The sequence below is a fragment of the Lutjanus erythropterus genome, chromosome 14 (assembly GCF_056507025.1).
Source record: "Lutjanus erythropterus isolate fLutEry1 chromosome 14, fLutEry1.hap2, whole genome shotgun sequence".
Classification (NCBI taxonomy): Eukaryota; Metazoa; Chordata; class Actinopteri; order Lutjaniformes; family Lutjanidae; genus Lutjanus; species Lutjanus erythropterus.
Genome location: NC_139330.1, coordinates 27,452,632 through 27,740,989, shown reverse-complemented (window position 1 = coordinate 27,740,989; position 288,358 = coordinate 27,452,632). Strand labels below are relative to the sequence as shown.

At 39.7% G+C, this 288,358-nt stretch overlaps 3 protein-coding genes across 10 annotated transcripts; all 3 read left to right on the top strand.

Moving 5' to 3' along the window:
- Positions 1 to 27,143: 27,143 nt before the first annotated feature.
- Positions 27,144 to 56,897, top strand: b3gnt2b (UDP-GlcNAc:betaGal beta-1,3-N-acetylglucosaminyltransferase 2b). Of its 3 annotated transcripts, XM_084736084.1 has the most exons (4): positions 27,144 to 27,343; positions 48,164 to 48,325; positions 50,514 to 50,592; positions 54,955 to 56,897. In XM_084736084.1, the coding sequence occupies exon 4, from the start codon at positions 54,980 to 54,982 to the stop codon at positions 56,174 to 56,176; it is 1,197 nt and encodes a 398-aa protein (XP_084592210.1). In that variant the 5' UTR covers positions 27,144 to 27,343; positions 48,164 to 48,325; positions 50,514 to 50,592; positions 54,955 to 54,979; the 3' UTR covers positions 56,177 to 56,897. The 3 variants fall into 3 exon arrangements, with proteins under 3 accessions (XP_084592210.1, XP_084592208.1, XP_084592209.1); XM_084736082.1 differs by lacking the exon at positions 50,514 to 50,592 and having other exon boundaries at positions 27,145 to 27,343; XM_084736083.1 differs by lacking the exon at positions 50,514 to 50,592 and having other exon boundaries at positions 27,145 to 27,403.
- A 35,515-nt stretch (positions 56,898 to 92,412) lies between these two features.
- Positions 92,413 to 267,184, top strand: ehbp1 (EH domain binding protein 1). 6 transcript variants are annotated; one of them, XM_084735308.1, is made up of 26 exons: positions 92,413 to 92,817; positions 93,428 to 93,889; positions 115,536 to 115,593; positions 115,693 to 115,788; positions 121,091 to 121,144; positions 145,116 to 145,297; positions 148,336 to 148,475; positions 150,642 to 150,755; positions 153,389 to 153,526; positions 154,852 to 155,113; positions 157,990 to 158,236; positions 177,033 to 177,211; positions 178,428 to 178,476; positions 187,382 to 188,182; positions 191,224 to 191,265; positions 191,492 to 191,638; positions 209,150 to 209,300; positions 212,987 to 213,262; positions 216,146 to 216,300; positions 221,364 to 221,502; positions 222,907 to 223,007; positions 226,223 to 226,343; positions 253,562 to 253,661; positions 255,503 to 255,576; positions 265,367 to 265,481; positions 265,994 to 267,184. In XM_084735308.1, the coding sequence occupies exons 2-26, from the start codon at positions 93,786 to 93,788 to the stop codon at positions 266,082 to 266,084; spliced, it is 3,936 nt and encodes a 1,311-aa protein (XP_084591434.1). In that variant the 5' UTR covers positions 92,413 to 92,817; positions 93,428 to 93,785; the 3' UTR covers positions 266,085 to 267,184. The 6 variants fall into 6 exon arrangements, with proteins under 6 accessions (XP_084591434.1, XP_084591433.1, XP_084591436.1 ...); XM_084735307.1 differs by having other exon boundaries at positions 92,414 to 92,817; positions 226,220 to 226,343; XM_084735310.1 differs by having other exon boundaries at positions 92,415 to 92,817; positions 212,987 to 213,043; positions 226,220 to 226,343.
- A 3,996-nt stretch (positions 267,185 to 271,180) lies between these two features.
- On the top strand, positions 271,181 to 278,628 carry otx1 (orthodenticle homeobox 1). Its single transcript, XM_084735762.1, has 4 exons — positions 271,181 to 271,480; positions 274,205 to 274,394; positions 275,198 to 275,349; positions 276,771 to 278,628. Exons 2-4 carry the CDS (start codon positions 274,298 to 274,300, stop codon positions 277,518 to 277,520), a joined length of 999 nt encoding a protein of 332 aa, XP_084591888.1. The 5' UTR covers positions 271,181 to 271,480; positions 274,205 to 274,297; the 3' UTR covers positions 277,521 to 278,628.
- The last annotated feature ends 9,730 nt before the right edge of the window (positions 278,629 to 288,358 follow it).

Here is a 288,358-nt window from a genome sequence, read left to right as displayed (position 1 = left end):
ATAGGCATCACAGTAGTTCGTCCAAACAAGTCAGGGTCAGATACAAACATATCAGGCAGCAGTATGGTCTATCCTCTAAGTTTGTGCTCATACTTTCTCCTGTCCATATTTCATAAGAATGTTTGTTCTGCACAGCTTTTGTTTATATGTATTCAATTCACTTCTATCCTCAAATGGCCTTCACAATGCAACAACAGAGAGCAGCAAAAGTTGGCGAGTGTACTCGCCCCAAATGAGATCATGTGAAAGTTGTGATGACTACTTTTAGTGATGCTATTCACTATTCAATGCTTGAAATGAGTCTGTAATGGAAATTCTTCCTTCTTTTTAATCAAACGCTTGAACTCTACAGGGATTTAAAATAATTCTATTGTCAACAAATCCCATTACAAGTATAAAACCAGCAATGAACTGATGGTAGCGACAAGTGATGCTTGTGTATCCAAAGTGTGATACTTTTCTTTGCCATAGATGATGATGACATTGATTAAAAATGCAGCAATTATAAATCAACAAATGCACATTTTTAAGACTCTGCTCTTCAGGAGGAACCAGTGGACCCCTGCTGAGAGTCACCAACAGAGCAGAGAAGTCAGAAAGAAGAGAGTGTTGCAGGGATGAGTCTGTAAATGAGTGAGCACTTTTACACCTCCTGTTCCCTCGTCTTGAAGTCCTTGTTTTTTTGAGCAGGCTTTTGGCTAGATGCATGAAATAAGGTCTGTGGTTAAAACAAGATTTTCACATTTTGTTTTATAATATAAAATAGATCATTAAATACGCCATTTGTGAATTTTGAATCTGTCTTCTCAAAGTCTCTTGGAAACAGCAACAATCTCTGAGCTGCAATCTACACACTGAAAATGGCAAATTAGTGCCAATTGTTGTTATTGGGTTTGGAGAAATATAAACAAGCTTTTTACTCAAAAATTGTAAAAAAAAAAAAAAAAAAAGAAAGAAAGAAAGAATTGCCCTTAAAGATGATCTTTTTGAACAAAACATGTAGGTATCATAAACTTTTATTCTTCACAGAGCTTATTTTCTGCTTCTTGTGAAGGAAACAAAAGTGATGCTAACTTCCTGGTTATTGCAAATATGTAATTCCTGCAGCACTCTTTTTGAAAGACAAACTAACATGTTGTTGGGTTTGGTCTTTTCATTTGATTTTACAATAAGAAAAATAGAGAACAACACCAGCCTTTAATAAAGACACTTAGATTTTAATTTAGCTTGAGTGGTTAGTTTTTGCAACTGCATTTTAGAAGATCCATCCTCGTTTACAGGAATTTTAAGACAATGATTTACTTTCTTACCAAAGTTTAAATGAGGATATCAATATTTATAAGGCTACAGCCAGCAGGCAGTTAGCTTAGCATAGCATAAACACATGAAATGTGGGAAAACAGCTCATCTGTCTCTGTCCAAAGGTAACAAAATCCACTTAAAAGGCATTTTGTGTGGGACTATTTCCTAGCCGGGAGCAGTGGCTTGCTGGAGTCTCATCTGGTTGCCAATCAACCCTGTAGTGAGGATAAAACTCCAGGAAGTTACTGCTTCTGGGCAAGAATTAGAGTGCTTCAGGGATAATGTATGTTTGTAGGCCAACCTAGAAGTTAGCATCGTTCTGGTTCCCTCCACAAAAATTTGGATCAATGCAGAAAATATGCTCTGTACTTTATAATACCTACATGTTTGATTCAGCAAGGTAACCTTCACAAACAAACACCGCTTTTATGATTTTTGAAGCATAAATGTAAATGTCCCAGACAACCTCTGCATTCTCATTTAGCCACTTATTAACAGCCACCTTTTTTTAAGACACTTCAAAGCTTGACAGTCTTTTGCTAAGGTATTTTATCTTTTCACAATAAAGTATGAAAATCTCTTAACTGTGTGTCAGCCACAGACTTTATTTCAGGCATTTAACCAAAAACCCATTCAAATTACTTTGAGGCAACGGACATGCTAATTTGCAAAGTCATTTCCTGGTTTTAGCACTCCATTACTTCACTGTATCTTTACATAGAAAATTGTTGTTTGCAGCTATATAATGTTCAAAATCTCATATATTGAACCTTTAAGATGTCTCAATACAGTTTGTGAGAGCACCAACATGTTTTCTGTGGCCACATTTGTTTCACTAAACTGAAAACTAAACTATTTTGACAGAAAATAAATAAAACTTGGCTAGGATTCAATGGGCCTGTTCCATTGCAGCTATCTGAAATAAAAAGAATCTGTCATTTGAAGAACAAACACTTAAAACTATAGCACTTTTTATTGTCACTTACTGTGTGGTTTCATAAAGATTTCATAATGAGTGCACTTTATGAAGCTCTGAACTACCGGCATTATGTTACAGTAACAATGAAATGAATCACCAGTCATCATTTCCTCTTTATCCTGAGCTCTGATAGTGTGAATGTGTACAAAGTGTCTCTCCTCCTGTGATGTCCCTCCATAGATACACACGAGCTGCTCAGACACACCCACAAAAATGTTGATAATAGCCTGAGAGACAAGAGTGTTTGGTTTTACTGCAGAGGAAGTGGCCTATTAAAGGAGGCCGTTTGATTTGAAATTGTTTGTGCGTAAATGTTCGGTAATGTGCTTTTTGTGTGTGTGTGTGTGTGTGTGTGTGTGTATCTGCGTTGAGAACGTTAATGCTTTCCTGTGTGTGTACGTGCGCGTGCGCTCGGTGTGGATTGTGTACAGTGTTTGTTGTGTTTGTGGCTCTTGACAAAAGGACCTTGATGCTGTTCCAGCGGTGTTTCACGCTGTGGTCCAGTCGTGCTGCTCCTCTCATCTCTTTCCCTAATCTCTAAAACACAATCTGACTGCTCTGTTCCTGCTCTGATTAGACTGCCTGGCTCCTCACTGTGCGTCGCTGGCAGAGACACAAAGTCTGGGCCGATGCACGAGCAAACTGGACGTCAAATAATCTATCACATACTGTACGTCTACGGTGCCTGGCTTGTTTCATCTTGTTGTTTGCTGTCCGTCAGAAAGAATATTATTAGATGTGTTAGACAAGGTGCACTGTTGTTGGTCCAACTTTTTCGTGTCTGCTTTTAAATGTATTTCTGAATAGATTTAGCCTCAATTATAGACAATTAAAGGTTCAGTTCATCCAAATAATTAAAAACTATATTTTCTCACTCACTGCTAATGGTATTTATCCAGATAGTTCGTCCATTCCCTCCAGAACATCAGTCTTCGACCTGGGGGTCCCTAAAGGGGGTTGCAAGATCATTTCTGGGGAGCCACCAAATGGTTGTAGAAGAGAATAAAACAAAATACTGTGGCAAGTTGCACAGAATCAGCTCTCAGCGACATTCAACATTAAGGACAAGCACCCAAAAGTACACAAAATCCATCTGGGTCACCTCACTAATGGTTGAAACTACAAACCAACACCAAATGATAATTATCGTTTTCTGAACAGACACAAACATGAACAAAAAGTAAGATTTGCATTTTGCAACGTAGCAAAAAATAAATGTGTTTAAGGCAAGGTAATTTTATTTATATAGCACCATTCATACACGAGGCAATTCAAGGTGCTTTACAGAACTTAAAAATACATTAAAATAAAAATATTAAAGGAACATTAAAATTGCGTTAGAGATCATTAAAAACAAAAGCTAAAAGCAGGACAATAAATAGTTTAAAACATTACAGAAAATGCATTTAAAGAGCAAACAGAAGCAACAGCAGACAAATATAAAAACAATAGCTACAGATTATCCTAAAAATATGTAACATATCCACTTCACTTCGCTTAATGAGGATGATTTCTAAAACTTGCTGATGCCTAAGGCATTAGGTTAGGGGCTGGTGCTGAATATATTAATTCTATTGAATGTTTTTGGGGAAAATGAAAAACTCAATCAACATATTGTTGAAATAAATGAATAAATGTGTTGCGTTGGATAATCCAGTTTTCACTGGAATAATTCCCTTGTTAGAAAACATTCCCAGCAGAAACTGCTTACAATGAGGTCTGTGTATTATCAAAAGGGACATTTTTTCTGCAAAGACACACTGCTGTTGAATTCTTTTTTAAAAATGCGTGGCAGAAATCATACTGATATCAACTGATAAAACCAACATGCCTGCCAACGTAGCTGGATACTGAGGCAGTACGGTGAAGAATTTTTGTTATTTTAAGGTCAAAATCTGGGCTCAACAGCACAAACAGTTGTTTTAAAAAGTCACAGCACATAATAAAAATCAAGATGCAATACACCAAATATATCAAAATTAAAATATGGAGAAATGCTGGAGTATTGGAGGCATGATGTGGAGATGGAAGGAGAACTTGAGCAGGGGTTGGAGTACATGTTCACACCCAGAAGCTGTCCAGTATAACCAGTCTGATCTGCCATTGAGCAGCTTCACTGGAGTAGTTGCTGCTACGAGACTTTCTCAAGGGTGTGCTGCCGTTCACTTTCCCCACCCAGATTTATCCTGCCGGCCAGGGGGACTGAACCAATGACCTTCCTCTTACAAGCTGATTCCGCTGCTTTAACCATCAAAACTTCACGAGTGTTCATTCACCAAAGTTAAACTTAGTTTTTGCTTGAATTCTTACACAGAATTGAGCCGCTAACCCAAACCACAGAAAAGGGAAGTGAGGAAAGAAGCATGGCCTGGAGGCAAGATGCTCACAAATTAACAGTTATTTAAATTTAATTTCTGAAAAAAAAAAACATCTTTCAAACTGGAAGTGTTTTATTTTACTTTGTCTCTCCCTGCAGTGATTAACTCTGCCAAGAGCCAATCAGAGAACCATTTGCACCAAATTTCTGATGTGTTTCTGTTTCCTGAGAAACAGAAAATTTCCTGTAAACCTATTAAAGTTCATTGTCCTCTCACTGAGCTCAAACAATGAGAAGGGATTGCGCATGGTGAATTATTTTATCACAGAGCCTCACTTACTGGTAATTCATCAATGCCAGTAATCTGCCACAAATGTTATACCACCTGTGTATAAATGTGTTAATTACAAAAAATGCTGGTTTCATGTCTCACTGGTTTTGCACCACCACATGAGAGACCAGCTTGTGGGAAAATGTTTTGTATTTTCCACAATAGATTGGGATTAATTAAGAAAATGAAAATGGAAAGTAATTACTACAGCGTTTGTTCTGCTTGGGCAATTTATCAATAAAACTTCAAGTCTCTGTGATTTTATTCATAGTGGACTGAAACCAATAGTGGCACAAACAAACCTCATCAAAACACATGACAGGCAAAACCCCTCGACAGTGTAGCAGCCATTTAGTTAATGCGTGCTTAAAGTTTGCAGTGCTACTAGATGCAGCTAGTGCTTTACAATAGTTACGTAAAGATTCAACAATATACAGCCTTCAAACACTGACAAGTCTCTCACTTCTGATGCTTTGACCTAACATTGGCATGCCAACATGTTCACAATGTCAGTGCTAACATGTTATTAATTCAACTAATTTGCAGGTTTGGCGAGATTATATGTAACCAGATTACACAATTAGGATACAAAAAGGTAACTGAATTCCATTACAGTTACAGAAAAATTCAAATTCTAGCTACATCTATTGAAAAATCTTATTATACATTTTAAAGAAGAATGATACACCACCTTGCGTACACATTATAACACTTGACGTGTCTCACAATAGCACTCTGGTCTCAGTGGAATAAATTGGCCGGGATTTTACAGCCAATTCATCATCATGTCCTCTAGTGAATAAATGCTTTCATTGTGGGGAAATTTGGCCAAAATTTTGTCTTTAAATTAGAAAAGAGGAACAACGTCACAGTACTGTGCAAGTTTTGCCTTCAACTGTGAAAATATCATCATTCTCAACTCAGACTTGACATATGGCCTAAAGAAACTTTTACAGGTAATACCAGCTGCTAATGAATGATATTTTGGGTCTGTAGGTGGTGATGCCAGTGAGCATGATGGTGGGTGGGTAAAAACTCAGAACTCAGTTCTCAGAATAAGTTTAGGGTGGTTTACTTGAAGTTTCAGTTTGAAGTGTGAATAGCAACAAAGTACATTTAAATGTGCATAATTACTACTGTTAATCTAAACATGTATTAATGCATAAGAAAGGTACAAGTAACAGAAAGTATACTCAAGTTAAATTACTTTGCTATTGTGATACTTGAATCAGGTTAATGATTTTTAGCAGGCAACTATTAATTCTCACATTTTCTAAAGTGACCGGTTGATTCCAACAAGCACGGCATGTTTGGGCCACGGTTCTGATCCGTCCTCCACACAGCTGCAAGCCCCACCAGCAGTGTTTCAGATGCATTTCAGCAGCAGAGCATTTTGCCCGCCTGATTATGTTAACTCGCTCAGATTTTGTTGATTAGGTCCTCTTTCCTTACTCTTTGTGCTTCTATCATGGATAAACAGGCTACGTGGTTCAAGAGTTTCTTTTCTTTCTGTCTTTAAGGTCATGAGTCTGCAAGGGGTCTTTTATTTTGAAAATTAACCAGATTCTCGCTGCCTTTTCTGTGTCTGACTTCCTGCCCATCCGATCTGCTCTGTGCTAAATGATTTGGCATCTGTCAAAAATAGACTTGGCGTGTATTTGAAGTGGAACAGCGAGCCTCTTTTGGGACAAGCCGAGGTGCTGCTGGTGGAATCACAAGCATTGTGTAGAACGGTTGCGATCAGCTCCGGCTGACATGGCGCTGGTGGAACTTAGCCGTAACCCTCCCAACCCTGCTGAATTCTATTCAAAAATAAAATTCCTTCAATACAAGGTAATCTGTCAGCTGTGTTGTTCTACAGTCTCCACTGTCTACTTTACGAGTAGCAAGGTTTTACTATTGGAACCAATGGTTGGAGGTCATTCAGAAAATCTTAAAACTCGTAATATACTTTAAATATTGCTCAATGGTGCTGCATAAAACAGACTTAATGAACTAAAATCCTTTATTATGATGATAACTGCTGATGTTACTCAATCATTCTCCTCCAGCGTGTCTTGAGATTCAACCTGTCAGCTTTCCAGGTACATGTCAGGGCACCTGTCTGTCCCGCAGGCCACAGCTACCACAGCATACCTCAGTCGATGGATTTCAGAGGATGTGCAGCTGATGATACATTCACAGGAAAGTGTTTTACTACACAGCATTACAGCAGGTGAAAAACACATCAGGCTTCTCTCTAGTATTACCCATGTTCCCTGTGAGTCAGCGTTTTCTTTTTTTTTTTAAAGCGTGCAGCAGCTTTCTGCACCGTCATTCTCACAGCAGTTTCATATTTCTGATTGTGGGTCAGATACTTGCAAAAAGTCACGAAGAGGACACGCTGGTCACGTGATAACCACATGTGGCTTTGTATTTTCAAATACTCATCAGTTTATTTCTCACTCTTTGCCTTGTCTTCTTCTTTTTTAAAAACACATTGCTGTCTGGTGACCAAAGTGTCTCTCACGTTTTTCTGTTTCTCTTTCCACAAGTGTCTCTGCTTAGAATCGCATCACTACAAACAGTATGAAAGAGAAAGAGAAGAGGGATGGTTTGGAGGAATTTGATTTGAATGTTAAAAAGTGGGTGTGTCATAGTTTGACATACCATAACTAATGAATCTTAGCATTTTTTTCATTTCATCTCGACTTAAATCACATGACAAGGATGTGCTGCCAGGAAATATATTACCAGGAACGATTCGAAAAGGCGTTTGATCATGTTCCCGTTGCTGTCAAGGTTGATTATCTACATTCTCCAAACGCATGGAAAGTTTCCAAAAGTTGTGTGCTGGCATCTTCCTGGACTGATGGTAGTTTCAGCGAGTCTTGTGCAGAATGTGGACTATTTTAATCAAGGAAAACAAGGGAAAGAACAAAAAAAAGAGAAAAAAACAAAAATCTTCTCTGATTCTCTGATTGATGTCAGTTGGAATCTCCAACTTGGGGAAACAGCATCAGCCAGGTCAGAAAAAACAGGCATATATTCATGTTTACACTGACAAAGCCCTCCAGTGGCCAGAGAATGAGTCGTGTGCATCAGAAGCAAAGGAAGAAGCTGTGATGACATTTTTAGAGCCACTGTTCATTTCGATGACAAAGATCCAAGCCCCCAGGAAGAGCTTTGGGCTTTGAAGCCAATTTGACATAGTGGCCAAACCATGTCATGACAATGTCACATCATTCACTGCAGCCCAAAAAGACTTTGTCCCATAGATTTACATTGTGAAAGAAGCAGCAGTAAACTGTTACAACCCCTGCAAAATGATTCGTTTCACCTATCAGAATTGGATCCATTCAATCCAGTATCATCTGGAAAGTCCAGAAGAGCCATGTGATTAAATCATTGTATAACAGGGATGAATTGTTTTAATGATTTGTCAAGTTAAACCGGAAGTTGGCTGCTTGGTCGAAGGAAGTTTCTACTGAGTGAATGGAGGCCTGCCTCCAACGCTGTATCCAGTTCTCCTTTATACATTCATGCAAAGGTGACCATAACACAGTGATTATTCTGAATCAAATTAGAATCTCACCCTAACCTTAATCAAGATTGTTGAATCAGCAGTTTTTATTTTTGCAACAAAGGGATTTGTAATGGTTTTGCAAGGCACTGACAAATGATGTCATCCTGCAATTGTGGTAGAATTCAGATCAGATCATACAATCTCTTACAAGCTATATTTTTTGTTATGAAATTTGTGTATTTTTTGTGTATAATACGCTTTCGAGTCCATGAACAAGGCTATTAGCTCGACAAGCTTAAAGCAGACAGGGTGACCCTCACTCTAGTGTCTGAGTTGTTGAAAAAGTGGTTAAAATCAAATGAATACTGCTGTTATTTGAGGCCATTCATAAGTCTTTTCCACGGTATTTGGATATGAATGCCCATCAGGGCTGTAACATAAACGGCAGGTGGTACATCACAGACTGGTTGGTCTGGTTCTCTCATTCAAACGTATTCTTAGAGAAGTTTGTATTCAAACTAGACTCATTGACAGAACTACTGCATGTTTCCCTGACAGCTCAAAGTACACAGAGGATGCAGAGTGGTATAACATGACTAGAGCTGTGTTGTATCACATTACCTCCACTGTGTGCTTTGAGCTGTCAGGGAAACATGAAGTCATACACGCATCAGTTGAAATGGTAAAACAACTCTCTATGCGCACATTTTGCATTTTGAGTGGAGTCTCACTCAACATCTATCTTAGTACAGAAAGTAACTATAATGGACTTAGTACACAGAGGAGTGCATGCAGGAACCAGAATGTTTGTGCAGGTTTGTATGAAAAAGTGAGAGCAGAATGGCTAAATGAAACATAATGACTCTGAAGGATTCATTTTCTGAGTCCAAGTCAACAAGTTTTCCCCCCGAGAGAGAAAAAAAAAGTCATGTCTCTACATGTCTGTGTTCTTGTATTTCTGTGCCCATACTGCGAGGACTAAATGTTCTTAAAACGAGAGAAAAAAAATCTTCAAATGGAGGATATTTTATAGTTCTTTATGGGATTATTTTGTTTAAAGTTGAGCTTAGTTGAGGGAGACTTGTATTGCACAGATTAATGTCAGATTTAAGTTTTAGTGTTTAGTTGTTTTTTTTTTGTTTGTTTTTTTTAGAGCCAGACTGATATATTGGTTGGTCAATATTATTGGCCCGGTACTGGCCTATCACAGATATGCACACACACACTCAGAGGACACAGGGGACACTGTCTCTGGTAGTTGTACCTGACCGCAGGTGTCTCAGGAGCAGGAGGTGCAGCTGAGCTGTTGTGTTATTCCCATGTGAATGTGTATCGGAGACAACAACAGGAGCAAAGACACACATGAGTACACTGCATTGAATGCACAATGCACCAGCATTATGTTCCCCTCAAACTGCCTTTGTTTCTTCAACTCCAAATAAACTGTCATGTATTTGGTTGTGTGTATTAACGTAAATTCAGTGAAAAGATTTGTAAAACTCCACTCTCCACTCTGAAAGGTGATATCATTAAATAATATGACATGAAAATAAGTCTATCTTGGGGAAAATGGCATTATGAAACAAACAAACAAAAAAAGACTTAAGATGGGAAATAAGGGAAAACAAGGGTGATGAAACATTTCAAAATAATGAGTTTTAATAATTTCAGAAAATACTGGGTCATTTATATGTTTGAATTATATCTGACCTACCAGGACACTATTATTACAAAGCCTTGTGGTTCTTCAAATTCACAGAGGGTTAAGTTTAATTTTAGGTCCAGACCCAAACAGTCCAAATACGTCACAACTTTGGGGGTAAATGTTTTAGACATCTAGATGATTTAATAGATGCGATGGTGCTGCAACAAAAACATCACATCTTGGGTGTGAATACTTCATTTTCTCTGTGTGAGCATCATATATTATATATAAAAAAAACCTAAGGACACATTAAAAGGTTTAAAAAACACACAACATACAGTATGATTGGTGGAAATGTTAATTCTGAATGACTCTGATTAGTCACTAGATTTATTTACTTCCTTTCAGATTCTTTCACTATAAAATGGGATAAATCAAATTTACCAATGTTACCAAGCAGAATGACACACCCTTAAAAAGTCACTTTTTTTCGTTTTGAAGATATGAAAATCGTCTGTCTCCGTTTCCCTCCCCCTCTGTCTCCAGATTACATTCCAAAAACATATGTGATAACCATGGTGGAAGGCCCATCATGGATAATTGCAAAGTGTTCAGGAGAGTGGGAAGACCGCAGATGCAGACAGTGACGTTCAGTGTGGCGGCTACAGTAGGTGGTTTGGTGGTAGGTGGTGTCTGAGGCATTTCCTCCAAGAAGAGGAATGCTAATGGCAGAAATGGTTGAAATTTACGTTTTTGTTTACTTGTTTCCTTAAAGAAACAGCCTGCTCTGAAGAAAGCGTTAATACTTACCTCTTGCATTCACAGATCCATGTGTATAGACAGGAGAAGCATGTTGAATCAGCTCCATTAGTCCCACAAAAGCGTTGTAGAGCTGTGTTTAAGTGTTAAAAATGTGATAATGATAATGATGTGTGGTTGGCATAGATCATGTTAGGGTATAACTATTGTATGTAAGTAGCAGGTAAGTTTCTTGGATTTTAGGGCATTTAGACTTAGCTCAGAGCTGCTTGTTGAGCAGGGGAGAGGGGCTTAGTTTTTTTTAAAGTCTAATAAAATCAACAAAATAAGCTCATAAAGTATCAAGGAACTAAATATTCTGATCCCTATTGTCTTTATTAAACAGACAAATACAACACCTTCTAAAGTCAAGTTGCCAACTTAACTCATTGGAAATCCAGCTTTGTCCACTTTTCCATGTAGAATAAAAATAACTTTATTAAAATCATTTTTTATTATTCTGTGGGGAAATGTGTTTTTTCACAAGCTAATGAGCTGCTCTTTAACATACCTGGACAACACATGCAATGTTTCACCGACAAGTTCTAGAAGGGGAACTGGTTTTTGTTTGTGTTTGAACTCTGTTACCATAAACTCAACGGGTGCTACGTCTTGACCAAGCTAAAGTGTAGCTAATGTCTGTCTGCTCAGTAACTAGACAACAGTTTGGTCAGGCGCTGACACAATACCCCTCTGTTTACCCTCACTGGTTTCCTCTTCCCAGCCGGTGCACAACACAGAAACCAGCGCAAATATCCAAACATTCAACCTGTCTGGAGCTGGGACCTGACGAGGCACAGACACACACACACACACACACACACACACACACACACACATTTTCCATTCAAATCAAGGTCATTTGTGTGATCTAAACTGGGCGCACTTGACTGGAAGAAAAACAAAAGCTCAAGTTAATCTGCATCTAATATGCCTAATAATAATAATTATAATAAATCTAATACAAATAACTTTTGCAAATGCTTTTAAATGTTTAAATATTGAAGTCCAGAATAGTCAGCTTTGTTTTATCACTTTTTCATCAGGACTGATCCTTGTATATTACTTAAACACATCTTACAAGTCTGACTTTGCAGCAGGCTAAAATAAACTATTAAAGTATGAGTCAGTGCTGTTCAATGAGTTGTGACGCATCATGTTGTCTCCTCTAATCTCTCCGACTTTGTCTGTCTCCGTAACATGAGAACGGGCATCATTTACAGCATCAGAGTCACTTAAGGATCTCATTTCAATGCTTCTCCCGTGTTCGCCAGCATTAAGCAGGGTCTGAAAGGATGAGTCACTAATGACTGCAAGGTACATGAGGTTTTTCTTGTTTGTTGTGGGGTTTTGGTCACATGTATAGAGTAAGCTTTATTAAAGAAGCCTCAGTACTGAAACATAGTGGGAAGAGAGAAAAAAAAAATTCAGTGTGTCAGAGATCATGTGTGCCGCATTGAGAAAAACAGTATTTTTAAATTTCCAATTAGATAGGCTTTTTTAACCCCAACTTTAACTTTTAATTTTAAAAATCACAGTTTCCTCTTTAAATTGATACCAAGTATTTGGAATATGCAGCTTTTCAGACCAGGTTTGATTCAACATATTTCTAAAAAATACCAAATAAAGCAGCAGGTTGCACTAGTACTGATTTAAATAGCTGTGATGAAATGAACCCTGAGGCGTTCAGAGTCCATCCAGATCCTTCACTGATTAACACCAGTCTTTCAAAATACAAGGGAAATGTCCAACACTTTATCCCACAGCGCTAATAGGTAGTGTTTTTAGCATCTTATAAAAAAAAAATAGCTGAATTTCTGTGTGGAAAAGTAGCGACCCAATCAGTCGTCCATACCATAGCTCTGGAAAAAAAAACCTACATCTCAGGCAGCGAGAGCCGAGCAGGTCCCACTGTTTACTGATGGTGATGTGATTTCAATAAAGTCAAAGTCAATCAGTCCTCCCTATCAACTTGTCATCATGAGAGCCGGGGAGGTCCCACTGTTTGATTGTATGTATACTGCATATCACTGTGTTCCTCAGGTCAGTTACTGTAAATAAATTTTTCAGTCACACTGTTTGGAAAGTCCATGTTTATAGCAAAGTGTCCAAGCCTATAACACAGGAAGGTACTGGATTACTGATTGTACACAGTCACATTAATTAACAGATTTTTTGCACATTTTTCTGTCCAATCTAGTGCCTGCGTTACCCATGACGCAATGCAACTGCCAACAGTTCAGTTGGAGATGTGTCAAGCCTGGTGACCTCACTTCTTTCATACTTCACACTCTGACAGTTTGTAATTTTTAAATTTGTGGTCTTTGGCCCTAACTGATGTTGACTCACTTGATGTAATTCATCAGAGAAAACAGCCGGAAAAGGCTTTTAAAAAAAACGCCACACGCAAGTTCCCCTTTTCTCAGTATATTTATTTGAACACAATGGAGTGGATGTTGGCACACGTTAGGATAGACATCTGCACGTTTGGAGGCGTTCATGTGATTTCTCCATCTGTCTGAATGGAATACCGGCTGACTCAAACTTTCATTTCTGCCTCTTGTGGTGCATCTCGCCTGACCAGACCCCGTGGTTTTCAGCAAAGAGGATGTGTGCAACAGTGTGCAGAGAGACGACACACATGCAACACTTCAAAACCAAGTTCCACCCATCGGGGCATCTGATCATGTCCCATGACCCTGTTGGTCAAATGCAAAAGATAGAATCAGCGGAGATGTTCCCTCGAAGTTTTATATTTACTCTGTGTCTAAAAAGATCTGAGAGTGGCATCAAACAGTACTAGGAAAGACAGCTTTGTTCTCTGATGGTCTCTGGTGAAGCACATGATGATAAGATCACTTTAAAAATAAGATGTGAAATCAACAAACGGAGGAAAACAAATATCGCCATGAGATGTCTGGGATCAGTTCCTCTATCAAATATAATACTATCTGCTACATACTTTAACCAGCGAGGAAGAACATCCTGTGCAGAACCGACGGTGCTGTATCTGTACAGTAGCTGGTGTCAAAGCTAATGATTAACAGTTTGACCAGCTCTGAGAACACGCTTTTGCTTCACATATTGACCCTGGGTAATAATTTCCTCACCATCATGCACACACAATCCAGCTGGAGCAACATGTACATTCATGCTCATTCTCTGCGACCGAAACTGAACTCCCACCTGCTCAGTCATTCTGAAAGAGCCAAATGCTTGAATTATTACATCTTTTAAAAAAGAAAAGAAAAAGAAAGAAAGAAAGAAAGAAAGAAAGAAAGAAAGAAAGAAAGAAAGAAAGAAAGAAAGAAAGAAAAGGCAACTGTCTTCAATAATTTTTTGAGTTTTAAAACTCAAACTTTTGAAATAAATAAAAACATTTTGCCAACCCATAATCTTTTTTTAATATGTATTTCAAAAATTGACAGTGAGCTGTGAATCTGATTGGTCATTATTTAGGTGCTTGAAAATTAAATGTTGCAGTTGAAAATATTATCTTACTATTATTCATTATCAGTTTAATGAGTCTACTTAACATTTTTTGAAATATATATATTTTTTGCTTCTAAACCACCTGTCACTCCTGATCTATTTGTTCTTTTGTGTGTCAGTAACACTGAAGTTCATCAGACAGTTCATGACTCTTTCTCAATTCTCAGTTGTATCAGGATTTCACCCTTTTGCCCAATAGTTACAGTAAAAATGATCTTTCTTACTGAAAATGCACACGTGTGCTTGCTGGTCACACTCTGATGAAGTCACAAATGTGGAAGTAAGATGATTAATTTGGTATTTTGTGGAAACTTAAGACACACACACCGTTTTACACTTGAAACATTTAAGCAAACTTAGAATTTGACTTAAGTGACTTTATGTGCGCATTAGAAATCTTTCTTTCTCTTTCCCCTTCAATCTTCTAGTGAATTCTGTTCACGCTCATATCCTCATGCAGAACATTACAGACTTTATTTCTTTTTTCACTGTTTTTTTCTACTCTCTCTGGCTGCCAAATACAAAACCATAACCAGTTGTTGGACACTGCTCTTTCAAACCAGGTTCTGCAGTGGTGGAAGAAGCACTCATGTCCTTTACTTAAAGGTATAATCAGAATCAGAAATATTTCATTGATCCCCAGGGGGGGATTGCTTGATTGCGTTACAGTTGTACCCATTCAGGAATAGAATATAATAGAAATTATGTGTATATAAGCATATAGAAATATAGAAATTAATATAGAAATCTTATCTAAAGATTTAAAAAAAATTAAAAATGATACAAATAAACATAAAAATAGGTGCATTATTCATTAATCTATATACAACAATAGAAATAGGAGGTGTAAAAAATATGTACATGCATATAAAACAATATATAAAGTAGTCGTACACATATTAGTGTACAACAACAATAATGCTGAAGATGGGGGACAAGTATACCCATATTATAGTAAGAGTACAGGTTGATTTCAATTCACAGTATAAATAAATAAATGTAGTGGTGATGCCAGTGCAACAATACATAGACTTATATGAACATAAACCCATTCAGTCATCACTTACGACCAACTAGAAGTGTGTGATGGTGGCTGTATCTGCAGAGACTCAGCCCACTGCCTGTGTTTCCCTATTTTCTTTCTATTTTGCTGTGTTCAGGATGTACCAAATCAAGAGGTCAGAATAAATGATGGATGCATGCAGCAAGATTTTTTAATAAGCTCAGGACAGCAGGGGCTCCTCTGTTAGTTTTGTTGCAGGACGATTAACAACTTCATCATTCTTGCGAGTGAATGATGAGCTCACATAAAAATCCCAGCCAACTCCAGCTTGAGTCAGGGTAATTACCAATAAAACATCCCTAAGGTTATGGGGCATTTAATCTATGAAATGCATCATTAATTGTCTTTACAAAGTTGAGCATACAGTCTGTTTTGTGTGTAAAATCAAAGAGGCTTGTGGCTATGTGATGTAAATAAATGTGGTGATGTAACAAGTACAGTATTTTCCTCTGAAATGTAATGGAGTGGAAGTATAAAGCAGCACAAAACAGTGAGTGGAATATAACGTTAATTCATTTCCATCAGATCCCCGCTCACTGGAACACACCCATCATACACCCACACTTACTTTGCCTCATTGCCTCTTGGAAATCTTCCCAACAGACACTTGTCAAAATACTTGTCATAGTGGGAAAACCACAAGTGTTATTAATAAAATTGATGAGTGTCTCAGTGAGCCACGACAGCGTGACAGTGAGCCAGCATGCGCAATACCGCGACCCAAAAAATGCAGCAGCTAAATGGAATTTAGCAATCGTTTATTTATATTGCACCTGTGCTTTTCCCACTGTGATGTCAAGAAGTCTTCCATGAAAAAGCGAGTAGCTCCACCCAACTTCAACCTGAGCAGAGGTCTGCTTATCCAGAGTTCTAGACCTTTTTCACAGCAGTCAAACTGATACAAAATATTAGGGTGAACGTGTTAATAATAATTACGGCCCCTGATGTGAATGAAACAGAACCTAAATTAGTATCATTAGCAGCCAGGAAAAAGGTCTTACATTTACATTTACTTTCCAACTGAATGCTCTGATGAATGATATGTTTTATCAGCTATCTATGGTCAGACAGACTTCTGATCTTCCCGCACCAATGGGAGCAAAAGAGAAGTTGAATTGTGTTAGAGGAACGAACAGACGGACACCCGGGACCCAAAGTCACAGGACCCAAGGGCATCACTGCCAGGATCTGGGCAAAGAACTACAAAGCTGCTATTGTTGGTCCAAGAGGAACCTCGAGCAGACAAATGACAAAGAATTTCAGCCTGCCTTCCCTTTACATCCAACTGGAGTGACTGTAGTAGAAATGAAAACAGGGATTTGCTTTTTAAGGTTTAGAATGTTTATAATTAAAACCCGGGAGGGTTTAATTAGTTTGCATGTGATCGTTTTCTGCAACGCCATGATTCACATGCAAGTTATATTTCTGGGTTGTTTATGCAGCAGCCAGAGGAGTAGCCAGTCAATTTTCATGCAGTTTTGTTTTTATGTAATCCAATGCAATAAATCCTATATTTGTGCTTGATGTGGTAATTGAGTGGCAGCACCTCTTTCAAAGTCCCAGACTGACTTGTTCCAACCTAAAAAGCCTTCAGTAGTAACTATTCTTCATTTCTTTGTCTCCTCTGGGCAGGTTATTTACTTGAGTTAGGTCTTGTGTTCATTTTGTCTTGAGCTGCACTGTGTTGTATGTCTGACGGTTAACATGTTTGTTTTAAACCATATGTCCGATATGACTAATGTCAACTAGCTGCAAAATTAAACTTTCCCTGTATTAACAACAAAACAAGAAAGAAAAAATGCTTTTACATGGATTAACCTTATCAGGCCAGAAATTTATTGAGATGAAAGATCCCTAGTTTTTTCTAAATTCAGAATACACCACCAGAATAAAAATATCTAGTGGTTTTCAAAGTCTGATTGTGGTCTTCCCCTAGAACAAAGATTGTGAAATGTCCCAATGTCTTTATGCATGTTGCATACTGCAAGTGTCCTTTCACATATGCATGTTGCATATGACTTGATTCTTGGAACATAGTTCACAGTGTATATATGAAAACAGCAAAAGCCTCTGCTGAAACTTTTTGGACCCCCTAGGGAGCCCCACCTCCTACTTTGAAAACCTCTAGTCTAAAGGGTTTAAATTCAATTTTATTCTCCGCACTGACAGGAATAAATCTCTGCTCTGATTGGCCAGGAAGTAGTCAGCTTATATTGAGTGTAAAATATACTGGAATACACATTACCAGAGAAAATAAAGAGGACATGACCTCAGTATCCTCAGCTACAGGGTTGTGTGTCATTTGACTTTGCTGCTACACTTCTCCATCTGTTAACACCCTCAGTTTACTGGTCTAAACACAAAGTGTTCTCCTGTGTTTCATCATATAGACTTGGTCTTGCATTAGCAGTAGAATACCCAATATTGCATGGCTGCCGGTCTGACTGAATCAGTGTGACCTTTTTTGTGCCATGGCTCTGGCACATAAGACTAAATTTCCCTTCAGACCTTTAGAGCGTTCTTTGTGAGTGAGTTTGTGTAAAGGTTATAGGATGCATCTTAAATATCTGTGTGTGGGATAATGTTCGCATCGGTGACCACACAGGTGGCATAGTTGATGAAGATCTTGGCCCAGAATGCCTCTGCTGCACAGAGACATCTCTGGAATTTCCCATCATAAACTTTAATGCCTCCTTACTGCTATTTGTTGTGGTTTAGATGCCCTTTGTTGGCCTGTGGTACACACTGACTTCTTGTTTTTAACGGTCATTCTGTCTGAGGGCACATTTCTGTGGAAACTGACGTATCAAAATAAATTGCATAACTTATATAAATGAAGCAACAATTTGTAAAATTAATAAAACTCAACTCAGTATATTAAAATGACATTTCCACATTCATTTTCATAATAGCATTGATTAGCTGGAAAGTTGTTGGGCAACGACAACATGTAATGTGACATTATGACATGTGACATTATGACATGTGACATTTGGGAAAATTCCATCATGAAGTAAAAATCAAAACAAATGTTTGAATAAGGTCAAATGACCTTTGACAAAAGTCAAATGGATGGATGGATTTCTTTTCTTACCACGGTGACAAAGCAACATATCTTTGCAGGATGGCGGTTTACCGCGACTGCCTTAATAATTTCATTTTATTGGACTTTATTGAAGCATGCTGTCGTAAGCGAAGCACCTTTAAGGAATAGGTCAGTGCGTAAGTGTGTGCAGCGTGTTAGTGAAGGAGAGCGAGCAGAAGGCGAGCAGAAACTTAAACTTAGCAGTAAGTTGTCACTCTGGTACTAAATGTACATTACAGGTTACAGTGTGTCAGGTAATAAATGCTGCAGCATCTCAAGACCAATTTTCCAGCTGCTGGAAACGTGAAGCGGGTTAGCCCTGAATAAGCCGATGCTAATGCTAATGCTAGCATAGGTTACATCGCTGGGTCCGGTGCGACTGCATCCCCTTCAGAAGCTGTTCGACCACTGCAGTGTCTTTTTTGAGACCTGGTAAAAGAAATCCATAATGATAAATCCAACCACAGATCCTTTCTGTAGCTATTCATCCATTTTTTTTCTGTCTTGAAAACAGTTGATGTTGTTGTTACCATGTTGTTGCCCACTGGCAATCCCAAAAAGTGTTGGATTGAGTCTGTCCACCAATCAGAGGCTGTGCCCCTGACATGTGTGTGTGTGTCTGTGTGTGTGTGTGTGTGTGTGTGTGTTTGTGTGTGTGTGTGTGTGTGTGTGTGTGTGTGTGTGTGTGTGTGTGTGTGTGACAGTGCTGATCCATGGATGTATTGATGAGACTGACCCTTCAAAATAAATAAATAAATGAATAAAATTTGACTTGGCTTGACTTAATAAAATTTGTGGTGATGATGGTAATGAGTTTATTGTCATGGCCCTCACTGTGGATAAGAGCAAATGAAAAAATACCTTAAAATATAACATAATACATAACAAGGGCTCCCTGCTCTTTCTCTTTTTCAGCTATGGCAGTGTTTTCCTGAACATTTTTTATGTGGACCCACTTTTAAAAATGACAAACCATCATTACCCAGTTCACAACAGGCCTTATCAGTAAATCTTGGTTCATTCGTGCTGAAACAAATGTTTACTGCCATTTCCACATCGCTATATTATCTTGAGGCCTGTAATTTAAAACATACAAATTAAATACCTAAATGAGAAATAAAAATATTCAGGTTGAGTTAAAAGACCATCTAGTTGTTTTTATTTCCTCTCATTTGGAAAACAATACGACATTTGGCCTACTTCATAGATGGGACCAAATACGTGCATTTAGGCAAAATTCACAGGATGCTTTTCTCTCTCTCAGTAAAACAATATACACATTTTAAATCTTAAATTTGCAGACTTTCTTCCATAATCTTGTATTTATTCGATGACCCACCTGTGAGTCCCAATTCAGTCTCCGAGAATGACTGACCTAAGGGATCCACAGCTTGAAAAATGTTTAAGACCCCTGTTCTAAATACAAAAGACTTTAGAAGAAAAGAATTTATTGCAATTGACCTTTAATGTGAGACCCTAGTGTATATGTGTGAAGTATGTCAGATGTGATATTCGTGGTCAGGACCCTGCTTACTAAGATTAGCATGTGCTCAGCGCATTTCTGTGCAGTCGAAAATAGCTCCAACTGATATTTCTATGAGTTTCATTTCTTAGCAATTGCATCTTGATTTTCTCCTCAGGAAGTGCACACACACTTTCTAGCATGATGTCAGCCGTCATTCTCAGTATTCAACAGGAAATCACAAGCCAGGAAATGACTCACCTATCATTTGTACCTGCATGGTTGGTGTCTGCATGGAAACATTTCATCACACCAAGGTTTAACATTTTACACAGTTATCGCATTTTGTTACAATAACCATTTAATTCTGTCAATAAAGGGATTCTATACACAGATAAGAGCAACCAGACACACCTCTGCTCGACTTTTGCTCAGCATGATGTCATAATGAGTAACTTTATGATTTATTATAAATAACCTTTACCTCATTTTAAAGGTAACATAATGGTCATTCATAGATCATCCAAATAGGCCTGTTAAACTTTTACCTACTTCACTGGATTGGGAAGTTAAATGTTCATTGTGGTAAATAAATAAAAGCTTTGCACTTTTGAGAGGTAGCTAAAATAGCATGTTTGCTAATCCAAAGATCCTTCCTGGGCCTTGTTGTGATTTGTTTTTTTATGATCTCCAGCTGCAGCTAGTTCTGTGTTAAATGGATTTATGACCCAGTTACATACTGATACAATACAGGCGCACATGTCCTCAGGTAGAACTGGTAGAATGAATAACCTATATATTTATATTTAATTTCCTATATTTTAATGTGAGTCTGCTTACTCTTTGATGAGATGATAAGGTGTGTGTGTGTGTGTGTGTGTGTGTGTGTGTAAATATTGTCTCTGTCAGTTCTCCCGTGAAGCATATTAAAAAAAACTTGAAGCGTGCGCTCAATGATTTAATTCCATATTATTTCTCAGTAACATATTTTAATTACATTAATTTTGTAATTTAATTGCATGTAATTCGTGGCATGCAAGGAGTTGCTCTCCAGTATCTTATTAGACATTTGTGCAAAAATTTCTCAGAATTAACATATGAATTCTTGAGTTATGGCCAAAAACATGTTTTGTGAGATTACAGAGACCTTTGACCTCCAAATTCTAATCAGTTCATCTTTGAAGCCAAATGAACATTTGGGTGACAGTTTATTTTACATTAAACTAATAATATGTAACAAGCCACACTTTGTGTCAAATTAGACAAAGAGTAGGAATAATAAGTTATTTATAAGACCGTATTAGACCATTATCAGACTTTATGAGAGGGTAACTGGGGACACATTTCACTCTGGTTTACAGTCTAAGGCCGGAGATATACTCGCTGTTTAACCATGCGTTTGCGTTCACGTATGCGTCGCGTTAATTTCTGAGGACGCGCACAATCATCGCTCCAAATGGACACAGGATACAAGAGGCAGCCATGAAGCGTAGGGGTACGTATGCAAATGCATAGTTAAAAGCAAGTATATTTCCAGCTTAATGTGTCCCTGATTACCCTCTAAGAAAGTTTATTTAAGGTCTAACAGTTGGAAACAATACACTAGTTTAAAGTACAGTTCTGTTGTAACATGTCCCTTAATAACCCTATAATAAAGTCTAATAATAGGTCTGATACTGACTAATAAAAAACATAATTTCTTGTTTTTGTCTAATTTTATACAAAGAACCGCTTGTTACATATTATTAGTGTACTACAAAGTATAGTGTGGCCAACACATTATTTTGTAGTACACCTTTGATCTCTGACTACCAAAATCTACTCACTTTATCTGTCAGGGCAAATAGTCACTTGTTACAAGTTTTAAGAAATACATATACACCCATGGTGGAGATAATAACAAAGTGTTACTATATTCTTTTATTGTCTCTTGTATCTCAATCAACATGCCACTAGAAGCTGTGTTTGTGTGTGTTTGTGTGTGTCTGTGTGCCCCTGGCTGTTAGCGGGACTGTGGAAACATGCATTGTGTTGCTTCTTGGCTCAGTTACCCTGGAGGCTGTAACCGAGCAGCATCTCGCACATACAGACAAATGGCGACAAATACAGACTGAGCTGCGAAAGTCTCACAAAAGTGACAAAATGAGGAGAAAATTATTCATTCACACGCAACGAAACTGAAGGGTTTAGTACCAAAATGAAATAACTGAAGCATTCTTTCCCAGATTGACAGCTGGAATCAATGTGAAACACTTAACCATAGTCGTGCTAAGGCATTTTAAGTTTTTGAAGGATTTGTGTTTCATTTCAGATTGCAGCATTTCAATCACAGTACATGTATATTAAATGGAGCTCTTCTAATTGCATTTCAATCCTGCTTTGACAGTAAATAATGCTGTATTTGGGGCAATGCTGTGGCAGCGTATGTGGCTGAAACATCCTCATTGTTGCTACTGAATAAAAGTCCAGTCTTTCTTATGCAAATCATCAGTCCTGGTCACATCATTTGTTCCATGTTGTATCCAGTGTCAGAAGGAGTCTTCTTGTGAGTCACTATTGTGATGTGAGCAAACTTAAAGTGAGTTAACCCCCAGATGTTTAGTCTGTCAAAACATTTCTTGTTTGAGTCGGCTGTTTCATCAGAGCTTCTTTTCATTCTTCATTAACAGTGTCAGTACCACTTTGATTAAACCTGATACACAAGCAGCTGGGTGGCAGCAGCAGCAGAAGTGCCAGCGTGTGTCTGTGGACACACTTGGATGATCACATACACAGAAAACAACGCCTCTCTGACCACCTGAGACTCTGTGAGGTGGATGGAAGAGACACCTGAGTCCTGGCCGTCTGTGGGCTCTTTCACTCCCGCTCCTCCGTGGTCATCCTATCCCGTCTAGTTAACGCTGTTAGCCAGGATTAGCACCCTGCCCTCTGTTCCGATGACACACTTGATTGGCGAAGGGCTCTAATGTACATGAGGCAATTAACCCTAACCCACAGCGGGGTGTGGACGTGTACGACAGTAATCTGTGAGAAAAATTAGGCAATTACCACTCGGAGGCAATGACATCCAGGACATCTGTGAGTTAATGTCAGTAACTGGAATCCCTCCCTCCCATCAAATGAAGAAAATGTCATTTGATGTAATGAAAATCCATCATATCATTACCCATGGGACAACAACATTATCCTGCCTCTGTAGGCATTAAATAATGCATTTTTGTTATTATTAAAATATTCCAAGAAAAGACCAAAACTGTCAGTGCATTAGTCTGCCTCACAAGCCTTTCTGACTTCCCTATCCCGTGGCACACCACCCTAGTAATCTCCTAAAACAGAGGTGGACACTAGTATTTTCATTCACTGATTAATACGCATTTGGTGCTCTGGTGAGCATGTACAGGAGCAGGATCAAATGAGGGATTGAGTCAAAATAACTGAGTCATCTTTATGTATGTTATGAAATTATCTATTATGTCGACCCATTGTCTTCTCCTACGCACCTGTCAGCCTACAAGTGTGCAAAAGATTTTTGATCTTGGATATTTTAGATTCTTCAAAGAAGCCACCTTTTCCTTTGATGGCCGCTTCGCACACTGTATAATCTGAACTATTTTTTTATTTAAAAAGAAAAAGAAAAACACTGAATGAGAGGTGTGTCCAGATTTTTGACTGGTACTGTATGTATACCCTATATAAAGCATATATATAGCCATATATAGAGAGTTGTGATTTTTTGCCCTTATTTTTTTAACCTATATGACAGAAATACACTTGTTGGCATTGGAAAAGGAATCACAATGTTTGGATTAAAGAGCAACTAACCTTCTACCATGTGCACACAGCATTGTTCAAAATCCAGTCAGATCAGGTGAACACAGCGCCGCAGACCACCCTAGGAGGGGAGGAGGAGAGCGGGGACAAGAGTCATGCTAACCCAGCTTGAATTTAAGGCTGCTCCTGGCTAATGTCTGGTCAGGAAAATGAATCAGACGAAATGGGACTAGACAAGCAACGGGAAACCAGAGACTCATCAGAAGCCCACATCTTACAGAGAACTGCTCCACCACAGGATCAAGCTGTTGCAGACCACTTCAGAGCTGACAGGATGCAAGATGAAAGACTCTGTTTACATCATGCACAAACACAATTGATGGACAAAGTTTCAAAAATGTCGAACTTTTAATGTGAAGACGTCGACCATATTATCATCAGTGTATTCTTGCTGCTGTTTACATTTAACCTGACGCAAATTCAAAAACTGTACTACAGAATTATTTCCTGGGTGTATACGTCTATAGGTATATATGTAGATAATTGTAATATTATTTTATTTTATTTATTGTGTTTTGTTTTACATTTTAATCCTATTGTATTCTGAATTTAGTTAATTATCTGTATCGCATGTGTGTGTAGTATGATGCAACTACAACTCTCATTATGTTTTGCAACCCTGTGTTGCATGATGACTAGATACCTAGATTTATTGCAGCCAGAGGAAAGAAGAGGCCTGGAGGTGGCAAAATGGGACCAGACTTTGAAAAACCAGACTGGCTCATCAGCATTAGTTCAAAGTAACTGTTATCCATTGCGGGGCGGTTGAAAGAAGTCACCACAGTTTGCAGACACTTTTTTTTTTTCCACAGCTTCACACACTCCACCACAGTGTATTTTTGCCTGGTTGAAACTGTATTGTGTGACAGGAGTCTGAAAACACAGCAACTGTATGTCAGTGTAAGCATGTTTCTTTTGGACTGTCCTCCCAGCTTTTATACAAGTCTGATCTCCTCTGCTTTGTTGAGCAGATTGGGGAGAGCGGAAAGAGAGAAACACCTCAGAGAAAACAGTGAAAACACAACTTTTAGCCGGACTTCAGTGTGTGTGCATGCTTGGTATAACCATATATGAACCTCATTATTATTATTTATGAGCGCAGACTGGGTGCCCATTGTCTGCATAGGGTGACCAGCTGTGGGTCTGTTACACAGAAAGACTTGGAGCCTCCAGTCCTTCACACAGCAGACCCCCTTTGTCCTAGTCTGGGTCATTAAGAGAGGACAGCCCAGGGACTGGCCCCCTGCTGTTTGGAGACCCCACACCCATCACACACTTACCTCCAACTTCCAACTGCCATCTGGGTGCCTCTTGTTTGGGCCCTTCAGCAGTGGTGATTACAAGTTCTGTGTTTAGCCAAAAACACAAATATAAAGTGACGCAAAAGAAAAGCAGAGACAACTGGAGGAGTGCAATCAGTGCAGATCTCCACCAGGAAACTCTTAAAGAATATTTGGATGTAAGCCCTTTGTAATCACTAACATTTTAATTACTAACTGTATGTATTTTTTCTCAGTACTGTCTAATCAATTCATTCTTGAGTCCAGGCAGACATGTGTGCCAAGTTTGAAGAAATCCCGTCAAGGCGTTCTTGAGATATTGTGTTCACAAGAACAGGATGGCCTGAAGCAAAATGTCTCCTGCCATAAAAACCCCAAATAAAAGGCATTTTAAAAAGGATTTTTAAGGGGGTTTTTTTTCTATTCTTTATCACAGAGGTCCTTCAGCATACAGTCAGGGATGTGCACAAAAAAATTACACTGATCACTTAAGTAATATGAGATTAGCTGCAGACAAGCTCACACACACACACAAATGAATGATCCTCTCCAGGGTTACACCTGGCAGAGTTAATAAATCAGCATGATCAAAAGTGTGATCTGGATCACAACATGTCAACTGATTCTTAGTTCATGGATAAAACAAGCTAAACCTGAACTCCTTGCCTAGACAGGAAATTAATATCTCCTGCAGAAAGAAAAACAAACAAGTGTTTGGAAAATATTAATGAATAAACATACAGTTGAACTATAAATAATAATCATAATAAATCTGAGCACTTAACACATTTCTAAATTGAATTATACAAACAGGCCTCATTGTAATATTTGCCTGTCAGTCTCCCACTAAACTGTAACAGGTGTAACTGGTCTATCTCCATTTACAGACTGGTGACAGTTGCTGTGTTTGTTACTGGCAAACACAGACATGCCTGCCACTGCTTTGACTAATAACTGTAGATCACTGGAAGGTTACTCCTCTCCATCCTTAATTGTCTCTCGGCTTTTAGCTCAATAGTTAATGCACGAGCATGAGAGTGGTATTGATCTTCTTATTGAACTCTAGGGGAAAGTGAATTAAGTGTAGTTCCCAAAATGTCAAACTATCCCTTTAAGGGAAGATGGTGATTGTTTGCCCAAGAAGTCACTGGATTTGTAGCTTCAGAGAAATGACGCTGCCAAACAGGTCTTAAGGTTGCCAAACTTGATGGCATAGCTAATGCTTCCTTCATGGTGTACTTGTGAGGTCGCATCTTTTGATGAAAGTGGTCAGCATGATGGATGGTAAAGATGAGAAAGATTCCATAATAATTCCATAATACTGATAGAACTGTTGATCCTACTTTTGATTTTGATCCATTTTCAATTTAGCTCATTTTCATTGATTTACAATTTAGAATTTAAACCATGATGCCCATGTTCCCTAGAGCATTTTCACGGCAGCCATATTGATATAATATATAACTAACTGAAGTCCAACTCCATTTAGTGTGATAGAGTCTTTCTTTCCTGAGAGCTTTCCTGAGAGTGTTTCCCCTATTTTTATGTTAAAATGGCTGCTGTTCAAAAGGTCTATTTGCTCCAATTATATAAGAAGACTGATGCCAGTCTTATATCTGTATGAGACAGTCAATTAGCTTAACTTAGCCAGCACCTTTAAAGAAGAAGAAAAGAAGAAGAATTATATTAAATTTGTTTTAATTTGCAGAAAATTTAAATAAATTAACTAAATAAGCAATATTAAACATTTTATTTATAGCATAAGGGTGAGTAGATAATGACTGAAATTTCATTTTTAGGTGAACTATGCCTTTAATGAAACCATTTAATGAGGTTATTCACAATGGCAGTGGGCCTAAAGCTCACCTTTAAGACGTGCGGCCACCTTAGCTTAGTATTTGCTCGTCAGGTGACTGGAGCACATTTATTTAATATAATTTTTCAATGACGCATCCATCTTTATAAATAAATGCGCGTGTGCGAGTGCGCGCGCGTGTGTTTATATGTGTGCGTGTGTCTCCGCCCACCTCCGGCAGCAGCGCAGTCTCATTACAGCTTCAACTACTGAAAGAAAAAGTCGGTCCTTTAAAGCAGCAGCAGCAGTCAGTCAGTCTTCAGCCGTTGGCGGAGTATAGACAGCAGTGGCTCACGGTGAAAAGACGACGTTTAGCCGTCGGAAAAAGACATATGGATTTATTAACTTTTTCGCAGTTGTTGGAGTGACTTTGGGCGGACGAGGACGGCTGAAAACAAGTGAGTTCACACGGTCCCCGGAGGAGTTTTCTCTCAGGACCGTGAAAGAGTAACTAGTCGGTACGTTCATATCACAGGCGACCATCTAACCGCTCTCAGAAGTAAGCTAACCTGCCCAGTGAGTTTAACGCTAGCTGACTCTGTCAAACTATGTTTAGGAACATATGTGTTGAAGGAACAGGGATATGTGTTTGATACGTTTTTACATGTTAATGTTGCATCTCATTAGGAAGATTACCGAAACTTATAAAACTCAAGACTAGGTGCAACATAAAACTCCTATGGGGGAAACACGGTATGCTATAGCAAAATGAAAGCAGTAACGCTGCAGCTTTATCCTGACCTATAATAAGGTCTAGAGCTGAGGGAGTGGTGGAAATGGATTAGTGGATCGATAGTAAGTAAATCAGCAATTCTCATGATCCATTAAAGGCATGTATCAAGCCAAAATACCAAACATTCTCCGGTTCCAGCTCCTCAAATGGTAGGACTTGCTGCTTTTATCTATGTTGTGTTTTTAAAATAAAGGAACAAAAAAATAAGTAACTAAAGTTTCTTTAGGTGTTAGAATAAAACAGGGAGTTTGAGGCCGTCACAAGTTGTGGCACGCAATTTCCGCAATTGTGGAAAAGGTGTTTGTTTTTTAGACTAAAGAATTAAAGGGATAGTTCACCCAAAAAAAAATGAATTCACTTATTATCTCTCACCCTCATGTCACCATTCACTTGCATTGTTTGGAAGATTCAGCAAGGCTGATTTCTTGTGATAGTCCAACAGAGTTTTGTTGTCAATTGGCATGAAGGTGAGTAGATAATGACTGAATTTTCATTTTGGGGTGAACTATCCCTTTTATCACTTAATGAAAGAAAACATCAGATGAATCAGCGATAAAAATAATAGTTGGTAGTTAATAGTCCTCTCCTGGTCAGTCTAAAGGCACACAAAGTTGACCACACCAAGTGTAATGTGTCCTTAGAACCTTAGAGACACAAACAAAAGGTTAATCCAATATTTGAATGAGATAAGACGGAATAAATTCTGGTTCTTTTGTCTGCCTGTTTGCTGTTCTTTTCATCTACTAACCTATAGTTTTACCTGAGCAAACCTGGGGATTTACTATCTTTACTCATATCCTCTTTCTCTGTTTATCCTCCTCTTTCTCTCTCTGACGCCATATGAGCAAGATAAAAGTTTTTAATCACATGAGCAACATTTTCCAGAGTTGGTGCACAGATGTGTGTGTGTGTCAGCTCTGTAAGCCCTGCTATGTTTAGAGAGAAAACTCCAAACCACACTTTGGATGAGTAGCCCTTAACCAATCTAGGATAAGTTTCTGTCTTGCTAGTAAATGAAGATCAGGCTCAAATATGACCAGGCAGTGATCACTGAAACAAATGACAACAAATTTAAGAAACAGAGAAGCTGTGCTTTCAGAAAGCACTAACATAAGCTGTCTTTTACTTATGCCAAGCCTGTTTTAGATTGATTATGATCGATCTAACTGAAGCCAAATTTTGGAACAAAATGATTTGCTTGTTTGGTAGTTTGGCTGTATTTTTTCATCACAGATGATAAATCATGGATATATCATCTTGGATTCATATGCTGGTGCTTTTATAGCTTCCTGTTCTGCTTGCCAGGTTGTAGTCATGATAATGATTCCCATTACTTTCCTTTGACTCTCGGATGTGGCTAATCTGTTTACTCTGCATCTCGTCCCTGCCCTGCATGCTTAGTAGATAGAAGTAGCTCAATACAGAACAGTATGTACATGTCGTTTGATGAGTGTTAAATGACATGTTTGTATGCATTTGCGGGTGAATGCAAGAGAGAGATTTCAGAGAAGAGCATGGTGGTTGTGCTTTTTACAGATCCAGTTTGTTTGCAGTATCAAGTTGCTATGTATAATGGCAGAGATAGAGGTGTTGGGTATCTTTTTTTCTATCTCATGATCCCAGAGCACAAACAATAGCAACTGGTGCTGTGCTGTATTATACAGAAAAGGTTAGTCTGTGTCGGTAAATGGTTTAATGGAGTCTCTATGGTCAAAGCCATTTTGCCATTCAGACATTCTGCATAAATAAGTAGCCAGTAATTTCTCCACCCTATCTGAAGAGTGCTTACTTAAAGACATTTACTGATGGTATTTCTCGTACTCAGTAGCACTGAGTGAGCAGACATAAGCTCCAGTTTCCTGCTCAAGGACAGTTTGACCGTCACAGGACATGCATTTACCTGTTGATTAAATCAAACATGTGACCCTTTTACATACAGGGCATTTTCTCTACCCACTCTCATGATTGTCCCTCCTCATTACTATTCCAGACGTTCTCTCTCCAGACAGTTTCCAGGGATGCAGATTCTTTCTGGTGTTAGACACTGCAGAGAGACTTCATAGTCAGTACAGTTTCCAAAAACATATTTTTAGTGAGCATTTAAAAGGAGTTACTTATGAAAGAAATCTGGCTTTCTAAAGTGTATATGAGTGACTAAAGATCAGTCTCTTCACCAGTTTTCCTCTCATTTCAAGGTCACCAGTTTTAGCACATCCCAAACGGGAGACCTGGAGATACCCAGGGGTACTGCTAATTATGGGGACATTCAATCAGTTCTGTACTATAACCACATTGCCGTCATTCATGTTGACACAGAAATCTGCACTGTCCTATTTGAAGAGACTTTTCACACAGCCCCTGATAATACTAGTTTACATTGCATCCAACGTTTTCTCAGGTGACACCTCTGGCCAGACCAGTTTATGGTGTGAATGAGTTTACCTGGCTGTTAGCCTGTGCTCCTTATCACATCCAACTTTCAGTAATCTCACCCGTGAAATCTGCAAACAAAGTAGCCATTGTTTGTACACTTAAAGTATGGATCAACAGAAAAATGTCGACAGTTGAGCAGATGGGAAGGCTACAATAAAATAATGAACATCTCAATTTTAACTCCATCTGCAGATATGATGGTACAGATATTTTGTTAGGCCCACATTTAACAGCCAGCATCTTGGTCATGTTTACTGACTTGAGAACTGACCTAATATACATGTTTTTAGTTAATCTTTGAAGGAATTTTCATGTCCTGTGTTGCCCCTAACACTGTCGCTATCTGTCTGTCGATTAAACTCAGTATAATAACTTAGTTTCAGCTTAAATTAGTGGGCATCTAGAGCAAAAATACATTTTTTTAACATCCAGTTTTGGCTCACCAAACTTCAGTAGAAGACTGACTAATTCACTGACTAATTTCATCCACACTCCTTCCCCTTCTTACACTGTACACTGATTTCTCTTCCAACTAAAGTTTCTTAAGTTTTTATTACCCAAGGGTTGCAAATTTTCTGCATTTTGCTTAATCCGTAGTCAAAAAGGAAATCAATAATAATAATTATTAAGCTACAAAATGCATGTCTTTTTATCTTCTTAAGTTTAATTTAAACAATTCTAGCAGCACAGTAGATATGTGAAATTTTAATTCATCACAAGCCATTTAAATGAACAGAATAATAAAACAATAAGGCTCTTGCTCGAAACATCTGTTCTTTTTTGTTTGTCTAACAAGGCAGACCAAAACAAACTGAAAAAAACCTGTGAGCTTTGGAGAGATGGTACATGAAACATACATTATCAGTGAATAGATTTTTATCTGTCTGTTCAATTAACTGTGATCAATTGATTAATAATTAATTATTAACATCCCTTAAAGCAGAAGTTAAAAGTGAGTATTCTTATAGATGTTGTTTTGGACACTGTAATCTGATCCCTGCATCAGTTCTTCAATGAGACTGAAATACAAAATTCACTGGAAGTTCTTTGATGACTTGTCTTAGCAAGTTCAATCTAATGCTTAAAAGAGAGCCAGGGCTGAAAGGGCAGGTTTTGTTTTCTTTTTTTATCACTAATAATGCCCGTAAGGAGTCTAAAATGAAGTGTGTATTTTCCAAAGTCAGAAGCAGCTGTTGCTGTTAAAGTGCTTGGCTGCCACTGTTTTCCAAGATCCATTAAAAACAGCTTACAGGGATATACTGCTGCATGGACACAACTAGTCCATAATGTTACAGTCATTTTGCCAACAGTAATAGCTCCTGACTATGGCAAAAATGCCAGTGGGTTTAAACTCTTTATAGGCATTAATGACGTGGGCAAAAATAAACTGATACCTGTGTTGCCTGTAAGTCTCAAACAATTCTGAGTGAATGCATTCAAACAGTATCAGGTCAGTGACACATATTTGTTATGTTGGCTCTGTAATCGGCACACCAGAGGTTTAAGTGGTCACCCTAAGTTTTAAATTTAGGGTGTATCGCTGTTTGTGGGTGCATGTGTTCAACCCAGACTCTCCCAGGCCTGCACTGCAGCGCTTCTGGCTTGTTTCAGGGTTTCTTTTTTTTCCCACTCAGTTTTTTAATGGCCAAACTGTTGAATACTCTGGACTGAGTAATTGGTCATCCCCGATTGTATGTTTAAGAAGGCTGTCCTACAACATTCTCATAAAATCTGGACACTGTACAAAACTGGCCAACAGTCCTATACTATTCACTCAATTTGTATGTGAACACCTTTAAAGTATTTAAAACCCATAGTCATTACATTGGAATTCAGATGTGCTGAAGGAGATTCAAAGCAATAAAAATTATGTCACTACAAGTTGCACCATATCAATTCTTAGATAGATGTCAGCTGGTATGGTTCATCTAACCTGGCATGTCAGTGATATTTCTGTCCACTGTTTCATATGAAAAGTACCTTTTGTTAGTGCCAACACTGGGAATGCCAGGAGGTTTTTCATCAGTCTTCCTCTCTGCTTCAGTCACTTTGGAGTACACTATTAGCGTAAGTGGAAAGGAAATGTACCTGGGTTAGACTGTTGAAGTGTGAGACAGTGTACCACAAATATAACAACACAAAGTCACTCAGCAGAGCAATCTTGAAGAGAACAATGGGCAACATCATCATGAAGACATTTAACCTCAAAATATTTGCCATGTAGTACACTAAGTATCTCGTGCAGGACTGCAGCTTTTCAGAATTAGTCATAGTCACCTGAGAGAACTTGGCAACATGTAAATTAACATGTTACTATTGCCACTAGTTTGGCTCATTGTTCCACTGTTCTTCGACCTCTTTGGGGACACATTTCTTGAATTACATTTCTGCACTTTTTAAGAAATGATACTAAAGCCAACTTCCACATACTTTTTAGGAGTATTGTAGCCTATGCAGGGTTTGTTTTTTGCCATGTTATCCATTTGTCACTGTAAGCTGTAGATCACAGTTTTTGGGAGATGTTACTAGCTTTAATAACATTTCCTTGTATCATTCTGGTAGCATTTGTCTTTTTGAAATCATGTAACATTCAAATTGCAAGCAATTTTTTCCCCACTCAGCAGCAGAACTGAACAACCAAAGCTGTGTTTTAGGGAAGGAATTAACAATTACTATCAATCAATGATTTTTTTTTAAGTAGCCTAATAATTTTGTGTATAAAATGCCATAAAGAAAAAATGTCTCAGCAAAGACTTGGCACAGTCCAAGATGACATATTTGATCAACATAATGTGAAAGTTGCAACCATTTTGATATTGGATTAATTTTCAGTTTTTAATCAAGAATGCCAAAAAGTGTTGTTGTGGTCTGTTTTCTAGGGCTGACACCTTGTGGTTGATGGATAGGGTGTTATGCTCTTGTGGGACCAAATTCTGATTGGTTGGACAGTCTGGTGTTACTTTAATAACAAAAGAAGTACTTTTTAATCCATTATTTTTTGGGGCAGGACATATTCAGACCTGATGTGTTTTATTTTTTAGTGACAAGCAATTTACTGAACATTTACTTGGTTCCAAACTAATTGATACCAAGTCAAAGGAGCAGCACAAATCAATACATTGGCCCCCAGCTTCAGAGGACAGAAGAGCTGAGTGGATAAAAGGTTCATTGTTGATGACAGCATGTGTGGCTTTTACTCTGTCAGATTACTTTGTCAAAAAGCACCTTTCAGTAGTGTTTCAGTCTTAATGATGGATAAATACCAGTTGTTCATGACCCAACTTCAAACTGGAAAGCTGCAAGTTTAATGTTTTATGTTGTTTTAGTGCTTATTCCTTAGGTATTAGGGGTGGTGAAAAAAATCGATTATCAATTAATCGCAGTTATGCTATGGACGAGTATGAATCGATTATTAAATTTTCAAAAATCGATTATTTTTTGCATTATTTTATTTTGCAAAAATGTTATCCCACAGTCAACGGAAGTTGAACGTCACGCGAGTGCACCCAGTTCCAATTCTCAAGTGCGTGCGCGGCCAGAGTGAGTGAGCCGTACGAGCAGGTGTGTAAAATGGACAAGGATCAACCAGAAACGAGCAACCAACTAGGGCTGCAATGGATCGCAGTTGATCTGTGTCCCGTACGGATCGCCCTCTATGGTTCGGTATGCATGTGATCTGCGGACCACATGTGAGCATCATAGTTTTACTGTCACTGTTAGTTTTGTATAAGTTATAATACCAGAAATCTTAATGCAGAGTTGCAGACAGGACAGATGCTGCTGTGTGCAGTGCATCTCTGTGAAGAGCGACTGATTTAAAAGCAGTCACATCGCCTTAAGTGAAATCCAGACAATAACTTCTTTCACTGATGTAACTATGCTATCACCAAAGAAACAGATCATAAAACTGTGATGTTCATTGAAACTTTGGTGATATCAGCTGTCAAAACTTCTACACAGCTCCTCTCTGCTCACCGGTGCAGCTCTGTCTCGCCCAGTCTGTGACACAGTGTGTCTGCTGGTTGATCATGACTTCTAACCAATCAGATGTGCTGTGCTGTAGGCGGGACATTGAGCCAGACTACAGAGTATAGTTGTGTATTATACTGTACAGTGTATAATGATCTAATATATGTATAGTATATACATAGTACAGCACTGTATAAGTTAAAAGTTTTTAATATTATTACCATTATCATTATTATTATCATTATTATTACATTACATAACTATGATGATAATTACAGACAGACAAAGATCAAAGACAAGTTCATTTTTAAAATTATTTAACCCTAATCTCACCACTTTTTTTTTTTTTTGCACTACACAGGAAGTGCTTTGAGTTGTTACTCAATTAAAGAGTTAAGTAATTCAGCAACTGTTTTTTTAATGGTGCAATAACTTTGTGGTGTATTTTGGGTTACTGTTGTCAAATGGAAAATCAATAATCGCTAATCGAGAATCGTTAATAATCAAAAATCGGTTGGTAATCGAATCGGGACCTCAATAATCGTAATCGAATTGGATCGGGAAATCAGACAGATTAAACACTCCTAATAGGTATGCCTTTTCACTAGCATGGTACGACCATGGTTGCATAGGCTGGGGTAGTGCCAGTGTGTTTAAACTCTTTATGGCATTAATGATGAAGGGAAGATGAAACCGATACCAGTGTTTCCTGTAATGTAAATGCATTCAAACAGTATCAGGTCAGTGACACATATTTGTTGTATTGGTTTTGTAATTGGCACACCGGAGGATTATGTGGTCACTCTGAGTTTTAAATTTAGGGTGTATCACTGTTAGTGGGTGGATGTGTTCAACCCAGACTCTCCCAGGCCTGCACTGCAGCTGGTCTGCTTCATGCTTGTTTCAGGGTTTTTTTCCCCACTCAAGTCAGTCCAGAGTGTATTGTGTATTGTATGTTTAAGAAGACCATCCTGCAGCATTCTCAAAAAATTTGGGCACTGTATGAAACTGGCAAACAGTCCTATACTATTCACTCAATTTGCATAATGACTGTGTGTGTGTGTGTGTGTGTGTGTGTGTGTGTGTTTGCGGTGTTGTATGTAAATTTACTTGATAGACATGCCCTGAAGGTAACAATATGGCAACATGTGAAAAATAAATGGTAAATCTGCAGAAATTCATTTTCATGGCATTGCTCTAACTTTGATCAGCACCATTTAGGCTACCAGGTAGCGCGCACTCAATGCACTGTGGCTGATTTAATTAATCTAGAGATAACGTACAGTTATTTTCTCCATCACCCAATCGATTGGTTGAAGAGTGTTTTTTTCTTTTTCTTTTTTTTTTCAGTCGACCAAGCGTTTCTTTGGTTGTCCATAGCCTTACTTTTATGTGAGTAGGTCTAATTGCTGGTTTTCTTAGTGTTCTGTGATATTAAACTAAATATTTGGATGGGTGATCAGACAAAACAAGACATTTGAGTCAGTCGAATTGGGCTGTGGGAAGAAGTGGCTCCAGATTTTGAGCCATTGAATTCCCACAGTAGAAACATCCCCCGTGACAATAAAAACTTGTTTGTTTGGAGGCTGTGGTTTTGTCCTGTTCTGTCTATTAACTGTTAGGCAGCGAAGACAAAGTTGGGTCAATGAGGCAGCCTTCAGTGCTTGGACAACAGGATATGACTGTTTGGACTTGTGAGCAGTCCACGCCACACAAATGCTCAAGGATACAACAGTGAGAGGAACTAGTTTGACATCCAACAATTTCACAAAGTACCTCACTTAAACTTTGCAATGAAATAATGGACAGTTTAAAGTTGTCTTAATAGTGAGATGACTGATTTAACATGAGAAAGTTAGTACAAATCAAGGCAAACCAGTGAAACACATACAGAAACAAGTCTGTGTTGCTTATGGACACACCAGTATTCTGTTAGTAGATTGAAACCTTGTTTGAAGTATTGTCTGCGCCTTTCCTCTCTTTCTGCCCCATACCCTCTTCCTGCCCACAGTCCCTGAGGATATGCTGCTTACTTATCTGTTTATATTTTTTAATCCAGATGTAATGCCAGCTATACTAGTTCTCAAGTGTTTGCACAGGAACCAATCAGACATCCTGAACTTTCCCAAATGCCCTTCCATTTATAGTAGGCCTATTTGAGGCAGTTTGAGGTCATTATCTTTTATTTCGTATAAGTGCAGTACAAAAGAGCCTTGAATATTGTAAGGTTATCCAAGGCTCCAGCTTCATTATGTATGAGTTATTGTGGCTGTCTCCTTTTACTTAATTACACACACACTTATTAATGCACAGGAAAACTTCTAATCTTATTATCTTAATGTGATTTTGATCTCAGTTTAGATGAAACACAGTTGCACGGATACAATGTGATAAACACTAACTGCACCATATAGACACTTCAGTTTCCTGTTGTAATGTGGTCATGTGTGTAGCTCATTGTGTCATTTAAAAAGAAGGGAAGTGAGGTGGGTGAGGCTTACTCAGTCTTATCACGTAACGTAGTGACATTTTTAGATTATTGTCTGGGAAACTGAGGAAGGGTGGATTTTTATCAAGAATCGACAAAAGTTACAGATATGGAGGAGGTGCTGAATGTTGTTTAGTGGAGAGCTGAAAAGTAAAACTCAACAGAATGAAACTGTTGTATGGACCTGTGAAATTATTGCTTGTAGTGTTGTTCATCTATGTAGGTGTGGTTTATCTGGGGAGTTGTCAAAATGCTTCATCACTTAAACAGCTTAATGAGTTTTTCCTTCCTTACTCCATTAGTTGCATTATACCATAATGCATGTGTGTTCTTTAACTGATGTTGTCTTGCACTTCTGTTTTGTTTTTTTATATACACTCAGTATTACTGTAGTTTGTGTACTAGTAGTCTTGTTGCCTTCCCGTAATAATGGCTGTCATTACTTGCTATTTGCCAGTTTCTAGGAGGATGAGGATGAGCAACCACTTCCACCACAGCTGCAGCAAGGGTTTTGTCAGTCCATCTTTACCATCTTTAATGGATAAAATTAATGATTGCGGAGAATCAGCAAGACTAAAGCCATTCCAAAAAGCACACAGTAAGACTGCAGATAGGTCTACTATAACACTAATTTTGACTTCATAAGATGAGGTTGCGTTTTACCACAATAGTGCCATTTATCAAATTACTTGCCTTTTAATATTTTAGGGGGGAAAAGTCTTCAGGTTCACCAGGAAGTCACCAGAAATTGCAACTTCAAGTAGAGTGCCTCTGCAGGCTGAAGATTTTGAAGGGGCTGGGTAACTGTCAATAATTTTTTTTAATTTAGTCAGTCAGAGGCTTACAATCCTCTGTCAGTCAAAAACAAATTTCAACAACACACCACTTGAACAAGTTGTCAGTCACTTTTTATTGCAGCTAATCATCTCCCTCGCAGGAAAAGGGGAATATTTGCCTCAAAGAGCCATTACCACACTAAATGATTATGTCATTTTTGCTCTAGGACTGCAGTATACCACTTAAGTTTTTCTCAGGCAAGAAAGTAACCATGTAGATTCCCAATAAGTGGTCACTGTATCCAAATAGCAGCTGTTTGGAAATTTGATATGATTATTTCAGAGCTGTAAGGAGTTGTTTATGGGAGCTGTTTATTCATCACCCCAGGGAAAACATGATAATATGATCAGCCAATTTTTGCAGCTCTTTTGGTGATTTAGGACAGTGGTTTTGAAACTTTTCAAGTTTTGACTCCACTGAAAAATCAGGTTGGTCTTGGCACCTGCTTTTTTTTGCACAGAGTACAATTGTGGACTGCAGCTGCTATACAATAAGTCTAGCAGGGTCTAAGCTAGTTGAATGTCTCACCTAATTAATCAGAAAACAAAGAAAAAAAAACACAGCTGCCAGAAGTCTGTTACACTTTTTTTTCTTTTTTGTTAAGGTTTGACAGTCCTGGGTGATAAGTGGGCTACAGCTTCTCTTTTTTTCATATAGTCTTCTTTATTCTTTAATCATCACCAAAATAACATGACAGTGCAGAGCACACAGCTTCACTCTCTTGGGTTCAAGGCAGGTAAACACTCTACTGTTACACTCTTACCTGTTCCATCTAAACAGTGGCTAATTAACTCACAGCGAAGGGGGACACAAGGGACAACTTATATACTCCACATGTAAATCTAAAATTAAAATAATAGTTAAAGTGCTGTAAATGATAATGAAATTATTATCATATGTGACAGTAAACTGCACAGCTTAAAAATGTAATGTGTACAGTGACCTTGGTCACACTAGCAGTGGGAAACGGCAACAACACTTTGTTACAGGTAGAAACTGAGGAACATGTGATGAAAATAAAACATGTTTTTAAAGTCAATGTAAGAACTGTAATATCATCATTAAGTGCTAATGTTGGTACTCACTATCAGCAAGTAGCCAAATTTAATACTTGTACTCAGTCTGAAAAGAAGTAGTATTGATGTATCCCTAGTTTATAGTTTTTTGCTTATGTAGCTGTTATATGTCTTGAAGTCAGCTATATTTTACATATTTTTGAGTGCTTGACCCTTATGTTTAATGTCTTTAAGGGGCTGAAGTTGCTGAGAGTAGCTTCCTGGCTCTCACTCCATGCCTCTTGCCACAATCTGTTATTTTATTGTGTTTTCTACAATCATCTGGAGATCCTCAGAAATGATCTCATGACCCCCTTGCCGGGTCCCAACCCCCAGGTTTTGGCTACTGCTGGCTCTAATGTCTCACTAACATTTTGATATATGATGTAGTTCCTTTTGGAAAATAAATATTTGTCTCACAAAGTGGTTACCCTGCCCTTTCAAAGTCTCCGGTCTGTGGAGATACAAACTTTGCCGTTCCCTCCTGTTCTGCAGACCTTTAGTGTCTTTCAGCTCATTGTTTTGATGTCTCGCCTGCAAATTTTTTATTTTGGCTCATTCTTACTGCTCTCATCTACTCTGATATAACCATTATACACTCTTTGCTCAGCACCAGACGACAGACAGACAGCCAACTAGCTGGTGAATTTAATGGAGTATTTAGCAGCTAAATAGCCAAATAAGTTTCAAAGGAGCTGATGGAGAACAAACGGAGCTAGAAGACAAGTGAATATTGGACTTTGCATTCACCAGGTGGCAGGAGCACGATTCCAATTTAATTCTTGCTCCATATTTGCTGGATGTATGTGTCAGCAACTACTTGACATTGGCAACATGTTTGTCTCATCATTTTCAAATTGTGATATGTCAGTGCTCTGTTCACAGCTCGTTGCTCTGCTCCCAAATGGCTAAAAGTATAAGTAGATGCAGATTTTAAAATAATCCCACCCAAATTTACAAAATCTAGCCAACACAGTGGAGGTGAGTTGTGTTTGTAATGATCAGAACACTGAAAAAGATTAGCCAGGATAATCCATAGACTTGGACTCTGTAGACATTTTTCACTATTCTCAACAATCGCTGAAATATATTTATAATGCAGCACCTGATGACAGTGAGGGCTGATGATTATTCTAAGAAGCTACAATGATAAACTAATGGGATTGATTAATTAATAAATGGATTTTCATGTGGCGGGCTAGGGTGTATATAGGTTTTTGCTCAGTAATCCTACTGCATTCATGGGTGTAAAACTGCTAAATTTTTATATCACCACCCTACAACCAGTAGTTATTATTCTTAGAAACTGATGATGACAATATCATGACAGCATACTGTATAGTATCATGGCATTATAGCGTACAGCAAATCATTATTTTTGTTGCCTGAAATGTGTACACAATGCCTTGCCACAAGTCCTGTATCATGTGATTAAACTTGGCATGTTTGTGTAATGCATCAACTAAGCATAGATATGGAGAGGCACACATACACACATCTTTAAGTTTAGATTACATTGAGTGTGAGTGAACAAGTCATGCCATGGAGAGAGCTGACCTTTAGCATGTGGAGTCAGAGTGACAAGTATTTGTTGATAATTAGAAATTCCTTTCTATTTTAAGTTTGAGTGTAGTTGCATGTGGTAGGGTTATTGTCAGCTGATGTTTCTCTTTATTCCACCACCACCATTTTGTAAAACGTTGTTGGTTTAACAACCTGTCATTTATTTAGAAGAGGATCAATTTAACAACATATTGGTAGAAAAGAGCAATTCGGCAGGTCTTTGATATCCTAGCTTCAGCCGCGGGACCTAGAATCAAGTTATCATGTAGTTATCTCTCAAGTTGTCTCTTAAGGCTGCTGAAGTGTCACAGAGAAAGACACTATCAGATTTATGAATACAGAGTCATCGCTAACCTGATCTCCACAATCAATCAGTGTGCTGTCAAAGCAACTGACAATTATGGTAATTTTTTTTAAGTGTACTGAATAAATTATGATCTTGATAAAAGACACTGGAGCTTTGTACAAACAGGATCCTTGTACATTGTACAATGTTTGGTCAAATGTTCGGTTGTGTGTCTAGCAGTTTACTGACTGAAGAGTGTAAAACCACCAGAACCAGTTTTAAAAGGCAAAGAAATCATCAGTCTGGCCCACGTGTCTGTGACTAACTGTAAAAGCTGAAGCAAGGCCTTTAGCCCTTTGTGAATACTCGTGTTGACTGTCGATATTTGGTGGGCAGACTCCAGCTCAGACAGCACCTCTGTCTGTTGCAGCCCTCAGGCTATTTATGGTTCTCTCTCTTCACACCATGTTGCTATCAGGCCCACATTCCCTCATGCCATAACATCCTCTTATATTCTTCTGACCTGGGCCAAGTGGTGCTCAAAAATATCACTTTGGTAGTTATAATCTACACAGCAGGATGGGACTATCTGCACAAAACCACAAGGACACAAGTTCAGTGGTTTTTTTTGTTGTTGTTGTTTTTCATTTGCTTAGTTAGGTAAGTCTACTTGCCAGATGTCAATTTTGACTTGGCAACTTGTGGAAATTGTTTTATTTAATAGCAGTTATGAAAAAACAAGAAAGATTTGATTACACTGCAGTTTAATAGTTTAATCCTTTGCCCAGGCGGGCAAATGAGTAGCTAAAATGTATTGTAAATGTATTTTTTTGTCATGGTTTTGCAACAACATACACTATGTCCAGGGATAATGGCCCACATACTATTTCTGATCAATTAGGTATTTAGTATCCAACCAAAATCATTTCAGTTTCAAGTCAAGTATCATTTCAGTATCGAGTACTATGATAATAAACTTGGTATTGGTATCAAAATCAAAACTTAAGTATTGTGACCACACTAATATTTAAAAGTTTTAACAGAGATAAATAGAAAAGACCTCTAAGTGTTGGTGAACAAGAATAGTAAGGTGTCTTATTTAGTTCTGTTTGAGATGTAATAATCTTCATTGATGAAAGATATAGGGGTGGTGAAAAAAATTGATTATTAATTAATCGCGATTATGTTATGGACAAGTATGAATCGATTACTAAATTTTCAAAAATCAATTATTTTTTGCATTATTTTATTTTGTAAAAATGTTATCCCACGGTCAACGGAAGTTGAACGTCACGCGAGCATGCCCAGTTCCAATTCTCAAGTGCGTGCAGTGGCCAGAGCGAGTGAGCCGTACGAGCAGGTGTGTAAAATGGACAAGGATCAACCAGCAACGAGCAACCAACTAGGGCTGCAACGGATCGCAGTTGATCTGTGTCCCGCACGGATCGCCCTCTACGGTTCGGCATGCATGTGATCCGCGGACCACATGTGAGCATCATAGTTTTACTGTCACTGTTAGTTTTGTATAAGTTATAATACCAGAAATCTTAATGCAGAGTTGCAGACAGGACAGATGCTGCTGTGTGCAGTGCATCTCTGTGAAGAGTGACTGATTTAAAAGCCATCACGTCGCCTTAAGTGAAATCCAGACCATAACTTTTTTCACTGATGTAACTATGCTATCACCAAAGAAACAGATCATAAAACTGTGATGTTTATTGAAACTTTGGTGATATCAGCTGTCTAAACTTCTACACAGCTCCTCTCTGCTCACCGGTGCAGCTCTGTCTCGCCCAGTCTGTGACACAGTGTGTCTGCTGGTTGATCATGACTTCTAACCAGTCAGATGTGCTGCTGTAGGCGGGACATTGAGTCAGACTACAGAGCGTAGTTGTGTGTTATACTGTACAGTGTATAATGATCTAATGTATGTATAGTATATACATAGTACAGCACTGTATAAGTGAAGTTTTTAATATTTTTACCATTATCGTTACTATTATCATTATTATTACATTACATAACTATGGTGATAATTACAGACAAAGATCAAAGACAAGTGCATTTTTAAAAATAATTTTACCTTAATCTCACCACTTTTTTTTTTTTTGCACTACACAGGAAGTGCTTTGAGTTGTTACTCAATAAAAGAGTTAAGTAATTCAGCAACTGACTGTTTTTTCTTTTAATGGTGCAACAACTTTGTGGTGTATTTTGGGTTACTGTTGTCAAATGGAAAATCACTAATCACTAATCGAGAGTCGTTAATAATCGAAAATCGGTTGGTAATCGAATCGGGACCTCAATAATGGTAATCGAATCAGATCGGGAAATCAGACAGATTAACCACCCCTAGAAAGATATAAATAATTCTGCTTTGTCTATGTAACCAAATATTCCTTTCTATATTCTTCTTATGTCATCACTTTGAGATCCACTGTGGAATTTAAAGAAGTTGAATATGAGAGAACCATTCTATTATCGCGTCTAATAGCTGGGAGGAAAATTGGAAATTGGAACCTGTTAAATTCAGAGCCAGGTCTCGATACCCAACCATAGTTTATGACTTTTTGTCAGGTGAAGGCAGCCACAGTTAAATGGTTAAATCAACATGCCACAAACATTTTTCCTTTATGTTAAGCACACAACAGAACATTTGATTTGAAATGCTCACTTACCTTTATCAATGTCTTTCTTCCCTTGTGCTTCTCTGATTGGTCAGACATCCCTCTACTTCCTAACCCCCTCTGTGGGTTGGACCTCATTTGACCTGAGCGGTAGACACACGGGCAGTGCTGTGTCATTATCTCTCTCACACACACACACACACACACACACACACACACACACAGCACTCAGCAAAATGAGCTTGCATTGGCTTCACATTCTCTATTCTGGTGACCTCTTTCACACTAGTTACTTTGGGAAGGTTTGCAGTGGGCGTGTGTGTTCTTACAAGCTAACCACAAACTCCACACACACACACACCTCTCTCAAATATTAACAGGTTAGAGAGACGACACACCTGTATACTTTTTAAGCCTCTTTGCATACAGTGTGTGGAAATGAGTGAAACATTAATTCTGAGTCCTGGCTGACAGAAAAGCTGGTTTGTGCAGATCTTTGCAGCTCCATTAGTTGTGTTCTCAGCTGTGTGCAGAAATGACAGTAAACATGACCACAAAGGCCCTGTGGGAGCTAGTCAACCCAGAAATCGTTTGAGATGTCATGAGACCTCACCTGCCTTTGACATTTCTTTCTAATTCTTTGTGACAGGTAACAGTGGAGGTGGTGTAGACAGATTGCAGCTCGCTTAGTCATTATTTTACCTTGTGAGGCAGCTGGATTCGCGAGATCACAGGATCATGCCAGAATCCACCTTGCCAGGCTCCAAGCTATCCGTTAGTGGCCACACCAAAGCTTGTGTGAGCCAGTCGGCGTCCTCAGAGGGAAAACTGGCCACTGCAGGCATGGTTTTAGGTGCACAGACAGCAAGAAGCATCCATGGAAATGACTTGTCTCAAACCAACAATGGCAAGTCCTGAACAGGTTAGTGTAGATACTGTGATAGCATCAGTTACATCACAGATGGAGAGCATTTAGTCATTAAAAGAAGAGCAACTTCTTTAATCCATTCTCCACTCGTGTGGTCTTGTGTCTCACATTTTTGAGAGACGACAAACAAGACGTCCAGACTCATGAGTAGTAAGTAGTAGTAAGCTACGATTGAACAATTGCTGTTTGGAAGTGGAGATTAGCAAAGGGGCAATTACAGTGGAATCACACATACACAATGAATTCTGGTCATTTTGCCATGGACATCAGTGTTATAATTGACCTATCACACAATTTGAACAAAAGTGAAATAATAAATTGTGTATGCACCCTATGATTTTGATTTGCTCCAAAATTAAACAGATTCTTCCTTGGCCCATGCTGCACCCGTCCACTGATATTGATGAAAACGGGCCAGTAGTTTTCCCATAAAACAAAACCTCATTGGCAGAGGCAGTAAGCTAACATTTGCCAATATATCTACCATACAGATTTATCTGTCTGGCTCGAGAGGGACTCTTGATGATGCTTAGTTGTGTGTTACTTAGTTTGCTTCGACTGGTATGATGTGAATACAAGTGATCGACAGTGTGCAGGATTCTTCAGTCTCTTCAAATGCTAGCGTTAGGTATTAAAGGCAAATGTTAACGCTACAACAGCTATGCTAAAAAAATGACTCAGACATTTGTCATTTAAAATTAGAAACAGAAGCCAGGAATTCAATGTGGAAAGTCAAATAGACTGTTAGGTATGAGAAGTATTTTTCTTTTGTGCACAAAACAAAAGCACAAATGGTGAACTCTAGAGTACACAGATGATATTTATATTAGAGTCAATGAGTGCATTTAGAAACTTCAGCCTGGAGACATTCCATTGTTTCTTAACTTATCTGCTCATTTTTCCTTTGGCATTTTTGGGTGTTGGAAAATTTTTAAGCGAATATTTCAGGCAGTTTGTACATTAACGCTGCACAGTGAAAGGTGGTATGTCCCCGTTACCTGCTGACCCCTCATATCTAACCAGCAAAACCAGTGCTTTAATGATTAACAAAAACCCAGTCATGTGTATAAAGGGAGCTTTCCACATCAGTGTCTTTGGCAAAAGCTAAAGATTACAGTTGTTATGTTTTTTAATCTGTCAGTGTGTTGCCAGTGTTTGACCCTCATTGGGTAAAACACCAAAGACTCTGGTGTTGATTTCATATGCTGCTTGTCTCACAATCCGCCTGCTGGTGTTATTAATCACTACTGCTATGCAGTCTGTTGGCAGCACTCAGTAGCATTGCAAATATACAAAAGGGATGTTTATACTTGGTTTGCAGTCAAGCTTAAAATACATGCTTTACATGGGAGTTTACCAGCACAGTGTGTGCCTTGTTAATGCTTTTTTCCATTTGTGTTTGGCCTCGGCCCTGTTTACATTCAACATTATAATGCATCTTGTTTTGATTTGATCACGCGTGGAAGTCCAGAAAAAGTTGGCTACCCAAACAACTCAAACAAGGTGTGAACTTGACAAGAGGTACATTGAACAGTGTGGTTAAATGGAAATGTCTTTGTTTTCTTTATCCCACACATAAAATTAAATGTCAGAAAATGCACACTGAAATTTGAGATATACTTTTGATGTGCAAACAACTCTTACCTGAATATAGACAATCTAGACAGATAGAGAGTTCACAGAAAACATGGATGTGGAGTAGAGGAGATGTGCATGTATTAGCATGCCTACATGGGTAAAATAAGCTCAAAAACCAAAAACTCTTAATCCTGAGGAGGGAAAAAGACATGGGCAAGTACAAATCTCTGTGAACTAATGAATATCTCTGAAACAAATTTCTGTGAACTAATGAAAATCCCTGAAAACAATAATTAGAGCAAAAACAGCTCAAATACACTTAACTCCATTGTACTTAATGTTCCCACAATGTAGGTGGAGCTGATTGTCACACCGGCACTATTACCACAGGTGGGAAACAACATATGCAGGAGCTCCACATAGGTCTTGATAAGGTGCAGTCTTTATTCACTGACAAACTCAAACCTAAACTCTAAATTTATAACGCGGTCTCTGTACCTACTCTGCCAGAATGACAACTTCACTGCTCACCTTTCCCTCCCCTCAGTGTGAATTCACCTGAACTCTGTCACCAGTATAATTAGTGTTTGTTAGCTTACCTTTATCATCAGGACTGAATCTAAAACAGTCCAAAACAGTGGAAGAGGTATTTTTCTTTTTTTTAACCAGTTAGTCCTGTAAATTTATCCTGATGCCACATTTCTTCTTCTTATGAAAGCCACATTTGTCTGCTCAGCTGTACTGCTGTGCAGAGACTGACCCCTGGTGGCATAAGATGAACACTACAATACACCATCTCCCTGTTACCATAATACCTTTATACCGCCCAAGCCTACTGTCTGAATCTTCTACTTTCCACAAGTGAGTTGGTGAGAATGGTAGGCATGTGCGTAGAGTTAGTGTTTGTTTCTTGAGTGCTTGACTTGGTTTCTGCTGTAATCTGACTTTTTTAACATCATGGAAATGAGAAACCTGAAAAATCTGGATGGCAGTATATGTTGCTCCAAAACCTGTGTGTACCTTTCTGCTTTAATGGGGCCTTCACAGATATGACAGCTGTACCATAGCAACGAAAACACCCCCATATCATCACAGATGCTGGCTTTTGAAGTTAGCGCTGGTAACAATCTGGATGGTCCTTCTGTTTCTCAGCCCTGAGGTCACATCATCCATGATTTCTAAAAATTATATGAAATTTGGGCTCGTCAGACCACAGCACGTTATTCCACTGTGGCCCCAGACAAGTCTGCAGTGTTTCTGGATGTTGTTGATATATGGCTTTGTCTTTGCATTGTAGAGTCTTAAGGTTAATGTGTAGATGCAGTGACAAACTGTGTTTACTGGCAACAGTTTTGTGTTCACAAGCCCATGTAGTTTATCCTTTGAGTGTTTCAGACAGTTGTTTTTTTGAGCATTCCTCAACTTTCAGTCTTTTGTTGCCTTTGTCTGTACTTTTTTGAAAAGGTTAAGTCCTTAAATGTCTTGTTTTTAGTCCAAAATCCAAAATTATCGGTTTATAAAAGAAAAGCATCAAATCCTCAAATTTGAAAAGCTTGAACCACCAAATGTTTGGCATTTTTGCTTCATAAATGACTAAAATAATTGTTTGATTATAGCTCCAAATAAATTTTTCTGTGGAGTGACTAGCATTGCAGATCTGTTGTATATACTGTGCATGCTCCCAATTAATCAACTAGTTGTTTGGTTTACAATAGGGCAAATTTGTTGACGTAAGAAACGTCATCGATTACGAAAATACTTCAATTTGCATGACGTGCATCGACGCATCACTATGAACTGGTCAGAGCATGGATTCTCCGGGAGGTCAAGCTGCAGAGAGCAAGCCTCTCCATGATCATCTAAAGTGTGGGAGTGTTTTAGACAGAGACACAGTTTGTCTCACTTTAAGCTCCACAAACTGGACAAGATTTATCACAGCAGTACAGCTGCTCCACCCAAGTGGAGTCTGTTAAAAAGTGTTGGAATGAGGCCAACTCCAAAACATGTCACTATTATCATTATTCTAACATGCTTTATGTGTCTGTTTTTAAAATATTGAAATATTAATTAGTCAAGTTTTTATATTTATTTTTGATAAATTGATTGTTCTATTAATTGAATGATTTAAAAAAAAAAAACATTTAATTATAGATAAATTAATCATTGGATGAATCGATTAATCGAAAATATGCAGCTCTAGTCTGTAAAATGATGGAAAATAATAATAATCACATAATAATTACATTGAAGATTGAATCCAAAAATTTGGGCTTTTTTTCTTAAAAAAAAAAATACTTAAGTTGATTATCAAAACAGTTGCCAATCTTTTAAATAGTTGATTAACTGATTAATCCTTGCAGCTCAAATGTGGTAATGCGCAGACACCACAGGTGAGCGCCATTGCTCAATCATATCAGGTCATGTCAATCAATGAAAATGATTGGCCTATAGGGTGACCGAAACAGTAGAGGATCACTTACAAATAAAAGATAGGTTGTTCAGACTCTCTACCAACTGCTTATTAAAGGTTTTCATCTATTTGCCTGCTTTGCCTTTCCGTTTTTTCTCTTCTCATTTTTGAAAAGCAGATCTAATGGTTCAGCAGCTTTTCAGGATTTGTTAAATAATAGACTGGTTTCATCAGTATTTATCTAGTCATTTTCTTCAGGCCAAGCTAACAGCTGCTGACAAACCGTTTTTTTTTTCTTTGTATATTTTTAGGTTCAACCCTCCTGTGCTCCCCTCTCTTACACCTTCCTCCCTTGCTGATCCTTTCCCCCTATTGGCTGTTGTTCACCAAAGAGCAGAGCTAAGTATGGGGTAAGAGAGCTGAGAGGAGACACCAAGACAACACAAGCTGAGGAGGCCCTTTAACCCGCACAGGTAAGATCGCACAATGTGCACTCACATCTCAGCATATGATTGTGTGACTCATTTCTTTTTCAAAGCAAAAGCTGAAGTGATACATACATACAGTAATATAGGTCATAATACATTTAAATATACCCTGCCTTCAAAGTTTTTGTGAATTAATGCATCTTTTAAAGTCCTCCGTTTTAACTGTCATTCAATTTGTGTGAAGACGATTAAATTTATAACACTGTGTTCAATAAAATGTCCAAATCATATCCAGGGCCTTGCTTTACAATGATATTCAAATTTGTCCAAACAAATCCTTGAAGCTCATTCAGATCTGCTTAAACTCAGTGACACAGACAAACACACATACACACAAGCCTGGTAACCTGCCATTGCCATTGTTTTCTGCTGCCTCCCACCCATCCCCCACACAGGTGAAACTCCTCACCTCACTGAACCTTTTATCAGGTGGAAACCACAGTGGTCAAACACAGCCTGGCATTGTCTAGTAGATTACTGCCAGATGTAATCAGTGTGCTGCAGACCTGCTTTCTGTGCTAATCAATAAAACTAAAAAACAGCATCAAAGTCCAAGCTGGCTGGCTGTTGTTGCCAGGATCTAACTTGCGCTGTCCATTAATTGTAAAAATTGGTTGTTCTAAGAGCCCAGCAGGTTGCTAACAATACTGCCAGGTTAAAGGGTTTAATTGTTTAGTACCATTTGGTTTGTGGATAGCATGCAAAATGTTAACCTCAACATATCATCTCCAGGCTCATCTTTAGAAATGTCTAGTAGTGACCCATGGTTTAACCTCAACCCAGACAGACAAGATTCGCTTTGAATTACTACAGAAACCGAATTAACACAGAAACATACAGATGCCTTTTAATTCAACAGTGTCCATCTACATGGTCAACGTCAATTGTTTTTGCTGATTGAAAGAAAATAGATGAATTAATTTACACCATGAACCTTTTCATGAATTAATTCCAGGAGAAACTGAGGTATTTCTTGGAAGCAATATGCTTTTAATGGCAAAGGTAATATACACGTAGATTACAAACACCTGTTGTGCAAACAAGTATTGTTGTAAACCATGTTCAGGTCTCTTTTATAGAGAAGACATTTCTGACATGTCTGTCATTAAAGTATCACACAGAGCCTGCATGAGGAGGCTGCTCAATTTATAATTGGATTAAAGTGAAATTAAACTAATCCATCTTTGACAGAGGATGTTCATTCTTAATTGAATTATTTGCAGCCTATTTGTTTAATATAGTTTAATTTCATCACTGTACTGATTAAGTTGTGTGGATTTGAAGCTGTACAAAAGGAGACATCTTGTTTCATGAAGGTCATAGCTTTGATCTCTACAAAACCCACTTTGTGTCACATAAAAGTAACACCCACTCTGATTACACTAATTTTTTTACTGACTAACATAAACGGCATTTGCTTGTTACCATTACCCAAATTACATCGTAATCAGTATAAGCACAGGCAAATTAAGATATGTGGAATATTCATATCCAGTCTCACTACAATTGAGTAAAGGGCTTTTAAAACATAAACATACATACCGTGGCAACAGGAAATGTTGCTGAACTCACTAAAAGTAGCCATGTTTTCAACGTATTTTTATGCACATTTTGAATTGAGGAATTGCATGAGAACAGTTTCATGGAAACGACAGAATTAAAAAAAACATCAAAAGGAAAAAAAAAGGTTTTCCGCTTAATAATCATATAATGGTAGTGAATAGGAACAAGTGTTCATTCATATTTTCTTTTGCCAATTTACTCAGAATTTGGTTAAAATTTGCCATACATTTGTTCAATGTCCTATGTCATTGCTGTTGCCGCTGAAATCTAAATAAGGTTTTTTAAAAATTGCCATATGTTTGAATGGAAATGTGGCTAATTAAATCAACTAATGGTTAAGCTCAGAGGAGACACCACACTGCTTTGTTTCATGCATTATCATTATCTTGAATCACCACGTACATACCTATTCATCTCTGTACAGTAAAAAGTCAGTGATTTAGCCAAAGATGTTCCTCTGAGCAGAGGCATCACTCTCTCTCTCTTCACCTGTTACCTGCGTTCACTCAACAAACATTTAGTGCTTCCTGTGTGACTACTTTTTGACTTGTGTATCTGTTTTCGATGAACTGTGTGTGTGCTTTGCATCTTAATCTACTCTTGTGTGTAGTGTAAACCACAGCAGAAGCAAAACGGAACGACGTAGTTTGATTTGAATATTGGAGGGAAAACCCTACAGGCTACCCCAGGTAGGTGTGTGTTTAGCCTTGCACCACTGATGGTAATTAGACATCCGGAAGCTGTGGTTTTGTCAACATGTTGTTTCGCTTCCTTCTTAAGAACCCTCCCCCCTTCCCCCACCCACTCATTTCCCAGAAGTCTCCTTGTTTGTATGGAGATGGTAGAGGACAGGAAAGCGTAATTATCCATGAGAAAAAGAGAGAAAGGAGGGGGTCTGAACAGAAAAGGCTATGTCTGTGCTTGTCCTTGTTAGTAATATAACACTGATATTCTCTCGGGATTATATATCATCATCCTGTGGGGATGTGACTTTCCTTTCTCTTGGTTTTCATGCAAGTATGGGCAAAATTGAAGACAAAGGAGGGAAAAAAGAACAAGGACAGAAGAAGACAGACAGAGGAGGTGAGGGGGGAACAAGGGGGGTAAACAAGGTATAGAGAGTAGGAGACAGAGCAAACAGGGGCGCAGCAGTGCAGAGTTGTTGCTAGGAAGCCGAGAGAGCAACATGATACAGAGGCAGGAAGGATACGGGCAGCAGTGCAGAGGACGATAAGCCTACCGAAGCACGAGTCAGTTGTCCATTTTAACTTAGAGTTTGCTCACCTTTTTAAACTGTTAGTTACCAATTTAGTTTGTGTATCTTCCACAACATTCATATCTATCAGGTTGTGTTTTTCCCTGTCTGTTCCTCTTTCTGTCTCTCTCCTCTGTTTGCTTCATGATAGTAATTACAAATAGTGATTTCCAATGTCGGAACGGTCAGTCAATAATTTGGTCCAATGTGTCCAATATGCTTCAATGTGTCAATCATTCAATTAGTTACAAAACTTCTCTTTAATCTCTTTAATCTCCACTGCTATATCAATTTTAAACAACTACTACTTTTTAGTGCAGCTTTGGAAACCTGCCCTATGTATTTGTGGAATGATTTTTGTTTTAACAAAATTTAAACTTTGTGTGTTGTTCATGGGTGTGTGTTTTTATGTTGTTTTTATTAGACCCTAAACTAAGACATTTTTATGTGATAGACATTAAGGTTTTTTGAGTCTTACTTGAAAGATTATTAATCACTAACTATTTTGATAACAGATTCATAATGTCAGTCATTTTTCAAGCAAAACTGCCAAATATTTGCTTGTTCCAGCTCTCAGATATGAGGATTTGCTATGTTTTTATTATATGTGTTGATAAATGGAACGTTTTGTTACGACATTACATTGGGTTCTGGAAAGTTGTGATGGGCATTAACGTTTATTATGACTAAATGATAATTAATTTATAAATCAAGAAAATAATGAAACGAAAATACATTGGTATGTCAGTACTGTCAGTGTTAGCATGCTAATATTAGCCTTAGTTCATAGAACTGCTGGCATGGCTGTAGTCTTTTTTTTCCTGACGAGAATTTGGCTGAAAGGGTCTGACAGTAGAAGTTAAAAAAAGTACTGTCCCCAAATGACCATAATATGTCCCAGATGCTGAGACTTTTGGCTTTGAGAGCTCACCCTCAGGACTGTTGGCTCAGCTTCGAAGTAAAAGCTGCCTGCTTATTTCCATTTATTATATGTTGTTGTCATCTAGTCATCATGTAGTTTTATTGGTTTTCAAAGGGGGCATCCTGCTACTCAAGGGATTTAAAACAGGGATATTTTATTCCATGTCATCTCCTCTCTCTATCCGCTCATGTCTACTGCCAGCTATCTAAAGACGTCCAAAAACTATAAGTAATTTTAGAGAAGTTAATAACAATAGACAAGAATTCCAATCAATAGCTAATCAATAACGTCATGAAAAGTTTATTCTACAGTGGCTCAAGCAGATGTACAGGAGATATGGCTGCCTCGCTGGCAAGCCCAAAAAGGAGGAAATAACAGGGAATGCAAGACCAGAAAGTGAAGGGAAGAAGGCAGAAAAAACATTTTCAGTAAGAAGAGAAAAGAAAGTGAAGCATAGCAGAGAGAACATTATCAGTGAGGCTGTATGAGCCTGCCAAAGCAGAAACCTGAAGCACAGTCAAACCTCCTGAAAGGCGGTATTGTCTGTCTGAACCCACTACTCCCATGTTGTCCTCATTTCTTTTCTGCTTTTTTTTTTTTTTTTTTTATAATTGATGCTGGCCAAACAGGACCAAATCCATGCAGAACATACATCCCCAGTTATCTGTTGGATTGTCCTCCACCATTGCAGTGCTTCAATTAAGTAAACATGTCATAATCAGCAAAAATGACCCACAGCAGCATGATGCAGTTGTAATGCAAATGTCCAAATATAATGGCTGTGATTCCAGAGTTACCAGCATGCTTTGTTACAGGATGATCTTAGAACATGACCTCAAGTGAACTTTTTATAGTGTGTAATTGTCATATAGTTTTATTGTGTTCAGTATGGACTGTAGCCAGAATTCCCACTTTATCATGCAGTTGTCAGTATGCTATCTTGTCAGTATAGCAGTATAGTAGTAGTCCATGGTCGGTTGTTTTTTGGGGCCGATTTTGTCATTTTATTTTGCTGCTTTAGCGGTTTGAATGAGGGAGAGCCACTGCTTAGCTCCACACTCTCATTCAGCAGTAACAATACTAATGTCTCCATGCAGATGCAGCTTTCTTTCCAGCAACCTGCCAGTCACTCATAACAAATCAGAATCTTGTACATGTAATACAAGAGGCACCTGAGGCTGCTGCACAGATAACTATGGTGGTAAAATTAGATGGAGTGGAGATTTCTATATTTTCATCTCTTCTGAAGTTTCTCCCAGCAGCCCTAGATGAAATCTGGCATCGTCATGTGGCTTTTTGTCACAGTGATCTTGTGGTTGTAATATCCTGTATTTCTTTTCCATCAGTTCCTCCTTAAAAGAGTGATGTGGTAAAACGACACACTACACCATTGTGCCATCCATAACTGGCCATAAAAACAGTGATTACCATCTCAGCTTCCCTGAAATGGAAAGCACATGATCATTGCCATGAAAAATCAATTGATTTTTCCATCAGGGCCTCTTATCAAGACTGCCTGAGCTTTTAAAGCTTCTTAGTTGCATGGAAGATATTTTCCACATTAAGTCTATGACTGACAAGGTCATTTATAATTATATTTATGTAGACCAATTTGATCAAAAGTTACAGAAAGATTAAAGTGACTCTGATAATGCTGGAATCAGGTGCTGACAAATGTACTATTATTTATGTTTATATTTATGACTTTTCAAGTTGTATATGTCTTGAGTGACAGGTGATATAACTGATTGGTGGCCCTACAAATATATTTGTGCCTCTTGTAAAATAATTGTTGTTTTACGTAGCATGAATCTCCATGCTGTCCTGCCCTGCTTCTGACTGCGGTCAACATTAGCTTCTGAAGGAGGTATTTGATGGCTTGCTTGTTCAATTCACCAACTGCTTTCCCTGAGTGTGCCGTGTTCAGTGATGTCAGTGATGTTAATCTGCTCTTGTGTTTAGAATCTTTATTTTACAATATTATATTACAATAAAAGTTTTATATTTTGTAGTGTTAATTATTTATTGATATATTTGGAAGGTGTTGAACACCACATAACTACCACCACACTCTTAAGAAGAAGAATACAACAAGAAAATTACCAAAATCAACGATTAACTAAGACAGACAACTCCCAAACAGCAGCGTTTCTCAAATGGGGGTTCTAGTTCCCCTAGGGGTAATTTGAAGGGGTACTGCGGGGAGTACTTGAGATTTTTCAGTCATGCATAGTTCCAAAAATAGTTATACTCTAATAAGCTCAATGAAAAATTAAGCCACATTTTGCATTCATTATTTCTGTTTTAAATACAATTGCAAACTGCTGAAAACTGTCAGCTGCCATAAAATCTCACAGAAGAAGAAAGCAAGAGACACGCTCACATTGATTATGAGCTGAAAGCCAGTTTTCAGTGTTGAATGACAAACAAAAATCGAGAAAAAGAAAGTGAAAACAGCCAACAAGATACTATCAGTATCAGGACAAAAATGTTTCAATGGAATTTACGTCAGAGAGCTGACACCGATGGCACAGCACTGTTACACCTCTTTCTTTAGGCTTTTTTTTTTCCCTACCATGAATATTTTTGCACTGAGGGTTTACAATAGGGGGTACATTAGTTAAGAAAAAGCTTGAGGACTACTTCCCTCCAGGACAGGAAAAAAAGTCCAGGAAATTTTGTGTAGTTAGAAAAGGAATGTCCTGATGTTCCCATACACAACCTTCTGTCCAGTAAATAGTCCATACTGTCCACCAAAAACAAGATAAGTCCTTTCAGGTTATCAGTCTGCTCAGATACTGTCTGCAGCTCGTGAACACAACTGTTTTCCTCTCTCTAACATCATTCTTTGTTTTTCTCTGTGCGTCTGCTCAGGTGGTGGCAGGTGCAGGACACTGTCATGGCGCTGCTGCTGCGGAGGAGGCTGAAGCTTGTGGTGACAGTGACGATGGTCAACCTCTTCATCTTCATCATCATCTCCCGACACAGCAGCCACGACAAAAATGGACGTCACAAGGTCCAAATCCCCTCTAAGCCCTTCTGGACCAAACTGGCTCCCAGCTCATCTTTCTGGAACCGCAAGCAGCAGATTCTGGACTTTCAGAACAATCCCGTCCTGACGGCAAACTCCAGCACTGCAGAAATGCCTGATTGGCTCAACGACACCAGTTTGACCTCTGACCCCTGTGAGCCTAACATCAGGGTTACCACTCAGGTGAAAGACTACAACTCCCTGCCACAGCGCTTCAAGGACTTCCTGCTTTACATGCACTGCCGCTCCTACCCGATCATGGTGGACCAACCTGATATCTGTAAAGAGCCACCATTCCTGCTGCTGGCTGTCAAATCCCTGGCACCACACTTTGACCGCCGCCAAGCCATCCGTCAGTCCTGGGGACGGGCGGGTGTTATAGCCAATCACACGGTGGTTACTATCTTCCTTCTCGGCAATGCTACATCTGGGGACCACCATCCCGATCTGACAGAGATGCTGCACTATGAGAGCGCCCGCCATAAAGACCTCATCCAGTGGGATTACCGGGATTCTTTCTTCAACTTGACTGTCAAAGAAATTCTCTTCCTGGAGTGGATCCAGACTCGCTGTGCCGACGCACGCTTCATCTTCAAAGGTGACGACGACGTCTTCGTCAACACCTACCGCATCCTGGACTTCCTCAAGGGCCTCTCGAAGGCCAAAGCCAGGGACCTGTTTGTGGGTGATGTGATCACCAATGCAGGGCCACACCGAGACAAGAAGGTCAAATACTTCATCCCAGAGAGCATGTACAGCGGGACGTACCCTCCATACGCAGGAGGAGGTGGCTACCTCTACTCTGGAGACATCGCTGCTCGTCTGCATAATGCATCACAACAAGTAGCGCTCTACCCGATAGACGACGTCTACACGGGCATGTGCATGAGGAAGCTAGGGCTCGCCCCCGAGAAACACAAAGGCTTCAGGACCTTTAACATAGAGGAGAAGTACAGGTCAAATCCCTGCGCCTACAAGAGCTTAATGCTCGTTCACCCGAGGACGCCACAGGAGATGATCCAGATCTGGGCCTGGCTCAGCAATCCTGCTCTGAACTGCCAGTAACTGTTCTGCAGCAGGCAGTTTAGGACCGACTTTAATCAAACTACAGAAGAGGAGATCTTGAGTTTGTTCCCAAAAAGTTAAAGTGACAAACATTTTATTTTGAACAGGGTTATGACTATGAAAAATTGGCAGCTTTAAGTTAAGATATTATTATAATGGTCAGTTAGAGCTTCAGCTTGGAGGAACTGATGCATTGTGCCTCTGAAAACAAGGAAGGACGCGTTGTTCAAAATGGCCACCATAGTATTTTGACTTGATGTCAGACTTCCATAGATGAGCTAACCCTGCATTACCGTTGAATGAGCTTCACCCAAAGTGACCGTGTCTTTCTTTGCGTGCACATATTTATATCACAACTATTTATATGGCCTTTACAATGCTTTAACACTGTGTGTCAGCTCCATAATGGAGCGTCTCGATGCTGTATTATATAGATAAGGTGACTAAGAACTGGGATGTGTCCACCTGGGACTCTCTGGGAAAAGAAAACTTGTCAGGATATTGACACTGATAATAAAAAAAACGCTCATGTTTCCAGCACTCTTTGAGCATCTGAACATTTCCAACCAAAATAAGAGTGAAGCTCTTGAACTAACTTCCAGTGGTTCCCACATGCAGCAGTTTATTGCTGCTAGCTTTAAAAGTGCTTCCTGGTGAACACTTCCTAGTAATTGTTGCTGGAGGCTTAGTTTGTGCTGCTATTCCCATCCACACTCCCTAAAGTATTTACTTGTGACTCGCTCCAACTACGACCAGTTTCTCCTCATAAATACTTGAGGAAACTCATGTTTCGCTCACCGTTTCTGTTTGATAACCTGCATTAATTGATAATTTACATACAAACCCTTCATTCAGTCTTGAAAAGGAGTTTGTTTTACTTTAAAGATTTGCTAAAATCCACAGGTTTCAGTCTATTTTATTGATGAGTCTCCTCCCATAATTTGTGCTATGTCATTTCTTTAACTCGTAGCTATGTCACGTCACAACAAAACTTCAAATCACTGAAGAGCTTTGAAACGGGGTGTTTGGTGGAGTGAATACACACTTTTCATTCAGGAAACAGGGGGAACATGAGTCTGTACAGCTCAGCAGGTCTGGGCTTGGTTTTGACATGGATGGGGGAAATCCAAATGCTGTCTAATTCTGCTTCAGGTTCTCACTTTACACAAAAAGAAAAACTGCTCGTATAAACCATAAGTGCATTTTTTAAGAGATATATGTTATTTCAAGCTGCAAGAGTAGAGTTTCTGTCTAAAATACTTGCTATAACTTGCCTCATGAGTGTGTGAATGCTGTTAAATATTGCTTTACTGTGATATCAGCGAATCAGAGTCAAACAAGCATTAAAACACAGGTGGAGAACATGGTGGAACATCATGTTCCACCATCTACCTAAGCTTTCCTTACTTGACAAACTGGCTCTGGAATGTTCACTGATCATTTTGAGGGCTTCATTTCAAAATGTTCCATATCTATTTGAGGAGGAGATGTCAATTTTCACAACTTGTTTAATATTTTGGGGAACTCATTTTGGAATGAAGGTCTCGGCGCTCGGCTCACTACTGTATGGCTTTCGCACAAATATTGTGTCTTTCACTCGCTTTATGAGAGAAGTTCTGCACATATTTACTTTGCATACATGTTGCGTAATGTTCCTTATCAGCTGTATGTCAGACTGTCAGACACTTGAAACATATTGAGAGTTTTCACACGCAGCTTTATATTACATGTGTCAGAGAGGTTAATGACTACAGAGGTGATGCTCTTTGTTTCTCTCAAACCCAGTTAGAAAAGCCCAGAGAGATGTGTTACACAAATGTATATATTTACCCAGCTTTAGGGTCAGTCCACTTGGATTCACTTCATTCATTTGAGTTCAGGAAGTGAATTTTTTCTTCAGTATTCACGCTCAGAATGTCACAGGACCGTCACAGGAAGTCAACACTGAAATTAAGATGCATGAACGCTGGTTTCTGTCACATGTTTAAACTGACCCTGAACCTGGTGGCTCCACTTATGATCTGAGAGAAGAAGGGAGACGTTCTTGTATGTAAGAGCTCCCCCTGCTGGCCAGGATGGTGATTTATCCCTTTATAGAGACACTGACAACTCCTTGACCCAAAACTGTAGTCCAAGACCTCATTTAAGCATCCGTTCATAAGTTGCACCTTTGACTCTTGAAATCTTCACTTACAGCAACTTATCGCTCCATCGACTGATTATGTTGCTGTAATGTGACATTTATACATACTTTTTGTGGGTACTTTTAACCTACCTTGGTGTCACATAGTTTGATGTTTGCCACGCAAAGAAATAAGACAATCACAGAGGGGTTAATTTTGTCAAATTCTTCTGGGATTACAGATTCACTGGACACTATTTCAAGTAGCCTCGTGTGATAGACCCTGTCTCCACGCAGGATAAAACCAAGGAGCAAAGGACTGAGTGGAAGTTATTTCAACTTTCTGAAATATTTAAGTCATAGCGTCACCTCTTTTTTTCTCGATCTTGGGGTCATGTCTCGTCAGCGTCTTCACTGTGGTTTCCCACTGCTCACTTCCCAATAATAAGTTGCATATTTTACATTCTGTCCTTCCTGCACACAGTTTGTGGCTACTTGAAATGTTTACATGCTTTAAAAATGTCGTCATCACTTGTTTTTATAATTGTTACAACTGTCTGATGACAAACCGATAAGCAGCTTTGTCTTTCTTTGTTTTACTGTCTGGTGTTTCTGTCCCCTCGCCTTGTATGTTGGAATTTACCCATTTTTGTCACAACGCTTTATTTTGTAATTTTGCTTCACAGTTTCCCTTTGAATGACCTTTCTCTGTTTCTTTTAGACGCACAACTTCGCTGTGTGTTTTGACAGTCAGTGTTGCTCTGGTCTGTGTAAGCCAGAATGTGTCATTTTCTGTGCTTCTGTGGATGCTGGTGTCATTTTCAAGGCAGGACAGTAAAACAGTTGGTATAGAAAAACATCATATTATCATTTATATGCAATGAAAAGTCACTTTAGCTCCAACACCAGGATTGTAATACACAGGGCAATGTACTAATCACCATGACAGGGCAAAAATTCCAATAAAATTCATCAACATGATTGCCAACCAAGGAAAATATGACTAAAATCTAATGAGAGCGAAAAGGAGTTTCCACGTGATAAAAGCATAAGTGTTCAGGACAAATTCTTGTTCTAGATTTACTCAGCAGCTCAGTGTTGTTTCATCATCTTGTATAATTTATTAGTCAGGAATTCGATGATATGTCTATCTTTTGTTACCCCGAGAGAAATATTTAAAACAAATTGAGTCACTTTCAGATGAATCCTCTTTTTTTTTTGTCACTGTACATTGCTGTGTTAACATGTATTTCAGAAGCCTGTTATTACTGTGTTACACAACACCTGCACTAGTCAGACATTATTACCAAACGTGTGCCTGATGTTTGTATGTATTCATCGTATGTTTGTAAGATTATTCTTCACCCTTGTTAAACGTGATCGCTTTTTTTAATGACAAATGACTTGATAATTTCAATAAAGTTATATTTTGCTGTTTTTTTTGTATATTTGTTCAATGCATAATTATTGTAAAACAAACAAATAAATTATGTGCAGTAAGGATCAAGTCAATTCCCATCATTGAGTAATACACCATTAATTTGATATTTAGTAATAATTGTATTTGTTTTTAATGCTTTTTTATAATTGTCATCTGGTAAGTTGTAATTTTTGTGTTGAAATGCAGCTTCAAACCAACCACTCACCTCTGACTCATGTATTTTAAAAGTAGTTTTGAGTGTTTTTTAAAATGTGCTGAAGCCTTATAGGATGAATATACTACAGGTCAGCTAGTGTCACAAACTTACTACGTTTACTACACATTTACACACATTTTTGCCAGGTGACCTCTTGAAATGAAGTAATGGCAAATTGTGACCTCACATCAGGTTCTAAAGGAAACAGAATTGATTTTATAATAACTAATTGGATTAAAAAAAAAAAAAAAAAAGTCACATGTAAGCTGAGCTCTCCCCTGTCTCGTTCACGCTAACAGATGCAGTGAAAGCTTCTGAACAGCAGAGGGCAGCAGCTGCCGGTGTAATCTGCCCGGGGACTGACATGAACAGCACACTGTGTCCCAGCTCCAGCCTACACACTGATTCTAAAGCAGGTTTATAGTCTGTAGTGTGTTCATAGTAATAAAATACATGCAAAGCAGACAGCATGCATATTATTGTTTTTATTTATTTATTTATGCAGTTTGACAACCATTGTCACACATACAGTATGATACTATAAAACGGTAAAGGATGTTGGATATTTTTGTAGCTTATTTAAACAGTATATTATGACAATATGCAGTAAATATTGCATAAAATGGACAATATACTATAGAGTGCATATACATACTGTAGAGAATATGCATGTTGGAAACGATGATATTCAAAACTGTTCATTCATTGAACTAAATGCCTGTCTGTGCAGCTTGAAGCCAAGTGGTCCAGATTTGCACATCATATTGCGCATTAAAATTTCATAATTATAATGTTGTATCGCCTTGTTTTTTGTTACCGATGATTGGATTATTAGTTTCTGTTGAACATGGGTAAAATGTCATTTATTCCTCAGTCTATGCAGATGTTAAACTATAAGATGAGCTCACAGTGGGCCAAAGGCAATGTGCACTTAGCCAGGAAATGCAGTGTAATGGAAAGGCAATGTTATTAGCAATAAATCTGAATATATCAGTGTGTATCAGGTCCCCTCTATATGAAAGTATGATTCAGTGTGTGTATATTTAATGTTGCGTTTATAATTCATATGTGATATAATTAAAGCCCAGAGCAGCTTCAACAGAGCAGATACTGAAGTTTGAACGAGGGAACCAGACTAGTGGTTAAATTAGGCATGGGACGCTAAATATATATACATCACAAGTTAACAAAAACACAATGATTCTTATTTTCACGGTAAAATGTTTACCATGTACACCACCTTAGTTAAGCATGCTAACATTTGCTAATTTGGACTACAGGTGAGGCTGATGCCGTTGGTCGTACAGATATAAAGTTAAGCAATCACCAAAGTTATTGTTGTGTATTGTTTATTTCAAACCCAAGTTTAAAGCAATTAAATAATGTAATGTGTGTTGTTAAGTTAAAAAAAAAAAACAGTTAAAACATGCTATTGTTGTTGTTGCTGTTAATAATGGAAAATGTGTACCTGTTGATAGTAATTTGAATTCTGTTAACAGGAGATGCTTTTATTTTGAAGTTCAGGAAGGAACTCCAACACAAGTTGTCAGGTTCAAGGGCCTGTTTTGTTTACATTTCTACATTATCATTCTTTGTAAAGCTGCAACGTATTTGAGAGTAAAATGGTGCATTTTGCATGACACCTGTTTTGGTCATTATTTAAAGCTTCCACATCCTCATCACAGTTCAGCCTCAGGAAAACATGAAAACATGTCATTTTCATACATTTCATAGTGATCCATCCAATAGTTGTTGAGATATTTTAGTGGCGCTGAGTGGTGGAGATTTTCAACCCATTCATACTGCTGTAACTTCATCTTCAAAGAAATGCTGGCATTAGCCCTTTAAGGTGAAGCGCGCGCATGAATAAGGTGAGACTGAGCCAGAGAAATAGTGGATCAGACACAAACGTGATGTCAGCAGTCAAGCAGCCAGAGACAAACTCGTTGCCCTTTCCTCTCAAGGGTGTTTGCCCTCCTTCACACGGGGACAAGTGAAGATGGGACACGGTTGTCATGACAACCATATTCCTGAGGCAGTGGCAGTCAGCTGGTGCAGGTGTGGGAGTGCGGAAAGGTCCACAAGAGGGACATACATTGTGTGTGTTTTCATTGCGTACTATTATCTTACTGATAATGATCCACTGACCTTTTAAGGAAAAGACAGTTTAATAGGATAAATGGTTTCTGGGCTTCAGCCTTTGTTTTAACAGATCTTGTTCTTTGCCAGCAGAAACACAAAAACCCACTTTGTGAAACTGTTCCAGGCAAAAGAAAGATATCAACTGCAATCTCTGACTGTGAATATCAAGAGGAAAGATAATATTAACCATCTGTTTTAAAGTCAACTTACTGTAAAACTGTGTAGAACTATTCAACAATAGACAACAATATACTGTTACATATTTCACTGATTATTTCATGATGAGTCAGCGTACATGCAGTGAGCTCCAAGAGAAACGTGTGCCTTGATCTTCTTCACTGTATGAAAACTTCATAAGGTGACTGCATGCTCATCTCTGAGTGCTCTTCATCTCGCAGTGAAGCGTCTATGTCCTAGATAAAAATTACAACCAATTATATACACCACCAGAGAAGAGTCGAAACCTGAGTCTTCACAGTGACTGGCAGTGGCATCATGGTTTTTCTGTGTATTTTTATGTCTCTGCCCCTGGAAACTCTTTCCTTTTCCTTTCACTGTTGCATCCTGCTGGCAGGATTTATTCTTAGGAGGACTGCAACAGAGGTTTTTTTTTTTTACTTCTACGCTTTTGAACCTGCTTGTGCCATATCCTGCCATGACATCCTGTTTCCAGAAGCCCCCCTATTTTAAATCATGAAACAGGAGGCAAAATCTGTGTTTCCTCACAAAGTACCAAGAACCTTTCGTCCCAGGAACTACTTTTCAAGATCCTTCAACTTGTTGTTCTCTGGTTTTCTTCATGGTCTAAATAACTTCCTTACAGCACCACAGGACTTGTGCAAGAAGGCCGACTTCTCTATGGGTGATATCTGATTTTGGGGTGAACTGTCCCTTTTAGTTCCCATCTTTGTGATTTAGTCTGACTTCAGTCCAACTTCAGTCCAACTAATATGTAAGCAATAAAGAGTTAGACACCCTTGAAAAAAAAGAACTCATATTATGGTGAATGCTGCAGTAAAACATTCAATAAGTGCAGATTTACTTTTACTGCTGCTGTTGATGAGGTTCAGATGGTCCTGATGTGTTTCAACCTGGCAGTTTTTTTTGTTCTGGAACAAAAAGGTCCATTCTTGTTCTTGATACCCTTGTTGGAAGCAGCAGGAGCATAAAAAGAGAGCTGGAAAGAAAGATGCCAGAAAAGCTCTGATTGTCACAAGAAAGCAGCAGAAATTTGACATGCTCTCCATCTCTCTTACCAAAAGCACATGAAGCTTCTGGATTCAGAGCGAACCCCACCCACCTGGTGCTCCCTGCAGGATAAATCAAACACCCGGAATCGTTTGTAACTGCTTCTTGATCCAGGTCTGGATGAGACTGAATCAGAGAGCGACAGCTGAGTCATTCTGACCACTGAGCTCTTTTCCACTTTGTGTTCCAGCACAATGATTTTCAGCACATTTATCTTGGCACTTTTTACTAAAAGCTTGGAATTTAATATTGAGCTCAGTCCAGTCCCACTCTGTGAAGAACCTGAAAGGCTTCTCTCTCTGTGTGTTTACTCCTCTCTCTTCCTCTGTCCTTGTTTAATTTGATTTATTCATCATTCTTAGGACATCAAATGCTGACATTTTGGTTTAGTAAAGCATCCCAAGCTCAGCAGAATAATGAGAAAATAAGAAGGTACAGATGGAGAGCAGGGTGTCTGCAGATGCTGGTGCCCCATACACTTTTTGTGGGTCATGTGTGATAATTGAAAGGGATAATTTCTGTAAGAGTCTATGAATTGTTTTTTGGGGAAAATCTTTAAGCTGTTGCCTTTAAATAATATTGTACTATACTGTATTAAATTTGAGAACATTGTTTTGATATTCCTTAATAGTTGAACTTAGCCAAAGCTGAACTTGACGCAAATAATGGACACAAACTGGTGACACCTGACAGGCGTGTCATAGTGAGATGCTGGTTAAACAGCAGGATTGTTACGCAGGTGTGTCTTGGATTGGTCACAATAAAAGACAACAATAACATGTACAGTTTGACACAGTTTAAACAGAACAAATGAAGAAGTTGCTTGTAAAACTCAATGTTGTTATCAAGCACATTGGCAGTTATTTATTCATGAATTTGTTTTTATATGTATTGAAATGGTGGGAGATGAATGATTAATGATTTCACCAGCACATCTTTGCTGTCTGTGCTTCACATTGAATCTTGCATTTTAGAAGCCATGTGTCCTACGTTTTATGCCTGCTAATAAATGTCTTTTTTCTTTTTTAAAACAGCACATTTTGGCCTTTTATTCTGCACACCTGTGCAATAATCCTGCTGTTAATCAGCATCTCTGTAGGCCACACCTGTCAGGTGGATGGATGATCTTGGCAAAGAAGTGCTCACTCACACTGATTTGAGCAAATTTGTGAACATAATTTTAGAGATAGAAATCTTTTGTGTGCACAGAAGACTGGAAAAATGGGAAAAGGGTTTGGTTTATATTTTTGTCATGGATATGTATGAGTATGTATGTGTATGTATGTGTATTTATGCCCCATTATGAGTCAGAAAGTTGTAATGATTGTAATTCACATACAGATATCAATCCAGAGAGACAGACAGCTCATCATCTGACCGGGAACAAAATTTGAGCCCAAAATCTAAAATAATTGCAAGCTTCATTGTTGTGATGTAAAGAAAATCAAATTACTGTGGGGGAATATAAAATCTTCAAAAGTATATTAAACCAGTGTCCACTTCTGTTCACTCGGTCGGTCTTCGGACTGGATTTGATTGGATAACAGTCTAAGATGATGATCAAGACTAAACAGAGGAAAGCTGACCACATCCTGACTCTTGGTCGGATGACATCATCTGCACACTGCCAGGAAGCGAGGATGATAAACTGGAGCATAAGTTCTCGTAAATTGATGGGAGCAGCGATTCTCTCTCTTACACACACACACACACACACACACATTAGCTGATCTGTACTTCAGGGCCCCTGAAGGCTTCACTTCTTCATCTGTCATCTAAATGAATGTAATCTCTCCGAGACCAAAGAGGCAGCACCTATCGTTTATTGTCAACCAAGAACACACACACACACACACCACCATCTGTGTGACACACACATGCAAACACAGCGTACATTGTAGAGGCTGTAGAAGAAAGCCTCTGGTAACAACTGGTGCCTGTAGATAAAAAGAAAGAAGAAAAGTTATCAGACAGTTCAGTGACTCCTTCAGGCTCGATGCTTCTGTATCCTGCTGCACTGTACTGAAGGAAGTGGAGACGACATTAATCACACTTCAGCCAGATCAGTCCAGCAGCACTTAGAGGAAACAAAAGGAGGAGAAAAGCATAGAAAAAGGACATTTTCATGCCTGACTGTACATACTACGTGAAACCAAAACAGGAGTGTGAAATTACATTACCAGTACACACACTGATGCTCTTTTTTCTTGCATCTTTATATACTTGCTTGTATCATGCAGGAGAGACGAGGGATGGTAGTAACATTTTTTGTTTAAGCATCAGTAACTTAGTGGTTCTTCATGCTAAATCTCTCCAATTGTGAAACAAAGTCCTCATATTTGTCTGCTACAAATAAAACTCACCTGGTGATCTACTACACAATCATAAATTCTGTGAGTCAACACACATCACATACGAAGAGGTCGGTTGTTACAACCTACCCCACGACTGGGGTGAGTTGTGATGGAAGTAAAAATCTGAGATGATTCACTGATTTAAGATCCACACTATGAAAAACTTTTAGTGAAGAGTAAAGAGGAAACAGTTTTGACTGATGTGAATAATTTAAAGGGACATAAAAAAAAAAAAACACTGTGTATGTGGACCTGAATGTGCATTTGTCACATAAGGGTTCAGTCACTGTCACAGTTGTTGCAAAGATAAATGGCTGCAAATTATCAAATTAAACTAGATAATCTGCTACTTTAAGTTATGTAAGTAAAACCTTTGTAACTGCAATACAGTTAACACTTGGCAAAAATAATCTTGACAAAGAAATTTTACTTTCTTACCTGAAAATCTTTTTTTTTTTTTTTTTTTGTCGTAAAATCGACTGTGTTGCTCACAGAGACATGCCATTTATCCTGTGAGCTCAAATAGAAAATGGGAGCAGATGATATTCATGATATCATGGCAGCTCTTTTTCATCCAGTCAAACTGACAGAGTTATAACTAACCTGGTGTTACAACACTCCCCACTCTCCCCTACTGTATGCCACACAGCAGCAAACATTCAAAGCAAAAGTTTGAGGAACTGGCTCATTCATTTTTATTTAAGAAAACTTCCTCTAATACACAGACCTGGTCTCATTACTGGATTCCTACATTTCCTACATTTTTTTTTTTTTCCTTTTTCCGAACTGGAACAAGGGAGGTGGAGGAAACAGTGGGTCACAGTGTGGAAGTTTGCTGGGTGAAGGTTGGTGTGACATGGAGAGAGTGAGTCACCATTCTGATCCAAATCTGCACTTTCCAGCTAAATCACTAAAATGCAGGAAATGTCTGTTTGTTGATGTTTGAATGTCACCATGAGACAGGTAAGTGAGAGATACTGTGTTTCAGATTGGTTTCTGAGATTTCTTATATTCACCCAAATACAGCTGAAATTTTGTCTGTGTGGCTCACAGCAATGAAAAAGTGCTTTAAACGTCTTTCTATGATCACTTTTTACTCTCACTGGAAAAAGTTTTTATTGGAACTACTACCAATCACCAACTTTCTACCAGTGAAATAGTTTCTGATAAAATTCACTGGTTTTGTTCGTGTTATGGAAAAGTTTGCTGTCTTATATTCCTAAATTTTGTTTTATATTCAAACTGTCTGGGTACAAGCAAAACAGGTCTTGTGATTAAAGTGACAGATTCAAAATGAACTGCCATTTTGCAATTTCAAATTGCAGACACACCCAAGAAATTCACAGGATACATAGCATACACACTCTGGACATGATGCTGCAGAAAACAAAAGTTTGTGAATTCAGTTGTACTGCTCTGGAACACGGCTGTCTTCTTTTTTAACGCCAAAATGAAAAGAAAAATGCCTTTTTAACCCTTTAGGATCAGATCCCCACATATATTGTGCCCCTTTTTAATACTAAAGTATATGCCACAAAACAAAACAAATAAAAATAATCTATAAGTGTCATTAGGTAGCTCGCAAGCACATGATATGTTGGATTGTGACACGTCCACTTTTCAACATCAAATCAACATTTTGTCTTGACTGCTTCTCCTGTTTCGCTCAGAAATACGTCCCAATACAGAAGCTAGAGACTGTCAAGATGTCCATAAATCAATGTGATGCAATGACTCATGTCAGCCCACAGTTTTCAGTATGCTTCAGACAAACTAGGCCTTGAATGTTGTTCAACAACTTCGAAAGGCAAAAAGTGTCCAACAGCTCTCAAATCTCTCTCCAAGAATTCAGTTTTCTTTGCAGTCTTGTCACGACGTATGCACAAATGGGGATGAACGCGCACACATTTGGAAAGCTGCACTTGATTGTATAAAAGAAAGAAAGAAAATCTTGTCTTTTTTTGGAAAGCTGTCAGTTGCAGTAGACTCTGCTGTTTGGGAAAGAATGTTTCAGATCAAGGCAGCAGATTTCAGGTCATTTCAAGGTTTGGAATTCAGCCCTGGACTTATCTGCGATGCAGAGTGAAGTGGAGCTGCTGTCTCTATTTTGACAGCAGTTTGTGCTTGTTAGGTGAACTGAGAGAGAAGCTGAAAATGGGTTAGTTTTGGCTCCACTTTCTATTTTACTTCAGGCTGTTTACAAGGTTCATTATAAGAAGTCAGTTCGGCTCAATTCATGTGAATTATTCATGATAAAATACCCTCTGTCCCCAGTGGTCTTTCAAGTGGACAGACTGTCAACCCAAACTTTATTCTTAAAGCAGCTGTTCATATATTTACACTGCAAAAACTTTAGTTACACCATCACTAAGACTCTTTTGTGATTGACATCTCTGTACAGACACAACTGGCACACATGTCATTACTCAATAACATCATTAACTGACTGAGGTTGCTACAAACTTACATGTATTGACTTTCATTCAACAGTTTTATGCTTTTTAGTAACTGGAGTGAACACACCCCTCAAACAAACAAACACAACAAATGAATACAAACCAAAGGAAGGTTCTTGGTAACACTATCTTGCTGCATAGACAGCAAGCCAGGCCAGACGCTGATGCTGGTTACAGGAAATAAACCAAGCAGTTTCTTTGCACAAGAACTTTGTGTTTGTCTCAGAGCAACAAAATGAATAAATAAGACAGGAATCTAATGTTGCCAGAGTCCCACGCAATCAGCAATTTAGATAAATACACAGTGGAGATTCATAATGTGCCACAAACATATACAATATACTCATATATTTGTTGTATTCTCTCAATAAAACATGATTATGCAATTAAAGAAGCACTTAACTAAATAACCACTGAGTAAAGCAATAAAAATAACTAGAAAAGCAATTTCTGAAGAAATTGCGGGTGTGAATGCTTCAAGCTGAAGCCAAACTGCAATGCTGCCTTGAATACAAGAAAGTTTTGAATGATTTGAATGTTTGAATGTATGTAGAAAGGCTGATGCCAAACTGAATAGCTGCGTGAATGATATAAGAAAGTTTGAATTATGTGAAATGTTTGAATGTTTGAAGAAAGGCTCACGCCACACTGAATACCTGGCATGAAAATAAATTAATATTTGAATTTAGTATAATATTTGATTTTTTTTTTTTAAACACTGAAACTACTCTGAATAGCTGCGCTGACAATAAATGAATATTTGAATTATGTAGAATATTTGAATATTAGTTAAAAAGCCAAAGCCACGCTGAACAGCTGATATGAAAATCCAAGAATGTTAGAATTATGTAGAAAATTTTGAATGTTTGTTAGAAAGATGAAAGAACTAAATCTGAAGAAAGAAAGGTAACAATTTTACATGAAGCAACTGAAACTTTGAATTTATTGACCGGTAAAAAAAACTGCAGTCTAAAATGTCCAAGGTGGACACAGAAAGACACAGACAGACAGAGAGACACAGACAGACATGCAGAGCAACAGAGAGAGACAGACAGACTTTTTAAACTGATAATTTCAAACACCTTGACCTGCTTCAGGTGTAATTGTCTCTCTATGAGGTTTTAACTGCTAAGAACTCAGGCTGGTGAAATTGACCAATCGCCTGTGTGTTACAGAACATTCAAATTTGAATACTGAGAGGACCTAACTGCTGTTGGTTAAATCAGCCAATCGCCTGTGAGCAACAGCACATTCAATTCTGGGCAATTCTGGAACTGCTTCAGGTGCAATTGTCTCAGCATGAGGTTTTCACTCAGGTCCTCACAGTATTCAAATTTGAATGTTCTGTAACACGCAGGTGATTGGTCGATTTCAGCCTAACGGCTGTTGATTAAATCAGCCAATTGCCTATGAGCAACAGCACATTCGATTCTAGACAGACAGAGAGACAGACAGGTATGGAGAGTGGCAGACAGAGATAGACAGACAGTCTTTTTAAACTGTTAGTCATTTCAAACCTTGAGCTGCTTCAAGTCTAATTGTCTCTGCATAAGGTTTTAAGAACTCAGGTCCTCTTAGTATTCAAATTTGAATGTTTTGTAACACACAGGCGATTGGTCAATTTCAGCCTAACTGCTGTTGATTAAATCAGCCAATTGCCTGCAAGCAACCAGACATTCAATTTCAAATACTCCAAACAAAGGCAAAAATTGAGAAAACGTACCACTCAAACTCCAGCCGTTTAACAAACAACCGTAATTGCTAGAGCTAAAAACGGGATACGGTGAGCGAGAGGACGAGATGGCGAACGCGATGGTGCAAATTTTATTTCTGTAGTGTGAAAAATGAGGCTGGTAGGGCGATGGAAAAAACAGGGATCATCTGCTTTCTTCCAGAAATGTTGGGCTCTCGCTTAACATGGGAGCGAATGGGGCAGCCGGTTCGACTTGGCGCCCTTTCAGACCCCGCTCAGCCCAAACCGTTTGTCCGTTGGCTTCGGCGGTCACACCTCTGCGACCGGCACGGCTTTTCCTACAAAATGATGTAAAATTTGTGTATGTAGAGTGAACGGTGTGGCCATAGCGGTGAGTTAAAGAGAAAATTTCTGGATGATTTTGTAGCCGCTCTCCACTCTAGCGATGACATCACCCACTCTAGCTCTAACGACCGCATGCAATACACACCCATTATAAAGTCTGAGAAGAGATGAAAATTTCATATTTTTTAAACTGCTGCTGTGGAAAAACTAAAAGAGATATCGAAAATCTGAATTAGTCACTGAAAGTCCACGTGATTGTTAGCGTTTGAGAGTTGGAATGGAGTTTCTACGTGAATGTATGAATCCATGGCGACAGGGTGAAGTCGAGCGAGTTTGAAGGATTTTCTCATTGACTTCCATTATAACAAAGTTTCAGAAAACGGTGAATAATTTTTAAAGTTTGAATGGGATTATGAAGTTGAAACAAACATAAAAAGTCAGCGAAATGTTGAATATTTTCCAGTTTGAATGGAGTTTCTAGCTCAAAGTATGAATCGGTAGTCAACGTTTGAAAAAAGGTGAAATTTTGAGATTTTTGAAGATTCCGTAATTCATTTTCAATGGGAAAGCCGTTCGGAAAAAACCTGGAATATCTCGGAAAATTTTGAATGTGACGGCTTGAAATATACATTCGGCTGTCGTAAAAATTCAGATGAACGTTGTGCCTTGAAATGGTTTGAATCGGTTGAAGTTTGTGGAAGAAGAAGCATTACAAAGCTTTTTTTGAATGGGATTTAATAGGAATGGGAATTTTAACGTGGAATATTTCGGAAAATATGAATGTTATGGAAAATTGAAGAGGTTTCCCACCGTGTCATAATAAATCTGAATAAGTTGAAATTTGAATGGTTTGAATCGGTTGAAGTATGCTGAAGTTATAGGACTTTGAAAATCGCGGCGGAAGAATAATAAGATTAAAGAATTTTGGTAGTAGAAGAACAAAGGGTTTGAATGCTTTCAGCATTCACACTCAATGAGCGAAAAAGCTTGAGATACTGTGTTTACCCAAACGGTACCAGGCTCTGATCATCAACATGGAGCAGTGTCTGCTCACAGGAGGGCACAGGGGGAAAGAGGGGAAATTTACCGTAACAATGTGTTGAAACAGTGTCCTGTAGGTGGAGGGAGTTATGATGGATGATCCACCTCCTGGTTTTAATGAACGCATAGCTTACAGCTCTTCCAGTCGCTGTTTCTGAGGGAGGAAGCTGTGCTCTAATTCTCCGCATCCTTTGGGGAGAAGAGAAATGATGAAGGAAGGTGATAAAAAGAGAGGCAATACAGAAGAGAAGCAGCAGCGAAGAAGAAGAAGAAGAAATGATGGAGCCTTTGGAGAAAGGAATACAGGGAAAAGAAACAGGCAGAGAAAGGAAATGAAGGAGAGGAAAAGGAGCAGCAATCAGAAATAGTCATTAGAGGAGGAAAAGTGAGAGAAGGTGAGAGGAAGTGTGAGGAGGAGAGAAATGGGGGTAAAAGCAGAGCGTCCCTGGAGAGCTGTAGCCGAGGATTTCATCACCCTGACTCATGGAAGAAAAGAGTATCAGAATGCAAAGATTGCAATTCAGAGCGTCGCTGCAGCACAGGCAGCTAACAATGTGCTTCTGACACGACTCCACCCTGCTGCTGCTGCTGCAGCACACAGGAGAGGAAAATCTTTACCTACATTTATACACTGCAGAAGATTACAGTTACTGTAAAACCAAACTCATGATCCAGGATCCATGATGTTCTCTAAAGAAAAAAAGGTGAAATGTTAAAGGGTGTGAAATCTCTAATGGACGTCAGCAACATGATCAAGTGCCCGGTGCAACTGCCCCCGCTCCTCCTGTCCCTTTGAATTATGGTGATATTTTTCTAAGAGAAAGGAGTAATTGTGCAAACATCCAACAGAACAGAGTTTGCTTTCTGGCCTGATAACAAGGTTTTCTTCGACTTCAACAAACATACCACAAATTCTGTCTCATTATCTTTTTTTCTGACAAGGCTGAGCAGAATCGCCAAAGTTCTCCAAAACTAACAACCAGAACTGGTTTCTGAATAAGTTAGAGTTGTGAAATGGGTTATCCAGTGTCCAGCAAGATCAGTGGTTTGGCAGAACAGAAATTATACACAAATCTAGACAAGAATCAGCAGCTTTGAAAAGTCATTTAGCCGCTTCCTTTGTGGTCCAGTTTCCCAGCTCATTTTTATTCTCAGTGGATGTTTTCCAATCAAAAAAATCTGGCAGGGAAAACCCTGAAAAACTTGGTTGGCTTTGTTGTTTGTAAGTTATTTTTAACCATAAGAAGTTTAAAAATACTGTTGTCACTATGAGCAGATATTGTATTGCAAGAGTGGATGATACATTCATGGACAACATTTTGGATCTTGCCATATACTTTCAGCTGTAATGAATGGAGAGCTGAACAGTTGTACTGGACACAGGCCCAAGTTGTCAGGGGGCCCTTGAGTCAGAGCGTCTGTTTGATGTGACTGTTAACATTACATTGTGAAAGTCGACCATATGACTACAAAGAGACACAAAATGACCACAAAGAGGCACAAAACTAGTAGAAAGAGATACATAATTACCTGAAGGAGAACTACCACAAAGAAAGGAAATATGACCACAAGGAGACACAAAACTACCATTAAAGGACACAAAATGACCACAAAGTGAGAGGAATGACCTCAAATAGATGTAAAACAACCACAAAGAGGCACACAACTACCAGAAAGAGATGCAATATGGCCACAAAGAGACACAAAACTGTCACAAGGAGGCAAAAAAAACAAATATGAGGAGACACAGAACTACCACAGAGAAACCAAATTACCACACAGAGACATAAATGACAACGAAGAGACATAAATAAAGTTTTAGTCATTCAAGTTAATTAAACTTAAAATGTCTAGTATTTATTTTAAGAACACTTTAGAACTCATAAACATGAATTCTTCCAACTTATCTTTTGAGATAACATGTTTTCTCAAGTACAACTGAATTTATTACTGTGTTTATTTTGAGACATTATGAAATTACCTTTACTTGTCTTTTCAAATTCAGTCAACTTAAAACTTTAAGGTAGCTCAGACACTAATCTTTTTTAAGTAAGTGTTTACAGTGAATTCCTTTAAAAGGACTTTTGGGTAAAGTTGAGAAATTGTTTCACAAACTTCTAATCTCGGATCTGAAGTGTTTGCTTATCACAGAATATTTTTTTCTAAACTGTCATAATTATTGATGATTATAGAGAAAATCCCTAAATCTTTTTTTCTTCTCACTGTCAGTACAGCTCTCTCCATCTGTCTCGTCCTCTGCCAACATAAACCCTCTCGTCTTTCTGTTCTTCTATTCTTACCTCTTATCTCACGCTCTCTTCTTCTTATAAACTGAGTGAAATTCTTTAAACCACTTTAACCATCCTTTGTTTATTTTAACCCTGTGCTTCTACCTTCTTCTCTTTCCTCTCTTTCCCCTCAGATGATCTGACCTGCAGGATGTGAGGACTGTTTGTCATACCATCGCTCTCTCATCGCACAGCTCCACCTGCGTCAAACGGCCTTCTCGCCATATCAAACCAAACAAACACAGTAAAGCGAGCTGTATGTTAATCTCCCTGCAGCAAAAGCAGATGTGTTTTTGACGCTGTTGTGAAGGAAAATGGTGGCACAGGATCCCAAATGGAAAATCTGACTTCGTTTCCTTGCTCATCCTCGTTCCTGGATCGCATTCAGCCTACCTGAGTTGTTTCATTTCATCGTTACGCACTCCACACTGCTCCTCTGACTACCTCTAACCCTTCCCTAACAGAGGAAATGTTTGAACAGTTTCACAGTGAGGAAGGAGAGTTTGACTTGTTTGCCCAGATGTGTATCAGGTATAAATCTGGCTGCTGCTGTCTATATGATCTGGCCTGCAGCTGCTCTCATTTAAACAAATCACTCTGGCTCTAAAACTGCTCTCCAGAGTGGATCAATCTGAGAGTTATTTCATGCATTACAGCTTGTGGAAAACAATATGAGAAGCCAACCTCCTGTCAGTCATAACTCTTTGTGATCACACATAGCTGATCACTGTTATTGTTAAGCCATAATTATATTTATTCTGTTGTGCAAACTGACGATCCTCTCAGCACAGATGCACTGTGATTAAAGCAATCAAATCTATGTTTTATGCATGTTCTGTTGTCTGACACTGTAAATTAGACCTACATAAACAATACTTGTGAGTATGGCTGCATGAAAACACTAACCGTCAGAAAGAAGATGCAGTAGAAGTGATTCAGACGTTTTCTTGTTTGTCAAGGATGCAAACGCATGTATGGAAAAAAGACCATGTTGCAACCATGTGACAAAAGCCCACACACTTAAATAAATGTCAGATCAATAAGAGACAGACAGATGAAATGCACCAAATTAGTGTTTTTATTTTCTGAATTAGAAAGCTAACATAATTAGTAATAGTAGTCCAGTAAAGTAGAGCCGCTGCTCATTTGGGTAGAAAGGAGTCAGCTGAGGTAGTTCGGGCATCTTGTTAGGATGCCACCTGGTCGCCTCCTTAGAGAGGTGTTCCAGGCACGTCCAGCTGGGAGGAGACCATGGGGAGGTGGAGGGATAACATCTTCACCCTGGCCTGGGAACGCCTCGGGATCTCCCAGTCTGGTTAACGTAGCCAGGGAAATGGATGTCTGGGGTCTCCTGCTGGAGCTGCTGCCTCTGTGACTTCAGATAAGCGGTTGAGGATGGTTGGATGGATGGATGGATGGATGGATGGATGGACATAATAAGTAGTACCGATGATGTCCTCATTGTCCAGCACTCCATAAACATGCCCTCATGCTGCCTAAGTGAGGTTTTACCTGCCCTGGTTACTCAGTCAGGGCTGCCCCCTCTGGCACTTCCGTTTTACCTCTGTGTAACTATTCCAGACTCAGATTGCGATAATTTCCCACAGCATCATTTGGATGTACAAAGCTTTCCACGAGGATGTGGACCAGCCAGGCAGGGGGAAAACGTTGGCAGCTAGGGGGCGCTGGGAGCATTTTTTTTAAAAGTCTACTTCATGTATGCTTTGGAAAATAAAATAATTATTTTCTCCTGATCTTTAAAGAGGTAATTTAACATTATCAACAATTATCTATATTGACTGAAATTAATCACTTTATCTTGATAACTTTTTCAGCTATTGCCCAGCCCTATTCTGTGGCGACCTTGGACAGGATAACTTTGTAATGAAAATGAATTATATGAATAGAAAACAGGATACAAAAGAGAAGAAAATAGAGACTCAAACTGAAAATCCTCAGCAAAATACATAACCTATCAATAGTCTGTCTGTCTGATTTCTGAGAAATTTAGCACATAAAGGTCAAATTTATGGTAATAAATCAATATGGACAGTGTAAAGGGCTTTATTGCACAACATCAAATAAGCGAACAGGCTTTATCACGAGCCCACAGCCTGATTTAGAGTTTCATTGCTGTTTCTTTTACCTGCCACTGACTGATACTGAGGCAGCTCTGTCTAATTTGTGTGTCAGCTGTCTGTTAGTTACGTTGCATAAACTACATTAAATTCGCTTTCAGCAGAGTGCTCTGTTTGGAGAAGTAATGAATTGAATTATTCTGATTGAGTTACCCAGGAGGCCCCAGTTAGCTGAACATAATCATGTTGATTTGTTGTTTGCAGCACTTCAAATGCCCGGTTCTCAGAGGAACACGAGGTGAGCTGGTTGAGTCAGCAGCTCACTGAGTGCTGGTTTCAACCTTCTGTCATGTGTCTCAATGAGATGATGATGATGATGTTAATAATAAAACCTACAAATATAACAGAATGACTTAATTAAAGAAACATCGTGTCAGAGCTAAAGCCTGGAGTGATTCAGCCTCCCTGAACTAATGATCCATGTCCATAACAGAATGATCATCGCTCCCAAACAGAAAGTTCATTTTGGTGGTATTTTTGGCTCAAACTCTGTGGTAAGTCTCTTAAACTCTGGGGAAATTGTTTTTTAGCTTCCATCATGTATAATCATCTTGTAGCAATAATATGAGTGTGAATTATACTGTGATTATGGATCAGCTGGAACACACAACCCCTGCGTTCCTGCTGGGCTGAGAGGTGCACTGCTCTATGACCCCGTGTGTGCAATTATTCCACATAATCAGCGAGTAAATATGAAGAAGTTGAGTAAATATGATGATATGCATCATCAGTATCAGCTCGAAATGAACATGCATCTGCTGAGATGACAGACCGCTTTAAACTCAATATGCACCGTCTGATTTGATTCTGACCTGATTTCTGAGCTGCATTTTAGAGTCAGTAGAGTGTTATTTGTCATGCAGTGTCTAGGGAGGAGCGAGGACCAATCAACTACTCTCTAACATCCGTCGGACGTTTGGATGAATTCCTGACACATCAGAAATGGTGTCATCAGGCCCTTGCACAGTTGAAACAGAGCCACGAGTCGATTCCCTGAGGTCTGTGGTTTTTTCTCTCACTGCATCTGCAGGAAGTAGCACACATAGTTTCTAAATGGCAACACTTCACATTATGTGGACAGAAAATATGGACAGTAAAACACAGCCAGCTTACCTCCAATTCTTTCCACAAAATGGACAAGCCATACGGTCCACATATTCCTAGCCACCTGCAAGTCCATATGCACAAACGCCTCTGTTTTTGAAGAAGTTTGGTTACACAGGATGACACAGATGGTGAAGGCAGTGTGTTCCCTACTTTTTTAGCATTATTGCTAACAAAGAAAACTTCTACCTGCCTCAGGGCTTTCAAACAAATCTTTACTCATAACTTTCAATGGCCAGAATGCTCTGCAGCCTGTTTTACACATACAGTGTTAGCAGTGGCTTTGAGGATTAGACCATACAGTTGTGAGCTTTGGCTTTGCATCACTGAATTTACACGTACAGTAGGAAGTGGAATAAAACCAAATTTCTAAAACGCAGATTTTGCTATTAAATTGTGTGCATGGGATGCAAGTGTGTCTGTAATGTGTCCAGAACAAATTGCAAAGTTTCTATTTGTAATGATTTGCGGAGGAGCCAGATCACATTCCTTCAGCAGTACAAATTTAATAGAGAGAAGAGAAGACATAGTAATATTAAATGAGAGACTTGATGTTATCTGATCTTTAGCATTGACAATCAGCCAAAATGAGTTGAAAATGTGGCCATATAGGACATTTGCCAAAAATCCAATATGGTGTACATCTTTTCAAAACACAAACTCATAGACCTGTGTGATGTATTGTACATAAATAGTTTATTCATGGAGCTTATTTGCCAAAACATCACTATAGCAGCACTATATGAACTCATAATGTCAGTCTCTCTTTGGCCTGTTGAACACAGATGTGAAGTGAGTGACCCAGAGTCAACCAACATCTGGTTTCAATTTCCCTCAGTTCACTTTAGACCAGTTATCTGATTTGGGTCCCTTTTTAAATCCTCATGCCTGAGTAACTTTGACTACACAGTATTTAAATGTGAGATTTGCAGAAATGATGCCACATGTTTTACTTCTGTGCTAACTGAAGACTTTGTCTTGTTAGTTACATGTTACTGTAGGTAATAATTGATGGGGTAAGGTGCACAGAGAACAGAACCTCACATGCAGTGAAGGATTGTGGGGAACAATGTAGCTGCAGCTTACTGGACATCAAAAGTACACACATTCTTTACTTAAAAAGAAGTACAGATACTTGCAGAAAAAAGACACTGGTAAAAATAGAACTTCTTTAGTAAAGTAAGTCTGAAAAAGTACAGGCTCTGAAATGCACACTGTAATTTTCACAGCATTATTACAGTAAAATGAAGAAACTCTTACAGCATAATATGTATACATCAATTTCTGTAGTTTTTACAGCATCACTACTGTAAAATGAAGACATGCTTAGTGCATAATATGTATAGGTTAAGCTGCACAATGAGCACAACATGGTCAGTCGAAAATAACAAGTGAGGATGAGTCCTCCACTGTAAGTTGCCAGACTCATTAACATTTTGTTCAGTTTAACTGTTTCAAACATCTGCGTCTTCTACAAGATTATTAATGATTTCTTATGACTCATCAACAGACGCTTTGTCATACAGAGAACATTCAGCATCCATTTGAATGTCCTAATTCAGCTGAACGTTTTGACTTGGAATGGTTTGAATCGGTTGAAGTTTGTGGAACTAGTTACGTGACAAAGTTTTTGTTGAATGGGATTTAATAGGGATCATAATATCTAAAACCTTTACTTACGGACAGTAATGAAGCATTCATACTGTGTTACTTTCAACCTCTGTTGGATATATCATTATGCAAATTAGGATCCAAATGGGGAATCATTTACACAGCTGAGACATTTTAAAACAAGACACCAAACTCCTAAATCCGACCTTTGACCTCTAACCTGCAGCGGAGGGGAGAATTCCCATCAAAAACAAATGTCACAATATTATCAATAATCGCCTCATATTTTAAAGTTGAACCACAACAACTGTGGATGTTAAACCTCCATTTTACCAATATTAGTTTCAAAAATGTTTTTTTAGTGAAAACACCTAAAAAAATCATGTACTTGCATTCTGGTGGCTTCACGTTCAACTCAGGACACTGAGCATGATTTAATACAGCAGAAAAGCCATGAAAGCAGTAATAAAACAGGACTGGAATGGAGGCCATATCTCAGCTCGTCCCCTAATGGCTGATGTCTGTATCTTTATAGAAACTGAGATATGAGACATTTTACTAGCTGAGCAGCCTGAAATCACTTCCACACACTCCAGAGCACAGCTGAGCTGCTGTTTTCCAGAGCAGAGGGAGGAGAGGGGTGGAGAAATATCTTCTCTGTGAGCTGCTGAACCCCCAACCCCGGCACTGGATCAGTCCATGTTATTACACCTGCAAGCAATGAGTGGGCCAGCAAGATCCGCTGCACACTGGAGATCAACTGAGGAACATATTAGGCTTCCCACTGCTGCACTTTCACTCTTTATCCTCCTCTTTTTTTCTTTCTCATGCTGCTACTTTTCCTCCTGCTGCTTTCATTCTTCTGCTTTTTATATAAAACCTCATCAAAGGAGGTTTGATGAGCGTGGACTCTGTTTCTGGCTTGAGTGTCTCACCCTAGGGCAGCCACACTCTTCCCTGATCCATTTTTTCTGCTTTTATTTTTGCTCTTCAGCTTTTTTTTTTAAGTCAGACTTAATATTTGTTTGTGTCCTTCTTCCTTATCTTCTCTCATTCTCTCGTCCACATCATTAAATTCTTCACATTAAGTTCTTGTGGAGACACTGCCAAGACTATTAAGTCCTCTACCCCTCGCTCCTGCCTTCAATATGTTTGGACAGCCAGCGAGAAAAACTCCTGATAATAAACTCCAGAACAAATCAATTATCCCTGTGCCAATCTCTCTCTGTGTGAGAGGGGACAGAGCGAGCTTTTCACAAAAGATCAGCAACTTTTCAGATTTTGCAGACTGTGCACAACAGAAGTGGAGTTTCACAAAGCGGGTCAGGCAGTCATTATGAAATATCTTCTAAAAGTCCATTAGCAATCATCAGCATGACTGCTGAATCATCAAATCTCAGCAATTATATTTTATACAATAAACAGTTTTTAGGGATACAACAATATATTGAATATCTTAGTACTGTTATATTACAATATAATGTCTTGATAAAGTACTGGACTGTGACAATACCTACTGTGATATTACAAGCTTAGTTATTTTATTTTATTTTATTTTATTTTATTTTATTTTATAAGGACTGCTACTGACTATTTTGTTGTTTTTGTTTTGCGATTGTACAGACATACAATAGTCAGTGGCGAAGAAAATTCATGCCAATGTTTTGCACATGCTCATGGCTGGCTACTTTTATTTTATTTTATCTTATTAAAGAAGGAAAGCAGACACTCTTTAGGTTACAAGGACTTAATTTTGAATTCTGTTTGTTTCTGTTTCTGTGTGTAAGGAAGGAGTGAGACCAAATTCTGCACCATTTCAACCAGACTCCTTAAGGAAAATCAGCGATTTTACCTCACAAAGCACAGGAGTTGCTGTTCTACTGCTCTCTCAGTTGGCTAGTTTGTTGTGTTACTGTGCGTCTTTGGTGAGTCTGAACTAATCTTTTAAAACACCAAAGTCAAACAATACAAACTTATCAATTGAAGAAGTGGTAGACCAACAACTCCCGTGTTCTGCAAGGTAAAATTTGTGTTTTTCCTTAAGGAGGTTGGTTGGTTTTGAGAGAGCGATATTTGGCTCAAATAATGGTGATTTCTCAACAGGAAAGGCTGTCTAATGACAAGGTAGAGCAGTGAAAATATTCTAAGCATATAGTACTCTTAAACTGATATTTTTTGGATGGCTAAAATACATTTTTCTGCTGACTCTATCCAGAGTTCATTGCTTGGCCTCTGCCTCTCCCAACTGGGGGAATGTCAGCCTCCATCAGCTGGTAATATATTGACCATCTAAGTCCTTTAAACAACCCCAAATAACTATTTCTTCAATGAAATGAAACTATCAGATGCATTTTTACTGGTGAACTTATGACCTTACAAAAATGCTGCAGCAACACAAGCTGACATATTTTGCTCATGTTGTGAAATGAGGGAACAGGGGATTTTCTGAGATCTGTTTGCTCCTTCTTTTTTTTTCGCTTTGATTTGATTTGTATTTGCAGCTCAAACACAATTTGTTTCCCAACTCCCTCAGCTGAGCATTATGAATCACTGTCTGCTTTCTGTCTCATGGAATAATGCTTTACAGTTAATGCTATACAGGCAGGATCTGCCCTTTATCTTCTTGTTGACAACAGGGAGAAAATGTAAGTTCTCTTCCTCTGTGCAGTTCTGACAAACCAGCCGGGTGGAGATGAAACATTAGAATCTAACGTTGAGTTCAATTCAACCGGAGAAATGGGAATTCACAGCCACCTGCGCCAAGCCCAACATCCAAGAAATACATAAACACAACAGACATCTGATTCTGGTGTGTCTCGCCCACTCTTTTGCTGTGGTTTGAACTACAGAGGCTCTCAGGGGGTCTTTAACAAAAACTCACCTCCGGCACCACTTGACTTCTGTGCCGACAAGCTGCTGCAGCAAATTTTCACTCCGCAGTGTCAGAGCTGGATAATTACATGAGTACTGCAGACTTTAAGTGTTGAGCCTTAAATGGTTTGTACATTGTGTTTATATGGAGAAGAAAAGAGAAGTGGCCTCGTTACCGGCCACTTCAAAATCAGCAGAAATCAGTGGAAATGAGACGGGTAACACTTCCTCTTCCCTCAGAAACTAGCATGTAGGTCTGACATGTGACCCTCCATCCTCCAAATGAAGAATGTGTTCTCAGTCGTCTTTCACAGTCAGTAGTTTAAGACAAAAAGCCATTAACAAGCACTGAAAGCCTTGTAGTGTCAACCGACGTCTTCACATCTGGATGCAATTTCAGATTAGCCCCGAATAGCTGATGTTAATGCAAGATATTGGTCAAAGTGTCAAGTTTCTCCATCCTAAATGTAGATTTATTTTCTGCTTTAAGAGGTTGGCCTGACCTACCACACATCAACTGTCTCATTTAAGTGGAAGAGGACTACAAATAAACTCTCTTACATCTTTCCACTAGATCAGGGCTCCTCAACCTTTTGCAGCCCATGGACCCCTTAGCTGATAAAAAAGATAGAGCAGGAATGCCCTGCTATGCGCTGCTATTCTTTTTGAAAGAACAAATTCTTAAAAATTAATATTAAAAAATAACTTAGCAGACAATCAGGAGTTACTCTGAGGCCCCTAAGGGTTGTAGACCCCCTACTGATGACCCATAGTCTAAATTATAGTAAAATACTGTGTGATTTTTTTACTATAACTTGACATATAAGGAACATATACACTAAGAGCTCATGTTGTTTTTGAACTATAGTTTGCATGTCAATCATTGCTGTGATGGGTCTTTTCTTGGATTTAAAAGTTTCAGTATTTGTTGCTCTTTTTATTTCTTGTTTAGCCATTCAGGCTATCACTGGTTCTTCTTCTGTTTATTCTGTTCCTGCTGCTGGAAAAAAATATCACTTTCTGTTTGAGGGATTTTTCCCATTTGGCACCAGCTCTGACAGCTTTCATAAAATCCATGTAGGCTTATACACTAAAGCTGTGCATCAATAGAGACTTGGAAAATGAACAATTATTTATACAGTAACAAGATTACAGTCATGCTTGCAGCACTTTGAGGCTGTAACTACAATACTTTAAGCTATATGCTAACATCAGCATAACATGTTCACAATGACAGCGCTTTCAGGCAGAGGTTATAAGCAGGAATAATGCAGGACTGCCAACAAGTCAAGGAATTTACACTTGTGACATGCTCCACACATGCCTTTTCTCACACTAACTTTTCGTCTTTGCTTTGTCTGATTTAGATTTTTTTAAGCTCAGATGGGCTGAGGCGCAGGGCATAAGAAGGTAAAGATTGTCTGGGAACGTACTGATCATCACCTGTCTGTTTGAACAGACTGTTCTCACCTCCAGCTCATTAGATACTGATGATTTGTCACCAGCCTGCAGTGACTCATACAGACACGCACATGCAGTGACCAACAGCTGAAGGAGACGCATCCCGGGCTGTTGACATAGAGTAAGAGGGAGACAGTCTTCATCTGAAGGAGGTGGGGTGGATGGATTGCTCAAAAACCAGAACATTAAGTTTTAAGGTACATAATGTTACGTTTGTCATGTGACTTTCATCTTGCAAGTCACTTCAGTGATGTCACATAACGTATGGTCTTATACTTGACCATCAGTAGGCTTTGTCATGAATGTCTACACAGATTTTCATGGTAATCCATCCAGTTGTTGTTAAGGTATTTCAGTCTGGATCATGCTGCTGGACTGGTGGACTGACTGACATTGCCATTCCACGAGCCACATCTGTAGCCTGGCTAAGAAAACAGTGACTATGATCGCATTAAACAGCATTGTGAAAAGTGTGAAAGTCTGCCTCAAATTGTGTAGCAGATCACGTCTACAAGAAGCAAAACCAATAAAGAACACCAAAGAGAAGCAAAGACTGTATTGATTTCAGCAGACTACAACAACGCCTGTGGTGTTGATTAATTACATCCCGCAGTGAACCCCTTAATGACTTCATCCAGCCACCCTGCTGCTAATTAACAAGTGTCTAATCTAGGCTGGTGGTGGTAGAGCTCACAAGGAAGTCATTCTGCGCTCAACCCGCCTGACTGGGTTTCCAAAAAGCCCCAAGACAGCAATCCAGGGACTAATTTAGCCTTTGTTCAGGTTGTTTGAATGGAAGTGGAGAGCTCTCTCTTGGGGAGAGTAACTGGAGAGTGACTTGTCTGCTGGACTGTCACTGTTCATTCAGTGAGCTGATACTGGCTGACGCTTGTTCGCTAATGATCTCGCAGCAGTGTGCTGATCTACTGACATCTCTCTGGGTTGTTCCCTTTCTGTCTCTTTCTTCTTTTTGAACCAGGGGAGGTTAACAGAGCGTGCATGTTCTTTTCCACCATCATACTGCTGTGCATACACACATTTGCATTTAATTTGGCCGATTAGCTGACCCTTTTTCTATGATTCCTAGAGATAAGTGTGGATGGCTCTCAATTACTTTTAATGCCAGAATAATCTCTGGCTGTGGACAGTGTGAGCAACAAAAGGTATTTCAGCCACTTAAAAAAGGTGCACCCAAAAAAAATCAATATCATTTTCAGTGTACACTAAATTTAGAATATTTTCACCACTTTACAGCCCTTTTCCAACAGATAACAGCCCTTTACCAGCCAAACTCCATAGACAATATCAGTGATTTTACCTCAAAGAACAACAACACAAACAAATTAACAGATCAAAGTAGCAGTGCACCAGTGGTTCCTGTGTTCTCTGAGGTACAATAAGTGAATTTGCAGATGGAGTTTGGTTGGTTTGGTTGTCTGATGGCAAAGTAAAGTAGTGAAAATATTCTAAATATAGCATACACTTAAACTGATATAGATTTTTTTGTCTCCTTTTTTTGTCAAAAATACCTTTTGTTGCTCACACTGTCCACAGCAGTATATTGATTAGCATCTGTCCAACCATCATCTACTGTAGGTTTTACACTGACAATCAATTGGTACCCCATACAACTGCACTTCAGAAAATCCAAACTATTCCTTAAAATCAATATCTTCAGGCCAAATGAAACATGTTTTACCACGACCAAGCCTACAAGTTTGTCCTGTAAACATTCTGATTAATTAAAATGAAAACAAATGCATGAGTATCTTATGCTTTAAATACATGTGTTGACCCTCAATGCTTTTAGTCAGTTCTAGTTTAGAGGGAAATTCAGCACCTTGAACTCACTGCAGGTCATTCAAATAATTCAGATCCACTGCACTCAGCAGATGATGGGATTTCAAACCATGACAGCTTGAGTAAACATTTATTTTGTAATCATTGTGAGGCAATGCCGGCCACTGCATATCTGTGCCACTCTCACAGTCAGCATAAAATGGGAATGTGATGTATTGGCTTTCACTATCAGCAGCTAGCAGGCCATATGTAATCAGCACCATGTTTCTCCTGAGGAAAAGTGATTCTTCAAACCAGGGATCATTGCGCAGTTTGTGCACAGTCCAGGCTCTCCCTGCTTGAATGTGGGTTTAATTTCACACAGACATGGATCTGATAACCGCACACATGAGTGTAAACGGGCAATTTGCTCTCCCTGAAAAGCCACTCCTCAGCACAGGCACAAAAGATTAATTTAATTCTAATTTCAGAGTGATATATCAGATTGAGGTGTGACATTTCCACAAAGACTTTTGTGCAGAGTATAATGTGTAGTAGAGGGTTGTCTAAACATCTTAATAGATTTTATAAACATGAAAATGTGAGAAATGAAAGTCTTTAATGGAAAAATATGCACTCTGATCCACTTTCACATTGTTAAATATCTATTTGAGGTGTTCTATTCATCACAGGAGTTACTTAGTGATGAAACGGTTTGTAATAATTCACATTTTCTTGTACTTTCTATTTCCCTCCTGACTTGTCTGACTCTACTTCAGTTGAGAAATTGCCTTTGTTTCCCAGAACAAATTTTGGCAAACCCTTACAGAGCAGGTGTGAGCTTGTTGCTTTCAGTAAACGGTGGGCGTATTGGCATATTTTTATGACTGCACCTGTGTCCCTTAATCTGCATTACATTCTGGTCTGTAGTTGATGGAGAAAACTGATCTCTCCGCCTTGTCTTTGATGGATCTCTGCATTCACGAGCAAGTTTGTCGATCTGAATTGGCTCCTCTATAAAGAACCCTTTGCTCTTTGATTCTTAAACTCTTAGACTCTTAATCACCAACATTTTTAACTTAATCATATTTTTTTCGCACTAAGTGTAATGGATTATGAATACATTTATTTTGTAATTTCCTTGCATGTAACTAGTTACAAGTCAATAATTGCTCTTCAGTCCTTGGAGTATCCTATTAGACATTTATGAGAAAGCGACCTTGACCTTTGACCTCTAACCACCAAAATCTAATCAGTTCATCTTTGACTATATGAACTATGAAAGGGAAAAGAATATAGATCAGCTGCAGATCATAAAAGCTTAATCCGGCAAACAGGTGACAGAGGAGGGAGGAAATAGCTGTTGTGACTAAATTTGCATCCACTTTTCACCCAGTTGTGCCTTCGATGGCAGCGAGCCAAGAGAAATTACCACACCCTTTAACCATCTGTAAATCCAGCCGTCCATCCGGAAACACAGAGGCTTCCTGTGAGTGAGCGGCAAGCAACAGATACCAGCAGACACTCTGCCATGAGTCAGGATGGTAGGCTTCAGTTCAAAGCAGAAGATGCTTATCTGGCACTGCAAGCCTGGCACTCACATTTCCACAGGGAGACAAACACAAGGAGGAAGAAAATTTGATATGATGACTGGGTGAAGATATAATCTGTTACCTTCTTGTTTGTTTTTGGGTTTGCCTTGGTGATTGATGGGAGATAAACTTGCTTTCTGTAGTATTCCTTACTTATCATAATCCTAAATCCCAGATCCTTTTCTGTTTCAATATACGTACTGTATCATGTCCAGCTGTCAGGCCTGGTAGTCCTTGAGATAGTATGTGTTAAAGGATAAGGCTAGAGTTATTCCCCATTTTTGCTATTGCCAACAAATTAAATAAATCAGGCCAAAACCAACAGTACAGTTTGTCAGTCTCTCAATACTTAACAATTTCCCTACTATGGAACTCAACAGTGACTGCCAACATCTTAAACAGCTCCAGTTCCAGAAGTAAACTCCCTATTCATGCCGTCCATTTGATGTTTCAGAAAATTCTTATATAAAGAGTTTTAACTCTAGAACCATGCCAACCAACTACTAGATGAATCATGCCCATGTAACATTTGATTCTGGAGAAAGATTAGAAAACAAACAAAAAGGCCAAGGGACAAGACTATGGACATAATTATTTTAAGAGTGAGGGAACTACTTATCCCATAAACTATTGGGAATAACAGCATTTCCACTTTAATTTAAATTCTGTTATTATTATAGGGTTGATATTGGTAATAACAGTGTTGTAATATATTGTAGCTTGTGTTGTGTATTCATTGTGGCATAATTAAATGATTAGTACAACTCATATTTGCTAATGTTAGCTACCATGTGGTAAACATTTCCATGGTAACAGCAAGCTCCTCCAATTAGATTTGTTGCTGCTACACTTTAGGATTGTGGGTAGTGTAGTATTTGTATGACATGACATTGCAAAACAATCATGTTTTTCTTAAAACAAGGTTGTGGCAGACTTGTGGCTTCTACAGGAGCATGTATCAATGTTTCACAATCTCATAGCTCGTGGTAAGTCGACCTTGGATGGTTTCGACATCATAGCTAATAATCAAAGTCCTTGATACAGAATCTAAATGGGATTTTCACTGCTGAGCTCTATACCTGCATTAAAAAGAAGGCTAAATAATCTCAGAGAACAGCTGGGCACTGTAGTTTTAAGTAAACATTACTCAAACAGGAGTAAAAGGTTTATTTGCTGGGGACTTTTTTCAGCCGTGGATGAATACACATTAGGTGTTCTAGTAAACTACAGTGCCCCTGTTCATCCTAAAGCAGAGATTTTACACTCAGTGTAACCATGAGGCTCATTGATGTGTTTTTCATTGTTTCTGCACACCCCTGGAGATTTATTTCAAGAGAAATATAGAGAGAAATAAGATATTAGGCTTTCACACACAAATAGTGCAGTAAGATCAACTGGTCTTTTCATGGGATTTCTTTAGAGTAAGAAAAACATAAAATGTCACTAGACTTCTCCACTGAGCTATTTGCCATCAAGCAATGTTTGTTCCAGTAGCTTTCTCAACCATATGGGATTTGTATTTGGCTTGTTACACTCAGGGTCTTTTCATAGCCATACAACTCTTTGCATGACAGCTTTTGTGCAAAGCGCACAAAATGTTGAAAGACAATCTTCTCTGCGTGTGTATTAAACATTAATGTGCACTTCTTTTCCTCAACATCTGTTTATTTATATTGAAATGTGGTATAGAAATACAGCAGAACAAATACACAAACAACAACAAATGCCACAAAAGGAGAAGTTGTGCATAATTTATCACTTAAATTATAAGTTATTGACCTGTGACATTATACACATTATGACACAGTTAACCAGTTAGACTATTAAACATTCACTTTGATCATTCAGGAGATTAATGACAGGTTGCCAGATTTTTTTTTTTTTGAAAGATCCCCTCTCTGTTTGACTGTTTGAATCTTGTTTTCTCTAGATGTGACACATTTCCTAATTCCTTCAGCCATGTTATCAAATGTTGGGGGCTTCTCAGATTTCCAGAGTTGTCGCAGCAGTTTTCTGGTTAGCAGCGTGGATAGAGAGATGACCTGGGCTTCGTACCCACCCTTCACTCTCCCCGGCTGAACCACCCCAAACAGTGCGATTAGAGGCACAGAGGGAAAGCCCCCTTTAAAAGCCTTGGCAAAAAATCAAATAAATTACCTCAAAAAGAACTGTTAAGACAGAGTTCCCTGATCTTTTGAACATTTCACACAGAGGGGTGAAATACATTTGAATATCTTTTGCACAACTTTGAATTGAATCAAAAAAAGTATTCCTACCATTTATAGTACTACATTGAATATTTTCAGTATAGGTTTTTCACATTTCAGCAGTTAGTACTTTTAAGGTGTTCAAGGTTCTTGTGAACGATGCCTCTGTTGCATGTGAGTCATGTAAGTGCCACACAAGAAATAAAGACCTACAAGAGGTACAAACATCGTAACACACTCAAAAAGAACAGCGAGTACTGAAGTCAAAAGGCTTGAGCTCTTGTTTGTCTGCTCTTCCAACAATACTGTCAGCAGTGACACTTTTGGCTATCTGTGCTCCACTGAAGTGGTTCAGATGCACTTGGCATATATCTAAAGGACTCTGCTTTGTTAACAGGTCTTTTCAAGTGGTCTAACACCGAACACCAGAATCTCTGTGCTTGAGGAGCTGGCTTAGATCCTGGAGGACGTGTTTTTGTTGGCTCGTCGCGGAGGGAAACATGAGAGAAGAGAGAGGAGTTAGGTGTGAAACTTCCAACCTCCCTCAGCAGCGAGTTGGAGACGACATCGCAATCGATAAAAAGCCCATAATAAGAACCACTGCTACTACTGATGAATTCCATCAGTGCGATAGGCATGCAAAGGCAAGGCTGCAATGTGCTTTATAAGCACTGGACAAAAAAAGCACATGATCATCTGGCTTTTGTCTTCAGTGGGAAAGGGTACAATCAGCATTCACTGCCTGGTCAAATGACTCTGCAGTTGTCACAGGTATTTATCCAGCTCAGATGGGCAGTGATGTAAACATGACACCTAGGGGGACACACAAATTTTCACCTGCTGTACAAGTGCATCAGCAGTGTTTGCACCAGCTTGAAGGTGTGTATTTAACTGATACATGTCTTGAGTCAAGTGTGAGTAAAACAGTGGATAAACCTTTTATTTCCCATAAATTCTTCAAAGTAAAAGTTGCCCATTATTTTGCTATCTAAAAGCTTTTATTATGAAGCAGTTAAATCATCAACACAGGATAGAAACTACACTTCAAACCACACAGGTTCAGTTAGAAGCTACAAAAATACTGAGAGCTGAACACAGACTGCTGGCAATGTGAAAAGAGTCAGTCCAGTATTTTTTAGCTAACTTTCAGCTGTTTTAAGAATCTAATTTTTCTGTAAAATGGTAAGAGTATTTGGTAACAGTTTGTGTTGAGTGTAGAAGCAGGACCAGTGGTTCTCATCAACACAAACCAAAACAAACACACAAATCAAGAGTCAAAAATTTACCAAAGAACTGCATAAGAATTGGAGATGACCTTTTTTTAACTCCAAAAAAACAGGTAATCATTAATCTTGGTAGTGATCCAGGACAGAGTGTTCAGTCCTCGCTGACAGTCTGGCTTTAGTTTGGATTCATCATTTCCACTGGCTAGAGAAGTGACAGTATCTAGAAGCAGAATATATTTTGGCCAAAATAGGGCAAATCTCAGTTGGGGGGATGACGCTCTCCTCTATTGCAGCCCTGCTTTGTGTTTTAGGCTGAGAAGAATGTATTTGCACATGAAACGATTCCCTGGTGTAGCATTAATGTTGTTATAGTGATTAAGGGATGAAATGGCTTTTGCTAGGAGATTATGAGTATCTGCTTTTTCTGTTGTTTTCCAATAATTAAGCCATTAAAGCAGCATGAAAATGGAAAATAAAAACCATCACTCAGCAACAGGGGATGCAAATGATTATTTCTTTGTTGTCAGGACTCAGACAAATAAAAAAAAGGAAAGAGGTGTGTAGAGTTGGGAGGGTGACGCATACAGGACTCCACTTGACCTTTGCCTCCCTCACTCACTGTCCTTCCATATAATACACTCTTTCTTTCACACAGACACACACCGGCAGGCCCGTCCTCCTCCTCCTCCTGTGTTATGTATGAATTGAGGCCTTTGCTGACATGTGGGCAGACACACAAAGCGTCATTTAGCACCGGGTCATTTGTCACATCAAAGCATTCCTTGACACATAAAGGGAGGCTCCCTGTAATCTGTCAGAGTAAAATGTAAACAGGCGATACAGAGCGGCGGGATCAGCAGGCCCCCTGCTGTCAAATCGGCTCTGACCCTAAACCCCGAAATGTTCTCAGTTAACAAAATACCTATCTGAATGAAAGCCGAGCTGAAATACTGCTTTGTGTTGTGACAGTAATACAGACATGAGGAGTTTGCTTTCAAAACAGAACATTGATCATTTATCTATTGTACATTATAGCAAGACATTACTCTGCAAGCTTATTTATACATGCTTTTATTTCCAATTTTGTGAAATTGCACATTTATTATTTTTCAGCAGCATTATGTTATCAAAATCAATAACTTTCCTGTGAAGGATAGATTAACTCAAATTCGGAGCAAATCTGAACCCCAGAGCTGATTTTTCATTGTTCAGTGTTGCAGATTTTTTCAGCTATGAGTTCAGCAGCAGATATAGCTTCTGGGTGAATGTTTTGCTCAACACAAACACTGGCATTGTGTTCATTTACATTCAACAAGTCAAGTCAGGTCAAAGTGTTTATTGTCATATGTACAGTTAAAAAAACAAATTATTCCTTCTTGCCTTCCACTCTGAACGCAGTTAAACATTGAAACATGTAAAAAATGTTAAAAACATAAATAAAGATATAGGGAAAGGTATTAAAAGAACATAAATAAAGTAACTAAAGAACATAATGTGCAATTACATTATACAGTTTCAAATATACAATACTATCAAACATTTGTTCAACATTTGTAATATATAAATAGTATGCTACATATACATTTTGCACAGTTGTAATGTATGTTCTGCTTGATCTCTCTGCTGATTTGAATTTGACTCAGCATTACAGTACTATATATTGTGTCTGTAATCAGGTCAGAGAAAAAAAGAAAAAGAAATCCACCATTTCTTGCAGTGTACAACCCTGAGCAACATATATAAGGATAAGATATCAATTTCCTGTTATTACGCCCATATCTTTTTTGAGATTAAATTAATCTGCCTCATATTGTCTTTCCCTCTGCAGTGCCAGCCTCCTTCCTCCTCCTTCCTCCTGCTTCCCCTGCTATGCATTTACAAGCCTGTGGTTGTTACTGAGGAGGGTGAAGGATGTGTGTGGCAGTGTGTGTGTGTGTGTGTGTGTGTGTGTGTGTGTGTGTGTAGAGGAGGGGGTATTGATTTCTGATGGATGGTAGGTGTTTTATTTCCTCTCAACATGTGAAAAAGACCCACCGGCATGCAGGGGTACAAGGTTAACACTCGCTTATTAATGTGACAGGACCAGGAAATGGAAGTCTCATCATCATTAGCGCTAACCTGAGGGAATTAACTTTGATGCTATTATCACTATGTCTTGGGTGAACTAAATTTTGGTTTTCATCCCAAATGTTTGAAAATATTTGGCCAGTTAGGCTGCTGTCTTCCCTGTACCCGATCACTTTTACACACAGGTTTATATAAGAAAAGTTTATGATAAAGGACAGTTGTTTTTGAACAACTAAGCATTGAGCTTTAAACTTTTGGGATTTTATACACAACTAATCGATATTTTTATCTACTGTATGTACCCTGGCAAATGTGGAGTCTTCAGAGTAGCAGAAATTATTCCAAGAAAAACCAAGAAACCAGAAAGGACTTTATCTACAGTCATAGTCAAGGATTAAATGTCTTTGATGGATGTTGGATTTGACCGGTGTGATTAATAACAGCCTAGAAATGCCTCATGAATCTGTAAACAACCTGTAAATGGCACAATAATCCCACCAATGGCTGATGTCCGGGGGCGTTTCTTCAGGCTTCAGTCATCCAGGCGGCAGGCGAAATGATGGAGAGGCGAAGCTGCGTCAATTTCGCCAGATAAACCTAGAATATAACCGGAAGTAAGGCGATTGGCTTTCAAAATAAAATCAATTTGGCACATTCAGAACAAAAAGGACATATAGTTATATTTCTAAACTGTCTTTTCAAAGAAGAATACAAACTGTAATTGGATCAATAACGGTTTCGTGATTAAAAAAGCAACCATGTGTCACAATTATTTTTGTTAATTTACTATCGATTTTATTTTTAATGCCCCGAACAGGAAACTTTTAAAGTGCTGGAAAATGTTATGCACTTTAGAGGAATGGAGCGTCAAACTATCAGTAACAATTGGACTACTTTGCTGTGAGAATTCGTGCCTGGGGTTTGAATACTTTATTTAACTTAACTTTTGGGACAAATATAAATAAATGTCGCGTCTGACTCAGTCCTGATTGCCGGAGCTCGCGGTTACCTGTGGAGCAAATGTGTCAAGTGGCAAGCAACGGTTTCCGCTCGTGCAGTGTTGTGATGGCTAGCAGTCGTCTCTAGCAGGCTAGCAGCTAGCTGCACGGCTGGTGTTGGTACTGCTGCAAAGAGAGCGATAATTAGCTTGCAAGCGGGCTACGCTCGCTCGGCTGCTAGTTTGTTACAGACAGTTCGCCCTCTCTTAACACTGCCGATAAGGCCACTTAAACGGATAATGCGTTGGATATCACAGTAAGGTGAGTGTCACACAGTCACAGTTAACCTAGTTTCACATGTTAAGTCGTTAGCATAGCAGCTGAATCACTCCGGTTAGCGGAGCGCAGCGGCTCTGGCTATTCCCTGGATTTAGAGACATTCCACCAAATATTCCATGTTTACAAAATGTTTATTTGACTCACAGTTTCGGGTGCTGTCTGTCGGTGCAGTTTAACTAGACAGCGTGGTTAACACAACTTGCTTTAGTGTAATGTCGTTATTTCTCTGTCATTTTTCCAATGCATGAATTCATATTTTATTATCAAACATCCCAAGTTAGCTTGCCACGCCAGTAAATAGACCCCCGGTATACTGTGCTGGCAGCAGAAGTGCTGCTACTGGAGTCCTCAACATTTTTATATTAACAAAGTGTTAAATTGTTGGTGTAGATAATCTGGGTGATTTACACTGCTATAGGCTGCAGTAACGGGAAAACTGTTACACAGCAGGACAAAGCATCCCTGTATCGGAGACGTGTAGTGGAGTTACTTGGCATTAAACGTTAGAAATCAGCGAGGACACTCCGGTATGCCGGGGCTTTATAGTCTGGCTGTTGCTCTACTGACTGTGGCTTTTTACTTTCTCTTGCAGGAATACCACCAGATGGAAATATGATGTTTATACCCGGTGGATTACTCATCATGCCTTTCGAAATTATGGAATAATTTTCATCATGCGCGCCGTCAAATCAGACCTCGACCACTGCTGCAGAGATTCCGTGTCTTTAAATTTGGATTTATCAGACAGCTTTTAAAGACCAGCAGCCACGACAGCGTGCAGTCTTATCTTTTTAATCAATGTGCTTCCGGTAAAACATTAACTATGCATCTAAGCGGGTTGGATATGCTCAGATATCTATAAACATTAGCGTGATTTCGTGCGAGGGAAGCCCAAAGAAGGAAGTCCAGGGCGGGATAGGTACACAGAAACCACCCGTTCCCAAAGAAACATGGCCTCGGTTTGGAAGAGACTGCAACGTGTGGGGAAGCATGCCTCCAAATTTCAGTTCGTGGCTTCCTATCAGGAACTGATGGTGGAATGCACTAAGAAATGGTGAGTTTTGGGGGGAATAACAGTCAACCACAGTGCTGTCATTTAACCCCCATGAAAACTGTGTGTCTCTGTCTGTGCTGGAATGCTGAGCTCGTTCCTGGTGGCCATAATTCACACACAGACACTTACACACTCAGTCTCCTTGGTGTGCAGGCATGTCTGCATGCTGGGAGGGGCCGGCTGCCTTGTAAAATTGCTATGTTTCTTTTTTTCTTGAGCACCAATGTTGAATTTGTTTGGTTTGAGTCTTGAGTAGGCAGGCAGAGAGATTTCCCTTCAACCTGAAGGGCTGGGTTCAAGCCGCCCTCGTTCTCCTGAAATGTCCTTGAGCAAACCACTAAACACCTACCAGCTCTAGGGATGCTGCTGGGAATCTGATCTGACCTCTGACTTAAATGAAAGTAGGGGAACTATGGGAGAAGTTTGGAACTATTATTCTTTTAAATTGGTATTTTGCATTATAACTTTGTTGCATGGTCTTCCATAGTATATCAGCTGAAAATGTGAACATCTGTGAAAAGTCACTCAACTTTCTTGTAGCAGAATTTTCTCTATCTCCCACTTGTCACAATATGTCTCGTCAATGCCTTATATCCAGTCCTTATCTGTCCAACATAATGAGTTAAGGGGTCTATTATATTTATTTTATGGCCCTCACCTGTATGTTTTGAAGTTGTAAACAGCCAATGTCATCTCATTCCTTCCACTTCTAATACAATGAACTGTTTTAGAAATGACAACCATAATCTACAACAATATCATACCCATTATGTTTAGCAAGTTATTTTGCTTTAGTACAGCAGCTCCTCCCATGGTTTCAATCTTTATGTATAAAAGTCCAACCTAAAGTCATTTCTGTAGGAAAGAATGAATGAATGATGTACACTGTAAGGAGGTGGAGGGGGTATCGGGTGTGTCTTGAGAAGTGGAGATAAAGTTGAGAGATAGGTGGACATATGCTACAACTAAGCCTGCAAGCTATTTGTCCTGTAATGAGTGAAAAGCGGGGACTTGCAAAGCAAAGATGTAGCCTGCAGACATGGATTCTCAAGCGGCTTGCCGTAGGCGTGACTAACCCAGCCCCACAGAGCTTAGACCTGGGACAGATGTTAACGTGTTGGAGAATGGAATGAGAAAAATGTACATCTCTTCCCAGAGCAAAGGGTGGGTGGGCTCAGTGCACAGTCAGTAATATGCTTTGTTTTGCAATCTGAACAGGGCTCTTTAATGTTATTCAATTGAAGAAGTACGTGTATATAATGCTTGGCTGTAGACTACTTCATGAAAAAAGACTGTCATCATTTCATAGTTGGATCATACCTATTTTGTGTGGCTACTGTGATGCTATCACTCATACGAAATCTCAGCTTTACTTCAAAAAATAATATTTAAATAACTTCTGATGCAAGAAGTGTTTGCCTCGCATTCTATGTCTGACTGAGAGTTTTGCCTCAGGGTTTCTGCTTGTCTTTGAGTCAATGTTTGTGTGTATGTGCACACGCCTTGCTCAAAGTGTGCAAGAAAGCGTTGGCGCACGGGTTCTGCCTTCCTTGGACTTCATCAGTACGGTATGTTATTGTTGCAGTGGAAACTTTCCATCTATGCAGACTGGAAACAGTCCCCAGAGCTCAAATGGATCTCAAATCCTGAAGCCTTCAGAAGTGATTTTTGAAAACCCTTTCATTTCTGGAATCAGTAACAGGAAGAAAGGCTGAACACTTGTTTTGTTTCAGTGTTCCTATGTATGTGCACCCATACATGAAAGATGTGGGTGCTTTGAATGTACATTGTATGAAATGTAAAAGTATTTTGCACTCTTGGCCGATGCTCAAAGGCACACTAGAATAATCTCTAAAGTCTAGATAATATTGGACACTTCAAACAGTCTGTAGGTAAAAAGTTCAAGGGTTTGTTCTGTATGTGATTCTGAATGTGTGGTTGCCATGCCTTATGGTCAGGGTATACTTGATCAGAATCAGAATGAGCACCTTGGAAATCAAACAAGTCAGTTTTTCTTGAAGGGCCTTTATTGTTTTTTCTCTTGAGTGCTCACATGAAAAGTGACAGAAATAGCTGTGTGTAGCAGTTGTCAGAAAATTAGTGTCCTGTAAGAGCAGAGTATGAAAAATTGGTGCTCAATGTAACATACACACAGAGGTACAGGTTCATTAGAGGCCCTAGACTACTTTGTACCATCTTATCTGAAGGCAGTGGTAGGTGTGATCTGTTGCTTGACTCTTATCATGTGGATGTAGTGTGAGCTCACATGAGTGTTCTCATCTAGCCAGGATAAACTGGTTTAATGCTTGAATCCTCTGCAGTGGTCTCAGGTGTGGCCTCAAGATGGGATCTTTTTGTTTTACATCTTACAGTAGTTTAGCTGTAATATTCTCAATGTATTTTAGATTTGCCTTTTTAAGTGGAGTCAGAATGTAGGGTACATGGAAATTTATTATCATTATACAACACAGGGCTGTATAAGGAAATTACAGTTGTAGTTCTTTCATAATACACATATATGTATGTAGATATGTAAATATGCATATGTTTGACATCCTCAACATCCTAATTGATGTAAAAACAGTTTTCCTCCCTCCTGCGTGTGTTGTCAGCTCAGAGTGTGATCTGCCCCTCTGGAGCAATGGCCCAATCCAGAATGCTATAGAGCATGTTTCTGTGTGGAAACAAACTGTCTCTGATTTTCTGCTGTTTGGCCAGCCTGAATCCCATTTTGTCTATTTCATTTTATTGGCTGGACATTATTCAGGAGCAGCCTTTAGTCCCAGCTTATAGCCTTGTTCTTGTCTCCTGGGGCGGTCACCTGCAGCGTTACACTCACCTGATCGTAATGCATGTTTGAAAGATGCAGACTGCATTTATTAATTGTCTCAGAGTTCACTGTTCTTTAATCCAAACCCCTACATCCTCATTTTCCCATGTCTACCAGTGTATTTCTGTCATAGGTGATGCGTTTTTCGATAATAAAGCCAAAAAAATAACAGATTTAAGGAGAAAAGTAGCAAAGTTTGAAGGAGCTACTCCTACATGCGCAGCCATTGGAGCATTTGGGAGTGTCACAAGCATATTTGAAATGTTTGAAATGTTGAGGGCACTGCTCCTGACACACATTAGTTTAACAAATCAATGATTTTGCTATTATTGAAAGGTTCACCTTATTTTCCCCCTCTACATTTTCAGATTCTACAAGCAAAAGATATGTTTTTTTTGGGCAGCGTGCTTAACATTTTCCTCATTGAGATGCAGGAGAAGTAGTGAAGGATCAGTAGCCTTTGATTGGGTTAGTTTCCTGCCATATTTTATGTTTGTAAAGTAAATTTTGGTCTCTATCCGTTGCCCTAGTTGTAGTCAACTCCTCTGTGGAGCAGAGGGAGTCAGCATTCCACTCACACACCCATTTCAGACTCCAGAATCAATTCAGACTAACCATTAAAACATTAATGAGTTCAGTGTTTGTGCTTGCCAGTGAAATGAAGCACTAATACTGCCCCTTTGAAACTTGATATTTAGCGTTTTTGATGAAAAATGAACAATATTTTCGGTTGCCTTTCATCTGCAGCAGGTAATTGCTTTTCAGGTCAGAGGTGGAAATAAAACCTCTCTGGCACTCGATAAGGAGAAATGTTTAAACTTTTAGTTTGACCTCTTTTGAAATTGATTAACTGACACATGTGCATGTTTCTGTACCATATTTATGTAGGTGCATGACACTTATCCTGCTTGTCATACATATTTAGTCTGTTTCATCATCAACACAGGTGAGTGGACTAGTCTTAAAAAAACAAAACAAAAAAACAGTCAATCTGGTGAGCATGATTTTTTATCCATTCATAACTGTTGTCCAGCATCTGAGAAACCCATGATTTTTGTTATTAAGGCTTAAGCTGATACATACATGCTGGTGTAATGGGGCTTTGCAGGATCTGCCTGCTTTAATTGTTTAATATCTCACTCCTTCTGCTGCTGCTAAGCACTTGGTTACAGTGTTGACAATTCATTGTTCCCCTCATTCTCTCTTGTATCTTTTATAACAGTGTCTTTTAGCATGTTAAGCCCATGTGTTATATGATTTGATAAGACCTTCTGTGCAGTGTTGTGTGGAAAGGTCTGCGGTGTGTGTATAGTTGCACATAGGCATTGTTGTTGCTCATTTACCTTGTAGGTTCATGTTTTTTCTGATGACATATCTTGTTGACACATTTTTATCAAGCATCCAGTTCTGTATTTTTAGTTTTTGACTAGCTCTTGAACGTGCCACTATGTGACTCCATGTTTCTTGCTCAGGTTATTAATTGAGATGGATGCACCAGACAGTCTTCTTCTTGTGGCAAATGAAAGTATCAATCCTCAGAGCTTGGCCTGAATTGCCATGTTGGTTAGGAGCAAAGTTCAGTAGTCAGGCAGCAAGGTTTACTTGTCACAGGTGTCAAACCCAGCAGATTGACAGATCATATATGCAACAAGTTCAGAAAGGATCGAATCCCGTGTTCTATAGTGCTAGTTTCTGCTTTTTGCCCTTAAATCATTTTGATGCAATTGTACATGTGTTAGGTAATTATTATGCAGTGTTATGCTATATTATGGTTATAATGTCTAGAAATATGAGATAGTGACCAGAGAGTTATTGGTTTCATGCCTCTGATGCATAGAAATATTTAGAGTGCAGTATGTGAGGCACACTTTTCTATCCCTTAGCTACTATCAAGAGGGTGCAGCCCCAACAGTCAAAGACAACTCAGAGTGAACTTTAGCATGAATGTAACCCTAACTTAGACACTCTGTTAGTATTCCCTTGAGGCCGGTGCTTTTGAGCAAGAATGTGTTTTTGTCAACCAGTCTACTAAAATGTGATGTGGTTTGAAATCACTGTCATAAGGCAAGAGTGACATGTTGGCACGTGTGGCGAGGACATGAGAGTCGTACACTGGAAACAACACAGAGACGCTATTGATTACATGGTAATTCTATCTGGATACATACAAGCGTGGCTAATCAAGAATGCTACACACACTGCCACATGACAAGACAAGGAAGGTTCAAGAGTTCTGAGGAAGAGGTTTTTACTGTACAGTACATCAATCAAGGACTGCAGAAACTCTGAACACACACACACACACACACACACACACACACACACACACACACACACACACACACACACAATGCAGTCAGTTGTTTCATAAACTCACTGTCACTCTCACCAGACCAAAGTGTATGTACACCTCTCCTTTGAGGTGTCCCACCATGGATCCCTACGGTGTAGGAATGTGATTTATATTTCAGCATTTAACCTGTGAATCGTCATAGTACCATTGCAACACTTGATAGATGTGTTGTATATTATTAGCCCAAGTTATTCATTATTAATCCAAAGTCACCATGCTTTCATTCTTTCAATTTTCTGCTTGGACTAGAAGTACCATTGCTACCAAAACCTCCAAGTGCTAATGTCACCCTACTGGAAAGGACATGATTTCTGAGCTGTTCAAGTATTATTTACTTATTAGGAGTGTGTATCTCACTGACTGAGACTGATTCAATACGTATCTCCACACATGTTCAACAATACCATATATCTTAGAAATTTTTAAATGGCCAACGATTCACTTTGATTCAATTCAGCTCTGTCACAATACGATTTTATACAAGACAATGCAATGTGTGAATCTTTACATTTTCATTCAATTAATGCTACACTTGACTGATAGTTTTACTAAATACAGTGAGAGGAGAGACAGAGAAAGACATTGCAGTGGTGTTAACATTTTATTATGAATCTCATGTGTAAATGAGATACTGTAGCCTAAATGAGAATCTGTGAACAAACTTTAAAACTGTTTAAAAGATTAGTATTTTTGCTGTAGGATGATATTCTACTCTGTTTCATATGAAGAATGCTATGGTTTTGATTAGTGTAGGGGAACAGTGATGCTCTGTGTTACCTGCTCTCACAGTGATACGTTTCTGTGGGTCAGACTTTTGGCTCTGTAGTTTGCTGTCGGACACGTTTTGCATAAATGATTTGCAGCAGTGTTTCTCATCTTTCATATAATACCCAAAAGTTATTCTACACTTGTGTGCGACGTGGTACAATGACACTTCTGTCGCTATTTTCTGCGCGGCCTGTTTAAAGTAAATGAAGAGGAGACAGGAGAGGGAGGGGAGAGCGCTTGTTTTGTGTGAGCGCGGCAGCAGGCGTCAAGCCAGAGTGGTACAGGCAGAGACAAGAGGAGAGAAAACGGAGGAAAGTTACAGCGGCAGCTCCCTGATTCCAAAAATGAAACACATGCGGGTCCTCATGACATGTATCGATGGTGACGCATTGATTTGTTTCCGATTCATGTTCAGCTTTTTACCAATACAGGGTGTCAGAACTGATGCACTCATATCTAACACATTAAAGTCCGATGCATCGGATGCATGAGTGAATCGTTACACCCCTACTATTTATTTATTATTCATTCATTATATGCTTAATATTTTTACGTTATTTGTTCAGTCACTTGTGAAGCGCAGCAGTGAGGACTGCACTTGAAACACATCAGCAAACTGCATTACCTTGAAAGGTAAAGCCTTGAAGGCTTTGATTCCCACAACTGCCAGAATTAACCAGCATGATTTCATCAGTGTGTCCTTGAGCAAAACACTGAATCTCTGCATGTTCACTCATTGCATTGCCACTGAATAAAAGCATTCATAAATACCAAAAGTGCAAAAGTGTGTAAATGAATGTCAGTCACAGAAACCACAGAGCAAGCATCAGGCTGTCAGTTAAGTAATGGCTCACTATTTCAGTGGAAGTGACCAGTGTGTGTCAGGCTGTGACATGTCTTCTTCTGTTCAACATGTGTGCATTATGGCAAACGTCCATCATGTCTCTGCCAGAGAAACATCTTCCTGCCAAATTGTCTGACGTGGCTCTCCATTCTATTCAAATTTGAAGGCCTTGACACATTCCTGCGTATATGTTTGCCAGGAGATGGTTTCACTGCCAGGAGATCGTACAGTGCTGTTGTTTCTGTTGTGCAAAAGTTTCGGATGGATTCATACAATCTGGGTTAGCATTGGCTACAAGGTTTTGGACACTCTTCCACTGGGTTTTATAATTATATAGAATACATCTTCTGTTGTTTCTCACAGTGTAGCAACATAGTCTGATATTAAGGCTTCAGTCACTGATTTGCCTTGATATACTTACTCATAGGTCTTTGTCTTAATGTTATTGGAAGTTTGAACTAATGCCAGAAAAATGCTCAGTCTGAGGTGAAGACAAACAAATGCAAGGCTGCCGTCTCTTTTCACTGGACATTATGACTAGAGATTTAAATATGTTGGGCTTCAACAGATATTCCCGGTAGAAAACCTGTAATTACCGGAGTTAAGGAAACACTGATCTTAGTGATTTTTTTATTATGCCTGGGCCACAATACAAGACTTTCAAAGTGGTCAGATCACTGTGCAGCTCACCCTAAGCCACTCTGTCTTGTAATCATGAGCCTTGAAGTTGTTGTGCTTTGCATACTACATGACTGATCAGAGACAGGGGGTCATTTCACCAAAGGAATCCTTCCGTCTGCTCTCCAAACTACATTTTGTCACAAAACCATGCTACAAATGAAATTATATCATTTACACTGAAGCATCAGTGTGAAGCACATTACTATTGTGTTTGCATCCAGATATGACTAGGATATTAAGTGTCCATAGCAACCAATAAAGTTTTGACAGTGAGGACAGAGACAAAGATATGCTTTAATCATAAGTGTGTTAATTAACCCGGATACGTAGCATCCAGCCTCCTCATCTTGAAAATGTGTATCAGCAGAGCACCATCGCTTCTAGTTGCATATGGAGGAAACAGTGAGACTACAAATTGTCATGAATAGCAGGGTAGATGTGATATTAGATTATTTGTCCCGAAGCATCAGTGTGCATCATGTGTTGTCTCGCAAAATCAGATGTGTTTCTACAGAGCTGTGTGAGTGCTGCTGGAGGCAGAGCTCATTTTAGAACTTAATAGCCACTGTGGTTTTACAATTACTTTGTGCTCATTTTTAGATATAAATACATATAAAAGTTGTAGTAGTTCTATTTTCTATATTTGAGCGTTCTTTCTATACTTTCTGCTGTTCCTCTGCTCCTCCATCTCTCCCTCCTCTGTCTCCCTATCCAGTCCTCTCTCAGCCCGTGTCTGCAGCTCTCAGCCTGGTGTGCTGTGCCTGTTGTCATTGGTTATAGCTTATTCGTGGCTTCTTGAGTTGTCCCAGACACAACCAGATATTAAACCTGTTTGATATCTGTCTCGGTGGCAACAAGTCTCTAGTAACCTCTCACTGAGCTCTGCATCACATCTTTGAGCAGTTTGCAATCCTCGCTTTTGGGTGCATACAGCAATTTGCCTCTGATTGTAACGGGTTTGTCAGCAATATCCAGAATTTGTCAGTGAATGGAGGATCAGAGCTAAAACTGAATAGTGTGGCCTTGCCTTAACACTTCACTGTTAGTTTTACGTGTATTGTGGTTGTCTAAAACAACAACGACTGCAGACAAAGCAGGTGGAAATATCAGTCTTCTACTTTTTTCCCTACTTTTGACTTGAGTTGTTGCCACCTTGAGACTGGCTAAACCGATTAATTAATCACTAATAAAGACCACAATAATATATAACCCCTCTTTATGCAGCTTGTTCAGCAAGGTGTTACTGTTGTGCCATTATTCTGTCTCATTGTCTATATAAAAGTTATGAACGTGGAATGGGGGTTGTTTTTGTTTTGCTTCTGATCTGCCAGTGGAGGTAGTAATGGAGCCAAATTATGTCTGTGTAAAAGCGTGAGCTGGATTCCCAACTGCTTGTAATTTTTTTTAATGATGTACTTGTTGGCTCTGTGTAAACAGAGAGAGAGTTTTCACTAAGCATACACAGACGGGACAAATCGCCACAGATCATTACACAAGCTGATCCTTTTCGCTTAGACTAGTTGTTGCAGAGGAAGCAACTAACCAGGAACACAAAAAACCTTATTTTTTAAATTCATGAGGTTATCAGGTCTATCACATATTGATCAGTGCAGTTGTGTTACATTACGCCTTTTTCATTTCAGCATGCTGTATAAAATCACACATGGGGGCATGTCTATGGCAGCGTTGTTGGGTTCACTGTAACAAAGCAAATGTGGTGTAGAAACGAGCCTTAATTGTGGCAGTATTGTGCGATCTTTGTGCAAAAGGGGCTGTTAAACGAATGCTTTAGCTAACACCTGGCTCAAGTTACCTAGCTAGACTGTTTCAGTCCAGTGACTAATAAAAAAACATCCATTTAAATTTGTGGGAACATTTCAGAATCATCATACTTTTTGTATGTCTCATGCTGAATTGCCAGCCAGTGATAGTAACTGTAGTAACATCTTGAGAAGATGTGCTCCCTTTTCTATGATCCCCAGAATAAAGGAATGCTGTTAGTCTTGAGCACTGAGGTGTTTTCATAGTTGATACTTGAGTTGTTCCAATTTGTGTGCTAGCTTATCACTTCCTTAAGTATAGCATTTGCTGCTGAATTAACTCTGACAATTGTTTTGTCCTCTCTGTACAGCTTGCAGCTCTTTATCTCCTCCTCCTGTGATTCTGCAATTGTTTTCTTGCACCAAACCACTGCTGTCATCTGGGGCAGCTCTCACACTGTCATTAATGCATCCCCTCACTTTTTTTCTCACTTCCCTCTTTCCAATAATGTCACTTTAACTGCTTTGCAGTGGAATCCACCCAACTGTAGTTGTTCTGTGCTGCAATTATGGACACAAACAGGCATTTACACACCCCCTCCCACACACACCAAGAGACATGAAACATTGCAGGGCGGTAAAGCAGTCAATGGGGTGTTAAAAGTGATGAAAACTCTGCTGGTGTGTCTGCCTCTGCTGCTGTCAGGCAGAGAAACACATGGCCCTGGAGACTGCTCATCATCATCAGCCACCAGAGCAGTGCTGCAGCATCTGCAGGCTGATAAATCCTTACTGTATGTGTGTCAGGATGGCAAAGTAAAATGCCATAAGTGTACTAGTGTTATATTTTTGGAAACCTTGTTCTTAAAAACTGTGATTTGTGCAGGTGGAATTGAACATCTACAACCTGCAGCTGATATGGGCCTAAAATTTAGTTCCCTTTTTGGTAGTAAAAGGTTTTATCCCCTACTGTCCTGTTCTATGAAGCAGAAGCAGAATGTGGTCTCTACAGGCCAGTAAACTCCCTCTGCCCTTTCGTCTTTTGGAAAAGTTATGGTGGTGGTAATTTTTCACACTGCAATGGGTAGAACAGAAATATAGTCCTTCTGCACACCAATCTATAGCCTAGTTTCTTCACCACAGTTACTGTAATGTCTGTGGGCTAATGGTCACAACACATTTCCTTCTCTAAATGCTCTCAGCCACAAGCAGCAAACATTTGTTCAATGATAAAATGAAGGAAATAAAAATAGGAAGAGAATATCAAACACAATGAAGAAAAGTTTTGTTTGCCAGCAACTATGACCAGCTTTCAGAACTGCAAAGCTTGTCTTCTGTTAAGAATATTTTTTTTAAAATCCAGCTTGTTGGTAAGGCGAAATAAAATAAATAAAATAATCACTGCTGAAGCTGCGGTCACCTGATTGCTCTATTTCTGCCTTAAGAAATGGATCTTGCTGTCCTCACCAGGGCTCCTTGTTTCTCTGCTGTTGGTACCCTTGTAGCACATGATGGTTGTGATTCCTGCTTTGTCAGTCTCCCCCTTTGGGCTGTTAGCAAGCTGGGTTAGCAAGAAGAGATTTTTATTACTAATTTATCCTACTGAAAGGCAGCGTCCTATCATTCTCTTATTTATTTTGGAGATGCTCCCAAACACATGATCTAAATGATTCCTACTGTGCCTGATCTCTCCCTGGGGCTTTGATTGTGCTATCTTGTTCTGTGGTAGTAAGGTGTATGTATTTTGTCTGCTGTTTGTACTCAATTTGCTTCCCTGTATCAAATTTGAATCCCTCTATTTCTTCTTATTTTTATTTTTGCATGAAAGTAATCAGGGAAGTTTTATTGGGAACATATGCTGCCTTCACCAATGTCTTGCTTTACCCTAGATGTTGATGGGTGTTAATGAGCTATCACTGTTTTGCTTTTGCCTGCTTATATAGAACCAAAGTTTGCATGCGAGTCCCAAATGTGTTTATCTGGCTTGTTTCTTTCTCATGAGACTTAAACAGTAGAAAGACTCATTTAGTTTGCATAGAAAATGCATTACTTTGAGCTTCCTTCATGGAGGCTTTTTCAGACATACAGTTAATGTGGACTCCCCCACCACTGCAGAAATCTAATGATAAGGGAGGAATGAAAGTGCATTGGAGCTGTGCCAGTAACCTTAAGCAACAAGACTAAATGATGCAGAGCATTCCCAATGTGTACACTTCTCTTGCAGCATCTTTTACACTTCATAAGTTGTGGGGGGCTATCAGAAAAAAAAATACACAAACTGTAGACAATGCCCATTAGTTTTATTGGTTATCATTCCAGACTATGGTCAACTTTACATTCACAGCACACACCCGCTATTATGCTACTAATTATTTTTTCAGTGTCTTTTACCCTTCACCCATGAGTCAGTCCTGTCAGCAAAGAAACATTTAATTTTCTTCTCCTGAATGTCAGTCATTGCCACTTAGAGTCCACTTTTGTAACATTTCCCTCTTCTCTGCTCCCTATATGTTTTCTCAGGGGGTTACATTTAAATTACTCTTACCTGACCTCCATCCCTCAGGGCAGGTGGAGCTTTTGAACTTCACTCTCATCTGTCCAACCTACCTGCTTTTTCCCTTAGAACTTGCTCTTACCGAGTTTCTCTCCTCAGCCACACATGACCTCCAGTTCATCTATCTCTGCAGTTGATCTCTTGAGTGTCTCCATGTAACTATCCTTTTAAGCAAACGTTGTGAATTTCTCAAAAATAACACGCAGCTTACTTGAAACGCACCAGGCTGCTAACTGAATTTAAAATGCAGCTGCTTCAAAAGAGTCTTCATGCTTGATGTCTTCACACCCTCACTGGGAATAATGAAGTCTGTAAATGTCTAGAAAAATGTTTTCCAGTCCCAACATGTGGTCACAATATGCATCTTTTTAGTTGTAGATCATTTGTCACATCAGATACTGTATTGATGTTAACAATAGTCTTCATAAAAAGAGAGAGATGACACAGCAGAATCCAGCTGGGCAATGGAATAGGTGAAATGTGTTAATCACCAGCTATATTTAACTAGGGCTGGGCAATACACTGATATATTGATGTTCTGATATGAGACTAGATATTGTCTTAGATCGTTATATTGTGAAATTGTCTGTTCCTGGTTTTCAAGGCTACATTACAGTAAAGTGATGTAACCTTTTAAATCTAACAGACTCTTCTAGCTGTTCTATTATTTGCCTTTACCCTCTTAGTCATTATATCCACATTACTGATGATTTTACTGTCAAAAATCTAATTGGTGAAAGTACCAATAGTTACCCTAAAATACTATTACAATATCAATATTTACTTATTTGTTCAAAAATATTGTGATATTTGATTTTATCCATATTGGCCAGCCTCATCATTTGCACTATTTGAGAATTTATGATCTGTTATTTTAGACAATATGTGTATATTGAGATATAGGCCTGTATTGTTTATCACGGAAAAGCCTAAAAACACAGATATATTGCCCAGCCCTGCATTTAGTAAGACAGTATTTCATCAATCCGATCAAAATAAATCTGATTAGAAATTACAATTTAACTGTTTACATGGACACTAAATAAAGTGATGTGATTAAACATGTATTTACATGCCCCAAAGCATTAATCAGACTTTTTTGACATTGGAGTTGTTCTGCCTGCTGTGAAGCATCTAATCTGCTGGAAGTACAAACACTTGTGTCTGTCAAGTAATTTTCGAGATGTACCAGCAACAATATTAGTATTTTTAAATCTTTAAAAGGTTCTAACAGAGAGGTTGTATTCAGTACTGACCAGTTCTGTTTTGCTATCGCCGTGTTTCTGTCCCTCCCAGGAACTTGTTCATGACATGTCACCTCCCCTCACGTGGAGCAGACATGCACAGAAAGAATAGCCTATTGTCTGCTTATTCTAACCAGAGGGAAATGTTTAGTGTAAGTGTTTACATGGTTATTATTTTAATAGTGAACACATTATCTAAGGTTTACACCACCTCCCTCAAGCAGATTAAAAATTCCTTCCTATCCAGCCACTGTCTTCTGATTGAGGTACTTTTATTTTTGGGTTATTATTCTGATTATTTGTGGAATATGAGGGTCCATGTAAACTCAACTTCTAGTGATAATCTTCTAATCTGGCCATAAAGCATGTAGAGGAAATGTAAGAGTCAAATTTAGGGAAGTAATGGTAGACATTAGCTCATTCAGAAGTTAGAAGACACTGTGATGTCTGTCAGACTTGGTATCTTGGTGACATATGTTTCATGCACAGTCATTATATCATCATATTTGTTTGATGCTGGAAATGAAATTTAATTTAACAAAATCTTACACTTAAAGTAGCCTTGGTACACATTTTGCAGCAGTTACAAAGAGCATACACAAACGGGCACGATCAAGCAAGCCAATTAGTGAGGCGCTTTAGCTTTCACTCCAGACACTTGAGTCTGGCTTTAGTGCTTTCAGCAGCAACTCTACGTCATTGACCCAGCTCTTGGTTGTCAGTACACAGTGGCTGACTGTCAACGTAGTCCAGATGAGCTCAGTGATACACATGCATACACAAACATACTCACACGTCTAACTATTTTCTGAAGACCAACTTGAAATATTGTAGTTTACAACGGATTGCAAAGGTCACCAGTTTTTTTATTGGCTAACAACAAGCTTTGAAATGCTTACAGAAACTTCTCAAACAACTTCTACATCATAATTTTTTAGACTCTGTTAGTACCGAGTGTTTCAATAGATTGAAATATTTCAGGTGAGGTAGGAACAATGGAGGCTCATTAAAAAGTCTTATCTTAAACAAAACCTCCTTAGATGCAGTGAGGACAAGGGCTGGGTATCAATACCTTTAAGCTATCAATTGAAATAACCAGTACCCAGTAGTATAGAAACCTTTCTAGTCAAACAGTACTTTGAAAAAAAAGACTATTTACGTGGGTTGGCTCACAGCCAAAAACCAATAAAGATGAACATTAAAAAAAGTATTGATTGAAGTGCTCCTTTGGTATCAGTATCACTTAAAGAGTAACGGTATTGATACTGGCATTGTAATTTTTAAATGAGACCCAAGCCAAATGAGGAGATTTGTTGTTTGTCATACCCTGTGAACACTACATTACACAGCCTTAGTGTAGATTTAGTCATGTTCAGTTTATCAGACAGTCTGGGAAGTGACAGTCACACAGATTGTGTTTTGCACTTCTACATCTGTCTTGATAGTTAAGGCCACACTCTGATAGCATAGCAAAGTGAGAGCAGTCCTCCCTCTTGGCATCTTTCTTCCTCTTTTCCCTTTGTCATTTGTCTCTTTCCACTCTCAACCATCCTCTTGATGCTGTCTTTGCTGAATCAGAAATTGCCAAGTGGGTCGGGTACAAAAAAACACATTTTTAGCTAAGCTTTTCATGATGAGACTGTTACATTCTCAGTAAACAGCATTTTTTAAAGCATTTAAGTTGTCAACATGTTATTTCTTTCATTTTGAAGACATCTCTGGTAAAAAGTGGCCATGCCTGTGGTCTTCTCTGGCACTGCAGAATCCAGAGATCCCCTGTCAAAGTGTGAGATTTGAAGTTTAAATTTCTGTAGTTCTCACTCTTTGTTTCATTCAGTTTTGGTCAATCTCGATGCATATTAAGATCATTTTAAAGCGTATTCTACTGTATAATGTCCTTTAAACAACCCTATATCAGAAGCAGAAAAAAAACTTAGGTGGGATGATTGTGCCTCAAGAGGCAGAATGGGTTTGCCGTTGGTATGTGAATGTGTATGTGACTGTGGGCACGAATAGGTGCGACATGTAGTTGTTAACTAGATGTTATTTGGCTTCAAAAGTGCTATATAAATGCAAGTCCATTTACCATTCAGGTAACCATGAAGTATTCTTGACTCCATCCATCTTGGACCCTGTGTCTGTATAATACTAGGGGTGCAACGGATCAAAAAACTCATGGTTCAGTTGTGTTTTGCTGTTTAATCCAATAATTTGATATTTCTGATGCTGGAAACATAAAACTCACTATTTTCTGTAGAATACTTGTTGTGTTAAGAACAACAAATGTAAAATCTTTTTTCATACACTGGATATAAATGCAAGAGCAGAGTGAAAAAACACATTTTATATTGTTACATTCCTGTTGCACACAGACAGTATTAAAATGTATATTCATGGTTAAGGATAAATATGCAGTGAAGGAGCAGTATTAGAGTGTAGTCTATTATTGACATCCTGTTTGCATGTATCACATCGCAGTCTTCAGTCACATCATATATCACAAGATAATAACACTTCATGCATTGCATTGAGGACCGCAACTAACCATTATTTTCATTGTCGATCAATCTATCGTGTATTTTCTTGATAATCAAATTGTTTTTTAGTCTATAAAATGTTGGCGAAACATGTTGATCAGTGTGTCAATTGTTTCAGCTCTATTTGCACTGGTGCAGACTGTGGTTCAGAGTGCATATGTGAAAACAGACAATTGGACTATGTCCTGAGAATTAGGTCTGGACATTGTCACAATGTACCTCCTCACACACACAGCACACATTAGGAGATTGTCCCTGCAAGATGTCTTCACACTTGATGGAAATAATCCATATGGTTTAGGCGAGGGGTGGTGCCTGCAGAGCATGCAGGAAGAGGACTCATCTGTAATAATGACTGTTATTGCATTGATATCAATACAGACACTGAAAATGAACAAACTGATGGAAGTGGAGATAGTGGATGATAGATGTGGAGATCAGCAGACTCCAGTCTGCTAACTCAGCAGATATAGTTTTTTTCTCAGGATGCCACTATGCATTCATCTTCCTGAGAAAAAAAAAAAGATTGCTGCTTGGTAGAAGAGACACTTGGTGATGCCCTGCTTTTTCTGACTGTAATCTGATGCTTTCACATCACAGATGATGAAGAAAGGCATTAAAGTGAGCTAAAAAACACAAAGTTATGGTGGCTGGCTGTTACTAATTGGCAGGTACCCACTAACTCCGAACACTGAGCTGCTGTATTCATACATGCAGCTCACCCAGAAATAGGACTCGGGAGCTGGCAGGATGATGCCCAGACCAAAAAATGCGGACATTTGTGTTCACACACAGCTCCTTCATGTAGCTTCTGCATAACTGCAGAGTTGCAGTGCATATGTGCAAAGGATTTAAGAGATTGCATATCATTGTGCCTGTATGTATTGCAGTGGAGTGTCTGTTTTAGTATGCCTTGCATCACTATAGCCTGTGATATGTTTCATTTCACTACTACTATATTACAGCACAAAGAAATCTGCATTTTCCTCTCTGGTAATATCTGTGATTGACAGGCAGACGAGAAGTCTGTCAGCAGACGTCAAAGCTCCTCCTCCTCTGAGCAATGTCAGCATTTGGTCTGGGTGATGCATTATCCCCTTTTAGTTGCCTGTCTCTAAACCATACACATGCACATGCACACACAATGAATTCATATCAGAGTGACATCACACCCCCCCGATCTGAAGTGCCATTTAATTACTACCTTTGTTGACTATTTTTTTGAACACACCCCTGCCAGTTTTCTTGCGTTTCTGTTGAAGAAATATAGGTGTATATTTTCGCTTTTTATCCACAGATATTACAACTATTTTGGCTTTTTAATGTGTCATAAGCCTGTTTTGTACAGACCTGCGGCAGTAAAAGACTGGGTATGCCGGTGGAATGTTGCTAGAAATATGGGGGTCATGCAGAGTTTTTTTTTTTTGTCCTTCAGCTGATTCAGTGATAAAAATGGAAATCAATATTAAGTGACTGTGGCAACTTTCAAATTCCAAGAGGGAAAGCACTCTTGGAATTTCAAAGTTGCCACAGTCACTATTGTGTTTTTAAAAATACATGATACTTTATCGCTGAGTTCATCACTCAGCTATATTTTATTGCTGTACCACTGAAATAAACTGAGCCCTACCCTGCTATATGTTTGGATTTGTAACACTTTCTGCATGTAGTTAGCGTGCCTGTGTGTGAACATGGCTGTCATATCAAATGTGAAGTTCCTTCCTCTTGTCTAAAAGGAAAGATACGGCAGCCACAACTTCCCGACACACCTTTAATTTCCAACCAGGCAGAGCCTCATTTAAACAGCCAAACTGTTTTGTTTTTTGTTTTTTTTGCTGAGCAAGCTACATTTTCACATCTGTGCTTTAAGTGGCACATATTATCATAATATGTTGTCGTAAGATTACAGGATGATTTAATATTTGAGAAGCCACCTACCTGTTCCCCTGAGCTCTGCAAAGGCTAAATCGTTAAATGTACAGACACATGTGAATCGTGTCTTTCTGACATCAATGTGATGGAACAGATTCACTTAATTTTAAACTAGCTCTGCAGTATACACCTACCCTGCTTTTCTTTATTTTTATGTGTGTAACTGCAGCCCAGAGTGACTTCTTATGTTTTTTTTTACTTGTGCCCATAATCACACGGTTTTTGTATTGAGCTGTTAAAGCTGTCATAGCAGCACTGTGGATGAGCTGATGGAGCGTAGACACTGATAATGAACTGCAGCCACTGCTGAGATGTTGCCTTCAATGCTCGGCTGGAGGAGACAAAGTGTAATACACACTCAGTATACAAAAATACATTCGGCAGCAGCATGCAGCTGACTACTGAATTTAGATTATAGAAAAATGCATTTTTAAAAAGCAGAATTTCTCTATGAAATGGTTTCAAAAGTCTGAGATTGTGGTAATGAATACACCAGACATAAACATAAACATACATGAAACACCAGTTAAAAAGATCTACATGGAAGGAGCGTGACTGGCACTGTAGCTGGCAGGTGGTGTGTATGAAAATAGACTATATGAACCTAAAAAACATCTTCTACATTAACTGCAGGGTGATGGGTTCCTGCAACAATTTGTGCTTAAGTGGCATTGCTTAAGGGAAACCTTGAATACCCACATACTAACTAATTGCAGGTTTCTATGGATGAGAGCTACGGCTAAATATCTGTAATGTAAATGTAGGAGGGTTTAACCGTTTTGTGTCAATCTCAGAGGGCTCTCAACTCAGCTCCTGCTGAGCTTGCTAACCCACTTTTACTCTTATCTGCCCTGTCTCTCCAGCCCACACACAGACATACACACATAAAGACCATCACAGATTCCTCTCCATCTCTCTTACATCTTTTAAAACTTTGTGTTGATCTCTTTTTTTTTTTGTTTTTACATTTTTATTTTTATTTTTATGTATTTTATTTTATTTTTATTTTTTTTATTTTTTTTTTGTCACATGGAGACCAAAGCCTGTTGTGGCCAGTCAGACTTATATATACCCTTTATCACATGTGCATACTCATTCTTTCATTTTTTTTTCTCTTTGATTGTCTTAGTTACTCTTATCCAGGTCAAATATTTTTTGTACAGACCGAATCATACAAAGGCAATTAGGGTATACATGACATTTGTTAAATGCAAATGAAAATAATCTATTATTTGGATTGTTCATACAAACAAAAACACCTGGCTCACATGAGACAACACTTGAATTCAAACCTCAAATTCAGTGTAAACTGAAGGCTTTGATGTTAAAATAGCCTTTTTTAATGAGTGAGTGCTGCTGAACACACATGATGAATACACACTTTAAATGTCTTTCTTCAGGGCTCCCTGTGGCCATCTTCATCACATTTTTTTCTTCTGTTGTGGCATTCCTCTCTGATGGCTCACCGACTTCTGTTAAACACCGAAGGAACATGCAGCCTTGAGGTTGAAGCTGAGCATGACAGAAAGCTCCACCAGAAAGTGAGAAGAAGTCAGTTAGCCTGCAGGCGAATGGTTTAAATTTTTCTCATAGCACATCAAGTACTGTACAAAGGAAAAAAATAAGGGGATGGTATTTTGTGTGCGTCTGCATGCTCTCTGATATGGCCTGTGTTGTTGGACAATAGCTTCTCTATGTGAGGCCTCTCCTCAAGGCTGAAATTGTTGCCCGTCATTCTCCCTCTCTTCTTCTCTCCTCCTCTCCTCCTCCTTTTCCCTCTCACTCCTCCTCTGTCCTTCTCTCTCTGTCCTTCTGTTTTCTTCTTCTTTCCCTCTTTTCCTCTCTTCTGTGTCTTCTTTCTCTCTCTCTGTCACACAGTCTGTCATTCTTTTCCCAGAATGACTGCTCCCCCGTTGTTTTTCAAGAGTCTTTGACACATTGGCCCATGTACACATTAAATCAGTGTTATGCTTGCTATGCTTGGAGTCTGTCCACACAAACCACAGACAGCTATCTCTCAGACCCACTGATGCAGGGATATTGCCCCCGATACAGAGGATATTCAGCATTTCAGCATTACCACATGTTGACTGTATTTTCATGTGTTGTCAGTCATGGTGCCTTGCCAGCCAGTGTGTGGTGTTCTTGCCTCTAATTGAAGTGTACAGTAGTAAGACTTGGCAAAAACAGTAATGCCTGACCAATACTGAATTTTTGAGGCAGACACCAATTGACGTTTGATAGTTAAACAATGTATTGGCAAATATTCTTTTTTTTTTTTTTTTTTTTTCAATTTGATCACTTTTTTTTGCACAACATTCAAACACAACATGGACAACATATTAACAACATATTAAGGGGGAGAGAAGAGGGACAGTGTACTGCTGAAAAATAAACAAGTCAGTGCTCTCTGGTGTATGGTTTATGTGACACCATTTCTAAAATATTTAAAACATATTTTTGGCATTTCTGTATTTTAATTTATTGTGATTTATAGATTTATAGTATAACACTGATGTAGCCCTGGACGGTTCAGCAGTCGGGCTTTAACAGAGCCTGATAGAATAAAGTGATTTTAATTGATCCCTGTAGGGCAATTTGCTCTCATTCTTTTCTCCATTGTGAGGTTAGAGGTCAGGCTCAGTTACTGAGTGTCAGAGTGGTAGCTTGAGCTGAAGAGAATAAGAACATGGGGTGGATACGTACCAAGATCTTAAATCCGGGCTCTTCGATTGACTGCCAGTCTCATTGATTGGCATCTGCTAATTGCTCTGCTGTCTTTGACCAAAAGCCAAAGTATGGTTTGAATAAGGATTTGGAAAGTAAATGTATTTTATGAATGCACTCTTGCAAGGTAAGCCAGGGTCCGTTCCTGACAGTTTGATTCAGGTTTGATCGTAAATACAGTGATGCACTGGTCCAACTTTTTCATTTCAGATACTGATTCCAATATCCAAATTAAAACTCTGTATGCCTCACTGTGTGGTTCTCTTTGAAATAGATTTCATTTGAGATAACAAGAGGCCAGGGATTTCTGTGTCTCTAAAAACGTCAGCAACACGAAGTGGGTGAATAAAAAAAAAAACAGATAGTGGAAGAGCAGAATTTTTCTAATGATACAGACAAAGAAAGCCATATTTAATGTAGATTGATCACATCATGGCTGATGCCCAATTCGCTCAATAAGTTTATATCGGACTGATACTGATCCAGGGCATATCTGCTCAAATATAAATATTGTTAAGAATTAAATGTTACTATTAAGTGTTACTTTAAAAATTTAAACATTTCATTGTCAGAACTGGTGTGTCCCCCTACACCACACACTCATGTTTATAATATTCAGATGTACTAGGAGTGACAGGCAAGCAGGTCCAGACTTGCCAGTTTGCCGGCTAGCTAACTGCTGTAGCTGTGTTTTGGATGATTTCTCAGGCTTACTGCAAGTGAGGGAGAACTATTGACAGTCCGAGATTTATCACAGTGTTCTTTTCAAATCAAGTCGGTTTTAAGTTATTAAACAGCTCCAAGTATGTGTAAGGTCAGCTACTGATCTGTAAAAACTTTGCCCCTCTGTCTTTATACTTAGATCAATAGTCATTTTAACTTATTTACTTTCTAATCATGATGGACACACTGATATAGCAGCAGAATGGACCATGATGGCTCCACTGTATTGCATCGTTGCACTAAATGTCTTTATGTCTTTGTGTTTATGTCTCCTGTCAGTTGTCAGTGCAGTATGACTCTGACCTGGATTGGGTTAGGTTGTCGTAAGTCTCAGCCTCCTTCAGTATTTTTCCTGTCACACAAAACCGTTGTGTGTATATGTTTCTGTGTGTGTCCTGTTGTGAATGCTGCAGTCCACAGAGACAAAGTCAGGGTTTAGCTGTGTCTCATGATTTATTCATACCAAGAGTGGCTGTGCAGGTGTGTGTATGCGTTGTCATTGGCATATGTGTACAGCAGTAGGCTTATCAGGGTTTTCAAACGTAGGGCATTCAGATATAAGCTCTAATCAATAGGACTAATGGTCTTCACATGTTGGTGTGTAGGTAGATGGAGGCACAGAGATATGTGGATTGATGAAAAAATACCCTTTTGCCTTTTCCACTCATGTGTCTTTTCTGTTCTTCCTCACAGGCAACCAGACAAACTGGTGGTGGTTTGGACACGCAGGAGTCGGCGGAAATCCTCCAAGGTTTGTATTTGTTAAGTGGCATTCTGAAAACAAGTTAAATAACAATAAGATAAAAAGTTTCTCACTTGCAAATATATTTTTGTGTCCTCTGTCCTGCAGTCACACAGCTGGCAGCCTGGCATCAAAAATCCCTACAGAGGAGTGGTGGTGTGGCCAGTACCAGAGAACATCGAGATCACTGTCACTCTTTTTAAGGTTGGCGGTTGCTTTTTAGGACTCAGACAAGCATTTCTATGTTTAAGGTGGACTAGAGATGTTTGTGGAACATGAGGTCTTTATTCCAGTGAATAACAGAAAGGGTAACCTACAAAAATAATAAGAGTGATGCCCAGTCTCACCTCACCCTTTGCACTGAATATTGATTTTTATGAGTTGTTTACTTAAAGTAAATAGACTGACACACAAATGTAGCACAACGTGTATTTATTTATTGCATGGAAGGCATATATCATAAATATTATTAAATGATATTAAGCATGCAGAGAAGATTTTTTGTAGAGAAATAGTATTAACTTTTTTTTCGCAAAAAGGCTTTATGGGAAATCTTGTCCTCATTTTTTTATTTACGAAAAACTCTTACCTTTATTAAAGAAATGTGGACAATTTGATAAAGTTAGCAGTTGGGAATTTTTATTTATTTATTTATTTATTTCATGACTAGAAGGTTCTCAAAGGTATAACAATACAGTTTTGTCTGTAAATGACTCACATCCGCACACAGTATCTGTCACTGTGCCTGGCTTACTTAAACATGCTGAGCCTCTGTGCTGACAGGCTAGATCAGAGCTCAGTGTCTTGTTACCTCTCTCAATGTCTTAAATAGACCTGCCACAAATGGCTATGTACCTGCTTGTGCTTGGTGTAAGCGTTAGATTTTGACTTTGGCGTTGATTTTTACTTTCTGATCATGGGTGTATACATTAGCAGCTACATGACAGCAATGTAGTGAATCCCAATCAGTCACTTGATTCACAAGCTTCATACAATACTTCAGGTGAACTCACACACAATGAATGACAGGATTCATAGTGACAAAAAAAATCTGAGACGTTATTTATGTCCAGACCTTTGGGTACACTGTGATGTCAACTAGTTAAAAGCATACATGGAAAGTCAAACTTTAATGTGTTCCGACTCAGTTTTCTAGGTCTGAACTTGTTTTAGCACTATTGTACATGTCAGGGTATCTCTATTCTGAGCCCACTTCCACTTCCTGTCCCAGAGGAAGTAATAAAGCTCTTTCTGTAATGAGACACAAACCAAACCCACTGAAGGCCCAATTCACCCACATCCTCTGGACAAAGCCTCAAATCAAATAAGATCGCCTCTGCAATCAAAAAGCTTGTTGTCTGTGTAAGAACACTTTTCTTCCACTATCGCTGCTCTACTTCCATAGACCACTACGAGAAGGGGAGAGACTTCACCTCTCTATAGTGCATTCATGTTTTTAACCAACAGATGTTGCTAGTGAGATGTCAAAACAAGTTATCCAATCAAACCGCCTCACTGTAACTGGTGTTTAAAAAAAAGCATCTTAAAAACCCCCTGAAAATAAAATTCCCCAATGCCTAGGCCTGGTTTGGGTTCAACTTAAACTCGGTGGGTGACTGGGCTTGCAGTAATACACTCGGGGAAACCCTGATCTGACTAATATGAGCATAATATTTACTGCCAATTCAGACGTGGGCTCCACAAACTCTTGAGAAAAATATGTGATATGTGAATATCTGAAATGTTTCACTAATATCTCTTTTTTTTTGTCTGTTTGCTATTTTGTGCTGCTCTTCTCATTAGTTGGAGTCATACAATTCATTTAAACAAGGGACTCAAAGTAAGGATACTGCAGCCTCTACTGCAGCGATTTTGGCCAGCTGCCTCTTGACTTTTTGAACTTAATGGTTGTGCAATAGTAAAATGCTAGAGTACCCCTTCATTAACAAAAAATGTTTAAAGACAGTCAAGCAAAGCTGTGAAAATACAATACTCAGTAGCTTAAAATTTAGGTATTTCTGAAGTGTCTTGACTGAAGGTTAAAGCAAATGCTAACAGACCCCAGTCTGGCCTGAAGCTCTGCAGTGAAAACAGCTGAGCTCAGCAGTGTTGCAGCCTGCACCTCAGAGAGATGTTCTCCAACAGGCCGCCTGAACAGAACTTTGTAAATGGCAAGAAAAATACTGAAATTACTGAGTAACTTAACTGGGCAGCCTTCTGGCTGCTCATTCTGCAGGCAGAATCAATCCTTACAGAGACTATGTGCAGAGAGCAGAGTGGGCACTTAGTTCCAGCAAATCCTTAGTGAAGCACTCGACAAAGCTGTAGAAGAGCTATATGTCTGCCTGCACAAGGACAGAGCGCTTTTAAGTATTTTATTGATTAAGAGCCTTGTTAATGTTAAAGCCTCTGTAAACCCAAATCCACATTAGTCTTCTAACCATGTAACTTAGGGTCTTATGTACATAGTAGTAAGCATATAAGCAGTATTAGAAATATATAAATATATATATATATTAATGCAAATCTGAAATATTGCCACCTACGTTTTTGTACACTACTGTGTATCGGAGTTGATTTGGGCATATTTGTATTTGGAGACGTATTACGAAAACTACACAATTAATTCTACAAACCTCATAATCAATAATAAAATCCATGTCCACTTCCATGTGGGTGCAACAGAATTTCTCTTGTCCCGCTGCTGCAGTTGATCTCTGATTCTGACCCAACTCAGCTACGAAGAACTGAAGCTTTACTACTCCTTTAACACAAATGGTGACTTTATTTGATCAAAATAAATATTTGTTTAAGTGTATGCTATATTTATAACATTTTACCTGCTTTACTTTGTTGTTAGGCAGCCTTTTCCAACGATGAAATGAAGCTGCCATCTGTGCTCACTTCACACCCAAACAAACATGTTAAAACGCCAAAGTCACACTGAAGTCAAACTACACAAACTAACAAACACAAACTCCTTCAACTGTTTCTGTCTACAGAGTCTGGTGGTTGCAAAGAGAGCAGAGATGGCAGCTTCAGTTCCCCATTGGAAAACACTGTCTGATGATAAAGTGAAATGGTGAATCTGGTCTAAATATAGCATACAGTTAAATCAGTATTGATTTTTTTTTTTTTTTTTAGGTGGTGCTTTGTTTAGGTGGCTAAAATACATTTTGCTGCTGCCCGTGTTTACTTCGGTCCAAGCAAGTCATTACTTTGCTTCAGTGTTGGGACTCCTGTCACTCAAACGTGAGCTGACACGCCCCCATATTGTTGAAAACAGCAAAATTAGCAGTTTTTGAATCAGGTTGTCTAATAATTATGAACGTTTATTTTCACTCAGATCTTTGTGGATGCTTAATGAGAAACTAAACTTTGATATCATATATGCATTTTCATTATCTCAAGCCAAGTTTCTAGGAGCTTTAAAGCATGTTAATGACGGTATGTTAGGAAAAAAGCTTGTATACTGTGACTGACCTGTAGCGCTTGTTTACCAGCAGCACTAAAACACTGCAGAACAACACCATAAATAAACCGAGATAGCTGATGTTATGCTCTGTTGGCTTTTAGGGGTGGTTTATGTAATAATGTAGGATTGGAAATTTAAAAGAAAGAGGCAGCTGTATTATTGACTGTGTGTGTTTGTGCCCATGTGGGCGTTGTGTTTGAGCATTGTGCCAGACTGCAGGAATATTGATTTCCTGGGGTGTGTCACAGGCGCAGTCAGACAGAAAGGCCATCAGTGTTTGTGTGTGCATGTGTAGTACTGGGGCTGCAACAAACGATTATCTCTAGTACTGATTTTTATTGATTAATCACTTTTGTCTTTAAAAGGGAAAAAGTCATTGCAACAGTCTGAATAATAAAAATACTACATGCCTACCTGATATTACCATAGCCCGCATTTTGATAGTTAATCCCAATCTTTAATTTCTGACAGTGAGTCAGAGAAATGCAGCAGATTTGAGAAGCTACATCTTTTATTTATTTGTATTTTTACTTGATTGATGAATTTTCTCTTTAGGGGGTTGATTAGAATAGATTTGTGGTTGTGTGTATGTGCATCTGTTTGTGCTCATTGAAGGTACTGAAGATCGTTTATGTCAGAACAGTAAGACAGGGCCGCCTGCTGTCTCCCTGCCTCCATTACTGTCTACTCTCATCACCTCACAGCTAAACAGGCAGGAAGTGAGATAAGACAGAGACACAAATACAGTATATCAACAGAGAGGCACGCTGGACTAGACGGTCAGAAAGACAGAGCAAAGAACATGTATAAATTTGTATTTTTATTAGGGCTGTCAAAGTTAACTCATTAATAATGCTTTAACGCAAATTCCTTTAAACACCACTTTTAACGCCTGTTCTGTTATATTGGTCTGACCCATAGTTTGAATCAGAAGCGAGCGTCCATGTTGCCATAATGCCAAATGCAGTGCCTTTGAGGGTTTCTGGACAATATTTGTTATTGTTTTTGGTTGTATTTGATTTAATAAAATTACATTTGAATTACACTTTAAACACTTGAAATATATCCATTGAAGGTACATTCGCAATTAAATATTTTAATCGATTGACAGCGCTAATTTTTCTGTATTCTAATGTGATGATTCATGGATGTTTGCTCTTTTGGTGTGTTTGTTTTTCCTTTCAGCTCAAGGTTTCTTGCCAATTGAGAGAAGTCTTCTTTACAATCAAAACACATGATTAAAGATACACAGAAACACACAACGCATGATTAATGTCAGATTGGCCCAGCATATACAGAAGTACACTCAGCTGCTAGATTATTAAGTACATCTACCTAAAGCTAATGCAGTCTGATACAATAGCCCTGTTCGGTTTTTGTTATAAGAGTAAAACTACAAGAAATACCTGTGAAGCAATATAATTCAACATAACCGCAAACTGCAGCCTGCAAAATAAAATGAAAGTTGAAACAGGTAAAGCAAAAACTGGACATTATAACCTTAATGAAGGGAGGATTTATGGCAGAATTGTTGTATTGGACTGTATTAGTTTTAGCTAGGTGTAAAAAGCTGGTAATTGAGTGTACATAGACAGGCAATGGTTGTTGCGACCAGACAAGGAGTCATTAGCTCATTATTGTGTGATTAAAGGTTACCTAATTAATTCAAAACCTTCAGCACATTTATGAGAAGAGAAAGTGGACAGGCAAACCAGGTCAGTGGGTGAGGAGAGTGAGAACAGAGAGTGTGTTGGCACAGCAGATGAGCTGTCACTCATAAACTGTGGGTTTTCTGTGTCACAGCCAGGTTTTATGTTGTAGATCTACTGGTACAGTCATGACCAAAATGAAAATCTCAGTTAATGTAATTGTTTCAGGATTGTTTTCAGAATTACTCATTTGTTGCTTAAGATTGGTTGTGTGATTAGTCATCATTGTTTATGCTGATTTGATGTTGTCTCGAATGACCGTACCGTGGCTGCAGTCTGCGCTGTATATTATATTCTTAAGCATTTCTTTTTGCCTTCACAGGACCCGCATGCAGAGGAGTTTGAAGACAAGGAGTGGACGTTTGTCATTGAAAATGTAAGTACTAAATTATGTCTTTGTCATTTGTCCCCTCATTCTTTATATTGTTGTTTTTTTGCTTTGACACTCTCTCTTTCTTATGGTGTTTATTAGCACACTATTTTTTTTTTCTTTACCTGATGGTGGGGAAAGGGTACTGTATGATTGGGTGCCTTGGTTAGAGGCACCAGAACTGTCGTTAACAATGACTGGTGATGACAACACAAAAAAGTAAATCAAGACGAGATAAGTTTGTTATTCTCAGCTGTTTTCTAGGTAGGCATAGCCTTATCCCACATTCAATATGCAGGTGCTGCCACCGTGTGGTCAGGCTATGCATTACATCCTCCTCTCAGTGAGGATTGTCCCTCACAATAAATCAAAAGCATTTCAGTTACCATCCTGAGGCCAAAAGTTCAGGTGTACTTGTGAAATATTAAAAATTAAAATTAAATAAAAACAAAGGCTTGTAGTTATGTGTCTATTTGTTTACTAATTTCTTTGTTCTTTTGTTGTCACGTATATTTAGAACAACTGCATTTTCTGACTTTCTGTGTTGTGTTATATTTGTCCTACTACTGTCCAAGGCAGCAGCAGCAGAGGAAAAAATAACTGTTTGCAGGGCAGGGGCAATTGCATGCCTTGCAGATATGTTAAACAAAACCTAGAACTCACAGTGAATAGCCAAAGACAGGGAGGGTGGAGAAGAGAATGAAACTGAGCAATTTGAGAAAGTGGGAAGGATGGATTGAATGAGGAGGGAGGGGGGATAGAGGAAAAGAGGGAGAGAAAAGGGGAGACTATGATTGTCTGCCAGGAAACTGGGAACTTGCTGTTCAAAAGTGATTTGCTCTGTTCCATACATTTGCTGGCGCCAGTTCTGTGACAGTGTGTCCCTAAGTAACACAGACATGTTGGACAAATAAGGGGCCTTTGTACTTGCACGCTGGCCTTTCTTGTTTTAGCCTTTAGTAGAATATTTATCTGGAAATGTATGACTAATACTTTCTGTGGTACCGCTGTGATGTAAACTCTTAAAGAAATAGAAAAAGAAGACTATTTAAAATCAGTTTCTCTACTGTCATTAAATTTATCATGATTTTTTTTTTTTTCGCTTTTGCCACAAACCAGTATCTCTTGATCGGGTAGGGATTTACTTCAACATGGTGGGTTCATGCTGTCACCGATGCTTGTCCTGGTCCTGTGACACTTAACACAGGAACATCCTGACCTTCCTTGCAGGTCAAGCGCTTTAATTGTTTATTGCGTTGAATTGTGTGTTGCGTTGATCAAAGTTTTGATGAAGCCTAGTATAAAGCTTGCTAATGAAGTCTCTTGGATGTTTTATTCAATGGAATTGTGGCACATTATGACAAATTAGAGTCTCTGAAAAATGCAATGTGCTGCCAAAACTGCTGTAATAGTAAGAAATAAAGCTTGTTATTCACAATGTTTTAAAAAAGTTGATTTGATAGTTGCTCTGATTTTGTTTTTGTTGGCATATAAACTTTTTACAAAGTGGTTATAAAGTTTAAGCTGTTTTATAGGTTTTAGCAGCAGATGTACTGCATTTAAGAAAACATTAATTGTCATGTCAAAGAGAATTACTCTTGAAACTTCACCAATTCTTAAGATGTTCTGAAGTGACAAAGCACCAAATAAATCTTTAACAGTACTCTCAAAACTGATGCCAACTACCAAACGCTCTGATGTATAAACTCTCTGACTGTTGAGAGAGGGGGCATCACTAGTGATCAACAAGGATAGAGAGGATTTTAAGAGAGCTAGCTGAGTGCTTTGCCACTGTCACTTTCTGTACTCGTCAAGCTCAAAGGAACGACAGCAGAAACTGCTCCACCTTTCTCTCTTTGATAGAAAGCTGAGAAGACAAGCAGGTCAGCCGGTGTTTTCTGGACAGAGCGTGGGAGAAAGCAAAAGGAGAGCAAGAAAGGGAGAGAAAAAGACAAGTTTCTGGGTTTGCCTCTGTCTCTGCATACCTGACTAATGACAGAAAGATCAAAGCCACACTAGTCCCCTGACAGCAGGAATGGGGAGCACAGAGGAAGGAGGAAAGAAGGGAGGGAGGGAGGGAGGGAGGGTGGAGAGTAAGAAGGCAACCGTATACCCTCACATGCTCAAATGTGGAGGGAGGGCAATGATGAAATGATGGCAAAATAAGAGAAAGACTAATGATGTGATTTTAATGCTAAAAGTTTGTTATGAATGTATTTATTTAGAAATCACTTTTTAGGTGTGTATAAAGTTACAAAGTGCTCATTGCTGCTCCTTTTTTAATCTATTAGATAGAGTTTATAAGTATAAAAACAGAAGCAAACTGGTGAATATTATGCTTGGCTTCAGAGTTTTTTTTCTCGTTTGTTTTTCGTTTAAAACACATCAAGACTCAAACTGTCCCTTCAAACATCATGGATCTTGGTAAAAATCATACACATATGACTATCTGTAACATATCTGTCTCTTTTACTTGTCAACAAGTGTCTTGATCTTTCTGCTTGATTTTTTTTTTGTGTGTGTGTGTGTAGTCTAACAAAAAATAAGCCTAAATGGTTAGATTTCAACAAAGTTTCTCTTTCTATGCTAAATGCCTAATGGAAGATATCAGCTTTTTGAATTTAAAGAAAGTCAAAGAGGACTTTGTTTTTCCTTGACACATCATTACAATTCAACACAGTATTTACATTAGCTTCATCTGCATGAACTAATTCATCTAAGTCTGATCCGAACATTGCTGTCATTTTGTCTTGAATTTTAATGGTGTGTTTACATGCTACTTTACTATTCAAGAAAGAACAACTGCATTGGCAGCTTTTATATAAAAGCCTCAAAGTTCTTGAGGCAATGGTTTCCTCCCTGACTGGTGCTCTGCTGTGACCTGTTGAATCACAGAGTACTATCACTCTTACTTCTAATGTGACAGACTCAGAGAAACAATTAAGATATGCACAGTAACAGCATCCTGTTCAAGTTACATATTTCCAAGTAGGCCTGAACAATTAATTGACATTTTTGAATTGCAAGACGTGCAAAATTTAATCAAAGCAATATGTGTGCTAAAATACAATTTTAAATTGAATATTGTTGTACTGCTGAGATGCCTTGGCCAACACATCATTTTTTACAGACTTAAAACATTTGAATTTGATACAGATCCTGGCAAAAATTCCACTCTGTTTTTCAAAGAAAGTGAGGAAAGGTCTTTTCATTTCTCCTAATATTGCAATTGCATCATTTTGCAATTGCTATATAAGTCAAAATAAATGCATTAATATATATATTTTTTTTTTCGAACATATTTATTCCTATTTCTAGTGTGCCCTTCAGTTAAAAACACTGCTGTTTTTTATGCTGCTGCCGGCTCCTGGTTTCTCACATTACTAAAACAGATGAACAGAAACTAAGGAACTATACTGACCACAAGAGGGCAGTCTACCCTAAGATCTGTGAAAAACATTTTTCAGACATTCATCATCAAATGTGTTGGATCACCCCCTTATGTCATCTGTGTTTGTCTGTTTATGTGTGGCAGTGTGAAAGGTATTTTGTGTGACTGCATGTGCCTGTGTGTCTTTGTTAATGTACGTGTGAATACAGGTATAAGGCCGTACAAATATGTTAAATGTTTGTGTATATCTGATCATATTACCTCTGAGTTTACATGTGTTTGCATGAGCTCAGATCCCCCGCTCACACAACACCCCCACCTTCCAGGTATCTAAGCTAATATAAAGTCAGGAGGGATGAATGAATGCGGTAGTGAGCGCTGCTCTGAGGAGGAGGAGGAACAGAGGAAGAGGAGAGGTGAGTTCTCCTGACCTCTCATCAGACGGCGGAGGAGAAAGGGGAAGAATACGCCATTGTGCCCGAGCGCCGGAGATGATGAAATTCAAGATCCCCGCGCTGTGGCTTCGTCTTAATCTGGGGGCCCAACCTCGCGCTAGGCTAATCCCTCCCCACCGAATTACTGGCCCTGGTTAGATTGTATTTTGTCATTGAAAATGGCAGTGTCAAACACTACCTTTTTCTCTCCTCTATTTGTTCGTCTGCCAAGGCGAATCGCATAATCAAAAGATGGAGAGAGAGAGAGGGAGAGAAGGCGGTGGAGAGAGAGAGAGAAGGAGAGGTGGCAGGCTGAAAATGGCTACACAGTAGTATCTCTAAATTGCATGCTACCCTTGCCTTTCACCCTTTTTCAAATAGGCACGTATTATCAAAAAGGTGGGCAAATTGAGAGTCAAAAGATTGGATGGCTATATTTGAAGGCATTGTGCTGACAGGCTCTTTTGTGTGTGAATGTGCATAAGCAGGGGGGTTAATGTGCGTATGTATGTCTGTGTGTATTCTCTCTGCGTTTGCATATCAACCAAAGCTGGAGATGACCAACTTCCCTCATCTTCAAAGCTTTGTGGGAGGATTTAAATAATGCACACACACATACACACAGGACTGTTGTATTTAAAGTGAGAAGCTATCATGTCTGAATACATTGAATATACAGTGATACACACTCCAAGGCCCACTCTCCCTGCTCCTCCCCCATTTCTCTCCCTCCAAGTCATACTTCACCTTTTTCACTCGCATTACATCAATGTCACTCAAAAAAGAAGGAATTTCCAAACCTGTGGCTGCTCTGCCAAAGCACCGCTCACAATGTTTGACAGCCTGTCTGCGGCATGTTTCCACTTTTTAAATATTGATTTTGAAATGACCACTTTAAGGACTCTGGACTATTAACCGCCTCTTTTAATACTAGGGCTGTGTATTGGCAAGAATCAGACAACAAGATACTTATCACGAGACAGAGGTTTTTGTTGGCGCTGGGCAATATATCAATATTATATGGTAGTATGAGACTAGACATTGTTTTAGTTTTGGATATTCTTATGAGAGTTGTCTTTTCCTAGTTTTATATGCTGTCTTAGTCATTTTATCCACATTACTGATGATTATTTAGCAAAAATCTTATTATGTTAGGAAAAAAGATATGGACACTTGACCTTTCACAAAATACTAAATATTTTATGTACTGTTAGGCCGTTAAATCTACAGCAATGCATCATATTCCATAAGATTATCAAACGTTTGCAGTATTTCCGAATTTATTGTCTGTTATTTTAGAGAAAATGTGCATGTGCAGAATAGACTAAAAATATTGAGATACAATTTATAAGGTATATCGCCCAGCCCTATATTATAAATCAGTTTATTGTGAAAGCAACTTGCTATATTGCTAATTTTTAATGTAATTTTAGGAAACTGTCACAGTGTGAAGAACACACCACAATATGTGTAAAATCTGAGTTAAAGTTTGCAGTTAGATAAGATAAGATCAATTAAAAACACTGCTTAGTACTGATCAGGGCTTTAAACACAATACAAAATGAAAATGCCACAAATTGCATCTCAATACAGCATTTTTGAGAATAGATGTATCACAAAACATAATATTGCAATACCCAAGTGTATCAGTATTTTCTTACACTTCTATTTAATACTTTAGACGTATTGATTGTTGCATTAAGGGTGACTGTTTTTCTGCTGAATAAAATGAAAAGCCTGGCGAATAATGATCTTTTCTATAATGTTTCCATAATTTTATTTAAATGTAATGTTTGGAAAATCTTTAACTCATTACATTGGGAAAAGCAACTGTCAGCTTTAATACAGCGTGTATATATAGTGTGTGTGTTTGACTTATTTGGCTTTATATTGAGGGATTTTTAAAATCATGGTTTATGATAATGTTTCTGTCACCCCTTCGGCCATGTTGGTGCTGCTTTCTTTCTCCTTCTCTATCACTTTCCCTCTCAGTCTCTCTTTCAGTCCTCTCTCTGAGGTGATGTCCTGTCTATTGTGGACCACATCCAACTCCATTAAGGCCATTTCCACGCCACATACCTCCCACTTACACACACTCATACAGTCACACACCGTTACATACTGACACACACTCATCTCACCGCGCACACAGTGGAAAACCATGACACCCAACCACTCACACACACAGGCCAATGTACCTCCATCACCTTAACACACACTCCCTTACACACACCCTCTGTATTGTACCCATACCCATGGTGTGTATAGTGCCCCCCCCCCTCCCCTCCCCTCCCCTCTCTCTGTCTGGAACACATTACGTAGGCCAGTGGCTTGTGAGCGCTGACTGGGCCTCGGGGAAGAAAAACACAATTATTTCAGCCCTCGGCTATTCACGCAAAGGTGACAAAAGCTGGTATGAAGTATGAAATCCCAAAAGTTTCTCCCGTGCCGAGGCCGACAAATTGGGATTAATTTGCGCTCGTGTGCACGCGTGTGTCTCCAAAGTTTTCACCTTTACTCGTTTCCCATTTCTTAAATAGTTTGGGAACTCAAAAGGCCTAATTTATTGTCTCAGAAAGAAGAGCGTCTGTGTTGTTCGTGTGTGCTCAGAGTGCTAATTTTAAATAATATATGCTTTATAGTTAAAAGCTGGAAGAATGTAAATTAGTGTGTGTGCGTGTGTCTTTGTGTGTGTGTCACTGTAGGAAGGCAGGGGGGTTTCTTAGTATGGGATCACACATTCACACACGCTTTCCAAATTAATTTAATCTAATTAATCGCCCCGAGGAGAGGCAACAGATGCTGGCGATTACCCCCCATGCCTGGACCCCTCCCCATGTGGGCACAAACACACTACCACAAACACACAGAGGCGCACACACACATAACTATTACAACTCTAAATTCTAACATGTATTATTTTTGTTGCACATTCAGAATTGTATGCTGAATAAGAAAATAAAGACACATACATTTGTAACAATATACAGGAAATTACTCCTCAGACTTAAGCTCAAAACAAAATAATAAAAAAATAATAAAGGTGTGTGTCTGCAGCTTGTGCTTTGTCTGTGTGCCTGTAAGTATCTTTGGTGAGAAAGTGCACCTGTGTGTCAGGAGAACTATGTTTTTGGGTGTCCGTGTGTGTGTATGTGTGTGTATGTGTGTGTATGTGTGTTCATGGCTTGTAGGTGGCTGTGGAGGCCGGGTGGTCCCTCCTGTCGCCCTAATAGGCTTACTGGCCCCTAATCCACACCACACCACCCCATCACATGGCTGGTCTGCTGACTAACTGCTACTACCACCATGAGGTGTGTGTGTGTCTCTAACCACGTCTCTGTGCAGGTGTCGTCTTTGTGTGTGACCGTATCTGTGTCTGAACAAGTGTGCGGTGGTGGCCGTTTGGGAGAGTGTGCATTTGTATATTTAACACAATCGATTAGTAGATAATACAGCTTCTCAGCTGCCTTCCCATAATTGTAAATTGAATATCTTTGGTATTGGGACTAAAACAACAAAGACACTGAAGACATTACTTGATCTCTGGGAAGTTTTGTTGAGGCATTTGAATTACTTTCTGATGTTTTTTAGATTGAAAGATGAATTGGCTAGATGAAAAATAGATAAATTCATGGTGTCATGATTCTCCAGATTTACAATTCAATTTGACTTTCGATTTTATTGTTATGACAAGATTCAATTTTTCCATTTAAACTTTTTTGTTTTGCACTGATGGCTCTGCTATTGTTAGACTATTGAATCTTGATTTCTAAAGATCAACAGATCACTGGTTTTATGCTTTAACAATTGTTATTTATATTTTCAAATTCTTCTTTAAAATGATAGTCTATAGGATATCAATTGTGATATAACAACTAAGCTACACTGTGGTGTCTTTGAAGTATTGTTTTTTTCTGTGGACATGCACCGGATGCCATAAGAAGGTGGGGATGAGCTTTTGATTTTGATTTTTGAAATTAAAAGCCAATTTTAATAGATCTTCAATTGAATATAGACATTGTGGCACCCCTTTATTGATACTGAAAAGCACTACTTTTCACAGCTGAACCTTGATAAATCTATTCATGTTTTTCATCTAGCACTCACAGGCACACCCTGTTCTGTACAGCTTTTAACAGACACTTGACACACACCATATCTTCTGTCTTTGTGTGTGTGTTTTTGCTTACATGCGTACATTTGTGCGTTTGTTAATTATACTGATTAAACTGTTGCCCCTGATGATGTGGGGTTTTGCTTCCGTGTTTTCATCATCTTTTTCATACTGTCTGTGTTTTTTTTCTCTTTCTCTCTCTGTTTGTGTGCAGCTTTGTATTTAGCCTCTCTATGTATTGTTTTGTCTGCTTAACGGTTTTATCTTTGCCCTGTTTATTCTTTAGTCCCTCGTCCTTGTGTTCTTGTATGCCCCCTGCATGCTGTGTATGTGTGTGTGATAGACATATGTTTGTAGTGTGTGTGCCATGTGCATACACTCTGTGTGTATGTCTTTATGTTTGCATGTGTGACTTCGTATTTGTGTGTTGTGCGAGCAAGTGTGTCTTGTCCCACTGGTCCAGGTTGTGACCTCGGCTTTCATCTCCTTAGTCTGAGGCTCCTGCAGCCCACTGTGCTCCGCTCCCAGCCAACAACACAGCAGATGTCACCAGACACTGCAGCAAACACACAGACACACGTAAAATTCATATGTACACTATCTCATACACACAGTGTCTCTCCTTCACATATACACACACAGGCTCATGGCATATGTACACATAATATATAATATAATATATATAATCTCACAGACAGACACACTTCCGCCCTGTCACACATGGACACATATAGATACATTTCTAGCCCATACACACATGCAGAGACTAAACCAGCCCAAACAGGTTTTTGTTTGCCTCATACAGTGTGATGTTTGACCCCAAAATAAACATCAAAACACACGCATCACCTGGGAAACATCCGTATTCCCTCCTGTGTGGCCCTCACATGATAAACCTAACAGCCTAACTTTCTGTGTGTCTGTGTGTGTTTTGACTGGAGTTGTTGATGTTACAAACTGTGGATTAGAGATGAAACGGTATAAAAATCACACAATCACAATTGACCAAAATGATCACGGTTATCAGTATTATCTCAGTATTGTTAAAATGTGCTGCAAATATTCAAAAAGTACTGATGCACACACTGAAATTATTTCACCAAGTTTTCTTTAAAAGCTGTCATTGATTTATTTGAAATGGCATCACACCTCTAGTGATGTCTTTGTTTGTACTGACACAAAACAAACCCAGGTCGCTGCTGTGGCTGCATATGGGAGACTTGTTGCCAACTTTAGTTGATATTGGAAAGTATTTACTTTATGATTTTCAAAGCATGGTAATCAAACAAGTTATCACAATACTTTAAATTTGAAGTGGTAATACTACTCGACTTTTAGCTGGGGTTATTGTTTCATCCCTTCCACGGGTGATAACTTGTCTTCAATATTTTGGCAAAACTTAAGTGGATGGTAATACATCTCACACCTATGAAATAGACACCAGATGCACAAAAGGGGAGTGTTACTGTAAAAGGCCAGAGATATTGTGGTTGGTTTGTCAAACCTGGGGAATTCATGTTAAGATGGCAAGATCTTTAGGCTGACAGTCAAGTGCTAACTAAATATAATTTGGTGTTTTACCAGACTGCCGTTGAATACTGCACTGCAAGCACAGTGTACTCACTGTGTATCTGGCCATCCCTGCCAGTGAAGGAACATGTGAATCACAGTCTAAGCAGTAGGGCTGCACAAGTAATCAAAACATTATCAAAACCCTCCCCTTTCAAACATGTAGGAGAAGTTGTGGTGGCCATGAATCTTGGGGAAAAAAGTACGAAGGGCCACATCCAGAGCCCCTGTTTGTTTAGCCTTCCCTGGGCTACTGTAGAAACACTGCAGTGCAACATTTCCATGGAAGAGGACCCCTCTGTAGACGTAAAAGGCTCATTCTAAGGTAACAAAAACACAATTATTCTTATTTTCAGGTGATTATACACTAATGAAGACATACTTATCAATACTATATTCCATTTCTACCACATTCTAACAATAGATCCCCATAAATCTTTCACACCAAACCTTTAAAACGACCATCAAAAGACATTCATTTCAATTAAAATATCAGGGACTAGAATATTAAGTCAAAGGAAGCTCATTACTGTTACAGTATGATGATGGCTGTTATCCCAGTCGACCAGTCCCTGCAGTTACTGCCAGCTCACTGTGCACAGGCTTGTGCCAGTCTACAAAACAGGCTGTACCTCCTCCTCTTGTTACTGCCTCCTGTCCCCAGGCTGACCCAGAAAAAACACACTGACTCACACACTCCTAAGCACTCATAGACACACACACATCCACCTACAAACACACAAGCTGGCGAGGTTCAGCAGAGGTGTCTGCTGTATCAGGTTTTTTTGGGGGGTTGGTGTAAAATGAGCCTTAAACCAGCAACAGTAAAGTGAACGAGGGAGGAGAGGTGGGGAGAGAAGTGGAGGAGGTGAGGGAGACAGTAGCGAGGAAGGATGTAGACTGATATTTGCATTTGTAATGGTCATGCTGTCTCTTCTTGAAGTTTTTTTTCCACAGGCAATTTTATGTGAATATTTGATCCTTCTTTTCAAATTTGAAGTTGTTATATTTAAGTTTTTTTTATTTGTAGTTAGTTTATAATTACCAAAAATACCAGTTTGCAGTCAGGCTAGGAAGTATCAGCATTTCCTTCCCATTATGTGTATTCTCCATTGTCCATGTCTCTAAGTCTTTTAAAATAATTTGAGAGCTACAGTCCTGGTGTCTCATCAGAGGCTTTTAGTCGTACGTTATTGGTTGCCACACCCTCTTGTTATCAGTCATCTTTCAGGTCGTCCTCTGTCACATCCTGTCACCTGCCCTCCTGGGCTGGCTTTAATCAGTCTCTTCCTACCTGTCTTCGTCCTCATCTCACCTTGTTTTTGGTGTCATGTCTTACATGGTGATGATGGGTGGTCAGACAGTTCTGGTGCGATGTGAGGCGCGATTGGACAACGACAGCGGAACAGTTATTATCTCCATCTCTCGTTATTTATTTTTCCTCCGTGCGACTTAAGATGGCTGCTCATGATGGAGACAGGCCTGTGTGGCCCGCAAAACACTGCCCTCTGCAAATCCCCCTGTTTATCCACAAGCTTGACCCGCTGGGCCTGCGTGGGCGTCTTGTTCACTCCATAGATTCATGTGATGTGTGTGTGGGTGGTGGTGGCGAAAGAATATGTGCGTGCACGCATGAAGAGGTTTGTGAACTTAGGTTAAACTTGTGTGCAGGGTGACTCATTTGACATTATCTCCTCAAGATCCGCTCACAGTGAGTACATGCGAGTGTGTGTTTGTGTGTGAGCGTTTCAAGGAGTGAACACACACACACAGGCAAACTGAGGCGACTGTTCTGCTAAGTGGCAATGAATAGGGTCTTGTGATGTGCTCTGATGCCACTGCTAAGCCAGCCACTGACAGTTAGACTGATCCCCAAACATGTCTGTGTCTCTGTTTGGGATATAAATCAGTACTTGGAGTGCTGCACCCAGTGAGGATGGAGTCAGGAATTTGAGGGGACTTGAGGGCATTAAAGGCCAACAACCACAGGTGTTGAGGAAGTGTGGCGAAAGACACATTCCCACTCATCTCGGGTGTGCTACTACTTCTTTACTAAAATTTTGCTTAGAAATAAAAAAAAAAAACTTAAAATGACAGAATGTTATTACTACTAATCACCTTGGTACTGTAATCCCGGTTGTCAAACCAGTCTCTATCGGTCTCAGAGGCTGTGTCACAGTCTGATAGGATCATTAACTAAGTTAACTAACTAAAGGCAGCTACAGCACAGTTAGCAGCAGTTTGCTGGTGACTTCGGTGTTGCAAAAAAAAGCTCTGTGTTGCAACAGTCCCGGGCCTAATGTAAGGTGCAGTGAAGCAGTATGGTGACCTTTGCCTTATGAGGCATTTATAAATCTGAAAAATTAAAGATTTCACCGTGTCTAAGTGACTGCGAAACATATCATAGACCAAATGTCTCGTCCACAATGTACACATTTAGATATGGAAGGGAGCTGGTTGTGTTTTTGTGATTGTGTCTCATATGTAGATGAACGTAAACAGAATGTAGGAGCCCTATTGTTCTTTCGTAGAAAAGGAATTTCAAAGAACAAGCGCTCACCAGTGCACACACATACACACACATGCACACACACTAAGGCACACCAGCTCCTTATCCAATCCTTCCACTAATTCCCCCTTGGTAGAAGGTGTTCATTGTTTCTCTTTCATTCTAATCTCTCCCTCTCCTCTTTTTAAAATCCATATTAGATTCTCTTTGAGTTGGCCACAATCAGAGGCACTGAAGCAGAGCATCACCCTGCTAATGCTCTTTGTCTCCCCAGATTTGTCACTTAGCATGGAGAGTACACCTTTGTCATGGAGCAGGGTGGGAGAGAGGCAGACTCTCACTTGGGGCAATTGTTTCTTGTCACAGGCCATCTTAACCCCCCTACCCCCCACCCCCCCCACCCCCCTTACGCAAATCAGCTTTGCTCTGGATTAGGGCCCTATCATAGCTCTGTCAAATCTCAGCAGCCTGCCTAAAACAGCTAAAACAAACAGATCCTTAAAGTGAGAATGCAGTGAATGTAGATATTCTGATTCCCCATACCTGGAAATCATCATTTGATATCTCAGAAATATAGAAGTTCTAGTCTGAGATCTTGTTGGGAATTTTATCACCCAAACCCTTGAGCTTCTTATCATTCTCTTCTCTGTTATCTGGTAGTGATGCTAAAACAAGGAGTGCATCCATACAGTCACCACAGTACTTTATCCTACCTTGAAATTAAAGCAGATGCTTAAATATGAATTAAGTTCGTAAAGTGAGTGTGAGTATAAGCATGTAAAGAACTTTATAAGTTTTCCTAATTGACCCTTCCTAGCTCCGGAACATTTTTGCTCTGGGCTCCAGTTGAGCACGCTTGATACCTGGCAGAACCTCAGTCAGCTTTCTCCTTTCCTGTTTGATCTACTATGATATGGACTACTAACTTCAACCATAGATTGTATATTAAAAAGGGATTTGACCTATTTAATATACCCTCACTGGCCCCAACTTGCTATAAGGACTGTGGTACTCATTTTTGGATGCACAATTGCTACATATTGCTCCTTTAAGATATGTTGCTTTTGCAGGTGCCTCAGCAACAAATTTTAACCATTTTGAATGTTTGATCTTCTTTTCTACATAGAGGCAGCAACGCATGAGGAAGAAAGTTTACAGTTGTTGTTATTAGTTTGTTCCTACCAGTTATTATCTCACTTTGACAGTGGAAAATTGAGACAGATTTTGCTGTCATTATATCAGCACTGCCTGATTGGTTAAGTTTTCTGCTATAGTGTGTGTCTTTTGTGTCAGAGTGTAATCTACAAAACGAGGTGAAAGCTCACAAGAACTTGGGTGGTCGACCACCATCACCATTTATTCGCACACATGCACCTTCAACAGCTTTCTTGCACTCAAATCTGTCCAACTTTATACATGTGGAGACAGATTTTGCTGGACGTGCATACACACCTCCACCGATGTCCACCACCGTGGAGAATCTGCTGTCCTGATATCTGAACTGCTGCTTCATGCAGGGGGAGTAATCAATCCCAGATACAGGAGCTGGGGTATTGGCTCTGTGGCTGTGTGTGTGTGTGGTGATGTTATTGGCCATTTTAGGCCTCTATGATGGCCAGAGATGGTGAAATGGTGGGAAAAGTGATGAGCAGGCACTTCATAGACCAGGGATGAACTCCTGCTATAATCCTGTCGACCTATCTATTGCTCTCCCTCCCCCTCCCTCCCCCTCTTTGCTCAGTCTTTCTTTCTCCATCACCCCCTCTACCTCATTTTCTCCATCTTTTCCCTTCTCTCTACTTTTCTTTCTGTCAGTCTCCTTGCTATCCACCTCTCTGTCTTTCATTTTTGTCTTCTCTACCCTTCTCTCTTTCCATTTCTTGACCACCCCCCTTTTCCAAACCCCCTGTGTCCCTTTCTCTCTCTCCAGCAGAAGTGCAGAGCCAGGGCTTTTGCCTGCTGGTAATTTATTTTCCCATTAGCCCCCTGTCTGAAGTGCATGCTCTGGGTCTGAGTGTGTGTGGGGGGCACTGAGGGCCACCCAAAAGAAAGACCCAGAGAGTCGAAGAGAGGAGGGCACCCTGGACACACTGATAAGACGAGAGAGAGAGGGAGGCAGGGTGGGAGGGACAGAAATGAAGGGAGACAGAGAGGGTATGAGATACTGTGTCCATCTAAGCATTTTCACTGGTTATGAATTATGATCCAGACTAATTAGAAAAGTTAAATGAAAATGGCAGATTTCAGTGGAAGGATTGCTGTTAAAATGATTAGCCAGTTAGTTGATCCGTAGGAAATTAATTGTACACATCAATTGTTAGTCATTTATCAAACTAAGATGCCAAACACTTGCTATTTCTAGCTTCTAAATATTGAGGCTCTACTGCTTTTCTTGTTTTGTATAACTGAATATCTTTGCATTTCGGACATTTGGTTGAACAAAAAAAGACATCACCTTGAGCTCTTTCATGTTTTTTTTTAATAGATGTTCTGATACAGTTTTTTTTCCCTCCCAAAACCCGAACATTGTGTATTTGCTAATACCAAGTACCAATCCGATTGCAATAAAAAATAATAATAATAGTAATAATAGACCAACAGCTGTATACTGCTAATGCTGTAAATATGTGATAGTGATGCTTAATTGATTAATTGCTATGGCCTGCGTGGTTCTTACAGAAATTAAAGGCCATAAAACAGTACTTTGCCATTCTGGGGGAAAAATAGGCACATTGAATGAGAAGTTGGGCAGTTTTCTACTAACTGGCATATGACGATGTCTACAGTGAAACATTGAGATGGACATTGATGGAAACACTACTGCCAGCAATGTAATTGATTTTCTTGGGTTAGCCTAACTCAGCAGGTTTAATTAAATAATGATAAACAGATATGGCCATAATTTTCCCTCCCATGTGTCAATAACAGAACTTTGTCAACAGCTTTCAACAACATATCTATGCTTATACAATACTAGCATTGTAAACAGTATCAGAGATACTGTACTGGTATAGGACAACTTTTTTGCAGTTTGATTCACTAAATGTTGAATCCAAAAAATAAACCAACAAATTACAAAAAACTGAAAAGTAAAAATGTTAGTTGAAGCCCCACTGATTGCACAGTTTACTGTTCTCATCATAGCTTAGCGCTCATCCTTAAGAGGTTTTTTTTTTTTTTAAAGTCAAGCAGCATAATTGCTCATAAGGGTCTCCTGTTAATAAATTCATATGTCTGTCTTGCTATTCTCGCTCTCTGTCACTCAATCTGAACATGGGATTTAATGTAAATGCCCAGTGTAGCTGGAGCAATCAAGTGTGTGTCAGGTGCATTCCTACATCATGTTAGAAATAGGCTATATGCTCAAACGGAGCACATAGTAATGACATAAACATAGAATCAAGTCAAGTGTGACCTCGTTGGGAAGGTCGAGGAGTATGAAGGAAGCCGGATGATTATTTTGTGGTAACAGCAGTTTGTGCTCAGGCTGTTTGGTGTCAAGATGATGGCTTTTATATCTGGAGGTTTCATTAATGGTGTTGAACCTCTGGAATATTGCTGTTCTTTAGTGTATTTCTGTTTGCGCTTGGCTTGGTGTTGGAAGCTAGCAAGAGATTAGTCCCCAATAAAACAGTCTTCTCTCCCAGTTAGGATTAGACCTTTTAAGGCCTGGTTGGTTTGTGACTCTTTCATCTGCTGCCATCAGAGGCAACCCTGCATTACAGGCATTCCTCTCTCTCTCTCTCTCTCCCTGACTTTCCTTTCTCTCTCTCTCTTTTTCCACTCTTCTACTCTTAAGCACACACACTTGGTTATGTTTTATTGGCTTACTGATTATCAAAATGTGTGATAACTGGTGTCTTCTGCCTGGCAAACACAGTACTGGCTCCAGAAACAAGAGATATCTTTTAAGAATTAAGTTGAAATAAATGAATAAACATGTTTTACAATGTGATACCATTAGCACAATAGCAGAGATTATCATTACCCACTTGATGCTCTTTAAGATGTTTATGAGTGCCAGTTAGCATATTAACTTTTAGGGCTGGATATCAGTACTTGATAGTTATCAATTGAAATAACCCAACAAATAGAACAAAACTTTCCCAGTCAAACAGTACCTACATTCAATCCTTTTTGTACCTAGATACAGCAAAAACTGACTATTTGTCTGGTTTTACTCACAACCAATCACCCTAAGTGATTTACTTATTTGATTTAATGTGAATATTTAATGCCACTACTGCAGCAGTTGCAACCCATACAGTCTGTGGTGAAGTTGAGCACAGTACATTTGACCGAGTTGGTTTAGCGTGCCAAGATGCCACCAAAACGTTAGACAGTGTGGCTATAGTACATGACTATGGCATTTTATAAAGATAAATGCATAAAGTGCCCATGGATTATCTCAGAAATGCTTCCATTCACATGATGGGTATTAAATGAAGTACAAAAAAGGTCTTTTTTTTTTTCTTTTTTTTTTAAACAATACCCAGCCAAAATAACTATCATGTGTTGTCAGGTGCCAATTTTGCAGTGTTTTTATATCCAGGGAAAATGCTGGAGCCATACTTTTCAGTTGGATTTTCTGCCTTTTAATGAACAATTAGGTCAGAGGCCACACAAAAAATGGCTACTCTTCAACAATTTTCAGTGTCGTCAAATATGATAAATCCTGTCTTTAGATTTTCTTCATGAAGCCTTAATGAGATTTGAAGTCTTAACCAGTTTGTGAGTTTCAGTTTCCAGATGTTGGTGCACAGTAGCTACATGTGAGTGTGCTTCTCTTGTCTCCTGAATGTCGTCCTTTACTCATCATTCCTGTATCTGCCAGTAGGCACATGCCAGTCTGTCCCATATCCAGTTTCTTAGCGCTGTAGAATAAGGACTCCATATCTGGAGCTCAGTGTCATTCTAAACCATATTCAGACAAAACTACGGCACTCACTGTGCTGTAATCTGCCGACCCTTTCTTTAAAACAAGCCTAATCCTGCTCTTGTTGTGACTAATCGCTCTTCTCTTGCACTCTTCACTAACTTCCCTCTCTCATCTTCCCTTGACTGTTTGTCAGCCTTGTTTTTTGTTGTTCACACCCCCAGGGATGCAACGGTGGTCAGTAAATGATGTTTCCATTTTGGGGAGTTAGTAAATCTGATCCACAGTGTAGTCCTAGTGAAGAGAAATCCTGCAGTCCTTTTTTCTACTTGTGTTCAGTGTGTGAGAGACTCTGTGTGTGTCCATGTGCCAATACACATAAAGCCATTTGCACAGTTCATTCCATTATTAAGACCATTGTCATTGTAATTCACATAACCGCAGTGATAGTATTGCATGCCTTTTATGTCCATTGTTGCTTTTAAAAATACACACGCATACACACTGCTTGGGGAAAAAAAATAAATCCTCACATATAATAGTAGCAGATGAATAAATTGGTCTTAATCTGAGTGAGTGTGTGTGTGTGTCTGTCTGTCTATAACGCCTATAGTGCGGTATTCATAGGTGGTATGTAAAAAGGCCTGCCTTATCAGTTATCAGGGGAGGCCAAATTGACACAGAGGAATCACTCCATTGTGTGCGGATTCAAAGAGAGATGTGAGCACATTGGATGTCTCCATTTCCAATAACTGTGACCTTGAGGCAAGAGGAATAGCACTGTGCCCCCCCCCCCCACCTCCAATCTGCTGACTGCTGAATTCAACCAGAGCCAGCTGATTTTGGGTGTTGGGGCAGAGGGCTAATCGGTGCTACCTCAGGGTTATTCTATAGGATAAATTGAGTTTGGTTTTTATTTTTTCTGAACCGTGCGACTACAAATCACAAAGGCTGTGTATGGTTCTGTGTGGAGTGGATTGTAGCCCCTATATCCACAATTATCGAGGCTGAGTTTTTCTTTCACATAGTTTAACATAGATTTCACATAGCTGCGATGGTAAAATATATATGTATTTTTAATTTTATTGAAGGATAATGTTTGAAGAGTAGCGTAGCTACTAAGGAATAGGGCAGTGCGTAATGTTTATGTGTGTAGTTGAGTGAGTTAGAGTGAGCAATTCCCAAATGAATTAATTAATTCCCAAATGCTGGAAAATTGAGGGTGGATATCACTGTCTAGAAGCTTAGCAGGAAAGGCTAACAATACCGTTGTGCTGTTCTTATATCTGATGCGAATTGTGGGTGGGTGGAAATCAGTTCGTAGATGCATTGCAATTCTTTCTTGATTTGGAGTCAATCTGGAATAAACAATAATCAGAAATTTGAACTTATTACACTACAATCACCTGTATCAACTTTCTAAGACCAGGCGGTACCTTCCTTATGGCTGAAACACAGTTTATGCACGTTGTGCATAATTTTTATATTTTAAACTTCAGTTTCTTCAGTTTTGGTGAGGATGGTGTGCGTGGAGTATGAGCAACTATGCAAAGAGATTTTCACCCCTAGCACAGTCGTATCCCTGTCAGTGCTTTGTAATGCAGCCTTGCACTGCAGTGACTTTTTGGAAATAAGTCTGTAATGATAAATCCAACACTAAGTGTATTCTGTGAGTGTTTATTAATTTTCCTTGTTAAAAACAGTTGCTGTTCTTGTTGGCCATCCAATGTGAGTTCCATAATGCCTTGGCTTGAGTTGAACAATCAGAGGCTGTGTCCCTGTTTGAGCATGTGTGTGACAGCTCTGATTTCATGTAGTTATTGTCCAAGCCTGAGTTAACAAATTTCATCACAAGAGAAGAAGAAATGGAAAAAAATAGGAAGTAGATGGGCAAGAAACTCTCAAGAACACCATCACTGCATCTGATTTATGTTCCATAGTCCTGCTGATTACCATTAACTGTCATGGTGTAACACTTTTTTGCAAAATACGTGAAATATGTCTTTTCAGATGTGCACTCTTATTTTAGTCTGAGTGTAACTGACCTCAAGTTGTCCCTTTCCTCGAGTTTAGGATTGTTTTGTTTTGTGGCAGCAGGCTTAAGTCAGATAATCATCTGCTTGATGTGGAAGGATTCATCACTTATCATCGTTGTGATACCAGAGCCATGTTTTTATCTCCTATCTTCCTCAACAACATACTGAACACTCACTTCAGTTTATGACAAATTGGTAGTATCCTATTATACATGTAGCCAACAATAGTAAGGTGATAGAAAGGTGTCATAGTCAAAATTATAATTCATATACTAATCTTTGTACTTTTGCAGGTCTCCCCAGTTACACTGAAATTTGAGATCATGGTCAGTCTAAGAAAAGATTATGTTGATATGTGAATTGCTAGTAAAAGTGGTAGTATATATATGAATCAATATGACACATCGATGTTTATTAAAACTGAAAACCAAATGGCTGGTGACCTGTGTTAAAAAGCCATTAGCTGATTGATGTTTGTGTATGTGTTTTGTGCATGCTTTTTGATCATCTACTAACACTGCCAGTCAGACCAGGCCTATTCAGAGAAGCCAGGTTCTGTTAGCACTCAGCCTAATTAATCCATCTCTCAGTGACAAAAGGATCCCTACGCCTCCTTCCTCCGGCCCGTCCCATTGGCATTTTGGGGCAGAGAGTTTCAGCAGGACCCCCAGGCACCCCTCCTGCCCTGACCCCTGCCCCCCCACCAGGGGAGCATCTGTGGATCGATCCAGGGCCAGCTGGCACCAAGGAAGAGGGGCAGGACTCGTACTCTAACACAAACACACCCTTGTTGAATGATGTTCATTTTCAGTTATTAATTTAATAATTAGGCAGTATAGACTAACTGTAAGCAGATTTTAGGTTCGATTGCTCTTATTCTTTAGTGTCTTGTCACTTGTGTTTGTGTGATGTAGCACTAAGCTGAGAGTCAGAGCTAACTGTTGACCATAAATGATACTCTGCAGTTGTGCAGAGATGCAGCTAGGGGGCAGCATACAGCCATCACCCCTCCCTTCTTTCGATCCTCTCTCTTTCCCTGTCCTCCTTTCTCTCTCACCCACCGTGCCCCCTCTTTCTACACACACACACACACACACACACACACACACACACACACACACACACACACACAGGTATTTAGTCGTTCTCTGGGCTCAGAAAGAGAGAGCATATTGATAGTCGTATCCTCTTTGTAATAAATTAAACTTCTGTATTGTCCTTCCTTTTCATTTTACACATTGTCACTACCTCCCAGTCACCCTAATCCCAGCTACCCCCCCTCACCTTCACTCAAACACACACACACTCACATGCACACACACATTGATTGACAAGCAGCATCTGGGGAAATGGAGCAGATTTCCATTGTTTGCTGTCCCTACTCAAATCTGTTGAAACGGTTATTCCATTCTTGTGCAGGGGTATTTGCATATCCTTAAGTATTTCCTATTTTTCAAGACCTCTCTCCCCCTTTTCCTCCTCATTCTCCCTTTTGCTAAATCCCCTCTTCTTAAGTGTTTGGTGCATTTGGCAAATTCATTCATAATGCATCTACATGCGCTATTAGCTTAGTATAATAGCCAGGGTGTAATCTGCAGAGAGATAAGAGGTGGAGAGGGAGACTTCTTCTCCCCATCTTCCTTTTCTCATGATGGGCTGTTCTTTGGACAAGTTGGGGTTGGTGGTGGGGCGATGATATGTCATTATGTTCCCCAGCCAAAGTGACAAGGCTCAAATGTCAGCACGAAATGTCAAGTGGCCTTGCTAGTCAGTTGGTTGTTTCTTCTGTACTTTTTTATTTAATTATTGGTGCGAGCAAGGAGCAAGGTGGGAAAGAGGAGGCATGGGTGGAGAGAGATGGAAGGATAGGAGGGAGTGATTAGATGTATGGCAGGATGTTGGAAGGAGAAAATGCAGGAGAGAAACAGGGATAGAGATTAGGGAAACAGGTTCTGATCTTGTTGGAGCAATTTTAGGTTTTATGTCTTGCCCAAGTGTACTTGGAATGTAGCTCTTGAGCAGGGATTAAAACGAATACCAGTTTTACAATAAACCACAGAAAAATTCCAGTTGATATGCATTTCCGTTTCAAATTTTTGTTAGAATTAAAACCATGTTTGACTACTGAGCTTTGAAAAACTCAAAAATACTGGTATGCATTAACCAAAGTTAGCAACAGTCTTCCAGACGCAGGTGCAGCAGCAACATGGGTTTGCTTTGTATCAGTGAAAATATTGACATCACAAAGAACATGCTGCCATATCGAATTGTTGAGAGGTTTTCAGGGTAAAACTTGCTGAAATGATTTAAGTGTGTATCAATACATTTCATCACTACTCCTAAGTACAGGAAGAGAACAGACTTTTTCAGTGCGTCCAGGATTCACACTGCCAACCTTTCATTGACCCGATTACTTCCACATGCAAGCTGCTTGAGCTCTTCAGACTCTAATGCCTGCTCGAAAGAATGAAAGACAGCCTTTAACAGATAGTTAAAGTGAGTTATAAATCAGTTATTCAATCAGTTAATCTACTGGTTGTGTGTAAGGCCTTATGTTGTTAAAAGAGTCAGTATGGTGCTGACTGCTGTTATCTTTTAGAAGACATTTCAGTGCATGGCATCATGAGAAAGTGCGAGGAAGTTGAGGACCAAAGCATTTGCAGTATTTCGAAATGCACTGACAAAAACAAAAAGATGTTGCTTAGGGTTGTAAAATCACAAGATGACATCAGCTGCAATTTGTATGGACATTGTGCACACACAAAAAGGTGTGACAGATGTGTTGAGGAACTGTAGTACTGTGTAGATGCCCTGGCCTGCAAATCTTGTTCAACAGATGTTTGGTACAGATTCCAACAAATGTCACATCATCATGATTTTAGTAGATTTGTCAGTGAACTGGAAATTGTTTTGCAAAAATAGTTATTCCCATTAATCTGGCACTGTATCACAATTGCAATATCTGTCAAAATAATCACAATATGTTTCTTTTAAACCATATCGTGCAGCCCTAATGCTTCTGTGTGTGTGCAACCAAATGAAACTCAGCTATGGGAGGGAAAAAAACACATTTCCCCACTGGGATGGTAGGAGAACCCAACCATGGAGATATTCAAAAGAGTTAGGGCCTGTGTCAGATTCTGGCTTTTTGTTTTGCAGTGAGACATAACTTTATCAATACACACTGAGCGGTGGTCACACCCAGACTTTTTTTGTTGCATATCATGATTTCATTTATTTAAGGAATACAGCTGGCTACTCTGACTGTTCACTGTGGCTGCCTCTTGACTATTTTCAACAATATTAAATTTATTCATAGTTGGAATGTAGCACACATGCCAATAATGTTTAATGAATGTGAACAGTGAGAATTGTCATCACAGTCACATTTACATGCTGTGGTGGTTGGCCCACAGATTTCTAGCCTCTATTTGAAGCTTACATAGTTTCTCACTATATTACCAATAGCCTTACCACTGCACTGATACCAACTCTGTTTGGGTATGTCTCTATGTGTGTGTGTGTGTGTTTGAATGAATACCCTGCGGTCCTCAGCGATAAGGATGAGATTGAGTTTTCCCCACAGAGCCAAAGCCTCTGAGATGTGTGTGTGTGTGTGTGTATTTTGTGTGTGAAGACATCAGGAAACAGGCAATGTAAAGAGCTTGTATCGCTTTATCTACCATACACGCCAGAGTGTATGTGTATATGTATATGTGTTCTCAAACTGGTGTTGTGTGAAAGAGAGCTCGCTGCTCCGCTTTGTTCGGCATTGTGCGCATGAGAGGATGAATCCTCGGGGCTCGATTCACAGCTGAGACAAGAAAGTATTTATATATCTGTGGTATAATAACCCGTGTGTGTGTGTGTGTGTGTGTGTGTGTAGGTGCATCTACAGTTATGTATGCTGTTTTAGACGTCCATGCAGTGATATAGAGACAAAAAATGAGAGAGCAAGCAAAATCAGAAAGGTTTAAAGAGAGAACACGTGTGTTACCACTGCCTGCTGGTTTCATTCCACATGGCCTGTGAAGGGACATGTGTGGACCAGTGTCTGATCCTGACGTTGGATTTGGTTCTAACATCAGTCTCTCACCATGCAAATGAACACATATCGGTTAAACAGGAAAATGTGGCAGTTTCCCATCACAAAAACAGAATCTGTGAAAACAGAGGCGGCAAAACAGAAAAGAGGGACATGGTATGTCAGTGGTATCAACACAGCAAGGAGGTGAACCAGTCGGCTGCTCACTGACAGCGTGGTGCTTCCATAGCCAGACTTGCAGCAGACAAAACCCATCAGTTTGTGTTAGAGGGAGAGGGGGGGGGCAGACAAAAGGCTGGAACGTCCCCAACTGTTTAGTTTCCATATCTAGCAGTCAGTGACAAGGCTTTCCGGCAGTTCTTATTTTTCATACACTGTCCTCTGGTGAGCGGTTTGCATGCGTGCGTGCACGCACACACGCACACACACACACACACACACACACACACACACACACACACACACACACACACACACACACACACAAAGTCCCCTGTCACTGATTCTATAACTCTTATCACCTGGTCTGTGGCATATTCCCAAATTCCAATTTGACTGCTAGCCTCTGGCCCAGAGCACATCTCTGAAAAGAAGTACAGCAAAAATGGCTTCAGCATGGACCTTTGATAGGAAATACCAGGAAGGATTTCAAAACTGAATTTACAATGAGGAATGCGGGAGGGCACAGATATCAGCTTGTTCTGAATTTACCAACCAACAGTGACCAAATACACCATTATTTATCTGGATGCTGCAATCACCAGTCTTTAGCAATAGATGAAAATAATTGTTCTGCTTCACCTTCTGTACCTTGTGTTAAAATGAACTATACATACAGCATTTATTGAACCTTAAATACTTTTTCTAAAAGGAGGATATAAAACAGTGAACAAAAATGTCTCTTTTTTGTCTTTTCTCTTGTTTTCAGTTTGATCTCTGCTGCAACTGAGTAATATGGTCCTGTATTTATCTCACTGTATTTCATCTTTCTCTCCGTCTCTAGGAGTCTCCATCAGGAAGGAGGAAGGCCTTGGCCACCAGCAGTATAAACATGAAACAGTATGCCAGTCCAATGCCCACACAGACGGATGTCAAACTCAAGTTTAAGCCCCTGTCAAAGAAGGTGGTGTCGGCCACGCTGCAGTTCTCCCTCTCCTGCATCTTCCTCCGTGAGGGAAAGGCCACGTAAGTCATGGTCTTTTCATGCAACATATTTCCTAAGGAGAGGCTGGGCATCAGTTAGATTTGAACAATTTTAATTCTGATTCCTACCATGCTTATTGATGACAGTTTTTAACTGATTCTTGTCATCTGATTTAACTAAAAAGAAAAACAATAAGTTTAAAGTTGAAGCTTATAATGTTCTATTTTTGTTGGCTTTTCATATGTGTAAAATTGTCTCCATTGTTTTTTTTTTTTTTTTATCTCTACTCTACCTCGGCTAACTAGCCAGTTGTTGTGTACCTTGAACTCCTTTCTTTTGCTAATGCAAGGTTTTTCTATGTATTTTTCATATTGCATTACATAAATTTATTATGTTTTCAACAGCACTTCAAATAGCAACCACCGTAAATTACAAAATAAGTCACCTCAAAGTTGATAACCAATTAGAAATCTGGTAATTATGTTCACCATAAGCCAACCAAACAGCACATGCAGTGGTACCAAACCCAACTCTCCTCACATTTTTTAGCACAGATAATTGTTGATATTGAGGGGTTTGATATAAACAGTAGTATAAAAGTATTAAGTATATTCTGTACATAATCACAGGTGATATTAATACAGGTGACTTTTTCTGCTCAAAATTAGTTTGTTCATGTCTGCCTGAATTTGAAAGAATTCTTTCGTCTTTCCCTAATAGGGATTAAAAAGGCAAGACTGAGGTCTTTTTTGTACATTGACCCCCACCACTGTGGTGTTTGGACGAATTGCAGAATCCTGGCTCACTATAGCCCCTGTGTGTGCCTCTTGCACATAGCATTAGCAAGTGTAATAAATTACATTGTGCATGAATGAGATTCCTTGCTTTGCAGTGGCAGTAAACAGCCCACAAACAGTTATGTTAACTGTGATAAACAGTGTGGCTACAGCTTGGTACCAGCACTACCCACAGACGCACACACCGGAGAGCATCTTGTAGTAGAGCTGCTATCCCAGGTAGAACACCTGTTCACACAGAGTAACTCTCAAATGGTTTTAGTAAGAGTCAAAGCTCCGCCAGACTCCCTGTCTTTCCAGCAGAGTCTGATAGAAGCGGCTTTACTGTCTGTGCTACGCTGAGCGGTGGTCAGTCATTCTCTCGTGTCCCCCGACCTTCCACATCACACACCATATAGGCACGAAACGACGCCTTTTACAGTCATTTCTCTGTCTTTTAAATTGTGAGGGAGGCTTTTTCGCAGAATCAGAGGGTGCACTTATCATTTACAAACACAACACTTTTCAGCTCTTTTTCATGTTTTCAATGTGTGTGTACAAGTTCTGATTACAAGTCTTTTAAAATGACACCAGACGGGGCTCTCAGCTCTGTAAAGAATCACGTCAAGCTAATCTATCAGGGTATTTGTGTTGTTCCACTGAATGTCTACCCTTAAAATAAAAATGTATAAGAGTTTACAGTATACACATAATTTATGTACACAAAATGTACACACTTTTTTATTCAGTCTTACATTCTTTGATTGTACAAAGTTTAATTTAGAGACATGCACACACTGCCGCTCACAGTGTGTGCAGCTTCTCATTCATTCTCACATATTCCTCTTTGATACCACCAACTTTCATTCGAGGACACACACTCTCAACCAGGGTGTTTGCCGTTTGTTATTCATTCTAATTTGATAGCAGCAACTTTCATTTTAAGAAAGGCACACACACACATACTGAGCGAGAGCAGAGCAACAAGGCCTTTGTTGTGGCGCGGACGGCGGGTCGATGGCGCGTAACCCTTGTTAACCCTTCCGGGAATGATGTCAGCCACACAAACAAACTCAATCACACCAGTTCAAATGAGCCTGTGGGCCTGGGAAACACCAAACACAAAGAACAGAGAGGAGAATACATTGATTATGATGGAGCGGGGGTATCGAGGGACTGAGGGGGAGTACATAAAACTACATAAAATACAAGGAATACAGTAGAAGCTGATGCATCTGCGAATAAAGTGGTAGGGGTGGAAAAATAAGAAACAATGAGTGGATTGGAAACTGTGGGAGAGGAGAGGGTTGAGTTGGGAAGTCTTAGATGATTAGGACAGTAAGGTGTAAAGATAAAGGTGAAGAAATGAATGAGTGGTTAAAGAGGTCGAGACAAAAAGAGAAGGATGGAGCACTTCGATAATCACTTTATATATCTAGCTATTGGCAGCTACATTGATGAGAGCTGTGGGTTGCATTATATGTGTTCTATGTCTTTTCTCAGTTACATTGAAAAAACAATGCTGATGCCTTTTCATTTATTCATTCACCCGTTTATGCATTATGTCTTTTCTGTCACTTTTGTTATTTCAGGTAGTTGTAAGTCTATTTCACCTCTGTCACCATTAAAATGTTCAGCCCTGTGTGGTTCTGCCAGGTGTTGCTTTGTATAACCGTTAGGACTGGAAATTGCTTGGCACCTCACAATTTGATTCTGAGGGCTATGATGCAATTATAAAATGATAATCATTATATCTTGATCAGGGAACAAAATAAGCTCCAGCCAAATGCTGGTAAACTATGCAACTGACCAGCCAAAACAATGGTAGTAAAATATGAACATTCAGCCATTTGGCTCGTGGGAAGGAGGTTCGTTTTCCACCCTGACTGATGCTGAACTGCTGAAATACTGAACAAGTTTTTTTCAATACATTATTTACTTTTTTCCTATGTCTGACTACTGGCTACTTTTAAACACAGCATATTTGTAATGATTTATAATTAGTTTAGTCAGGCACTGCTTGCATGCCATGTGGCTCTTGGTCAAGTCATTTAGCCATCCAGTTGATCTGGCCATAATGTACAGCCTTTTCTTACTAAATTGTTACAGGTGATCATAATGTTGATCATTTCTCATTATCGACTTTCCTGTATGTATTCATAATCTTTGGAGAGAGAATCAAAATGCATCCAAGAATAGATCCCCCCCACCCCTAACTTATGTTATGTCCTGTTCAGTCATTTCTACCCATGAACATGAAATTCTGTAACAATTGTGTGTTTTGTTTTGTTTTTGTGGTCCAGGGATGAGGACATGCAAAGCCTGGCCAGCCTGATGAGCATGAAGCAGGCTGACATCGGCAACCTGGATGACTTTGAGGAGGAGAATGAGGAGGACGAAGAGAACAGGGTTAACCAGGAGGAGAAGGCTGCCAAGATCACAGGTAAAAACTGGCAGATAACACTTTTTATTTCTTTGACAGGTGATGGATGTATGCTTTTGTTATATCAGAGATACATTAGCTGAGGTTGATCAAAGTCAACCAGGTAGTTGCTTTGCTAAAATCAGCCATTGGACAATGGCACAGTAATAGCTAACTACTGATCATCAACTATGCTTTTCATTGATCACTTTTTACTATCAGTCAAAGCTCTGTTAATGGTAAGTCAGTCTGTTTAACCAGCTTTTTTGACTAGCAAATCCACATGGCAAGTAAAATGTCAAGAACATCCTGGTAAATCGTGCCATCTTCCCAAACTGACTACTTGGGAGATACAATCTTCAACCCTCCTGAATAATCACCCAGACCACAGTAACCGGGGCCAAGCCTTCAGTGGGGCATCAACTTTGCTCCTTTCTTGATTTCTTTTGTTTGTCTAAGTTTATGCTTCTGTGAGTGCGGGTGTGTGTGCATGCTTTGCATACATAAAAAGCACAAATCTGTAAATTCAGTTTAATTTCTGTTTTTTTTTGCCAGCTTCAGGTTATCTTTCATTGCTTCAGCTCTTTTTTCCCCCTATCCCTATCACCCCTTATTCTTTGCTTTCTTCCTGTGTTGGTGGACTAGTCGTCTAGCCTTCCATACATACATGTTGAGGATTCTTTCTGTGGTCTAATGTATGGGTCCTGCTGCCTCCTGCTTTGCTTAATCCAACTTTTCAAAGTGCAATCTCCTCATGTTAAGCTTCATGCTTTCTCTCCGTTCTGTTCCCTTTCCTGCTCTTTGTCTCATTTATATGTATATGCATTGAGCGCCTACAGCGATGCCTCCCTAGCGTGTGTTTCTGAATCAAAGGGCTGGCCAAGCTGCCAAAACTCCCCACTCTCATACTCCTCCCCTGGATGCTACCTATGCGACAAGCCAGCAAGCTTCACCAGCTATACTAACACTAGGCTAGCCAACGCAAACCCTGTTACATATAGTATGTAAATAATGAAAAGAGAATATATTACACCTAAAAAGGATGTATTGTACATCTCTATGAATATATATTTTGTGTTTGTATTGTTTGTATGTTAGAGTATGCATGTATTTGTTAGCTGTGTGTGTGTTAGATGTTCTGCTGTGCTGCTTACCAACCAAGGTAACCAGGTAAAAACCTCAGCTATGAAAGCTAATGAAAAAAATGATAAACTTTTTTCAGCCGTTAGTGTGTACACATCAAGTGAGTACAGCTTTGCAAAATAGCACATTAGCTGCTCTGGCAATGCTAATGCAGAGTAAAATACAGCATGACAGTATTTATGTACATTTCCCTGTACACAAATATCAGTAGCTGTATTTACGTGGACCCTAATATTCCACTAATATTCATTATAATAGCCCAATCAGAAAAAAAACCTTATGTAACCACCACAATCGGAAGTAATTTTCATTGAAAGTTGTGGTGTAACCCTTTGAAACAGCATTCAGTAAAAATATATTAGCGCTAATGACCATGTAAACACTTAATTTGATCGTTTCTCTCTGGTTGGTGGAAAAAAAATTAGGATTATTGGATGCCTTGATGATTGAAAGGCACATTTGAAAACATGGGTAAAGCCAGAATCCACCAAATATGGACATGAGACCATCTTGAAAAATCTATTAACACTCAGAACCTCTTGTTTTTGCTTTTCTGTAATATTTCCAGCTGATTAGATGCTCTGGAACCACTTTGTACATGTCAAAAAAGAGATATTATGATTAAATGACTCTGACCATGTAAACGCACATCTTATTGGATTACTGGCATCCAAATCCAAATCTAGAATCTCAAATCAGAATGATTTCAATTGGGTTTAAGAAATATTGTCCATGTAACCACAGCTAGTATGTTAGCTAGCTAGTTTAACAATAGCACTATCACTGCAAACATAAAGCATGGTGTACATTACATATATGCATTCTTTTCAAGTATCTACATATTCATGTGTTAAGTGGAGTTTGTGTGTGTGTGTGTGTGTGTGTGTGTGTGTGTGTGTGTGTGTGTGTGTGTGTGTGTGTGTGTGTGTGTGTGTGTGTGTTTGTGAGCGCATCTATGTGGATATTCTCGATGGGTTGTGTTATTTTGCCTTGTTCACTGCTATTCTTCCTTCCTCCCTTCCTGTATGGCCCTGTCGTTTACAGAGATAGTAAACCAGTTGAATGCCCTCAGCTGCTTACATGGGGATGATGATGATGATGATGGTGTCCTTAAGCGAGCACGCAAAGCAACAGCTAAGCCTGCCGCTTCCTCCCAAGGTCTTTTTTCACCTTTCTTTCACCTCTCTCACCCTGTGTTCCTGACTCTTATTTTGTACATTGTGTCTCCTCTACATTACCATCATTACCATAGTTTCCTCTTCCATTTTCTTAGATTTATTTTTCCTAATACCTCCTTTTCTACATTTCCTCTCTTTTTTGTTTTCTCTCTGTCCTTGGTTCAAACCCCCCATTCCCCGATCCTCCTATACATTGGTATTGTGATCGTGTTGTGGTCTTACAATTTATCTTGATTCCATGTGGTGATGTGCTGTGCAAGGAGTTGTGAACACATCAGTTGGTGTTCATCCTTTTGGTTCCTTTTCTTTGTTTTTGGATAGTGTTGCTTTCCCCATTCTTTTACTGCAATTGGTAGTGAACCAAACCAGGTAAACGGTATCCAAACACACATACAAAAAGAAACATCTTTTCAGGAAATCAAATGTTATGGTGCTTTGTTTTCAAATTGGAATTAAGTTTGTTTTCAGTTGAGTTGTGTATTGGATGTGTGCAGGATGTCAACAGATCCTTGAAAAGGGTTAAATGTCTTGATTTCAATTCAATTCATCACTACTGATAAAATGCCTGAAAAAGTATTAAATAATCTTAAATTCAGTTTGAGAAGGTCTTAAAGGAGACATCTGTAATGTATTTACTGTGATAAATCATAAATGGCCATGATATGTTATCAGAAATAAAGGAAACATGCTAAGTTGAAATACTCGCTCCTCTGACAACAGCTCTGCAGCCGTGGTGTCCCCCTTTTGAAATTTCTGTTCCAGCCTGAATGACTGTCTGTATATATCATCAGAATTCATTAGTAATCTTTTAGAAAGAGTAGATGTAGATAATGTTTGGATTGAGTTATATTTCAATGGAGTCTGGCAGGCAGAAGGCAAGCAATCACTGTACTGAAGCTTCAAGGTGTGTATTTTTGGAGCAGTGGACTTTTGTTTCCAGGGTAACTTAGTTTTACATTGACAGACAATTGACAGTTACACACAGCTCAGCAACTTACAGTCCTGGACTCGTTTTTGCTCATAACAAGCAACGGCGAGTCCTACATTGTAAGTTGAGTAAGTTGATTTGACAATAACTGTCAAATTACCATGTCTTGTGCTCCTGCAGTGTTTCTACAGCTTGCCTGATTTAATAAGCTTTCAACCGGTTCAAAGTTAAGTCTGTGGCTCCAGCTTGCTGTTTGGACTGGTGTACCCACTTTTGGATGCACAGTTGTTATTTATTGCTTTTTTTAAATATGTATTTATTGAATGTTATAAGCATGGTCTAAAATTCGCTCCATGCACAAAATTGCTACACATTTAATCTCTTTTATTCTGTTACAGTCTTTAAGGTTTTTTGCTTTTTTAATTTTTTTTTTAACAAACTTTGTTCCCTGGTGACCACCTTAGCATGTGTCCGGATGGCATGAAGGAGCTAGTGACTTAGCTAACCTGCATTGCAGGTGCACCAGTCAACTTGAACTGGTGATTTGCTTCACGTGGCCCCTCACACATTCCTTATTCAGAATATAAATACAAGGAATGATATTTGCTAAATAATGTCTAGGACGCATTGCCGGATAATCAACCTATTGGGTAAATGTTCTTAAACTCAACCAGTTATTGTCATTGTGCCTGACTTAAAAACCTGAACTGACAATAAATGTATCATCACAGAAAAGTATGCTAATATCTTTGCATTTGATGTAGTTTTATTGCAAAATTGGCCTTAAATTTTATTAAACAGTGACATTAAAAAGTCTTACATTTAACTTGTTGATATATGTAGACACTTTGCTGTGGTATCTTGGGCCAAAACTTCATTTGGGACTCCAGGTTTTCCACTCCTGTCCTTTGACTGGAAAACAAGTGAGTGGCCCCCGGCTCTTCTGCCTGAACCGTAAACAATCACAAACTACATTACGCACTGGCACACACACGCGTATGTAAATACACACTCATGCACATGTGCACTTACCATGGCCTAAAATGGATCGTCAATGTTGTCAGTAAGAGGCTAGGAAAAGTGCTGCACCTCTTATCAGCTAGCAGCACTTCACATAGCCAGCCTACATATAGACCAAAAGACTCACACTCACATGCACACAACACTTTCCTCTTTGCTCACATTCTCACACAGCGCTCAGCGGCACTTCTTGGCATCTACCTCACACACATTTACTCTCTTTTCAAGCTGACCCACACCCAGGCAGCATGCGATTAAGCTACGGTGAGGATGATGAAGATAAAGTGGACAATTCTCAGCCATTCCTGCGTGGATCTCCATAGCAACCCTATACTGCCTTCACTCTTTCCCACAGTAACCCTCAATAACACACATTTTCTCAGAATGCCACTACTGTACATGCATTCAAGTGGAGCTGAGGAGCACAGAGAAGTTTAAAGCAGCACTTCCCAGCAAGAGGGATTACTTTTACAAGACTGAATGGTCTTGATGCTCATGGTTCACTCCAAAGTGCAGATACTGGTATATTTGGGTTTGTGAATGTTTGTATTCATTTCATTTTGGGATGTGTATTGTGCTATAGTTATTTTTGACCCTGTAGTTGTCAGTCTTCTTCATCACTGTTATTCGTCTGTTTGACTTTGTGTTGCACTTTGTGACAATAGAGCTGATCAACAAGCTGAACTTCCTGGAGGACGAGGATCAGGAAGCTCCTCCTGCCATGAGCACCAATCCGTTTGATGACCCTGATGATGACCTTCATCCTAACCACCTCAACCCATTTGGTGATCCTGATGAGGAAGGTATGTTCAACTCTGTCAGCATCTGACAAAAACATAGTCAATCCAGTTTTATTGTGGTGGATGAATATTGTTAGTAACTTAAGCTGGTTTTAGCTCTTGTTATCAAGCGATAAAAGTTAAGGTGTTTATTTTGGGAGAGTCAGTAGAATGACAGGTGTGGTTTGGATGTGCACATGCCTTGACTGTGTGTAATCATGTGTAATTGTAGCAGGTAGGCTTCAGTGCTTTCAGTCAAACAGCTAAACCAATATTTTTGTCTGACCACCTGAGTAGACAGGTGTGTATTAGTATGGATTATTTGTTTTTGAGTGGCATTCTCCCCACACATAAAGCTCCCACTGTGGTGCTTGTATGCTTGTTTAAGGTGTCTTTTTGTCATGTTTAATCTGAACCTTATTGTCTATGTGAGACTAGGATTTTGCTTTCATGTTCATATTTTTTATATTTTTGTATATATATATGTAAAACTGTTGCGTGACATCCTAATCTTATAAAACCAGCTTACATTTACTTTTTTCTATTCAGTAGCACCTCTGTGTAGGCAAGCATGGACAGCAGTGGGAACAGAGGAATAGTTCTATTTGAGAACCGGCTTCTTATCAATTCCCATTCCTATGCATCTGTGTCTGATATTGTCAGTTCCTTTGGATCTGAGCACACTAAAAATGTTAGAATTGTGAAATAAAATTAACTTGTGATATAACATTAAAACTCCAATAAATTGCCATACTCTGTGTCCATTTTAGTTGTCTTTTAAGTGCACTAAAGCACACATAAGTATGAGTTAACAAACTGCACTAGAACCAGACCGATTTCTGCCTGATATTGGCTTAGCACAGCTGTATTGATATCAGTGTATATCTAATCCTATATTTTTTACAGAATATAATGCAGGTTGTTTTTAGTAAGTTTATGTTTTTTTAATATGTTGTTACTTATAATTATTAAAAATGCTAGTGAAAATAAAAGATAATGGATATTAGAAGATGTGTGTAGATATTTGAGGCAAGTAATACTGACATTAGCGCTATAAAACAATCCATGGAGAATCCACTGGTTGACTTGTGGCTCAGCAATTTCTTTATTTTAGGTGTTTTAAAAACCACAATATGAGAAGTCATGTGTATCCATAAAGCTTAGCTAGTTACCAAGACTACGGCCCCATTTTTTTATTATGCTGCTGCCCAGCTCTCTCCCTCCGTGGGGTGACAAGATACCAAAGCTCTTATAAAATAAAGAAGATACTATTGAGTCACTGAGACTATGTTTTACAAGTCAAGTATAATATGTGTTGTCGTCAGAGCTCTCTCCTTTCTGTCAAACAGAGCCCCCTGCCCAGCCAGTCTTAAGGCAGCGGGTTGATGATGATTCCTTCTATGACCACGACTCTTCGAATCCGTTCAACGAGCCTGATGAACCTGGGACACGAACACCCCCAAACCCCTTCGATGAGCCCGACCAGGACGTGGACCTCCAGCCAGCCCCAGAGCTCCCAAAGCCCAGACAGAGGAAAGGAGTGCGGCCTGTTGACATGAGCAAGTACTTGTATGCCGACACCACTCCCAACGAGGACGAGGAGCTTGACGAGTAAGACTTAATTTCTTCATTATGTACCTAATATTAACCCTGGCATGACAGATATCATGACTATTCACTCTTTGGTAACTGATGGGTTCACATTGTTGTGGTAATGGTTTCAGATGACAATAACAGACTCATTTGCATTTGATGGAGTAGCAATTTGAAATCTTCAGGTTTGGATGACAGTGTGACAGGAATGAATGTACCTTGAATGGTTTGTCCTGTTGTTCTTCTCACTTTAATTTGCATTAGTTAAACTTTAACTTGCATTGTTATAAGAAAAAGTTACCTGGAACCCTTTTCCGTATGTATACAGTGCATTTAACCTTTTGTGTATGTCAGATTAGAGAAGCCTCTCTTATATTGTTTGCTAGAGGGATTTGGATCAACATAGTTTCCTAAACTTTGAAGCAACACAGCCTACTGACATGGTTTCCGTGTCCATGAGTAGCCAATACTAGAAGCAGTCTGGAAGGATCCGGGCTGCCCAGCTTGGTTACAGTTGGCAGGCCAAGTCGTCCAAGACCCCTCCTTATAGAGGGGGCACTTTCAGCCCCCCCATCAGGGCAGAGTGACGAGGCAGCTCTTTCAACGGGAACAAGGGCCCTGTTGTTTCACTGCATTCTTTAACCTTGTCTCCCTCCTTTCCCTCCTCTGTCGTTACTTCCCTCCCTCCCACCCTCCCCCTATCAGCTTGTTGCCCCATACTTTCCCTCCTGGCCATCCTCCTCAACTTCCTCCCCAGACTCTGCTCATTTTTATTTCACCTTCTTCCTCTTTCAACCTGCCTTCTTTTATTCCTTCCTTCTCTCTTTCCTAATTGCTTTTTAAGTTTTATGTCACTTCGGTGTGTCAGTATTGCAGTCAGTTCAGTGATGCCTAGTTACTTCATAAGCAAGAACATTCTAATAAACTTAAACAACTGGAATCATGGAGGGGCTTAAAATAAAACATTAAGAACAATGGCATCACCAATAAACAATACAGAATAAGCAATACACAAGCCACACAAATACAGTAATAAAACATGACAAGAAGTAAAAATAAAATGATAAAAAAAAAAAAAAAAGGCATAGAAAACGTAAGATATGGGATAACAGGAAGGCTAACTTATAAAATGTGTTTTAAGTTAAGCGTTAGCCATTACTCTGGACACCTTTTTAGGTTCATGAGTAGATGATATGTGGAACAGGTGTATTAATTATATTTTATTATAACTGTAATGACACTGAGCTTTGATAAATCATAAAAACAGATTTTTGCCACTCGCCTGCTAAAGATGTAGCATTACAGTAAAAGAAACCATGCATTCAAAGAGATGACATCTCTTACAACCTCAGCAAGTTTACAATAACATTTAATGAATGAATAAGAGCTTGGACAACATTTGTAGGGATTCTTCTGTAGCACTGTGCACAGCAGAATGCCTCACTCATAGCGTCTGACCTCTGCAGACGTGGCCGTGTCTAAATTGTAAATGTAAACTCGTAGGTTTTGGCTGTTGAGCGAAGCTGTCACACAGATCGCCGTATGTTTTAGTCCTCTTGGCTGTCTAAAGACAGACAGGTTATTGACTGGCATGTTTCTTTTGCCCTGTCTCTTACACCAGGAGCAGTTCTCTGCAGAATAGAAAGTTCAAGAGGGCAGCACAGTGTTTTGACTGGAGTCCTTTCACATGTCTTTTAGCCAGTGCTGGTCTGTTAAAGCTGCTCTATAGGCCTGCCTGCTTGTCTTTTCTTCACTTCCCTTCTTTCTTTCCCTCTCTGTATTGCTCTCCGGTTAGACGGGCACTGAGCTTTAACCATCTCTTTTAGACAGATACCTAGTCAATCAGCTTTTTTCTTTCTCGCTCTGGCTCTCACCCCCACCCTCTCCATCCAATTCTCTTGTTTGTTTAGAATCGCTTGTTGCATGTTGAGTGAATGTCTCAAGGCCGTGCCCCTGCTTTCAGTGCCACAAGCATGCCTGTATATTGATAACACTATGGTATGTGTGTAAGAGTGCCTCTGTGTGTGTGTTTCAGTGCATGCTTGCATGTATGTGTGTGCTTTCATGCTCCTGCGTCCCGTCTGTCAGTAGTCCACCTTGGGCAGCAAGGATATGAGGTCACACAGACCTGACCTCAGTGCACCTGCATCTTCTATTACCCTGCCACTTGTGTGTGTTGGTCGTTGTATTGCACCAAACTGTTGCTGCCATTTAGCATTATGTTTAACTAAACAATAGGCGGTTTGAGCCAAAGTGCTGAAAATTCATGGCTGGATGTTTTAATGGTTGGTACACTGACATTTCACCCAATAAGGATCCCTAAATGTTTCTTGTGTGTCTAATTGTGTGTTTATTGGTGTTTTTTTTATGTGTTTTATTTTGAATAAAGTTTTCGTTATTTCTTGCAATGTTGCCAGTTTTGGTTTGGCATCAAACACTGTTGGTCTTTGAGACAAATGGTCATATAAATCTTAATAATTTAACACATGCACATTACTGTAACTTAAAGCTGGAGTAGGCAGTTTGTTTTTTGGTGTCATTGGGCAAAAAATGTCATAATAACCTTTGAGATTATTATAGTTAAGTGATCTTAGGGAGGACTAGACTTTTGATCCTCCTCTCAGCTCTGTTTTTAGGCTGTAGAAAATCTAACATGATGGTAGACTTTGGCCAATCACAGCCTAGTAAGATAGATGATTGTTGAGTCTCATTCACAAAACTTTAGTATTTGACACCATGATAATGAGACTCAGTAATCAACCATCTTTCTTCAGAATTACTTACTGCACCTTTAAATTTAACAGAAAATTGCAGTCTGTGTGAAATCCATGCCTTTTCTAACTTGACATCTTTTTGTCTTTTGTCTGTCACCTGTCCTTTCCCTCCATTCCCAGATCTAACCCATTCTACGAGCCAAGGACATCGAGCCCCACGCAGCCCCCTGCTGGCGGCCCCTCCCCGGACGTGGGCAGCAGCCAGAAGAGGAGGGCTCCCCCGCCCCCAAGTTCTAGTACTGGCCTCGGCCCCAGTCCACCAGCTCCCAAACCCAGCCCTGTCCCAGACCGGGAGCGAGCCCAGCCAGTCGGGCCCAGCCCAGTGGCAGCAGTGATGGGGAGAGAGCTGGCCTCATCTTCCCCCAAGGTAACCAGGCTTCACTTGAATGTAATGAACTTGATTTATCCCCACGACAGGCACACAGACACATGTGACAAGGAAAAAACAAACATGATGAATAAAATAGTGTCTAGCAGTCTCAGCAGTGGGTTGCAGTCTGATGCTTAATGCATAATAGGTTGGGATAATTTTTTTTCTAAGTATATTTTGTCAGGCTTTTGTGCCCTTCTTAGGATTGAACAGTTGTAGAGAAGACAGGAAAGGGTAGAGTGAGGGGATGACACACAGCATAGGGCCACAGGGGGGAATCAAACCTATGGCCGCTGCAGACGACCATCAGCCTTAGTACATGGGTCACATGCTCTACCAACAGAGACACTGGGGTGGCTCAGTTTCTCTAAAGGAGATCCCCTGAAATCCAAAGTGTAATTTGTGCACTACCTCTTAGTGAGTTCACCATCAGATAGGGTTTATATATGCCTTTTCCCACGTATGTGTGAAGCTTTAACCCCATTAGGTCATGTGTCCATTTAGCATTGTTCCATCGGCAGATCTGGCCTTAGCTCTGCTTGAGCAGTGAAAAAAAGGCTGTGCATTGGTTGTATTTCTATAACAAGCAGATTGACATTAGTGAGGTACACAGAAAAAAAAGATGTAGCTGGGCTGTGTGTGTATGTGGCTGCTCTCTGGAATTAGAAAACTTTTTCCAGCTGCAAAGTGGAGTATTTTGGACTCTGCAAATCGGAAGGCGTGAGGGTGCAATTCTTGAATACTTGGGGTTAACTTTGGCTGATTTTCATGTGTTGTGTTGCTAGCTTGATAGACTATTTTTCTGTGCTAAAAAAAAACATAGATGCACCAAACATAAGATGTAAAGTTCAGAAACACTTTGTAACATTGATGTAATACACCAGGTTCAATGATTTGTTGTACAATTTATATAATTAATTCTCTGAGAATCTTTCATATCCAAGTAAAACATGTATTATAACTAAAATATCCCTAAAGGAATCGATATCGAATCAACTTGGGACCTTGTGAATCAGAATTGAGTCGATTCAGGAAATCAGTGGTGATACACAGCCCTACAATGAAAGATTCATGTTCAGTCATATTTACTCTTCAAGAATGTTTGTCAGATGACCAAAGTTTCAATTAGTTTGCCAATAAAAATAAATCTTATGTAATTTTATTTATATCATAACACAGACAGTACGTCTTTAATATAAACTGAACCCTCTAGGCACTAGTCTTCCTATTCTTCATTCTGACTCGTTCTTTGTAGCATGTGTTATTATAAGTAAGTGACTTGAAGCATTTTGTGGGTGTGTGTTCGCACTTGTGTGTCCACATCCAGTGGTCCTTACATTAGCTTTTTTTCCGCCTGCACAATCCCATCTCCTGCCCATTCTTTATGCTCATGAAACTCCCCAGCTCCTCATTTGAATATAGGTATTTGTTTATTGGGGTGTTTTCGTATGTTTATTTATTTATTTAAATTAGGTAAATCATGGCTGGGTCTAATTAAATGGCTGATGGTCACACACACTCACGGCAGGAGTCAGACCACTGGTGGGGAATGATTGGCTGGGGGTGTGGGCATGGGTGGGGGTTAAAAATGTGTGTGTGTGCGTGGAGGAGGGGCTCAATGAGGCTATGTGGGGCTTAAACACAGGGGGCTTAACTACAGCAGAGCGATCACAAGGGGGTGTTGACCCCCTGTGCACATACACACACACACTCACACATGCAAACACACTCTATACAGTTACTTATGCACACACAAACACACACAGGTCCCTCCTCCCCATGCAGCTGGCTAGCTGACTGTTTTAGTGTAGCTGGGCGGTGATGCTGGCCGTCCATGTAATTATGGCACAGTGCCTTTATCACCCAGCTGCAGTTGCCTGTGACCGTGGGTGAGGGGGCCTAAACCACTTTAATTACCCAAAGCCAGTGGCCTGTGGTGGGCCACACTTCGCCAAGAGATGCCCCTGCCTCTGGAGCTTGGGACGGAGGGAGGGAGGGATGCAAAGAATGAATAGTGGTTAAGGGATGAAGAGGAGGGGGGTGCAGTGAAGGCGAATAGGTGGAAGATAGTGAAGGGTAGAGGGAAGGAGAACAGTGGGGGGAAGAGAAGGAAGATGGCCAGGGAATAGTAGAAAGAGAGATAGGATGTTCACAGTAAACAAGGATAGGCCTACAGGGTTTGTTGACATATACAGCCAGTGTGAATAGGTTTCTCTTTCTTATTCACACCAAGCAGGCACACACACACACACACACACACACACACACACACACACGCACACGCGCATCTCAGCCATGTGTAGGCTGTGAGATGACCTTTGAATGTATGAAGTCAGAGAGGATTAAGAGGAGACATTCCCACTATGAGAGGCCAAGACGAAACCAACACATCATCACACTATGGACGTGTGCTGAGTATAGATGTGCATTTGTGCTCACATACATGTATGTATCTGTTCTTATAGTTTCTAGTACGCCTTAGGCTCAGTTCAGTGTGTAGGCACTGGGGCTGTTATAACCTTCCCCCAAAACATGGCTAACCTCTACCTCTCTCATATAAGACGTTTCAAGGTGTATATTCTCCATTTATATTTATTTCTACCAGCTATTCATGTGGGCAATTGGTGTGTAGGACCAAGATAAACGCAAATGCAGACATCGAGGTCTAATCTCACAATGTGAATAGAAACTGATATATTGAAAGACACCCTGTTCAGTTATTCATTTACAACCTACCCTGAAGGCTGTGAAATGTCTCATACACATGTTCTTAAACGAAATCTCGTCTTTGCTTAGCCAAAGAGAAGAGATTAGCATGCCTTGTATCACATTTACATTTTACACATTCAGTATTCAGTCAGTACAAAGCTAACATAAGTGCAGTGGTTGAACAAGCTTGGGCTGCTTGATCACAATAGTTGCACCCAACAAATAGTGACGAGCTTAAGGGTCAGAGCGTTAGTGCTCAACTAATATTCCTGTGATCATCTACTGAAATTTAAAAGATAGGAATAGAAAAAAAAGCTAAAAGAAGAAAAATACCATGAGTTTTGTCTCAAGATAAGGAAAGCAGTAGAGAAGGAGGATATGGTGAAGGGAAATTTGATCATGGAGAAATGATGATGTGAGCCACTAAAATACCAATTCATTATGTACTAAATATGAATAGTGTCAGAACATTGTCACAATACCAAAATTCCGCTTTTTGATATCAGCAAAAGGAAACGTGCAATACCGCAATTTCTTGTCATGTATCAATTCACTTGGAGAGATTTATCATTAAACTTTATCGTAGATGTACTTTTAGCCTCCTTGTCATTGCATTAAACCCATCCACTTCAATTCCAGCCTGTGAAAAATCAGGACATCTGCAAGACATATGGTGTACACCCACTTACTCTATACACAGGTATTACACATATGGATTGATTTACATTAAGCTCTCACAAGAGCTCACAGCTCTGGATTTTTGCCAGTCAAACACTGACAGTTTATAGTCAGAATAAGATTGCAATATTGAGCAACTCAAATGCATTTATTGAAAGATGCAGGATACCGGTTGCTGGGGTTTTTCCATCTTGAGACCATCCATAGGGAACCTGTGAAAACAAAGCTTAGCAAATTTACATTTAGCATGCAGGATCAGTAGATAGACATGTAAATGTAGATGTACAACATGCAGTATCTACAGAGGTTCCACATGTTTTCTTGTCCATGATGCAGAGCAGGCTGTAGGTCCTTGCGCAACCCAGCAGATATTGTAGAGCGCATACAATTAATGCAATGAGGCACTTGTGTATGTGTTTCTTCTTCTCTTCATGTTGGCCTCCACCTGACAATACCAGGTGACAGTAAGTCCCACTGGGACCTCATATCCGCATATTTCACACTAGGTCTGGCTTAAATGAGGATGTTTGCAATGAATAAGGCTGAGCATCTGCATTCTGTTTTTTTTTTTATTGTTGCAAAAATGGACTCAGAGTGCTCTAGTATGGCTGCAACATTTTACAGTTGGCAGCTTGACCAAAGGAAGTGAAGGGAGAGGCCTTCTCTGGCTCGATCTTTGGTGGTGGCTATAAAGAGAAGGTAATGCATGTATTTACCTTGACTCATAAGCAGACTTCTGTGCTTGATGAAATGCTTCAAATGTCACTTTCTTCTTTTAACAGAGATACAAGCTAATATTTTTTAAGCACTGGCCCCATGGGCCACCAAGCCTCTAAATTTGGTGGTCTCAAATGTAAATGTATGTAGAAACGATAGCAAAAAAGGCAGTTTAACACAATTTAACAAAACCTGTCTTAACTGTGATGATTGTGTTGTCCACTTTGTCCCACGAGTTGTGATGTGGTGTTTGCTGAAGGCATTATTTCTGATTGAAAAAACGAGCTAGACTTCTTGACTAGTTAAGGAAATGTGTGGCACACATCCGCTGTATATTACCTCGTTAAGTGTGCTAGCACATTTAAATGCTTGGCCACTTAAACTCCTGTTTCCATTCACTCCATAATTTTGTTGCTGTTTGTTTTATAATTGGTCTTTTGTGTTTCTGGTTCTTCTGCAAGGATAATGTTAGCAGTTTGAGTTGGCTTATTAAACCCACACTTCAGTAACCCCAACAATGCTAGTAAGTGACGAGTACTGTTTGCTGTTTACATAGAATGATGAACTAAAGGCACAAAGGAATCAGGATGTTGATGAAGGCTCACAGTATGGGGATGAAACTGGGAGTCATCTACATAGAATATTTCGTGACCACAGGCCATTGGGTCATGGTTAATGTTGAACTCTATTTAATATACTGTACATACAGTATGTTAGTTACCTCTAAGTTGTTTTTGTTAGTATCTTAAATCTGTCTTCAGGTTGGTTAAAGTGGCACTTAAGTCTCTCATTTGATGCTTCATGTCTCCCATGCCAACGTGTCTGTCCATTGTCCTGTCTGGGAGATATAGATCCTCAAAGACGTCAAGTTTAAGTTTACCATCTGTGAAGGAGCTGGAAGGATGGAAACGTCTGTGGGATTAATGTAAATGAACAGAGAGAGTTCCTGTTGGGCGGGTTGCGAGCTCTGTCTGGTCTGATTCAGTCCATCTCTTTTCCCTGGGGCTGATTTCACCCCTCCCAGTAATTCAGTGATCCCCTGCTCCTCCTTTTGTTTCATCTCCATCTCTATTCCATAGTCAGCCCGCTCTACACTTAGATGCTCTGATCTTTGGATTTTCATCAAGTTTCCGCTTCATGAATTATTTGCCTTATTTTCATATAAAGAAAAGTTGGAAGCTGGCATATGTCTGTGGGCAAAAGTTTGAGCAAAAAAGTTATATTATCTTAATATTTACTCAAAGAATCTTTGAAAGAGTAGGGCATCTTCAACTTTAGTTGCTGGCACTTAATGTGTAAATATATTTTGGGTTTGCAAGACTTTTCTGTACATAAGCATATACACATTTTACATATATTAGTGTTTAGTTAATTAGTTTTTTTCTGTGGCTTTACAGTACCCTGATAATATTATCTAATTCCATATATGTCTCATAGTACAAACTGTAATAAAAAAAAAAATATATATAATCTTAATCATAATCTAACATGGTGTCTTAACCGCTTTTCCCTCTTATTTCCCTTTCCTCTTTACACACACTTCTTCTTTCCAGAGGTGAGAAAGTGAACCAACACTAGAGGTATGTTGTCTTTCTCCCCTTCAGTTGAAGGGCTTGTGTGATTACTTATGTTAATCAAAGGGTTCAAATTAAATAGAGTTTTGCAGGTTGTGAGAGCTCCTGTGCCAGGGGGAGGCAGAGGCCAGAGCTCTCCTTCCTCTCCCAGACTTTGTTTTCACAGCCCCCCCTTCAGTTCAGACTACCTCCAAATTGAAATTAGAATAAATTAACATTATTTAATTGAGTTCGCAGAAGGCTGCGATATTTCTTAATTAGCTTTCACCGGGGTTCGCGGCAGGAGAGGACCACATCCGTGCAGTGAAGTGTTACTGAGGTTGACGTGACGACTGAGGGATGTTTTTGGAGGACAGAGGGGAGCCCAAGAGACAAGGACAGTCATCTCCGGTCTTACGATCTTTGCCCGCTCCAAGGTCTCTCATCTTGTTATCATTATATCCAGTCCAAAGTTATTCCATCTTCTCTGATAACTTTGACATATCTTTAACGAATAGTCTCAGATGTGGGATGTAAAGAATGGCCTAATGCTTTTAATCAATGGTTAAATACATTTTCTATGTTACTTCCTATGCTAAATATTTTTCAATATTTTGAATTTGAATATGATGGGTGTCCTGTACTAGAGCAAGACTTGTCAATTCTCTTTGCTTGTTTTAAAAGAAAGGATGAAGAATTAATTAATCGTACATTCTCCTATATTTGCAAGCACATTTCTCAAGACACTAATGTGAGTGTTAGTGTTTGTTGCTTGTGATAATGTTCATAGTTCATTGTTGAGAAAACACTGAACACTTTCTTGCTGATCAAGGTTCATTTAAAATGTAACTTAAAAGTAAATATCAGACATGGCTAAATAGTATCCCCTCCCTCCAATAATTCCAGTGTTATTTGTATTGCTTCTGTATGTTGTAGGGTTAAAGTTAAGGATCAAAAGAGAACATTGTCTCTTAAATTTCAGAACCTGGAATCAATATTCACAGGGAAAACATCATGGCGGTCCATTTCTGAGACTAAGGCATTGAAGACTCCTCTTGGCCACATTGGCCTTTCCATAAGCTGTGTAATATTAGGAGAATAATCCTTGAGAGGCATAAGGCTAAGTCAGTACTTCTCAATGTCTGCCTTTTCCTAGTGTGGACCCCTCCCCATCTCTTACTTGCGGTCTCTGAGTGGTCTGTCATTGGATCTTGTGGGAGAGAGGAGACCCAGTTTCTTCTGTCATGCAGTTTAGGTCCACTCATTGAGCTTCCTGTTGTTTCGTGCTGCAGGGCATCGCTGTCATCAAGTTAGGTAGGAAGGTATAAGGCATTACTGACTACTGATCTCAACTATTTGGATCCCCTCTCAAACATAAAGTTGAAAAAGTATAAGGGAATGTTCTGAGTCTAGTTGTGAAATACTGTTTTTACACTGAAATTAGTGTGTATATATGTGGGATTTTTAAATGCTGGATAGCATTGAAAAAGCTGTTTTTAACTGAATCTTTGGGATTTTAAGTTTAGTTTCTCTCTTGTGTCGTTGTTTGTGCTTTCAGGTGTCTGGCTTAATTTACTGTTTCATGTTTGCTTTCAGCCCGGTAGGGGGTAGCGGTGATAGATTAATGCGAATGAAAACACTGCATTTCCTAATTTTATTGCTTCAAAATAAAAGTTTTTAGATAACAAAATAATTGGGACTGACTGACCTTTACTGTGAAGAATGCTGTGAAGGATGTTTATCCACTGTTTCACAAACACTCGACTTAAGACAAGTGCATTTCAGTTTAATACACATCTGCAAATGGATGCAAAGTGTGCTTGGCTGATGCACTGAGCTAAACCAGTAGCATGTGTATGGAAAAGGAGCAAAATAGTTACAGAATTTACCGACATAAGCAGCAAGACTATATTGCCTCTGCCGAAAAGGGGCAAAAATTAGTGTGGCCACGTGGATGTCAAGTTGCCATCACTGGCCATCAGAGCTGGAGCTGATAAATACCTATCATTTGACAAAGGACTGAATGCTGATTGTACCTTTTACCAGTGAAGACAAAAGCCAGATGTTACTGGGTGTCGGTATGTTTGTTTCCAGTGTAAATGGGGCTTAAGAGTCAGTTTTAGGTTTGCCTGTTGTGGATAAGAACTGGACATGTGCCAAACCAAACAAATACCCAAATATTTGAATCAATTAACTCTTGAGACTAACAGGAGTTTTGGCTTGATACACATTGTTGATCTTGAAGTCTCACAGGGCAGACATTGGTATGTTTAATCGTGTTAAGTGAATAGATAAAACTCTAATGTCCGTGTGTTCAAGGACTATTCGAAATTCAATTTTATATACGGTCGCCATGAAAGAAGAAGCACATTTGTTGTGTGTACTAATGTGCAGTCTTGTGTGTGTTTGTGAGGGATATATTTTGATCCAGTTACTGTAATGCGGCTATCATTTTTCCACCTCTTCCTCTGTTGGGTGCATGTCGAGTTCACAAGTTAAGCACTGCGAAGAGCTCACTCTCCTCAATACCCGCGCCGACTGGTGTAAAAGGGCCTTCCGCAAAGCGCCGCTTGTAATCTGCCTTTGGTAAGTCCTCCTTAGTTTTATCTGCCAAGGATTACCTCACAAGCTGCAAGCAGGAGAGAACGAGGGAGACGCAGAGCAAGAGAGAGAGAAATGAAAAGCAAGTCAAACAGAAAACGATGAAGATGGAACAAAATGAAAACAAATCGCTGTGTAATCTCTGAAAGAGAGAGAGACCTGCTTTAGAGTTGAAGGGAAGTTTCCCTCGCCACTCATTTAGAGAGGGAATTGACTAATCCCTCCATGATTGATGTCTGCTATGAGAGGCTCTATAGCAGACTAATAGGGCTTATGAGGATGACCAGAAAGTCCTTTATGTGTGCGTGCCTGTGTGTGTGTATATATGTGAATGAACCAAACCTTTTTGTCTTGTGTGTCCTTCTATCCAGTGGTCATAGAGGCCAGGGGTTTGAATGACATAGCGGCCGAAGAAGGGGTAACTTTATCTTAATCTGGTTTTAATCTGCCCCCAGTCCTCCAGGTGTGTGTGGGCTTAAACCCACAAGGATCCAGGGTTTTGGGGTGAGGTTTAAGGGGGCTTCGGGTGAGGAGATACAAGTCCATGCACTTGAAAACTCCTTCAACCCCCAGAAGGTCTAAGACCCCCCGCACTTTCTCGAGAGCTACGCTCACTTAGTCATGCCATACCTTACTCCCGTCATCCTTAAGTGGCCCCTGCTACATTTTAATTGAATTAAACCAACCGTTCTCCATAATTTAAAAAGGACCTTAGAAGTACCTTATGAATTAGTCTGAGTGATTTGTCTTTCAAATTGTGTGCGTGTGTTTAAGTGTGTGTGTGTGAGCGCGTACACACATGTGCACTCATGTGTCTGTGTTTGAGAAAAGGAGAGCGAGTGTAGAAATGATAAGGCTTTAATTGCCTCTGTATAAAGCCCTCCAGCACCCCCTCTTTAGGACTGTTATGGTATGCAGGTGTGTGCTCTTATGTGCTATATGAAATACTAAGTGGCATTTTCAGTGCTTAACTCACTGATCGCTGAGTGGGATCATTCCCTTAGCTTTTAATTGAGCACTCTCATAGGAGCTTAGTTGACCTCAACAAGATTTGATCATGCAGTCCTTGATCATAATGTAATCAGAACATACATACAGTACAAACATGCATACAGCGAGCTCACACACAGAATGTCCTCCTACTGGAATATTGTTGGAATGCGGCAAATTTGAGCCCAGTTAGTACCTAACATTGGTTAGCTTCTACTCTGTATTTGAGACTATTCTGCTATAACACTCATTTCTAGGGCTGCAAACAACAGTTATTTTCATTATCAATAAATCTTTCATTCATTTGTCTTGTTTTATTGATAAGTTGTTGGGTCAATAAAATGTCAGAAAATGGTGAAAAATGTTGATTGCTGTGGGTGAGGGTTCTCAAATGTCTTTTCAGTTTATTTTGATAAAAGGCCTAAAAAGTTTAATTAGAGAATATGGACCTTTAAAAAAAAAAAAAAAAAAAAAAACAGAAAGAAAACACTCAAAGATTAATCAAGTCTCAAAAGTTTGAATCTCTGATAATGAAATAATATAAAAATTACAATATATCATGTAATAATATAGTCATTTAATAGTTGACAACTAGTTGATTAATCGACTAAATGTTGCAGCTCTACTAATTTGTAGTCACCTTAACAGCAAAACACATCACTCATTTTTTGCCCAAATGGTGATTTCATTTGTTGATCCAAAACTAGTCCACACCGAAAAATGTTGGGACTCATAGGCAGACATTTAGGAATATTAATCCTAATGTCTTTGGTGATGCCATAACTTTCCTCTTGTAGCATCAGCATGTAAAATGTTCCATTTCTCAGAAAATTTAGTGCTGACAAAATGTCTCAAAATCTGATGACTGAATTCCTGTCATCCTTTGCCAACTGCAGACTGATGGTAGAATGTTAACATACGAAATACCACCACAAAAAAGAGGAACTTCTTGGGCCAAACAGTGTAGTATTAGATGATCTGTAAATTAAGGTTTGATGGAGCATTAGACCAGGTCAATAACTCTACCACCACCCACCATGTACCACCATGTCTCAAAGTGGTGACCATGTGATCACCTGGTGTCCTTCTCTGCTAAATATGAGAACCTACTTGAAAGCATGAGTGATGAACCATAAACTACTCCCTCAGTTATTCACATGTTCTCTTCTGTCTCTTTACTTTCTTTATCGATACCTCCTCTTCCTCCTCCTTGATGCTCTTGTCATCCTCCTCCCTCTTTTTCTCTGCCTGTGTGTGTAGAGTTTCCCCCGCCACACCCGTCCTCCATCAGTACGTGTGTGTTGATGCATGTGTATTCTGATCAGGAGTCAAAGGGGTGACTTTGTAATTATGTTCATTTTAATTGGCTGTGCTATCACCCCTCTCATCACTTTGGAGCCCACACAGAGCTGGACAATGGCAGTCTGCAGTGGGGGGGTTGCACAACTGCTGTGTCAAGACCCCCCCCACATACACACACACACCTCGTACATGCACACACACAGAGTCAGCCTCTTTACCTGCGGAACATAATTCCTAAAGTGGCCTCCTTAATGAGTTTTCCCTGCCCAGGCTTAGATTAATTGATAAATGGCGGTGTTATCGGCACGGCTGATCTCTGAATCCATTGCACCTCTAATTTGTTTGTTGAACATGGCAGTTAAAGGAGATTAATACGTTATAGATTTATAAGCGCCACCTCCCCCCTTCTCTTCCTCCTTCTCTTCGTTCTCCCAAAGCTTATTTATTTATCAGAGGAAGATGAAGAGGTGGAGGAGGAGGGAAGAGATGGGAGGCCTTTGGATTCATATTCATGATTTCAAGGCAAGTTCTTTTACTTGGGCAATAGTATGTAACTTCACAATATGTACACATTCACATTGGTCAGTCTAGTTATGATCAACACTATGAATATTGTTAGAAGGCATCATGTGGTCAAAGTGTGAAGTATTAATTGGGCTTAATGAAAACAACAAAGAGCACAGTTGACCTGACAGTCAATATTTCGTATGCAGGAACCAACCAAGTAAACCCATACGAAACTTGATCATTTCTGCAAAAGGTTTAATGGTGTCCTGATCACACCTCTTCTATATGTCACTGTGCATCCTCACTCATAGCTCCTCTGGCAAGCCTCGTCTCTGAACTCTGACTCAGAACTGATGACAAAAGGTGGTTGAGACCTACAGTAATGTTGAGAGTAGTGGATGAGGAGGAGAAAGACTGACCCAGAAGCGTTTTGTAATCTCTTCTGCTGGATGTGTGTAACTCATATGAAGGAAAAGATGGAGGTGAACTCACCATCAGTACCATCAGAGATGTTGTCTTGTTTTGTTTCTAACTGGATTCCAGCTTCCATACCATCGATCCCCAGCACCCCTCCCCTTTACAGCACACACAGCTTCTCAAGCTCAATCTCAAACCTACCCACCCTGCGTGTCTTTTTTTTTTCCCCCCCAGCCAAAGCTAATTTGCAGAGGCGTGAGTGTGGGTAATGCTACTGCCGTTTCCATGACAAGCTAAAGCCAGCGCTTACACCGCATTATGCCCCTGTGTTACACGTTAGGCGAGCAAGCAGGCGGGTGGGCACACTGCAAGCTGGCACAGTCACTCGTTTGTCTGCTGCCTCCTCCAAACTGTTATTTCATGATGTTTTTTTTTTTTTTTTTCAGTGAATGGTTTTTATTTCAATTTCAAAGCTTTGACTGTCCTCTCCTGTTCTCCTTTTTTCTCTTTTTTGCTGCTTTGCATGGTTATGCCTTTGGAGCAGAATAGGCCTTGGAAGCAAAATGGTCCTGGAAAAGGAAACCGCTTTTCCTGATTTTTGCATTTTACATCTCAGTAGCCAACTGCCGAAAGGCCCTCTCTCTTGGCCTGCAGGTTGACTGCGAGATGGGAAGCATATCTGCTTCTGAGCAAATCACTAGCAACCCCCCCACCCCCCATCACCATCATGATGAATGTATTTACATATTTTCCTATTTTGTGATATTTGCACAAAGATTTGTTTAAAAAATTGTGGAACAGACAAATATTATCTGGCTGCGTGGAGGGCAGCTGAGTGCCTTGCTCAAAAGCAGCAGGTTCAGTGTCATATATTCAGCTTCCTTGCAAGCTCTCAGGTGTAACGGGTTATCACTTTCTCTCCACCTGTTCACTCACACAAAATGAAGCCTGACTTAACTGAACAGTGTCTACATGCACAGTCACACATACGTGCACACACACACTTTCTCTCACGGCTCTCTTTGGAAGGAGCCCCTCCTCGGTGTGATTACAACAGTAATGCGATATTTCCTTTGTATGTTAATGTGTATTATTTTTCACGCTACATTCGCTCTCCTCTGCTGCTCCAGCCTTTTGTCCTCCCCCCTTTTCCCTATTGTTCCATCCACTCCACATCTCCATTTACATAATTGAACTTTTGATTGGACTTTGCTCCCTCCCCTCCGCTCTAATGCGGGCAACGTTTGAAATCCGAAGCATAATTTCATGGGTAAGATGACGCGAGGTGATCATTTTTCTCTTTCACTCTGTCTTTTTTTAATGTGAAGACATTGGACGTAGAAAGCCCAGATTAAACAAATTGCTTGTTTTGATTGAATGCGTAATTAAGTAATTGCGTATGTTGATAGTTGGAGCCCAGCCAATCAGATGAGCGCTCAGCAGGATGGACAGGCCACTTAAGTTCACTAACCTCTATCCTCTTAAATGTGAACAGGTATTAATGTTTTTCAAGTGTGTGTGAATATCTTGGAAAAGAGTTGAGTGTTTCTAAACCGTATCAATCCCTAAGTGTGGATGTATGCTGTCACTTCAAAGCCTGTGTGCATATGCCTGCTGTTCAGTATCAGTACATTAGAATATGAGTGTGTATACAGTATGTGTAGCCTTACTCTGTAGACCCTGTTGTCATTTGAAGTGAGTCTGCGTGTTTGTGTGTGCTTTGCAATGTGTGCGTGTTCGTGTGTGTATGTGTGCATGGACTTTTTTTTTTTTTTTTTTGCCGTAGGCTCCTTGAGCGGATTACAAGTTTTAAAGAGTATGAGATTCAACACCTCCTCAAATCTGACACTCTCTGACACTGCTTTGAAGCCATGGAAGTGAGATTGGAGAGACACGGAAGCTCTTTTCTTTCCACAGAGTCGTGGGTTTATGTCATTGGGTTGAGGGCAGTTAAGTTTCCATTGAAGCGTCATGCCCCAGAGGGAGAGACAAAGCTGCCACTTAAAGCGTTTCACTTGTATCTTTTTTATGACTCTGAAGGGCCAGTTTTAATGGCCTCCATAGTCTTTAGTCATTTAATTGTAAATGTATACAACAATGTAACTTTGTTTACATTTGTCCTTCTTCATTTAGACAAACAGGGTGAGCCTGTTGTAGTCTGGTTAACATATATCAACCCAGAGTTTGTAACCATGATGCAAGTGTCCGTTTTACAACTCAAGTAACAGTAACACAATGTGTTAATAATGTTTTTTAATACCTTAGAAATTAAAAGTAGTTAGAGTTTTGATATGTAATACAAAAAAACCCAGCAAGGCCTTGCTTAAAACTTTCTTCCCCTTTTTCTTAATAAACCATTAAGAGTAATTATAAGGCCCAATCAATACTGGATTTATCAGGCCACTGCTGGTATTACAGAAAAAATCTGATATTTATAATAGCAGCTGATATTCTTCATACAGTTTTTAATATGCAGAATATAGAATATATGCATTAACATTTTTTTTCAATGATCCCTCAAAAGTGGCTAACACTACAAAGACATGTTTAGTTTAACAATAAACTTAATCATTCAAAAATTATGTCAGGACACTGGAACAGTTAACTTTAACTATAACTGAAAAAAAACACAAATAGAGCAAAATATGTGTACATTTTAAACCTGAATTTTGAAAAAAAAAGGATCAGATATACACTGAATGTTGCCTATGAAGCTAACAAATAAAAACAATCTTACTTATGTTTTGTTAAATAAGAAAGTTTTCATAAAGTTTTCAATATAGCTGTAATAGGACAGTATCAGGCCAATAATATTGATTGACCGATACATTGGTTGGACACTAATTCATTGTTTTAATTAACAGCATTCTACAAAGTCATTTTAGCTTTTGAATGTTTTAACTCAACCTATGTTCGCTACACCATGCTTGCCATGAAGAAGGGTGTACTGTTAGTTATAGTACTGCGCCACTCACGGTACACCAGTGGATGTTTGCTAAGTTGTTAAAGAACGTATTTTAAATTACTTCTGCTCTTATACAGTACAGTAGATACTGGCATATTGCCTGAATCTAAAATCAACAATTGCCAACCTCGCTGCAGAATTGTTCTTTTGCTTAGGTCCAAAGATCAACCTGTGACAATTTTCTAATTTTCCATATCATGGTTCATCCGCTTTACCCATGATCTCGAATCACATCCCGCCCTGCCAAAATCACATTGCTGACACCAAAAATCCTCCTCCTGACACCAGCACCAACAGGAACCTGGATGCTTCCATTCCCAGGTTTGCTCCTATCTTGTCATTCAGGCATTGTAGTGAGCTTAACCCCCCTTCTTTCTCTCTCACATCCTTTTCCCTTCTTCCATTTTTTTTTTCTTTCTTTGCCCCGTCGGATGTATGTTGTTGACACTGAGGCATCAGGAATAATGGAATCGCTTGTCAGTGGCTTGTATTTTTCGCCCAGGCTGTTAGGGCTGCGTATAATAGTAGCAGAGGAGGAGGAAGAGGGGAGGTTATGTGCCACTGATAGTAATGAAGGTTGCCTTTTCATTTTTTAATATGGAATGTTTGTGGGCCGAGGCAATGCTCTCCGCTAATCCTACCCTCGAGCCGAGCTAGCTACATGGCAGTGTCAGTGTTATACACACACACACACACACATACACACACACACACACACACACACACACACACACACACACACACACACACACACACATCCAGTGACATTCACACAGACAGATAAAAGACAAACACACACGGACATACACAATACATATATGTGCACACCTTCCTTTAGGCAAGACAGCAAACCGTTTGATAAGTCAGGGTGCATTTCTGCTCCTCATGAAAATTTCACTCCTCCCGTGTTTGTGTCTTAAGGAAATGCAGCCAGTTCCTGTAAAAGAAGATATGATATTTGTTCAATATATGATGGATATGAAAGCTTGAGTGCGTAGATGCATTTGTAAACCTTTATCTGGAAAAATCCGTAATGAAACAGTCTGGACTGCCGATTGAGAAAATTACATTGAGTTTAGTTGCGATGAGCGTGGGATCACTGCTAGTCACGTGCTGCTGTCACTGGGATGAACTCTGTGACGCTTTTAAAAACTGGTTTGACAGGAATGAAGAAACGAGTCCCTCTCATTGACACGTATGTATTTTTGACATGGCTTATTTGCTTGGTCTAACAGAGATTTTTTTTAAGCACCTAAGGTTGATTAGTTGACTATTAAGTTTTCACTAACACACCATCATACCTTTTTAAAGTGTAAATTATGCTGTTAAGTAAAGTCTGTGTCCCAATGGCTAATGTATGTATTTTTTCCCACTGCCTGTGTCACACAGGTGTGTATATCTGTGTGAGTGTGTGTGTGTTTTCCGCCGGCTAGGGTGCAGGGATGTGCGGCAGTGGAGTGTGCTGTGTGTCTAATTGCTTTAATAGCACCTGGTCTCTAATCCAAGGTAATTAGAGCGCTCAAATTAGACAGCTACTTTCAACCGTCACTTTAAAAAGCAGAAAGGGAAGGCCTGGAGGAAGACCACTCTGCACTGAAACTCTACAGACACACACACAAAAGGTGGCAAAAGCAGAGGACAACTGGAGAAACAAGTTTAGTTCAGTTGACCAAAAGGTGTATTTGTTTGTTTGTGGAAATTGTAGAGAAGTTTATATCTTTTAGTTAGATGTTTGTGATGTTTCTTTAGATTAGTCAGTGTCATGTTAAGTAAATTAAAATGATTTGATATGTTCAAAAAACAATATCTTGTTTACAGTGACCTCTCCTCATCCACATACAGTAATGGCAGCCGTGTTGTAATCGGTATTGACTTTATGACTTTTTATCTCTTTCTTTCTCTTCTACTTTTTTTCCTCTCTGCTTGTTTGAGTGGCACGCAGGCATTGTCGAGGCCGCCTAAAACGTGTCTGGAGAAGCTGTGGGGAAAGGTTAAGGCCCTCTTTTAAAGCCGGAAATGTCAAGTGTCCGCCCCTCAGGCTCCCGCTACCGTCTCCCTGTACTGAGACTGCCGCAGGGGCCTGCATGACTCACATACACAGGCACACGCACTCACACTGGTGCAAAGGTTAGGACTTGCTATTAGAGATGGCCTCCAGTCTCTTTCATCTGATTTGGCCCTTGTGGCATCTCAGCAGGGTCCAGGCTCACGGTCACAGGTTAAACTACAACAATAGAAGAGTAAGAGTCATCCAGGTGCTTATAGACTACAGCTACCTGATTGCTTTAGTGCCACTGTGTTGTTTATTACTATTGACATTACAAACCAATCATTTTTTTGTCTCTTAAAATCTTTCAACAACAAAGACAACATATTCTTTTAAGCCTGTGACAAGCCTAATATGCTCTAGATTTTCCAAATTTGATGTTAAGTTTTGGCTCAGACAATCTTAAAATTGAATAAAAATAGGATGGGAATTCAGGAGTGTGGTTGCGCACTTCTAGGTTTCAGCATTAAGCCTTATCATGCTTTATCATATCTCATCATTAAGCCAATCTATTACATCACTTTTTAATTTTCAAATGAATTTAAGTCTCATTTTCTTTTCTTTCTATGCCCCTGAATAACCTGCAAAAGGCTTAAACATGCTCAAGTCTGCACACCATCACCTTATAATACTGCTTCCCCCACTTTGTCTTTGCTCCCATCAGTTCTTTCCCTCTCCTGTCCTTGCAGTAGCAAAAAGCTGCCAACAGAGGGGGTTGGCTGGCCACCACAAGCCTTGTTACAGGGCTGAAACTCACAGCAGTCACATTGCAGTGAGCTGTGTTTTCTCCAGGCCTTCACTGTGTGTCTTTTAAAAACTAGGTTAACTTGTTATGGTGGTCAATATCAGACTGTGTAAAGCTAACATGTCCTCATTCACTTTTCACTTGTAAAGGTTAAGTAAAGGTTTGATTTGCATAACCTCCTCGTGCATGGAGTTCAAACATCACCTGGCGAAGTTTGCATATTGCTCTTGCCATCTAATCCAATATCCGACAAGAAGGACTTGGCATCTGGAGTCTGGTACTGTGTACAGTCGTATTAACTAAACAGAAAGTCTTTTACAGAGTTCAGTAAAGCAGATTAAATGCCAAAATTACATTGTACATATTTTTTTAATTTTCATTTACCAGTATTGAAATCTTATTTTGTGTTTTAATATCAAGCTCTCTAAAAGTCAAATTAAGCTTGATAAAACTTAGACACCCTCTTAGTATTGTGCAGTGTAATTAAGGAAATCCATCTCATTACTCATATGTGGATGTCATTGTCTTGATACAATAGTAATATGCACTTGGATTTTGAACACATTTTGTAGTCTTTTTGATCATTGGCCTCTAATGAATTTAATCAAATTGCAGTGACATTTTTGCCATTTCTCTCCAAAATGATCTGAGAGAATTAGCCCATATCTGTCGCTCCATAACCAGATTAGTGAATAGCCAGCTAAATAATCAGAATAGCATTGGTTCTGCTGGCCGTCAGAGGAAGACCAGTGTCTCCATGCCACCAAGGATTTGTGGGATTTGGAGTCTGGGAGAGAGAAGGCTCCTAATGGTGAAAGCTTTCGAGCCAGATAAGACTTCAAAGGCGGAGCTAATTAATAAGATGTTTACATTATCCACGGTCATACGCTGCTTTATGCATGACCGTTCTTTATGGCGTGTGTCTGCATGCGTGCGCGCACGTGCATGTGTGGGCTCTTTGTATGTCAGTAAAGCAAGCTAATTGGATGGATGGAGGTTGCTAAGTAAAACATTTTATTGAAAAAGAAATAATAGAAGCAGCTCAGATGCGGAGGAAAGGGGTTGCAGTGTAGACAATCTTAAAAATATAAGCTTTTTTTCACTCAGTATTAATGTTTACTTCATATAAATGTTTACAGTGATTGAACTAGTGTGACTAAAAAAAAACAGTCTTCATTTATGAAATGTTGCATCACTGCACTCCAAATTGCTAAAAGAAGAATCGGTAGGATCAGAACTGTTCGTAAGCGCACCAGAAGGATAGCTGATATTTGAGTCTTGTTCCCAGGACATCAAATGCCGACATTTTGAGTTGGTTAAGTGTCCTGAGCAGAGAGAACAGAAAGAAATATAGGCAGAGGGCCGGGTCTCTGCAGATGTAGCCACCAGTACCCACTGCTAGTGGGTCATAAGTGATGATTGAAAGGGATAATGTCTATATGAGTCTATACAGTTATAAAAATGTTGCATATTATGCCTTTTAAGGTGCAATTTTTCAAATAAGTTAACACAAAATATTTTCTCCTCCCTCCTCTTCTCCTTTCCCTCTTCTCTGCCTGCAGCCCAGTCCCGTCCCGAGCCCTGTTCTGGGAGGGAAGCCCAACGCCAGCCAGTCTCTGTTGGCCTGGTGCCGTGAGGTCACCAAGAACTACCGTGGAGTGAAGATCACCAACTTCACGACCTCCTGGAGGAATGGTCTGGCCTTCTGCGCCCTGCTGCACCACTTCAGACCCGACATAATGTATGAAACACAAACACACACTAAGAGAATGTTTCTTTCTCAATGTTAGGGCAAGAACAAAGACCAGCAAGTCAAATGTTTGGGGAAACCAGACTGTTGACCCATTAAAGGACCAATGTGTTGGATTTAATGACATCTTGTAGATTGCAAACAACTGAATACCAATCACCTCAAACTCTTCTAGGATGTAGGAGAAACTACAGTGCCTATGAAGCTAAAGAAGAACACAAAAAGCCCTATCTAGAGCCTGTGCTTGGTTTGTCCATTCTGGGCTACTGTAAAATCTTGGCAGTGCAATATGGCGGCCTTCATGGAAGAGGACCTGCACCCTCTGTAGATATAAATGCCTCATTCTAAGGCAGGGGTCAGAGCTGCAGATCGCTGGCTCTCCAGACCTTTTTATTTTTCAGCTGATTATATACTAATGTAAACATATTTTGGAATTTTATATTCCATTTCAGCAATATTCTGCCAATAAATCACTGTAAATCTTACACACTGGACCTTTAAAGCCAGTAAATCACTTTTGGATGGAAACCAGACTGTTGAACAATCTAAATAATGAACATGCAAAAGAATAGTCAGGTGAAGGTCTTATATATTCATGTTTCATGGAGAGTTCTCATTTGCCTCTTATAGTAACTTGGTATCATATTTGTAATTTTAACCTGTCGATCATACTCATATCAATCATTTGTCAGTATGTTTGATTAAGATGACAGTTGTCTACTTTCTTAAGCCTGCTGACTCATGTTTGCTGCCATCACTTATCTAGTTGTTCTTGTGCGAGTGCTTATATTTCTTTGTGAACATTTTAAGTATTCAGTCTGTGTGTCTGAGAGTTTCCTTAAATGTTGAGCATTTAATGTTTTTACTCTCAAAAGTACAACATATGGAAAACCTGCAGGCCCATCAAGAAAGCAGACGTGAAGATAATTTATCAAAACCGTGCTCCGTGTACATGTGTGTGTCTGTGTGTGTGTGTGTTTATGCTTGTGTGCTTTTGCACTCCGGTGTGTTATTTTTACATATTTTCCACTCTATTAGTTCTGTTGATTGCACTGCTATGAAATTGCATGTTACAGTTCTAATGCCATTACATGTGATGCATATTTAAACACAACTCTTTCTCCACTATCTCTCTCTGTCTCTCTCTCTCTCTCCCTCTTTTTTTCTCTGGCTGCCTCCTCTCTGACCCTCCCCACTGTTCTTCCAGAGACTACAAGTCGCTCAATCCTCAGGATATTAAAGAAAACAACAAAAAGGTAAGAGGCAGCCACCGCTGGGCCCTTCACACCACTTAGCTCCCTCCCATCCACATCTCCATTTGGCCTTATTTAGAGATCTGCCATTAATCCCTGGATATAGTGTGTATGTGTGTGTTCATGGTTTGATGGGGGAGAGTGGAAACACACATGAAGACAGGCAAATGCATGTGCTCACAATCACACATGTGCACTACAGCCAGAATGTTATAATGACAGTGTTCCTAAGACATTCCCCCTGCTGTGATGAGTATACGTGGCCATGTGTGCCCAAAGCATAACTTAGTCACCTGGCAGAGGTGAGATGGTATCTGAACTCAGCTGCCTGCTGGGAGCTTACTAAACTGCCTCTGCTTTGTGTGTGTTGATGTCGCTCTGTATATAATAAGAGCACATTTGTCTTGTGTTGATTAGACTGTTTTCTTTGTGTGTGTTTAAAAGAGTGTGCAGGAGGGGGTATGCATGTGTTGCACTAACTGTAATCCATGTCATCTTGAGTATCAGTGACTATGTTTACGTGCACAAAATACTTTTTGTCCTCATTCCTTAAAGGACAGTATTCCTACTAAGCTGTTAACTTGGCTAATGAAATTGAATATTCAACTAATATTCCAGTTTACCACCTTTTGGTAACCAGATCTAGAAAAAATTACTATTATATGGTTTTGCTTCCAGCCAATTCACTGCAAAGGTATGACCTTCAAAAAAAGGGATTGAATGAAGTGCTCAGATTAATTTCTTTTGATGATGTTGAAAACACAGCAATTAAGACGGTTCATTGTCAAATTCTATGTCAAACTGTAGCTGTTGTTTTTTTAAAATGTGTGTCGAATGAATCGTGTATTTATAACAACAAATTACATAGTAAAAGTTGTAAATCTCCAGTCAGCTTTTAGCACTGATATAATGTAATGTGAGATCTGTGGTTTGGCTTTTTAAAATTTTCAATTCTGTGATTCCAACCGTGATTATGTTACCACAGAAACTACAGGGTCCTACTTTAATTCTACGATCAGTCTGTTGCTGGCCCGTGTTGGTCTGTCAAAATATACTTGACACAGGGCCTAACAACTTTGCTGGGGTAAACCCTGCCAAAGAATGCTCCTAAAACCTGAACATTATTGCTGTATCCAGCGTCTTAATTAGGACACTAAATTCAGAATAAGGCCTAATGTAGATTATCCAAACAGAATACACATGACCTGTAGCAAGTTCAGAATATTTTTATATTCAGATTAAGAATGGAAAAGGAATATGCACGTAAACATAGTCGCTGACTCTTTGTTCACATTCCCCTCTCTCCTAACACATTTTGACCCACACATATGCAGTCACTCCTGAATAACCCATTCACACCTATTTGCCTCCATGCCCTATGTCATCATATCTGCACATTCACAGTTAGAGGTGCACCGTCGCACACATCCCCATTTTTCCTCTTGTCCCTCTGGCTCTCCGCGCGTGCATTTACCATTTTTCCGTGCACACTTGCAAAACACACAAATTCACACTGGTGTTTTTCCCTTCTGCTCTGCTACTACACATTCACACATGTATACACACAGGCACCCTGTCCCCTCTTTGGCCCCGAGGGCTACACAGAACGATATGCGTCAGGTTCCTGCAGCTTGATTTCCTCTTCTCATACACACTCTGGCTCAGCGATAACCTCTGGTGGCCCTGTTAGGCATGAATGCTACCCTGTTGACAATAACCACAGTGGAGGCAGAGGGAGAGACCCAATCCCATATCTACTAACTGCCCCTCACCCCCCTCCAGGTGCTCAAGTAGCCCTGAAGAAATTGGTTAGATATAAGTAATATGGGAATATGCCGTGGAAGGTGATACCTGGTGAATAGCTGCAGCACTGTACCCAGTGTGCTGCGACCACTTTCTCTGTAAAGATCTACACCAGCCGCTCATGTACATTTCGCCAAGCGAGTGGCGCACAGAGGAGACACAGGTAAATATCCCCAAACTGCCAAAGTGCTGATGTCGTCCTCAACAATCTGGATACATGCGTATATAAACAAAGTTGAGGATGTGCTAAACAAGCTGCAAGCAAGAAAATGTATGTCTACTTCATGTCAAATGTGGACAAATTGCACAGGGTTTTTTCCTTTTCCAGAAGCATCCAATGGTCCCCACAGAAAATATCCTTAAAAGTTGGCGGTCAGTTTTTCAATTCGTTTCGTTACACGCTCTCAAATACCTTAAATGTATTACAATAAGTATGTAAATATCTTTTTTTTAATCTTGTTCACTTTACCAAGCACAGCTGTTATACAAACCCAAACATTACCTGCCTGCACATTTCAAAGAAACCTTACTGGTTTCATGAATAGAAGGATATACAGTAATTTATGAAATGCTAAAGGTAGAATGCAGCATTGTTTGTAAATGCATCATTGAAATTTGGCCCCTACAAGTCGGCTCAGTTAACAAAAGAGAGAGAGCGAGACATATAGAGTGAATTAAGAGAGCAAACACTGTCAATGAGAATAACACACTGAAACAGAAATAAAACAACATTGTCTGATTGTTTCACAGCAGTTACGTTGTAAAGCTCAAGTGAACGGGATCACACCTTGGCGCAACACTACATTTCAATACAGCGATCCTCAGTCTGCTCTGCCTGTGTGTTTGTATTTTTGTATATGTCTTTATGCAGCTCTCACAGGCAGAGAGCAGAGCAGAGAGACTGAGCATGCGATGTAACGGTGGGTTGTTACACATCCTTAAAACAGCAAAATATGAGAGAATAAGGTTATCTGCAGATACAGACACCACCACGCACTTCTAGTGGGTGACTGATGACTTAGAGGCATTATGTTTATATGAGTCAGTATATACATTGTTTGTTTTGTTTTTATAGGCAATTGCAGCATTGTAGGCCTTTAAATAAAGAGACCATCACGTCACTTGTCCAGATTATTGCTCTACCACATGAAATTTTTGTGTGCTGTATTGGCCAATGACTCTCCCATTTCATGCCAAGTCTTTTTTGGCTCCCAGTCAAAGAGAGCACCTTAGTGAGCGGAGATCATATCTGAGAATAAGTAAGAAATATTATCAGTGGGTTAAGTTCGCAAGTAGTTAAGTAGTTGCTTTATCAGCCAATAATAAAGTCACATTGATGGTGTGTGCCACTTTATGCTGCTTCTTAGATTAATTTCCGTGTAAAGCAACAATAAAATTTGCATGTAAACTGATTTGCGTTGTATGCAAGACATGATGTCTGTGGGCTTTTATACTATAGAAGCTGCTGGTGTGTTTCCAGCAGTTCCACATACAGTAATTGTACATGAATCACACTTGGTGTTGTAGGTGACTATGATTGTGAAAGCCAGTTGGTTCAGGCGAAAGGAAAGAGGAGTAATGCACTGTGTGGTTTCATGTAGCACCCTGAAGGTGTTGAGCTGGAGAAGGGTGATTGTGATATTGCCTGCAAGAAAAGAGAAACGATTCACACCAGGCACAGGCTAGGACAGCATAGTGTAGCAAGTTAAGGGCCATAAAGGAAAAAGGACTGAAGATATAAAAATGAGAGAATGAGCAGCAAAGACATAAATGTTTTAAGAGGAAATCAAAATGTGTGAAGAACATAATGAAAGACGGTGTTGAAAAGAGACTTCTGTTCCATCCTTAATGTTCTGTAGAGTTGCTTCATAAGGAGTCATTATAATGTATAGAATTTATTGAATGGACAGCAGAAATGGAAATGTACAACTATCTCTGCTTTTCATGGGGCGTTGATAGACATGCCCCTCCTCCTTTCACAGTCTATCTGTGAAGAGTGATTGCAATGAGCTCAGACTGTGCTGAATTATGACAGATAAGGACAATCAATATTGGGGGTGGGTAGAAAAAAGGGGAGAGAAGTGAATATTTAGAACATTGACAACCTTTGAAATGATCCATTAATAATGGATGTGTGTATGTATGCTAGTTTGTGGAGTTTGTATGTTGAAATCACCAGTGTGTTTGGACCACTTGCTCCTCTGTCTTGTCTGTTTAGTCAATGTGCTGGTCTGTGTGTCTGTGTGTGTGTGTGTGTGTGTGTGTGTGTGTGTGTGTGTGTGTGTGTGTGTGTGTGTGTGTGTGTGTGTGTGTGTGTGTGTGTGTGTGTGTGTGTGTGTGTGTGTGTGTGTGTGTGTGTAATGAGGCCAAGGAGAAGTCATTTGTCATGCCATCTGATAGTGTTGCACCAAGCACCAGGCAAAAGCTCCCTGAGCACGACCGTGAGGGGTTGGGCCGAGGGGAGGAGGCGTTGATGATTGACAACGATAGATAGCTGTCAGTCACTGAGAGGGAGTGGAGGGGGGAGCAGGGAGCAGCGGCCTGGGGCAGGCGATGGGCACATTTAGTCCGGACCAAAAGCTTTGTTAGCTGGATGATGGAAAGGGAGAAAATTAGATATTTCCTAAAATACATGATATTCGTATTGGACAAAAATGTTGCACTAATCAGAGAAATAAAGAAGATTAGTTCTGTTTACAGGCTTGATTCAACTGTTATTTGCCAGGCAACAGTGCTGGCTGATACAGAAATCATTGTCATTTACAGTAATAATTTTGGACAAGGTTATACATAGGGCTGGGCAATATAGCTGAAAAATGTATCAGGATAAAATCAGTTAATCTCAATGATTATTCACAATTTTTTAGGGCCTATTTTTCCATAGCTTAGGAGAAAAAAGGTTACATTTAAGCTCTTTATTTTGAATTTTACTGCCTTACTTCAAACTTAATCACTTTATTTATCAAGACAGATGCGCAGGTAATAGACCTGATAGACTTATTGATGTTGATGTTTTAACTAGACAACACTCCTGTTGAATTATTGGCTGCTTAGTGTCACTCATAGCATGCTCCATTATCAATACACATGAGACTGTTTCTGATCCAGGTCATAGTCATCATGTGCTTTTATGTTAGTTTGAATTTAATTTGTGTCTTTTACTCTGTGTTACTGCAGACAAGCAAACCAAAACCTCAACAACCTTTAGAATGGTATTGGATTATAATATGCTTCGGATAATTAATTTATAGAACACAATTTTGTGAAGAAGGAACAAACTAATTATGACTCCATTAAAAAGTAACTGTTTTAAATAAATTTCAAGTAATGAAATTCAATGTTGTGATCACGGAAAAAAAGACTTTAAAAAAAGACTAATACCACTGTTTTTTAACCATTTGAAAAAAGACTTGATTCTACTGACAAATATTTTCTGTGTAGTCAAAGTGAGGGTTTGGACAAATGATTGTCAAAGTCAAATGATTATGATATTTTTGATCAAATACCTCAATATAGATACTGATATTAAAACAACAAGAGTTTTGATAAATAATCGTCAATAATGTGGATATAATGGCTAAGTGGGTAAAGGGAAATAATAAAACAACTAGAACAGCCTGATAAGTTCAGAAAATGAAATCATTATTTAACAATCTATATAATCCTAAAATGAGGGCGCCCCTGTAGCTTGGTTGGTGAAGCGTGCGCTCCATGTGCTGGGGCGGCTGGTTCAACTCCTGCCTGCAGCCCATTTGGTACATGTCATCCCCTCTCTCTCTACCCCCTTTCCTGTCTTCAGCTGTCACTTTCAAAATAAAGGCAAAAGCCCCCCAAAAATCTTAAAAATTCAAAAATCCTAATATGATTTTTAGTCTCATCACGATATTGATATAATATTGATACAGTGCCCAGCTCAAGAAAAAGTCTGTCTTATTACCCTCTGCCATAGAGCTCCATTGTTGTTCTTTTTAATGATTTACCTTTTTAGTCAGACCAAACCATTACTAATTTTGGTGATTTCCTGGGACTTGTTGGCTATAACAAAGATATAGAATATCATCATCCTTATCCTTTAACTGCAGTAGGCACATACTATAGGCTACACCACAAAAAAACAATTCACCTCAAAACAACAGGTTCTCCCTCAATAATCATCAGTGTCTCAGTATGACATGATCCTTGCTCGTCAAGCTATAAGAGAAGATATAGAAAGAATAAATCATGACACTGAGGTCAAAAAGACTGTAGCGCATGTCAAGACTAACATTGACCCTGAAACAAAACCCAGCTCGAGAGCCTCCCTCCCTCCTTCCTCCTCATACAGCTCTCACGTTCTCCCACTCTCGCGCTTTTCTCTTTTATTCTTTCTTTCTCTCCCTATTGAGCAGCAAAGTTGTCGCTCTCTTTCACAGCCTACCCTGGGCGAGAGGGGAACAATGTAAGCACACTTTGCTCCCCTGAATACTTGTTAGAAACCCAATCAGGCCCTCTTATTCCCCATATTCTTTTTCTTTCTTTTCTCTCTTTCTTTTCTCTTTCACACTCCTTTTCTGCCAGGGGAAGGAGGGGGGAACTTAAACAGGCTCGCTGTAAAGGCAAACTCCTCTCTGTTCTCCCTTTTCTTTTTTCCCGCCGTCAGTTCTTTCTCCCTGCCTTGTCTCTGCAAGCACAAACACATACTTTCCATCAATGGAAAGGGACAAAAGAGGTGAGAGTGAAAGAGACTCCTCCTAACAAAAGACATCATAATTGATTGTAAATTGAGAAACATCTCTCAGTTAAACCACCTTTGAACTCTCCATTTCTCTGCTTCTGTTCTCTTTTCACCAGTTCTCTCTGCCATAGTAACAAATACAGTTGGAGAAATTAAATATACTAGATTAAAAAGGGTTTTCTGAGATGCATCCAAAAGCACTTCCTTATTCACTCTTTACATCATAAACACTGAGTGTAGACCTATAAATGATCCTAAAGTTGTGCCATCACTGACAGGTGTAGTGCGGCATTAAGCTTCATTCAAACTTCATACACAAGGGTTTAACAACATTTCCTCTGTAGATGCTTGAGGTGTGAGGCTTTGACCAATAGATCCACAGCAGATCTCTTATGAGAGGTGAACATTTCATAACTTTTCGTAACTTTTATTTAATCTTGTCTCATTACTTTCTTTCTTTGACTGTGATAGACTGGCTGGCGTGGTCAGTCTTTCTTCAACAAATTAATGTTGACCTCAATCTCAGAAATTCTGCATTTGTATCAGGAACTTGTAAAATCAAACATAAGCATCCCATATTGCACAATCACAGTTTTTTGTGGTTCATGATATCTCTGTAACCTCAACGTGCAGTTTTTGAGCTTGTGCAACTCGGATGTGGCAGTTGTGTGTAGACTGTCACTAAATACTATAAATTTCAACTGTTATTTTTACATCTATCAAAGATTAAGCATTGCATTGTGGGAATTATATCTTTTTATTATTATTATTATTATTATTATTATTATTATTATTATTATTATTATTATTATTATTATTATTATTATTATTATTAGTCTGCGTGTTGCTGACATCAATGTTTTGTTCCATTGTGGCAATTTTGATGACAATATGCAATGCAGACATTTTGCATTAGAGATCAGATACTCAAATGAAATGATGGAAGCATAATATGGTGCATTATGTAGTTAATATGGAGTAATACTATGGAGTCAATATCTGTTGTTGAAGCAACAGTGGAGATGTGCTTGAGGAAAGGATTCGACCCATCTTTAAGGGCAGTGTGTGTGACTTATGGGCATATGTTGGCAGAACATGTCAGAAATAGAATAAAAAAACATAGGTATGTTTTCATTAGTGTTTATTTACCTGAAGATAAGAATTATGGGAGAATGCGGGTCCTCTTTCACAAGGGCTGCCATGTAGAATCATCATGATTCTACAGTAGCCCAGAACGGACAAACCAAACACTGGCTCTAGATGTGGCCTTGCTTATAGAGTGTTGTGGCCACTGTAGATTCTTCTGTGTTTGAATTGGGGGAGTGAAGCGACACTTGAGCAGTCTGCAAGCTCACTGCTAGATTCCACTAAATCCTACACATTGGTCCTTAAAAGCTGAAATTGCTCAGGGTCCATCACTTACAAACAGTAGTTTTACAAGAATGAATGTGGAAGGGGGAATGAGAAGGAATTACACTGAAGCAGGACAGGGCTGAAAAAAAGTAAGCAGGCTCTTCAAAACAATCCCTGGGGTAAATAAAAGTTAAAAAAAAAAAAACTCAGGGAAGGGTTTGGGAGTCAGGGAGGGAGACGGGGAGAAAGAAAGAGAGATTGATAGACTGGGGAGATCTACAGAGGCAGTGAAACAAATGAGCGCTGCAACAGGTTGGAATTAGATCAACACTATCAAGCAGGCCAGATACAAGCTGTGATACCTGGGAGAGATGGATGGGGAGGATATGTGTGTGCACGGAGGAATGGAGGTAGTGTGACTGTGTGTGTGTGACTGTGTGTGTGTGTGTGCGTGGTGTTAATCTATTTATTTACCTGTCATTGGCTGCGATAATGGTTTTCATCCCTTCTCTGTCTCTCTGTCTCAGTCTATCTGGTGATGGGGGATTGGGTTCTCGTGTGTCGCTTGATAATCAAACCTGTATTTTCTCATCAGACTCTAATCAGACCAATTACACGCGTGACGGAGAGCGTGGGCAGGTTGATGTAGGGGAGCGATAAGGACACACACACACACACTCGCACACACACTTTGGGATTAAGCGCTCTGTCTTGGGGTATCTGCGTCTCTTATCGGGGACAACCATCCCTGACATGACCTGTCAGCAGTCATGCCAAAGGTGTCTCTCATGAGCACATACACACATGGATCATGCATACAATGTACTATGCACCAATACAACCTACATCTGAAAAAGAAACCAGACTTCTCCTATCTCATCGACCATTGTCACCCTTACATCCCTCTCAATCTTCATTGTAATGTGGCATATTATCCTTTATTCATCATCTTTTAAACAGTAAACTAACCATGACAGGAGTGCTGTGGTGTTGTATGAATCTGTAACTGAAAGTTTGTTTACTTATCTTTTTTGGCAGGCATATGATGGCTTTGCGAGTCTGGGTATCTCACGTCTCCTGGAACCATCAGACATGGTGCTGCTGGCCATTCCTGACAAGCTAACAGTGATGACCTACCTGTACCAGATCCGGGCACACTTCTCTGGCGAGGAACTGAACGTGGTGCAGATAGAGGCCAACAGCAGTCGCAGCACCTACAAGGTGGGCGACTTCGAAACCGATACAAACGCCTCCATAGACCAAGACAAGTTCTATGCTGAACTCAACGACGTGCAGCACCGCCAGGCTAACTCTCAGCCTGTCGCCGCTGCCAGTGGTGAATCTAATGGCACTAAAGCCACTGAGGAAGAGGCGATGGAGCCAGGTTGGAAGGCTGAAATAGGAGCTTCCAGCTCGTCGGCAACTGGGCCTTTACAGTCCTCCCCTCCTGTCCCATCACCACGCACAGCGTTAGCAGCCTCAGCAACAGACTCAACCCACGTGGCAACGTCAAGCTCTGAGGACAGAGGGAGTCTGCTCAAAGCCAACACTTTAGACCTTAGCGAGTTACCACAGAGAGTGGAGAGAGAGATGGAGAAGGAAAGACAGCAGAAGGATGAGGTGGGAGAGGAAAGAAGGGAGGGAAGTACAGAACCAGGTTCTCCCACCAGGAGAGGGGCAGCCCCATCCTCCCCGCCCCACCAGAAACTGGGCTTCTCCTATAACAGGGATGCTGACCTCATCAAGAAGAAGAGGGCCAGCCTGCGTCACTCAGAGTCTGAGCCTGCCTCAGACAGCAACTCCCCTCCAGTCAACCACACAGACACGCCTCCCAAACAGGTAAACACCCAAACAAATAACAGCAGTAAAGGGATATTTCGGATTGTTTGAAGTGGAGTTGTATGAGTTACTTATATATATTCAGCGTTTTACAGTAGATGCCGGTCGACTCCCAGTTTGGAGAGGGAGTGAGGAGATCAGACACAGAAACAAAGCAATGTGCTGCTGTGTATAGCATCTAAAAAATCAATTGAGGTGTACGCTGTATTTGATTATTTTTACTACTTTACCTTGATGTTAGACAGCATTTTCTGACGGGAAAACGCTGTTATATATGCCAAATATCACTCTCTCCCACTCAGATTCCATTGGTGAAATCAGTCATTTCACCTTGCAGAACCTGGGAATTGCTAGCATCCGTCATATAAGTCATATAATAACACCAACAAACAAACAGACAGAGGCACTGGTAACAGGTAAAATTTCTGATTTCACTAGTGGAGTCTGGTTGAATGAGAGAAAGTGATATCTGGCTGATGGCAAGGTAAAGTGGTGAAAATATTCTAAATTTGGCACACACTTCAATCTGAAATTGTTTTTTTAGTGACTAAAATGCTGCTGACCCTGTCCACAGCACATTGCTTAGAGTGTCAACCCAAATCTACTGCAGGTAATACACTTACTATGGATAAATATCTCATACATCCCCACTTCAAATATTCCAAACTATCCCCTTAAGGTAAACGCACACTGAACATAAGAGAAGGATCCAATTCTAAAGTGACACATAAAATTCTGCAATATGCTGTATTTATTTTAAAGAATGGATATTCCTAAAATAGAGAAGCCTGTCAAAATGTTATGATTTTTAAAAGTGGAGTTTAGATGCCCTATGGTCTCTTTTAATGCTCCATATTTTTTCACATTCTACTGTCTTTTTTGTAATAGTTAACTTTGATATCGCATAATTCATATTTCTTATATTTGATTAACCAGTTTAATTAGTTTTAATAAAAGAGATGCACATGCAGCACCACTTACTACAGAGATGTAGTAAAGGAAATATTCTCAGTGTCCATCCAGTGTTTTGAATATAGTTAAATAAATCAACAAATAAATGCCCTTTAAGGGTCAGTAAGAGATACATACAAATATCTCACGGCTAATTATAAATGCCGTTCCTTAAACAACCTCTCAGTCTGTCTGATTTTGACTAATTCACATCTTGCTACTTAAGTCAGGTATTAAGATTCTGACAGCAGGTACCTGCCTGGCCCCTAAATGGATTGTTCAGGTTTTTATCCTTGCACCCTGGCTTTGATTGAAACTTTCACAGCTACATCAGTCATAAGACAGAGGATGCGGTGAACATTCATTCCCTCCTGGCGCTCGCTAAGCTTCAAATCCCGACCTCATTGATGCCATTGCAGAGATGACCGTACCGAAATTCTCCCATTCTGCATTAGATGTTGTCGTCGCCTGTCTCATTGCCGAGGCCCAGACGCATCGAGGCCGGGCCCTCAACATGTGGCGACTATAGAAGGCACCCAGGAGAACCCCCTGCTTTGACATTTCATTATATTTTTCATTATATTTCTCATCCCTTCAGTTGATGGCAGTTGGCACCGTGACTGCTCAGGCGTGGCGATGCTTTGCGCAGAGCACACCTCATCTCGTCTCACACACGCACTGGCACACACCTGTATGCGTGTGCGCGCAGTCTCACACACACAAACACATTGAATACATTGCTGCCTGCATTGGTTAACCCCAGATTACCGCTTCCTGTTTACAAGTCGAAAGGTCACGGGGCAGGCAGGGGGGCAGCAGGGGGGTTATGACAGCTATGACACCCCATTTTGATCTGCTGTTATCTAGTTAGCGGGATGCATCCTCGCCTGCACCCGGGCCAGATTTGACTTGGTGAAAGGATAAACATGTTTCAGTGTTATACACAGCTTGGTTGTAATGTTCCTCTGTCTAAGCCAGATGTAAAAGCTCTGTTTGCCCTGTTTGCAACCCCTTATAATACAGCCAGGATTACCTTGCAGATAAAATTCTAAGCTAGGTGCGTGTGTTTTGCTTTCTTGTCAAAGCCGTCATGCTCTCCACACCACTGGACCCAGACAGGGCTGTGAGCCCAGCTGTAGGCTGGCCCCATAATGCCAAAGTGCAGGCCCTGCATATCATGGGAGATATATCCTGTTCTTGCATTGGGGTCTGCTTGTCATAATTCTCTTTCCACTTGCTCACTGTACAAGGTGAAAGCTGCTTGTATGAATGCTTGCTATTCTAGATAAAAATGTCAGTGTTTGTTTCTGTAGCATCATCTTATTTAGGCATCATATCTGACGAAATAGCACAAGCTCAGTTTATTATTTTGTTAAGAATTATACTGATATTTGGGAAAACATTGCTAGACCAAACCAGAGTTATTATAGTCAATAAATACTAAACCAAAAATCAAAACAAGGTGTGAAAAAAAACATTTCAGTTAACTGAAATAAAAATTAGACTTAATTAAAAATAAAAATAACTAAAACAATATTTTGTACTTTTAAAACTAACCCAAATAAAATTAAATTGTATAGCAAGTGTCTTCAGTTTCAGTCTTTGTCAATTTGGTCCTATGTGTCAGAACAACAAGCATGAGGAGGCGTTGGTGCACATGTTTTATGCCTGGGATGTTTACATGACTGTGGGTCAATTGCCCTCACAAGGTCTTGTGTTTATATTGTAAAGACTAATCTGAACTTCTTAAATCTTGCCCCTGACAGATACCCCCCTTATTATAAACTAATGTTATAACTAATAACAGCTAGACTAATATTAAACTTTTTTAAGCAACAAAAACTGGAACAAGCAAATCCACTCTAGAAATTAACTGAAATTAAACTGAATTGAAAACTAAAACAAATTCAAAACAAAATAATAATAAAAAACTAATGAAAAATACAAAAATTGAAGGATACTGGTCCAAACAATAGTATTTGTTGCATTATTTGTACAAAATACTTGATTTAAAACCTGTAACTCACAGATCTGTATTGATATTTGGTCGTGCACCTGTAATCGATGTTGTATATTATTCTCTTTCAAAGGAGCCAACACCTGCCCCTGTGTCAAGTCCCCCTGCTGAGAAGGTGAGCACAACTTTGATCAGAGTGCGTATGTGAAAAAAATATATACTTATGTACTCCAAATTGTACGGCCAAAAAACAGCATATATTTCCAAAGAAGAGTGTTCAAGAATCTACAAGCACTCAATCATGTGATTTACCTTATGTAGGACACAGTTTTACTAGAACTGAGCTCTAATCATTAGCACGGTTTTATGTCATCACACTCACTTTGTGTTGTTGCACACAGAGGGTGCTGTCTCGTCAGGAGGAGCTGAAAGAGAGAGCGAGGCTCCTGTTGGAGCAGGCCCGCAGAGACGCTGCAATGAAGGCTGGCAACAAGACTGTCCCCAACTCAGCTGTCAATGCACCAAACAGGGCCACAAACGTCAGCGATGTAAGTCAAAGTGGTGTGTGTCTGTCTGTCTGTGTGTGTGTATGTACGGATTTTTTTGGGACTGAAACTGTTGACATTGCTCACTCCGATACCGTCAGGAAGGTCAGTTCTGTGGTTATTTTTAAGATGTAACGTGGAATGAGAATCAGATGAGATGATCAGCCTGGATCTTCAGGTCTGTCTTGCCCCTTCTGTGTGTAGTAACTAAAGACCGTCCTCAGTGTGAGTTGTCTGTCCCTGCCTCTTTGCTCCGTGCACTGGAGGGTTGTATGGCATCACCTCAGTTTGCTGGAACAGCTAATAGAGTGACCACCAGCCTCTTCAACACCCCCTGTGTCACTTATACAGTCCTCTGTTCGCTGCTCGCTACACTGGCAACATGGCGGAAAAGCCTGTCCAAACTGTCTCATCCTCTGGCAGTCCACTTTGTTGAACACTTTATGAAAAGGCTTTGAGAAGGGTAGAAGACTTTTCCTTATTAACTTCTGCTGAGACTCTCTTACGGGCTAGTGATCGTCACAACCTGAACACGTCGTTAAGAAAAACCAAAGTGTGGATGGACTCCCTCGCTCCCTCTTCTCTCTGTAAGCATTTCTTTCTTTCAGTCTCCCTCCTCGGTCATCTTGACTCTGCACAATTTTTATGACATCCCAACCAAATTTGCTGCCCCCTCAATTTCCTCCGAACACTGAGTAAATGTTGTACACAAACACCTGTCAGCAAAAGTACATTCATGGTAAACGGGGGTGAGAATCGCTGTACCGAAGCAAACTAGACTAGAGAAGACGTGAGTGAAATTGCCAGCTCTGAACCGAGCACGCTCCACTGAACATAATATACTGGGAGGGGCGGAGGGGGGTGCGCACTGATGGACCAGGAGTTACCCCGGGAAAGCACTGTGGTCAAATCCTCAGTGACGTTTCCAAATGTTTCAGTGAAAGGAAAGGGGGGTTAGAAAAAAATATGGCCTTGTGAGAATTGTGGCGACAACGGATTTGAGGGTAAAATGAAATAAATACCCTTTGGTAATGAAATATCTAAAAGGCAGCAGCCGCATGCCCCTGCATTTGCTGCCTGAATCCATAAAGAGATATATGCCCTTGAATTAGATGGTTTTTAGAGAGTGTGTGTTTGGGTGTGTGCATGCTTATGTATGTAAGTGTGTTGTCAGTGTTTGTCTGTGTGCAGGCATGCAAATGTGTGTGTTCATGTCTGCGTGCAGGCCACAGGAATAACCATTTCTGCATAATCTGAGAAAATAAATGAGGAACTTCCAAGGACTGGTAGCGTTAAAAGTCTTCAGAGGAAGAAAGCAAATTAAAGGAGTTTTTTCAAAGCTGTTGCAGTGCCGATATATTTCCTTAGTGACAAAAAAGGTCCTCTTCTGTCCCTTGTTGTGCGGCAAGATGGCTGACTTCACTTAGATTAGCTCCTTAAAGTAGCCAGACCCAACCCTCCGCTCTTTCTCTCCCCGTCCTCCTGATTTCCTTACTCATTTCCAAGGACAATTGGTTAATAACCCCCTCACACACACAAACGCAGACACACTCGCATGCATAAGGGAAGGAGGGAAAAGAGGAGGGGCAAGAGGGAGATATTGAATTGTTTACACTTTTTTTAATAGAAAACATTGATCAAAGGAATACGACTGGCCTCGAGGCCAATGTGCTGATAATTGTTAGTGATTCAGATTAGATTACTTGATGTCTTGTTTTGATTAGCGTGTGTGTATGTGTGTGTGCGTGTCCGTGTTATCAGCTGGAGAGGCCTAAGCCTTTCCCATTTAACTCTCCATCCATCTAAGTAGGTGCTTTGCGGTTTAGCATGCATAAGGTATAATTTAATTCAATTAAAGCAGGCTTCATTCTCCCAGGGAAGTGGCTAATGTGGAGGCAACAGAATGATTTAGAGGGAGGGGAGGGGCTACATTAGCTTTTTGGGGGTGTAGCATTCAAAGCACACATGACAAATCAGTTAGTTTGAGATATATGCACCATGTATTTGTTGACTAAAATCATACCTCACTCAAAGCTGTAGAAGTCATGATTTCTTAGTCATTTCTAAGTTGTTGAAAAAATAATGATAATTAAAATAATTGCTAGTTACAACCACAATTCCCCAAGAATATTCTTCAGCATCTTTTCTAATTTGAGATTAGTAAAGCTGGCCATACAGTGAACAATTTTAGCCCATTCCTGACTTTTGAGCACAACTCATTTCAGTCGCACCGAATTTCAGCTTCATCAGGCGGCGTTTGCCATGCAGTGTATAGGGTTGAGTGAGGACTGATCAACTGCTCCTAAACAACATGTCAGTAGTTTTGGTCGGCCTTTGTCAGCCACTAGTTAATTTCTCACTTCGCCTGTATGAAGTGGCAAACAGAGCATCTGAAATTGCCATGGCAACACAAAGTTTTCATGTGGATGGAAAATGTAGACCGAAAAGCTAGCTGTAGCTAGCTTGCCTCTGCAAAATGACAAGATATACTGTCCATGTCTTTCCAGCCACCTGGGAGTCCGTAGAGGTTGGTGCCTCCTTTCTTTTCTGGAAGGGAACCTCAGAAAAATCTTGTGAGCTAGCTTTGGACTGTAATGCTAAAGTCCTTTTTGTTTGGGTCACATATGATAACTGCTGGTCCTCTTTGCCCTCAAGAAAAAGTGAATCATAACTTCACATTAAATACATAACTCTTTATCCCAAACTTTTCCAAAACTCTCCTGAACAGTAACAGTAAGTGAGCAGTCTATTCAGAGATGCTGGACTCACTAACAAAGTCTGGTCCCTCTGTAAATGATTATTTTCATCCCCTTTGTTCCCCACTGTCACTGAAAACATCAAGCTTAGAGCATTGAGTACTTACTTCATATAACTGTCACTGCCAGTTGAACAATAAACACTCTTTCCCAACACACACCTGCGCATGTTCTCATCGGTAACAACTTCCTCACGCCTTAAAACGGAAATTGTCTATTCATTCATCCATAGTGTAATGCACTGTACAGTTTTGATTCACCTTAAAAAAAAAAAACAATCAAAAGAAAGCACATCAGATATAGATTACAGAGGAGAACTAATATATAATTTTACTGATATTTCTCTTGATCTTGATTTTTTTTTCCTTCAATTATCTTTATGTTATTATTAAAGGAATGACATCAGGTCTTTGTGGCTATAGTCTTTGTTTTTTTGTATTATTTATTTTATTATTTTTTTCTACTATTGCTATCATTGTAGCTCACTTTAAATGCTCAAGCTAAATGTGATACATCAACAACTTACACATATTGATGTATGACTACATTAAGAGCACCACACTATAATGACAGCAGTTTGAAATCTGAACAGTGTGAGTGAAATGACATGTAAATGTCAGTACACATCCACAGCCACGCATAGTGACGGCCATCAACAGGAATGTAGCTCGATGCAGAACAATATGTTGGATAGCTGTTTGGACTGTGTGTGTGCGTGCGTGTGTGTGTGTGTCTCGCCCTGTTCTCTTGACCTGTGCTCTCCCTCCTGCCATCCCTAATTGTAGCCCACAGTGACTGGTTCTTTCATCTAAGGTCACAGGTTCAGTTTTCTCTCTTTCTCTCCCTCCCTGTCTTCTCAGTCACTTTCTCTCCCTCTTTCTGTCCCTCTTTTTGTGTCCATCTATTTTTTCAACCCCATTTACTTTCTTCTTTCTCTTTCTTTCTGCTTGTCCTTTGTATTTCTCTGTTTCTCTGCCACCTCTCGTCCTCCTTTTCTCTCCATCTTATCTTGCTGTCTGTCCCATTCAAGCAGTACTACTAATAGTTCTGAGCTTACAAGTAGTACTACCAATAGTTTTTAGCCCACCACCACCTTCCCCTTCTCCTCATCCTCTTCATAGGTGGCCTTCACAACATATCAGTAGTCACAATGCAGATGTCTTGTAATGTTGTAATATAAGCCCCTACCCCCACAGCAGCCAGATGGGTAATTAATGAGCTTTCCTAAATTTTTAGGGAGAGGACTTTATTCTCTCATTTTATCCTTATTGCAGACATCCCATTTTTTGTTTGTCTTCCTTTTGCTCTTTTAGTCCTTTCCTCTGTTATTATTTTAATGGAGAAGTGTGTGTGTGTATGTGTGTGTGTGTGTGTATGTGTGTGTGTGTGTGTGTGTGTGTGTGTGTGTGTGTGTGTGTGTGTGTGTGTGTGTGTGTGTGTGTGTGTGTGTGTCTGTGTCTATTCGCTTCAGGTCTTCTCATCCATTAGCAGATGAGAACAGTAATTTCACACCGGCCTGGCCAGGCTAATTATCAGGATACACACTAGGTTTGGGAGAAGTGTAAGTGTGTGTGTTTGTGTGCATGTGGTCGCACAAGCAAAGGCTCCTGTGTGTGTGTGTCTTTGCAAAAGCAAAAATATGTGTGTGCAAGTATATAGCACCTGTGCACTTTGCATTCTTTTGAGCATCTGTGTGTGTGTGTGTGTGTGTGTGTGTGTGTGTGTGTGTGTGTGTGTGTGTGTGTGTGTGTGTGTGTGTGTGTGTGTGTGTGGAATGCGTTGGAGAGTGCACGCAAATGCCTTGGTGTTTTCCAGGTAAGAGAGTTCCCCTGCTCACTGACTCGTTGTGATTCCTATAATTGGGTCCCGTTTGATTTTTGCCGACCAGCACCCCGACCACCTCCTCCTCCTCCTCGCCCCCTCCTTCCCCTTTGCCGCTCCCTCTCCTCTTCACAGGAGTGGAGGGGGACTCCTGGGTCTCTGCTGTTGTGACCTGTGGGTGTTGTCATCTACTCCCATCTGCTGTCTGCCCTCTGATCCTGACTTGACGGCATTCATGTCCTCATTTTCTTCTCTGCACTCTCTCTTTTCTCTGTCTTTCATTTGCGTCACCAGTGGTCAAAACAAAGCCCTCTGGCTGAACCTTGGCATTCCCAGTTTTTCCAAAAAAATTTACTCTGATTGTACTGTACTTCATTCAAGTGTTGATAAAAAATATGGACATTATCTCAGGCTACCTTTTAACTGACTTGGCTCTAATTGCCAGACACTAGACAAGTTGGAAGGTGAACTTTGTGACCATGTAGTAAACCAAATTATCATAACACAGACAAAGGAATTTATGTCAGTGAATTACTTTAAGTTATAATATAAAGTTGTATAATCCAAAAGCTCACATTAGCTCAAATTGCAGCCGAGAAGACATTTTGTCAAATAACATCAGAAAACTAGTATACTTACTGCCCTGTCCATAGACTTACAATAAATGCATCTAATCCAACGTAATCCTATAATTATTTGATAATGTTGCAGCTCCACAATACAAATACTCTAATTGCATAATACGTGTTTTCTAAAAAGAAGCTTTAAGCCACAATTTTCTTCTCTTGTGTTCGATCATTGAAAAGGCCACCGGTGCAGGACTGTCTTTGCAGCAAATATATTAAAAAAAAGTCTATTTTGAAAATGCAAATATGGCCTTGTGCACTCTCCTTTTTGTCCACACTTTGTCCTTTACTCCCCTCCTCCTCCTGTTCTCTCTTCTTTTCAACTTTCTCCCAGCAGTAATAGTTTTTTCCTCCAGGTCTCATTTTAATGTGGCTGCCGTCCCTTTCTTCTCCCAGCTCTCCCTTTTTTCTCTTCTGTTCTTCCTCTTCCTTCAACACCCCCCCCTTCCTTCTCTCCTGCTCTCTCTCTTCTTTTTGAAGAATCTGCCCCTAATGAAACTAAATAGTTTGGTGGGCACTTTCTTTGGACTGTGTGTGTGTGCTTGTGCTGGAGTGTAAGGGTATGTGTCGTGGCTGAATTGGCTGGAGTGGAGATCAAAGGCAGTCTCTAAATTGAGTGTGTGTGTGTGTGTGTGTGTGCATGAGTGTGTATGTGTGAGTGTGTGTTAACAAGCAAGAGAAAGACAGCTCTCTCAATTGCATCACAAGAGCTGATCAAGCCATCAGAGAGGAAAGCTGTAATACACACACACTAACATACCTCTTCTGAACACATGTACCTCTCTTTCTTTCTCTCGTCTCTCTTTGTCAAGTTATCACATGCCTGGTGTTCACGTTTGACCAAGTGGAAGTGCCAAATATTTTTCATGTCCACCTTGTAGCCCTACTCTTTCTCTCTCTCTTTTTCTTAGACACTTTTTATGGTTAAAATATGAAAGATGAAGTCCTCAGAACAGAGAATATGTAATGTTCTCTGCTTATGAAATAACAGTAATCCCATAACTGCACTAAGCGCCTAAAGAATTTGTTTTGGCTTTAGTTGGAAGTTTAAATTACGCTATTATTGTGTGTGAGATTGAGTGTAGCATTCTTATGGTATTTAGACGTATCCACAAGTGTATACATATGTGTATGGGTGCTGACTTGAGTTGCATATTTGGGGGTCAAAAAGTGTTGGCCTATATAACATTAAGGTGTGATGTGGTGATGAGTAGGGATTAATATTTTCTCGAAAATTTCACATTTCTATCTCAGTGTATGTGGTTTCCAAACCTGAGCACTCAGTGTTTTATCTGGTGGTATTGATAATTGTTATTGATGCAGAAGAACACCATTTCAACATTAAGCAACATTATAATGAACATAATATAAACTGTGCAGGCTGCGTGCAGCTGGACCCTTGCTGCGGCTACATGTGAGGATGAAATGCCAAGTTCAGTCTGTGATCTGTCGCTGTCTGACTGAAGGCGCATGGAATTGATATTTCACAATTCTTCATATTTTAAACAAAAGAAAGTGGTTGGATCAAGTTTTTTGGCGTTTTCAATGTCATGATATTGAGCTGAAACAGATTCCGCATTGAGAGGCTGCAGCTGAGATCAGCAGACAGCTCGAGCCGTGCACACTTCAGTGTTCAATAAAGTCAGCTTAGTAAAGTTAATGATGACAGAAAGTTAAAATGCAAAACTCCAAAAAAAGTTCTCACTCACTTGGTGTGAGGCTTCGGATGCATTCTGGCAGATTTTGGCATGTTTCTTCAGGGAGGGGCACTTTTTGCCACAGCCAGCTGCTAAAGGTAAATCACATGCTGCAGTATTTCACTCAGATTTGTTTTGGATAAAGTATAAATCCAGTGTTCTTAAAGCTTTGGGCTTCACCTGGAATTGTGTCATTCCAAATGTGACAGCATTACATCTTCATAGTTTAATATTTTGAGGTATCTCCACATATTGCTCGTGCCGTCTATCTCGTTCAAATGGTAGAGACACAAGTTACTGTATTAAATTCATTAATGATCAGAGGTGTTTGAATACATGGCATTTAATTGTTAACTAATTAATTAAAGCACTCAGGGTGCTCGTCCGGTAACATGTAAGAGCAACAAAATGCACACTACCCCACATGAAAATTAAATCCTAAGAATAATGTAGCACGTGCTGTGACTTTATTTTCCTTTTCTGTCAAATGCCAATTAATGTTATTAGTCTATAGCTATTTTACAACAGCATTTTTTCCTGCTTTGCCTCAAGACTTGGGGGTCGCTGCACTCCAAACTTCAACTTTGTGGAGGCGTAAAACCCAGTGCCCCAGTGTAGACGGTGCCTATGCATATGTGTATCCAGACATTTGAAAGTGATGATATTTTGCCTTTTTAATGTATGACTTTACATATTTCTGATTTTGCTTGTGGGCCTTTTCAAGACTTCACTGAGTAAGTCAGACACTAAATTCTCTTTCACTGTATTTGTTGAACAACAAATTAGACAAATAACGCATAAAAAGAAACACTGTTTTATACTTTAATGCATAAGCATATCAATACAATAAGCAAACTGAGGTAAATTTAGCTTCCCTTGGTTTCTCATTCTCTGTCTTAATTATTCATTATCCGCTATAGGATATATATTAGATATATGTCAATATTGTTAAAGGTCCAAATTTTAAGATTTAAAGGAATCAACTGGCAAAATGTTTGCAATCTACAAACTTGCTGCTAAACACCACTGCAGTTAGCATTTTCAGGTTTTTCAGATATAATATGCAGATATGATATAAATATGCACTGTCCTTGTCAAATAGAGAATAGAATACTTGCAATACTTAAATTAAAAGCATTTTCAATCCCAAAACCTGTTGACACTTGCATTATATTATATATACATATTATACAACATTATAATGAAGTGCTTTAGTGCTGCAGAGATGTTCTGGCCTTAAAATTTTATTGTCCAAATGAAAGAAAACGTGTTTGTTTTGTAAAGACCCCAATAAATATCACATAATCATGATTTTAATAGGTTTTTTTCAGTAAAAATGAAAATTTTAATGCAAAAATCATTCCTACTAATCATATCAAACATCACAAACAACAATTTTAGTCAGAATAATTACAATTTGACTTTTTATATTGTGCAGCCCTATTCCTAAGCCAAAAAAAAAAACTTCCAGGGGGCAGGAACTTTTACCTGTAAAGCTCTAAAACTGGTTCTTGCAGCTGAGAGGAAGGTGAAGTTCCTGGTTCCTGAAAAGTTTCCTGGAAAAACTCCCTGAGGTCAAAAAGTGGCCATAAGTAGGGAAATTAGTTTTATCTTCATTGAAAGGTTAATTTGCACTCTGTAAATATACATGAACAATTTCAATATGACATAGGTGCCCAAACAGTTGGAAATGTTATATATGAATCTCTGTTGTTTAATCTAAATTTATCAGTTGTTACTTGGTAGACAGCTCTGTGATATTTTCTGAATTATTCTGACCTCATTGACAGTAGCAACATCAATACCAGGGTCTGCTTTTCAAAATCAGCTCTTTCTGCTCCTTTTTGCTTGTAAAGTATCCTGTGTAGTTACCCGTGTTTTTCTGTCACCCACCGTCACAAAGTTCAGCTCATGTTCTCAGCCTCTTTCTTTCTACCTCTTGCCCCATTCTCTATTCCCCTCTCTGTCTCTCTCTCACCAGTAATTATCCTGTCTATTTAAAGGGCAAAACCTTCCCATCTTACTCGCCTGTCACAGTGACAAGCTCCTTTGACGTGTGTGTGTGTGTGTGTGTGTGTGTGTGTGTGTGTGTGTGTGTGTGTGTGTGTGTGTGTGTGTGTGTGTGTGTGTGTGTGTGTTGAATAGTCTCCATGCTCCGCTCTACCTGTTCTACCTGTCCTACTGTACAAGTGCCCTTGTTAAGCATACACACACAGACACACACACACGCTGCTGAGGACAAACTGATGCAAAACCACAGTTAAACAGAACCTCAGAGGTCAAACACACACATATTTATTTGCTCAAAAAATGTCAGCTTGATATTGCATACACACAGACACACACAAACCTTTGTTCTGTGAATTTGTGACACACTCAGTACATCAATATTTGGTTTATTCTTACAAATACAAACAGTATTCTCTGTAAAATACACACTATTTGAAATGTTTTGCACTGTGCCTTTTACGTGTGCACTCGTGCTGCTGCGGCACTGACAAAATATTATTTATATTTATTGTTTATTTTTATTGGGACAAATACATGGAATTGTCTGATGCCATGGTGAATATACCCAGGATATTAAAGAGGAAAACCCTTACATGGCATTTCCAAACACAACCGTTAAAAATACAATAAAACAACTTCATGAAAAGCACCTAATTACTTATGACTATATGACTTTTAAACTTAATATTTAACTCAACAACAGCAACATGATACCTCTGAAAAACACACATACAGTCCAACCATTCAGACACACATGCACAGTACACTCATGTGTACATGTATACACTGACACACAGGTTCACATCCTGTACTCCTACACCTTTTCTACGCTGACATCTGACACATCTCACAGATTTATATTTATGTACATATAACACACACACACACACACACACACACACACACACACACACACACACACACACACACACACACACACATACACACACACACATATACCCCTATCATGGGCACGCACCCGTCGAATCATAATTAGGCCGTGTCCTGGTTCTTTGATAGCCATGTACAGTGGCTCTTCTTTAATTCTTTATCAAATGCATTGATCGCTGTGAACCTCGCATGCTCATTGATCCGCGTACTCTGTCTGGAGCCAGCCGATAAGCAAGCTCTCTCTCTCTCTCTCTCTCTCCCTCTCTCTCTCGCTCTCTCTCCCTCTCTCCCTCTCCCTCTCTCTCTCTCTCTCTCTCGCTCGCTCTCTCTCTCTCTCCCTCCCTACCAAATTTGAGCAATAAGAGGTTTTGAGGCTTGTTCATCTCTCCCACCTTCCCATCATTTTTCTCTCCCAAGCTGACCTGGTGACACAACATGTTATTTTTAGAATGATATTCCAAATATGATCTTAAATAATTAATGTTGTTAAAGCTACTACAAGGAACTTTATTATTTTGTTGATTTTGAAGACCCCTATTGACAAAAGCAGTAAGGCAAGGCAAGTTTATTTGTATAGCACATTGTAACATCAAAAGTTAAAAAAAAATCAAAGTAAAAATCCTCCTGCTTCTTTTTAACTAACGTACTGCTCATTGTAACGCTGTCTTTTAAAATGTAAACACAGGTTTGTTTCATCTGATTTCATGGAGAATCCAACACAGTGGCAGCCATTAAGAATAACTAAGCAGAAATAGCCATTCGCTATTCTCGCAAATGGTCTCATTAACTTCATTCATGCATTATCTGTTACCGCTTATCCTTGAAGGGCTGTGGGAGGGCTGAAGCCTGTCCGAGCTTAGACTGGGCAAGAGGCGCGGTACACCCTGTACAGGTCGCCAGTTCATCATAGAGACAAACAAGTACTCACACTCCCATTCACTGTAGGCAATTTTGAGTCACCAATTAACCCAACCTGCATGTCTGTGGACTCTGGGAAGAAGCCAGAGTACCTGGAAAGAACCCACACAGACACAGGGAGACCATGCAAAGTCTCTACATAAAGGCCCTGCCTCAGCCACAAACTCTGCAGCAGAACTCAGAACTTTTTTCCTGTGAGGTGACTGTGCCAACCACTGTTCCACCGAGCAGCTCATTAACTTATGTAGGTCATATAGAGGCATTAGTAATACACTGAAACATAACCAGTTAAAAACTCTTAATAGTAACTTAATATATAACTCAATGTCTTGACTCCTTTAAGATGTAAGTAGTTGACGTTATGAGGCTAAGTAGTAGTAGCAACAAGTACTAAGAATTTCTTACTGCTGCTGTGACTCTCACATGTGATCCCAACCTCAACACCTAAGTAACTGACAGTCAATACAGGGTAATATAATGGAAATGCGGACAGCTACAACTTCAAATGTCTAAATATTGTGATTAGTCTCTGTGCTAACCGCTGTCGTAGCCAGGAAGCTATTATGAAATGTTTAGCACTTGAGTCACGTTTATATATTCACAGTATGTACTAGGTCTGTGTATTGGCAAGAATATGATAAGATGTGTATCACTGACAAGAGCTACAACAATTATTTGATTATTAATCTATTATTAAATTAATCACCAACTATTTTGATAATTGATTAATTGGTTTGAATATTTTTTTTTTAAGAAAAAAAGTCAAAATTGGCTGATTCAAGCTTCTGAAATGTGAATGTTTTTTGTTTTTTTTTTTGCTCTTCTAGGACACAAAAAGTCAATTGAGGAAAACACTGATCAGTATTTTTCACCATTTCCTTACATATCAAACAAACAACTATTAATCAATTAATTAACAAAATAATCGATCAATTAATCAACTATGAATATAATCATCGGTTGCGACCCTAATCACAGTACAGGGGTTACGATTCAATATGTTGCAATATATTGCAATACTAGGTGATATATTAACATTTTCAATCTTAATTTTAAGAAAAACGTCATAGTATAAAGAACTCTGATGTATCTGACTTTAAAAAGTTCAAATATGTATACACTGAGCACAGTGACAGCAGATAACACTGCTGTCTAGTGGTCAGGGGTTTAAACACAACACAAAATGAACCACTGCCACAAATCTTGGCATGTATCATGATATGTATATGATATGTATCATGATATCACATAAGTAATTTCGAGAATTGGTACAGTATCACAAAACAATCAAAAATCCTCATTCACGCTTTCCTGGTGAAGATTTCCAGAAGGTTGGGATACCATATGTTCTTGTATTACTTAATTGGTAATGTTAAAAATGTAATAAGTCAGTTTATTTATAGAGCACAATTACATAAAGCAGGTAGAGTAGCGGTTTACTGTTTGTTGTTGTGGCAGGATGATTTAAATGAAGGGTAACAGCAGTTTAACCACTGACTGAATTCTACCTGCATCTGCATCATGTCTGGATCATCATTCTGGCATTTAAAACAATGTTTTTGAGTGTGTGATTACACAGCTATGTGATTGGTTGTGTGTGTGTGTGTGTGTGTGTGTGTGTGTGTGTGTGTGTGTGTGTGTGTGTGTGCCTGGACAAGATAGAGACCTAAAGCACCTCTTGACTGTGAATTAGCCTGTCATGACAAATGTCTGGAACTGCATGACTGGCTGCCAGACTGGCTGGCTATCTGGGAGGTTGGCAAGCCCTTTTAGATAGTGATTGTGTGTGCATCCCTGTGCGTGTGTGTGTACGTGTGTTTGTGTGGCATCACTCTGTGCCCACGCCAGGTCTCTGTACATGACCAGTGGTCCGCGTCCTCCCTCCCTCTTTCTCCTTGCCCAGAAAAGAGCAACCAAGGCGACAACCTGCTCCCCCTGCTTAAAAAAGACCTTCCAGAGCGGAGAGGGGTCCTCACCCCGACGCCAAGCCCACAGAAGAGCCCTCTGTCTCAGCCTTGCACTCAACCGTTTAGCCTCTCTTCCCCTGGAGGTCCCCTGCAGTCAATGGAAGACACAGTACACGATTGTTCTTGCTGTCGCCATTTAAAAAAGAAAATTCTTCTCCTCCTGAGTGTCCTTTCTTGAAGCAGTGCTACCCACTGACACCAGCTGACATGTTTTCTCTCCTCCTTTTTTTTTTTCATCCTGGCTTTGATCGTTTGATGTAACGACGTGGATGGTTGGGTTTGTGCGTTCTGTTTTTTTTTCAAAATTGCGTCCCCTTGACTTTTGTGTCCACTGATTGTTAGTTTCCTGTGTTTTCAAATAACATGGCTGTATGTGTTTGTTTTCCCTGTTATGCATGATATCCACCCCTGCTTTGCAAGTTGGAAGTGGCGAGTAAGCAAATCATTTTCTTTAGCGTGATATCCACTAGATGGCATTTCATCACAACTTGTCTCACCTATGAATGAAAAAAGTTCTGGCATATGATGTTCCTACAGAACAGTGAGTTGTAACTGGGATGCCAGTGTTGGTGACAGACATCAAATTACAGTCGGTCAGACAGAGAGCGGGAATTTTACCCAAAATGATCTGTGGTAATAATGCCCTTGTGGGCGGTGTCCCTGCATTTTGTCAAACTGCTTTCATACATAATGTCTTTTTTTAGCTGTCCATCTTATGTAGTTGCAACCAAAACATTTGCTCTGCCTGAAGTTGACCTTCAGTTCCTTTAACTGAACCTGTGATTTCTCAGAGATACAAAGGACACGTGCATAGGACACTCCTCACATAAATATGTGATCCAAGATCATGTCGCACAGTCTCCTCTCCTCTCCTCTCCTCTCCTCTCCTCTCCTCTCCTCTCCTCTCCTCTCCTCCCAAACACATACTCATATTTTCTAATCAGTGGCTCTGTAGCTGTCCAAGCTAGGCGCTAGTCAGATGCATTTTTCTTTAGCATTAATCCTAGCCTCTGGATAGGCAAAGTCAATTTCCCATTTCCTGTCCCCAAAATGGCTGACAACAATAATGTAGTGGGATGTTTTGGACTGTGTTGGGGCCTGAGCTGAGTACATATATATACATATATATATATATATATATATATATATATATATATATATATATATATATATATATATATAATATACAGGTTGTATCCATATCTGTAAAGGCCAGATTGGATATCAGAACCAGTCCGTAGCCGGAAGGCCATTAGTGGCATTACTGGTTATCATATTACACTTACAAAAGCAGCCTGCATAGAAAACATAGCAAGAAAGAGGGAAATGAGGGTGGAAACCACACAGTAAGTATAAAGAAAGAAAGACAGAGTTCATTTTTATGCCACAACAAATTGCTACAATCCAGCAATAGTATTGCAGATAATTCATTTCATCACCCCTTTGAAACCTTCATAGAAAATGCAAAATGAGAAAAGGGTGCAATAGAAGAGACAGATTGACACCAGAGACCTCAACTCCCATTATTTTTTTTTGTTTAATACTGTCTCCCAAATCCACCTACTAACCAAAGATCATGCCTATGAGCTTCTTTAAAGAGGTATTTCAGGCAGTCTGTCCAAATATGGTTTTTGTTGCAAACTGCTTCCTGATTTCTGGCTCATCTCTCTCTCTCTCTCTCTCTCTCTCTCTCTCTCTCTCTCTCTCTCTCTCTCTCTCTCTCTCTCTCTCTCTCTCTCTCTCTCTCTCTCTCTCTCTCTCTCTCTCTCTCTCAACCATGCTGAAGAAACCCACTTTGTCCCACTTGTTTCTGTCATTAAAATACAGTTTTTATCCCCTTGATGTCTTTTACGAATAAGTAACTGTAATACAAGTAGTGTCTGTCTCATGGTGTTCCACAGGGGTCAGTTTTAGTTCCTCTGTTATTTTCTGTTTAGGTGGTATGCACATTTGTAACATTAATGTAAACACAAATTCAAATTTCACAGATAATAATTAGCTATATTGTTGTTTAAAACTTTGTAATCTTGTTATTGGATTTTAGCCAGGTTATTGGATGTTATGTTATGGATGTCAAAAATGTCCTGTCAGCATAATTAGTCAAACTTTGTAATCATTTTATTTGAACCCCATAATTTTGTCAACGACCCTAAAACTGAGATTTGGAGCTCTGTCTGCAATGTCAAGCACACTACAGGTAATCTAGTTTTGATGCTTGACCGTACCTTTGACTGTCAGTCATGTTTATGGAGTCTTGTTTTCAATATTCACAATACTCATGTATTGTTGTTTCCATGTTTTAGGATACCAACTCCCATTTTCTTTTAAATTTGAAATCATATTTCCCTGCTTTGTCAGCTGGAACTGTGCTGCATGAGACCTTGGAAAGTGCTGTTTTGTTTGACGCTCAATAATTTTCTACAAGCAAGTATCAACACCCGTTTCTTCCCTGGCTTTCCTCCTCACTCTCCCTCTCCCTTTTTTTCTCTGTCTCTCTCCCTCTTCAACTGTCTCTCTCCCTCTCTTTATCAGTCTCTCTCTAAGGTGTGTTCCCCTCTCCCTGTGGGCATCCCCTTGGGCTCTCTCTCTCTCTCTCTCACACACACACACACACACACACACACATATACACACAGAGTGCATTAGGGTTGCTGTCATTTACAATACAGCCCCATTGTCCCAACCTAACAATGGCTACAAACAAACAATTGACATGGAAATGGAGAGATGTAGCTCATTAGCGGGCGCTGCTTGTTTTGTTAATGGATAAATGGGCGGCTTCAATAGGCCAACCCTAAAACCCCTGCCTCAATATGGAGAAGCCTGATTAACAGGAAACCACAGGGAGGGAGAACAGTGACGGAGAAATGCAGCCTCACTCTCCCTTGGGTCATATGTGGTTGTGTACGTTTGGGAAGGGGGTGCAAGTTTTCAGTGTGTAGGTGTTGTGTGTGTTTGTGCTTAGGTTGAGTTGTGTAAGACGTGTTTGTGGGCGTGAGTGCAAGGTGGAGTTTGTGTCAAAAACAACAGAGGTTCAGAGGCATGCAAACACAGAGGCTTTAAGCATGCAGACAGGATTTAAAGCAGTATTTTTTAATTGTGGTCTCATCCAGAATTGACTTCTACAGTCACAAATTATTATTATTATTATTGAATTATTCTCCAGCTGCCACAGCTAAATTCTTAAAAATATCACAACCCAACAGCCTCAATGCTTTGTGAATTGCTACACTCTCCTATAACTTTGCCCCATGTGCATTTCAGGGCAGCTTTGAATTACTTTTGTTTCTTTTTGTTGCTTTAATCCTTTTTGCCTCTTATTTTCTGGAAATCACATTTAACAGTTTTCAGATTTCATTTTGCACTTTCTGTTCTGGACTTCTGTATATTTCAGCTTACCATATATACTTGCAGCCTGTGCACTGAGTGTGTGATTGTGTGTGCTTGGTTGGGTCGTCATCAGTTAAGTGTTTGTCAGTTGACATCATCAAGGTTTTCCTGTTTGCTCTGTAAGTGTGTGTATGTGTGTGTGGTGGCCTGTGCTATCAGTGGGATCAGATTGGATCGGCCTGAAAATGGCATTTCTGCCATTACTCTGATGGTGACGGCTCAATACTGTATGTCTAGTGCCAAGATGATGTGGGTGTGTGCTTGTGTGTGTGTGTGTGTGTGTGTGTGTGTGTGTGTGTGTGTGTCTGTCTATCTATACACTCCTGACTCCATAAGGCAATAAGATGTGTACAACCATTTCGATAACAAAACATCTTATTTTATATTTTGTAATCGTTGGTGTGTCTGTGAAGGTGTTCCTTAAAGGGAAAATTTGACACTTTTCATGTGAATGTCAGTGTTCATTGTATATGTGGTAAACTGAAGCAATAAATTCCTCAGTGCTGTTATATTGACTGAGAAAGCAGAGTTCTCCTGCAGCAAAATTTGTTCTTCCTACACCAGTGATGTTGCTGATGTTAAGGAAGAACTACAGGCTGTTTCTGCTTTGCTTTCTAGTCTTCATCTCTGGGTAGCCAGGGGGCTAGTTAGATGAGAATTTTTGTCACCCAGCACTATTATTTTGGCTAACAAAGTAATAGCTGTAGGCCAAGGTGATGACAAATGGCAACATGGACTCATACATCAGAAGCGTGCAATGCATCCTGGTACATGCATGATGTATAATCACTGAGGATTGTCATGAGCTCATCCTAATGATCGGTATCAGAGGGCAAGGTGGGCTTATTTTAATGGATCAGTATCAACTAAAATAAAAAAAAAAAATCTGATCCTTTCTATACTGAATGTAACTGTGTTTTGTCCACTTCAGCTTGCTAGTGTTGCAGTGTTGCTCTACACTTCAAAAACTTAAGAGTGAATAAATGAGAAAAGTTGGACAGGGGATTGACATCTGATTTGGCGAAATACATTGATTTGCTCAACGGCAACTCTGTTCTCCAGCAAACATTGTTTATGAGGTAAAAGAAGCGCTATTCTATAACACCACTGTATAACTGTGAGTGGACTAAAGGGTTCTGTAGTTCTAGCAACAGTGATATACAATTTCTCTTCAGTGGGTCACGTCACTTTCAGAAGCTGCATTCTCATAGTTAAATTTACATCAATATCATATCAATAAACTGAACTTTATAGTTTGAAACAGGACCTGCAGTATTTGTATTGGGATCAAACCTGTGTGCAGCTGCTGTAAACAAGCATCCCTGATTATTTAATACTTAATCTAAGATTAGAGATTTCATTTTATTTGCTCCGGCTCTCATAAAATCTGTCTGCACAAAAGTAACTGAAATTCTTTTGTTCATGATTGTGTGTGCAGGAGCGGGATGCAGAGCGGCGGAGACAGCTGAGAGAACGAGCCAGGCAGCTGATAGCTGAGGCACGATCCGGAGTCAAGATGTCTGACATGAGTCTGCTGGACGCGTCCAGCACTGAGAGAGGCAAGGGCGGCAAGGCTAGCCCAGCTGGAGGTCAGCACACACCTAAACACTCACACACACACAGAAGTCAGCAGCAGCACGCACGAACTCTGACACAGTGTTTTTATGAACACACTTTCAGTTTGATTAGAAGACCTTGCTTATAAATCTCAGTAATACTCATTAACTATAATACAAAATAAAAGTCACACGAGCATGCATTTGACATACACTCACTTTCTTCATCCACACATGCCATGACTCACACATTTCCATTATGCTCTCTAAAGGGGTTCTGCCTAATCCTCAGAGAAAAACAAAAATGCCATTTGACAGCAGCCACGGGTCTGAAATGCACCACCCTCATATTCAGAACAGCAATTTATCCTGCGACTCCTCCCTCGTCTTGTTCGCCCAGTAATTGTTAATCAACACACAACATAGTGCAGCCAAATTATGCTCAAAATACCAAACACTTCTAATAATGGCTTGCAGGGGTAGCAAATGCTGCCATGCGCCTTCCCCACTGCTTTCCATTTCCTTGAAATTGGGGTTATTATGATAATGACCATTATTAGGCCTCTCTAGTCATTTGTTTCAGATTCCTACATACTACACCCCACTTTTGCTTATACTATTTAGGTACATCGGATGCCCTGCATGCAAATGAAAGGTGAGAGCGTAGACAGGTGAGGATGAACAGTGCAAGGAGTTGAGAAGGCAGAATAAGCGTTGTAATGTTGAACAAAGAGGAGAATCGCAGAAGCTTCTTAATGTTTTAAAAAGTTCAAATGAAGGAAGGAATGACTTGGAGAATACATGGAGAGACTGAAATTTGGAACATGACCTCTTGCTGGTTGAGAGAGAAGAGACAGGAGGGATGAAAAGGATGAGATTTAAGCAACAATTATTTTCATAATCAACTAAAGCTATAATATGTTACATTTCTGTTTTAAACGTCTAAAAACCCAAGTCAAATGTTATATATTATGATGAGTTGTGTACTTATATTATCCCAAATATTTCTGACAATGGTCAAAAACAGAGAAATACCTACTTTATTCAAGGTAGGTGGGTTTTGTACTAGCTGCTAGTTACTACAACTTCCAGGAAAACACGGGATATGTCCGAGAGCGAGGAAAGAAGTCAGCGAATGTGACTAAATGTAAGATGAATAAAACTTTAATATCGCCTCGTCCATGAACATGATTTCTGCCCAAATTATGTCAGATATATTTGCATTAGCAATGGTGGTTGTTTAACAATGAAGACAGCAACTCCCATTGTTCCATGTTACCTCAAAATGTCATTAAACTATGTCTCTTGTAATTGTTTTAATGTGAAGGAGACCCCATGGTGGCAGGATGTAGATATTGTGCATTTAATTTTCTGGATTAATTGTTTCGTCTGTAAAAAAGTGAAAAATGCCTCCAAAGATACATATTTCTTTAGGTCCAAGGTGACCTTGGTTTGGTCAACCAACAGTCAAAAAAACTTAAATCTTTAATTTATTATGCCAAAACACAGAAATGCAGAACATTCTCACAATTCAGATGCTAGAACCAGAGTTTGTTTGGCATTTCTGTTTGAAAAATGACTGGAAAGCTTTAATTGATAATCAAAATAGTTGCCAATTATCTCTGTCAATCAACTAGTTGATTAATCAGTTAATCATTGCAGCTTTGGTGACAAGATTACATATAGCATGATGGAAAGAAGGACAAGTAGGTAGGTCAGAAGAAACAGTAGCCTGAGAGTGGTAGTCCCTTTTTAAGGGACAAGGGAAACAAATCGAAAACTAATAAACCCTAAACAACAAGGAGTGAGATCAGCGACTTGTTAGGTAAAACAATAGAAGAAAGACAGCGAGGCAGAGGGAGGGTAGCACTTGATTTATTTGCTCTTTCAGCTTTTCTGAATTGGACTAATTGTTGATCTCATTAAAAATGGAGTTGGAGGAAAGAACGGAACAAGAGAGGAGGAGGAGGAGGTGAGGAGAAGAGAGAAATGCTGTTGGCTGTGATACACAAGGCCTGCCGAGCAGAACGGCTAATCCTAGCCCCCACACTCTCTTTCTCTCTCTCTCTGCCTTTCTCCCTCTCTCCCCTCAACACCATTCACGGTCCTTTAATGCAGCTCGGGCTGCCCCCTCCAAGTGTCTGCCCGCAAAGAAACTTTCCAAACTCCATCACCATGGCCTCCCATTAATTAGGCCCCAGCCAGCCACGCAGGAACAGCGCTTGCGAGCACGCTCCGCATCGTAGCTAGCAAATTAGAAAAAAAAAAAAAAAACAGGAATTGCTGTTATTTTGATTCTCCCTCCTTCTCTCTTTGTTCTTAGTCTCTCTACCCACCAAGTAGTAAATAGCAGAGGAGGGAGCCTGCAATGTCAGACGCTGTTTACTGATTGTTTTGTTTTAATCCATGGTGGGTTATCCATGCAGCTAGAGCTGCTCAGGTCTCCATTTGAGTTTCTTCTTACATGTTTTGTTCTTTTGTTCCTAATGTGGAGACGCTGTTGTTTCTATTGAGCCCCTCAGGAGACTTAATGGAATATGTGCTTTCATGTTTCTGTGTTTTTTGTTGGCACTGCCTCTTTTATCTGAAACAAAAAAAAGGCAGGCAGCAGATCTTTGAATGAGGGGAATTAACCAGAGGTCTCAGTTTCACTTTTTGTGTCAGATATTTGGGCGCTGATGCACATTAACCCAAACAGACAGACACCAATCAATCACAGGCTCTCCTTGTCACTCAGGTCAAGTCTGCTGCCTTTTCATACCACACATTTGGTTGTGGATAGGGGCTGGGCAATATGATTTATGAATAATATCTCAATATTTTTAGGCTGTTCTGCAATATGTATCTTAGTATATGCATGCCAGAAATTATCAGGTGTGATGTTCTTGTAGAATATGATGCAACGCTGTAGATTAAAATATCCAACAATACATAAGGTGGGGGTGCGCAATATGAACAAGATCAAATGTGTTTCACAATGTGTTTGATCAAATACCTCAATAATAATGTCGTAGAATGTTGTATGGATGACTAATGGGGCTTTCCCAAAATATTAACGAGATTTTTGATAAATAATCATCAATAATGTGGATATAATAACTAGGTAAGAAAAGGCAAATAATATGTCAAACATAACAGTCTAGTAAGTAATGCTGCCTTTAAAACCAGGAAAATGTAATATCATGATAAAAGAATATCCAAACTCTAAGAGGATATCTGGTCTCTTCTCATGATATCGATATAATATTGACATATTGCCCAGCCCTAGTTCTAGATGATCAATTAGATGCACACACTTAAATACAACAATCTTGGACAGACACACCAAGTACTAAGTCCACTAGATGTAATGAGTGCACTAAATATCAGGGTGATGATCTTGTTGCAGACAGAGAGGGTGTCATCATCCCATCAAGTGCACTGGAATGCTTAAGGAGACAGAGAGGAGAGGACATGTTGTGGTGGATTATACGTTTTGAGACGTTTAAGATGAGTCGGGTCACTTGACATGCACTCTTATCACAGATTACTGTTAACACAAACTAACCAAGATTTGTTCTACACTCCTCCTTGTGTCTTCACTTTGGTCTTTTATTCCTTTAACACCTTTCCTTTCACTTCTCTTAAATTCAACCCTTTCCGACATCCTCACTTTATTGGTTCCTCTCCTTTCTCACTTCCTTTCATATCCTTCCCTCTGTCCCACTCCGTACCCACAGATATTTTGGACGGAGTGAGAGGTCATCGTGAGGATGATGCCGTTGATGGTGAAAGGGGTGAGGATAAGGAAGAGGGGAGGGCTGAGGAAGAGCAACTCCATTTTGGTGGTGGTGATGATGATGATGATGATGATACTGTTGCTGCTGCTGCTGCTGCCACATCTGCGTCTGCACTGGTTACTAACCCACTGCCACTGGAGGCCTTTCTTCCAACCACCTCCAGCACCCAGGAGCCCCTGGAGCTTACTAACTCTGGCTCTGAGCTAACTTCTCTGGGTAAAATCACTGGCTGAGGCTGTGCGGTGCTGCATGTCTTGTTAACCTTTTTCTGACTAACTCATTTACCTGCCTGAACCTTCTTTCATATATTTTGTGCATATTCAGTGGTCAGCTTTTAATCTTGCTGTCATACATACTCCAATCACTCGCTTATTCTCTCCCAGTCACTCACTCAGTTACTCAAGTGGGAAAATTCTAACACTTTACTCATGGTCTATTTTAATGACATATAAAATAAAATATCAAAGGGACAAACTGTAATCAAGCATTTACCAGATAAAAATAAGACAAACAAGAACCAGAAGGAATCCTGAAGATGTGTTCTGTTATGATACGTGATAATGATATATCAGTACCACTTACAGTACAATAAGACCACCCTTATGAATAAATGTCTTATATTTAGGTCGTTAGCTTTTACAACACATTAGATGAAAAGGGCAACGGTGACATGTTGTTCACCAAATAATGAGTCCACATTTATGTGTACTGTTAAACCTCAGGTCTCATTGCTTGCTTAGCTTACATTGTCTTCTTCATCAGCAGCATTAAAACCTGTCAGCTTAATCACATATAGTTTAGTAGCATTTAACTACCATTAACATTTGTTCATAGTCAAAAAGTTTCATTTGGCATATCAAATTACCAGATTCACAGAAAAAAATCTGCAGATTCTGTTTGGACTTGGCTATAAGTTGTTCATAACTGTTTAGCAATATTCAGAAAGTGTTTACAGCCTAATTAATAAGCCAATTATATCTCATATTATTATAAATGGTAATATCAAGGCTAGTCTCATTGTAAAGTGGTACTGATTTCTCATGTCTAAAAAGCACTAAATTGCCATTGTTTTGGGGAGTTTTCCCCCTTTTGTCTTGTGATATTCCACCTTACCTCCTCCACCCAGTGAGCACACTTTTTCAAAGCAGTGTAGTGTGAGCATTACTGCAGAACAGTCATGTAGTCTAAACTGCCCTGACTGAAATTTAAACAGGCTGGCAGTCTGATCTGAATTTTACTCACTCACTTATTCACTTTCTTACTGACATACACTCACACTTTGCCTTGTTTTGTCTTTCAGTCACTTACTTAAGTGCATGCTGTCTATCTTTCAGTGCATCATCATGAACCCTCTATTTACTTGCCCCTCTGCTCCTTGCATCCTTTTGGCTCCATATGCACTAGTGTTTGTCACAGAAGGAGCTAACTTGTTGGTGGTGTTTGTTTTTTTTTTCATTTTCTTTCATTAGCAACTTCTTTAAGTAGTAATTAATAAACTCTGAAAAGTGCTCCCCAGACAAAAATAAAATCATATCTTCAGGAAAGCATTTGCTCAAATCTTCAGAAGTAAACTAATTAATTTGTTTTGTATTTAATTTATTTTATTTGCTTCCTCAATTTCCTGCTGATGTGAGATAGGTGAGAGTACAGTGAGGTAATAGAAGAAACAAACATGAAAACCGTCAAATGCTTCCTCCCGCTTTGAAGTGCAGTATCTCTGCACTATTTGTTTTTTGTTTTTTTTTCTTGCCGTTCATGAGTTTGTCTTTTTTGTTCTTTGTTGGTGGTTATTTGTATGTAGTCCTGAGGAAAAAAGGATGGTGATGATTGTAACACTGAAGTAGCTGATACCACGCTTCAGTCTGTAAATGTTTTCCCTCTAAATATTCCGTTTTTGTCATCACTTTCCTGTAGCTCAGGTCATTTATCCACCTCCTCCACTTTGTAGATGGTGCATTTGTCTTTCAGTGTGTAGTACTGTATGTGAGTCTGTTCATGTTTCTCTGTATGTCCTTGTGTGTGTATTTGTGACAAAGTTATAGAGAGCGTGTCTATGTTTGGCATCTGTATGCATGCATCATGGGATGTGTGTGTGTGTGTGTGCGTGTGTGTGTGTCACAGAGGGAGGTGACACATGAAACGGTTGCCCTCCTGTTCTTTCATCTTCTTCAGTGCAGTGGTCTGTCCTGGCAGGGGAGCTGTGGTTACCAGTCCCTGGAAAATAAAGCTGTACACAGCCACTGGAAAGCAGGAAGAGAAAAACTGAAGGAGCAGGGAGGGAAGGAGGACAGGGAGGAAGGGACAAGAAGGAAGAAAAGACTAGAACCAACCAATTAGGGATGCATGGAGGAAAAGGAAGGGAAGGGGTTAAGTTTGACAGATGGGATAAGAGGCAGGAGTTCTTGCATGATAGTTTCAGAATTAATGAATGTGAAAGGAGCTAAAAACAGTCAAGGTTTTAATAATAATTATGTATGTATATATATATATATATATATATATATGCATAGTAGCTGAAATAGTTTTCCAATAGTTACATTATACTACTGCTGCAAATAATTTGTTTCACCCAATTTTTATCAGTGGGGATTGACTAAATATTAAAAACTCTTGAAAATTAACACTTGAGCCATTCTTTCTTTCTCTCCATCTTGTCCTGTGGTTACCATGACGATAGTCCCAGCAATATACACTCAGTACCTCGGCAGCTCTCTGCAGTACAAACAGGACTTAAGGCTGCCGAGTCTGTCCAGATCTCTATCTCTCGCACATCATATATATAAGTATACTGTGTATCTCTTCCCACTCATGTGTTTGTGTATATATGTTCCTTATCAATGGCTTTGCCCGAGTATGTGTGTACAGGAATGTAAACTAAGTTGTCTCCCCTTTCTCACTTTTTTAACTTGCTAAGAGTCAGTCTCTGTGTGTTTTTGTGTGTTACATGTGACATTCTGTGCTTTTGTTCAGTTCAAATGTCTGTAGTTTTCTCTGTAGTTTGGTTTTAGTCTTTTATGTTTTGTTGTTTCGTTATATTTTTTATGTACACATACTGTAAACTCTTTGTACTGATTATCCTCTTGTTCTCTCTCTCTCTAGGTACAAACAGTAAGCATGTGGATCTAAAGCTGAAGAAGCTGGTGGACGTCAGCCCACGAAGAGTCACCTCCCCTTCATCCCCATCCTCCACCTCTTCCTCATCCTCGCCCACTGCCTCCTCCACCTCCCCACTCAGCCCTGCAGAAGGACTGGAGGTACGCACATGCTCACCTCAAAACACCCACTGGGTATCTTTATTTTTTATTTTTTCTCTCTACCTCTCTTTCCTTTTATCTCTGTCTTTCTCTCGCTGCCTTTTTTTGCCCCCCCCCCCCTTCTCTCCACATCATCAAAGGGTCATCCAATCAATCAGGTCCGATTGACCCTGGTTGTCAGCCGGCTGACCCTGTGTACGCATCAGTCAGTCGGACCACTTCATGTAAGACCGTACTTTATCCCTCTCGTGTCCATATGAGTCTTTCTAAAGCCATGAGACACGCTGGCATCATAATGCTCAACATAACATGTTGCTGTCCCCCTCTATTGACTATGACCTTTTCAAACAGCTGTTGTGTGTGTCTGTATCAGTGGGGAAGGGGGGGTTGTAGCTGCTGCATGTGTCTATATCTTGTGATGTGAATATTGAGTCAACAGCAAGTAGTTGGCCAGTCTTAACATCTGTTTAATTGATTTTGAATGTCAAGTGGAATAAGGTGAGTGTATGCGTGCGTGTGTGTGTGCGTGCGCGTGTGGCTGTCCATACAAGTGAAACCCTTCGTGCTTATGGCGACGCAGGATGTCTTTGATCATCAATTCACATAAACACCCTCTTGTGTTCAAAGCTTAAAAGGCTTAGTGCTTTATGGCCAAAGGAGTGTGTATGTGTGTGTATGTGTGTGTGTTACCACTTGACCCTCCCAGACGCAGACGCACCATTTGGTTGACACCTAACCCTGTCCAAAAAACCTTACCTAAAAGTGTCTTGTTCTGACTGATATTTGACTTTTGATTGAAGTTCAAACTTCTCTTGAGTCAGTGATCAGCATCTGACATGGCACCTGCATCGCCATCACAGTGTGAATGTGTGTTGGTACATCTTGGCAAACATGAGGTATTACATGCTCTCAAGATAAAGGCCCTTGATAAGCTAATTGCCCAGATAATAGTATTATATATTTTTAAACACTACCCGACCATCTCATCAGAATGTAATATAATTTAAACAATTCTGTTACTGGGGAATTTGTTTGTGTTTCTGTTTAGAATAATGTCACAATATTATGTAGCTAATGAGCAATAGTCTCATCTACTGAAGTAATTATCACTGTCTTGTTTTGAATATTTATGTTTTGCACAGGAGCTAAAAATCGTAACTTATTAGCAGTTGCATTTTAGGATTGAAGGTGCAACTGGTATGAAGTTTATGTCGTATCATGAAATAGTCATAATATATTTATAAGTTGGTTAATTGGGTTGTTTCACAATGCCAAAAATCTTTTACAGTTTACAGTGTGTTGAGACAGCTGTTAAACTATAACTTGTCAGGCCCTTTCCACCAACATGGCCCCGTTCCAGTTCAAGCATCTAATTTTAAAGTGTTTTGAGCATTTCCACCAAAAATAAATAGGTGTGCAACCCGGAAAGTTGGTTCCTGGCAGGCTTTCCTTGCGAACTAAAGTGCGTGTGTCATATTCTACAGGTTGTTGTCCTTTGTGTAACGCCCTCCTTGATTACAGTGGTTCCACTCAAAACAGGTGGAAATGCAAGCTAGATAACACCAAGGTTCCAAGGATTTTGAAAGAAACTGGTCCAAGAACCAGACAATATTTGGTTGATAAAGGCCCTGTGTAGCTTTCTTGAAAATGCAGATAACAGCCAAAGGTAGAAGAGCTAGTAGGGGGAAAGACTGTTTGCTGTCACAGTAGCCTACACTACACAGGTCTTCTATATCAGTCTATTTCATTTTAAGTAAATCTCTTGCAATCACATCCATGAAAGGACTACTTACTCATTTTGTAATGCAATTGTTATATGCAATATTTGTCTTATTCTTTTTTGTCAACTCAAATGTTTTGTTGTCACTAATGAGATATAAATGTGACGCTGCACAAAACTGATAGGTGCAACACAAGACTTATAATTAATTGTCATTAATGTGTGTGATTGTGTATGTGTAGTTGTATGAGTTTACTTCTTCTTTCCTTTCAAAAAAGAGGATAAACTGTCTTGTCCCAAGAGAATTGGGCCTCCCAAAAGTCCTTCAGGCGGGTGGAACGACCTGCAGGAACATCACACGCACACACATACACACACTTTCTCTCTCTCATTAGTGATTGTGTATATGCGCAGCCTTGGTAGCGCATGATAAGGGCATGCGACGCTCAGCAGACTGCAACGTTAGTCACGCAGCCCCCTGCATGCACATTCACAGGCTCGCACACACCAAAAGCACTGACTCACCACCGCCACAGTGATGATAGCAGCGATAAGAGATAAAGAGAGAGAGTGAAAGAAAGAGAGAAAAAAGGGAGGGAGGGCAGGAGGGAGGGAGGATGGGGGCACCCCAATATCTGCTTGTCCCAGAGTGTAAAAGAGAGACAGAGCAGTTGCGGAGTGGGCAGGTGTTCTGTGTGTGTGATTGAGAAAGACATTGTAGTTTTTAAGAAGGCACTGAAGGCCAGTAGAGGTGTTGTCTTTGGTCATTATCATATTGGTGTGAGGTCTTCATACAGGTCTGGTTGTGATGTGGTTGCAGTTTAACTTTCAAGCGGTGGTGTTTAACCTCCAGTGAACATGTCAGATTCACAACAGTTAAACAATAAGTGATAATTGGGTAGACAGCCTCAGTGTCCTAATCAGTCTCCCCAGGGATTTACTCTTTTGCTAAATCAACAGTTCCCTGTAGATATTGCAGGGGCTTGCAGTTTTTACCAGTCAACACACGAAAATGTTAATAAAAAAAATCTCTGGAAAATATGACAAGGACAGCAACGTTAATCCAATAAATCCTTTGACGTCCAATTATCGGTGATTGTTATATTTTTCCTGCAAACAAACATATGAAATATTCATGAAATCAGTCACTTGATGGACTCCTGTCCATAGCAACCTATGGTACCGTGACTACTCTGTTGAGTTGGTGGCTGAAATAATGAACAAATTAATCACTAGAACCACTTTCACACATGCACTGCAAATCTGTAGTTATCCAGACCCTGCCCTGAGGAAATGTATGTGTGAACACAAATGTCCGCATTTTCTGGCCCAGGCTGATCCCTGTCAGCTCCCTAGTCCTAAGTCCGGGTGAGCAACATGTGTGAACAGAGCGGCTCAGTGTCCAGAGCGAGTGGGCATGTTGATGCTTGCTTGTGTTGTTTTGTTTTCATACAGACTGTCTGTCAATCATTAGCAGCCTACTCAAGTCTGATATTTTTTTGAGCTCATGTTTGAATGCCTTTTTTTTTGTCACTTATGATTTGAAAACACCAGATTACAATCAGAGAAAGTGAAAGTGTGTGTCCTGCAAATTGCAGTGCATCATAACTGTCTCTCCCTCAAGCAGGCAGAGTTGAATCTGTGTCTTGAACTCTTCTCCTCTTCCATCAGTTTGTTAATTTTGTTACTTGGTTTGTATTGATATATGCACCAAACCAGTCTCAGGCAGCCAGCATCATTACATGATATTTGTATTTTCATATTTGTTACAAAATGTTACCTTGAACTGCTAAAATAAAGTTGCAGCCTCATTGTTAATGAAAGCAAACATTAATTTGGTGCAGAAGAACACATTTTGTGATTGTTACTTTTCATCTCATGGAGGGATTCACTTTAGTTTTATTTAGGAAGTAATTAAAAACCATCAGATGCATGTAAGAGAATAGTAAGAGAATGACTTTTTTTTCAGCAATCAACCCTTAATGTTTACATGCACATACACACAAACAGTGGCGCTTTCACGCATCCAAGCTCTGTTCTTATGTTTTAAAATATTTAATTGGGCATTTTGTATACAGCACTTCATAAATAAATTTGCCTCAATTTGACTTGACATAAGGTTTGAAGAGGCTGTGAGAAGCTGACAGACTAATAGACAAAACAAAGTAAGAATAGACTAATTGCTGACATTGTTTTTGAAAGTCAATAATCTGAAGCTAAACTAACAACTCCCCATCTACACTTCCCCGCCCACACTGTCTCTATTAGCTTTCCTCGCTCTACACACCCTGCTTGACTATCTCCCTCCGTCTCAAGCAGTGGAACATGTTTGCCCTAATTGTCGACTTTATTACACGTTTCGCCATCTTATTAACGTTGCCACAACGTCAATCTTAGCCCGAGTCGGTTTCTTTTCCACTCGGCTTGGCATATTTGGAGGCCTGGTAATAAAGCATTTCTGCATGCCGTTTTTGATAGTGGGAGAAGCGAGCGTGTAGCTTTTTAACACATGTTCACTTTGAAAACAATAGCGTTTTTTTGCATTTTGCATAATCTGAATATATTTTCTGGCTCGGGGTTTTGTTGAAAGTCAAGTTAATTGCCTCCTTTTTGTCTCTCTCATGAGTGAGGAACAGAAATGAGTGTGTGTATGCGTGTGTGTATGTACTAGAGTGTGTGTGTGTTAGAGTGTGTGTGTATGTGTGGTGTTCACGCAAACCACAGTGTAGCTAACACATCAACCTCTACCAGATTGATCTCATGGCCTGTCAGTAGGTGTGTTTGGGTGCATGTGTTTATAGGTGCACTAATGGTGTGTGTGTGTGTGTGTGTGTGTGTGTGTGTGTGTGTGTGTGTGTGTGTGTGTGTGTGTTTGATCACAATAATCACAGAACAGCTGTGAAATACTGAAGTGGCTGCCTAATAAAAGCCTGAGAGCAGATCTAAGTGGCTGGTCGAGGCTGACAGAATCATAGAAGAGATGTGGGGAAACAGCAGCCTGATCACAGACATTGTTTTTTAAAGTCAGTAATTCTAAGTTTAATCAGCTCCATTTGTTTGTGGGAGTTCACCAGTAGTTTTGTCAACAGCCACTGTTTGGAGATCTGAAGCACTGGAATGTCATGGCTTTACATACATGTGGTCAGTTTGAACCTTTTTGGACGCCTATCCCTCTTATGTTTTCCAAGGTATTACAGCAACACCAGAAATACTGCAGTCTCAACTTCTTGATCAATATAATAACAAGTAACCATTAGCACCCTCTTATATTCCTGCAACAAATTTAGCATCAACAGTAAGCAGAACTTGTCCAAACTGAACACACATGTTCTCTGTTTGACAGAATAATGCTGAGGAGCTGCGAGCAGAGCGGCTGCGCAGAGCAACAGAGAGGTTACGCAGTCCAGTGGTCTTCAACAAGGATTCTGCGGTCAGGAAAACACAGCTGAAGTCCTTCAGTCAGTATGTGGAGACCAGACCAGGTGGGTGACAATGCAACACCAACTCACAAAAAACACAATGCATTAGACTTGTCACAATATCAGAATTTTAAACTTTGATACAACACTAGTATAAAAATAAAGATATTTGTGGCCAGGTAGCTCAGTTGGTAGAGCGTACGCCCCATAAATTTAGGCTGTGAGTCCTTTGCAGTAGGTGTGGGTTCGACTCCTGCCTGTGGCCCTTTGCCCCTCTCTCTCCACCTTATCTGTCCTCACTACAGCTGTCCTATAAATTAAAGGCATAAAACCTTCAAAAAGAGAACACCTTTAGTACCACAAAAAAGAAAAAGTCCAAGGCACACAAATAATTTTCTTTTTTAAAAAAAGAACAACCTGCACAATATGCTGGTACAGAAAAAGTACCGGAAAAGTGACAGAACACCGTCTGGTTTTGCAGAATTCCATACAGGACAATAAAGACTGAACTGAACCGAGGTCTTGAATGAGCATTTAGATTATTGGTACTTTCAATACTATAATTAATGGATTTTGTAACATGTGGTGTTGAAAAAGTATCTACAGTTTTGTCAACAATGCACACACTATTAACACAGGGAGGTATGTTTGTGCACAGAAACATCTGACTCGCATACATGCAGTTCACACCTGAGAGCAGGTAATTGATGGGTTGTGCACAGACTTTTTTAGGGGAAGTGACTCAATTCTGAAAAATGTCATAATGATTCAGCTGCTCACTGTCTGCTGTTTGAAACCAGCTTTGTGGAGAGGGTCTTCGTTTACTTTCTCTATGACTCTGATTCTTCCAAGATATCAAGCGCCACATAAAAAATACTGAAGATAGAAGATAGAAAGTAGAACATGTCATGCCATGTCAGTTTCTGTTTGAAAACACACCAGGTCATCAAATACCAACTTTTTGGGGGGGTTGATTGTTGAGTCTCATTCCCAGGCTTTCAGAACACAGCAAAGTTATGAGAAAATAAGAAAATACAGATAAAGAACAGGTCTCTGCAGATACAGACCCCATCACACAACTCTAATGGGTCATAAGTGATGATTGCATTTATGAGTCTATTCACTGTTTTTTGGGGAAAAGGTTTCATAGTATGACTAATACCTATTTCAAGCCAAACATACAAACCATCCATACCAGCAGGAGAAACCACCAATAAATAAGAAACCACCTTCTACACAAAAAAAGTGGTAAAGGTTTTGTGGAAATTCCCCAGATCAGTCACTAAAAGAAGTGAAAGTGAAGTGATACGAAATATGACTTCGAGATGACAGCAGTTAAACTAGTAATAAGTCTTGTGATGGAATTGGTCTCGATGGGCACTTAGGCCTCACCAAGTCCACTAACCATCTGAAACATTTCTTTCTTTTGTCCCCTTTCACACTCCTTCCTGTCCTTCGTCCCATCAGAGGTGAAGAGACAGAAATCTGTTCCTGAGGATCTGAGGAAGGCTGAGGAGGACAGAGGTTCACCGACAGAGCTCGATATTCGCAGACCATTTGAAGAGGAGGTTTGCCCTTTTCTTTCTCCTAAATCACTAGTTCCCAGCCTTGGGATCCCAACCCAAGCTTCATGGGGGGGTTGTAAGGCCTCCTTGGTTTTAAGGGGTGTTAGAAAACTTAAAACAAAACAGTAGGCCTATATCTCAGCATTTAATTTATATCTGTAAAGAAAAAAACTCTGCAAGGTGAAATAGGGGAGTAATGGATTGGGGGTGAGGTAGGAGGTTGTGTCCCTTAATCACTCCCATGTGGCTTTTTCCGTATTTCCTATTAGTCAGCTTTCTTCCTGTCTCTCTTGCTTGTGTTAGATAAATTTATCACTGCACTATTCTCTCTGCTGTCTCTATGCCTAAATTTCCCTCCTCCTCTTCACCTTGTCCATCTCTCACTCACACACACTTCCCCTCTCTCTACTGTCCTCTCTTCTACACAGAGACATCCAAGTATTGATCTAACAGACTGCCATTTTAATTATAACAATGCTAGATATCAGCTGCTCTGCCATTTAGAGGTGTGTGTGTGTGTGTGTCTGCAAGGAAGTTGTGTGCCTACGTGTCCTTCATACACACTCACATTCTCTTCTCAGACTGTGTTTGAACTTTTGCATACAAAGAGTGTGTCTAGAAGAATGTTTTTATTTCACTAAGTGTGTATGTGAGTGTGTGTGCCATTGGAGACCACGGGGTGAATCTCTCTTCCCAAGCAGCCCTCTCCTACCCTCGACCCTACACCCTCCACCCCAGTCCCATGCGTGTGCACACACACACATGCACACACCCTCCTCCTCCCAGCGCCTGGGCCCCAGGGTTAATGGGTGTTCAACCTTTCCATTATCCCGATCAGCCAAGAATTACCTGCTGAATGATGTTTGCATTAATATAATATATATGGTAATTTCCCTCCTCTTAATTACGGCTGGGCCGAGCGCGGCAAGGGGAGTGGGCTGATCATGTGTAAAATTGATTTGCCAAGGAAAAATATGGTGATAGAGCGAGAGCGCGCAAGGGGGAGGAGGGAGGGGAGAAGAGTGGCTGCTGGGAATCAACGCACACACACACTTGCACAAATCACACGTGCACATAGGCACACACTGAAATGCTGGAAAGAGTACAGGGGAAAAAGTGCTGGCCTGGGTGGAATGAAAAAAAAAAACTTTCTCTCTCTCTCTCTCCTGCTCACTAGTTTTCCTTCCCATTAAGAAAAACGAAGTGCATCAGCAATAAAATGGAGATATTTTTTCGGATGCATCCTCAGTAGTGAATTTGAATAAACATTTCTCCTCAGTCAGAGGAGTTTCTCTGGAGAATAGCAAGCAGTCAGGAGACAGAGGTGAAGAGGGGTCAGAAATACAGTGTGTATTAAGTGCATATATTTATAGAGTGATGGGTGTGTATGTGTGTCTAAGTACGTATAGTTATGGGGTGGCTGGTGTTTGTGCGTATCAGAAGTTGGAAGAAACACTAATCTGAAATGGCGGTGTGGGTAAGGAGAGCTAAATGTAAGAGACCATGGAGACATTTTATATCTGCAGTTGGATGAAGACTGCACTGCAAAAATAAGTACTTAAGACTGAACACAAATTTTAACAACTTGATACATGATTGATGTGACTTTTTGAAGTCCTCTGAAGCTGATGTCTCTCTAAATCTACAGGTAACCATTCAAAAAATATCATGTGAATCAGACATAGAAGCTGTAAATATATGATTTGAGTTTATTTGAAGTACATGATTTCTAATTTTAAAGCTGACAGTTTAAGATGAAAGGCCAAAGCTCAATGAGTGATGACTGTTGGGTGGAGTCATCGTGAATATTAGGTTTAATTGTGGATTGTGTATCAGTTGTCAACATTATGAGATAAAACTGGACTAGAGGTGTGCACGATTAGTTATGTAGTAGATAAAACATTTCTACACTTGCTAGTCAGATCCAGAAATACTTGTCAGTTAAACTAATTAGTAATGTTTGAATGAACAACACCAGTTAAGTGTCTGGTGAGGCAAAGATGACAACCAGTGTGATCTGACAGTATTATAATTTAGAAAATGGAATGTGTCAGAATAAATGATATAAAACCACTTGACTGGTGCAATGCGTAACCACATTCAGCACAGGCATGTGGACATCAACCTGCAAGGAGAGCAAGCTGCTGGTGAAGCCTTTCTAGTGTTAGCTGCACTTGGCAAACCAATATGACACTTATAGCCCTCGGGTGTTTACTTTCAGAATAGTCAGCTAGTCTCAAATTTCATTTGTGTGTCATCAGCAGGGAATTAATCTTTAGGAACATCTCTGAACTAGACAATACGCTTAAGCTTAAAGTGCTGTTAGTGATGTGAATGATTCTGGGTGATGTGAGGTGTTTCTTACCTTGATGATGTGTTGGATTGAGTCTATGCCTATGACCACTTAACGTGCATGGCTCCTGTTTCTTCCCTTTACTTATCATATTTTACCAACAAGAGGGTAAAATGAACAGACACGACTAATTCGGAAACAGGCATTCATATCTGTAAATAGAAAGCAGTACAATTTAAGGAGACTGATGTAGCCCATTTTATTTTTCTTCTAGATGTAAATATTTCTAGGTTTTACTGTAACTCTAGGTTTACTTTAAAATCCCTAATGATATGGGTCATCATGTGGCCAATGACAATATGAAAAAAATCCTTAAATTGTTTGATTGTCAGGCCTGAATAAATATTTCAATATGTCTGTCTTCATTCACAGTAGTCTTATTACATTTTTAAAGCTTTTCTGCTCTTTTCACTGTAAACTGGTTCTGAAGATGTAAGAAAGGAATTCAGAAATGTCAAACAAAGCTCAGATGAACAAGAAGCAGCAACAGTTAGTCAGTAGCTGTGTTCATTATCTCTTATTGTGAAAGTAAACTCTTCTGTGTTGAAATTCTTTTGTTTTCTATTTGAAAGATTTGTGGACACACTGCACATCTATTCATACATTTTCACTCTCCTCCTCCCTCTGCTCTTTATCTTCTTTTTTCACTCTTTTTTCTTTTTTATATCCCTATTACCTTTTTGCTTCAATCATCTCTGTATTTCTCTATTCTCCCTCATTCTGTCTCATCCCTCTATCCTTTTTTCTCCATCTCTGTTTAATGCTATATCGCACTACTCTTCCTTTTCTCTCATAACCATTCTCTCTCTCTCTTTCTCTCTCTCTCTCTCTCCCTCTCTCTCTCTCTCTCTCTGGTTGACAGAAGGCGTTCAAAGACACCAGTCAGTATGTGGTTGGGGAGCTGTCTGCACTGGAGAGCGAGCAGAGGCACATAGACGCCCGAGCAGCTCGCGTGGAGAAGAGGCTGCGCTATCTCATGGACACAGGTACCCCAAGCCCAATTACACTGGAAAAACTGTTTTGGCAAATTGAGCGTACGCACGCACATACACACGCATGTGCACTCAGGGAGTTTGTGTGTGTGTTTGTGTGTGTGTGTGTGTTTATGTGTGCGTTTGTGTGAGAGAGAATCTTTGAAGCCCCCCCCCCCTCCTCCTCCTCTCCCTCACTCTCGGTTGAATGTTGCACGACGGAGCGCTGGGTGGATATGAAAGGAGGGGATGGGGGGGTGAGGGAGGAGGAGGAGGTGGAGAAGGGAGGGAAAGGGTGGGTGGGGAGGGAGAGAGAGGAGGAGTGTGTCTCGGGGATGGGAGAAGAAGGGAGACCTCTCTGGGCTGGGGTGATAAGGGAGCCCTTCATGGGGGAAACGATAACTGGGTGCGATAGCGGAGCCCCAGCCGAAGTCTCCGCTGCAGCCGTTTGCCAGCCGCGGCCCCAGCCAGCCAGCCTCCACACTATTGAACAGTGCGCTCAGCCATGCACGGATACACACATACACACACATACACCCTCCTTCCCCTAGTCATATCTGGCCTTCATTGATATGCTGTATAAGGAAAGACGGGGGTGAGTTAAAGGGAGGAGAGAGGGAGAGGCAAAGAAATGTAAAAAAAAAAATAAAAAATAAGACACGAGGCAACACAACATGAGCACTGACACAGTTCACAAATCCACGACAGACACACACAAATGCTTACACACAAAGTGCAATCTGGTTTGGCGTATGGAGCCAGATTCGGAAGGTTTTTATTTAAGATTTGGCCGGGGGTAAAGCCTTGTTAAGACATGAGACAGTGTGCCGAGCCAAAAGAGGGGCCTTGGCTCCGTTAAGTCCCTAACTGAAATTGGAGAATAGCATCCCATTTGTGATACTAAACCATCCCTTTCCTCACCCAAGAATGCTGTTGGAGAAAAAAAAAATCATGGTTGCAGGAAGTGTAAAATTTTTATGTTTGCAAATGTTCTGAAAGTGTTGCTCCAGTATTTGCTGTAGTAATTTAGTAGCAGCTCTCATGCTCTTTCTGATATATCAGTGCCCACCTTGGTGGATTTAACCCCCAGAATCCTAAAAAAGCAACACAGGAAGGATAGAAGAGGAGGTTTTTAGAAAAGGAAACTGGGGCGGTGGGATTTACGCTCACCTTCCCCATCCCATTTGGGTCTTGATATCGAGACTATCTCCTCTCTGTTTGTTGTGTTCGCTTTCCTCCTTTTCGCCTCCCTCCCTGCCTCTGTGCCCTCTTCCCCTGTCGGAGCGCATGCCATTGTGTCAATCTGAAGGGCTGTTTTTCCTTCTTCTTCTTCACCCACTGATAAACCAGCCGCTAGCCAGCAAGACGCCAGGTTATTTACTTCCAAACACCTTCAGCCATAAAGATTTCTCTTTATATAGTTATATAAATATATATACCTGCGGTCCCCTCCTGAAAAATGTGATTCACTAGAAAAGGAAGAGGGTGACAACAGGGAAGGCGAGGACAAAATAATAAAAGGATATCACAAAGAGAAATTCACCTTGGTTGCTTTTCACCCCCTTATAACATCAGTGGGGAATGAAATTGAGAAAATGTGGTTTCCACACATCAACACACTGACTACTGGGTGTAGTGCAATATATACAGGTGATATGGTCTGTATTATATAATATGAAACTACAGTTTTCAAGTGCCACATTTAATCAGTACTGATTGTAGTTTTGTAGGCCATGCTTAACTGTGAGGCATCAGTCATTATTTAGGGCTCAGTACAGAATAAAAACATGTACCCTCACATTGATACAGATGCAGCAGGTTGCAGCAGGGGAAGAAGTTGCTACCTGATGTTGAGCACCTTTCTGAGTTCCTGAAAGTGCATTTCCGTTTCCATATCTCATTTTGCAGCATTTATCCCAGAGACTCATCCAATAGGTTATGGATTGTGCCTTTAGGCCGAGGTCTGGAGGCATCAGAGTGAGATGCGCCAGTGACAGGTGGTAACTAAAGTAACCTTTATCACCTCAGCAACTGAGGTCACCTTTCTATAGGCTGTCATAGATGATAGATATTTTTCTCTGGACCCAGAATGTCTGATTGAAGCTATGGCTGATTGGCTGTAAGCAAAACATTCATTATTGATCCATCACATCTGACTGGTGCCTGTGTGTCACAAGGGGACATACTGAGAAATTACCACTAGCTACCAGCAAGTGTTCATATTTTTTACCCTGCCAGCCACACTTTTGACAGCCAGCCAAAGTCGTGAGTTCCTGTAATTTTCCTGAATATAGAATATCTAATATCCATGTGACTGGCTGGGACAGAACGATACTTTCCTCAACTCTTGATTAGCTCTTTCTTTGGAAGCCAACAAAAGTTGTGAGACATCCTCTGTATCATGATGAATTGGCTGTCAGTCAGTCAAATTAAAGTTCAACAGAGCCATAAAAGCCTTCTGTTGGCCCTTCTTAGCATAGTTCACAGGCTTCACAGGCATGTCATTGCAAATTGTTGGCACAATAATTGCACATAACATGGGCATTAGTTTGCATGTTGGCCAAACACTTGATCTGCTAATACTTCCCAATTATGTACCTGGTAAACTGATACCTGGTTGTGAAAGCCACCACCATCTGTATCGACTGTCTCCACTAGTCTCACGCCTCTGACCAGTAAGTAAACCAGGACTAAAGAACAATTTTTGTCCTGTTCTCTTAATAATACAATCCACAAGCGCTTAAACACAGGTACAGCACAAACTCTGCTCCCTACTTAGTACTGGTGGTACTCAAGCATTAAAAACAGTTGTGTTTCTACTTATCTTCTACATTTTGACATCTTCATAATCTACTGTTCTGTCTGCATAAAACCACATTTTGTCTACATAAAGTTCACTGAGCATGCAGGCTTTTTTAATGATCCTTCTTCAAACATAAGCACAATATTAACACATGGAAGCAGCCACACTGCATCCTCTTAGAAACACAAAGAACAGCCTCTTACAGTTAAGGGTCAGCTTTAATTTAAGTTTTTCTTATCTAACCAAAAGCATATGTGTATGTAATACTCAACATCTACAAACTTAAGACTTGAGTTTTTGAGAGCAGTCTGTTCTTAGTAAGAGTTGGACCACTTTCCACTATGTTAATTGAGCTGGAGTTCAGATGTGATCTCAACAGAAGATTAGATAATGAGGAATTCGGTTGATGTGTTGAAGAGAGGAAGTCATATCAATTATTCATGTGTGGAGAGATTTTAAGTTTCTACTTGAGGTTAGCAGTGCTTTAGAACTGGGTGTCTTCTAGAAAGGTGTACAAATATGCTTCACTTTAACTATTCTCATATTAACAGTTTTATATTTAGCCACCTGTTTGATTGTGTGTGCGTGTGTGTCTGTGTTTTTGCCTGTCTGTCTGTGTGTGTGTATTATACCTAGAACAATGTGCAGTTTGCTCCTAGACACACAAATCAGACTTTCTAAGCAGGGTGGATGTCACAGCAGCGCCTATGATCATATGATTCAGACCTCTTGAGGTAAGTTTGGGTGAGCTCAGTGTGCAGTGGTGCTGTGGTAGCGCACAGTGCTGCAGGACTGATGGGCAGATGTGAACAGACAGACCAACTGACCCATGACTGATTGTGCATCTCTGTGCTCCAGCAGCAGAAAGCCTGGGAAGATCCACTGTGCTCTGCTGGTCCTCAATATTCCCGTCTTTGATATCATGTGCTTTGCCATTCCCTTGTGCTTTAGTAAAGTTTGTCATTCTGGGTTTATATGCATTTAAAATGTTAGCCACAATAAATAACATCTGTAATAACCTTAATTTTTTTAATTCGTCCTGTTTTAAGGTCACTTTTTGTGCTTTACATATCAGTGTTCTTTCTTTTTTCTTTTTATCTTTATTTGTTTCTCTCGCTCTCTTTTCCGTCTCAACCCTCTCTGCTTCTCTGCATCACTTTTCATTTGCTCTGTTCCTTTTTATCCCTGTGAATCTTTATTTCTGTCTCCTTTCTCTCACCCCTGCACTCCCTCTTTTTCCACACATCTCCTCTCCTCCCCCCTCTCTCCTCTGGTTTGGGCACAATGCAGCTTTCTGCGGCATTTTCTATTACGCTGTGGCCCTCCCCAGATGAATCCCAAGTAATTGGGGTGGTTAATTTATTTACTCAGAGGCAGTTCACAGCACATTAAATAATAGAGATAATTGAACAAGAATTGTCAAGTGTCTTCTGATATCAGACACATTACAGGAGGGAGTGTGCATAAAACTCCATTTCTATGCCCCCATTGTTTATGGTAATTAAGTACACAGATTTATTCCTTGGTTGCCTTCCAAGCTTATGGCAAGCGCCATTGTTGTCTTCTATTAATATGTAATCAGTAAATAGTTTAATTTTCTAATCTGCGGTTAGAGAATTCACTTTCTAACAACTCTTAATTACTGCTGGGCTCTAATGAGTCTCGCCATGCCGACGCAGCCAGCCAATCAGAGGCCAGGCCCGAGCCGGGGGGGAATTTGAATTCCTGCGGCGCCCCCCCTCGACTAATGAACTTGTTATTCTTGCACCACTGGGAGCACTGTCCTTCACACATGCAACATTAGGAGAACGTTCACCTCCTGCAACACACACAATATTTATAGGAGTTATTGATTATATGAGACGAATATTCGTGTTTCAACAGAAGCTATATATTATTCAGTTTTACTAGAATATTATTTCAGTCTTTACTTATAGTATAAAACTTTTAAGTGTGATACAACCAACGAATAAAGGCTTGAACTTTTGATGGCATCATTAATATGTTTTATTAGGGTGCTAATTTTGTCAGTGTGTTTATATCTATTCATGTAATGCTTCTGACCTTGGCATTGTTAGTTTTCTACAGGTATTGTTACACAGAAAAATATATCAGACACTCCTTATTGAAAATTCGCTTGGGGTATGAAGAAGCATTCAAATGCGTCATGTAGCCTTCGTAGAAAATCCTCTGGCCCCATCTCAACCACCCCCTACCTGGCCCCTGCACCTATTTACACACACCTCCCATTTCAAATAGCTATATAACCTGCAACAATGGATGCAATTATCCAAATAATGGCACTTAGCCGCACCGCAAAGCTGCCTCTCACCTACTGCGCATTTGATAAGAGATAAACAAGCAGAGAGAGCAGAGAATGAGTTTTAGCTCTCCCAGATTAACATATGTTTAAAAATTGCACTCGAAGCCGATAAGATTGACACAGGGTTTTTATGGCGCGCGCTCCTTTAATCTGCCTTTGTGTCTGCGAGTCGACGAGAGGAGAATGGCACAAGGAGGGATCCAGCAAGAGCTTAATGTACTTTACACATGCAGCCTATCCCCCTCAGTATCTGAGAAAGGGACAGACTGGACTGTCAATGCCTTCACATTGGAAGGGGCTGCTGGCCTCGACTTGGTGTGTGATTGTGTGGAGGATTGCAGAATGTGAACGGATTAAACATCAACCTGTGGCTCTAAATCGCCATCATTCAAACTAAAGCCTGCTGGCACATTTTGATTCATCTAATTGTATTTTTTGTTTTATTTGCCGTTATCAGGGATTAGGTGATCACTGTTGTAGAAATATTACTCTCTGGACAATAGCTTTTGAATTTCTTTTCTTTTTTATAAAACTATATTTCAGGCTGGTAATGTGTTGTAGTGGTAACACTAATAGTGGCGGGGTGCAGGTATCAGTGTCAGAGTGCGTGTGTTACGTTTATATTTCCTTAGCATCAAGTGAACCGGTCTCTCACTCTTTTTCCCATGCCTGTCATTCTAATCCAGCATTGTGGCAGCATCAGCTTATAGTTTGACTAAAGATTTAAGCTGGGCTACGTGAGTGGCATGGGGACTAACGCACACACACATTCACACTCACATATACGCACGCACATCAAGCCCTGCTCGTCTCGTTGCAGCAACACAAACAGCGTGTGCAGCTTTAAGTATATTATCAGGGCCAGTTCTTTCACAAACGTATTGCTGAAGAAGCTTAACATTAATTATTGTAACTTTGGGCAGATTACATCCGTGCCCGCCTTGTAAGCGCAGGCAGACTCATCTTGACCTCCTATACGAGAGCTTAAAGACACAAGAATGGCATTTTACCAACTTTAATGGGATAACCAGTCTAATCTTTCAGCACTGACAGAAGAAAAAGTGTTTAGACTATAATACCCTCCCCAGTTCACAGGCTGAAAGATGGAGGGAGAGAGGTTTTGGCGTTGGCTTTAAACAGTGCGCGCTTTATTTTTCAGGTGCCACATTTTTGTTTTGTTTGTGTTAAAAAAAAATGTACGTTTGAAAATGAATCAAGCAACATTAAGCTTCAAACACGGCTCTCCTCCTGAATCTTCCAATAGAGGCAGACTTGAAAATAAACCCAGGCTATGCTGAAGGCTTGTCCACTCTTTGAATTGTGATTGAAATTACTAAGCAGAGAGATTGCGACTATTGTTTATCCATAATCACAAACCCAATTCGTAAGCTAAGCTCATGGCAAGTGAGATAGACACAGCGAAGAGAAGATGCGTTCCTTTTTGAAGCCTTTGGTCATTTTCTTGTTGTTGTTGTCAGGGTTACAAAAAGAGCACTCAATTTCAATCGAATGGTTTTGTATCAGACCTCAGTGGAATGTGTTTGTGGTCATCTTGAATTCACTTCAGGACCAAATGCACCGTTCTTCCCTATGGGGAAGAAAAGAAATCTAGGGATCACTCCTTTAAAACCCCATTGCCTTTTTCTTGCCTTTGAGGGGACAAAACAAAGGATTTGAGCTTCTTGTTTTGTGTGAAAATGTGTGTGTATGTGCGTGTGTGTGTGTGTGTTTCCAAGGTTCAACTGGGTCAGAACACAGATTAACACCCCCCACACATATACACTCCCGTTCCCGCTCATGCCCTTAATCTCCTCGGCCATTTGAATGTTTGAGCAGCAAAACAATTTAATTAGTCAACTTGCAAGGACTCTGCACAAGCGACCAGTGCTGAGCTCCTGCCTCCCCTGTGCTTTCTGTCCCCCACCCCAACCCCCCAGTCCAGCACAGTGACACCACCCTCGCTCCCAGATGTGCACCGCTTCTTTTTTTCCCTTTCCCCCCACTTCTTTTCTCCAGCTCGGTGTCAGCCTTTCATACATTCTTTAACAGTGGGGATGAAAGGGGGATTTTTAGGAAGATTAGGGAACGGGATCCTCTAGGCATTGTCTGAGAATCTTCAGATAAAACGAGCTGGGTGGATGGAGTCAACGGGAGGGAGGGAGGGAGTTTGTTGGGACGGAGGAGATTGGGGTGTAGCTACTCACCACGTCCCACAGGATGTGCAAGTTATATTTGTTTGTAAACCAGAGCAGGAATTGTTGTTGGCTACTTCTCATTTCCTTTTGTTTTTCTGCCATATCTGCCTACCTTTACTTTATTTCTCCCTGATGATTTTGTCACCGTTTTTATTTTTTGTCACTCTCTCATTATTTTTCCATGCTTCCTCTAAATCAGTTAAAGTTGTACTGACTGCGCCAAGCACTCCTCCTTTCCTCAGCCTGCCAGCGATAGGGCCGATTAACATTTTCAGCAGAGGGGTGAGTAAGTGGGGATGTGAGGGGGGGGGTTGTTGGAGAGAATTGGGAGGTGGACAATGGCCGCTTATGATAATCTGCTCTTTATTGGAGCATCCCGCCAGTGCTTTCATCAGCCGCCTCTCTGCCTGAGACCCCATGCAGCAGCAGTCCAACAAACCATGCTGCAAGCTGCCAAACACATCGTCACAGACATGCAAACACACACACATACACACAAGCACTGAATACACAAATTATACTGAAACACACTGAATATATTCATACACACACAGAGAAGCCTTGTACTAAACGGTCTTAAGCAGCACTATGATGCACACAATCAAATAAACCAGAGCCACAGTGTTTTACTTTTGTTTGTTTGTCTTGTTTTTGTACTGTAGCTAAAAACATCTTTTACATAAATTTATCTTAAGGGGGTTAATTTATTGGTTTGAAGTGAAGTTGACACATTTTAATCCACCTGTTTCGCTCCACCTCTGCTTACATTTTCTTGTTTGTTTAATGTAAACTTTATCTTCTATCATCTCTTAGGAAATCAACAGTTAAAGTTAAAAAGAAAAATATTCTCGTAGTTGTGATTCCATAGGGATATTTGTTTGTTTTTTTATGTGGTTGATAATTATTTAGTTAACAAACTACAGCCCAAAGACATAATTGAATTTCAACCTTGCAGTCAATTAATCAAGGCTTTCTTATGGTAACGGATGTGGTGGCACTCGACAATGCAGGTTAATGACAGAGGTTTGGCCAGTAATTACACCATTCACTTGCTAACACAGCTGCTCGCCATGCTACCGTTGTCATCACCCCCCCATACACACTCCTCCCCATTTCCCATTGTAATGAGCACTCCAGGCTACAAATACCAACAGCTGTCTTTCCCAATACATTTCCATTTAAATATCTATTTAAACACAGCAATTTCGCATTTGTGTATTGAATCAAAGCTTGAGCCGTGGCCAGTGGCACTAACAGCCTGGTGTTGGTGTCAGTTGTAATGCAGTGCTGTGGGGGGATTTATTTGACACATTTACAAACATAATAGGGACCATTTAAATTAGGGAGTTTATTAAACAAACCAGTGTAGGAAGTTTTTGCTAAAATAATTTTTTATTGATATAAAGGGAGAGGATTGAGTTTTTGCCCTCAAGAAAACCCGTGAGAGGAAGAAGAGACAGACGGGGAGGAAAGATGCAGAAGGAAAGGATGCAACGATTGTGTAACAGGAAGAGACGAGGGGAGAAACTAGTGAATCGCAGCACCGAGATGTAAGAAGGATGACTAATGTTGTTAGCAGAGCCATTACTGGTCCACAGATTAATTCATCAAGCAAATTCATCGTTCACCTCCCCTCTGCCTCTTGTCACAAGGCGTGTAATATGACACCCCTCAAATTTGTTCTAACATCTACCCCCGGGGGGGTCGAGCTCTCCCCTCCTCACACGCACACACACACACATACACACACACACACACACACACCCTCCTCCTTTTCTTTGCTAATGGAGCAGGCGGAGCCACTTATGCTAAAAAGATTGCAGCTGTCTGTCAGCAGGTTGAGGGGGGGTCCTCCACTGGGGGTTATCACTGCTCTCTCTCAAATACTCATACTTTTTCATTGAGAATTTTCTCAACATCCTCCTCCCTCACTCCTCAACTAATAAATCTTAACTGCCTTTGTAAGTGGCTTGATCTGCGTCCAGAGCTAAATAAGAATGATTATTTCTAAAATGACATTTAAAAACGAAATGTAAACCGAGGCTTTGTTAGTGTCATTTGAAATCTGCTGACAAATTATCCGAGTTAACCTGAACTAATTCATTACCTAGAGGACTTTTACATATGAGGAATTTGTTTCAGTATTTTGATGAATTGCAGCAGTCACAATAAACATATTATGAGAAAAGAAAAAGTAAGCACAGCAAAATTCAAGAATAATAAATATAAAATAGAAATTTACAATAGAATATTCAGAACGTATTATTATTATTATTATTATTATTATTATTATTATTATTATTATTATTATTATCATCATCATCATCATCATCATTATTCTCATTTATTTATTTTTAATAAAACAAAGCTGTACAGTGTTTGAAACAAAGCAAATTGATGTGTAAATGCAATTCAAAATTATGATTTTTCTACAACCCCCCTTTTTTCATTTTCGTTTTAGTTTAGTTTCTTGTATAAACACAAGAAGTACAGGAACAGTGTTGACCTAAAATAACTTACAATTGGCAGCATTTTGATTTCAATCATAAAATATCTTATTAGAATAAGGTAACAGGACTACAAATCTGTAAAAACTGTACTTAAAAGTTTTGTGTAAATGTTGGTCTTTCCCCCAAAAAATATTGTGATACTTAATGCTATGATATCAGTGTGTATTCCCCCTATAGGATGTTAAATCTGACTCCTGCCCCACATCAGAAATACTGATACTAATGTTTGTGTTAAGCTGTGCCAATTAACACCATCAACAGGTACTAAGGTTTACACTAGCACTAAATCAACTCATGTTTCTCCGCCCCTCTAAGCTCCCCAAATGGTTCACACCTCAGTGTGTGTGTAAACACATACTCAGGGAGCTAAACCACCTGGCTTAACCTTAGCTTAGCCCCACAGAGCCCCGGCTTATCTGCAAATTTCAACAGTGATTCCACAACACTGCTTTTAGCTCTGTAGCTGCATGTGGCAGAGAGGAAGACCTTAGTGTTAAGCGTGGTTTTACAGATATGAATTCAGAATACTTGTTTTCAGATTAGAACTGGACCATAAAAAATATATTATGGAAATGGTTGCATTTGTCTGTAATACTAAAGTGTGTTACCATTTTTTATAACACTTTAGATTAATTAATAACCGTTAGTTAATAGGTAATAAGGCACGTGTGTAAATGTGCCAGAACGATACCAGGACACCAAGACACCAAATATCAACATTTTGGATTTGTAGAGCGTCCCATGCACAGAAATAATGAGAAGAATAAGGAAATACAGGCAGAGGGCCAGGTTTCTGCAGACATTGCCACCACCACACATTTTTAGTCCATCATACATGATAATTGAAAGGGATTATGTTCATATAAGGCTGGACATTGTTTTAAAACAAAATGTTGCATATCTTTAATATGTGTTAATAAGACTATACAAGTGTTAATAATAGCATGGTAAACATGTTTATTGTTAGATTGCAAGACATTTACAAGCACTTTTAATGAATTTGTTAAAGATTTAGACTGCTTAAGAATATTAATATGGTTTCTTATGATTGTTTGTTATATAAAGACTTTTATTAACACACAAAAATGTGTTTGTAATGATATTATAAACAATTATAAGAAGGTCATATGGCTTTTATTAACATTCTTAAGCAGTCTGTAAACCACTAACAAGTTTATATAGTGTTATAAATGTCTTATAATCTTAAAATAAACATGTTTGTTATGCCTTAATTGGCACCTATTCATCTAATGTGTCATGTTAATGTTAATAAATATCTTACAAGGGCCTTGTTACTATTAACTACCAGTTATTACAGGCACCTTAATATAAAGTGTTACCATTTTCTTTAATATGCTGACTTTCTTTTTATGTGTTTGATTTTTGAGGATTAAACGTCGTGTTAGATGTCATTGGTTGTAGGCATTCTCAGTTTAAGTGCAGGGGATTCTTAGTGTTTTTGTTAGTTGGTGTGATAAGATTAAATTTAGGCCAATAAGATATTCATAATGCCAGTACTTTTTGATAAATTCAGTTTATCATATATCAGTATTTCAGGTTGTATTGATTTCAGGTAGTTGTATACTTGTCATTTAACATATGGTGCATGAAAATGTTGAAAAACAAGTAGATTTTTTTTCCTGGTCCATATATATGACTGCTCACTATTGTGGTAATAGGGCAGAGCAGGTACATCATACAAAATTTTATCTTGTTTAGTTTGGCTAGATTAATTAGGGAAAGTAAAATTTTTGTGTTGGCGCTTTTAACTTGGGTGAAGACTTCCGTCTCGGTTTCTTGCAGCAATCAAAACAAACAAGGTTACAATTTTCAGCTTTCAGACTTGGAAGAATCCAGCTAGATGGCATTGTAGACCCCCTCTTCATGTGTCCCCTGCTCGCTGCACTGATTATGTGGAAAAAGAAAGAAAGAAAAAACTCCCCCCAGCCCGGCCACACTCAAGCAGAGCAGTCAGAGGAGAAAACGAACCCAGGGCCTAACAAATACATGAAGGTTTGGTTTAACTAAATCCCACAGATAATGGCTACTGTGTCAAAGACTAAAGATAGCGGGAGGGGTGGTGGTGGTAGCAGCGGTGGATGGAGGGGGGGATTACTCTGGCGTTTTGCATCAGTTGCTTTCTGCTGGGTGGCCCTGCTTGTCAAAAAAAAAGAAGGGAGAGACGGAGGGAAAGAGAGAAGGAGAGAAAAGCATTTAACGCGGCACATTGAGAAGAAGAGGGCTCTTAATGCCATCAAAGCAAGGGGAGAAATCAGCCATTAATTTATTCTGGCCCTTACACACACACACACACACACACACACACACACACACACACACACACACACACACACACACACACACACACCATGTACACCCCTTCTGTCGTTTCCTCCAATTGTTAGTAATTTCGGTAACATCTGGTCTACACCAGTCTTGGAAGCCCACCAGGACCAAGGTTGACAAAATGTTACCACTGATCCCCTTCCCTCTGTGTGTGCGCACGCCTGTCTGTGTGCACGCGCATGTGTGTGTGCACCTTAAATGATTTGTGTGTGGAGTGAATTATAGCTCTGACGTGAAGAGAAAATTTTCACCCTTAGATTCAGGAGGAGGGGCAGATGACTGGGCTATTCATTGGCTGATAAGAACTGATGGGGAGGTTAATAAGCTACACACCCAGGTCATCACAGGCTTTTTACTGGGCTACAGAGGAGAATGGAGGACGATGATGATGATGAGAAGAGGTGTGTGTCTGCGTGTGTGTGAGGCAGCAGCCTGTAAGCCGGTGGAGTGCATCTCTTCAGTATCTGTACTTTGACATACCTTTAAAGGTCCCTCAAAGTTCTTTCTATCACACTAAATTAGCTCAATTCTGACTTCAGTGCAGGAAAGTTTGTGTGCTTTGCAGTAATAGGTAGTCGCACAGCAATGCTATGTTTCTTTTAACCGTAAATGTCCTAAAACCATTTTGAATCTTTGAAGCAAGTCACATTTATGTAAACTGCTAATTAAAGTGTCCACCTGTAGGAGTAGTTGCAGGCTAAAATTGTACGAACATGTATAAACATTATCTACTTTGACCCAGAAACTTTAAAAGAGGGGGTTAAAATTGATAAAATATCTAAATATCTAAATCGAAGAAGTCTATTATAGTGAATAGTATAGTATTTTGTGGTGGTTGGTCAGTCAGTCAGTCAGCTGAACTCTGGATTGCTCTGTTACCTTTTGTGGTGACAAGCTAGATGCTATTTAGCTATATATAGCTATATATTTAGTTTTTGATATTGCTAAGTCCAAAAATATGTCACATATGTGTTGATAAATGTTATAGAAAGACCATCTCACTACTTAGCATTGACCAGTATCCAATACCTTACAAAACACACTCACACTCACCAGGGCTGCCCCCGCCTGAAGATTTTCCTTGTCACTAGTAGTCATTATTTCAAGCCATTAGTTAAATACTTGTTGCATGTTTATGAAAGTAATTAAATTATTTAAATAATTTGAATTACAGAGCTGAACGAGAATTTATAAGCAACATTGTTAGCACTGTGCTACATTACAGAGAAATTCAAAACATTAATTATGAGCCTTCAGAATATGAATTTTACAAGCAGCACAAAGCATGCTGGATGTTAAATGCTTACAGCCAAAGTAGTAATGATTCTGAATGTGTCACAACAACCAGCAAGGGTACTTTATATTTTGGCCATTTATTTCAACACAGTTTAACCTCACAAAAGTTTCATTTTCAGTTCAGACATCACAAAAGAAATACTAACTGACTTATTAACATGATAGATGACAAACACTTTAGAGCTGCAACAATAATGGCACACTATTTTAATAATCGATTAATTGGTTTGAATAATTTCTAAAGAAAAAGGTCAAAATTGTCTGATTTCAGCTTCTTAAATGTGAATATTTTTAGGTTTCTTTACTTGTTTATGTCAGAATATCTTTGGGATGTGAGTAACATCATCATAGGTTTTGGGAGACGCTGACATTTTTCACAATTTTCTGACTTTTTAAAACAAACAACTATTAACTGATTAATCGAGAAAATAATCAACAAATTAATTGACTGAAAATAATCATTAGTTGCAGTCTAGTTTACTTACAAATGAACTTGGTACAATCTTGCTCCTCAACGTCTGCACGTCTTTCTGGTCCCTGCCAGAACCCGCCATGTCTTCATCATTGCACACAGACACTTGTCAGAGCTGCTGTAATTCGCCTCAGTACTGTCTTCCCTGTCTCCTGTCTCTGTTGGTCTCAGAGGCTGTATCCCACTCTGGGTAAACGGTTAGCAGCAGTGTGCTGGTATGTGAATTTTTGTTATGAGTGAAAAGATCTGTGTCAGTTTAGTCAACTATTAGGGTGCGGCCTAATAATCACAGTAATGAACATGTGTAATGAATGTGCCAAAGAACACTATTAAACAGCGTTGTAATGTTAGAATATTAAAATTCATATAGTTTGGAATGACTTGACCATCTGAGACTCTTTTTCAGAATCTGTATGTTTGCAGCGTTTTTCTTGTTCTGTTGCACACCCACTTTTCATTTCCTTCTTTCTGGAATGCCCCAGTCATTGGCAGTCATGATTGATATTTCATCAGTTGTAAATTGTCCAGACAGAATCTGTCTCAGAACTGAATAGGATGTGTTTTTTAATATAATATAAGGACAAGGCATTTAAAATGAGTAACCAAACTGTAGAATAAGCTTCAATCTCTGTTATCAACGTCAAATTTTAAATCAGCTACAGGCCACTGTTGGTAAAGTTAAGACAGTTTTCTAGTTATTGTAAAGTTATCATGTAATATAGTGTGCACTAACAAAATGAGTAAAAAGGGTTGGGAAGTGTGAGTGTTTTCTCTCAGTAGAAGAACTTTATTTAGTGTATATATCAAAAACCTTATTTATGAATGACTTGGAATTTATTGTGAGGAGAAATCTGTTTTATCATCTGTGTGTATTTGTATTAGGCACCTTACTTCTTCACAGCGTTTTAACACCAAGCCTGGCATTGCTTGCTGTCATTCACAAACATGGCTCAGGCTACTTTTTTCCCACAATTCCCCTGTGTAACCTGAGGCTAGAGGCAAGCACCCCCACTGAGCAGAAGACAAAACACTCAAACAGAAAAACAGACTAATCTCTCTTCCTCTCACTGGTCTCTTTCCCTCTCTCTCTGTCTCTCTCTCTCTCTCTCTCACACACACACAAATGCACACACTGACTATTTGATACCCTGCTATTTATATAAAAAAAAATTCCTTCACCCCACCCTTTCAAATACTTCAGGCCTTGTTCCTTAACTTTAATGTCTGTTGAAGAGATGCAAATACTGACAAATGTAATCGCTTCTGTCAAATGTAATTGAACATCCTGGTAGCACAGAGGCAACATGTTGTAGCATCTCCACAGATTCTTCGGTTATAAATTTACAGCAGAGAGATGCGAGTGAGTGTATCAACATGTATATTCAGCATTTTTATGTTATAAAGCTGAGCTCAAACAATAACAGTGCTGCTATGAATTTGTACAATATTCAATATACTTTTTAGGGCACCTATCAAAATGTGCGGAACTTTATAAGTTGATACACCAGAAAACAACAAATATACACTTAATTTCTCATTCTTTCAGACGGCAAAATAATTAAACACGACCATTTTACTAATAGAAAATGAATGCATCCCTGACATGTTAATGGCTCTAATGCTGCTGAAGAGCAATCGGCTTCAAATGAGTTTTACCAGGTGGAGATGGAGATGTTTTCCCTGTGAGCATCACCACTGGTGTTGAGGTGATTGATTGAAGAATCTCTCCCACTATGTGTTGTATCACTGGAGCTTAATAGAAGGCAGCCCCCAAAGGTCCAAGCAAAGGCCCTCATTCTGAAGAATAGAAAAAGGCACCAAGCAGGACCCTAGCATGGGGTCTCTCCTCTCTCCTCTCCCCCTCCATACCTACTCTTGTCCCAGGGCTAATAGGGAGGCGCCGGGCGCCTCTCCTGCTCCCTATCACCCACTCACCTTAATAATAAAAGAGAGCCCCCTGTGGAAAGGAGCTAGCATGAGCTGGTGAAGATCACGCTGTTAATAGGATGATGCCTTTTTGCCTTTTGTCATGAGATTATGAACGGGGATAGCCTCTCCTCGCCTCTCCTCTCTGCTCCTCCACTCTTCTTTACTCTTCCACACACAGCTACAGGCGTCCTGGAGGGCCCCGTTGAGTTGGAGTGGAGACAGGCGTAACCGAGGCTTTGTTCCTCTGCTTGTATGGTAAAAGGCTCGCTAATGAAATACCTTTTAGGGGGTATCGGCAGGTGAGCTCCCCAATCAGGCATTTCAGCAAAAACACACACAGGCGTACATACACTCACATATTCTTCGTCTCCTCTCATCTGCCCCCTCTCGCTATATTAATTACCTGAAGTGCTCTGGCCTTGCAAAAAGCCCTCGATTCTGCCGCTCCCCTCCTTCTCTTCATCCAACGCGACAGCTACAACGGCCTGAGCTAGCCTAAAGTGGGGGGAGCAACAGAAAAGGGAGGATGATAATAGTAGTAATGAACACTGGTGACAATAATGAGAAAGGTAATTGAGAAATGGTGTATGGCAGGCCCCCTGATTTTCCTTTTCCAGCCCCAAGCTAAGTGGGAACAGGTTGAAAATCATCTTATTTAGGGCTCAGTTAAATGGTTCTGAGAGAGAGGGGATTTCTGACGCTAAAGCTAAAGCAAGCTGACAAGCATAGAGTGGTGATACAGCAACCTAATGGGTTAGGGAGTGTTTAAAGTCACTGTTGCTGTCATAGACTGTGATTTTTTTCTTTTAATTTCTTATTGACGTTGAGTGGCGTGGTCAAAACAGCCTGTGCTGTGCTGTTAGGATTATTGTTAAACACCTCAATGCTTCACTGCTGTTCTTTTCTTTTCCAGTCTGCTCACTTTGATTGTTTTCTACTGTCTGTGTTTCTGTATGTATGGATGAGAGAAATCGCTCCCTGTACGACTGTAACATGCTTCAAAGATCTGCTGTTTGATCATCGAGCATGTCTGTGTGTATTTGTGGCTCTGTATGTATGTATTCTGCTTCCATGTTACATGTATTTTTCTGTTCGTGTGTGCGTTCGTTAGACTCTGCCTTTCTTGTGTGTCTGTCTGTTTCCTCCTGGCCTTCTTGCCCAGACTGTGATAGAGACAGGGCGGTCTAGGCTTTAACAGACAGAGGCTGCCTCCACCAGCCCATAGTCTGCCACTCTCTGATAATGTTTATTGATTTGTAGCAAAAACACAATTTGATGGAGTGGGGTGAGGGAGGGAGGGATGGAGGGAGGGAGATGTGGGGGTTGAGTGTGGGGGGGTTGTATTTGTGTGATTGTCACAGCTTCGCTGGTTCTGTTAGGCAAAAAGAAAAGTATCCCAGAAATGGTGTTTGTTTTGTGCTTTTTTAAAAATAGTAAATTAAACAATTAGCTCTTTAAGGTTAAAGGTCCAGTGTGTAAAATTTGCAGAGATTTATTGGCAGAATATGGCAGAAAGCATGTTTTCATTAGTTTGTGATCACCTAAAACGAAGAATCGTGTTTTTGTTACCACTGAATGTTTTTTTTATCTGTAGAGGCCATGGGTCTTTATCCATAGAGGCCGTCATGTTGCACTGCCTTGTTTCTACAGTAGCCTGGAATGGACAAACCAAACGCTGGTTTTCGCATTTTGAGTGAGTTTGGTAGTAGAGTTTTGACTGTAGCTTCTCAGAGGTGGATAGAGATAGAGATATTACTCAAGCACAAGTAAAAATACTGCTGTTAAAAAATACTTAAGTAAAAGTGCAAAATAATCCTCTCAAATACTACTCAGAGTATTAGTCTCTTTTTAACTATTAATGTTCAATGCATTATCAATAGCAGGTATTCAGTCGAAAGGGGTTTCTGCTTCCCCAAATCTCGAGTCTAAATTACTTCACTCCTGTACTGTTCAGTGGTCACGGTCAGCTATCCAAACCTGTGCCTTCTGCAGGGTTATATTTTTTCATCTGTATGTCATGGTTTTCATTGGCCTGTTTGCCATTGGATAGCCTTATTGGCTGCAAAAATGCAGATGAAAGATTATTCAAATTGACCTACTTAGTACTTAATTGTAAATTTGAATGTATGTAGATTACATAGACTTGAGGAAAATTTGCATAAATGTACAAGTGCCCAGTTCACCACTAGGGGCCTTTCAATCCTCCACACTGGTCCTTAAAATCATAAACATGTATTTAATTTTAGCCGTAAAAATGAGAAGGTAGAGAGCCTTAAGAGGGGAAGAGCTGAAGAAAGAGACAGCTGCATGAATTATTTCTTCTTGGCAAATACGCTCTTCACTCATGTGTACAAGGAACAGAAAGTGTGTGTATGTGTGTCTGTGTGTGTGTGTGTGTGTGTTCTCCTAATATGAACATTTCATCTCCAGAGTGAGTCCATTATGTGAACTCTGTTTGCCCGAGCCCCCACCTCCTCTTAACCTCTACGGCAGGGGAATGAGAGGTGTCTGGAGGTTGGTCTACTGTTAGCTCTGAGGTCAAATGTGTTTGCCCAAGGGTGTGCACGTGTGTGTGTCAGTGTGTGTGTGACTGTATACACAGGAGAGTTGGCAGAGGAGAGCAAGGAGGCGTGTGTGTTTAAGAGAGAGGAGGATGAGAGGAGGAAACATATTAGCAGGACAAACCTATCGTCTGTGTTTAACATGGTCTCTGAACACACATGTTCAAACAGTGACATGATAGGCGCTGCATATGTACACTCTCCTGCTCATTAAAAAAGGCTTTGGCGATCCTACTTACTGCCATCCGTAGTTCATCTCCACTTGAAACAGAGCTCATGATCAGAGCTGCCCACTAACAACAAAAAATGTTGATCATCATCATTGGTTCCTGTCTGTTTTCTTTCAGCCAAAAGTTCATTTTAGAGAAAATACTTTAGCAACAAAAATGCAGGTCCTTGGTCTAACCCTGTTTCCTAGAAATTTGGTTTATATGCAATTTATGTACAACAGTGAACACTTTTGAGAGGAATGTAGTGTTGCCCCAATCATGGTTTTATTAATGCAATGAGGAAATGTTAAAGAATATGTCTGCAAATATTCATACTGTGTACATATCTGCAAAATGTTGATCAACATTTCACTTGTGTTCCCACAACTTCTCCGCATAGAAATTAAAGCCTGATTAACATATGTGGTTACATGTAGGCATTCACAGCACTTGTTTAACGTTAGGGTTTGTAGTATAAACTAGGTCACTACATTATGATTGCTATATCAAATAAACAAAAGCAACTCACAAAATGTGTAGAAAGGAAAAATTCTCACACCTATGTTCTTTATTAAACAGAAAATAGAACTGATCACTTTTTGAGTTCAAGTCTCTTTTTTATCAAACAAAGGCAAGCTTTAATTGCCTTGTTAACTTATTGATTGATTCTTTCAGCAAAAAAAATCTTATTCAGTTTTCACATTTCTCTAACAATAATCATGTCTGGTTTGATGAAACTAAAGCCATAAATCAGAGTTGTATGTGAAAGTAGTTTGGCTCTACTAGCTGTTTCTTCTCACCCGCCCTCCAGCCCAGTGTGCATGCACCGTGCCACTGAGTGAGAGAACTTCGCAGAGCAGTGACTGCTAGTCATGCAGACCATTAAATTAGCAAAATAAAATGAAAAATTACCCAATAAAACAATCACGTATAGCCCATTGCTGATAGACAATATATTGGTCCAATTGTCCAACTCTAATATATTCGTTACTTCCAGAAGAGACTGAATGTCTGAAAATGCCAAGAATCCTGCTGTATTTACCAGCCATGGTAATTATTATTAATATATTTCATAGAAGTTTGTTTAGCAGTCTTTTATATGTTTACAGACCAGCATGTTATTTGCAGTAGATGTTGCATTTTAAGTTTAATAATGTTTATATTGTCTCCTCATTACCAGCATTAGGCTAGTCAGCAAGGTAATGGAGAGGCAGAAGTTATACTTTGCAAATACTGAGGCACAACTGTGCTTTGATTTGACTCATGATCATCTTACAGGAGTCATAATAGGCCAAATTTTAGAACTAGTTTCCAAACTTACCAATATGGCTGATGAGCCTTTCTTTTAATCTCAGGACAAATGTTTTTCATATTTTATTATTTACTAACACCTGGTATTTTGGGCTCATTGGTTTATTTTAACTGGGCTTGATTCTGCATCAATATTTCAACATTAAACCCATGCTGATTTCCTGTGATAATTCATTAAGGAAGCCAGAATTATTACACAAGATCATACACTTCTTTTCCAACATCGCCATACTGCCTGAAAGACCTCCACCATTAATACACTTTGTAATTAGAAACAAATAATTATGCAGCCCCACTTATGATTATGGAAAAGACCCAATTCATCCCTCTGCTTCCAAAACTCTCAGGCACAGCCCACTCCTGCTTCCCTTCCTCTCTCCCCTACCTCCGCCTCTTTTGTACATTGTAAAGCAAGCAGTGGTTGACAAATGACACCGGTGGAAAAGGCAGTCATTGTGCCTCAGTGTGAGAGGAGGTTTTTCCCTCTCTTTCTTTTTTTTCTTATTTTACTTTTCTCCTTTTTCTATCCGGGGGGAGGCAGGGAAAGAGGTGAGTGTGAATCGGTTAATGTGTTCCATTCAGCAGACATTATACGCAGGTTCAATAAAGCAGGAATCTGCTCTATACGCTAGGACCATTGTGCCATTGAGGGCGGCTAAAAAGGCCTCGAACAAGCCTCCCTGGAAAAAATAGCCCTCAGCACCACTCCAGTAGAGAGCAGGGTAGAATAGGAGAGAGCCGGAGAAATCACATGTGCAGTGTAGAGAAGACTGGGGGGGTTGAGGTGTAGGAGGAGGTTGATTCTTACACATATCACTGAAAGTGCTGTAATGTTGCTGAGCTATAAATTGTAGCAACTGTTGCATTGAGCCTCAACTGAATGTGTGATTCTGCTTTTTAGACTGTAACATGGGAAGAAAAGAGTGAAGGGAGGAACCTGTCAGATCTGGTCATTAGATTTACTTATAATTTGGTTTAAACTGCCATAATCCAGCATGAAAGAAACACAGCTACTGCAGGCTTTAGATTATGTTTTATGGCCGACGCTGAATTTGCAAGCACCCTAACCTTTCTTACAAGCTACACTCTCCTTCCTAACAAGACACTCCTCTACTCACATTAATTAAATCAAGTCTTCAGTAGGCTACTTACGCACAATTCCCCCCCTCCGGTCCTCGCCACAGACCTCTCTGATTAGGCCGGCCCCTGTCATGCATATTCACATCGCTGCAGTGACAGCCTTTTAACGAGCTCTTACCTAATCACAGGAAACAATGTTCATCCTGTTCTTTTTATTCCTTCTTTTCTCATTTCCTTTCATGCGTCTTTGGCTTTCATCTTCCCCTGATCCCTGCTGATATCAGACGGGCTTGACGGTCGGATGGAGAGAACGATGGGAGAGGCACAAGTGCGGCTCGTCCCTAAATACACTGCAATTCAGAAAGTGACTTGGACACAGAAGAGAAGTTCAGCTCTATCTCCTCCCTTTCCCTCCTCCTCCTGCTCTCCTCCTTTCTCCTCCTCCTCCTCCTCCTCCTCCCTGCCTTTTTACATGTCCGATAGACAAATTGGATTAGCAGCTATTGGATTAAATGGCAAAATGGTGGGATAAGAAATGAGATGAACGTGCTGTGATCACAGCTTTTAATGTTTTTCTCTTTCTGTCTCATTCATTTTCCCCTCTTATCCAAGCTCCCTCCTTCAAGGCACAGAGAAAAGAAGTTTCTCCAGTGAAGACTCTAGGATTTCCTGCTTATCCGGTTACCATATTTCATAAATGTTTAAACAAATACATGCAGAACAAGAATTTGAAAATGTAAATGACAATCAGGGCATGAAGCCAAATCAAGTCTCTTATTTTCTTAAAAAAGGGGGAAAAAAAAGTTTGAATCAAAAAATAAAATTGAGTCAAGTCTTCGCTTTAAAATCGAAAGTCAAACAGAATTAAACTGAACCCAGAAGATTTGGAGAATCATAACACCCCTCATGATAGGGTTATTGTTTAACTCTTATTTAATTAAGAAAGTTTAAAATAATGAGACCACCATACATCACATTCAATTATTTTGTTGTTTTTTGGAACAAAAACACCTGCCTCACACTGAAGGTTAAAGTTAAAAAGAAAATACTAAGAACTGTAACTGTCCCTCACATGCTCCTGCGTGAAATATGAGAAATAAACTACCAAATTACACAAATAAAACTAATATAATAAGCAAATAAAAATAGAAAAAAAATATATATATTGTCAAATCAATCAGTAACTAAAGCTACTCCTTGCGTGCATTTAGTGCGACCTAGCATAGCAGCATTACACACTTAATTAAAAACCAGCGCAGGCCACCTGCAGCAGCAGCAGCAGTTTGACCACCTCAGGGTGGGTTTCATTATTCCTATCTACCCTGAATGGAACAGGGGCCAAGATAGCTATCTTAATCTTATTTGGCTATAGAAGCTCACTCTGTCTTTTCACCCCTCTTTCCTTCTTTCTTTAATTTCTCTCTCTCTGTCTCTCGCGGATGCACATAAACACACATTAACCCTTTCTAGACAGCCTGTTTTCATACCTGAACGATAACAGCGTCCCTCCACACACGGTGGTTCGTGTCATTGTATCCTGGTGGTGTTTGTCTGGGTGAGACAGAGAGAGTGAAACAAGAGAAGAGGGAGACAGGCAATCAGATAGAGGGGTTGTCGGGATGTGTGTATCAGTTGTATCTTGGCTGTGATTGTGTGTGTAGATGTGTGTCTGAGTTGATTGTATCTTGTGTGTTTCTCACCATCACAGCCTCATTGATAGCTGAGGTAACAACAGACTTGATATTAATGATGATAAAGTTTACTGTAGGTAGGGAAACCCTGTGTATCTCCATCAGACATATTTCACTAATCCTTTGATGTCCTGATCAAACATTGTACCCATGCCAAATTTACTGCTTCAGTCTCAGTAGATTTTGGCCTGTTTTTGCTCTGCCCTGCTCTGTGTTGAGCACTGAGAAATGGCGTGTAAGGCAAGCAGCAAGACCCAGAATGCAACCTGCCAAACCGCCAGATGCTTTGATCCAAGATGGCCCCCTGAGAGCCAGCATGGATCCACAGCTTCTCAGAGCCAAGGCTGGATTCACAGACACAGTGTCAGTGGCGCTTGCCAGGGATATTTACACCATTTGTCTTCATGCAATACAACGTTCACCAGTTTTTTCTCTGTTGTTGTCACTCTTAACATATGCCATTTGGTGGGCGCGCTCATTACAGTACAGCCAGTGAATCCGTTTTTTTAGGAAAAGGGTTTTCACAGTGGGAATCAAACCCCCAACCCTGTATGAGAGCTTTAATTTATTCATTAAGCAACAGAGTGCAGTTCTTTAGTGATCTCCCACATAAATAAAACTGAAACAGCCAGTGCTTTTTACCAGGGCTGCAACTAACCATTTTTATTATCGAGTAATCTGCAGATTATTTTTTTCATTAATCAATTAGTTGTTCCATAGAATGTCAGAAAATGTGAAAAATGTTAATCACAGTTTTCCAGAGAGGAGAGGTCCTCAAATGTCTTGTTTTGTTCACAGCCCAAAGAAATTCAGTTTACAGAAATTCAGTCACATAAGATTAAAGAAACTAGAGAAAATGAGAGACTTTCCTCTTTAAAAAAAATGTGTGGAAACAGTTAACTGATGAGCAATATAGTTGCCGATTAATTTAATTAATAATTGATTAATCATTGAAGCACATTTAACTTTACTATATGGTGTCTAATTTTTGTGGTCACTTTCGTTACTTACAGTAAGGTAATGCAGTTAAGCTATTGTACTTATTAAATTATGTTTTTAAATGAACATAAACATTTGTGTGGAAATGGTTAATCAGTTATTTGTTTTTACTTATGACAGAAAACGTGCTATAATTGATTAATCAGTTAAATGGTTTATCAAAAAATGGTCCTCTAGTTCCAGTTTCACAAATGTGATTTTTTTTTTTTTTGCAAGTTTCTGCTCATAATTTTTGTTTTCCACCCGAGAGAAGATGCAATTAGAAAATGTGCCCTTGTGTTCTAGGAAATTTAGATTTCTCACTATGTTCTGACATTTTTCAGACTAAATAAAAGACAATTAATGATTAATCAAACAATGAAGGATATAAATCCATCATGAAAATAATTGTTGCTTTCTTAGTAACCTAGCAGCCTGTCTCATTGTTAAATACAACAGGGAGTAACTTAAATACTTCTGTACCATACCAATATGTATTTTTTAATGCTTCTCCACCAAAAAGTTCAATAAAATACCGATCTAATGAGCAGGTTCTTATCTGTCTGCTCCCAAATTTGCATTGCATTTAATTTGGCATTAAAGAGTTTTTGTTCACAAATACAAATGTTATACTTAGTAAATGTGACTTGATTGAGTTTGAAATCACTGCGGACACATCACCGTCTCTTTAAGAGTCAGGTAGTATCTGGAGGTCAGAGTTCAACTTTGGAGAGGTTGAGTGAAGGGAGGAGGATGCTGAGCAGCTGTCGAGCATCCTGCGCCTCTTGTCCTTCTCCATCCCTCCATCCCCTCCACTCTTTCTCTGCTTTGAATCCACTCACCTGCTTGCCCTTATTCCCTCCTTCATGCCCTCCCCCCTCCAGTCTTCCCCTTTCCCTTCCACGTTCACCATCTCCTCTCATTTCCCTCTTTCTTTCCCTTCACCCTGTCTCCCCTCCTTTTTTCCTTCCTTACCTTTCCTCTGACCTCCCTGCTTTTCCCTTTTTCCTCTCCCCTTTTCCTTTCTCTCCCTCCCTTTGCCTCCCCTCCCTCCTTTCATAAAATGCGGCTGGTGGTTGGCTGGTGGCTGCTGGCTGGCTAGCAGTGGGGGATATAGCTTTATAATCCCTCCTCGTCTTCCAGCCCGCCTCGCCACAATGTCACAGGAGCTTAATATTTGCCATTATTATTTGCTTGTTTTATTTGACTTCGAGGCAGCACAATGACCTGTCAGCGCCGGCTTTATCCCCCCTCCGAGTGTCGTCCGTTTCAAAGTTGACTACAGTAATCCACGAGCCCCCGATTCCGCTAAATCCTGAAGCTTTCTTTCATTCGCTCATTCTTTTTTTTTTTTCCTCTGTCGCTCCCCCCTCCCCGCTCCACCCTCCTAAATGAAATTACATACATCTGCTGGCTCAGAGTATCACAAATGTCCACACACTCACCGGTGTCCGCGCACACATCCACGCGCCTGCCTTTTGTCGTCAGTGACGCAGCGGCCCAGTACTCCATCTCCTCTGCAGTGAACGGTGTGTGCGTGTGACTGAAGATGACACAGTTCTCTTGTTTTTGAGCGGCTGATCAGTCATTTATGCATAGATTGTGATCATATTCAGGGGCCCATGAAGACCCAAAACTGTTTTTAAGTTTATATTCAGCTGACACTCTTATCCAGAACATCTTACAAAAATTACTAGTATAATGAGCTTAAATGACAACATCATGGATGTTTGAAACCATCAGAAAGGAGTCCAAAAGCAATATTTTCAAAACATTAAATGAAAGAAATTTGAAATCTTGAGAATTGGCATACATGTTTCTTTTCCACTGCACAGTGCATCAATGCCTTCATTATTCAGAGGACCCCCAATTAATAAATAAGTGGTATGAAATGTCTTCTTAGTGTTAATTCTGTTATGATGCCTGTCGTAGCTTCCCAGCTATTAAACCTCCCTCTTGAGAAATGGAGAAAAAACAGCGAGAGATAATAACATAAGCCCTAAGAAGATCTTTCATCTCGCGTCCTCTGTTTTTATCCATTTCTTCTCTTCACAGACGTAATAAGTGTCAGATTAATGCTGCCGTTGCTGCTTAAATGGCCTCCAGTGCCACAAAGCTTATATCCCAGTTCTAGACATTAACAGTGAGAAGTGAACTGACCACAGCAGTTAATTTACAGAGAGAGAGAAAGAAATGTAAATACCAAAACCAAATATAACAGTTTTATAGTGACATGTCAGCTTTAATATACATTTAACCACACTGAACCCAAAACACTGACATATGTCTTCACCTTGTAGCAAGTAAGTATTGCTGCAGTCCGTCCTATAATTTATTCCAATCTTGTATTGACCAGTTACGTACAATTACATGTGTCAGGTTTAGATTCTAGATGAGTAGGGAGGGGGAGAGCCACCTGTATTGGAGAGGTGCTGACCATGAAAAAGTACAGGCTGTATTCACACACTTGTAGATACAGTGTGAAAAATAATGTTTTAATAAGTCACCAGTATTTTGACTTAACAGTCTTCTTCAGGGTAAACTACACTTTGATGAATACCCTGAATACCACGACTGTCAGGTTTATATTCTATAAGTAGTTGTAGGAGAGTATTGGTCTTCGGACAATAATGAAATATGTTGACAAGTTTAAAGTTTAATCAATTTCAGTACAAAGAGGCAGCGAGCAGAAGCCCTGTTGATTTCACACACACAGGTCTTCCTCCTTTATTGCAGGTTAAACATGACCAATAGTCTCCTCTCGCTGTTACAACACTTGCAGGTTTCCATTCAATGTGTGTTGTCGGTATCAGTTGTACGCATCCCATTGTACCCTGTAAGTAAGTTACAGCATAGAGCTTTAGCCCCAGGCATGGGCGAAGCTTACATTAGCCATGCATCTGAGCCTGGCTAGCTCTCCATGTGTTCAGCAGGTATTACACTAAGCGTCAGAGAGTACCAGACACATGGTTTTTTTGAAGGCCCGCTGAGTGATTGGTGGGATATGTATTGCCCTACAGTGAGAGGCTCCGCTCTGTAAAGGCGCTCGACGGTAATCGCTGAGTTAATCCCGCCCCGGTTGAAGCCGTATTGACGTTCTGAAGACATGGTGTGAAGTATGTGAATGTTTACACAAGGAACATAAGTGAGCAGCGTATTTACACACACACACACATACACACACATAAATATCTGGTGGACATACTGACTCTGCAGTGGCAAAAAGACTTAACTGAGTCGTTTATCTGCATCATCTCTCTCATGTGTATGCTGTGTACCTGTAAGCTTGTATAAACTGTGTGCTCTAATTTAGTTATTTGCAGACAGATGATGGTAGAAAATGACCTTTTATTTATCAGACTCATTCTAATGCAACTGTAACTGTTGTTATACTCAATTTTAGCATTGGTTTAATCAGTTAACATCTGTCTTGATGGCTTTAAAAGAATGCCAGTTTGTGATATTAATGAAATGATGTAATATCATTTATGTAACTGCTTGTTTTTCTCTGTGTGTTTTCACTTTCCAGGTAACAACAAGGAGGAGGAGGAGGCCATGATGCAGGAGTGGTTCATGTTGGTCAACAAGAAGAATGCACTCATCAGAAGACAGAACCAGCTCTCTCTGCTGTGTGTATCTCATTGTTTTACTGTCTGTTTTCTGTTCACCCAGTGACCTCAACATGTATCACTATTTCATTCTATTTAAATTAACCACGGAGTGTATGATAAATAGTGGATTGAGCTTCTGGGTCTGAAAATGCAAAAGTGCCTTAAACCTGCATAATTTCTAATGGCCAGAAGGGAGTTGCAAAAAGAAGTCCAATTGTATTGAACCTTACGAGGAAATGACCCTTCTCAATTGATTCAGGCTGGTGTTGGTGACCTTCCGCCTGCCAAACTCACATTACATCACTGGTACAGACAATGTAAGGATAAAAAAAACGCTTTCTGGCCTTCAGTCCATGCTGTTGGCCACAATATGTTATTTTATTTTATTATGTACAACCATCTAGGGACCCCCAGGAATTATTTCACTACTGCCTAAACCCCCAGGTTGAGAACCACTGACCTTATTTAACATATTCCTAAAGAGTTTATGGTTTCAGTTGCTAGTTTGAAGTCTTCTTTATAAATAACAGTACCGTTTAAAGTAAAATGGACAATACAACAGGGTGTGCTTTAGGATGTGGCTGCCTTGTGATTGCCAAGTTGCCTCCATGACATGTCATTGGGTTCTCAGTTAGATCCAATCAGGATAGAGGCCTAGCAATGTGTATGATTACCAGACCATCCATATATGTTCACTTCTGTTTCCAAAAAACAAAGATAGTAGTGGTTGTAATGTCAAATTTGACCTCAAAACGGTCAAACCAGTGGGTGATGTCACAGTAGTTTCACACTGAAATTAACACTTCATCCACTGTAGCCAATTTTCAAGAACTCCCTTAATTATTTTTACAGGATTATCGAAATTTTATTTTAATGGCTGAATAGTATTAACTGCTGGCAAAGTGAGTCAAGCAGATGCCATTTGTTAGTTTTTTCTATGTTTTTTCAAGCACTGAAAAGCATTAAAAACCTGGAAACGTCACACTTCTGTGCAAGCATTAGATCAAACTCATTGAAGCCACACAGGGTGGGAGTGTACTTTCCACTCCATTCACCCCCTCTGTCTATCCACTCATTGATTTACATGTGGACGGGATATGAAATCAATAGAAATGTGGCGATCGTCACTCTATCACTAGTCTCTTTGTATGTGGTCAGCTGCGACAGGTGGAGACACACACGCTGCCTTTTTTCTTCATTTGTGGCTGTTGGGATTTCAAAGTGTGTGAGTGGAGGAGAGATTGAAGTATTCATAATCACATTATATCGTGGGAAAGGGGAGGCTTTTAAAGTGGCCAATTGACAGAAGGGCTGATTATTAGCCCTCTCTGTTCTCTCTTTGTGGAGGCGAAGAGAAAAGGCGCCTGTGAAGGACAAATTCTATTAGGGACCGAATAAGCTCATTTTTTAATATGGCTGAAAGAGGAAAGAATTCAATTTGTGCTGCATACACACACACACACACACACACACACACACACCACATATATGCATGCATACACATGCAGACCACACGAACATGTCCATACATACACTTTTATTCTTGTCTTTTTCATTTTCCTTCTCATTTCTTTTTTTAATGTATTGTCATCACCTTTAGTCTTTTTTCTGATTCCTTTTTCTTTCCCCACACACACAAACAAACACACACATTCACCCAAGGCTGTGTGAGCGTAGTATGTGTATCAGTTATGTGCAGTAGATTAATGCGAAGCCGGAGAAGGTTCAGGCGAGTAGCTGAATCGATGTTTATTGCAGGTTTCTTTAAGTGCTTAATGATTTAGTCATTAACATATTGATGAACTTTGTTGTGTGTGTGTTTTTTTTTCACCCCTCTCTCTCTGACTAACTTGCCACAGGGAGAAAGAGCATGATCTGGAGAGACGCTTCGAACTGCTGAACAGAGAGCTGAGAGCCATGCTGGCCATCGAGGGTAAGACACAAATACACACTGACACACACTCAGGAGGTCGTGGGATTTAACATGGTATCTGCAGGTGTCAGGCAGGAGAGATGTGTCACCTCTCTCCTTCACTATGCTACAAAATCTGACTTACAGTATGTAAATCTGCTTTAAATGCAAAACTCTTAACATTGTGTCATTAGATGCATTTGGACCCTCTTATAGTTCCGCTTAAATTAATCAAGAATGGCTACCAATTTAGAGTAATCAACTGGAATCTGCAAAATATTGCAAATGTGAAGGAAACTCTCCCAGTGGTTGGCTGTGTCACTCATCTCATTTTTTTAGAGTAGAACCTCTAATAATGTTTGTTTCTAAAAGAGATCCTTGATCTCAGTGGGACTAACCTGCTCAAATAAAGGCTAAATAAAATCGTAAGATGACAAACAGCAACAGGTGAAGGTACTGTCTGTGGTTGTCTGAGTTCTAGTAAACTGATTCAGCTTTCTCCAAATTTTATTGTTTTACTGAGTCTTTCTTGCGATTTGTCCAGCTGTTGTCCAGCCTTCACCGAGAGCCCAAAACAGGATGATTTGAATTCTGCGTCGGCTTCTTGATGAGGATTAAGATGCGAGCTTGCGAGGGATTTCACTCCCTGATACTTGATCAATGCTATCTGTTTCCTAGCTGGACCCCGACTAGCCTGTGCCTGATTTGAAATCTATCCTCAGCCACATTGAGAGACGGCTTGCGAGGTTAAAAAAATGCAGTTATATTATTGAAAGCTTGTTAACTATACCGCAGCCAGAAAAGCAGCCATTGTGTCATATCAAAGTTGTCAGGGGGCCAGGGAAGTTTAATCCCTTTCGACTGTGTCCTCTTTGGCAAAATGAACCTTTTGCCAATCAATGCTAATTGATTTTGCCATTCGACATTGACCACCGCCGCTCCCCCTCCACAACCCCCCTTTCTCCTCACAGCCTTCGGACAGCCATTGTAATTTCACCAGGCACCTGATAAGATACCTGGTCCATAATAAATCAATTGTAATTAGCAAGAAAGGAGGCGGGCCGGGCAGGAGGGGGTTGGGGAGGGGAGTGGGCAGACATGCGTAGCCAAGCAAGAGCTGCAGACGGCGCCACGCTGCCTGCGTCTAGCTTGATTTCCTCTGTCTTCGCCCGGCCATTTTATTTATTTATATTTATCGAGCTGCAGCATGTCCACAGCTAGAGTCAAACGAGAGGATTTCAGTTTTTCTGGTTCATATACTGGTGTGTGTTTGTATCAGTGCGTTTCCTTTCACTTTTACTGTGTGTGTATGTGTGTGTTTTTGTTTATTGTACTGAGCAAAAGTGTGTGTGAGTCTGCTTTGTCTTTTTTTTTCGTGTGAGTCTGTGGGTTTCTTGGTGCTTCTGTGAGTGCACATTTCTTCATATATCGGATGTGTATCGTGTGTCTGCCCCCTCGACTGTGTGTCTGAGTGTCTGATGTGTATGTGGAAGTGAGAGAGCAGAGATAGTGTGCGAGGTGAGGTGGAGAGGTGGCGTGTGTCGTGTCACCGCGCTCCTCTCTGCCTTCATGTGAACTTGTTGGATTTGCAGCTGACTAACTTATCAGCCAGCCTTATTTTCCTCCCTAAGGGAGGCACTTAACATTCACAGGCTCTACCTTTCTGTAGCAGCCACAGATAGTTCTGAGCTGCTGGGAAAAGAGCTGCGTGCGTGTGTCGGGGCGTGTGTGAGGTGTCTGAGGTGTGTGTGTCTGCATCTGCGTGTTTACATCTCACAGGTGTGTTTGTGTGTCCACCTGTGTGCCTGTCTTTTTCCATGTGTGTATATCTGCCAGTGTGAGTGTTCGGCATCCATCTCTCCAGCTCTTATTTGGTGCTTGGGCAGGTCCATTGAGCGATGGTCGGGCGTGCGAGTAATTGCTGATTTGGTTGGCCAGTCGATGACAGAGAGAGAGAGAGAGAGAGATGCACTGCGAGTCCGAGCAGAGAAAAAAAAAACATATCACTAAGAAGATACACCTGCTCTGACACACACACACACACACACACCCTGCTGAGAAAAATATATATCTGCAATGAAACACACACTGTTCCCCCCATATCTCTTCCTCTCAGTCGACCCACATAGTGTCTGTCCAGGTCAATGTGAGCTACGGCTAACTGGCTAACAGTCGTTCCAGTCTGTGCCAATTCAGGGTGGCTACAGGTCCCTAAAGAGTTTTAAAATGTCTTAAATTCAAATTTACTAATAGAAGTCTTAAAGGAGAAATCCTCAATATATTTACCATAATAAATCAATAGGTGACCATGATATGTCACCAGAGATTAAGAAAACATGCTGAGTTGAAATACTCATTTCTCTGACTACAACCACACAGCCACCATGTTCTGTTTTGAAGTTTCTATTCCAGACCATAACTTGTGTTATTGTTTGCCTGTTTAACGTTAGAGTTCAAATTAATTCTGAATGTCTTTATTTTTGAGTTGTAAGAAATCAGTAATAATCAGTAATAATCAGCAATTTGTTAATACAGTCTGGCAGACAGTAAGACAGATAGTCACTTAACTTAAAGTGTGTATTTTCGAAGCATTTTGACCAGTTTGTCTTTTTGTGACAATTACGTATTTACTCAGAAGAATATACCTATATTTTCACATTTGATATTTAGTTTTATTGCAAAATTGGCCTTAAATTTGTTTAAACAGTGGCATTAAAGAGTCTAAAGTCTTACATTTAACTTAACATTTTTAGCATGAACAGTTATTAAAATATTGTCTGTCCAGTTACAGCAGATGTAGATATTTTTTTAATGATTGACATGAAAAAAAAAACTGTCAAGTATAGTCTATATAATAATGTAAACATTCTAGATTTTGATAGGAGTTAAAAACAGGAGATAATATGTTAACTACTAACCGGGTGTAGCTGCAGGGTCGGTTCTGTGTAAACAGACTCATGACGTTTTATTCTACGTTTGTATTGCTGACTTCAGCTGCACAACACTCAGACAGATGAGAGGGAGGATGAGAGGATGAAGAGAGCTTTGAGGTGGAAAGAGGAGTCAGGAGGAGAGGATTCCTCTGAAATCAACTTTGAAGCGAAGATTCTGCTAAACAGCAAAATTCTTCTTAACTTTTCTTAGATTTTTTTTATGAATTAGAAGAGTCATTTTGGTGTAGTGATAAAACACAAATTTCAAACATATTGAAGCTGCAGAGAATGAAAAGAAATATAAAAGAAAATACTTCAGAGGTGGAAATGCAGGAGCAGAGAGAGCGTGTATTGGCCTGAGCCATAGACCTTTTTCATAGCAATCATTTTTACATGAAATAGTAGAGTACACACAATGTCACCAAAGATACTAATTAAGGTTTTATTCCATTTAGGTCAAACAGAGGCAGGCTGCTGCTATTGTGTATTTTGGCTCACTGGAAAGGCTCTGCTCCACTAAATGGAATGGGACCTAATTATTACTACTGGTAACACCTGATTTGTAGAGAGCAATATTTATGTAACAGCGTTTTCCTGTTGGAAAAGGCTGTCTGAGGCCCAAGTGAAGCAATGAAAATATTCTAAACTCAGCATACGCTGAAACTCATATTGATTGTTTTTATTTATTTTTTTTAGGTGGATCTTTTTAGTGGCTAAAATACCTGTTGTTTCTTACTGTGTACTCAGCAGTACATTCCTTGGCTTCTGTACTGTAGCCCCTCACTGCCTCTTCAAATAACACGGCATGTCGACTGGTTTCTATTGTAGGTAATACATGACTGTCAATAATAACCTCGTAAAACCCCACATTAAATAATTCAAACTATCCCTTTAAAGACTCTGCGAGTCACAGTGAGGGTAAAAGGATTCACAATGATAGTCAGGAACGTGTTTAGCTGATGTGTCCCCAACGGCATGATGTAAAATGAAGTTTTCAGAGTTTGACTAAATGTGCAGCTGTTGCAGAATAAAACAGTTGGGGGGACGGGTGGAGGCTGTCAGGCCAGCATTGATGTTGTTTATGAGCATGCTCAGTGATAACCACCACCTTGTACCTTCTTGGTGTGATGCCAGGCGGGAAAATGCCATCTGTATGCCACACTCTCATCTCCCTGCCACAAAATTGATCCACTATGCCCTCTTTATCTGCTTACCGATTCACACCTATGTATGCACACACACAAAACTGTGTCTTGGCTCCCTTCGAGGCCGTGTGTGTGTGTGTCCGTGCATGTGTTTGTGTGTGTGTGTTTTAAAGTGGACGCCCTCTCGCCATCTAAAAGGGATTTATGCATAGCCGGGTCCCAGAGTTTTTCCTGTTACGGTTTGATATGATAAGCTTTTTTATATGTTTAAAATCAATATGTAATCCTATGCAGGAGCTTATCCCTCTCCACACCCCCGACACACACAAACACACACACGCACACACACACTTCCTATTTGTAAATCTATTTGGGCTTTGTAACACATCGGGGCGGCGCGCCACAGACCCTGATTGATTAGGTGCACTATGGAATCCTATCACATGGGCGACTTTTGATGATGTCGCCAACTCTTTCAGGGCTGCTAGTTGACTGGAACCGTCGATAACAAGTAGCTTCGTTCCACGAGTTTGTCTGACTTGAGTTTTGTGGATTTTAGGAAAATTATCTATTTGCATTAAGCTTGTTTGTGCTGCTTTCTAGGCTGTTACAAGATAAAGTGTGTCCTCAGTTTAAATGTTCACATGAATTCCCATCACTTCCCTGAAGATGTGGCTTTGTGTTTCCCAGGATGTTGGAACAAGTGCCTCCTGTAGTGTAGCTAACATGATATTATCTTCTTCCTGTTGTCACATCTGGTGGAACAGGTGCTGAAATTGTGCATTTTAGTTTAGATTCATGCTTCAGTTTCTGGTTCATTGATTGTTGTCTGATCTGCCTGTGTTTATATACATATATATATGGAGCATGGATAGTTACACCAATAGTGTTTTTTTTCTGCTTGTTTGCTTAACTTGTTGACTGTAACCTTTAGCATCCTGGAATAAAACAGTATGGTTGGTGATATTCCATATTTTTATATTTGTCTAATTTTGTTCATTTTGTCACCTATTTTTGAATTTAGACTTAGTCCTGTGTCAAATGCCCTTCTTAGTTCTTATCATATTAATCCACTTCATCCTCTTCTTTAGGCAGGTTTTATTTGCCTAATGGGGAATTTTAGTCAGTGTCAGCTCATTCATTTTTATTTTTTTAGTCATCAAATTATATTGAACATTCTAATCAATCTAGTTTAGCAAATCCTTTTTTTTTTATTTAGTCAGTCTTATTTCACATAGAGATTTTATCTTATCATCACCACCACTGTAACACCACCACCACCTCACTCAATGGTTTAATGTTGCTTTAAAAAAAACTTTGTGGTGAGCCTTAATGTGTATATAATGTGGATCCTCAGCCTCATTGTAACACAAATAGGCCCAGATGTCATCTGGTTTCTTTCTTCCAAGCCCGGTTGTTGTCATCATTAACTGTAATTTGCTGAAATAGTTGATGTTAGTAACTACATGTCCTCCTTGTGTTCATTGTGTGCTGCTGCTGTGGCACAAATTCATGCAGCACAGGACACACTGCTGCATTGAAGAAAAAACAGTCTATTTCATCTCCTCTTTTTTTGTCAACAAAAATAGAGATTTTAGTTAAGTTTTTATTTTTTACATTACATTTTAATCTACTGTTTTTTTGTCAACAATACTGCACATTGATATAGTCACATCTAGTGTTTAATGATGTTGGTGCTTCCCCATCATTGTCTTGTTTCAGTCATGGAAAAAAAGGTTGTTTGTCATAGTTTGTGTTAAATAAATCAAAATTATTATTATCAACAATTCCCATAAAAAATACCTGAATGAACGTCTTAGTACATCTCTGTTTTCTTCCCTATACCTCGCCAGTAGTTCCAAAAAACATTTAAATGATCAGTATTTTCCTAAAACAGCTGCTCAGTGTTGTTTGTGTTAAACTCTCCTCAAACAGTAAATTGTGCATTTGAGGGACTATTTTAAGCATCAGATTAATATACGCTAACTCTAGTGAGCATTTACAGCAACAGGATGGTGTGTGTGTATGATTGAGTCCAATTAAACTGCAATGTGTGTGTTGGTGGTAATGAAGGAACGTGTCCCAGTGCAACAGTGTGGCTCACTGATGTGTTTTTATTACGTCACACTTTGGCTGCACACACTGCTTGTCATCAGGATCAGCTACTTGCTTGTTTTGTTTTGTTTTTTTAGGTTTTGTTGTCAAGAAGAAAAATAATTTAAATGTTAATTGTTGACACATAATCAGTCGAAATTAGGTGGACATTTTGGCCACTTTTCATAAAGAATTAAATCCCCAAACTTTTCATCATTTCCTTGTGATTTGACAGAGAGTCCGTCTTCAGTTGCTGTTGAGAAACTTTGTATTAATGCACCATTTTTTCCCGGCCTGCCGACTTTCTACTTCTCTGGTGACACTTTTTGTCTCTTGACTCCACTTGGATCTCGGCCAAAACCAGCTTTTGGAGGCCTTTTACACAAGAACAAGAGCAGTGCAGAGAGGATGAGAAAAAAATCAACAAAGAAATGAAAGGGAATGAGTTTACAGATCGTGTCTGTGGTCATAAACGTCTGAAGACTTTGGAGGACGCCGTGTCTCCACGTACGAAGCCGTGGATCAGGTTCTGTGATGTCACATCGCTGAACTGTGTGTGAGACGGAAACTGAGAGAAAGACAGATGGATAGATGCGTGTAGGAGGGTCTCTCCTCGTGTTGAGGGAATGGGGCTTTGGACCAGTTTGCTCTCTTGAATAAATTTAGCGTCGGAGAGAGCGGGCGGGGAGGGAGGGGTTCATGGGGATTTGAACTAGCGCATTCTTGTGTGCCTTGTGCAGACTCACATGGTTACCGTTGGCGTGCACGGTGAGGGTTATCTGAATACGCACCCACCATGTGAGTTGTACACACTCCTCTAAGTCTTTAACCTCTCTCTGCCTCTCTCTCTCATGGGGGAGGCGGGGTTTACGTGGAGGGGGGGTTCGCTGAGTGGCTGCAGGGTGTTTTGTTTGTTCCTGGGTGTCTGGTTACCCAGCCTGCCCTGCTCTGGTGTTGCCTGGTCACGTCTCTCATCGGCTCTCTTTATTGTTTACCTTCCTAATGAGGGGGGCGGGACTCTGCGACATGTGATTGACAGCACTGTGCTCGTCCCCCACCGCCACCGCCACCCCCCTCCACGGGTCGACCAGGAGTTTGGCTTCTTGGCTGAGGATTTTTTTTTTTTTTTTTTTTTACATACCTTTCTGTGTATTTTTTTGTGGGAAGTTTTTCCCCCTCTTCCTCTTGAACCCTCCTCTTGTGGGCCGGCCTTGTCGAGAGAGAGTATTGTGGGAGTTAGTGCGGATGCGGATCCACACATTCCTGCCTCACAATTATCTAAAGATGATGACTCACATGATGACTCATCTGTTTTTCTTTTTCTACACTTGACACATTTTGACCTGATTTCTCCACATCCAAAACCACCTCTTCTTATAAAAAAAACAACAAAAACAGAAACAAAAACACTCTCCAAATGCAGGTTTGGACATATTTGGCATTTATTAAGTTTGTCGACTCCCCCAAAAACCAGAGGAGAGTAAATTTGCTTCCCTGAGAAAAAAAGGAGGGAGGAAGAAGAGAACGTAGAGAGCCAAATATTGGGACTGTGTTCATTTCGCTCTGTGGTCGACTTCAAAGAGATGAGCGGGGCCAATGAAGAGAGCGCAGACCTTTCAGGACAAACACACTGGGCCCAGCGTGACACACACACACACGCACACACACACACACACACACACACACACACACACACACACTGCCTGACTGCCGCAATTTGACTCAATGAGGGGGGGATATTTATTTTTAATAAAGCCACACTTATTTTGGGACTGACATTTTACAACATCCCTTTTATTCTGGAATCAATAGGCGGTTAAATATTGATAGAGGGGTGAAGTTGCCTACGCGCCACTGAAGTTGCACACGTCTCAGCTGTGTTTGAATCCTCTCTGGGACGGAGCGGATTTTTTTAAACATGAAACGGTCGACAGTTTTTGAGGGCGACACGTTCTCACACTGAGCCGAGGAGTAGCTGGAGATTTCCTGCCTTCTTCCTCTTGCTGTCGGACAGAGTGAAAAATCTACAGAGACTGTTTGTCAACCTGAGATGTTTCTGTATCTGAACATCAGATCAGACAGATTTACTACAAGGAGTTTTTAACTGGTTATGAAACAGTCTCAGTTTATTACTGCTGCCTCCATATGATCCACTTAAGTTCACAAGACCACTGCAAGATGATCGGCTGTTTCTATATAGATATTTTCAGTGCCTGCCACTGAACCAGATTCTCATCAAATCAGATGAAACAAGACTGTGCTTACATTTTCACAGGCAAAGTTACAGTGAATGGTACATTAAAAAGGAGCAGAAAGTTTTATCTTTTGAACATTTTATTTTTGGTGTTATGTTTTGCGATTATTATGGTGGAAACACTATGGCTCCAAAATCAACAAAATATGAAAATTACTTGTAGAAGCTTTAAGATTTTACTGTATTTTGTTTGCACTAATAAGAATTAAGTTGAATCAAATTTTTTTTTAAAAGAAAACGTATTGTTATAATGACATCATCCTTTAAGCACCCTAGAGTTTGTGGGGTGAGGGAGGAAGGAGTTTCTGCCCCAGTGTTGGGTGAATGTGGAGCCAAGGGCGCCGGGCGGATATTTGAGCCCCAGGGGGAGCGAGTGCTCTCCTGTGGGTATCCCGCCCCCTCCCTTCCAGGAGGAGGCTGAGGGGATTTGGATCGGGGGTCCCACCTGGACCCTGTGGGGCCCTGTGGGGCCCCTTCCTGCAAAGACCCTGGAGAACTGAGAGAGTCAGGGGCTCACCTGTTTGTTTATTTGGCTGAGGTGACTTTTACATGTTAGTATTTATTTAGATTTCAGACTGAAACAGGTTGTTTTTTTTATCTTAAACAAGTGGAAACAAAAAGCATTTCACTCTTTAACCTCAAAATTGAACTTGAAGAGTTTCTTTTTTGGTTGAAATACTAATGAAGTGAACAGCTATGTACACTGTCACTTAATAGTTGAGGAGGCAGGAATTACCTCCAGGAGTCTTTTGATCTTAGAGGTATTTTTTAAACAAAAGATTCAATCAACTGCGTTTTTGAAATTATGATTGTGGCCTTTATTCGTGCAGCGGTTTCCTGTGGGACTGTGATTCTTCACATATCTCTGTGTGCATCATGAGGCTGCAGATTAACATGACAAAGTCATTCAAGTGTGTTTGCTCAGGTCATCACATCGTCACTGTGCACACACACACACAACCCGCCTGGGTTGTGTTTACACATCATATCTATACACTCGTCCAATACATGGAGCTGGTCTGGTGTCCATCTCAACATAGTCCAATAAGGAGATGATGAAACTGTCCGTCATGTTTGAAGCTCTGTAGTCCTGAATGTGAAGGTGAAGTCATGTCCAAACTGAAAAGCCGTTTTTAAAACCAGATTCATTAGACATGTTCAGGAGGAGCATTTCTAGTCCCAAAGGTTACTCTTTGTAAAATGTTTCTTTTACGTTCATGTTGAAATGCGCAGTGATGTTATTCATCAGTTGCAAGTTCCCAGCAGGACAAGAAAATAGAAGTGTTCATCCATGGGACAAAAACATCCCGAGGTCTTTAGATCAGAAAAGCTTGTCCTCAGTGTCTCCTGATCTGAAGCACTTTGTTCCTCTGCTGTTGTTGCAGACTGGCAGAAGACGGAGGCCCAGAAGAGACGAGAGCAGCTGCTGCTGGATGAGCTGGTCATACTGGTCAACAAACGAGACGCGCTGGTCAGGGACCTGGATGCCCAGGAGAAACAGTAAGTTACCCACAATTCTTCCAAAACTAGATACAGAACAAGACACAGTTTAAAAATGTAAAATACACACTTCAAACCCCCACAGTTCTGTTCCTCTCAGTGTGGGAATATCCGACCCTGTTTGGTGACTTTGTGCGAGAGCGTCTGCTGTCTATCTTTACATTCTCAGAGATCCCTCAGAAACCGTAGACGTAGTGAAAACACACTGCTGGTTATGTTGCGTTCCAGCCTGCAGTCGTCCTGCATGCACTGCAGCAGCAGCAGTAGCAGCTGCACACCTGCATGGGCAGGATACCTTCCAGATTGGCGGCACCGCCCGCCAAGAGGGTGCAAGGTGGGTGAAAGGTTAGAGCCCGGCCCCTGGCGCCAGGCCACTCCACGGGCGGCATGGCGACAGTCGCCCGTGGCACAGACTGTGTGTTACCTGTGTATGCGTGTGTGTGTACCCCCACCTCCACTTCTTGCATGCCCTCCCCTGACACATCTGACCTTTTGACCTTTGCCCTCCGCAGGGCCGAGGAGGAGGACGAGCACCTGGAGAGGACGCTGGAGCAGAACAAAGGAAAGATGGCCAAGAAAGAGGAGAAGTGTGTGCTTCAATGATTGTCACTTCAGAAAAACGCAACCAACAAATGTAGCCGATGAAAGAAATGTATCATTATTATTGATATGATTGTTATTATTATTTAATAGTGGCTTTCCTAGACATTTCTATCAGTTACTGGAATCCTGATGTGGTTGTTGTTTTGGTCAAATTAACCGCAGAGACTCGGCCCTGCGATGCCTTTGCACCAACTTTATACTGACTCAAACTGTCCCACTTCTACACAGTGTTTTTTTTTTTTGAATCCTCCTTTGCTTTACCAAGAACGGTACTTGTATGTAATATAAATGTTTAAGACAAGAGACCCTGTCAGACGGTGTGATATTTGCATGTAAAGATGCAGCAGCACAGCCTTCTCTGTCTGAATGTGGAGACCAGTAGGTTTGAGGTACAGCACAACTGGGTTTAATGGGTGGGATTATTCTGTTTTTTGTTTTTTTTTTTGTTTTTTTTTTGCTCTCATCCTGATGAGATGATAATGATGTTTCAGTTGAACTTATAAAAGGAAAAAAAAGTCGTTATAATATCAGTCTTTTCAAGCTACTTCATTACTTGACTGTGTATCTTTTAATTATTTCACTTTAAAGTTTTTACCTGTAAAATATCTTAAAGGGGAAACGCATTACTGTTCATAAATCTTGCATAAATCTTAACTTTCCTATTGCTTTTTTTTATTGTCTTGGCTTGAAAGCAGTTTACCAAAAGAAATATCCTGTTTAAGAAAAAAAAATCTCATGTTGTATATTTTTCATCACTGCTCTGACCAACAGCTTCCAAAATCCTCTTCTTTTTATTGTCAGAATTCATGCAGTCAAAAACAAAAAATATATATATTATTTATTGCCATTTGTCCTTTTAAGCTGCTTGTAAGTGAATCTACCATCACATTTCATTTCATGTGCGTTTTTGCTCAACAACTGTTTGGTTTCTATTTATTGTATTCTGAAGAAGAGAGAAATATGCTTCCACATGCATCACTTAGAGCTCCACATCTGGTGCAGTTGTCCTTTACGTGTTGAACATTTATCTGTTTATTTATTCCAGTGTCATAACCCAAGTCTTCAATAATAAAGTCCTTATGATTTCATACTCCACAGAAGGCAGCGTGTGGCGTCTTTTTAATCATCTGGTAAATAGCTGATATTTTAAAGCTGCACGGATTTAATTTATAGCAAGGTTTTATAATTGTTTCATATTTTAAGGACGAATTTTAAAGGAATCGGTGGCTTCAGAGTCTGTTTTTGTATTTTATACATGCACACACTCTTCAAAAACTTGTCTGAATATTTTACTTTATTTCTCTATTTGTCCATTTTACCTCCGATTCCACTTGATCCAGACATTATTCCTGTTTGTGTGTGTGTGTCTTTCACATAACTAAAAGTTATTGAAATTCATGCACGCCTTTGGCTGCAGCGCTGCACATAAGTGGCCCCTATCACTGCGTTCACCGGCGAGCGCTGCGTTTAGCAATGCTTATTATTCAATTCCCCTGCGACTTGTGCGTGTTTATAAATTAAAATTGGCGTTCTGGTTTTTTGTTTGAGGTCGGTGCTGAGCAGGTTCCTCCGAGGAAGATTAGAGAAATCACGTTGTACCGAGCAGATGTTTTTTTTTTCCCCCTCTCCTCTCTCCTCTCTGGGCCGCTTCTGTGCGCGCTGGAGACGAGGGGGGGCAGAGCTGGAGAGGCTCGATCAGGGAAATAAAACCTGAAAGGTCGGCGAAACTATAGATATTAATTTTCAGATGCTGAAAAAAAAATGTCCGTCTTAAATTTAGCCTCTTTAAACTTTAACTTGAAGTTTTCTAAACGCATCTTGATGCCAAACTAAAACAAAAACAGTGAAAAATGCAATAAAAAAAACTGTGTATCTGTGGTTGAAACCTTCTCTCCATCCCTGCAGGCAGCCTCCCATCCCCGATTAAAGCAGGGAAATAGGTTGTGACAGCAGACGTCCTCCCCGGCCTTTCTGATACTTTCAAATTAATTTGCTGATTCGTTTCTTCTCTGCTTGGGACCGACCGTACGTGCACATTACGCACTGTACGTCCCCCGAGGCGCTTTGTTTTAGTTTGTATTATAGCGCGTTTATCGCGGGGGTCTCTAATCTGCAGAATAAAGCAAAGAGCCAAAGAAGCGGTGAAGGACGTTTTGCTCGGTGCCGTCAGAGGGCTGCATGTGGCTGTGTGAGAGTGTGTGTATGAGTGTGTGTGTCTTTTAAAAATTATTCACACCACCTGTCACTTCTACTTGGACATAAACTTGTTATATAAATTGTTTAAATATGTTCTGTTTTCTTTTAAAAGCTGGTTACTTTTCTTCTGACAGAAATGTTCGTGCGTAAAACTCAACTTTACGCATGAATTTGACTAAAAGTTTTCATGTTTCTTCCTCTTAGTGGAAGTTTAAAATTCACTTTAGATATTTTTCTCATTAAATTAGTGAAACTCATTTAAAGGCTGAAGGGAAAAAATCATTTCAGGTGATAAAGTTAATATTATAAGATTTTTCCTGCATGTTTTTTCGACTTATGAAAGAATAAAATGACAGAAACTGTCTCGTCTTACCTCTGCAGCACCGCTCTTGTTTCTTAAATGTTCCTGATGAAGGTGGAGGAGTTGAAAACATTTGGAGTCATTTTCCTATTTTCTGAGAATAAGAGTGACGCGCTGCGTAAAAAGCGGCGGTGGCTCGGTGCTGCTGTGCAGCTGAGGATCCTTCAGCTGAATGGATTATCTCCTGAGCTTTGATGTCTCCTGGCCTCACCTCACAGGTGCTGCTGAGCGCCGCTCGGCCCTCTGCATTACTTCCCTTTTCCCCGCCGCCGTCCAAAAAACCCCGCACCTGAGGGAGCCCGGGTCTCTGCGTGCAGCGCCGGGGCTCCTACAGCACTGTGTTTTATGCATCATCGTTTTAATAAGCACCGACAACATCCCCGCAGATCCCCGCTTCCAATCCTGCCGGCTGAAGGGACAAAACTTTTCCCCCTCCTCTCCTCGCCGCCTAATCCCAGGCTTTACCAGCTCAGCATTAAGAAAATTCAACTGCAATTTGGGATTAGACAAAATACTCTTATTACAAAAGGTTGGTGCAACTTGATAACTTGATACTTGTTCAGGGGTTTATCTCGGGGTCTTACTCACATCGAGAGAGGAGGAAAAAAAACAAGAAATGTAGGGGAAATGTCAGAATAACCCGATTCTTTTGTGTTGTGAGGGCCATATTTGTTGAATGGCCTTTTTGCATAATTTAACGCAGCCTGTGTGTGTGTTTGTGTGTGTGTGCAGAGGAGAGGAGGGGTGATGGTATTTCGGTCAGACCCTCCACGGGCCCTCTGACTGCTCGGACTTCAGATGTGGTGGAAATAAAAAGGTGCGTAAAAGTGTTTGACCTCCAGTCAGCGGCCAGGGAACACAAACCCAAAGGTAAAGCATCACTTTAGGACTCACACACCTCCCTGCATTCACTGATCACATTCACTGTCACCATCAGTCTCATTTTTCTATGTTTGATTGTGGCCTCTGTGCGTAAAAACATGGGTAGATTCATTCCTGTATATTATGGTCCGTTCAGGTGCCCTTATCCTCCCGTGTGTAATAGGCAGCATCACTACAGGCCTCCACACACAACCTCCAACATCACTTTGTTCCTTTTCTTTGCTTCGCCGACTATTGATGTCTAAGTTTCTCTGTCAAAGTGCTCTCGTGGATGACTTTTAAGTCCCATCGGCCTCCACTTTGATACTCCCCCTCCTCACACACACACACACACGTAAAAATGTAATTTCCATCCCTGCTGCAGCCTCTCTGTCTGAACATTAGCTCGCTTTCAGCTCAGGCCTCATTTACAGAAGTTTTCGCAGAGATCCACAAAGGATATCCGAGCCGACCCTCACTGACACACAGGCCAGAAAAAAGAAAAGAAGATGCAGTTTGTTTAGTGTGTGTGATGAGTTAAAAACACATTAAAAACATCGACATAAATAAAAGTGCAGGATTTGATTCAGTGACCGCAGCTTCTGCTGCTGATGATTTTTCTTCTTCTTCTTCTGTGGATTCTTCTTTTTTCCTCCGCAGTGAGTTTGAGGTCTATCCCTATTAAACTTTACGTCAACCATCCTCAAATGTAATTCTAAATGGGGATTAGACCTCATTAATATTCATGAGACTGGTGTGTGTGTGTGTGTGTGTGTGTGTGTGTGTGTGTGTGTGTGTGTGTGTGTGTGTGTGTGTGTGTGTGTGTGTGGAGAGGTAGAGGAGGGGGGTGTATCACAATAAAATCAAAATGGATGAATTTAACTTCTTTCCTCCTTTTTCTATTTCTCACGTTCACTTTTTTTTGGAACGACAAGTGTGATCAGAGGAATTAACAGCGATTATAAGAGTATTAATAATTAAAAAGCTGGCGAGGCGGCCTTTCAGGAAATGTTGTGTTGTGGTTTTGTTAAACTAAAATGCATCTTTCTGTCAAACCAAACATCCTCTGTCACATTTTAAGCCTCAAAAGAACCATTTACTACATTTATTTATTTTGCAACATTTAAAATCATGTTTTTGATTTAATTTAACAACTGATAGGATGTTTTTGAAAAAATAAGACGTCACTTCAAGGTGCCGTGAAATTGAAGGAAGCAAAAAAACTGGCCAATTTCTTGGAAAAAAATAAGTTTAAGATGCAGAAAAGTCCGCAGATTTGAGTTAATGGCAGGTTGGTCGCTCCAAAGATGCTTCCAGCACTTCTCCCTCTTCTTCTCGTTAACTGCAAATAATAGATATTAAAAATAACAAACTCTTCCTACAAAATGTGAACATGTTTTAAATTCTTCTGTGCTCTTCCTCTTGTAGGCCTGTGAAACATTCCCATCTTTTTAAAACCTCTCTTTTGCTTCGTCCGGTCTCGGGACCGGGACCGAGAGGAGGAGGGGGGGAGAAGGGAGGGAGGTGGAGGGGGTGGGAGTGGGCTCTCCCAGCAGCCTCTGCGCGCTCATAGGCCACCCTCGCCGTCCGTCAGCCCGGGGACGCGCGCCGATTGGCTGCGGGAGGCGGATCCGCAGGTGTCCTCCGCTCATAGAGGCGCAGGGCGGAGAGAAGGTGATCAATCTCCATCCGTCTCCATTAGAAATCACCTTAACACTCTGACAGACAACGACAAGCCCCCTGAAAGCAAATGAGTTTGATTTATTTGGCTGTAAAAACACGCGGAACCGCACCGAGGACGCGGTGACGCCCGTGCGCTGCTAAACTGCGTGTTTGTGCGTGATGCTGCTCGGTTTGCACTCTGTTGTTTGTGTTTGAGTTTGGTGCCCTGCAGACTTCCTACTTCTGGATAATTTTACTGCTGCTGCTCGCTTCTTGTGGCCCGAGAGCTTCGGGAGAAGGGAAGGAGAAAAACAAGGTAATGTCTCCTCTGTTTTCTCACTAATTTCATGCAGGCTCCTTGTGGGATTCTTCTAGTTTGTGCGCAGTTTTACTCCAAAACTCCGCATCATGAACATAAACAGATAAAGTGTAAAAGCGGCAGAAAACTCTGTTTTAAAAAACGCATTTCACATTAAACTGTGACGTGCCTGTGCCTGATTTCAATTTGCACCGCTGCACGTTTTGTGTGAGTCTTTTTGCGGATATATCAATTAATCCGCACCGTGGAGGACTCAGACTTGAACTGGATAAATTGAGTCAACTTCCTCCGGAGTAGATAATTTTCATATTTCTATTCCAATTCACTCCTGTGCGTTTTTTAGAGAGAGCAATTGGCCATTAAAACGTTTGAACCACTTAGTAGATAATTGGAGAGGCGTGTTTTGGTTTTTGTTAATTTATTTTGCTGATAAGAGCCCTTCTGAAACGCTCTCTCCCCGGAGGTCTAATCTAAATTCTAATTGAGTTCATTTGCACCGAGATCTCGCCTTTTCACTCCGGCCTGGCAGGGCTGGAAGTGCGGTTTAAAAAAGCCGCTGGAATACACGTTTGGTTAGTTCAGGTTTGGTTTGGTCAGTTAGGAGCTCATTGTTAAAATAATCTCCCCCTTCAGAGACACTAATTTAATTCACACGCTTCACACCTCCAGGTGTAGTTTTCTTGGTTTAGATAATTCCTCACCGTGGAGGAGAAATCAAACTTTATGTTTACAAAAAATAGTTTTTAAGTTTTCAAAGCTCCATCTGGATTATTAGTTTTCTGGACGTAAATGCAGGTTAATTCTGAGAAAAATAATTAAAGTGTTGATTGAGATTAGATTTTATTCTCTCCAGATATGACTTTTCCCCACAAATTTAACCTTTAATTCAGTCTTTACTGAGAGAAACAAACCAAAAAATCAGCCTATATGATATTAAGATATTTTAACAGTGTGTTAAAACAATGGAATGCATGCATGAAAAACATAACTAAATATAATAAATGACCATTTTCATTATTTGTCTTTTATTCTAGAAATCAAGAAGTGAAGGGAAAAAAATATTTTTTTTTCCAGTGAAGTTTGGTTCTTGTCTTCCTGAGTGTTAAAATAAAGAAGACTGGTAATTTCTTCAAAATAACAGACCAAAGTTAATTTATCCTAAAAAGGTGTAGAGTTGACTCATCAGATCTTTCTGTAAGTAGAATAATAAGAACCGAGTTCCAGGCAAAATGGTTTATTTAGTGGACTTTTATTTTTTCTCTTGAGGATTCAGTTGATTTGAGCCGAGGAGCCACAGGAGGCTCGTTGTTGGTCAAAATACACACAAAGTTTGACGACCCGAAACAAACAGAATGAGCGAGTTACAGAAAGACTTCAGACAAGCACAGCTGTGATTTTTATAGATTATCAAACCACATCCATAATCCAGCTTTGTACGTGTGTGTGAGTGTGTGTGCAGGCAGGCCTCCACATACACACACACACACCAAAAACACACCACACACTCACACACACGTTTCAACTTATTTATTTTTTCTTACCACGAAATAAATTCAACACAATTGCAGGAAAACAAGGGACAGAACAATAAAAATACATAATTTTTCAATTGAAAAATGTAAACTTGAGATGTTTTTATCCATTTAAACTCCTGTTTTTTTTTTCTTTGAGAGTGAATTGAAGTTTAGGGGAAAAGAGGCTAAATAATCTCACAATGCCACACTAAATATGGCCGTTGCATTACATAATAGCAGTCAGCAGATTATTTTGACTGGATTATTAATTATAGTTTGAGAAAAGAGCATGTAGGTCGAAGTTTTTCTGATGTAAAAATAGTGGGTTTTTTTCAATTGCAATAATGCAATAAAGTGCGTAAATGTTTTCACGCACTTTATTGCATTGGAAAATTTCTGTTTTATTATGAACACAATAAATATTCTATATAGGCAGGAGGTGATGTACTGGTCACTTAAAAACATAAATGTGTAGATAAACATCCAATGTGCGTACAGACAAACAGTTATGGAAACAGATATTTCCAGAAAAGCAATCATTTATCTCCTAAAACGATTTTATGGAGATCTGTCAGCTTGAAATAAAAATCTTTGGATGAAAAGCTGTGTAACGTCAGTTTGCGGAGGGTTTACTTTATTGCTCCGCTGGGTCTGTGAGCTGAGCGCTTTTTAGCAGCCGTTTGACCCCAGTTATCCTCTCCCCAAAAATCCAATATTCCTGAAGGGATTTAATGTGTGTCCCTGCTTCTAAATCATACGTTTATTGTACATTAATTCAAGGCTTTACATCCTATAGACACTAAATAATTACAACATCATTTGTTGAGAACTTATTTGGGCTAATGACATGTCTTTATTTCTTTTTCTGCAGTTTTAATAAATAAGCAGAACTTGGCTGGGAAGCGAGATTTCCATTAATTTAATATAAAGAAATTAAAATGAAACAAACGCTCATTTGTAATTAGTGTTGTCATAAAAGTAATAGCCTACATTTAGGCTTTTTTCACAAATGTTTGACAAAGTAGACTATTTCCTAAATATTCCCTGGTGTAGGCCACTTTCAGATGAGAATACTTTCTCTTCTAAAACGCACAAAACCTTTTGCAACGACGAGAGCGGCTGACTTTTTGCGATGAAAGCTCGCTTTGATTTTCTTTTTCTGAAAATGTTTCTAATATTTTCTTCTCCGTCCCGTGTGCGCGCGCAGTGACTTGGATCGGCCCCCTGTCCCGTCAAGCTGCAGCATCGGGGGAAACCGAACCACTGGCCTGAGCTGGGTGGAGCAGTGACCGCCTGTAGCATGATGTCCTACCTCAAACAGCCCCCCTACGGCGTCAACGGCCTGGGGCTCAGCGGCGCTGCCATGGACCTGCTGCACCCTTCAGTGGGCTACCCAGGTACGAGCCCGACACACACACACACACACACACACACACACACATACACAAACACAAGCACAACTTTTCCAAGATGAATGCATCAGGGCAGATCCAGTCACAATGAGCAAAAATACCCCCAACATTACATAATAATAATAATAATGATGATAATAATAATAATAATAATAATAATAATAATAATAATAATATAATTATAATAGTTTTACAAAGAGAGAGAGTTTTACAAAATTTACAACAGGACAATTTACAGAGCAAGATAAAATCCTGTTTTTTTGTTCGTTTTTAATTTTTGTTTTTAAGCAGTGTGACCAGTTAAAGTATGATGTATATGTACCATGAAGTGGTACGGAAGATAATTTAACTGTCTGTCAGCAAGCTTAAGTCCAGTTTTGTTTTTGTTTTGTTTTTTGTTCGTTTTGTTTTTGTTTTGTTTTTCGTTAAATTAAAAACTCATTCAACAGGCCTCTCTTTATCGATATAAATATAAAAGGATAAAGTTTTCCTTATTTCTCCACGTTTTGAAGTTAGGTGAGTGCAACAGTTGTTTATGCTAAAATAAAGTATTGTTTTATTGCTTGTAAATAGCCTACTCTATTACAAAAAATAATAACAATAAAAAAAAATAGAAACGGGTTTTCACATAACTTTCAACAACAGTTAAAATGTAGACATGATGCTGAAGTCGTGTGAAGCGACTCAGTGAAAACCACGACTGTATTATAAAGACATTATTATTATTACTTCATACGTTAATGCAGTTTTTTATTAAGGGCTCTCCGGTGTTTTCTTCTTCTGTGCAGCGACTCCCCGGAAGCAGCGGCGGGAGCGGACAACCTTCACCCGCTCTCAGCTCGACGTCCTGGAGGCTCTGTTCGCCAAAACCCGGTACCCGGATATCTTCATGCGGGAGGAGGTCGCACTGAAAATCAACCTGCCGGAGTCCAGAGTCCAGGTGACAAACCAAACATTTTACTCACCTCTGTGTGTTCAGCACCACTGTGGAAACGTCCCAAAACACACACACACACACACACACACACACACACACACACACACCTGGGCTGACGTTTAACTTTGGATAGACACGAACTAAAGACGATGAATTATGCTGTCAGTTAATATTAAACACGTGTTAACATTCAGCCAACATGCAGTCGCTTTCAAAACGATTTCACCTGCTCGATTTAGTCTCGCCGTTTGTTAATAAATCACTAAAAACTTAACATGAGATCTTTTGTTAAAGTTACTTTATTACTTATTTATTTCAAATATGGGCTAGTTGAGTTATTTCTGTGCTTTGTCAGTCTTTGAGGGCAAAAATTAATTTTTAAAACTTTTAAAACATGACGTTATTTTGACGTCCAATTATGTCCGCAAATGTGATTAGGTTTAATATTTGTGTAGAATTTTTACCCTTAAATATTACTAAAAAAAAAACAAAAAAAAAAAACACTTTCTCATGTAATGCAAGAGATGGGAGCTCAGTGACTTCAGTGGCCCTTTAAAGCCCCTTTAAACAGGATGATAACCATTGTAAAATTTTGATTGAAATTGATCGATAATGGTGAGATCATGACTGGAATTTAAAAAATACATATGAATATATGTCATTTTAATTTGTTACTAGCATTAAAAGTGGGCGGGGATAGCTGAATGTTGATGGTTGCGTTCGAGTGCTGTGGTTATTCGTATAATCTCCACTTTCTTACCTGGGTTTGCTGGTTTAGGTCACTTCACAGGTCAATCTGGCCTTCTTCACTGGTTCACCACTTTATTTCACACAGGGATCAAACAGACAAAACAATATATACATATTTATGTAAACAAAACTACATTTCCGATGTTTTCCAGCTGAATCAGTTGTTTATTTCATTATTATTTGATGTAATCTAACTGCAGGTTGTGTAATTTGAGCTGTAATATGGGATCTACGATGAAGAGGCCTGGAGTACGCCAGCAAATACTCCACATGCAACTAGCTGGTGTACTAGGATGTTGAACAAATGCTACTCTTGAAAGGCATTAGGGGAAAACCAAGGCAGGCCTCTCTCACACAATTTGAGTTATTCTCAGAATGTGTGTGTGAAACAAAATGCTCTACATGATCCTACCCTCTCGGTGCTCTAGAGTTACCCTACTGTGTGGTGAAACCCAATAGCCTGTTATCTTAGAGCCGTCTACAAGGTATGAAATTAGACCCCTGGCTGGTCCGAGCCAAGGGGCCGGGGTGGAAATGAACCTTGATAGCTAATAACCCCCAATTTTCCTCCATAATGTACTCCCAGCGTGGCCTGGCAGTACCTTTTTTGTCTGAAATGCTGAGGTTGTTTGTGTGCACGGTTGCTAACTCCTGGCTGGTGTTCTCGGTTGTAGGTGTGGTTCAAGAACCGGAGGGCCAAGTGTCGCCAGCAGCAGCAGAGCGGCAGCAGTGCCAAAGCCAGGCCGCCCAAGAAGAAGTCTTCTCCGGCCCGGGAGAGCACCGGCTCCGAGAGCAGCGGCCAATTCACGCCACCTGCCGTTTCCAGCACGGGCTCCTCCTCATCTTCATCCTCCTCCACCAATCACACAGGGCCGGCGGCGCTCAGCAGCACCTCTACCTCCATCAGCACCGTCTCCTCCATCTGGAGCCCGGCTATCTCCCCCGGAAACGCTCCCGCACCCGCCGTGGCCCCTCTCCCCGAGCCCGGACCCCCTTCCAATGCCTCATGTATGCAGCGTTCAATGTCAGGCTCTGCCGCCGCCGCCACCTCCTACCCCATGTCTTACAACCAGACGCCGGGCTACGGCCAGGGTTACCCCGCTCCGTCCAGCTCTTACTTCAGCGGCGTGGACTGCGGCTCCTACCTGGCCCCCATGCACTCCCACCACCACCCCCATCAGCTCAGCCCTATGACAGCGTCCTCCATGTCAGGGCACCCACACCACCACATCAGCCAGTCATCAGGCCACCACCACCATCACCACCACCACCAGGCCTACGGCGGCTCCAGCCTGGCCTTCAACTCGTCCGACTGCCTGGATTACAAAGAGCAGACTGCAGCCTCCTCGTGGAAGCTCAACTTTAACACCACAGACTGCTTGGACTACAAAGACCAGGCCTCCTGGAGGTTCCAAGTCTTGTGATCAGGCTTTTTTCCCCCCCTTCTTCCCTCCCTGCTCGTCTGCTCTTTTATTTTCCAGATTAGCATATTGCTTGTTTTTAAAGACAAAAAGAGTTTATGAACCATAAGGTAACAAGATAGCAGCAGGAATGCTCAGCAATCGGACTTTGTTTTTCCTCCCTCTCGTCCTCTTTTAAAAAGTAAAAATTGAAAAAAAGAAGAGAAACAATCCCTTGAGTCCTGTGAAGAGAAAACATCAGGAGCAGTTTCCTGACGACAAAGAGTGGGTTTTTAAGACGCCCCTTCCCTCTTCTTGGATGACCTTAAGAAAACCAAACTGTTTTTCAGAATGACAACAACAACAACAACAAAAAAAAAGTCATTTCAACCAAACTCCTTTGACCACCAGCTCTCTGGCTCTCTGGATGGGAGGAATATTTTCCCCTCTGGTGCACCGACAGGAACTGCCTGCTGCAGTGCCCCCTCTTTACCTCCAACCCAATCAAATCCTGTATAGTTTTTATTTCTGAAATTTGTTATTTTAGGATGACAGAGATTTTTAGTCAGCTACATCAAGGAGCTGAAATATGTAAATATGTATTTGGGTCAGTTACAGTGACCATGTTTAGTTGGTGTTTTTTCCGAATTTGAAATTGTTTATTACCACTTTGGGAGAAAAAAAAGAAAAAAAACCTGTATGTAAATCTTTCCAAATATTCCAAAGAGAACAAATTGGCCATAAGGTTCAGCTTTTATATACATTGTTTTACTCAGAAAAAAAAAAATGTTTTGGCAATTTGAAATGTCTCGGAAAACTCTAAATCTAAAGTATAGATGCAGAACTATTCTGGGCATTTGTCCAGGTGATAGTTTGTTTTCCGGATATTATTATTCTAGCCTCTACATTTTCAAAGCAGACCTCCTCTCTTGGGCATTGTGGTGATATTGGACATGTTTGAACCGCAGCACTTGGCTTGATATTGGAGTCAGAGCATTTTTATTATAATTTTTTTTTTTGGAGAGGAAAATGTGGATTTATAGCTCCAAAAATGACAGTGAGATGTTGAATGTATCTTTAAGGCGACCACCCTTACATACATGTTCATCCAATAAAGATCCGTTAAGTCATATTTTATTTTCTACAGTGGACTCTGTCTCAGTTTGATTCCCAACAGGGAGTCAAGTTTTTCTCTTTAGATGCATGTACACCAGCAAATTACAAACTCCAGATTCTTGTTTTCTCTCATTTGAATTAGTCATACTTTTATTCAAAAGCTTGTTGATTTTGTTTATTCCTAATTATAACGGGGTAAATGCAAATTACTCCATAATTAATACAAGGCGTGAACGCGTGTAGGCCCACATTTCCATTTTAGAGAGCAGCCGGTTTAATCCTCTCTGTCTCCGTCTTTAAATTGAAACACTAACATCTCCCCTCGCTTTAGGGAGACCAAGTGTCTTTTTAAACTGCGGCGTTAAAAAGCCCTAAATATTGAGCCGGGAGACATTTGATCGAGGCGTAATTGAATGCAGCGCTGTAATGGCGTGATAATTACTCCTGCGCCCTGAGTTGGTTTCTCCAAAATAACCTGCAGGAATTTCACCGCCTCTGATGCGGTAATTACGTAGGTGGGGCCAGGTTAGGGGGTCAGATGTAAGTGTGTGTGTGTGTGTGTGTGTGTGATGCCTGCGAGCATAAACGCATTATAAAAGAGGAGAGAGTGAGTGAGTGAGGAGGGGAGTAAAAAAAATATATATATATATCGCGTCAGTTCTCTGGCAAGGTTGTTTTGGACGAGCGTGTTTTTAAGCAGTGAAGGCCGCACTGAGAGCAGAGGAGGCAAGAACAGCAAAACAGGATCTCATGCAAATTAATTGCCCCGATAAAACAGCGTCCTTGTGCAAAGAAATTAAACCCCAAAAGAGCAGGTTGTGCGCACTTTTCTGCCCCTCCGCCTGTTGTTTTAATTAAGACAAATACGAGCTTTTTCCAAATAATTTCCAACAAGAAAACAAACAGAAATCAGACTTTGAGAGTTTTTCCTGAGGCCTACTTAGTGTCCACTCATTAAATATGTTGATGAGGGTTGTAACTCATTATTTTCATTAAACGTTAATCTGATTATTTTCGACTAAGTAACATTGTTTTGTCTATAAAATGTGCCCGATGTGAGCTCTTTACATTGTTTTAATCCGTCCCAAACTCCAAATATTCGGTATTATCACGTAAGACAACAGAAAGGCAAATTCCAGCAAATGTTTGGCATTTTTATTTGAAAAGCGACTAAAAAGATTATTTACATTTTTTAAAGTTTCAGCTTTATTTTTTTTTTTATATAGGCTAGCATAATTTTCAATAAGTCATAATATAGATCATAAGATGATTATTTCTGCTACATAAAACTATTATATAGCCCGTCTCTAGTATCTTTGTTTCGGCTTGTTAAAAAGTAGGTATTTTTATCTCCTCGTCCCCCTAAAAATATTAAAATTAAAGCTACTGCAAGGAACTTTAATATTTTGTTTTTCCGGAGGCCCCGTGGGAAAAAACATAATAACCACAAAATGTAACATCAAAAATAAAACTTATCAAAATAAAAATCTAGTGTATCTTTTTAACAGGTTTGTTTCATCTGATTTCATGGAGAATCCGACCCGGTGGCAGCCACTGGCAATAACTTACAGAAATCTTTTCGCTGATAACACAGAGGCATTAGCAGTGACTGAGACTGTTTCATAACCAGTTAAAAACTCCTTGTACTAGCAGCTCATTATGTAAAAAAAAGAACTTTCTAAGGTTTTGGTGAGGGGACGCGGGTTGACTGTGTTTTTGTTTTGAATGGCCACCAGCCAGAAAGTTTAGGAGCCACTGCAGTGAGGCGTCAAGAGATAATTAACAGGAAGGAGAAAGAAAAAACGAGTTTAACAAAATTAAGTTTGTTTTGTGTTTCTATTCGTTTCCGAGTCACACAATGGATAGTTTTTATCTGGCCTCTAAAATCTCTCAAATCAAAGTGTGAGAACGGAAAAGCTGAGCTTTTATTTGTGTTAAAAGGGTCACGCGCCTAAAACGCTGGGATTGTCTTGTGTCCCATCGATAATCCCTCCAGTCAACGTGATCAGATGATCAGGCTGATCGATATATATTGCAGGTCTCTCGCTGCCTGTGCAGAGCCTGTTTCAGCTGCAGTCAGCTGTGTGTTGTCCCTCTTTCTGTCTCTTTATGTAAATGAAGCTCGCAGCAGCTGAATAAATATCTGCCGACCAGGACATTAAACATGTTTGCGCCAAGACGCGCAAACAGCGCAGCGAGTGTCCACGAACAGCGGCGGATTTGTTCGGATTTGCATCAAACAAACATTTGCGACCAATCTTGTAGGATTGTTTAAGGAGTCTTTAAGGAGACGGAGACAGAGAGCCACAGGTCTCGCATGAGACAGCTGCTCACCTTCAAACACAACCACAGAATAAAAAAGAGAAGAGCGGCTGAGAGGAGGGAGGTCCGTTATTTAATGTTTCCTCTACAGCCAACATGACACATACAGATGTTTCTCTGCAGCCTGCAGGACACAAGGCAACTCACTGAACAGCTGCACAGGCAAGACACCAGACCTGCCACGATTAATCGATTGTTAAATTATTGCCAGCTATTTTAATAATCAATTAATCATTTTTTTTCTTGAGAAAAAAGTTTAAAAAAAATCTGTGATTCCAGCTTCTTAAATGTGAAAATATTCTGGTTTCTTTTCTCCTCTATGACAGTTAAATGGAATATCTTTGGGTTGTGTACAAAACAAGAATTTTGGCTTTTGGGAAATACTGATCAACATTTTCTGATATTTATAGATGAAAAAACAAACTGATTAATCAAGAAAAATAAGCGCCACAAAAACATATAAATAAAAGAAGAAAACAACAAAGAAAACTCAGATTTTTATCCTGAGCAATGTCTTGCTTTGGGAAGATATTTGGAGTAACATGAAGAAAGCATAAATCAAGGAGGAAAAAAAAACATGGCCTTCACATTAAATAAACTTAAAGGATAAAACACTCCTCAAAATATATTTCATCACTTAGTGGACTCCAGTGTGAGATATTTGGCTGAGGTTTTATTTCCCAGCATGCAGCAATAAACAGTACAAAATGATATCATGTTATTGTGAAACAAATAGGACAGAATATAATCTGTAGATTGTTGTATAAATAGGGTTTGTTTACCAGTCACAGATGCAGAATTGAGCTGCAGGTAAAACACTGTCACATTTTGTTTAAAGAGGAAAATATCATGTGATACATTTAGTTTGAACTGCATGACCAAATGTTTTTCAACAGGGAAATAATTTCATTCTCGTCTCGATTTCCTGCGGCTGTTTATGGAACAAACATCTATTTGTTAGTCAGTATTCAAATCTTTTCAAACATGCATCAGAATATTTAATTTATTTGTTCTGTGTGTTTTCTACAAGGTGAAAGAGGCGCCTCGCTTTCATCTACTTTTGTCACATGCTTCATTTGCTGGTCTTTTTATTTTTAGGAATTTACCATCTTAAGACACAATATTAACTTGAAAAATAATACAATATTTCCCCCCAAATCCCACTGAGATTCAATAAAAATGCAGAAATGTTGTGGAAACATTTCATCAGTTTGCTGATGAAGATGGAGCATATAGAAATATTTAAATTAACCCAAAAACAAACTCTAAAATTCTCATTGAAACAAAATAACATCCATGTTTACTGAAGGAAATAGCCAATTCAAATTTAATATTTTCTTCACATTATACTTCATGTATATTGTTGATTTTTGTTGGGATTTTTGCAGGTATGGCTTGATGAAGAGACAACATTTTTGAATTAAATCTATTTGGATAGATTAATGTTGAATTTTGCCGGTGCTGTCGTGATAGTTTACTGCAAAGCTCCCAAACACACACAGCAGCTTAATTTATTTTTAGGACCTTCTTTTAAACAGCACAAGTAACACTAGGATGTATTAAAAGTATTAAAACACACCTTGAATCAACAGGTGTCTTAAAATGATCTTGAAATAAAATCCTGACAGACAAACTGTTACGAACAAACTGTACAGAAATAATTATCAACCTACTGTCATATTAATGCATAAATGAACCCTGTAACCAGATGTAAATGATTATAAAAACAAGGACAGAGGTAATGCATGCAATTCACTAAATATCTTAATGTTTATGTTTCTTCTCACACCCCCTCTAAAGTTCATTTAAATCGATGCACTGAATATTCATCAGAGTTTGTTTTTCAACGAAAGTAGAGAACGAAAGTAGAAAAGTAAATATGTTGATACAAAAGAGTTTTGGTCTCGTCTGAGCTGCAGTGAATGAGGAACCAAAAATCTTCCTTCGCCATCGAAAAGGTTCATGAGTGATTAAGTTGATGATCTAATCTGAGAATCGAATAGTTTATCTCTTTGTTTAACACATCTCGTTCCAAATTCTTGGAGTGCTTGGCGAAGATTTTTGGGTTGACACAGGGTTCAACCAGCACGATGACACGACATTTTTAAAACAAAGTGATCTGAAAATCCTCCAATTTGAGCATTTAAACTACATGTTATCAGTGCTCTCATCAGCTTTTAATTATTTCCAGGGTGAGAAAAATCTTTTTAGGGCCTTAAAATTAGACACTAAGGTTGAAAAATTAAACATAAATATATATCACAGGGTTTAAAGCAAAGTGACGTGAAAATTTTCCAATATGAACATTTCCTTACCAAAAACCACACAATCTATCCTTAATCAGCATTTCATTTTGTGCAGGGTGGAAAAGCCTCTAAAATTCTGTTAGAGCCTTAAACTTAAGAGCCATGGTTGAAAAACCGTAGAATCTTCTCAGAAAATAAATATCGAAATGTCAAAGTGACTTGAAAATCTTCCAATTTGACCATCTTCTTGCCCAAACTACACATAATCAGTTCTTTAATCAGCATTTCACAATTTCCAGATTGAAAAAGCCTCTAAAATGTTGCCAGGGCTTTAAAATCAGATGTCAAGATTGAAAAATTACACACAAATCTAAAATCTGCAAAAATAAATAAATAAATAAATAAATAAATGAATGAATAAATAGAAGTCACAGGGTCTCCGAGAGTTTTTCCATTCAAGGAAAGTCTGTCATGACTGACTACTTGATAAAAAAAAAAAGCACATTATTGGACCAGTACATCACTTAAAGACTTGTGTGTAGGACTCCGTCTGTGTGTGTCTGTGATGGGTGTTGTTTTAACCTGAGCTGAGGGTCTGACACCTTCATACTCTGTCCAATAGGACGATCGATTGCACCACATCGCCTGTTGTCAAACGTCGACCTTTTGGCCTCTCGCCTGCTCCTGTGAGGCCGTCTGAATGTGGGTGGACTGGAAACTGTTGACATTTTGTTCACACTTGTCCAGGAAATGAACTGGAACCAAGCTGGACCGTTTTTGCATGAGTGGCTGTGATTTGTATCTAGGAAAGAGAAACAGAGACAGACAGACAGATAAAGACGGCGTATGCGAGACAGAAACTGGACTGATCCCCCTGCGTTATTCTGGTGTGCGAGACCTCATGGGCCTCGATAAGTCAAAGTGTGTGTGGGAGAAAGAGATTCGAAGGACCAGCAGATGCACTGATAGCAGCCTGCATGCTGGGACTGTTTTCTTGTCTTCCATTTCCATGCAGGACAAGAAAAAAAAACACTAACACTTGTCTTTCATTGGCTGTCGACTGTCGCCAGACCTTGGCATCCTGGTGTGTTCATAGGCTGGTATGAGGAGTGAGAGGTGATACAGAGGAGGATTATATTTACCTGGGAGGTTAATCTGGGGTCAACTGTACACCGACATGGGTGGAGTCCAGGCCATCGTCTCCAGTTTCTCTGCTTTGTCAGAAAAAGCGTTGTCGTCTTTTTTTCTTCTCGCATCTTGTTTGTTTAATATAACACATAAAAGTTGTAGCTGTAGTGTCCGCTTTGTGATTTTGAAGTGTTTCCTAGTGTGAAATACACACCCATAACCCAATAAAGGCACAACAACCTCTTGAATCCGTCATCCAAACTCTAAGAAGGTGAGAGCACCGTTGGGTCCTATGAGGGGATTTCACAGTTGAGTCCAGGCGGCCGACACAGCAGAGCTGGTGGACTGAGAGCAGCTTAGTCACCCCTATGACACAAGGCGCTGAGAGCATTCATGAAATTCCTCCTGGGTTTACATACTGTAGGTTGAGCAGAGGACACAGTCGGGACGACACACCGTCTCTCTGTTGGCTCGAGCTCCTTTCTTTCATTTTCTTCTGATTAATTCCACACACACAGCTGAGAGGGGAATTACAGGAGCCCACTGACTTTTGTGGAATTTGGCCCATTGCTCACCTGACCTGGGGTGTGCTGGGAGGTTCGGTCACCTTTCTACATGTCAGACAGACATCTCTGGTCACTGTGTTTGGCAGTACTTGCACACCGTACGGCTGTGATCAGAGGCAATTAACATTTTCACAAACATGAGACGATAACACAAGCTTGGTAAAATAGACACAATTAAAAAAACGTGATAAATTTAAGAACAGAGCACGTCTTAGCATTAAGACATTTTTACATTATTGATTTGTAAATGACTTTTATTACACTAAAGGCTGAGGTTCAGCTGTAACAAATACATCTACAGGTTGTTGGAATTATAAAAAAAAAAAAGTCTGCAGCCCTGCTAGCTGCTCTGTGAGGCAGACTAATGCAAACGTAAATGCTATCTTTTACTAGCTAACATGTTCACAATAACAGAAACAGCTGCAGGGATTAGTTGATTAATCAGCCATTTTGATCAATTATTCTTTCAAGTTTTTTTTTAAGTGAAAGATCTAAGTTTTCTCTTGTTTAAGATTCTCATATTTGAAATTTTGCTGCTTTTCCTCGTCTGAACATTGCAGTAAATTGAATAATTTGGGGTTTGGGACTATTTATTGGACAAAACAAGACCTCTGATGAAAACTTTGACAGACGTTCTCATTTTTTTTTTCTCACCCAAGGATAGAAAATATACCAGGGAACCCGTCATATGTGTCTCTGTAGATAGCTGGTTTCCACCAGTAACGGGTGACGTGTGTTTAACTGGCAGGAGGAAGCTTTATTATTAAGAGTTATTGATTGTTAGACTAGAACACAATCTATAAATTCTTTTAGATTTAAAAGTATTATATAAGTATGAAGCTTTTTGTAAAAATATTTTTTAATATCATGATAATTTAAAAAAATGAATCTGAAAACTTTTCATGGTCCCCTGGGGTTCCAGGACTATTTAAGAAACACTGGTCTTGATGAATGATAAGCATTTTGTGATGTTATACAGGCCAAATTATGAAGATAATCATTAGTTGCAGCCCTCATGACAATATTAAAACACTGGTGTTTAGCTACATCCTTTATTATGTTCAACATCTAAATTTAGTGTGTTAGCATGCTACCTAGAATTCATTAGCACTAAACACAAAGTGCAGCCAAGGCTGAAGGGAATGTGATTAGTTTGTTTTTGTTTTTCTGATGATGATGATGGTGTTAGATGAAAAGTCACCAAAGTAATTACAGTTCATCCTCTGGCAATCATGACCATCCATAATGTCGTGACAATCCATCCAATAGCTGTCGGGGCATTTCACTGAAAAACAAAAATGTCACAAAAGTCAGGAGATCACCAAATCATTAGGATTCATCCACTGGTGACCATGAATGCCTGAACAAAAATTTATGTCACACTATCTAATAGACTTTTTCACAGCCGCCATATTGATATAAAATAAACAGAAGAACACTTGTGTGTTTATCTTCAGATGTTGGGTTATGGTGATTGCTAACATTACACACAGAAGTGTTAGAATGTACACTTAACAGAACCATCTACCTGAGACACAGATGGCTTTGACATCAGTCCTCTGATGAGATACAGAACAAACTAATCACAGAGCCAAACAAAGTATTTCAGTAAATTAAAGAATCCGAGGCTTTTCTCCAGCAGCTGTTCTGAGGTCAATGGAGCAGCCAAACACTTCCTTCCTTCTTTCTCTCCTTCTTTGAAGTAGCTGATGGGAAATCAGACAAGACTGGACTGGTGAAAGCAGCTCAGGGTTTTATTTTGGACAGAACTCCCTTCATATCTGACTTTAGATGCTTTTTTGCCCCGTCCTCCTGATGACTTCCACACTTGCCTGCTCATTGTAAAGCAGCAGCGTCAGGGTAAGGAGGGATGGAGCAGCGAGGTATTTGAAGAGGGCTTGTATTATCTCATCTGGAAAGGATGCAGCAGACCCTCCATGTCCCAAGTCACAACTTGTCTTTTCCCTGCAGACATGAGAAAGCTTAATGGAGGCTTGTTGGCCTGCAGGCTTTAGTGTTTCCCACCGAGGACGTCGTCTCTGTGTGTCAACAGACTGCTGTTTGACGTGTTGGTCACATTTCCTCCTTCATTTAGTTTGTTCCTTACTGACAAATTTCTCTCAGAATACAGAGCCAGAGGGCAGCAAGAGGAGAGAAAAATTACATCCGTCTTCTGAGAAGTTGACAGATGTGTAACACGTTAAAAGACTATGTAGTGTGGTTATTGGTACAAAATCCAAACCTTAGTCATGTCCTTTAACATTTCAAATATGAATCACAGAGGAAGATGAACAAACTGCTGTATAACTATAAAAAAAAAAAGACGCCAAAATGAACAATTTTTCCCAGTGGTATAAGGTAGTTATGATGGGCCCTATTACACACTTACACAATGGGCCCTAATGCGCGCTAGTTACTAGTTATGAAGCACACACACATAACACCATTAGGTGTATATGTACCGTGTATTACCAACAATGTGTTGGATTCTACAGTAGAATAAATGACACAGACTATTAAAGAGATCAAAGACAAAGCTATCAGAACCATGGATGGCACTCTGATGGTCAAAGTTGATCAAATAGAGACTTGACAACATCAATAAACATTATCCAGCAATTACTGCATATCTATATATGACAAAAATACAAACGAAAATAAGAAATTACTAATTTAACTGAATCGTTTCTATAGTTTATTCATAGTGAATAAATATATAATTCTGTTATAGATTGCTCCTAACTATTTTACAAAATATAAATAAAGAAAATCATGACCGAGACAGGTTTGCCTTCTTGAGGAAATAAAGCAAATGGAACTTTTTCATTTAAATGAATTCTTCTTTGAACACACAAGGTAGCATTCTGAATGCCTTGAAAGGTTCCTGTTCTCTGCCCAGCACATTTTTAGAGGGCCCACTTGCTCTATGCCCCCCCCAACCCACAGGCCCCAGTGCAGCTGCACTGTGTATACTTACACCCCTGATATTTCCCTTTAAGATGCTTATTTTTGTTTTTATTATGACCTTATTACAACCCATTATGTAGAAAAGTACTGAAGGTTGAAAAAAAAAAAAAAAAAAAGAACCGTTATGTCTCCAAATAAGAAATAAGGACACATGTCATGATTTATGTATATGGTATATGGGGTATGCACTAAATATATATTTATCTTGTTTGCAAAAACTAATTTAAAGACAAAAAATGCAGGAGTTCTTGTGGACTTCATCAACACAAATCACAGACAGAATGAAAATCCATTGTATCCATGTTTTACAGCTGACAGAGGTAATGAAAATGTTCAGACTCATGAAACATTTTATAAGTTCAAAATCATGTTCATAATAATTTCAAATAAAATGTTTCAAAGTCAGGTTGAGTTGGTTATCATTATAAAACAACGTTAAATGCGTGTGTGTATTTTTTTTTTTGTTTTTTTTTTCAGTTAAAAACAGGCCCAGGGTCTCTTCGACTCCCATTAGTGT

What these genes read in the sequence shown, in the direction of transcription:
- otx1 (XM_084735762.1), top strand. Translation starts at nt 274,298, where the DNA reads ATGATGTCCTACCTCAAACAGCCCCCCTACGGCGTCAACGGCCTGGGG. An exon ending in CCCTTCAGTGGGCTACCCAG is followed by an intron (nt 274,395 to 275,197) that starts GTACGAGCCCGA and finishes TCTTCTGTGCAG; the next exon opens with CGACTCCCCGGAAGCAGCGG. An exon ending in TGCCGGAGTCCAGAGTCCAG is followed by an intron (nt 275,350 to 276,770) that starts GTGACAAACCAA and finishes TCTCGGTTGTAG; the next exon opens with GTGTGGTTCAAGAACCGGAG.
- ehbp1 (XM_084735307.1), top strand. Translation starts at nt 93,786, where the DNA reads ATGGCCTCGGTTTGGAAGAGACTGCAACGTGTGGGGAAGCATGCCTCC. An exon ending in GAAGGCTGCCAAGATCACAG is followed by an intron (nt 148,476 to 150,641) that starts GTAAAAACTGGC and finishes TGTCGTTTACAG; the next exon opens with AGATAGTAAACCAGTTGAAT. An exon ending in CAGAACCAGCTCTCTCTGCT is followed by an intron (nt 253,662 to 255,502) that starts GTGTGTATCTCA and finishes AACTTGCCACAG; the next exon opens with GGAGAAAGAGCATGATCTGG.
- b3gnt2b (XM_084736084.1), top strand. Translation starts at nt 54,980, where the DNA reads ATGGCGCTGCTGCTGCGGAGGAGGCTGAAGCTTGTGGTGACAGTGACG.